The 288,358-nt window shown below is 39.8% G+C and overlaps 7 protein-coding genes across 13 annotated transcripts; 2 read left to right on the top strand and 5 right to left on the bottom strand.

Annotated features, from left to right (window-relative positions):
• Positions 1-48,207: 48,207 nt before the first annotated feature.
• On the top strand, positions 48,208-64,258 carry RAB4A (RAB4A, member RAS oncogene family). 2 transcript variants are annotated; one of them, XM_034428356.3, is made up of 8 exons: positions 48,208-48,474; positions 53,916-53,996; positions 55,455-55,569; positions 56,065-56,127; positions 58,377-58,531; positions 60,510-60,605; positions 61,635-61,791; positions 63,621-64,258. In XM_034428356.3, exons 1-7 carry the CDS (start codon positions 48,444-48,446, stop codon positions 61,748-61,750), a joined length of 657 nt encoding a protein of 218 aa, XP_034284247.1. In that variant the 5' UTR covers positions 48,208-48,443; the 3' UTR covers positions 61,751-61,791; positions 63,621-64,258. The 2 variants fall into 2 exon arrangements, with proteins under 2 accessions (XP_034284247.1, XP_034284246.1); XM_034428355.3 differs by lacking the exon at positions 48,208-48,474 and adding an exon at positions 48,716-48,823.
• Positions 64,259-70,845: 6,587 nt separating this feature from the next.
• On the bottom strand, positions 70,846-83,691 carry CCSAP (centriole, cilia and spindle associated protein). 4 transcript variants are annotated; one of them, XR_015731449.1, is made up of 4 exons: positions 82,925-83,691; positions 78,631-78,930; positions 76,684-76,873; positions 70,846-73,535 (listed from the first exon to the last, which is right to left on the bottom strand). XR_015731449.1 is itself a non-coding variant. In XM_034428359.2 (3 exons), exons 1-3 carry the CDS (start codon positions 83,292-83,294, stop codon positions 73,342-73,344), a joined length of 864 nt encoding a protein of 287 aa, XP_034284250.2. In that variant the 5' UTR covers positions 83,295-83,691; the 3' UTR covers positions 70,846-73,341. The 4 variants fall into 4 exon arrangements, 2 of the variants coding, with proteins under 2 accessions (XP_034284250.2, XP_034284251.2); XR_004593090.2 differs by having other exon boundaries at positions 78,644-78,930; XM_034428359.2 differs by lacking the exon at positions 76,684-76,873.
• Positions 83,692-99,621: 15,930 nt separating this feature from the next.
• ACTA1 (actin alpha 1, skeletal muscle) lies at positions 99,622-106,603 on the bottom strand. The gene is made up of 7 exons (XM_034428357.2): positions 106,078-106,603; positions 104,185-104,325; positions 103,267-103,591; positions 102,174-102,335; positions 101,118-101,309; positions 100,823-101,004; positions 99,622-100,080 (listed from the first exon to the last, which is right to left on the bottom strand). Exons 2-7 carry the CDS (start codon positions 104,311-104,313, stop codon positions 99,937-99,939), a joined length of 1,134 nt encoding a protein of 377 aa, XP_034284248.1. The 5' UTR covers positions 104,314-104,325; positions 106,078-106,603; the 3' UTR covers positions 99,622-99,936.
• A 6,044-nt stretch (positions 106,604-112,647) lies between these two features.
• Positions 112,648-141,996, bottom strand: NUP133 (nucleoporin 133). The gene is made up of 26 exons (XM_034428361.3): positions 141,680-141,996; positions 139,884-140,002; positions 138,166-138,269; positions 137,067-137,174; positions 135,494-135,625; positions 135,151-135,321; positions 133,928-134,083; positions 133,662-133,732; positions 132,765-132,912; positions 131,949-132,093; positions 131,355-131,512; positions 131,103-131,194; positions 128,538-128,701; positions 126,505-126,599; positions 126,198-126,422; positions 125,801-125,923; positions 125,196-125,295; positions 123,821-124,063; positions 122,098-122,231; positions 120,670-120,828; positions 118,983-119,118; positions 118,734-118,852; positions 117,164-117,244; positions 115,570-115,634; positions 113,158-113,246; positions 112,648-112,867 (listed from the first exon to the last, which is right to left on the bottom strand). Exons 1-26 carry the CDS (start codon positions 141,850-141,852, stop codon positions 112,728-112,730), a joined length of 3,450 nt encoding a protein of 1,149 aa, XP_034284252.2. The 5' UTR covers positions 141,853-141,996; the 3' UTR covers positions 112,648-112,727.
• A 5,416-nt stretch (positions 141,997-147,412) lies between these two features.
• Positions 147,413-170,690, bottom strand: ABCB10 (ATP binding cassette subfamily B member 10). Its single transcript, XM_034428362.3, has 13 exons — positions 170,013-170,690; positions 166,759-166,959; positions 165,069-165,271; positions 163,087-163,221; positions 162,280-162,426; positions 157,432-157,567; positions 156,611-156,706; positions 154,846-155,055; positions 154,231-154,310; positions 153,786-153,966; positions 152,434-152,477; positions 151,538-151,572; positions 147,413-149,968 (listed from the first exon to the last, which is right to left on the bottom strand). Exons 1-13 carry the CDS (start codon positions 170,362-170,364, stop codon positions 149,716-149,718), a joined length of 2,073 nt encoding a protein of 690 aa, XP_034284253.2. The 5' UTR covers positions 170,365-170,690; the 3' UTR covers positions 147,413-149,715.
• Positions 170,691-179,540: 8,850 nt separating this feature from the next.
• TAF5L (TATA-box binding protein associated factor 5 like) lies at positions 179,541-191,007 on the bottom strand. The gene is made up of 5 exons (XM_034428365.2): positions 190,549-191,007; positions 188,537-188,681; positions 185,786-185,890; positions 184,224-184,948; positions 179,541-181,975 (listed from the first exon to the last, which is right to left on the bottom strand). The coding sequence occupies exons 2-5, from the start codon at positions 188,676-188,678 to the stop codon at positions 181,178-181,180; spliced, it is 1,770 nt and encodes a 589-aa protein (XP_034284256.1). The 5' UTR covers positions 188,679-188,681; positions 190,549-191,007; the 3' UTR covers positions 179,541-181,177.
• On the top strand, positions 190,724-217,306 carry URB2 (URB2 ribosome biogenesis homolog). Of its 3 annotated transcripts, XM_034428364.2 has the most exons (11): positions 190,724-190,826; positions 191,320-191,444; positions 194,755-194,891; positions 195,784-195,960; positions 197,590-200,971; positions 202,495-202,655; positions 203,622-203,735; positions 206,223-206,456; positions 207,487-207,577; positions 209,452-209,591; positions 214,631-217,306. In XM_034428364.2, exons 3-11 carry the CDS (start codon positions 194,766-194,768, stop codon positions 214,826-214,828), a joined length of 4,623 nt encoding a protein of 1,540 aa, XP_034284255.2. In that variant the 5' UTR covers positions 190,724-190,826; positions 191,320-191,444; positions 194,755-194,765; the 3' UTR covers positions 214,829-217,306. The 3 variants fall into 3 exon arrangements, with proteins under 3 accessions (XP_034284255.2, XP_087739070.1, XP_034284254.2); XM_087882944.1 differs by lacking the exon at positions 190,724-190,826 and having other exon boundaries at positions 191,030-191,444; positions 195,848-195,960; XM_034428363.2 differs by lacking the exon at positions 190,724-190,826 and having other exon boundaries at positions 191,036-191,444.
• The last annotated feature ends 71,052 nt before the right edge of the window (positions 217,307-288,358 follow it).

Below are 288,358 nucleotides of genomic sequence, written 5' to 3'. Positions count from 1 at the left end.
ACAGCAAATTCAGTAGTGTTCAGCAGGTCATATATTTTTTTATCAAGAATTCCCCTTTAGCCTCTCTATGGGATTGTTCTATCCATAACATTTCCCTCCATCCTGACCTTTGGGACAGAACAAGGTTCAAAGAAATTACAGTAAAGAATCAAAAGTTAGACAGCCTGCATTAACCTCAAAGGAGTGGGATGGGAATAATCAGTGTGAGGAGTTCAGCCAGATGAGCGACAGATCTTTCCCTGACCTACAAATCTATGTGATGCTTTCAATCCCTGCTCTAACACGCTTCATCATCTGGTAGGTTTAACACTGAATCTCTGATCTGCCAGCCTGCTTATCTCTTCATCAGGTTCCTCGGCTTTCTTAAACACCCTGCACCAATTAATGGTGCTTTTCATTGTGGTTGAAAACATTACGGCCAGGAAATAAATTTTAGAAGAACCGACAAGCAAGGAAAAGTGTCTTACAGAGACAGTGGCAATTTTTATGCCAAGAGACAATGTGGCTTGTGTGATTTGGTGAAGATTTTGTGTACTGACTGGTATAAACCTGGAATAATTTAAGGATCTGATCAATAGAACCTCCAGTGTTCTGTTACTTATTACCATTTTAGGAGCAAAACGTTCCAAGATGATATCAAACACCAGCCCTCTATTCTACTACAGAAAGCATACTGATAGGACAGAAGTTGCCAACAGTGAGTCATTCATTGCTGAATCCAGATTTCACAACAACATGATTCAATGTTTGCAAGGGCCGGGTTGACGGCAAGCTGCTCTCTGTCAGCATGATGATTCTTGGAATGCATTTCATCTCTTTGGCTTTGCATCAGTGGTGGGTTTCAAACATTTTTACTACTGGTTCTGTGGGTGTGGCTTGTGGGCGTGGCTTCGTGGGCATGGCAGGGGAAGGATACTGTAAAATCTCCATTCCCTCCCCAATCCAGGGGAAGGTTACACAGGGCCTGGTGGCTCAGCAGACTAAAAGCATTGTGATTGCTGTCTGCAATTACTGTAAGTTCGAATCTTACCAGGCTCAAGGTTGACTCAGCCTTCCATCCTTTCTAAGGTAGGTAAAATGAGGACCCGGTTTGTGGGGGCAATAAGCTGACTTTGTATAAATATACAAAAGTATGAAGGCTATTGCTTAATGCATTGTAAACCGCCCTGAGTCTCCGGAGAAGGGCGGCATATAAATCAAATAATTTAAAAAATCCCCATTTCCTCCTGATCAGCTGGGACTTGGGAGGCAGAGAATAGATGGGGGCGGGGCCAGTCAGAATTTTTGCTACCGGTTCTCCGAACTACTCAAAATTTCCGCTACCGGTTCTCCATAACTGGTCAGAACCTGCTGAAGCCCACCTCTGCTTTGCATGCTATATACACCAACACTAGAGTCCCTTGGGAGTGGGGCGGCATAGAAATGCGAAAAGTAAATAAATAAATAAAATAAATAACACTACCCTACAAGTGGTTCTCCATTATCATCTTACAATACTGTCTCCTATTGGTGTAAGGTGTAAGGAATAAAGATATTGTTTGCTGCAAAGTGATTGTGTAAACTATAAGAAAGAGGAAAACTGGAAGGTTTCAAAAATCCAGCTGGAGAATTTCTCAAGTTAAATTGGATACTTCTTTATATAGATCTTCTTGATGGATCCCATCTACACTGTTCATTTTGGTTTTGTGGTTTCTCATTTTACTATTCATAAGCTGATTGAACTCATTTCCACATCTGTTTGAGATTCTTTTAACAAAAAGAAAATCATGAACAATCATACATATATACATTTATCCTAATATATATATACAATAGTATAGATATACTGTAGATGAGAAGGAGATGGAGACAGAGATGACAGGGATAGAGACAGACAGTCAGACAGACAGACAGATAGACAGACAATTTGGAAATGACTGGCTATCCTCTTAATTTCTACCAAAATGCTGAAAACCAAGCCTGAAAAGCATCAGCCTTTCCTTGTAGCAGGTTCTGTCACATTAAACATCTTAATACTGCTCTACACAAAAGGTGGGGAAAGGTCCAAAATATTGAATGGAAGATGGATAGCTATCTTATTATAAGACCTGCTAAAATAGAAAATGTTTGGGAGAAGAAGAGGAGGCATGTGGGCACACAAGAGTTCCCCCCAGGGAGAAAAGGATCCCAGAGATCCTGTCTTTCCAAGGGAGAGCCAGCTTCAACATGACTTCTCTTCTTTGCAATGGGGGTGGGTGGGGTGGGGGGAGTACAGTATGGAATAGTAGTATGTCTTCTTCTAAGACAGTATTTCTCAACCTCAACAACTCGAAGGTAGGTGGATTCTGGGAGTTGAAGTCCACCTACCTCCAAGTTGCTGAGGTTGAGAAACAGTGTTCTAAGATGTTTTTCAGCTCCACAATCTAACTTGCAGCTGGGGATTCCCCAAATGACTTCCAAACAAGTAATAACCAGGCTCAGTCATGTTCAGCTTCCAAGCCCAGAAAAGGTCAGCCAGCTAAAATATATTTTGCATTTGATTTTGCAACACTATTGGGAATATTACAAACACACATACATATTTCATAGTTATACAGTATATGTACGTAATTATATATATGTGGATGTATTTATGTGTGTGTGTGCGTATGTGTATGTGTGTGTGCGTGTGCGTGTGTATGGTTTGGGGTATGTGTGCTTGTACAATATTTAATTTAATTAATTTAATTTAATTAATTCAATTTATATGCCGCTCCTCTCCGAAGACTCAGGGCGGCTCACAATACATTTTAAAAAATCATTATAAAAAAACATTTAAAAATTAAAAAAAAATTAAAAAATTTTAAATTAAAATTACTGCTTGAAAGATAATAATATAGCTGCTATGTATAGGGAGAAATTCAACTGAACATTTTAATTTCTCCCTCCCTGAGTCTAGATTGTCATTATGAGGTATATACCAATCAATGATTTAATTAGCACTGCCACACTCTTTCATTTAAGTGTTATTATATAAATATTTGAATATTTCATCAGTTTAGTTGGGGAAAAAATTACGTAGGGCAAATCTAAAACAGTGATTTTTTTAAAAAAAAAAACAAGTCAAAAAACAAAGAGGGTGATAAAATGGCACCAATGTGGAATTTTATTAATGTATGGTCTGAGTGGTGATAAGGTCATCCTGCTGATACATTACCACATGCGTAAAACATTCCTCTCAAAAAGACAGAAGGATATTCAGATATCCAGCAGTCGACATTTGCAAGGGCGGGCTTCCGTTCTGCCACTCGCATGAGGAATTGGATTCCTGTAACGTGACAAAAGACAGAAGAAGAATCACTTGAACACAGAACCATTTGACAGTTTCATGTTCCATATCAAAGCACAAAATGTGTCCAAGTTTGAAGAAAAAAAATTCTAAACCAATTTGAACAGTGATTAAATTAGAATCCGTTTTCTTTTTAACCTTCCATGATATATACAAGAGGGTGTATTTTCTTTCCCAGAAGGAAAAAAAAATAGAGAAAGACAAAATGATACTACCTAATAAAGGTTTCAACTGTGTCTACTGCCTAGGAGCTGGAGATAATTCTAAATGCCTATTTAAAGACCAAATATGAATGATCAAGGTGTTCTTGACAGCATATGAAATAAATAAGCTGCTATTTGCAATTTTATCCTTCCGGCTAAAATGCAGTTATGGTATTATCTTTCCTACTTTGCTATACTCTGAGCGCTCTAAAAGCTGTGATTATTGGTGCATTTTGCTGTCAGATTAAGGATGGAGAAAATATGGGAAAATTAGACTATCAATGTACTAAACTCAGTTACCTCAACCAGGATGAAGAATTTAGAACACAATTCTACTTATAGTAGACATTTGCTTTTGAAATTATCAATGGAAGCATCTTGGTGCGGATAGGATTAATTTCAAAACTTTATTCCTAAATAACCTGGTTATACATCTCAGCTTTTAAATGAACTCTTGGATTTATAGGTAACAATTGCAGCCTATTCATAACAAGAAGCTTTGCTTAATTATGTAGACAAATGCCCCGGAGCAGCATTAAAACAGTCATAAAAATCTGCAAATTATATCTATATGTAGAGGTAATGGGAACCCTTTTTTTCCCCAAATAAACATTCTATTGTAAATGAATAGCAGAGTTTTTTCCTAAATAATTGACATTTAAAATGGGAGAATTGTCATAATTTGTTATCGATACAATAAAGGACACATAGTTTTGGGGGTTTTTTGCTTTGTTTTTGTTTGTCTAATCTTGAGGGTGCCGGATAAGATTTTCTTTTTTTTTTTTTTATTGAAAAGTTTTTACAAACATTTTAACCAAGTTTTGAGCCCCACCTCCCTCCCCCTTCTCCCTCTCTCCCCTCCCCCTTCTCCCCCCCCCCCCCGACTTCCCAGAGCGAAATACAGGGTATTTCATTTAGCAATCTTAATCTAACATATGCTAACTATCTATAAATTCTTTTGGAGAAGATTTTCTTGAATTCAAAATAGTCTTTCATTCAGGTAAACATGGACAAATATGCTCAAATATGTCAATGACCACTACAGGTAGTTCTGACTTACAATCACAACTGAGACCAGCATTTCTATTGCTAAGCAAGCAGTTGCGGGAAGGTCACAAATCGCAATCACATGACTCTGGGATGCTCCACCATCATAATACACGCCAGTTGCCAGGCGCCCAAATTTTGATCATGTGACTATGGGTATGTCTAGGGAGATTCTCAGCCATCCAGGTCGTGGTTGTCCCAAAGAGGCAACTGGACTTTCTGGTTTTTCTTTGAAGATGTTTTGCTTCTCATCCAAGAAGCTTCTTCAGCTCTGACTGGATGAAGGGGAGTTCTCCACCATTCCCCACCATCCAGCCAGAGCTGAAGAAAAACCAGAAAGTCCAGTTGCTTCTTGAAAAAAGCACCTTGGGGATGACTATGGGATGCTGTGATGGTTGTAAATATGAGGACCAGTCATAAGTTACTTTTTCAGTGCCCTTGTAACTTCAAACAGTTGATAAATGAATGGTTGTAAGCTAAGGACTATCTGTATATCCATTAGGAAAGTTTTTCATGTGTGGGAAGCACGTAACAGCACTTAGATAGTATGTTCTTTTGCAAACCTTTGTCCTTAATTTTCTGTCTTTCTCCAACAGTGCAAAAGAACCATGTCATGAATAACTGTTGTGCAGAAAGAAGGCACGAGCAGTTAGAAAGCTGTACAGAAGCTTTCCCTGTCTTCCAGATGTGTTGGGGTGTGTGCATCTTCAAAAAAAAATTTTTTTGCTTTGTGAAAAGCTCAAGTGTTAGAAGCAAAACCATGAAATGAATGTTATCTTCAAACACGCATGTGGATGAGTGATATGTTGCTTTCTGGACATGCTTTACAAAGTCTAAACAAACCCAGGCACCACATTGAAGCAAATTTCTTATCAATCTGCAGAGATTAAATTACAATTTCCAGAATTCCCAGCAAGGATGGCTGCAAATTCTGGAAGTTGTAGTCCAAACACTAGAAAGAGTGCAGAGAAGAGCAACACCTGAAAAAATAAAACTGACTTGTGCAACTTTCAGCAGTTGCATATTTGGAATACTGCATCCAGTTTTGGTCACCACAATATAAAAAAGATGTTGAGATTCCGGAAAGAGTGCAGAGAAGAGCAACAAAGATGACTAGGGGCTTGGAGCCTAAAACATCTGAAGAACGGTTGGAGGAATTGGATATGTCTAGTCCAGTGAAAAGAGGGACTAGGGGTGACATTTATTTTATTTTATTTTTATTTTTATTTTTATTTGATTTATATGCCGCCCTTCTCCGGAGACTCAGGGCAGCTTACAATGCGTTAAGCAATAGCCTTCATACTTTTGTATATTTATACAAAGTCAGCTTATTGCCCCCACAATCTGGGTCCTCATTTCACCTACCTTTGAAAAGATGGAAGGCTGAGTCAACCTTGAGCCTGGTGAGAATTGAACTCGCAGTAATTGCAGGCAGCTGGATGTTAAATGCTGCCTTAGAAGGCATTAACCTCCTACGCCACTCAGGCTCCTCAGACATGATAGCAGTGAGGGGCTACCCCAAAGAAGAAAGGGTTCAACCTATTTTCCAAAACACCAGAAGACAAGACACAAAACAATGGATGTAAACTAAACAAAGAGAGAAGCAACTAAAACTAAGGAGAAATTTCCTGACAGTTAGAATTATTAATGAGTGAAACAACTTGCTTTCAAAGATTGTGGATGCTCCATCACTGCAAGCTTTTAAGAAGAGACTGAACAGCCATTTGTCTAAAAGGATATAGGACAATGATGGCTAACCTTTTTGCTGTCGCATGCCAAAAGCGGGGGGAGCACAGGGGGGTCGTGCGCATGCGTGCCCACACCCCGCATTCCCCGTCTTTTGGCACACAATGGCAAAAAGGTTACCGGTGGGCCTGGTAGGCCCTTTTTTTTTGCCCTCCCCAGGCTCCAGAGGCTTTCTTGGAGCCTGGGGAGGGTGAAAACAGCCTCCCTTACCCCCCTGGAGGCCTTCCGGAGGCCAGAAATAGCTTGTTTCCTGACTTCCAGGGGGCCCGGAAAGCCCAAAATTCAACTGGCCAGCATGTGCATACGCCCTGGAGCTGAGCTAGGGCAACACTTGCGTGCCCACAGATATGACTCCAAGTGCCACCTGTGGCACACGTGCCATAGGTTCGCCATCATGGGTATAGGATCTCCTGCTCAAGCAGGGGGTTGAACTAGAAGACCTTCAAGGTCCCTTGCGACTCTGTTATTCTATGTTCCTCTATGTTCCTCTATCACAGTGGTGGCAAACCTTTTACTCACCGAGTGCTGAACAGGTACACGCTTTGCACACACGCGTGCTATCCATGCTAACATGTGGCTCCCCCAATGTGCTGCACATGCAACTGCACCATCTGCGCATGCACACGGCTTTCACACAGCTCCCCTGTGCGCTGTGCGTGCAATTGCATCATCTGTGCATGTGTGCAGGTTTTGCGCGGCTCTCCCATACGCTGTGCGCATAATCTCACCATCTGCGCATGAACATGGTTTTCACATACGTAATGCATGCGCATGAACGCTGTCTACACATGCACGTGCTGCATGCAAGTACTTTTGCGCACATGCGCAAGTGCACATGCATGCACAGGAGAGCCCCGAAGACCAGCTTGGTTCCCTGAATTGCACACATGCGCACCGGAGGCCCGAACACCAGCTGGGCCACACGCACATGTGCAGCTGCAGGTGAGTTGGGCGACAGCTTGCGTGCCCAGAAAGATGGCTCTGCGTACCACCTTGGGCTCGTGTGCCACAGGTTCGCCATCACGGCTCTATCATGATTGATTGTCTGGTTTGCAAAATGTATAGATATTTTTGGTACAGGAGAAAATTGTTCTACAGTAACCACTTTTTACATTTTAGTGGGTAATTCCCAACTGTTTTGTTTCTAGCCTCAAGTTAGAAAACATTACCGTTATAATAATACATTTTTAATTATGTGATTTCCCTTCCTCCCCGCAGTTGTTCTTTCTTTCTTTATCTGCTTTTAATGTTCTTTTTCTTTCCTTTGTTTTACAAAGGTCATCAATCCAGTACCTTATGAAAGAGAAGCTATATGCATGTTCACAAAACATGCAATTAGTTTGTTAAATGCCAAAATTTCTTTATGGGAAATGCGAAGGGTAGGACTACCTCTTCCGCCTATTAACAACTCTTCATTTCTTCTTCTCCTTTTAAAGCAGAACTGGAGGCTATCATTTTGATCCTGCCTGTTAGCAAAGGCATTTGTTATCACCTGTCTCAAATAATTGCATGTTTTAAATGGGTTTCTACCATAAATTACAAACCACGCAGATTCGCCTGGATGGAGAACACATTGTACTGCACACCCCCTGTTCTACACAACATATGAACTGCAAGGCAAAGTCTGTTTCCATTAACACTTAGCCCTTGAGATTATTGGGCCATCTATGGCCATTAAGGACCTGGTTTGCAGGACCTGGAATGTCCTTTGACCACAAGTAACAACAATTGGTTGCATTTAAATTTTGGTGATCTTGAACTGAATAAACATTATTGCCTTTTTTTTTTTTTTTACTACAAATTGGTTGCATGGTTTCTCACCATTATGAGACAGGAAGCACACAAAAAATGTAGCATAAGCCACAAAGTAGGCTACCCATTTTTTTTAAAGGTGGAGGAAATCTATATATATCCCTAGTACCACCCATTATGCTATTTCTTTTCAGGGTAAGTGTCGCTGTGCAGAATGCAAAAAAAAGGAGTAAGAAACAGAACAGAGAAAAAATTAGAAGTCTTAGGCAGGAAAAAGAACAGAAATTAGAACTCAATCTGGTTTACGGCATTCGTAAGACATTTCTATTTCTGCAAACAGTTTTTGCATCCACCACTTCCAAATACCTCTTCATAGTGCAGATTGCCATTTGCTTTTTTTTTTTTTTTTTTTTTGGTTCTCCTGTTTAGGTTCTCCTTAAACTCCATCAACCACAACTTTCACTGCCTTCCTTTCCTCTCAATCCATACCCTTCTTTCTATGTTTGTTTTGTGATTTGATTCACTTTCTGACTGTCTATAAATTCAAACATGCATGCTTCTTCTGTATGTAGTCACCCACTTTTGTACTAAATTAAATTTCATTGGTCATTTTTACCCCATCTTTTCTTGTTATGTTACACACATTTTGCAAATAATTATTTCCCTGCCGTCCACTGTCTTCCATGTTTTTATAACATTCCTTCCCTATAACAAAGGAGACAGAAGGATGTTCTTATATACATCCATTTAGCTTCTTGAAACAGATATGTATTTCTAGCCACAAATCATATACTACCTACAATCTTTTCACCAGCATCTGAATATCTGAGAATCTTTTTCATCCATTTTCATCATTCTAACAAAATATGCTAATTCATCTCCTTGCTGTAATTTATACATAACTTCCCTTGTATACACAGTTGCCTTAGTCTTTAATACAGTAATTTTCAGATCCATGCATTACATAATCTATCTAACATCCATCCAATAATTTGAATTCTAAAAGAACATTGTGGTATAATCTACCTACAAAAGTACATGTACATTTGGGTCTCTAATCAACACATCTCCAACAACACTACAAGGATTTACATAGCATATCATGAACTGCAAACTGAAGTCTTTTCCCATTAACATTTAAATTAGTAGGTGAGTACCGTACTTGAAGACACATAACTGCCTTTCTAGCCCTTATATCCATAAATACAAAGAGTGCACTGGAGTTGGGTAGCTGACACATTTAAATAAATACATAAACAATAAATGTAAATTTAAAAAATTAGTTAAACAATGAAGGGGACATTGTGTATCTCTTCTTTCCTGTTAATGTTGAATCATTCAAATGAGGATGAGATGAGATTGTATGCTTACAGAGAAAAAGACAAAAATAATGCAGTCAAAGTATGGAATGTATCACTTATATTTTGCACACATGTACAAAAAAGACGAAGCTTATGATACTGCAACACTCCTTTATCGTTTTAATGAAAGTAGCAACATAAGGATAGGAAGGTATCGAGATATATATTGAATGGTACTACTTTAACTAGACTTACCTGTTTTATTTTCCTTATCTCTTGGCTATAATTTCCTTGACTTCCTAGTTCTCAGGCCTCTTCTGCACACTGCAGAGTGTTCCTCCATTTAACTAGACGTACCTGTTTTATTTTCCTTTCCTTCATTTGCAAATTAACAATAAATGGGGTGGGTGTGGAATGTCTCAGTTCTGTTAGCAATAATTCCAGCTTTGAGCTCTGAACTTGGATTGTTCTTGCCAGGCCATAGAGCATACAGATTGTTTTGGGAACCAGGGTTGACCTTCAGAAAAACAACAACAACAGAAGGAAGCTAAATTCAGTTGAGGATCTCCTGTCACATTAAAATTCCAAAGGCCCACAGTGAGGATGCCTCCTCTCCTACATTTTTCAGTGCTGAACAGCTGTTTATTTCATCACGTATCCTATACCACTCTAGAGAAACAGATACTGATGAGTTTTCCCTGTGCTCTGGCTAGAAAAATAGCTGGTTACAATGGTCAATTCCTTTATCTGAAAACCCACACAAATGAATTCACAAAAGAAGTGTAGGTGGATTTCTTTAAAAGGTGTCTGGTATTAGGATTCATTATTAGGTGATATAGGTAGTCCTCAATTTACGACCACAATTGAGCTCAAAATTCCTGTTGCTAAATGAGACACTTGTTAAGTGAGTTTTGCACGATTTTATGACCTTTCTTGCCATAGTTGTTAAGTGATTCGATGAAGTTGTTATGTTAGTAACCTGTGAATCTGGTTCCCCGTTGACTTTGCTTGTCAGAAGTTTACACAAAGTGATCATATGACCCCACAACACTACAACTGTCATAAATATGAGTCAGTTGCCAAATGTCTGGATTTTGATCACGTGACTATGGGGATGCTGCGACAGTCGTAAGTGTGAAAAATGATCATAAGTCACTTTTTTCGGTTCTGTTATAATTTCGAATGGTCATTAAGCAAACTGTTGTAAGTCAAGGACTACCTGTATTCTGAATGCAAACAGTAAACATACACCCATACTGTAGTCTAAATTTGCACACAAAGACTGTGACCAAAAATACTTCTCTCTCTTTTCTTTCAGCGATGACAAGACAAGATTTTGTTTGAAAAGACCAATCCCACTCCCCAACCTAACACACAAAACCAATTTACATTTTTTGCACAATTAAGAGAGTCTCTGCAGACGTCACTGCAAATGTGGTTTATTTATTCAGGATTACTTTGATCTTCTGATTATTTTAAGTCTCACTGTGATACAGAAAAATAAATTGTATAATATAATAAATCCAACACTGTAGTTTTAATCAATAGTTTCCATGAAAATCCTGTCATCACTTCATGATTCCAGAAGCTATTATAGCCCCTCAGTGACAATAATTAGGAATTTACACTGACATTTCTATTTGTTTATTCAATTTTTTTTTAAACTCACAGATTTGTCTGTTTGATAAATGTGACCATTGAGGCAAAATATCACATTAGATATAATGTGGCTGTTAATATAATTAACTAATTCTCATTCTGCCTTTGCACTTTCTGTTTAATATTCTGTAAAAACTAGGAAATCAACCAAGACATTAGATACAATATTATACTACCACACTAAAATAAACTACCTTTAAGCAAAATAAAGGGAAACAAGCCAGATAGATAAATGTTTCAGTCAGCTAGTCTAAGCCAAGAAGTTTCCTGGACCTTAAGGAATATTCCCTAGATATTTCCAGCAAAATAATATATTTTTCTCTCGGCATTATTAAGATAAAATAGCATTCAAGAGCAAAATAACATATTATAGTATTATGTTAAAACAAGCTTATTGCTTTTACATGTAGTGGGTGGGGAGAAGAAATAAGTCCCTCCCCCTCACAGGAATACCCCATTTTGATTGACAAGGAAGATTTTAAATTTAGGGCTAGGATAACTCTATATCAAAAAGGGGATGTTTAACTAAGCAGCAACCATGTAAGGTTAGCCCGGCTTCTCCCTTTTGCCATTTTATTCTTGGAATTGTATAATATGGTCTAGCCAATTAGCAACTACTCTAATATAATGTGTAAATTGTATAAGCACTCTGCATATTACAGATCATTAGTGTGGTTGCTGCTGCTAAAAGGAGTTGGGTGAAATCAATTTAGCAAGAAAGTGGTGGTTAGCCATTTTATTCTTACACACATGGATTTTTTTTTTTTGTCCCAGCAATTCATCATCTAGCCCAGGAAGTGAAATTCTTGCATGCTTCTTCTGGAATCACCTTAAGGTAAAGGTAAAGGTAAAGGTAAAGGTTCCCCTTGCACATATGTGCTAGTCGTTCCCGACTCTAGGGGCCGGTGCTCATCTCCGTTTCAAAGCCAAAGAGCCAGCGCTGTCCAAAGACATCTCCATGGTCATGTGGCCAGCATGACTAAACCCCAAAGGAACACGGAATGCTGTTACCTTCCCGCCAAAGGTGGTCCCTATTTTTCTACTTGCATTTTTCACGTGCTTTCGAACTGTTAGGTTGGCAGAAGCTGGGACAACTAACGGGAGCTCACCCTGTCACGCGGCACTAGGGATTCAACCGCCTTACTTTTCTACATTCTGTCACCTTCCTATTCAAAGCCTTAGCATGAGACAGAAGACCGTCAAAGAAAAGAGAGACATGTCTGTCTTCCTCCTTCCTTTTAATTTTCTCATTCTCCGAGTCCCTGTTAGCTAACCTGCTCTGAAAAACACTAAAGTTGTTTTTTACTATGTAAGCAGGACATTCGGAGGGGGGGGGCAAGGGTGGGTGTTAAATAATCCAGAAACCACAATATTCTCTCTCTAATCTGTAATCTGTATACAATGGAAGAAGCTCCCTCTCTCTCATATAACCCATAGAATGAAAGGACTTGCATAACACTTAATATTATTCCGTCATTATAAACCAGCCATTTCTACCCAAAAACCTTCCAGTCCGTATCAATTTAGATCAAATAGCAGAATGTTTGTGTCCTCCCATTCCCTGAGGCAGTGATGGGATTCAAATAATTTAACAACCAGTTCTCTGCCTTAATGATTTCTTCTAACAACCAGTTCACCAAACTGCTCAGAAAGTTAACAACTGGTTCTCCCAAAGTGGTGTGAACTGGCTGAATCCCACCACTGCCCTGAGGCCTTGGTCACCTGCTGTTGTCGAGTCCCAGGTGGGTCCCATTTGAGAGAGCTGCAAGAAACTTGCACGTGTTTATTCTAAACTGTGTTACTTAAACGAAGTTTACGATGCAACCCTCATTTTCTGGGTTGACATAAAGCAACATCTACAAACCCTGGGTTCCATTTCCAAAGCTTAGTAACACACTGAACCCCAGTGAAATAAATCAGACTATAGCTAAGCAAGAGAAGTGAAGTAAACCCAACCTGAATTTATGGGGATGGATTAGGATAGCTATAAATTGAATACTGCATTGTAATGTGAGGATGCTCATCAGAAAAGAAAAACAATTTTTAAAGGGTGAACTTTTTCTGTTTCGCCTTTGTTGTGCTGGTGTGAACTCTGTTATTTGTTCTGAATCTGCAGTGTGTGTGTGTGTAGCTTCAGTCTGACCTTTTAGAATTATTTGGTGTAAACTGAACAGTGGGAACGTTAAGGCTTCAGGAAATACCATGCTGGGATGTCAGACCTCTCAGATTCCAATCAGCCTCCCACCTAGGAGAAAGTCCTAAGGCAAAAGACCACTCCTAATTATAACAACAGATCTGAAGTCCTTCCCAATCACATCAATTCTCTTACAAAGAGGAAAACTCACTGGACCAGATTACCCAATCTCACACTTCCGTATAATATTACCTCTCTGAATGCCTCATTTCATATTATGTCAAAGTAAGGTTAAGATTAAACATCTGGTTCTTTTTTAAAAAATTAAAAATTGACAAGAGTTATCTCATAGGTCCTCATTTAACTTTCACTTCAGATCACATCCAAATGTTTTTTTGGGGGGGGTTGGGGGGGAGCAGTTGTGCTGTGTGACTGATTGTAAAACTGAATAGATCTATAATTTATTCAAAATGATCATTGTTAGCCTGCTGCTTAAAAATAAGCAAAGCCTCCTGTTGCATCTTTAAGAATTTGTGGCTGTAGATTACGTAGGCAAATCCACTTCATGAAAAGTTTGATGCCAATAAGGAAAATAAATAAAGCTATGTGGTATAAAAATTTTGTGGAGAAAAATATGTATATATCTTTCACTCCAACTTCAGACAAGAAACAGGAGATATTGTTGTTCACTTTTAGAAGTAGAAATGTTAAATAATTGCTGATGAAATCTAATAAAACAATAACTTTTCAGAGTGAGCAACGGTATTCATATTTAAATGAGATGTATATATGAATATGCTTGGATTGCTGCTTGCCTGGCTTCTTACATATTTTTTTTTAATTGCTCAAAGTATTTTAATTTTTTAATCTTAGGGGATTTGAGATCTGCAAATATAGAACTCAAAAGCTACTCAACATTATTGCATGGAGGATCAGGACACTTTCATAAATAAAAGATTTGATGCAACAACAGCATTACAATTCACAATTATATTGGCATCAAAAGAAAAAGTTAAATCTGATAGTAGTAAAGATACGGTCTAATGGTCTAGAAAGGAGCGTTTGAGAGAAATGAAACGATCTGAAACATTTTGCTATTCCTTGTTTAGTCCTGCAGGAAAAATGTGTTTCTTTTGTTTGAAGGCTCTTTAGACTGATTAATGATACAAAACCATCAGAAGGAAGAATAGGTTCTTTAAAGATGCCCATCAACAACAAGAAAACAAGTCAGCAATCTAAGCTCACACACTGGACATCTTCATGCAAATTTTTCTACTCTGGTGAAACAGGGAGAGTTTCAAAACCTGTTACTACCGGTTCAGTCATGGGGTGCGACGCTTCTGCACATGTGCAGAGCCTCCCGCCGCTACCGGTTCGCCCGATCCAGCGTGAACCGGTAGCAACCCACCACTGTGGTGAAAACTATTATATTGTATTTAAATTATACTTCTCATCTCTCAGTGTGTCTCCAATCATATATATATTTACATATGTAAAAATGTCCTCATTCTTAGTGGCACGTTTACTATGTGTTGATGATACAAAAACAGCCTGTTTCCTGCTTTGTCCTACATGAACAAGAACTTACTTGAACGTTGGGGTCAGAGTTCAATTCAGAAAGGAAGCTGAGCATAACAGTGATTTTTTCAAACTTACTAGTGAAAACTTCATTAGGAATCCTTTAAAAAATAGTTTTCCGTTCATCAAACTATTAGCTACAAAAGTTCCTGAAGGTGATGCAAAAATGAATAGGTCAACTGCTCTGACCTGTGACATGTAACAGCTCAGACAAGATAAATATACATCCCTCTTTATGGCACTCCATCTTTTGGACCTAGCTAGCAAAGGAAGAACCTTAGTGTTGACATATCTGAATGTCTTTACAAATCTTGATGACAGGGCCTAGTTCTTCATTCATCTGTATGGTGCTCAGAGTTAAATTGCAGAACATCTCATTGTTCTCCTGCAAAAATTATATACAGATGAGGAAGCCACAGTATGGACAGAGCCTGTATGGTTACTATATCTGGACTGTAAACTTCAGGGAAACTTTAATTACGGAAAACTTCTTGCTCTCATCTAACCACTATCCAGATTTTGCAACCCAGATAGGGTAATCCAGAAATTACTGTTTTCTGTGTCCAGGAATCTAGTGTTGGAAGAAATGTCGATCTGGGTTCAGTTCCAAGTGGGGAGAAAGACACTGGAAACATGGTAGTTGTTTGGAAAAATGGTTTAATGGTGGACAGGACCACATGGTTTGAGGTCCTGGGCAAAATGAGCACATGGGAGAGGGAGGGAGGGAGGGAGGGAAAGAGAGGGGGGGAGAGGAGATATTTATACCCTCTCTTGGGCCCCGCCTTGGAGCTTCCTGTTCCTATGTAAGAAATGTATTATGATAGGTTGTCAGACTCTCATGGGGCCTTGCAGGGGTAACTTTGTAGGTTGTCTTGAGTCCCAGGCTTGGTTGAATCTTGCTGAGTGATGCAATCTCCCCAGGTGCCATGTGGTGAGTTCTGTTGCTAGATGGGTAGAGGGCTAATCCTATCATGTCCTAAAGCCATGTCTTAATCCCATCACCCTGGAGCTGAAGGAGGGGACAGGGAGCTGCAGGAGCTGCTTCGTCTTTAAAACATGTTTCTCCTTTTCTCATCCAGGGAAATATAATATTCTGCCTTTTTAACATTTCCTAAAATATTTCATTCTTCTAGGAGAGGGGTGGGTGCTAACTTTCTACACTAGAATGCCTTCAGTTTGATTTGATTTAGAATTAATCAGACCTGAAAGTAAATTTGCTATACATTATTCATTTAGTGCAATTTTCTCTGCCCTGCTTTCTCCTTTCAATATGTGATAAAAAAGAAAACACTTATGAGCAGGGCTGCCTACCAGTCCAGCATCTCTAAATGCATATAGATTATCCTGATTGACTTTAAAAAGGACCACAAATCATGTTTGTTATTCTTGCACAAAAACATCTAGGAAGGGTTTCCGAAACAAATACCCTCCAAATGTATCATCTCATCACATTTAGATAGTGTGACATTTGTGAATAATAAAAGTTATAGTCCAGCAGCAAATGGGCAATTGCTGGACAGAAGGATTTGCCTAAGTTTAGATATATTTCTTACCTATCAGTACAAGCTAACTTCTAGCTTGCTCATCAATTCTCATTTTTTATTTATTTCTGTTGGCTGACCATGGGCCATCTTCCCTCCCCAAAATGAGTCAATGTTACCTAAAATCATACAGCAGGAGGTAAGATTATGAAACTTCCAACCCAACCTGTGGGTGTCTTTTGATTAAGAAGCTTGATTTCAAGCTCATGGACTGTGTAAGCCAAGTATGACTTAGAAAAATGCTTTTTCTGGACACTTTTCCCGTTTCATTTAACAGAAGATGTATATGTTTGATTTGAAAGACGATATAATTACATTGTTCCTGAACTTGCAGGAAAAACACATTCTGGTACAAAGGAGGTTATGGTGTATTTTAATATCTTATAGTTGGGATCAAAGATCTGGTGCCCACCTACTACTTGTCCCAACAGTCTGCAATCACTATCTCAGTTGTTTTTATTGTTTTTTTCGGTTCTTAGAATCAATATCGGAAACAGCTATATAATTATTTACTTACTTTTGTCACCTTATTTTGTATTTATATTTGTTTTAATTGGTTCTTGTACATGGATATGCTTTCTGATTGCTAGTTTTATTGCATGCCACCCAGAATATGTAAGATAGGCAGCCATTTAAATTTGATAATAAATAAAACAAATAAATACATGACATGCTTTTGACTTTTTACCAGAAAGCTACTTAAAATGATGAATACTTAAAAAAAAAAACCAGCCAGCATCTAAAATAGTAAAGTCATAGAATGAAATTGAATTAACCACTAATTGCCTTGAGGTTTTTTATAAAGATTTTTACGCATTTTCTAAATGCCGAGAGTGCTAAATGCAACTCCCAAAGAAAAGCACTATCGAACATGGGAGCATGCCACATAGACGAGCACTTGACAATGGGGGCATCATCCAAATGGTTTCCCTTTCATATTCTATTAGCCAAAATTTATAATGTGAGAGGCATCCTCAGTTAATCTGGCCCTAAGATTTTTAGGGGTTTAAAGGTAAATAACATTACAGGTAAGGTAAAGGTAAAGGTTATTTGCTGGTTATCACCTTTAAAGCGCTCCATGGCTTAGGACCTGGGTACCTACGAGACCGTCTTTTGCCACCAATAGCCTCCCACCGACCAGTTCGTTCTCACAGGGAGGGACTACTCAGGGTACCGTCAGTCAAATTATGTCGACTGGCGACTCCCAGGGGGAGGGCCTTCTCTGTGAGGGCTCCAACCCTTTGGAATGAACTGCCCCCGGAGATACGGAATATCCCTGATCTCTGTGCTTTCCGCTGTGCCCTCAAGACCCTGATGTTCCAACAGGCGGGGCTAAACATACAAACATGTGAATGATTTTTTAAATGTTATCTAATTCTGGGTTTTATTTAATTGACCAAACTAAGTAATAATTTTAATTAGCAATTTTATGATGTTTGTGTGTCTATATTTTTCTTGACTGTACACCACCTGGAGTCCTACGGGAGAAAGGCGGTATAGAAATATAATAAATAAATAAATAAATAAAGGTTCCCCTCGCACATATGTGCTAGTCGTTTCCAACTCTAGGGGGCAGTGCTCATCTCTGTTTCAAAGCTGAAGAGCCACCGCTGTCCGAAGACGTCTCCGTGGTCATGTGGCCGGCATGACTAAATGCCAGAGGCACACAGAATGCTGTTACCTTCCCACCAAAGGCGGTCCCTATTTTTCTACTTGCATTTTTTATGTGCTTTCAAACTGCTAGGTTGACAGAAGCTGGGAGAAGTAATGGGAGCTCACCCTGTTACACTGCACTAGGGATTTGAACCGCTGAACTGCTGACCTTTCAATCGACAAGCTCAGCATCTTAGCCACTGAGCCACTGCGTCCCTGTTTAATTTAGACCCTGCTTAATTTGAGAAGTTTAATGACTGCCCTGTTAAAAGGCTGTTTGAACTTAGAGTGGTCTTGAAACTTAACTTTATGACTGGTCCTCACACTTACAACCAGTGCAATGTCCCTATAGTCACATGATTGAGATTTGGGCCCTTAGGTGTTATGATCGTCACAGCAACCCGTGGTTCCATGATCACCATTTGCAGACTTCACTGCCAGCTTCCAACAAGTAGAGTCAATGGAGAAGCCGGCAATAAAACCAGAAATCATTGTCTTGCTTAATGATCATGTATGACTCACTTAATGACCATGCAGAAATGGGGTCATACGTCCATCACAATCTTCACTTAATCTCATCGCACTCATGTCAGAAGCACTGAGGAACCTCTGGGCTGAAAGAACCGGATTAGCCAATTACATTACCATTGTCCAGGGGACACCCACTTGGGGACTCCTTTCACATCCCTGGCAGAAGCTGGAGTGAAGGATGAGAGCCCCATGGAAGCTTCACTTAATGACAGCAGGCAGGGATTTTAGCAAGAGGTTCTCTGCCCAGTTGCTGGGTGGCGTGGCCATGGTGGGCAGGACCTAGTCGGCCTCCTGCACTACGGTGGGGGGGAGGGCATTTTTGCCCTCCCCGGCATCCGGAGGCTTTCCTCAAGCCTCCAGGAGGGTGAGAACAGCCTCCCCAGGCTCCAGAGGCCCGTTTCCGGCTTTCCCACACTTCTGGTAGGCCCATTTTTCACCATCCCCGAGCCTCCATGCGCACCCTGTACTTACCTGCATCCAAAACAGGCCACGTGGGGACTCCTGGGAGGGGTGGGGTGGGGTGGGTGGGGCCAGCCAGGAGTGGGATTTGGGGGTTCTCCGAACTGCACAGAATCTTAGCTAGAGGTTCTCCCGAACCCCTGTGAACCCCCAGCAGCCCACCCCTGACAGCAAGTGATTTGTTTAATAACTGTGGTGGAAATGAGATAAGTCTGCCACAGTCACATGATGTCTCACTTAAGAATCTCATTGCTTAGCAACAGTGTTACAGCTTCCAACTATGATCATTAAGCAAGGACTAATGTCATTAAGCAAGGTACGTCTAATAGTACCTAGTGTAGAATTGGTAACTAATAAATGTGTTGATCAATGATCTTTGTATTTGCATTAGCCACATTGTGTTCTAAAAGTTTTCAAAGAGTGCCCTACATAAAATATATTACAATGGCCAAGGCAGGGAGCAACCAGTTGAACTGAACTGGCTCAAAAAAGAGTCACAGCTGGCACACTAGTTGTAATTGTACAAATATGACCCTTGCCACAGCTGCCACTTGCATACAATGACAGCTGAGGTTCAGCGAACATATTCAGATCACGTATCAGATCTTTCAGGGGAAGTGCAGTTCTGCCCCAAACAAGTTACATCATAATCCCCAGATCTGTTTAGGCCATTGAGTCCAATGCTCAGCATACTCCTGCAATCTAAATCAAAGTATACCTTCCAAATAACTGTCCAGGATCTGCTTGAATTCACCCAGAAAAAGAAGCTTTCCACATCTTTAAAGCTTTCTTTTGGTTTTGTGTTGCAAGCATCAGTGAGCCTGAATGTTAATGAGTCCTTCCCTGAAAGATACTGACAAAAGTATACAGGAGTTTTGTCAATAATATGGCAAAATAGACTTGTAATCCCCAGATCACTATCATCTTTGTAGGTCATCTTTGGTTTGCCACATCATCACAACACACAAAACAACTAAAACCTTCCAAGACATCTTAAGTAAATCAATAGACTCAGTCATCCAAGAAGAAGAACAGGAATCATGTACAACATACAGAGTAAGGACTATAAGAGCCACTATGTAGGATAGACAGGCAGAAGATTAGCAGACTGTATCTATGAACACAAACTAGCAGTCATAAGACATGAAAAGTCCTTAATCTCATAACACATGGACAGAGTTAACCATAGTTTCAACTGAGAAACTGTGAATATCTTAGACCAAGCCAAATCCAAAAATGCTAGGCAATTCCTGGAAGCTTGGCATTCAGACAAATCAGCCATCAATCAACACATAGAGATGCTATAAACCAGGAGTCCCCAACCAAGCATTGAGCCCTTCGGAACCGTACTGCAGAAGTGGTTTGAGAGTACGCACAGGCATCCCCCCATTGTGCGAGCAGCAGGCAAACCTGGGCATGCATGCTCCATTTGGACCTGTGCAAAACCACACGTTTGCCCACTACTTGCATGGAACCACCCCTCTCCCAAGCTGGAAAAGTTGCTCTAACCACATTTACACACCATTCAAAAGTGACACTAAAAAAAACTAAGAATGAAATAAAAAGACGAGAACACATCCTCTCCAGCAGCCTCTACCCAGATAAGCAGGGATTAACACCAGAAAAACAATCAAGCAGAAAGCAATACTCTTAACCATGAAACTACCAAAGAGAAAGCCACACACCCCCCACCAACACTTGCAAGGTAAGCTACAGTATACAAACAGGGAGCAAACCCTACAGTTCAATTGCACTGATTTTACCTAGTCAGGTAATGAAACATCTACAAGCAAACATTCAACTTCAGAGAGAATCAAGGACTCCACAATTCAACCCTGAGCTACATATACTGTATTCTCTTCTATTAGAAATATATTTAATCTCTTACAAGAAGGATTAAAGGCTTTCCAAAATGCCTCCATTCATGTCATGTACAAAATCAGTCATGGTAAACAAAGACTGCAATTTAATCGAGAAGTAAACTTGGGAAAGCAGAGTTCTCAGAAAATTACAAATGGTTTTCCAAGAAAACATTCTATTTCAGGACTGAGGGAGAAAAAAATCACCACAGGTAATTAAGGGATTAAAATGTACAAAATGTTTTAAATTCCACCAGGACAGATTTTAAATAGGAAAACCAATAGGTAAAATATAAAACCTCTTGCCATTTTTAGCATCAAACAAATTACTGGCAATATTAGGCAGAATAAATGAAAGGTAGTTGAAAACACGAGACTATCTGTAGATTTATGACTTACATAATAGTCTCTTGTTTTTATTAATTGGTTGATTTCCTTAATTGTTTCAATTTGGAAAGATCAGTTGACTCTGCTATATCATTACAAAAACTGCTACTTGTCTAATTCACACAGGTGAATTTTTCATGTTCCTTCTTTGCTAGTCTTTCATATAAATTGGGCTTCGATCTTTGAAATTTGCAACTGGTAGAAAAATACTCTGCTGGCTCCAGTAGGCTTTATTCCTCACCAAATAAATACATCGAGCAAATCCATGTGAAATTGGTGTGATTAATGCCTGAATGGCATGCATAAAGCTTCTGGATGGATAGTGATTAGTCTTTTCCAACAAAATCAATAGATTTTGTGATACCATAAAGGCTAATACATTTATTATCACACAGTCATAAATCACATGATTTGACTGTGGAGTTAGCTCACTACCCAGGATGACAATGCAGTTCTTCAATCTGAAGGCAATAAAGTACTTTGGAACATGTATGCTGATTGACAATCTGCATCAAATGCATGTTCCTCCATGATTGCATCAGAGATGCCAAGCAATCCCAGAAACATACACTTTTGTAGGGGGGAAAAACCCCACTGAATTGCAGACAGTGTTGTGGTCATATCCACATACACTTTCCCTTCTAATCCAAAGCACTGCATAGCCCTATTACTCCAGAAGACCATCTCAGCTGATTAATTTTAATTTGCACAAGGGCATCCAGCACATTTCAGTTACTGGCAAGGGCTCCTAAAAAGAAAAAAAAAAACCCAAATGCCAGCCTAGGAGGTTTGAAACACTCCGAGTGAAATATTATCAGTTCTAGGAGCCAGCTGCCTCTTTTCACCACCAATCCCATCTGTCCAAGCGGCATCATGAATCCCAACTGAGCATCCAAGTCCCGCCTATAAAATAAGATCAGATGTTTTGCCCCACGTCTTTCGGTGAGCATTCTAATAGATGCTGGCATTGTTTACCCATGCAGACATCATATAATTGGAAGAGAGCAAAATATCACTCCAGAATGATACTAAATAGGGACGGGCAGATCAGCAAAAATCTGGTCTGTTTTATTCCATATTGGAAAGGCACCTTTCCAGCCTATAGCGGTTTTAAAATTATTTCTGTTTTAAATAAGATCCTTTAAAAGCCCACGTACTATACGTAGTCCCTAATAAAATTGAGCTTTATAAAAAGAAAAAGAGAAGCACTGAATAAGCAACGTAAGTGTGGGAGAAGCCAGATAAATAGGGAGGCATCTGATGGAAGGAAAAAAAAAAAAAGAGCAGAGGATTTTTCTTCATATCTAAATTAAAAAGAGTTTCTGAAACAGCAGAAATTGATACCAATATAAAATTGGCTGACCTGTCTGGGGATTTCGGGGATTTCTATCTGCCATATATACAATGCCAGCAAACGATGCTTCTTTATTTACAATGCATAGGGCAAGCAAAGACCTGTTCAATGAAAATCTGACTATCGATTGACAGTGGGATTTCTTTTAGACATTGGTTTAGCACTGTTTTAGAAGAGAAATAAACTCCTGCTCAAAAGGAAACAAATGCAGGTTTAGTGCTATTTCAGAAAAGCTCTAAGCCCGCGTTCAGACTGACAAGTGTAGGGCAAGTTTCTCCATAGAGCCATAGAGCCACAGAGACCAGCTCTCTTCTGCTTCACCATGTTAGTCAGCTGCTATTCAAGTCTCCGGCAGTTCAGAGTACAGATTGGGACAAGGGGAGAATCCAGTAAGAAAGAATCATAATCTTCTACTGCCCAGAGCAGAAAAACTTTGGAAGATGGTACCCAAGGACTGGAAAGCTGGGATATGCTCATACCAACCTAAAGTGGCAAATGGATGCCAAGCTCATTGCACATCGTGTTAAGCTATAATATATTTTGTATGTTTTTGATTTAGCGTGATGTAAACTCATTCCAAGAAAAAAGATAGCTTACAAGTGGCAACAAATGGATTTGCACATCACATAAACCCAAAACCCTAACCAATCCACCACATTTTGATTTCCAGTTATACCGTTTCCCCCAAAATAAGACATCCCCTGATAATAAGCCCAATCGGGCTTTTGAGCGCATGGCAATAAGGCCAAGCGCTTATTTCAGGGTTCAAAAAAATATAAGACAGGGTCTTATTTTCAGGGAAACACAGTATGTGAACCAGGCCTCTTGAAGCCCAGAGATGTGTTAGCTCTTAGCCTTACCTCACTTGCACTACTCACAGCACAAAGATGTTCCATCATTCTTTGCACTGTGTCCATGACACTACTTTCATCTCATCCCCGCCTGTGAAGCCATCTTAACTATTTCAGTATTACGGTAGTATTTACTCCCTTATTCCAACCCATCCAAAGATGGCTTCAAGGTGTGAAAAACGATTGCTGGAGAATGTCCCTCCTCTGTGTGTGTGTGTTTTTAAAACATATTCAAATAGCTGGTGGCAATTAATTTCTTTAATGTAAATATAGAAATATCCAATCTTCTTCCTGGATTTGCTGTCACAAAACCCACTCTACAATATTACTAAAATTCATAGATAACACAATGGTCAGCAGCCATAAATTGAGCTGATTATGTAGGTCTGATATGGGAGTCCAGATGGAATGTTTTTATGTGCCTGCTGTACCAGTCCAGTTTAGCGAATACCGGCAAATCTTAGGGACACTGTTCTTAATCTCCTTTATTTATATTATACTGAAGTCAAATGGCAGCATGTGTATTATAGGCGAGCAGTAGATGGATATGGAAGGGTTCCTCAGTAAAGAACCTGATTTGTCTGCAGAAGATCTTAGTTTTAGTTTTCCTTTCCTTTAGAAAAACAGAAACCTGATGATTGGGGAATGATGTTGTCATGAATAAATGCCTTGCCTCTGATCCAGATCCAGAAGCAGGGGGGCTGGGCAAGCCAACCCCCAAGGTCCACCCTAACCCAATGACCCCTCCTTACCTTAGCCACGCCCCAGGGGTACTTAAGGGTCGGCCATGCGGTCCTGCCTCAGTTCCAGACTTGTACCTGTAACGATAAGATGCTTAATTAATAAACAATACTTGATACACCAAGAATTTGTCTATGGAGTTATTGGGCACGATCCTCGAACATATCTAACAAAATGGTAGCAGAGGATGGTTGGATAGCCCAATCCTGATACTCCACGACATGCAAGGGACCACAACAGACAGGGTGAATACCAGAGCATTCACCAAGAAGATGGCAGGACGATCTGCCCAACCCGAAACCACGCAAGGAGAGGCACCCGAGACGAGCGGCCTACTCCACCACCCATCCACCCCGGCCAGGAGCAACGAGGAGTGGACGAAACACGAAACCTCAAAGGAAGAGATGCACGACCTAAAAGGAAAACTCCTCGAACTGATAGATTCGTCGCAAAGCAACAGCGGCCTCATCGCGGAACTCCGAAGCCTGATCAAAGACTCCGAAGCAGCGAGTGAGGAAGATGAAGACGAATCCGACTACAGCGAAGGAGACCCGGTAAGGGAAGATTTCCCCCACCAAAAACTTACCGCAAAGGCCGAAGGAGACTTCGCGCCCTTTTCACGGCGGCCATCTTGGGAGACGGCGTCATCAAAGATGGCCGACCATCCACCAATAGACTCCCAGGATTTAAATCCTATGGCGGGAATCGGGGCCTACTCAAAAACTACCGACCAAAAATACTACAAAAAACACAAAGGCCCAAAAACAAAACCTACAAGCTCGCCAACCGAGCCCGAAGTCAACAAGGCCATCGAACTAATCGCCGCGGCCCTAGGGGACAAGGTAAAAATACCGGCCGTACATCCCGGCGCCAGGCCGAAAAATAAAAGGGACCCCAACGCGACGAGGGCCGGCACCGGCACCCACCCTGGGAAGGATGCCACCATCGCGTGGACCCAGGACCACCCAGAGCCCCTAAGAGGTCCACCCACTAAAGCCGGAAGCCAAGGGCGATGGGACTACTCACCAGACCGACGACCGGGACCAGACCCGTGGATCGCGAGGCCATCCGCAGGCAGAGGACGTCCATCGGCGGGCAGGGGGATCGGCCCGGCACCCGCAGGCGACATCCGCGCGAGACCGGGCCAACCGGGACCATTCGCGGCCCCAACGGGACTCCCAACGTCCACCGGCGATCCTCACCGCTTTCCGAGGCTCCAGGCGACGATCCGCGACGATCCCGAGCAGGCAAGGCCAACTGGAGAGGAGCTGAAGGCCCATCCGGAAGATTGGGGCCTTCATCCGGGAGCAGCATGGATGAGCTCCTCACTCCACGACGACTGGGGAGAAATGAACCTCACGCATGCGCAGCACGCCCCTGTAAGAAAAACGGAACAGGACATAGAGCTACACCGACGCAGACACGTAGATACAAGTCAGTTCAGACTTGCCACAGTCGTTCCTCTGCCATATTGCGAGTATCCTTATGTGAGGAACCATGGACAGCGACATAATGTGAGTAATTTAACTTACAATTCAGGGACTTTACCCAGTGATTTTCCAAAACTGAGGCTAGATGGGGAGAATTTCCTGGACTGGAATCAGCAGCTCCAGGGCACCCTGCTTAAGGAAGACCTGCTATCCATGGTTACAGACCCCCCAGAAAAACCCTGGACTTTTGAATTGGATTGCATCCATCACAAAGCTTACTGTATTGTCATTGCCAGCATTACCCCCAGCATTTACCCCAGTATTGGCCACCACCTGACTGCATTAGAGATAATACAGAGAATGCACAAACTGTTTTACTGCCAAAGCGTTGCCAGCACCACCAGGCTGTCTAGGGAGTTTTATGCCACTAAACTCAAGGCAGGGACACCCATGAGCGAGCATTTACTATCACTAAATAATACTAGGGCCCAGCTGACACAAAGGGGGGAGGTCATAAGCGAGAGGACCATGATAAGTATCATAGTAAATTCCCTAGATCCCAGTTGGGACACCTTTGTTACACAGATAGACAATCTAGGGACAGGGAGGCTCTCACTTGAATTACTAACAAGTAAACTAATATCAGAGGATAGCATTAGAAGGGAACGCTCCCTAAGCCGCAGGGAGCAAAGACCCAGCAGAAAGATTGAGCCACAGAGCAGGAGCCAGAGCAACACAGAGTGCTATATATGTGGGTCAAGAAACCATTACAAGAGGGACTGCCCTAAAAATACAGGGGACAGGATACATAGGAGAGATAGACCAGAACAAAGGACAAGACACACTAGCGGACGCTCGCCAGAGGTCAGGCACAGGCGTAGGGATTCACCTAGCCCTAGAGACAGGAGAGACCACAGGGACAGTTCCAGGGAGAGCCACACTGGATCACTGTACGGCATAGGGGATCAAACACAACACGTAGGCCAAGACAGGGAGGAAGGCACATGGCTGCTGGACTCAGGAGCCACAAACCACACCACACATGATCGCAACCTACTAACCTCTTTCACAGGAGAAAGTTTTGTAGTGAAAGTGGCTAACCAAAATAACGTACAAGTAACAGGCAAAGGTAATGCATACGTACCAGGAATAGGTATGGTACGGGGAGTACTCCTAGTACCAAATATACCATATAATATCCTTGCCACCCTAAAACTAAGCAAGGATAACAATGTCGAGGTGACTTTCAAAGAAGGAAAGGCACAGGTGACCAGAGGGGGTAAAGGGATAGGGAAAGTAGTAGTCAGTGGGGAACTACCATTCTTCCACCCAACCAAGAGCACACAGCCAGAAGTGAACAACCACCGAGGGGTTAACTCCAATAACACAGGCAACGCAAGCAAGGAGGTAGAGGGGGTTGAGCACACACACACCACCGATGAGCCCAATGAACAGGGGACACCCAGGAAGGAGAAACCAATGATAGGGAAACCAATGCATGACAACTGTGCCCACCTATTACACAGGAAACTAGGACACATTAGTTTCCCCGTAGTACAGAAAATGTTGGAATGCTCTGAAGGTGTAAAAATAAAGGATTGTGAGAACTATCTCGAGTGTTCTATTTGTAAGGGCTCCAAATTAAAAACCAAACCAAGGCCCAAGAAGTCAGTACGCACAACTAATTCGGTTTTCCAACTTGTACATATGGATCTAGTGGGGCCACTAAGGCCTTCCATTAAGTACAGGAAGAGGTACTTCCTGACCATAGTGGATGACCTCAGCCGCTATGGCTTCGTGTACACCCTAAAACACAAAAATGAAGTTTTTCAAAAATTTAAGGAATTCTATGCGAGGGTGGAGACACAACACAACACCAAAATCAGGCAAATAATGACAGACCGGGGGTCTGAATTCTTATCAAGCGACTTCTCGCGATGGTTAAAAGCACGCGGGATGGTCCACTACACGACTTCTCCTTTTTCCGCTTTTCAAAATGGCGTGGCGGAACGAAAAAACGGAACGCTACAGACCATGATGAGGTGCGCACTAGACGATGCCGGCCTAGGGCAGCATTTCTGGTCCGAAGCACTCATTTATTCGAATTATACTCTAAATAGACTGTGGTCCAGCGTACTAAATAAAACCCCATATGAATTAATGTACCAAAGGAAACCACAAGTGTCACACTTACACATATTCGGGGTCACTGCAGATGTGCACATACCCAAGCAACTCAGGCGTAAGGGGGACAGGGTATCCAGGAGGTTGAGGTTCATGGGCTATGAACCGGGAACAAAAGGATACAGGTTCATAGACAACAGCAACAATTTCGTGATATCACGAACAGCTGTTTTTCACGAAAACGCTAACTGGTCCAAAATACACCTCAACGAGGTGTCCCTTAACAAGGACGGACCAGGGGATGATCAAAAGGAAATGAAACACCAAGCAGAGAGGGACACTGAACACAGAAAGAACAAACCCAGAGGACAGGAAATACCAGTGAAGGGATGGAAGGAAAGCCACCCGCTCATTAAAGTAGACGCACTCACCGAGAGGGAAGCTAGGTACATGCATGACACAGAGACACCTCCTGACCGACCAGTCAGGACAAACAGGGGCAAAAGGCCAGAAAGGTTAGGGGACTACATATTATCCCTACACAATAACCAACTAACCCCCAACACATATGAGGACGTACTGGGGTTACCAAATGAGGAGAGAGAGAAATGGGAGCAAGCCATGGAAAGGGAAATGGACAGCTTGAGGGAACTAAATGTATACACTCCCTCTAAAGTTCCAACAGGAAAGACAACCATAGGCACTAGGTGGGTCTATAAGATTAAGACTCTAGAGGGAAACAAAGTGCTCTACAAAGCAAGGTTGGTGGCCCAGGGATTCGCCCAGAAATACCCTGATGACTACACGGAAACGTACTCCCCCACAGTCAGGGCTGAGAGCGTGAAATGTGCACTGGTGGTCGCATCACTGCTGGGGCTGGAGGTGCACCAATTCGACGTGCAAACCGCTTACCTACACGCTGAGCTCGACAAAGAGATATACGTGAGAGCGCCACCCAGCCAAAGCACCAAAAAGGGGGAAACCTGGATTTTAAACCGGAGCTTGTATGGACTCAAACAGTTGGTATGAGTGCCTATCCAAGACATTGAAATCCATGGGGTTCTCAGCCACCTCAGCCACCTCAGCCGACAACTGCTTCTTCACCAAGAAGTCAGGCAACTCCCCCGAGTATGTTTTGATATACGTAGACGATATATTGTATATCGGTGATCAAGCCAGCAAATGCAATAACTTCGCCAATGAGCTGGGGAAACATTTTACACTAAAAATATTGGGCAAGGTAGACAAATACCTGGGGGTACAGATCACGAAAACCGACAAGGGTTTTCAGCTGTCACAGAAGGATAAAATTTTAGAACTAATACACAAATGCAGCATGACAAACGCCAAGGGGTGTGAAACGCCAATGCAGCCAGACTTCTTGAAGGACATGTATAATGAGGCTGAAGCGTTCAAGGACAACACTTTATATAGATCCACCATAGGCTCCCTACTGTACATTGCAAACTGGACCAGGCCAGACATCGCATTGCCAGTCAATTTGCTGTCAAGACACGTGGGTAAGCCCACCGTGTACCACTGGGAGGCCATCAAAAGGGTATTAAGGTATTTAAAGCAAACTTCCGAGGCCTGCCTGTCATTAGAACCCAAGAACACCAAAGCACCCACACTCACGTGCTATGCTGACGCTGACTGGGCTGGAGACGTGAAGTGCAGGAAAAGCACTTCGGGTTACATATTTTTCCTAAACAACAGCCCAGTTCACTGGTACACAGGCAAGCAAGACTTGGTAGCCACATCCACCACGGAGGCTGAATATATCTGCTTGTCTAAAGCCGCCAACAACCTGGTCTGGTTTGATGACCTGCTCGCTGACATATGGGCCGAGCCAAGCTACCCCATCATCATGCACGAGGACAATAAAGCCGCCATGGAAATATCTAAGGCTGAAGCAGTGGGTCAAAGGTCGAGGCATATCGACATAAAGTACAAGCATGTCAGGCAGTTCGTGAATATAGGTTTTGTGGAGGTCATACATTGTGACACGGAAGAACAAACAGCAGACATCCTAACAAAGCCGTTACAAAATAAACAGCACACATATCTCACATCCAAATTAGGAGTCCTCTTGAAAAAAACAACTCAAGTACATAACATAGAAAAATATCTCGGCCAGGCATTTAGAGGGGGTTTTGTCATGAATAAATGCCTTGCCTCTGATCCAGATCCAGAAGCAGGGGGGCTGGGCAAGCCAACCCCCAAGGTCCACCCTAACCCAATGACCCCTCCTTACCTTAGCCACGCCCCAGGGGTACTTAAGGGTCGGCCATGCGGTCCTGCCTCAGTTCCAGACTTGTACCTGTAACGATAAGATGCTTAATTAATAAACAATACTTGATACACCAAGAATTTGTCTATGGAGTTATTGGGCACGATCCTCGAACATATCTAACAGATGTTGCTTGCCTGAAACCCTGCAGAGCAACGAGCAACAAAGTGGGTTGGTATGAGGTAGCTTCTTATATGAATAAACTAATTTCCCTTAAACAGGAAAATCTATAGACTCTTAAAAATCTGTGAAGTTCGTTCTCCCCCCCCCCCCGCCCCCGCTCCCTCTCTTTAGAATACAGTTCAAACCTGAAGAACAATATCTGTGTGGTCACTGTTTTCATTTAACATTCAGTGATTTCCCCTCCTGGTTTCCTCCCTTCCTCAACCCCCTCTCTCCCCCACACACAGCCTTGTGTGATGAAGTCATCGCAAACCAGAGCTTCCCACTGCCTGATACCGGCTAAAACAGGATGATGTATCAGAGAACAGTCCTATTGAAAAAGAAACATCTACATGCAGCAAATGTGGATAAAAAGTGCAAGCTGGCCGCAGATAGATTATAACACCACCATTCCATTCTATTAAAATTAATTATATACGTTTCGCTTGAATTTGGGTTATTCTTGTTGTTGTTTGAGCCCAAGAAGGAAAATATTATGCAGCTGTTGCTTATAACTATGCTGAACAATAGCAGGGTATTAAGCCAGTGGTGGGATTTAGCCGGTCTTGTCCAGTTCGGGAGAACAGGTAGCAGCGACTGCGGGAGGCCTCGCTCATCCGCCTGGATGTAATACCGTCCTATTTAGCCATGTTTTGGAGGCTGTGCGCATACACGGAAGGTGCACAAGCGAGCAAAGAGCATGCACGGAAGGTCAAGAATGCATGGAAGGTGGCACATGCAAGCGAAGCGAGCACTTGCATGCTCACATTTGCGAACTGTAGGGAAGATAAGTGAATCCCACCTCTGTAATAAGCTTAGCACCCATTCCCAGCACTAACCTTGTCCTACTTCCCAACTCCTGAGACTTTGCCCTCCACTCCAAAGTGAAGGCACTATGGCACTTTGCCAACCTATCCCACTCCCCTACCGGCCACCCTCATTGCTTTCTGGGTGCTGCAGAAGTGACATTAGTCACATTTCCATCTAGTGGCTGGTTGGTTGGTTCGCTGTTTAAGAAATTTTCTTTTCCCTCATCAGGAAAAATAATTACATGATGAGACAATAACAAGGAAGGGATCAGGTCAGGGGTAAAATCCAGCAGGTTCTGACAGATTCTGGAGAACCGGTAGTGGAAAATTTGAGCAGTTTGGAGAACCGGAAGCAGAAATTTTGACTAGTTCAGAGAACTGGCAAATACCAACTCTGGCTGGCCCCAGAGTGGGGTGGGAATGGAGATTTTGCAATATCCTTCCCCTGAAGTGGGGAGGGAATGGGGATTTTGCAGTATCCTTCCCCTGGAGTGGGGTGGGAAAGGGGATTTTTGCAGTATCCTTCCCCTGCCACGCCCACCAAGCCACACCACATTCACCAAGCCACGCCCACAGAACCAGTAGTAAAAAAAATTGGATTTCACCACTGGATCAGGTTAGCTACCACATCTAGTGCCCTCACAAGCTGGATGGAGAACAGGGTTGCTCAGGGACTTAAAAATGAGAACATTCAAAAAGAGGGGCATAGTGGCCCAAAAAAGGCTCCTGTGGGTTTGGATGGCAAAGCCCCATATGGAAAGAGTTTTTGTTAAATTCAGGCTTAAATTTTGGAAAGCTGAACCTGAAGTTCCATTTCGTCTGGGAGAAACTTCTATGGATACTTCCAGGTTCTAAGATAGCAAGTAGAGGAACAACATTTGATGTGGATAGTACTAGAACTAGTTTCAAGTAGTGGTTAGAGCAGGGGTCCCCAAACTTGGCAAGTTTGAAGACTTCTGGGTTAGAGCATCAAGCAAAAAAAAAAAAAAAAATCAGGGAGCACAAAACCAGTTTGTGATTTTGACCTTGATCTTGAGTCAGTCACTCTCTCAGCTCTAAGGAAGAAGGAACTCATAAACCACTTTCAAAATATGCTACCAAGAAAAATGCAGGGAGCAGACACCAGGAGTCAAAACTATTTGAAAGCCATCTTTTTTAGAGGATTTTGTTCCAAATTCATCACTCACTTTCCAAGAAACCTCATTCCCTCACTCTCCATGGGCAGTAAGATCATTATCTGCAGTTAGAATAATATTTTTGAAAATATGCAGAGATGTCACATCATTAAGACAAAAATAAACAGCAGAAATTACCTTAAAAACACATTTTAAAAAACACATTTCCCACAAATCAAGAAAAAAATCTAATCCCAGCAAAGTTCATATCAGAAAACAGACAAAACTTTGCCAGATATCTTAAATTACTTTTTAAACCATTTTTTAAAATCTTATCCTTCCTTTGCAAAACAATCCAGAGCCACACCCCAATTTATCTTTCATTTCAAGTTTCAGATCAATCCATAAAATGTAGTAATCCATTCAGCCTACTCCCATTTTTGTTCTTATGGAATGTAATTCATCTATCTTATCTTTAACACATGCAGGAAGGTAATTCACTATTTATTACATTTATATTCCATCTTTCTTTTAAGGCAGTCAAGGGGGAAGGAAAGGATGAGGTTTTTTACATGTAATCATATCCAGTTAGATTTTGCCACTTAGTGGCAAGATAGAGAACTCCCTTCCTCCTTTCTCTATATATGCCCATCTTTATATTTGTACAATTATTTTACAGCTTGGGGAAAAACTTAGCACATCCGTACACACACACACACACACACACACACACACACACACCCCACATGGGTATGTATGAGGAGGAGAAAAAGAAAAATAGTAATGTAACAGATACATTTTTACAAAGCGAAACTTGCTGGGTTCTTATAACATTAAAATCATAATCATGTTGGCATACAATTGAGACTGGATTCATAGAGATCACTAACCTAAAGCCAAACAAACCGCATTAAGGTTAAGTGCAATGTATGCATCAGTGCATGTCATATGTTAAATATACATAGCTCTACTGTTTGGCTTTCAGTGCAAGAAATAGAAAAAGCAAGTTCTTTCCTCAAATCCATGGAAATATTTCCATCAAGAGCATAATGCAGTGTGGGCTGCTACCGATTCGCCCCAGATTGGGCGAACCGGTAGCGGAGGTGGGAGGCTCCGCCTACCCACCCAGACGTCTCTGCGCATGCACAAAAGCATCACGTGTGCCCACGCGCGAATCGGTAGCGAACAAAATTGAAACCCACTATTGGCATAATGGTTTACGTCATTAAAACAGGATGATGTTAATCAAACACATGGTATTTGATTGGAAAACATTTGAAATTTTGGAGAACAGAAATCATGTAAGTTTCAACTACAGAAAAAAGTTATCCTGGAAGCAAACTACTGAGTAATGTGAGGATATATACTGTATGCAATTGTCAAGAGCCTTGGGATTTGAGAGTAAATACTCAGTCCCCAAAATAACAAGCTAAATCTTTTTTTATTCTCTTAAAACTGTTTTCATACCTTCTATTGAGTGTTGAGTCCCCATCCCTTCTTTCTTGTTACCATTTAATTAATTCTTTATCCTCCTCTTACCAGAATAAACCAGCTTAGTTTAGATGCTAGGCTAGGAATGCAGAAACCTGGGTTCTAGTCCTGCCTTAAGCCCAGAAATCATTCAGTGGCCCTAGGCCACTGGCTAGTCACTCTCTCAGCTGTAGAAGAAGGCAACAGCAAACCACTTCCCAAGAAAGCTGTATGTACTTGTCTAGGTAGTTACAAGTTATCGTCTTGAAGAGAAAAAACAAAGTTTGCTTGAATTTCCATCTGTGCTAAGGCACACCAAATGAAACTCACACAGCAACTGTCTTCCCTTAAACCAGCAGAAAGCTGGAATGATAGACATTCTTGGATGAGTTAATATTTTAACTAACTTGATTATAGGTAGTCTTCATTTAGCAACAATTGGGTCTGGTTACTCAGTCATTAAATGAAGTGTCACTAAGTGAAACAGCAAATGTATTTACAATCTTACTTCAGCCTTCCTTTACTTTACAGATCTGCAAAGGTCGTAAATGCAAGGATTGGTTATAAAATTACTTTTTCATCATTGTCATAACTGTGAATGATCACTAAATGAGACAGTCACTAAATAAGGACTATCTGTATTTAAATACAGGACCTCTTGATTTATCTACTGAGATTTTGATTGGCAGTTTTAAGAAAACATAGAGGAAAACATCAAAAGCTGCCTAATATCATTAAAGGATGTTGACATTTTCTATGGCTTTCATGGAGCATCATCTCATTATTTTGGTGTAATATTTATATGAGGATATTTTATATCACATTTTAAAACTTATTTTAAAACAATCAGAATATTATTTCTTGAACCAAACACAATTTGTAGAAATAGCAATACCTCTGGAAATTGAGCTTATACCTGTTCAACATTCTCAAAACTCTCTGATTACATCAGCATACAACTACCATAAAATAAGCATATAAATAACTTTTAATTGGGTAGTTACATGCAAAGATTCAGAGCGTTCATTTATGGTTAGGTTTTGAGCAAAGATTTAAACTGAAAGCCATATGTTCCCTTCAATGATACAGCACCCAAAGCTGTACACATGGTTTCTGAAGAACTCTAGGGATCTTGATAAATGACTACCCCAGAGTTATTAAATGATGAAAAGCATTGTCTGACATTACCTTGGAATTGTTACTATCTTGAGATTGCCATCCTAAATCAGTCTGCTCAAACTTCCTATTCTACTTTCAAATCAAGAGGCACATTTACCCTCTGAATATAAATCATGTCTATTTTCATGATTTCTCAAACAGGAGCTGGTTCATCATCCTGGCCTGTTCTGTTTTTGTTTGTTCTTTGAAATAATTCATTTGTGCTCCTTTTCCTTCCATCCTGACCATTATTTCAAAGCTTTGCCACAAATCAATCCACCTTGTTCGTTATGTTCCTCCTTGAACACTTGAACATGGTCTTCATACTGAACCACACTGTAATTAAAGTCTACATCCATGCTCATCCCAAATGTTTGTCTGAGGGTTGATCCACATCAGAGGTGGGTTTCAGCAGGTTCTGACCAGTTCTGGAGAACCGGTAGTGGAAATTTTGAGTAGTTCGGAGAACCGGTAGTAAAAATTCTGACTGGTCCCGCCCCCATCTATTCTCTGCCTCCCAAGTGTCAGCTGATCGGGAGGAAATGGGGATTTTGCAGTATCCTTTCCCCGGAGTGAGGTGGGAATGGAGATTTTACAGTACCCTTCCCCTGCCACCAAGCCATGCCACGCCCACCAAGCCACACCCACAGAACCGGTAGTAAAAATTTTTAAAACCCACCACTGATCCAGATGACCAGTTTGGTTCCACATAGGTATGGCCCTCTGACCATTTCTCAAAGGTAGGAATGCACATCTTTCTCTTGGACCTCAGCTCATTGGGAAGGCAACCCACTTTTTCTGATAAGAGTAGTGTTCTGACTTGAGGTAGCACAAGCTACACAGTTGGGGTTACCTGCTCCTTTTCATTTTGTTATGCCCAAACATCACCATTCTGTTTGATGATGGAATTCCCCCACTGCAGGAATGCCATCTTCTCAATGGTCATTGCCCTTCTAACCCTTCTGCACACATTTTTCCTCTTTTTTTTTTACAAATTCACCCAATGAATGCTAAAAAAATTTAAAAAAAAAACAATTTCACTGAGGAAACAATAGCATGGTGGGCCTGTACTTTGTGTTTAATTTTTATTGTTGTTGTTCTTCACCCAGGTTAAAGGGACTAGTGTTCTGTCATTTTTCTTTTAATCTGTAACAGAAAAATAATTAAAACTGTGATGTCTTTGCCTCCTCTTCCTTCTTTTTCTTCTCCTCCACCTTCATCTTCTCCTTCTCCTCCTATCCAGAGGTGGGTTTCAGCAGGTTTTGACCAGTTCTGGTGAACCGGTAGCGGAAATTTTAAGTAGTTCAGAGAACCGGGAGTAAAAATTCTGACTGGCCCCGCCCCCATCTATTCTCTGCCTCCTAAATCCCAGCTGATTGGGAGGAAATGGGGATTTTGCAGTAACCTTCCCCTGGAGTGGGGTGGGAATGGAGATTTTACAGTAGCCTTTCCCTGCCATGCCCACCAAGCCACGCTCACCAAGCCATGCCACACCCACCAAGCCACGCCCACAGAACCGATAGTAAAAAAATTTGAAACCCACCACTGCTCCTATCCCTTCCCCTCTCCATCTCCCCCCTCCTCCTTCTCCCCCCAAAAAATCAGGGGAATCCATTAATCAGGGGCCACAAATTCTCTTGAGCACAACATCAGGCCACTATGACCAAAGCAGAAGAAAGCTAAACTAGCCAAGCTATTTCTTAAACTCTTCATTTCCAACCAAGTTATTCACTGAACTCCAGCAGTTTAAGGCTGCTGTGCAGAAAATCTAAAGACCTATGCGATTTCTAATTTTTTTCCTCCAAACATCTTTAACATTGCTCTAAATATCATTCTGTAACTGCTTCTTCCTGTCTCTCTGTGATACTGCGGATAGCTAAAATTTGGTACTATATAGAGAGCTTTAAATATATGATTTATTAATGTACGATTATTATGACTAATTGGCAATGCTCATTTCCTTCTTAGAGGCCAGAAAGTACCACTGGATATATATGGATCCTTTCCATCTCCCCTTGGGTATTAAATTTGCCTAAACTTTTCCATTACTAATCTTTAAAAAAAATGGAAGCACTTAATGATTTCAACAAGCCCTATTTCTTCCAATGTCCTAGCTTTTAGTCTGGCAGTTCCAGTGATTAGTTCCTATGGGTATTACTTGGCATGAATTTTCAAGTAGAATCAGGAAGACCATTGAAAGTAATCCTACGAATACACACTCCGTTATTAATCCCTTTGGATCAATGTCACTTATTGCTTTGTATGTGTATATCGTTTTCATCCTAAATAGCTATCTGCTGACAACCAGTTCTTTCCAGACCATTTTTGTTTTTAAATATATATCATCATAAGAAACGCACATTAAAAATGCATGCTTTCTAGGCTCCATTAAGTCCAGAATATGCTACACTACAACATACTACTAAAATATTTACCCCGGTTTAAATAAGTCTTACTCTTAAGAAGCATGCTTAGATTAGGGGGCTGACTAAAATGCAAATGGCGGATAATAACCCACAGTTAAGCTTAGCCAATTAGCTACCAGAGATCATATAAAAACATTACACTGTATCAGGGGTGGGTTCTAAAATTTTTTACTCCCGGTTCTGTGGGTGTGGCTTATTTTGTGGGCATGGCTTGATGGTCATGTGACAATTCTTTAGGATTTAGCAGAGGTACTGATCTACCAGGCTTTTAACTGCTTGCAGAGCTGTACTGGCCTACTCATTTGTTTTTGGAGGCGCCGGTCTACCCATTTGTTTTTGGAGGCCCAGGTCTACTCATTCGTTTTTGGAGGCCCCGGTCTACTCATTTGTTTTTGGAGGCACTGGTCTACTCATTCGTTTTAGAAGGCACTGGTCTATCACCACACTGCCTTTTAACACTGATCAACTGTAGGGCGGCCCTTTGAAGCCCCGCGGCAAGAGTTTAAACAGTTTTTTTTTCTTCTAGCCGATCAGCTGGGACTCGGGAGGCAACAATAGATTGGGGGTGGGGGCAAATAAAAAGTAAGAATAATGGGGGGTGGGAGGGCCCAGCTCCCGAACAAAGAGAACCAGTTCGGTGACATCATATCGTCACCGCTACCGGCTCGGCCGAATAGGGCCGAACCGGGAGGAACCCACCACTCCACTGTATACAGCGATAGCAATAGCACTTAAGACTTATATAATGCCCTGTAGTACTTTACCTTGCAAGATGGAAGGCTGAGTCAACTTCGAGTCCCATCGGGATCAAACTCCCCACTGTGGGCAGAGTTAGTCTGTAATACTGCATTCTAACTACTGCAGCACCCCAGCTCCTCAACTATACTACCCAACTTTGGGGGGATGAGGGATTTGTGCTAAACTTCAGCTGAGACTCCTTTATACATTTTTCAACCTTCTGTTTCCAACTCACTCAGCTTCACTGGAGGGAGGGAAAAGTAGCTGTGTTATAAGAGGATCTTGGAGTTGAACCTTTGCCATAGATGCCTCATTTCTTTCTAATGTGATTTCTATTCAGGGATTTATCTCATATTGCTTTTTGAAATGTTCCTAAAGCTGCATTTTTAACAGAGCTGGTGAAAAACAAAGATGATTAGGGGACTGGAGGCTAAAACATATGAAGAACGGTTGCAGGAACTGGGTAAGTCTAGTTTAATGAAAAGGACTATGGGAGACATGATAGCAGTGTTCCAATATCTCAGGGGCTACAATAAAGAAAAGAGAGTCAAGCTATTCTCCAAAACACCTGAGGGCAGGACAAGAAGCCATGGGTGGAAACTAATCAAAGAGAGAAGCAATTTAGAACTAAGGAGAAATTTCCTGACAGTTAGAATAATTAATCAGTGGAACAACTTGCCTCCAGAAGTTGTGAATGCTCCAACACTGGAAGTTTTTAAGAAGAGATTGGATAATCATTTGTCTGGAGTGGTGTAGGGTTTCCTGCCTAAGCAGGGGGTTGGACTAGAAGACCTCCAAGGTCCCTTCCAACTCTGCCATTCTATTCTATTCTAAAACAGGTCATTCCCCTGCCTACTACTACAAAGGAAAGAAAAGTGTCTCTTTGTGTCACTGAACTTCCTTTGGTTGTCTACTTGTGCCTGGATATTGTATGTAGTTGGAGTTTTGTGATATCTTAGAATAATATCTTGTATTGTTCATATTATATGGTTAATTCATTAGTAAACCACTGACTATTGATAAGTGTAAAATATAAGGTAGATTTTTCCCCCTTTTTCCCCTTAGTGTGTATTTTGTTTATTCTTCTATTTTTTTCCTTTTTCTTTAAGATTAATGGTTGATTTCTTAATTATGTATGTATAAACTAAACACACCCACACACATACATAGAGAGCAGGTGCATCGGACATCCACTCTCATAAATTCCCTGGGTATCTATATTAGGAGGCTTTTCCTATACAATTGGAAGCTTGCAAAAGAAATACTCAGATCATGTTTGCTTGATTATAAAAGCACTCAATTACTTAAGCTGTTCAAATACATTTGAACATACATTTGTTGCATTCTCTTTTTCAGATACTGGATGCCCACATTACAATTATTTTCCCAAAAAAAGAGCCTAAATGCATTATATAAAATACTGAAAGTGGGGGGGGGAAAAGAGTTGCACATAAGCTGTTTGGCAGTAATAACAGTTATTCAGCCTTAGACTGAGCTATTAATTTTTGTTGTCTTGTTTTGTTTTGCATCAAAGACACATACTGTCTTTAAACAACTTCAATTTTCTAAAACCACATTTGCATATCTAATAATAAAGTCTTTTTGCAGATTGATTCATATCAAAACAAGACTTTCAACTGTATGCACATTTGTCCATATACACACACACAAACACACACAAAGGAAGAGACAAATGAAAACCAGACAAGCCGTATTTTTTATTGGGCCAATGAGCACAACAATGAAAGACAGTATCTCTATCTGTATTTCAGCAACCTCAGAAAATCTATGAATGGAGATTTACAAAGTGGTAGTCTTCCTTTAACTGGGACTCTTGGCAACCATTTATCACAGGACTGATCATGGAAACATCACCCCAGCTGTCCATTGTCATGTTCCCCCCACCTCCTGCATGCAAAAGCCATGTGTCCCTTGTTCTAGATTCAATTCTTAAAGCTGAGATGTGCAAGCATAAACCCCAGAGGTACATTCAAAATTGCATTTGACATCTCAAGAGGGACAACAATTATGAAACAGACTGTGAAGATCAAATACTGCAGGCCACTTTGCTCCTAAAATTCTACAAGCCATCTGGTATGGGCACTGCATATCAAAACATACTCAATTTGCAATTCTACACAGTCTATTTCACCAAAACAGATGCATAATCACAAACGTAAGAGTAATGGCACGACTGCACCATTTGGGGGGGAGGGGGGGAGTGCCATTTCCAAAAGAAAAAACATTGACACTGTTATGCCCAGGGGGAAGGGTGACCACGCCTGACCTGGATGTTGTTCTTAAAACATTAATTTCATTTGGTTCTCGTTCCCAGAAGTAATCAGCTAATATCTTTCTCTAGCTTATTCATTACTGCAAAGACTTGTTTTATCATCACCAAGTTCCTTCATTATCCATATTTCTTTGTTCTCTCACTGCTACGCTAGTCAGGATGCATGTAAAAGGTAGGAATTTAAAAAGTACTTACAAATTATTTTTAGTTTTATAATAACTCCTCTTCAACAAATTAATTAAGAATCATATTTAAAATAATTGCTTATCAAAACTTCAGAAAAACACCTTGTGGATTTATTGAAGGAGATATGTGATAACAACAATTTAAAAAATAAAAATAAATATTACTTTATATACTTTCATATAAGCTCATCTGCGAATAAGTTGACCTTTGAACTTTTAATCAAACTATTATGAAAAATCAGAGATGAAGCAGCTTCTTGGATGAGAAGTGAAACGTCTTCAAAGAAAAACCAGAAAGTCCAGTTGCCTCTTGAAAAAGCACCTTTGGGACAACCATGACCTGGATGACTGAGAATCTCCATAGATATCATGAAAAATGTGCCATCCATAGATAAGACAACCTGCATTTTTCTTGGTATTTCGGTTAAAAATTTATGAGACTGTTTATCTGCAGATGGCTTTATACAAAAAATAGAGATGCTTTTTAAAAATATTACCATATATATTCATGTATAAGCCCATCTGCAGATAAGCCAAACCTGATTTTTGGGGTGCATTTTTGTCAATTAAAATTCTCAGTTTATCTTATATAGATAGCAGGAGTGTCAAACTCAAGGCCAGGAGGCTGGATCCGGCCCATGGGGTGTTTAGATCTGGCCCACGGGGCTGCCCTGGAAACAGTGAAGGACCAGCCCACGGTGCCTCTGCCACTGAAAACGGAGCTCAGGAGGGCAACGGGCAGCCCTTTCTGAGCTCTGTTTTCACTGGCAGAGGGTTGCAGGAAGCGGTTGCAGACAAAAATGGAGCTTGGGAGTCCGTTTTCACTGGCAGAGTGCTCGGGCCACCACAGGCGCCCCTGACACGAGTGATGCCGAGCTGGCCACACCTACCCTGGCCACCCCCACCTGGGTTCCCTGAGGTCAAACACAACCCTGATGCGGCCTTCAATGAAATTGAGTTTGACACCCCTGGTATAGCAATAACCAATGTTCTCTATACCGACCTATACTTTCCCATCCCTGCTCCAAAACATATCAGGGAGAGCAACTGGTGGCCATTTTTCTGGTTAGGAATAGGAATGAAAATAGAATTCACCAGTTGAATCCACCAGTTGCTTGAATTGTTTAGCCAACAAAGCACCACTCACTGACTCTATTGGTGAGACAAAACAAGGAACAGCAGTAATGGCAGCATAACTTATTCCGGCAGAGTTTCCTGCTACTCTACAATCTGAAGGAAAGGATTTTAGTGCAGCCACCTGTCAGTGACCTACATCTATTTGCTGCATAATGGGTGGGGAAAGAAACTCAGAAAGAAACCACCCTAACTTCTCTGGCTATAAAAGAGATAGTGGGAAATCACTGTCAGACCTGGAAGATTGGATATCAGCCTTTCCAAGTAGACTGGACAGGAAACACAAATCAGATGAGCTAATTCTACCTTATTGTAAAGCTACATTAACAGAATATTTTAATAAAATGGTATTGACTTAAATGCAATATGAATCTATTGGGAGCTGCATCCAGCTCACCAGAAATAATTTCATCATTTGTGCCATAAGTTGTATCACTGCCTCTCCCAGAAAGTCACTCCCTGTCATTGCCAGTTTGGACAGGTTTTATAATCAAACCACTTTTAACGTTCATTTATTGCCCTCACTGTCCTCTCTTTGTTCTATAGGGTAGATAATGATCCGGTCATTCATTCATTCATTCATTCATTCATTCATACTTTATGTTTAGAATATGTTATCAGTGCTCAGCTATCAAACACACTCCTTAATGTAAATAAACCATTAAGATAGAATTTGGCTCAAACTGAGGAAGATATATACATACAAAATGTATGAGGAAAAGAAAATAGATCATCCACCAGAGCATCCCCAAAGCCGAGACCTTCTCCTTCCTTCCCATAAAACAAAGCAGTGTTTGATGTTTACAAAACTGATAATAGCCTGAAGTCTGTCAAGGTTGAAATTTAGCCAACAACTTGCACTCTGTTTCCCTAGCCTGGATAAACAAGTTGATGTCAGTGTAAAGGTCAGTAGAATGTTTTATCTAAATCTACAAAAGAGTCTTGGGACACCTTAAAGACTAACACATTTATTACAGCAGAAGTTTGGATGGACTACAGTCCACTTCATTTGATGCATGGAGTGTTATCTTGGAACAGGCATGTTACTATATACAACCATGATTGCTTGGAAAGGGAGGAAAATGGAAAATAGCAAAGGTAAAGGTCAGGAAAAATATGACCGTACCTTTTACATTTCATTTTCATCTGGCTTCCTCTTTTACTATTTTCCTTTCCTTTTCTCCCACATACCTTCCAACCATGGCACTTTTCCTTCTATTATTCCCTTACAATTTCCAAGGTCTCTACAAAACCACATTATCCAACAATGCAGACATTACTTAATAAAAGCCATACCTACAGCATTAGGGTTAGTGATGGATTCTCTCTACAAGAATTTGGGTTGCCTCTGAAGGATTGTCCAGTCTATATTTAGTTTAGATAAAGAATCATCCATAGGGAGAAGGACGTTTTAAACATGCACCTCAGTAATTAAGATTTGAAAAACAGATTTATTTATTTATTTATTTGATGAATGTCTGGCAACAGACTGATGAGTAGGCACATCAATTACCTGATCACAATCTCTTGCTAGTTATAGAAAAATATTTTTTTTCTTTCTACTAAGGTATTACAGTATTATTATTTATCACCTCATTTCTATTCAAATTTCATATAAATCTGTTTCCATTTAGCCTTTTTTTTTCTCCTTGGCATTCATTTATTCTTCTTTGGTCATATAAAAGTGGCTATTCCAATCCCTGCTATGTACACTAGAGCTATGTAGTTCTAGTTGCACAAACCCTTTCCTTATGAATGCGGGGAAATAGGCTGAGGCAAACTATATAGAAAATAGCCACATCCTGTCAAAGTGTCATATCATATATCTTTTAGGTCTACAAGCAGAACAGCTTACCGATTGATAATTTCCATAATATAACAGATTTCTTGTGTATGTTCCTCTTCTCAAATCTAGAAGCTAGATTTTTCTTTGAAATTTATTTGGAAGCAGTCTTTGTATTACGGTAGGGATTTTTCACGAATCCTCCTTCTCACCCTCTATCTCAGATTAAGGTGAAGAAGCACAGGTATAGAATAGGTGGTACCTGGATCAACAGTAGCAATTATGAGAGGGATTAAGTCTCCTAGTGGACCACCACTTAAACATGAGTCAGCAGTGTGCTGCAGCTGTTAAAAAAGCCAATGCTGTCCTAAGTAAGCTACATCAACAGAGGAATAGCATTAAGATCATGAGAAGTGCTAATACTGCTTTATACTGCCCTAGCAAGGCCACACTCAGAATACTGTGTCCAATTCTGATCACTGTGATACAAATAAGATGCTGAGACCCTAGAAAGAGTGCAGAGAAGAACAAGAAGGATGATAAAGGGTCTGCAGAATAAATCATAAGAGGAACAGTTAAGGGAACTAGGGATGTCTAGCCTAACAAACAGAAGAATTAGGGGTGACATGATAGCTATCTTCCAGCACTTAAGGGACTTCCAGGGGCGGCGGGGGGGAGGTCCCTTCCAGCCTTAAAGGCATCTGTAGCAGTGGTGGCTTGCTCCCGGTTCGGTCCAGTTCTATAGAACCGGTAGTAAAACCGGCAGTCCGCCCACCTGCCACGATGTCATCGTGGGTGATTGGCACATGCGCAGAAGCTTCCGCGCATGTGCATCCATGCTCCTGTTGTGAACCGGTAGTAAAGGTAAGTAGAACCCACTCCTGATCTGTAGTCAATCTCCTCCTATCTTTTCCCTTCAAAAAATTTAGCATCTCTTTCATTCAAGAAGCGCTATCAGAATGGTATATACAATCCATCTGAGAATAGAGAGATACAGATGTTATACAGTATATTCACATAAAGACTTCCACTCTTTATTTTCACACAATGTGAAATTTATTTCCTATCTGTTTTCGGTTACAGTAACCACCAGGACACACTACCAGTTTATTTACAACCTTCATTTACTTTTCTTTACCCTGATACCTATACAAATTTCATTTGAGCAATTTTCAGGAGAAGCCCTATGGCGCCACCTGCAGGATAGTTCAAAATAGGGTTCTGTAAAGTACAGGCTTTTTCTTGAGAAATATTCTCCTACTAAGAAAAGGTATAAAACATGGGATGTGTTAGAAATATGGAATCAAATGTAATTACACAATGTCTGATACCATTATAACTCCAGATTGATATTCTGAGTTGCAAGCAGATTTTGAGGGGGATTAAATGTTGAAGATCTTTCAAACTATATTTTTCCTTCTAAAATAATATACAATCCCATTACATATTGGCCAGTCACTAGCAACAAAATTACTAAATGAATTCTCATTATATGAGTACCCATTCTTAATATATATTTCTTTCATACTTAGTGAAATAATTTGAAATATTTTTTTAAAAGTTCCCATAACTTAAAATTAAAATTGTTTTCATCTTATGGTAAAAATGTAACCAAACAATACAATATTGGACAATCTTTTGAACTTGGTGAAAAAATTAGCCTTTAGGACTATCTTTTTTTGGGCAGGGACATTTTTTAATTTTTGAAATCATATAAGCAGACTCACAGCATTACTGCTTGAGACTTGCCTGTTTACAATACGGCTATCATCAGCCTGGTGAGCAGGTCAGTTACAAAACAACAGACTAAACTTCAGGCTCAATAGAGAAATCCAATAGAATTCTAGAAGATGCCAATAGAGCCATCACAATAATTTCTACTACCATGATAACTCAAACCAATAAACTGATATATGCTACAGCTTTTGTAATCAAATGCAGTGTACAGGTAATCTTTGATTTATGACCACAATTGAGCCCAAAATTTCCATTGTTAAGCAAAACGGTTGTTAAGTTTTGCCCTAATTTATAACCTTTCTTGCCACAGTTGTTAAGTGAAACACTGCAGTTGTTAAGTTAGGAACACAGTTGCTAAGTGAATTGGCCTTCCTCATTGGCTTTGTCAAAAGGTTGGAAAAGGTGATCACATGACCCCAGGATCTTGCAAGCGTCATAAATACATTCCAGTTGCCAAGTGTCCAAATTTTGATCATGTGACCATGGGAATGCTGCAACAGTCATAAATGTAAAAAGTCATCAGTCACTTTTTTCAGTGCCATTGTAACTTCAAACGATCATTAAACAAATGGTTGTAAGTAGAACATTACCTGTGTACCAAGGTGATGCACTGTCCCCTTTGCATAGACCCCCTCAGCCAGATACTCAGAAGAACTGGATAAGGATACAAGTTCAAGAGTGGAACTACCACCAGCCACCTCCTATACATGGATTACATCAACTTGAACACAAAATGTGAACAAGATATCGATTTGCTGATCCACTCAACACAATCCCACAGTCATGGTGTCATTTGGACTAGAGAGGTGTGGCCGGATCGTAGTCAAGAATGGGAAAGTAGTTAAGACTGATGGGATGGAACTACCAACATAGAAGACATACAGACCAGTTACAAGTTCCTTGGTATCCCATAGTTACATGGGAACCATGATAAGGAGGCAATGAAGACAGCAACATCCAATTACCACCAAAGAACAAGATCCATGCCATCAATGCAGGAGTGAAATCCAGCAGGTTCTAACAGGTTCTGAAGAACCGGTAGCGGAAATTTTGAGTAGTTCGGAGAACCGGCAAATACCACCTCTAGCCCCGCAGTGGGGTGGGAATGGAGATTTTGCAATATCCTTCCCCCAGGAGTGGGGAGGGAATGGGGATTTTGCAGTATCCTTCCCCTGGAGTGGGATGGGAATGGAGATTTTGCAATATCCTTCCCCTGCCACACCCACCAAGCCATGCCCACAGAACCGGTAGGGAAAAAATTTGGATTTCACCCCTGCATCAATGTTTATGCCTGCCACTCCTCAGATACCCTGCCTGTGTAGTGAGCTGGCCAAAGAAGGACATGGAAGCTTCCATCTCAAGTCTAACACCCTGACACTGTACACCAGCTGGAAACTGGGCAGTCAGGGTTTGGTAAGTGTCAAAGCCACTGTCATGGATGAAACCCAGAGCATACAGGAGCCCTCGCTGTATTGTGACACTATTGTTAAAAAGTAGAATTAAAACAGCACTTAATATAATTCTCCATCCTACAGGGAAGTATGTCCCATATAGTACAGGTAATCCTTGATTTACAACAATTCGCTTAGTGACCGTTCAAAGTTACAACAGTACTGAAAAAAGTGACTTATGACCATTTTTCACACTTATGACCGTTGCAGCATCCCCATGGTCATGTGATTTACATTCAGATGCTTGACAACTGACTCACATTTACGACAGTTGCAGTGTTCTGGGGTCATGTGATCTCCTTTTGCGACCTTCTGAAAAGCAATGAAACCAGATTAACTTAAAAACCACATTACTAATTTAAGAACTGCAGTGATTCACCTAACAAATGTAGTGAGAAGAGTCATAAAATGGGGCAAAACTCACTTAACGAATTTCTCACTTAGCAGCATAAATTGTGGTGATACATTGAGGACTACCTACCTATATATTTGTCCCTACAAAAAATGTGCCTGTCAGATTACATGGACAGAAAAAAAAAGTCCACAAGTAAAACACCCCAGAGTGTGTTTTTCAATCTTGGCAATGCTGGAGAATTGAGGGAGCTGAAAACCACACATCTTAACATTGCCAAGGTTGAAAAACACTGTTCTAGCAGAAGAATAGGAATAGGAATAGGAATAGGAATAGGAATAGGAATAGGAATAGGAATAGGAATAGAATAGAATAGAATAGAATAGAATAGAATAGAATAGAATAGAATAGAATAGAATAGAATAGAATAGAATAGAATTCTTTATTGGCCGAGTGTGATTGGACACAAGGAATTTGTCTTTGGTGCATATCAGAGGTGGGTTTCAGTAGGTTCTGACCAGTTCTGGAGAACCGGTAGTGGAAATTTTGAGTAGTTCGGAGAACCAGTAGTAAAAATTCTGACTCGCCCTGCCCCCACCTATTCTCTGCCTCCCAAGTCCCAGCTGATCAGGAGGAAATGGGGATTTTGCAGTAACCTTCCCCTGGATTGGGGAGGGAATGGTGATTTTACAGTATCCTTCCCCTGCCACGCCCACCATGCCACGTCCACAGAACGGGTAGTAAAAAATTTTGAAACCCAACACTGGTGCATATGCTCTCAGTGTACATAAAGAAAAAATAAAATATATTCATCAAGAATCATAAGATACAACACTTAGTGATAGTCGGAGGATACTAATAAGCAATCAAATCATGCTAGGAAACAATATTTGTTTATTTTATTTATTTTATTAAAATTTATATGCCGCCCTTCTCCCGAAGGACTCGGGGCGGCTCACAAATATAAAATGACAATAAAAACAATATCACTAAATAGCATTAAAAGTCCAATTTAAAATCCCACAGTTAACTAAAAAACCCAACCAGATCAGGTGATTTGAGTAAAAAGCCAGTATAAAACAATATAAATTGTAAAGATACAAACAACATGGTTATAGCCATAAGTGGGAAGAGATGGTAGGAAGGAAGCCTATCTACGAATTCCTGCTTTTCCAAAGACAAGCTGAGCAAGCCCCTTTTACCCTTTCCCCTCCAACTCCATTCCGCCCCACCCTCCACCCCGAAGCAGCAGCCGACACACGCCCGTCCCAATCCCAGCAAAGATGCTCGCGTCAATCCTCCTGGACCGAACCGCTCCTCCCTTCCACCAGGGGCGCTCTCCGATGCCAAAGACGCCGTGCACGTGCGCTTTGTTTTGGTGACCGCAAGAGACAGAGAGAGGAGGGGGAGGGAAGAGAGAGAGCCGTTCGTGGGGCAGCGCGCCTGCGCATACCGGCAGGCCGCGCCCCGAAGGGCGGAGCGAAAAGGGGAGGAGCTACGTGCGCAGGCGTAGAGAGCACATTTCCGTGCGGGAGTTGGAAGTCCTTGCCCCCCCGTCTTCTCTGCAGGGTGCCTAATTAGAGGGGTGGTGGGGGGAAGGGCCAGAGGTGGAGCCTCGGGTCGGGACCTGACTGAGACGCGGGCGGCCTCTGTTTCCCGGGTGGCGTCGGCGGCGCTCCCAAAATGTCGCAGACGGCCATGTCCGAGACCTACGGTAGGTAGCCCGGGGTTGAGCAGGGAGGGAGGGAAGGAGAAGGGTCCGCGGAGGGTCTGCTTTCTTTGCTACCGAGAGAGCTACGGGAAGAAAGCAGGTTCAGAAAAAAACGGGTCGCCAAGCACTACGTCCAGCGGAAGAACCTTTCCATTGGCTTGCCGGGGATGGGCTTTGCGTAATAAAGCCGCCCTTCTGTTTTCATTTAACGAGCGTAAAGGTGCTTCTCCCCCCCCCCCGCGCGATAGGATCGCTCCTGGAGACATGAAAGCCTCGCGCATCTCTTCCCGGGTTTCTCCCCTTTGGAGCAGGAAGGGGAAGAGTCGCAGCCCTTCGCTAGTAAGCAAGCAAGGTAGAGAGGGGCGCTGGGGGAGACCTTGACAGCTTACCTGAAGCTGGGTTATTTTTTTACAAATATCAGGTGGTCCTTGACTTACGACCACAATTTAGCCCAGCATTTCTGTGCTTAAGTGAGTTGTGCCCCCATTTTACCACCTTTCTTGCCACAGTGGTTAAGCGAATCGTTGCAGATGTTCAGTTAGTAACAGGGTTGTTAAGGGAATCTAGCTTTCCTCATTGATTTTGCTTGTCAAAAGGTTGCAAAAGCTGACATAAGTATGAACTAGTTTGCCGAGCGTCTGAATTTTGAACACATGATCACGGGGATGCTACAAAGGTCGTAAGTGTGAAAAATGGTTATAAGTCACATTTTCAGTGCTGTTGTAACTTTGAACGGTCACTAAATGAAGTGTTGTAAGTTGAAGACTACCTGTAGTCAAAACTCTTGATTCCTTACATTTTGATCTTTCTGATTTATCACCCTTCTGTCTCCATAGTAGGTTAGTTGCTTTCAACCTTTTCTAATAACTCATGATCCACTTTCCACCAAGCATGCATTTAGAAATGAAGCTTACCCATTGTGGTGGTGTTCCGGTAGCAACCTATCTTGGGTTACAGAAAGACTGTAACCCAATAGTATTTCTCACCCAGTAATTAAGATTGCTGTTATCATACTTTAAATTGCCACACTGTTAGGTAGTGGTTTGGGCTTTGCAAAAAATAAGGTTGTGAAATATATTTTGTATTTCTGGATGAAGTAGAAGTTTCCAGCTAATGTAACTTAGACTTCCTTCTGCATATGGCTCCTTAAAAATGCTTAATCCTGTGTGTACAGTAACTGTAGCAATGTAGTAAGCTCTGTATTTGTAAAGGAATTTAGTGCTGACCTTGTGGACGATAAGAAAAAGCTATTAAGGGGGGAAAGGAAGGAGGCTTATTAAAGGCTGGCCATTAATGCAGCTTGAAGGAGAAATCACACAGTTCTGAGGTAGAGGGAGGCCTGAATAAGAGATTTAAAATAGTTCAGTATAAAATGGGTCACAACAAAATTGGGCAGACTTTCAATGTATTGTTATGCTGTTTTACCACAATAAAGAGCATTCCTTGAAGCCCTCACATACTTATTTGTTGACTCAAAGAACTGCCTCAAAAACTTTTACTCAGTGTCAGTGTATCTATTCAAGGAAGCCAAATTACCCCAGCACATAACTTTTCTTAGCAAAGTATTGGTTTACAATTGTTTTGTGTTGAGTGATAAGATACAGATCTGACCATTATGTTAACTCGAATTGTTACATACTGTATTTGTAAGGGAGTAATTTCTATACCTCATACAAATGGAAAAATGGTTAAATAATGACAATAGGTTTTGAATGCAAGTGTATGTGGTGTTCTTACAGCATAACAAGCTCAAAATGAAAGAATACTATGTATAATGCAGAGAATAAGAAAACAAGAATAGGAATTGAATACTACTGAACTTTATCAGGATACAAAAGCCTAACTGTGTGCATAAAATAAATGCCATGTGTTTCAAGTTTACTTCATTCACTTTCCTGAACAAAGCAGTACTGTAGTTTCATTGCAAAGTGCCAGATATTGCCATAACTTAATCCTCTTGGCAGTTAAAAGTAAATTGCTGGATGTGTATTTAGAAAAAAAAGTTTACTACATCTTTTTCTATATCAGAATTCTTGATTATTATTTGTTCTGCTTATAAATAGATGGGCTTCTGGGAATTAGTATCTTATTTTAGAGGCATAACCTCTTTGTTTTCACATCAATGTGCATAATCCATGATCTTAAAATATGCATTGAAATTCTAGAGGATTGCATACTGAGTTGGAATCCATTGGAGATGTTTGTAGATTTTATTAGATCTGGAAGAACAAAACTAGTGTCGCCTAAGCAAACTTCAGTTCAAGCAGTCTGGTTTTTACCACTTTTTTCCTATATTTCCATATTTAAATCTAATTTGAAAATCTAGTATCCCATACTCAAATCTAGTTTCAGATTGTGTTTTAAGGTTATGTGGGGTGTGGGGGTGGGGCAAAAAATGGAAGAAGATATTCTCTTAGTAAAAGGAGTTAATTCATTTTGGAAAAGGAACTTTGAACAGTAACAAAACAAAACACAACCGATAACCATGGAGCAAATGGCCATCAAACAATGATTCTATACAAAGCTAGCAGAAGTTTCTGTTCCATGGTTTTAAGTTTTATTATTGTACCTACAAATATTCTAGAAATGGCATACTGCATACTGTTTTGTTTCACTTCTGTCCCTTCCCATCTGATTTCTTTCATAAGGTTGCAATCCTGGTGTTTATATATACTTTTAGGTGAAATATATTTATAATTATAAAAGAATAAAACCATAAAAATTCTAAGTTTAAGAAAACTGACAATATATCAAATAATACATTCATGAAATATGGTATAAAATTATATTTTTGCTCGCTGATTTATGATATGTGAATTTATGTATGTATGATTGCCACAAAGAAGGAAGGGTCAACCTATTCTCCAAATCACCTGAAGACTGGACAAGAAGCAGTGGATGGAAACTAATCAGGGAGAGATCCAACCTAGAACTAAGGAGAAATTTCCTGATAGTGAGAACAATAAACCAGCGGAACAGCTTGCCTCCAGAAGTTGTGGGTGCTCCAACACTGGAGGTTTTTAAGAAGAGATTAGAAAACCATTTGTCTGAAATGGTCTAAGGTTTCCTGCCTAAGCAGGGGGTTGGACTAGAAAACCTCCAAGGTGCTTTCCAACTCTGTTCTTCTGAATAATTCAAAAATAGTTTTAAATTTTAAATTATTTAGGGGAATTTAACTTTAACATTAGAGAGCTATATGTTTAATAGTTCTTTTTCAATATTCCAAATTTTATCATTCCAAATATTATGTAAAAGTTTGATGGCTATATTTTACAGACTTCATGTTTCTAAAATATATTTATCATGAACATTTGAGCTCTTGGGAAATGAAAATACACTCAGCATACAAAATCCTTGTTGGGGATTTTTTGTCCCAAGTTAACAATGTCTTGAAACTCAAAGCGAAAAGGGGAAAAAGAGAATAAGCTTTGTAATAAATGCCTTTTAGAGCTTTCTTCCCCATCTGGTTGAACCATTTAAACAGCTGAGGCAATAAGTTCTGTGAATTGCTTTCTTTGTCAAGAAACCTTACCTATTTTGAAAGAGAATTAGTGAATCCAGTAATTTGGGGAAAATAGTGTTTGGTCATGTAGGCCAAATGACATGCAAGAAAGGCTTCTGGCAAGAGTGGCAACAAATAAGACAGAAAGAACACCACATTCCTTTGCCTGGTGTGTAGTGGTTCCATGGCAGTGAACCCAGGAAGGATAATAAATTGTGGTGCCAATGTAATTAACTCTCTGCGTGTTTTTAAGATAACCAGCTAAAGTCATAAAAAGAATACAAGATAAAGCACAGGCTTCAAAATTTAAGGCTATGATTTTACCTATATTAATTTGCCTTTGAAAAAAAAGTTCGATGCAATCTTTCAGGTTGACTGCATCACTGAGTGAAGCTAAAATGAAGGATTAAAAAAAAACAATGCACAGATGCATTCCACATTAAATAGTCCTATAATAATTCATTTAAAATGTTTATACGTTCTGAAGGACATTTCTTTTAGGAAATGCATTTAATGCTGCCAATTCCAATTAAAAATAATGATTTCCTTTATATTTTTTTGAGCAAAGTTTGTCAGAGAATTTTTCAAGCAGGTCAAGTGATCAAATCTAACTAAATCAATTTTCTAATAAAAGATTATCTGACCACTTCCATTGGTGAGCATTAACTTTCATTAAAAGCAGGAAAACATTAGTTTTGTGTTTCATAACTTTATTCCTTCCATTAAATATATATGTGTGTGTGTTGTATACCCTAAACTTGGTTTGAATTTGATTGGTTATTACTATCATGTTAAAACCCTGCCTCTGAAATTTTGAAACTCTCCCATTCCTGCCAAAAATGGAAGAACATTCCTGTTCGATGACAAACTTCCAGTACCTTGCAGCTAGGTAATAGGTATTTGTGAGATTCTTGTACGGGCTAAATGCCAGTGATCTAAAATAGATATCTTAAAATGATCTAAATATTTGTTAGGTTGAGGCAGATAAGAATTATCCAGATTTCCAGAGGGAAATAGCATCATTCAATTGCCTGCTTTCATTCTGGCTTCCAGACTTCTTTCATTCCCAGTGTTGAGTTAATTATATCTGTTTCTAACAAAATTGGATAAAATTTTGATACTGTTCCTTTGCATGAAATAGTTGATAATTTTTGTAAAAATTAGATAGTGAGCAGTTAACAATTTCCAGGCCCTTCTTAATTCATAAAAATGAATTTGCTTGAGAGCAGAATAACTATGGCAAATCTTTATTTTTTTAAAAAAGCTCTCATTCTGTATAAACCAAAAATGTAATAAATACATGCAATGAATGAAAAACAACTTTCCCCATCTTTATACCAATTCATGTGAACCAATGACATGAATTGGTATAAAGTTTCAGCCATTTTAATAGAGGAAGTTCACTGTAGACAAGATTGTTATCTAAATAAGGCAACAACTAGTTTTCTCATTAAGTTAATATATTAGTGCTTTAAAATGAGAAATAGTGAAGTACTTTATAATCAAGATGTGAGGAGGTATTAAAACAGCTGTACCTCCATTAATTTTTGTGCAAATATAAATTTATATTTGTATTTTACACCAAGTTTTTGATTAATTATATGCCATCAACTGTCAGTGACTAGGTAAATTTTGTTCATGAAGATCTTTTCTTAACCTGGTCCTTAGGTCTTTCAACAATCCATTCAACATCTCTGTAACTGAGTCCATCCACTTTGCTGCTGGTTGTCCTCTTGTTAAAATATGTGCTTGAGTGGTGTGATATCTATTGAGTATAACGATTGATTATTTCTGTTACAATGTCTTTGTGAATGAGCTACTGAATTACAGCTCAACAGTTTTTCTATTCAGTATTCTTGTGATATGCTTTTAAGACAAAAGAAAACAACAGTTACAGTATGGCTCTATATTTAAATACACTAATATGTAATCTTGTTTACAGATTTCCTGTTTAAGTTTTTGGTCATTGGAAATGCTGGAACTGGCAAATCCTGTTTGCTTCATCAGTTTATTGAGAAGAAATGTAAGTAAAATTGTATTTTTTTGCAGCCAAATCCTATCCACTTTGGAATTTGTGGGCGGTAGCATTTTATTAATCCTCATCATGGTGATATTTCTTAAAAGTATTACTAATGAAGTATGCCAGAAATCTATAAACATGGTTGTAGAAGGGTATGATTTATTCCAATTAGTTTCCATTTGACTATGTGAGATCATCCAGAACTGATCTCCTGTCTTCATTATGAGAGCAGGAGATATACTTTACAAGTCAAAACATAATCTATGGATGTATATCCAAAGGAATGTAGGCTAATGCACACATTTCATTTGTATATCATTGTGACTTGAGTGAAAGCATGATAGAAGTGGTTTTAAGTATAGGTTGATTATATTCAGAAACTTTAAAAACATCTTAAGGCAGGGAAAAAAAATCAAATATTGAAATCCTTACCATCCAAGATGAGGCATGGCATGTAGTGGGGGATTTTAGTTGCTCCAGTATTCGTTGGGAGAGAAACCCTGCCAAGAATGCCCTGCCTTGTCTGGCTAACAACTTTCTCCTTCAAGAGGTAGAAGGACATTAGTTTTGTGCCCCAAGAGTTTCAAGCCCCAAGAGTGTCGGCAATTTTTGACTTGGTGCTAAATAACAGGAAGTCGTAGGCAAGGAAAAGCAAGTGGCAGGAACATTTGAAAAAGATAGTTGTGTTTTGTTGGAGTTTGTGTGATAAGAGAAACTAAAACAGTATGTAATGATCATGACTTGGACTTGAAGAAAGCTAGTAGTTCAGGCAGAGAGAGGGATCAACTACTAGTCTGGACCTTTATGGCTAATGGCAAACTTGAATTTCGGCTCTATAACACATCAGCTTATTTCTGTGTTCAAAACTTGTTCATCTAAATAAATTTTAAGAATTCACCATGATAAAAAAGATTATAAATAGTAGAAATAACTGTTAGCAAATGTGATAGCTCAATACACTCAATACTCTCAATACACTTGTTTCTTGTAATAAAAACATTTTTCATTTACTAGCCCAAAGTTAAAAACACTGTTCTGTTATGGTTTATTGCTCAGATTTATACTCTGTCCAGAATGCTTATAAATGTAATGTCTTAGTATTCATGTTTTCTTCTGATTTTTAGCTTTTAATATACTGGCAAAAGAAAGATGTTCTGTTTTTTACAAATTCGTAATGGCTTCTGGTTTAAGTTTAATTCCGTTTCCAAGCATCTAATTACTATATGAATCAACAAATTATGATAGTGACTTTATTAGCATTCCAACCTTTATGTAATATATTTTATATTCTGATACAATTAATTTCCATTTGTATAGGGTTTTTTCAATTTTCCATTTATTTCTTTTTCCTGGCTTCAAAAGTTCCATAATGTTTGCATCCGTACACTGACAAAACCTGTTATGACCCTTGCCTTTTTAACCGGAGTTGAGTACTAATTAAGTTTTTTTTTTCTGTTATAGTCAAAGATGACTCAAATCACACTATAGGAGTGGAGTTTGGTTCAAAGATAATAAATGTTGGAGGCAAATATGTAAAACTGCAGATATGGGATACAGCTGGACAAGAACGGTTCAGGTATAATTTCCTGTTAAATAAGGAAAAGCAATTCCAAGGTATAGGTGTTTTCAGTATTTCTGTTAAAGTGAACGCTACTTTCTTCTTGTAACTTTATAACATTTTTATAGCCAACCAGATAGAACAGTAATGAGAATAGGCTTTATGTCACCTCAGTGTGGCTGAATAACACTAGAAGATGCTATAACTAGTAAATGAAGTTCATAATGCATTTGCTATTATCTGAGAAATTCTGACCCAGTCCGGCTAAAAGGAAACACATCTGGGAAGTTAATAATGCTCTCATTAGCCAGAATTCGATATAAGACAGATGTCTATATAAGTGTTTTAAATAAATACATAAATTTAAATGGTGGAGTACTTCAATATCTAACTCTAGTTTTGTCTTGCAAGTACAAACCTAAACAAGCACTGTAGTTTATACTTACAATTTTAGCATTGCACAGAACTCAAATTTCTGTCCTTTTAAATACTGTGGGGTTTTTTTCTTCACAGATCAGTAACACGAAGCTATTACAGAGGTGCTGCAGGTGCCTTACTTGTTTATGACATCACCAGGTAAAAGCCAAATACTAGAGAAATCTTTTTATTTTTTTTATTTTTATTTTTATTTTATTTTAAATTTATATACCGCCCTTCTCCCTGAGGACTCAGGGCGGTGTACAGCCAGAATTAAAAAACATGAAATACAAATATTAAAAACAATTAAAATATATATAAATTTGGCCCAAAATTAAAAATACAAACCAATTAAAACATTTAAAATTTCTTCTTAAACCAGCCCGGCTTGCTGAAAAAAGTGGGTTTTAAGGGCACGGCGGAAGGCGCTAAGGTCTTGGATTCTCCTTATCTCTGGGGGCAACTGATTCCAGAGGGTAGGTGCCCCCACAGAGAAGGCCCTCCCCCTGGGGGTCACCAGCCTGCATTGATTGGCTGATGGCACCCTGAGGAGGCCCTCTCTGTGGGAGCGCACGGGACAATGGGAGGTCGTTGGTAGCAGCAGGCGGTCTCGAAGATAGCTAGGCCCGATGCCATGGAGCACTTTAAAGGTGATAACCAGCACCTTGAAGCGCACCCGGAAGACCACTGGGAGCCAGTGCAGCTCGCGCAGGAGTGGTGTTACATGGGAGCGCCATGCTGCTCCCATCACTACCCGCGCTGCTGCATTCTGGACCAGTTGGAGCCTCCGGGTGCTCTTCAAGGGGAGCCCCATGTAGAGAGCGTTGCAGTAGTCAAGGCGAGAGGTGACGAGGGCATGAGTGACTGTGCACAGGGAATCGCGATCAAGAAAGGGCCGCAACTGGCGAATCAGGCGAACCTGACAAAAGGTCCCCCTGGTTACAGCTGTCAGATGTTCCTCCAAGGACAGCTGCCTATCCAGGAGGACTCCCAGATTGCGAGCCCTCTCTGTGGGGGCCAAAGACTCGCCCCCAATAGTCAGTGATGGAGTCAACTGACTATATCGGGATGCTGGGAGCCACAGCCACTCAGTCTTGGAAGGGTTGAGCTTGAGCCTGTTCCTCCCCATCCAGATCCGCACAGCCTCCAGGCACTGGGACATCACTTCAAGGGCATCATTGGGGTGGCCTGGGGTGGAGATGTACAGCTGGGTGTCATCAGCGTACTGGTGGTATCTCACCCCAAAGCCACGGATGATCTCGCCCAGCGGCTTTACTGCGGCACTCCACAGATAAGCGGCCTCGAGGTCGACCTCTGCCCCCCTGCCAACACAAACTGCGACCGGTTGGAGAGAAAGGAGGAGAACCACCGCAACACGGTGCCTCCCACCCCCAACTCTTCTGTTTTTCCTTCTGTTCAATCATTTCTGATTCTCAGAGACTACCTGGACAAGTCCCTGCAGAGGTTTTTTTTTCCCTGCAAGGTTTTTCAGAAGTGGTTTGCCGTTGTCTCCTTCCTAAGGCTAAAAGTGACTGGCCCAGGTCACCCCGTTTCTTCATACCCACGGTGGAACTAGAATTCACAGTTCCTCAGTTTCTAGCCCTGATGCCTTAACCATTACACCAAACTGTTTCCAGAGAAATCTTAGGCACAGTTAAAATCTGGGTAATCCTTTCATATTCTCCAGGGAATATGGAATTTTCTTACAGTTAATATGTATTCTGCACATAAGCTGAACTATCTAGGGAGAAGATGCTGCCTCTATACTTCCTCTCTAGTTAGTTTTTACAAACTTCTATAAGTGACTTCACTCAAATCTGCTCCCTGCCCCAATGCTTTTAACAATTAGTGATACAGGTGGTCCTGGTCTATAATAAGGAAGTCTATTTAAAACCTCCTATGTATGTATATTGTTTAAAACCTCCTATGTATGTAACTGCATACATGGATCTATTTGGACAGTTTAGTCAAATAGATAAAATTTCTATGGATTATGTTTTATTTGTTTCTGAGAACTTTATTTGATGTGACGACTCATCAGAAATTTCCTCAGCTCTTTGATCCTAGTTTTACTCTCAGGATGTTGGCTTTCTCCTGGGAACTGAATAAAATAGCAAATATACAATCTGGAGTCATAGCTGAAAGCATTGGATCAACATTCAGTTACTTACTTTCTGATCTAGCTCTTCTGGCTATCTTGCTGTTGTCATAGTTTCAGTTCCCGTAGTGCATTAAACCAGATCTCAATATAAGAATGAATATTTTTGTGACACTGCAGTCATAACTGGAAATACTTTTCAGGTATCTTATTGTACAATAGCTTCTTTGCAGACAAGTACAGCAAAATATTTCTATGGGTGGTTGTGGATTGTAAATATGAATACAAAATATTTTATTCTTTGATTTAGTCGAGAAACCTACAATGCACTTACCAACTGGCTGACAGATGCAAGGATGTTAGCAAGTCAGAATATTGTAATAATATTATGTGGGAACAAAAAGGATCTTGATGGAGACAGGGAAGTCACTTTCCTAGAAGCATCCAGATTTGCTCAGGAAAATGGTAAGTAGTTTTCTTGATGTCTTATGGTTTCCTGATAAAGGGCTGTAGTGAAAATTCACACACACACACACACACAACAAATGTTCAGAGTGAAATGGAGGTTTCACTTCTGAAACCTTCGCTTATAAAAAAGAAATTTTATAAGTCTTTATTGTTTCCTTTTTCCACACATTGCTTGTTTTTAAGTACTGTTTTCCAGTCTGTTTGAGTGTGTCTTTTGTGTTTAAAACAACACAGCCATTCTGAGTGATCATATAGAATTATGTGAATATGTGTAATGTACTTATGTGAATAGTTAAATTTGATTACATTATGACATTGTAAGATTAGTCAGTTTTGTCCTATTGTTGGACTCCCTTAATGATCAAAGTCAGGGAGGAGAGGGTAAAAGAAAGATCTTAATGAACATCCCTGGATTTTGCCTGCATATACTAGTAATATCCTGGTTATATTATATGCTAGTTAACCTATAATTGGACTCTTGATTCAAGGCTACAGCTGAAAACATTCAGGATTAAGAATAGGAAATTAAATCTAGCTAGCAGCAGGGTTCTGCAGAGAGAACCACACTACTTGAGAACATTTGTATTCGTTGTACTGTTGCTCCCAACTCTTCACATTGGAAATTTGTTCCTGCTGTGCTCTAGCTGGTGTTTAACAAATTGACTAGTCATGTCTTCCCAGGTAGAGGAAAGAGCCATATTAAGTCAATGCTGCCTTTGAAAGAGCTTTAGCTATGTGTAATTTCTTCTCAGTGAGGAAGAAGGAAGCAGAGCATAGCATAATCTGACAATTTTCATAACAATATTAATTTTAGTATAATTAGTCCCCATCTTGCAACCATAATTGAGCCTGGAACTATGGTTATAAAGCATTGCAGTCATTAAGTTAGTTATCACATGATGGTACTCAATCTTCTGACCTTTTTTGTGGTGGTCATTAAGCAAGCACAGCGGTCATTTAGCAAATACATATTGTCCAATGAACATTGTTTGCCAGAAATCAGAAATAATGCAAGAACCAGCAAAAAAGTTAAAAACATATGCTCATGACCATGGAACGCTATAAATGGCTATAAAGATGAGCTGTTTGCCAAGTGCCCAACATGTAATCATGTGACTGTGTGGTGGTACAGCCAGCAGAACTTTAAAATCAGGTCGTAAGTACCTTTTGGTGGGTCCACCTGGTTGTTAAACTAGGATTACTGGTATTCATTCATTCATTCCCTCCCTCTCTCCCTCCCTCCCTCCCTCCCTCCCTCCCTCCCTCCCTCTTCTCTCTATAAGTCAATTTGTATGTAGCACAAAGTCATGTCACATGAGATGAGTAGCCATATATAGCAAAGCAGAGCTGCATTTTAATGTTCTCCAAATAGAATGCAAACAAATGCAGCTATTGGCAATGCTGTTATATTTTCTCTGGGGAAAACATTGTGCTTGCAAGCAGTCCGTACTGAGTATATGTAAACATGGTTGTCTGTCCTCTGGCTTGTGTACTGTCTTCCCCATTTTGGTAGACAGTATTGTTTCACTTGAAGGCATTTCATGCAGTTTAGAATATTGGAATTTATAGCACATGTGAGTCTTGCTGGAAGCGATAAAGAGACAATTTTGTCTGGCAGCAGAGCTTTACAGAGAGGTTTTTGCTCAAGGTCTAGCAACTAGATTTTCCCTAGCTGTGTTCTAGAATCTTCTTAGTTTGAAAGATGGGAGATACTTTGTTGGTTAGAATTTTCTCCTAAATGTTTTCTCCCACATAGGCTGCAGTATTGGATGCTCAGTGGGGTTTACTAATACTGTAGATATAGACAGAATTGACTTAGGAATGTACAATAAGAGGAATTGATAAAAACTGGTCAGGGAAACCATCTATGGGAAGAATATGATGACATATGTAAATATATTGCATTTAAAGCTGAAAGACCATTATTGGGTCGTTTTGAACACTGACCAAACACATTTCATTTTTACTGTTACAGAGCTGATGTTTTTGGAGACAAGTGCATTGACAGGGGAGAATGTTGAAGAAGCCTTTGTACAATGTGCAAGAAAGATACTTAATAAGATTGAGTCAGGTAATCATAATCCAAGTTTCAGTTATTAAAATATTTTTACCTAGGATTAAATGTCATTTCTGAAATGCTAAAGTACTCTTGGATTAAATGTATTTTTCCTTTGTTGTAAAATTCTACTTGATAATAAACCGTGTCTTGTCAAAGAAGTTAAAGAAGATAAGTTTATCCAGCTAATGCCTAAATGGTCAGATTTAATGCTTTCTGTCCAAGCCATGTTTATTTTCCAGTACAGAAAGTATGGTATATTTTTATTTATTTATTACTCAGCTTTATTATTTTTATAAATAACTCAAGACAACAAACATATTCAACACACCTCCCTTTTCCTATTTTCTCCACAACAACAAACCTGTGGGATGGGTTAGGCTGAGAGAGCGCGTGACTAGCCCAAAGTCACCCAGCTGCCTTTCACGGCTTAAGGCGGACTTGAACTCGCAGTCTCTTGCTTAAACTTCTAGACCAAACTGGTTTTCCTTATAGATAGATTCATTATGTAATCTTGTATAAAAAGAATTCATCATAAGAAAGAAAAATCCTTTAGTCAGGATAAATCTATTTTTTTATATATTGCTGGAAGTTTTTCTATGTTATATCTGAAAACATTTAAAACAAGTATTTCTGAACTCAAACTATTGCATAAAACATTAAGATCTGGTGCTAAGGCAAACAATATCAGATTGTGATCTCCAGCTTTCATTATCATGTGCTATCTCTCTTGATATATCTCTGAACTAAGAGGAAGGAAATTGCTTTTACATTGCGAGACAGATCAGGCCAGTGAATATTATTAAACAGCAGTTAACGAGAAAAAAAAATCCCAATCTCACTAACATAAACTATAATTCTAGAGAAAAATGTATATGTTTTTGTTTTTAAAGTACAGGGTTTGTGTGTCAATGCTATGGACATTCTCAATCCTCAAGTGTGATGGATATCTTCTTATAATTTAAATTACATTCACGATGTTTTTTAATCTTGTGTGTGCAGTTTATGACCATATAAAAAAGAAATTGTGTTTTGTTTTATCAGGTGAACTGGATCCTGAAAGGATGGGCTCAGGAATTCAATATGGAGATGCTGCTTTGAGACAGCTAAGATCCCCACGGAGAGCACAGGCTCAGAGTGTTCAAGAATGCGGCTGTTAAAAGCAAGCAACAAAGAAACTTCTTGTTTTATGAAACATAAGGTGTGTATTACCAAGTTAGTATCATCTTTGCTTCAGTTTAGTACAATAAAAATAGTTTTTCCAAGGTTTTTAGTATAGATAGCAAGCATTCACGTACATTTGCTTGCAATGCAGAAATCAATTTCAGTGCCCTCTTACTGTTTCAGCTAAAACTGGTTCATACATTCTTCGAAAAATTTTAGGAAGCACCATTCTTTCTGACAGTTTTGTAGTTGATACTTCATTGGCACTTTCATATTTCTCTCTATAATTAATTAAAAACAGAAAAATCATCCTTAGCTAAAAAAGAGTTGAGATTGACATAAATTTGAGATTGTCACCTTTTCTCTATCCTACTATCTTCCTGAAATCTATTTTAATGGATTGGATATTAAGTGAAGAAATAATAACCAAAATCATTCAGTGGAATTTATTCATTGTCTTTTGATTTTTTTTCTTTATTGATTAATGAGCTACACACAGCTTATATAGCTCCAAATATATATATTTTTTTCAGTAATGCTAAAGGGTTATCACCTTAATCTAAAATGTGCTGTTCTTGAAATAATGTTTATTCCTAAAATGTTTACATAACCACTTACAGTGATTTTAGGTACACTTACACATAATGTATGCATGCACATATAAACCCTTGACAGTGACTCACATGGAGAATGGCATGCTGTCAAAACATAGCACATAGCACCACCCCCATTTTTTTTCTAATTTTAACGATAAATCTTTAAAATGTTCTCTTTTTGCAACAATAAGACAGCATCACACTTCTCAATATATTTTCAGTTGATGGAAGGGTGGGATAAGGACAGGCAAGGCTCAAATTTTTTCAGGGTTTAAGGTATAAATATTTGGTTTTATGACTTCCACAGAGCCATGGTGGCACAGTGGTTAGAGTGCAGTACTGCAGACTACTTCTGCTGACTGCCGGCTGCCTGCAATTTGGCAGTTCAAATCTCACCAGGCTCAAGGTTGACTCAGACTTCCATCCTTCTGAGGTCGGTAAAATGAGGACCCAGATTGTTGGGGGCAATAGGCTGACTCTGCAAACTGTTTAGAGAAAACTGCAAAGCACTGTGAAGTGGTATATAAGTCTAAGTGCTATTGCTATTCCTTCTAGCCTCCCCCCTCCCCAGCTGACCTTCATTATCTTAACTGGCCTCCCCTCTGCTGGGCTCATCATCACAGCCATGCAAAGGGAAGATCTGCAGCTCAGAGGCTTTTTGCACCTTTGTGAATCTTCTCCCCTCAGCCAGCAGCCACCCCCCAGTCCCACTGCACCTTGCCAGCCACCCACACCCAGCAGCAACTACTTATCTAACTGCCAGCCTGCTTGCAAGGTGCCTGGGATTTGCATCTTCCTGTTAGCTTCCCCACTGATTGGTTGTCAGAAGCTGGCCGGAAGTAGTGACCTGACCAGCAATCTTCCCTTAACAATGGCAATGGGGACAGTAAGGATTGACATCATAAAGCAATGTGATCATGTGACATTCAGCTTTACAATAATATTGCTTAGCAGTGGAAATTCTGGTCCCAATTTCACTGTTAACCAAGGTTTCTGTACTTGGATTTGTCCATGTAGTTACCAAGAGTCCAAGGCAAAAAAGAAAAGGACACCCTAAAATGCAATTTACTGCTTAATTTTACTAGTTTAATCTATAGAAACTTTGCACATTGCAAAAATATGAATTGGCGAATCGCATGAGGCTTAAATGCATACATTAAGATACCGGTATCTTAACCTTGATTGCACCTTCTAGTTTCCCTCCCCCCCTTTTTTTAAAAGTATATCTAAATTTAAATCTGTTAACACTGAAATGCTATTTATTTTTCAGCTCTCCTTTCAAGTAATTCACGGAAAAACTGCCATTGCTGCAAGAACATGCATTTTTAGAACTCCTTTTTGATTCAACAAAACGCAACATATGGCATTTTTTTAAAAAAAAACTACAGTGGAATGGCAGAGCAACACCACACAAAAAAAGAACATTTGGTAATACAGTGGACAATATTGAGACATAAAATACCTGTACGTAAATATTTTCTGTTACATATTTGTGTTTCTTATTGTTACTTAAAAACACTGGTGTATCCACATGTATATACGACATTGTCATTAAATTTCCAAAGCATGATATATTGACATGATATTGCACTAACACTGTTTTTTTTTATTAACTAAAATTTTAATTCTGGTAGGCATTATCATGTTTCAGGGTTACTTTTGTTTTTGTTTTTTTTACAAAGGCTTTTATTTATGAGTTGACATTGAAAGCTACTGGCATTGACTGCCGGTGTTTTATTTGCCACTTTCTATAGGGGCTTACATAAACTATTTTTTGAAAACTGTTAGGTCATATGTTTACTAATCTGCATACTGAAAATATTTTTTTTTTACTGTTCTTGTTTCTTGAAATGCTTAAATGTATTCCAGTTTGTCAAATGTAAGCTATAAATACATTGTGAACTCAAAGCTTGCTGTTGTCTGAACTTGACCGGGGAATTATTATTATTATTATTATTTTTGCATTTTAGACTGCGACTAAGAATTGTAGTTTCAGATAAAAAGATAATGCCTACTTCTTTTTCCCCTCCAGAGAAGTGTTTGAAGTTGTTGGTCACCATTATCTGATTTTTTTAAAAAAAATATTAAAATAATTTCTACATATAAACTTGTTCAGATTATACTCAGTTAAAATAATTTTAACGAAAAGTAGGATAGTTCCATCTGAAAGAGAATTGCTTTAATTCCTATTCCTCTTACAAACTGTAAATTTGTGGAAGCTTACTCTAGAAATGCAACTGGCTTAGACAAAGTTATACATTTCTATTGTAAACCTGCACAAAGCTCCATCTTCTGATAAAAATCTTTCTGTGCCACTGAGAGAAAACCATTTTGCTTTCATAGTAGACAAATGGACATCACTTGGGAATATGAAATCGTGACTTTGCTAAAGAGACTGTAAAAATGGCCTCTTTGAATAGTCCTAGTACATTTGAAGAGCACCATTTCTGGGTTTGGAAACTGAGGCAGCAAATGAGAATTCTGGGTAATTGAAAGTTTTTATATGGACGAGCAAGGAAAAAAAATCTATTGCTTCCAAATCCATTTAAAAAGCAGCTTTTCAACTGCCTCATACCTGAGAGAACGTAAATGTTAGTATTAATTTCAATTAAAAATCTTACTGCCTTGGAGTCAAAATAGATGGATCCACATGAACATTCTTTGTATATTTGAAGTGCAGCCACAGTGAGGTTCCTGTGAGTTCACAGTGAGCCAGAAATTAGGACTAAAGTTAATATTAAAAACTTTACTAATCATTACTGTTATTGTTACAAAACAGTACCGGAAAATTAAACTGAGTACCAAAAAACAAAAGGGATATTTAGACAGCTTTTGCCTGGTACCTAAAGTAAAATAAAGATAGCATCAAAATGAAGATAGCATAAATTCATCATTGTCAGGAATGAGTTCTATCATTCATATGAATAGATTACCCAGCATAGATTACCCAGTGGTAAAGAAATATCTACCTGTCCACCAAATTTATAATCCCTTTATGGTAAAACATGGGTCATGCTTTTTTGAATTGGACATCTGGGTGAAATTGGTTTTGGTCTTTCTTTGTGGTTCATGGTGAATTGATTATACGGGTTATACAAGCTAGTATTAAGAATATAAAATGCTTTGAGATAAATGGGAATCTTCACTTGTAGTGATTTGTTTTTCAAAAAGCTAAAGTCAAAAAGAATAAAGTGTCCTGATGTTGGCAAATAAATCACATCGCAAGAATATGTTGCTCTAGAACAAAACAAAATGGTACTTAACAATTGAAAGAGAAATGAAAACAAAATTTACTAGCATGAGTATCTGTATTGATGTGTATTGAGTTTATAGCATGAGTATAAATAGCATGGATATTTTGAATGGCTTTCAAGAAACACTTTTGCCTCTTGTTGTGGATTTGCTAATGCTAATGCTTCTAAGGTGAAAGAAAAAGAATCCAAAGAAGCTTGGAGATACTTTCCACTTAAGTGCATCTCCTTGGATCCATCTATTATGTATCATTGGCAGTCCTTTCTCCACCCCCACCCCTTTAGAACTACTGTAAAGTAACCTTGCGTTTTAAATTTCAGGGAAGAGCAATGCCAGGTCTTGGCCATTCTGAAGCTTTTATTAGTCTTCCTACACATTGCTGTTAACAATTTTCCCTCTGAACTTTCATGTACAGTAATACTTACTTTAAAACATTATGTGGAATAAGTACTACAATAAATGTTTTATTTTGGTCTTAACGCTGGGTAGCCTAGGAAATGAAGAGTAGGGGAAGATAGTGGCAAAAGGACAGAAAAGCATTGAGAGTTTCTACCGTTGCTATGCAGAAGTGAATGTCTTTCCTATTGCTAGCGGTGTTTGCGATGGAGACTACAGCATCACAGTTTGTGGTTATATGTAGGTATACTGTGGGAGGGGTTCCCTTTTTTTTCTCCCCTCCCCTCACCCACTTGTGAATACAACAGGAGTCATAATGAGTTGCTCTTCTTCTTTTTCCCCTCAATTAATTTAATAAACCGCATTTCACAAATTCTAACTTTGCTTGCTTAGAACTTCTGTTCCTTTAGAGCTAAAGTTAGCTTGGTACCATTAGCTAGATACTGTAGCTGCAGTTCTTAAAGCATTGTTTCTTTTAAAATTGATATTCTACAGACCTGCTTATATCAAAATCAGCTGTGCATGTGTAAGTTAGTCTAAATGCAGAATTGAAAGGAAGCTCTAGGGCAAGATCAGATACAATCTATTCTTTTTCACACCCACAAATTCTCCCTAAATCTTTCTCATTTCTGTTTTCTTATAAGTAGAATTTTTAGAGAAAAATACTAGCTGGATAAGTATTAAAATTCCCAGGCACTGGCTTTCCATTGCATACGTTTTTCTTTCTTCCTTTACAGTAAAGTTTAGTTAAAACATTTATATAGCTACCCATCTTGAACCAAAGAGGACAACTCCCATACCCAAAATAAAACTACAATCTACAATAAAATGTTAACAGCTAAACTTCGTCATGCAGCCCACAACAAATTCATCCCAACAATCTTAACCTATCCCAGTGCTCTTAAGTGCTCTTAAGTGCTTTTTGGAAGGTTAAAAGGGGGGAAGGGTATTCCGTTGAACAGGAGCTGATATGAAAAAGGTGCACTTCCTAGAGCAGGGGTCCCCAAACCTGGCAGCTTTAAGACTTGTGGACTTCAACTCCCAGAATTCTTCAGCCAGCTATGCTGGCTGGAGAATTCTGGGAGTTAAAGTCCACAAGTCTTAAAGCTGCCAAGTTTGAAGACCTCTGTCCTAGAGCCTATGGCAATATTTAAAGGAAGGGACCAGAAGCATGCCTAGCTCTCTGATCTAGTAGGACAGGCAGGTATCCTTAGGGAGAGTGGTCCTGGAAATAGCCATAGTGTCCTGCCTTATAGGGCGTTAAAGGGAATAATCAGCACCTTGAATTGCACCCAGAAGGAAACTGAGCGACAGCCAGGAAAACAAGCCATTGAAAATCCTGTGATTTTCTTGTAATAGGAAATTCGCCACTCTAGACTTTTAAAAAGGCAATTGAATTCAACACTAACTTTCTCAGATAGGTAGTCCTTGACTTACCACTGTTTGTTCAGCAGTCATCCAAAATTACAATAGCACTAAATGAAGAGAATTATGACCTGTACTCAAAATTTCAGCCACTGCAGCACCTTTATGGTCACTGAACAAAATTTGGGCGCTTGGCAATCTGTCCACCCTTACGATTGATCACAGGGACACTGCAACAGCCCCATACCACCCTTGGGTCTTACCCCTATCACTTTTCACTTCACTTATCTTTTCTGAAGATGGTCTTTAGGAAGGAGAATGGCCAAGCCACTGCATAACCTTCCTATGTAGAGGCCATGAGGTGCCATCCTGGAAGCTAGGGGCATTCAGGTCCCAGAACTGTGGCCTCTTCCAAATGACACCAGCTTCTGGAACAGGAATATTGCAAGTTTTTAATACAAGGATGCTGAATTGCTTGCTACCTCTGTTAGCTTAGTTCTGGAAATAACACTAGGAGTTTCAGCACCCATATTTGTGCTCAAGGCAGAATATTATTGGCATTTGTGTCTAAAAAAAAGCACATTTTATAGTATACATAAAATTGCATGGTTTCTAAATTATGAAAATTTTTAATTTTACAAAAATGTTACTCATCGAAATTCCAAAATTTGTTTATATCTGTTAAATGCAGGATTCTTTGGGGGGAAGAATATGGTTGAATAATTATAATTTCTAGCTAATCAGACGTTTCACACAAATTATTTTTATCCAAATCAGTAACATCTCCCTTGTGCGACATACGCTTTCACTTCCTATAATTTTACACTCAATTCAATTTTTCTACATTTAATTCCTGTGAAAAGAGTACTTTCTCAATACGTAAGGCTTTACTCTATTTATTGAAAACCCTGTGCTGCAAATGCAGATTTTGATAACTTAAGTCCAAGAGCTTTGGCAACCTGACAGCTATGAAGATAAGTGTAATATTGTACACAATGTCAGTGTGTGTCATTTGCTATAAATACAGGCAGTCTTCAACTTACAACTTACATTTATTTAATGACCATTTAAAGTTTATTTAATGGCCATTTAAAGTTTATTTAATGGCCATTTAAAGTTTATTTAATGGCCATTTAAAGTTTATTTAATGACCATTTAAAGTTACAACAGCACTGAAAAAAGTGACTTACAACCAATCCTCACATTTATAATTGTTGCAGCGTCCCACAGTCACATAATCAAAATTCAGGCATTGGCAACCAACATGGATTTACTATGATTGTAAATGGGAACCATATGATCACCATTTATTACTTTCCCAGACAGTGTCTGCAAACAAAGTTAATGGGGGAGGCCAGATTTCCTTAACAATTGCATCATTCACTTAACAATAGTGATTCAGTTAACGGCCATATCAAAAAAAGATAGTAAAATTCTGCAGAACTCACTTAACAACTGCTTTGCTTGTCAAAGGAAATTATGGTTGTAAGTTGAGGACTACCTGTAGATAGATCTATTTTACCAAAGGTTTGTCCTTACTAATGTAATTTCTATATTAATTTCAGGTTTCCTTTTGGTAATTCAGAATCCAATCTTAAAGAGTTTTTGTTTTCTTGGTAGAGTCACATCATTTCCCTTGGGCAATGCAAGAAAAAAAAGTAGTCTTTGGCACCATAGCATGTTCCTGAAAACTAAATAGGCATTTTTGTTTAAAAACTTTCATATGACTCATTGTATGACTTGTGGTTGGTCAACCCTACCACGAATATCAGGTGAATTGATGAATAAATAGAGCTTTAAAGGACTTTTTTCTGTCATTTAAGAAGAGAAACAATGCTAAATGAAAAATAGTACATTCCTAATTTATTTTAGAAGTCAAAAAAGATAAGATGAGAAGAAGGTGGTACAAATATTGAGTTCTAACCAATATCATTTTCTCTTGGCAATTTTATTGGCAATCTTGATAAACTGTGTATATTAAGCATACACTTTCTGAATATTAGATAACTATTGAACTCAGCATATAGTGAAAACTAATTCAATGGACTTTGCATGCAATGGACCTCATTTCCTTGGCAATTTGTATAATCATGTCTTCATGAAAATGATGCAATATTCATCATTTGCATGTTATGCAATGTGCATCATTTGCAAGTTATGCAAATGATGTCATTTGCATTATGACAATTGATGCAAAATAACAAATACTGCATTGATATACTTTGTAGAACAAGCTAACTCACTTGCTAACAGCTTGAATCATGCATGCAGCCTATTGTCATTTGGATGTGGATCATTGTTCCTAGTCTGGAAATAAACATGGAACCATTTGATGAAGGTTTATCTGGTCTATTTTACCTCTTAATAGTAGAATAACTTTTCTAATTAAAGTGAGATGAGCCTGCTACTTAAAGGAGAAGTGGATGAAGAAAGAGAGATGTCTAATCTAAAATTTTTGAAGCCTTGCACCTTTTTTCCTCAAATATAGTCAGATAGTTGACTTATATATAATTTAAATACAGCCGTGTGATTTGTTTGAATTTTTCAAGTCATTTTTATTCACATGTTCAAAATCATGGTGAGTACAGTTACATTTAAAGACCACAAAACTATGAGAAAAACATACCATTTCGAAACATTCTAAGTCACGTATTGCTCCAAGCTTAATTTTTTCAGGCTTTAAAGTGATTTCAGTGCTCCCAATAATTGAGAATATATATACCTCTGATTTCTAACCTTCCTACTCCATTCTTTTTAGATTGCACATAGAAACAGTGACTGTCAAATTTATGGCTTTCAGCCAAATGCCTTCCCCTTGATCAACATCTCTTAGGGCTCAGTAATCTGCCCCAGCTGCAAACTGTAGTTTGACTTTGAGTTATGCTTCATGAAGGACTATGCTGTTATCCTGGTCCAGTTAACCCTAAGTCATAAACTGATACAGCCCCGTATAAGATTCCTCCCAATGTTGATGTTACATGGAAAGGAGTATTGTCAGTACAATGTACGCTCTACTCCCAGGAGCCAATACATACAACGTTTTATCTCTGGCACAGTTATTCTCAATGCACTTAAGAGAAAAAAAACCGTACAGCTCATTTTTAACGCCATTCTGGAATAAACAAAAGATTTTATAGATGTCTATATTTCACATTAAATGCATTTACTGTTTAAGATTAGTGATTTCCAACTGAAGCAGGCACCACAGCTAGAGCTGGGGGAGAGTGCACCTAGCAAGGATTTTTGTAGCAATTTTGAGGAGAATGGCTGTATTTCAAGCAGCAGGGATATACATCCTGTTATTTTTTCTGCTAGTATTAAGGTTGGCACAAGAGGAAACTTCTCGACACTTAAAATCTACCTAATTTACTACTGTATTTTAACCAACACTAATGTTAATGTTCTAGTCTATATGTTCATATTTATATATTATGGCTTACCAGAGCATAAGTAGCAAATATAAAAGATTTCACATGAGAAGCTTGAGGGGGAAAAGCAACTTTAATTTATTAAAGACATTCACTCGTTACTATGGTGAAGAGAGAGAAAAAAAAAGAAGCATTCATTAGTGGTCATTTGCTCCAGTTAGGAAGACTTCATTCTTCAAAAGTGAGTAAGAAATGCATTAAATAAAAGAATAATTGTTCAACTGAGATATGGGAAAATATTTAAACACAAGTACATACAAAGGCAAATATCCACAGTGCACATTATCTCAAAAGTACACATCTGTTGGAATAGTTGATATATACATTAAAGTGCCATTTGCAAGTTCATGCATTTGTCAATCAAAAGCTGCACAGACCCACTGTTTGGAAGAACTACAACTGCATAAATCAGCATTTAGATAAAGAGAGTTACACACTTTATTTTATAACCGTGTTCCCATACTAAAGCTTATTAAACAAAAAAAAAAATCTAATCAGCAGATTGAAACAGTGTTCAGCTGGGCGCTTGATGTTCTATTTCTCCAGATATTTTTTACCTTCTGTTCCAACTTCTCTCCTCACTAATCAGCAGTGCATAGTTATAGTACATGTTCTATTCTCAAAAAGCTGGTGTTGAAGATGCCCTTTGGGGCATGGGTTTTGTGGTACTGTTCCAAGCCCTAGGATTTTCTAGTCTCTCTCTGATGCATGAGTGGTAGATGTTTTATAATGAAGCCACATAATGTTCAAATTCATTAATTTGATAAACTGAAGGAATACTATAAAGATTGAGGAAACAAATTACCATTCCAAAAAAAAGTTCAATTACATCTACCTATAGATGGAAATAAAGCCACTATATGCAACCATAGAAGAGGTAAAATGACATTTGTAGTATAATGGTTGAAATGTTGGATGGAAAGCAGTTTCAATTTCCGCAACACTGGAAGCTCACTAGATTACTTTGGACCTGTTTTGTGGCGGGGGAGTCTCAGCCCCTCACCCATAGGGTAATTTGCAGAGGGGGGAAAGGGAATAGAAAATCAATGCAATGAATCCAGGCTTTTTATTGGCTCCTGGAAAAAGGACAGGATCTAAATATAATGAATATATCCTATTCTTCAGAACGAACAGTTTGTTCTGAGCAAAAATGAGTTGAAAAATGAGTTTTACTGTTGGTGATTAATGACAGGTTTTACAAAGATCTGCACTTGCGGTATCTTTAAAGCCAATTTTTTTTTCAAGATTTGAAGAAACAGTTACTGAGACTGAAAAATCTTTTATTTCAAAGTTAAAAATCACAGGTAGTTAATGTTGCACTTTCATGATTGCCAATGGCTTCTTCCTCTATAGAAAATCACTTTAAAAAACCCAGAAATGTGTGATACATTGGAGTACAGCAAAATTTGCAATGCCACCTGAGTTTTGACATAGAATATAACCCAGCTTGATTAAGCAGGCAAATGAAACAAATTCAGAGTTTTAATGTTATAAAAATCACTGTGCATAAGCCTTATCTAACAAAACTGTTCACTGAATGTATTTTAAGTTCGCTCAAAATGAAGCATTTTACTACAAAAAAAGTTTAAAACCATTTACTTTCTACGAACTACTCATTAGCCCATCATAGTTAACGATTGTCTTTATCTGTCATTTGGTACAATGGATTCATGATAGCAAATGTTCCAAACCACAGTCACAGGATATTACTAATCTACTGCACCAAAATATCCAATTTTGTATGGTCACAACATCTACAGCAGGAATGTGAAACCTCAAAAGTCACTATACATTTATGAAAAGGAGATTTTTCTTGTTCTAAAAACACTCTTAACATTTTCAAGTCTTTTACAGATACCTATGCAAAAACTCATGTCTTTTAGTCCACATTGTGATTTCATTAAGCTGGGTAAGCGAAAACCTCGTTTTGGCTGTTCCAGCGAGGAAACAATGGATTGTCTCTAAGGAATCCAACTGTCACCTTCGACAAAACATTCTTTTTCACCTGCTAATTTATAAAGTGTGCAGTCCTTTTATAAATTATTGCCAATCAGCTCATATCATAATTTAATGAGACCTTCATTTGTCCAGAACGAATCTTTACAAATCCGTTGCTGTCACATTTTCATGATTAGTTTTACAATAAATTGCACTGAAAGTTGGATGCTTTCAATGTAACTCTAGTGCAACCACTTTTCTATTGGCACAAGATTGGTATAATTCAGTAACTATAGAGAAAAAAGCCGTTTCAAGAAAATATTGACTTGCTTTATTTAAAAATGTATTACTCAATTTTAGTTTTTTCAGCCGACGGTCAATTCTTGACATTTTCCTTAATAAATAAATAAATAAATCTAGTAAGGGACCTATATTCTTAAATATAGTTCTCATCAGTATGGATCTTCTACTGCTGCAAAGGTTAAGTAGTTAAAATATAAATAAATGTAACAAACTGCTGGAAAAACCCGTTGATAAAAAATGGAAAACCCTTGCATAATAGTCTGGAGTTTTCTACTGGTGTCCTGGTTGTTTTCAAAGCACTCTGAATTTTTAAAAAATTAGAAGTCCAATCACCGAGCTCGTGCTGAGTAACACCTCATGTATTCTGTCATCCATGGATTGTCTGGACCTGAAGGCTTGGTTCTCCATGTTCTTTCTACTTCTGCTGTGTGTATCCGTCTTTGTGGTAGCTTCCTTTTTTCCACTTGTCTTCTGTTCTTTGCTCTTAATGCAGATTCGTGTATCTGCAGAGACAGTTTAAAAATGGGGAAGGGAGGGTTGTAGAAAATACAGCTTTGAAATCACTTGATGAAAGTCACGCCCAAACAGTCTTCTAAATACTAATTTGGAATTTTGATATATTTGTGCTTTTCAAACTTGGCAAGTTTAAGATGTGTGGAGTTCAGCTCCCGGAATTCCCCAGCCAGCAATTTCACACATCTTAAAGTTGCCAAGTTTGAAAAATACTGCATTATATAGATTCCTTTTATGAATATTTCAGTAAGAGGTGGCTTATTAAATTCAACTGTTAAATCCTATTTCATAATATTTGCACAAAATATGCAAAGTAGTATCCCTATTCTGCTTTTCGCAACCAATAGATATTCTATGCTAGGATTTCTGTTAATATTTACTGGTACTGCCTAATTGCTTTATTTTTTTATTTATTTTAAACATTTATATAGCCATTTATCTTTCAACCAACTCTGGACAGTTCCCTGTCAAAATAATATGCAATATCATTAAGACCTATCAGCATCATAACTAATAATTTTAGCTACATTATGAGAGGAGCTAAACAGAAAAATAAAAGAACTGTTTATTCCAGAAGTCCAGAAATCATAGCTATAAACATGCTGAATAGATATGTTCCTAAGATAAAGATAAAATTAAAAACTACAGTATTAATAGGTGAACTGTGCCTATAAAGTAGCATTGGACACACAGATATCTGGATAAAAGCGCACAAAATTTATGGTTTAATTTGATATAGAATACATATAATATTATGAAATCAGTGCAATACCATTAAAAAAATACTATGTGCTAGGATACTTGTTTTGGTGCCCTTGCCTTAACAGAGATTAATTTTCACTGGAAACAAAAATAACTCGAGGAAAGACTGGCTTCTGTCTTAATCCAAACATTGCCTTCCTTAATAAAAAAAAAAGCAATTAGCACCTTGCACTTGCTGAACAATTCAGCTGTATTATCCATTTTCCTTAAGAAAAACAATGTTGCTTTCACTTAAAAATTTTTTTTTAAAAAAAAAAAAATCTTCTAGGAAGAGATGGATGCAGTTTAAAGTGCAATATTTTTGCTGCTGAACCCAGTATTATCTATTTCTATTTTTAAAAATCTGCAGAAAATAATGCTATATCCCAAAGTACTCAAAAACTTCATCTCATTACTTTGTACATGTTCCAACTACTCTTTTCATACACTAGATTCTACTTGTATTATGTATTACACAGTAAATTATACTAGTTAGTCCCAAAGGTGTTTTTTTCAAAAGGCAACTGGTCTGTCCGATTGCCTTTTGAAAAAGAACCTTTGGGACAACTATGACCTGGATGACTGAGAATCTCCATAAACATACACTAGTTAGTACCTGCAGTGCAGATCCAAAACGCAGGGAAAAAGGAGAAAGAGAACCACAACTCAAAAAATTAAAAATAAAATAAAATTTAAAAAAATCTAAATAAAATCCAGGGAAATATTACTATGGCTCAACTCACAGCTCAGGAGCTGAAGGAATTGCCACCATGAGCTAGGCTGAGTTGAAAAAAACTGAAGAGACATCACCAGGGAGGCGGATCTTCAGAAGTTTTCAACTCAGGACATAGAGCTAGAGCATAGAATATCCCAGCCTGGCACCTCCCATTTCTACACTATGGAGAACAATACTTTTATATGGCCAAAACTGGTTCCTAAATTCCCAATCTTATCTAAAACTAGTAACAAATTTGCTGGATTCCCTTTGATCAATATGAAGTGACTTTTCACTAGTGTGGATTTCAGTCATCTGCTGATAAATCAAACCAAGAGTTGCAACAGAAAGCCTATGTAACAGGCCTGTTAAAACTGGCGGCCTTCAGGCCTGGATGCATCACACTCACGACACACCCATCCTGATTCCATAAAGGCAAAAAACGTCATGATATGTCAAGTGACATGATCGAATTTGACACCCGTGATATATAAGATATCAGCTAGGTATTAAAAAAATGGTAGGGGGGGGGGCAGTGATTAATTGGGATCTATGTTCACAAATTGTCTCTACATTTTAATCCTTAAAGTTGCAGAACTCTATAGGAGAACAGTTTGCTTCTGAGTCCACCCTGAAGTTCAGATATTATTATTTGGGTGCTTGGCTTTCCCAGATTAGGAATTGAGGAAGGGGCTTTCCTACCTTGCATTCAAGTTACAACTCCTTGATAGACTATTTCCATAGTATAGTATTTACTTTTATTTATGATTGGCCCCGGGACCAAAAACATATACGATTCTTGTTTACTAGCTTTTCAAATAGGTATAAACATATGGCATGGGCACTTTATGAAACATTACTCAAATAAGATCCACTGATATTTTAAGGGTGTGCAAAAGATCTTAGTTATGGATAGCTCTGCTTTTATTCAGGCAGTAAGATGTTTTAGTGAATATGCATGCTTGGATAATCATATTTTAGCTTAATAAGTCAAAATATGAATTTCTTCATCCATATATCTGCTTCTTGGTCTAGGCCAACTACAATCAAGAAGCTCTTCTGTTAACAACATGTATTGCCCCATTGTTTTCCAAATTAGAAAGCTGTGGTTAATAGCTAAATAACAAAACAATATAATCAACTCACTTCAATTTCATTTTATATTCCTTCTTGTTTCCAAGCTATTAAGTTTTCTAATTTGGATGAACATAAAAAATATTGTTATTAGAAGATGTCCTAGCGGGCAGGCTAACTCATAGGAAAGGAAGAACAGAGACAACAAGCTGCTGTAATTCATTACAGAACCTATGAAGCTGAAATATGGTTGGCTGTTTTGTACAAATACCTTCTTTTCTGTTCATAAATACTGTATGAATGTACTCCTCTGCCACACAGTCTCTCACATCTTCACAGCAAAAATGCATATCTTTTGATCAGGCCTTACTATAGGTACCACTAATTTTACTTGAGTAGAAATTGCCATTATATCACATGGAGTTTTGGAAATAGGTTCAAGTTCATTTATACTTAATCTTTACTTAACATGCTGTTATTAATTTTAGTTGATTAAGCTAGCATACATACGAGGTTTAATCGCTATATAGTTTGTGTTAGGTTTTTTTTTCTTTCTTTTCTTCACAATGCTCTCAGAAGTACAGTAACATTATTTTGCAAGAACTTACAGCTTCTCAATGGCACTCAAGTTCCTATCAAGGTGGCGTCATCAGCACTTCAATGCTTTGTGCCATTCCTAAACTTGCGCTCATCCTGTCTCATCCTCATCCTGACTGCTGTTTTTTACATATATCTTATGCTGATTTTGATAGGGGCTAAGTCATAATTCTAGCATCGAGAGTTCCTTCCACAGCAGCACTGAAATGGCAGCCAAGAAAACAAAACAAAAACTTTTCATTAAACCAGAATCAACAAGAAACAAGGATTTAGCGTCCCATTTTGTACCACAGTGTTATGATTAACCCAGACATGTTAACATAACAGCCCAAGGAAACAATCAGTTATGTCTTCAGAGTGTCTCCTTTGGGGCAAGACAATGCCTCCCGTATCAAGCACATTAACAGGCTTCCAGATACTGCTTGCAGGCTTCCCATGGGAACTGGCTTGCCACTGGGGGAACAGGAATTAGATAGGTTTGGATATGATCCAGCAAGGCTATTATTTCCAAACTATCCTGGGGAGAAGCTCTTTTTAAAAGGAATCATAATTTAAAAATAAATACAGATTTAGAGAACGAAAACCATTTGGCTCCCAAAAAGTTGGAGTCCATCAAATCATCCTCTTTAAAAATATATCCTACCCCTTTGAAGGGAAAGCAAGTTTGGCACAGGAAATTCTTGCCCCATAACCAAGGCAATAGTTTTTCAGTCCCCTATACCCAATTTACTACATTGCTATGGGCCATGGAAACAAGGATCTTAATTTCAAGTTGTAGACATTTCAAAAATGGCAGCAATCTTAAACAACAACAAAAATGCAGGCAATCTGATGTTAAAAGAACTTCCAGGTCCCTTTTCCGAGATTGGATATTGCAAGCAAACAGGATGCAAAGCCTGCTGGTGGTGGAAAGGAGGTGATCCATTTATTCCCAAAAGCAAAGAGGTTTGCTCCTGTGGGCAGCTACAGAGAAAATGGGATATAGTGGGGACTGGTCTTTGGTGTGACTTTGGGGGGGGGGACGATGGTGTGTGCATGTGCTGGTTCTAATCAAAAGGTCAATTTTATTTGTCTTTTCTGGTGTCTTGGTTTGCTTTTGTTGTGTAGATGGTGTCTGGGCAGCCTGGTTTAAAGGTGTGGGGAAGTATGACTGAACAGGTTTTTTGTCTGATCAATTACTCTTGTCCAGGTACTTGATTTTGGTGTTTGGTTTTGCTATTCTCAGTTGATAAACTTAGCAGAGGTGCCATTTAGCAATCTACTGTTAACAAGGTATTTCACATAATTTCTGGTCTCAGTGGATCATGGATTTGGGTTAATGGTTAAGGGATAGCTGAGACAGTGAGAGAAATAAAGTTAATTTGGAATAAAGTATTTCCTATGATTATTAATTTTATAATAATAGGATTATTAATCCCTTGATAATTAAAATAAAATTCTTTTCACACTGGAATAATGGGCCAGCAAAAAGCTAACATGGGCATTGTTACTCTAGACAAGTGCAAAGGCAGCAAACAAGTAAGTGAATCTAGGTCAAAAGGACAGGCAAAACCACATCCAAAGATTTTTCCATCTCCTGGTGTGAGTGGCTTTGGATACAGGTGGACCTGCTCTTATAAATCAGGGGTACAAAGTAGCTTCAGACACAGGAACCTCAATATGAGAGGAACAATCCAAAACATAGATCCACATGTCCTAGATATCCTATCCAATAAGTAACACAATAAAAAAAAGTTTTATTTAAAAAAAGTTTACATCTGACTGTGTTCAGCATCCCATGGCACAAAGGCAGGGAAGCAGCAAAATGCTAGTTCATCTTGGACGGCAAATACCCTGCCTAACACAGGGCTAGCATAAAGCCAAATATTTAGACCAGTGTTTTTCAAACTTGGCACCTTTAATATGGGTGGCCTTCAATTCCCAGAATTCCCCAGCCAGTATCTTCCTAAAACACATACTTCTTTCGCTTACTTCATTTACTGAGGCAGATGCCCGGACGTTGTGTGTCTTCTGACTGCCTGTGTCAGTCTGCTTTTCACCCCAACCATACAAAGCAAATGGGTGCTTTATTCCCAATGTTGTTTCTGTCCTTTGTGGGTTTTTTGCTCCTTTTCTGTCACTTTGCCTGCCGGAGGCACTCTTCTGACTCAAAGGCTGCTTTTGCGGACAACTTGAGCTGTCGATTCCTTTCCCTGCAGTTTTCCTTTCATCTTTCTTGACAATAGCCTTCCCTCCCGATTGTTCTTGAACGTCAACCTCTGGGAAGAAAATGACAAGTGAACGTTGTTTTAGCCTGCCCAAAGTGCACACAATGAATGAATCCCGTCTACTTTTGCAGCCCGACTCTTTTGATTGATTTGGAATTGAAGGAAGCAGTTCCCTCTTTATAGCCATTGCAGACTTAGAATGCAAGGTGGCCCTTTTTAACTCTCTTTTATGCCACATTTGCACCTTAGGAGAAATAGCTGTTTGCATCCTATTCGTTCATTTAATTTCCCTTTCCCAAGGAGACAATAGCAATAGCACTTAGACTTGTATACCTCTTCACAGTGCTTTACAGCCCTCTTGAAGTGGTTTACAACGTCAACATATTGCCCCCAACAATCTGGCTCCTCATTTTAACAACCTTGGAAGGAACGAAGGCTGAGTCAACCTTGAGCCTGGTAAGATTCGAACTGCCAAATTGCAGGCAGCCGGCAATCAGCAGTACTGCATTCTCACCACTGTGTCACCGTGGCTCTCAATCACTTGGTCATCCCTCCCATTTTCTTTAATTCCCAACAATCCTGTGAGATAGGTTAGTCTGAGAAATATTATTGTCCCAAACCTCATAGTCGAATGGAGAAGTGAACCAGAGTTAGATCCGATTCTAAACCAAACAGTAAAGCTGTAGCAGCAAAGGAAGGACATCCAGAAATGGTCATACAATATTCCAGTACTTTTCCCCAAGCAGGCAGCAGATCAGGAGGGACCACAGATTGTGCTGTGTGAGAAAAAAAAGTGTCTCTTCCATCTCTGCCATTTGGGGCTCTTACAATTGCCAGAAAAATCTGCAAATCCTGCTTATTTTTGGCTGGCATCTAAAAGCTTATGCAACTTTTAAAATGCATGCTACCATGGCAATGACTTACATAAGCAGCAAGCTGTGTTTCAGTTCGAAAATCACCAATCTTATCTGAGAATCTACTGCACTTGTTGAGTATATGTTGTATAAATGTGATTCTTATTATTGAAAGCCTATGGGGAAGGCTACACTTCAGTCATATAATTGGGAGTAACAGAAGGTTACTTAAACAACAGTTTTAACATTAGAAAAATAATAATGGCCATGGTATCAGTCTGACATCAGCAAGATGACTAAGGATCATCTAAGCCAGTATCATATAATATCATCCTTAAACAATTAGCAACACTATATTGAAAATTTGCCCAGTGATCATTCTGCCTACTATCATTTATAATCATATATGCCATTATCAATTGTACATGTGTCTTCCATTTGTTCTATTTTGCAGTTTCTATGGAAAGAGAACCATATTTCATAATATTAGCATTTCAGAGCCTGTTTGTAAAATCGGTTTCTATCTGCCAGCAAAGTAAGTGCTAGTCTCGACAATGTATTTCACAGATGGACTGAAGCTAAACTTTGAGTGGACCTATAGCAATAGCAGTTAGACTTAGACAATTAGACAATTATACCACTTCATAGTGCTTTACAGCCTCCCCTAAGCGTTTTACAGAGTCAGGATATTTCCCCCAACAATCTAGGTCCTCATTTTACCGACCTCAGAAGAATGGAAGTCTAAGTAAACCTTCAGCCAGTGACATCTAACTGCTGGCAGTCAGTAGAATTGGCCTGCAGTACTGCAGTCTAACCACTGAGCCACCACAACTCTTACAGCTAATATAATTCCAAGTGAGCCACAAAATATACTGAGAGTCATCAAGGGGGTGGGATTTCTGTTAATAAGGCCAATCAAAGACGTGTTTGAGACCATGGTGAACAATATTTTGGCAGCCGAACAGCACATTGAATTATTTTAGGGGCATGCATGAGACAACATTGGGATTTCTTAGGGTTTTCTCCTCTAGGTTTTGAGAGATTTTAAGCAGACTAAAGGGCTACACTTAAGATGTTTCCCAAATTGTGGGAAATTGTGCTGTCAATTTTGCAAAGCATGGAAATGGTTTCAGAGACCATGAATTCCCTAGTCAAAGGTAGGCTGTCAGAGTCTGGCTTTGTCAGGAGCCTATGAGGTAAACTGATAAATACTTGGCTCTTCTGCTAACTTCTTTGATGTTGTTTATCCCTCTATATGAAGGATAGTCATTTGACTGAGTTTCAAAATAGGATACTTATTTTATTACTATTATCTATTTATTCTTTTCATGATACTATGAGGCTGGCTTTGAAGAGTTTCAAATAGCTGTTAGATGTTCTGATGAAACATGATAGATTGAAATATATTTCAAATTAATTGCAGGTGATTGTTTATGAAATATGTGATTTCACATTATGATGTTTAATTCTAACTATGAGTGCACTGATTGCATTTGTTGTAAGCTGCCCTGAGAAGATTCTGTGCTGATGGCATTGTCAAACATATGAAATAAATGCGAGTTCCATCTTCTTTTAAGATTGATAAATTCTGGAGACTGGAAGTCAACCAAACTAAGAGTTAGGCACAAGTAAGCCTATTGATTTTAGCACAAATTGCTTTCAAAACCTGATCCGCGCCCAGCTTGGATTCAGAGCAGTCAATCTGTTGGGTTAGTTATGGTTAGTTTGTGGCTTAGAGAAAGCAACGGGCTTACCTTTTATTTACCTTTAAAGGAAGCTTGTTTTACCACTCAAATTTGACAGTGTTTAATCTACAAAGCACAGACCAGTTATGCTGAAGAAAGATCTTTAAAGTTCAGGAACATGCTGAAATACATAGCAACAAATACAAGGCCAGAACTGTTTACCCACATATTCTCCTTCCACAGAGAGGGGAAGGGGCAGAGAGAGAGAGAGAAAGAAATGGATCCTAATTAGGGTTGAAGCTCAAACAAAAAAATTAAAGGATGAGGGAAGGAAATCAAAGTTTAGCAGTTCATCCCTGGGTGATTAGATCTCTAAACCAGCCAGCTGCCACCTTGCAATAAGGTCACCCAAACCATATGGATTAAAAAAAGCTTTCCCACACAACCTCGCAGGCCAGAGCAGCCTCCTTCCCACCAGTCGGGTTCCTGCAGGTGGGGTGTGGAAGCAACGTCCTGCGGGAAAAAAAAAGGCGGGTCCGCCTTCGCCCCGTTCCCTGCCAGATGGCTTCTCTCATTATAGGAGAACTCGGCCATAATCCGCGCTCAGCGGCAAGAGACAGACGTCAAAAGAAAGCCGGAAAGGCCGCTGGGTCCTTATGCCTACCGGTTCCCTACCAACAGCCCTGCACGAAAGAGCGTAAAGCGAATCGCACCCCTCGCAATTCGGCCGATTAAAAACTCGGCTCCCGCTTCAGAAACGGAGGTCCAGCTCTTCTGCCCGAAGGGAAGCCCCTGAAAGCGAGTCTTGGGGCCAACTGGCTTCCCAGCGGCCCCCATTCACAGGCAAACCGACCGCCCGACAGCCTGTCTTCCCGAAGCAAAAAAAGCGGCCTAGAGATCCGCTCAAGGTCATTGCAGAGCCTTGGGGAGCGCTCTCTCAACCCCGCTCATCCTCACCCGAGGGAGCAGAGCTGCTCTGGTACCCGGCACACGAGCGGCTCTCGGGGACGAGGGGTAGCGGCGATGGATGGAGTATTCTCCAGGGGCGCAGGAGGTTGCATCAGGGGCTGCAAAAAAAAATAATAATAATAAAAAATCCGGACAAATTGCGTCCGGAAAGGAAAAGTCGGGGTTGTTTTTTATCTCTTTGCCTGCCTATACTGTACATAGAGTACTGCCCTTGTTTTTTAAATCGGTTCGAGCCTCGCCTGTCAGCAGCTCGATTCCACCTGCCCTCGGATCCACCGCTTTGGTTGCCTTAAGGCAAATGCAGGGTCCCTCGAGGGACCCGGGTCGATTCTGCTGTGGATCGCGGCTTTTGTTGTTGTTTTTTGCTTCTCTTAATAACTGAAGGCCTAGCAGAGAGAGAGCCCTGAGCTGCGGAACCCAAAGCTCAACCCCACCGCCTCGACTGTATTAACGCCACTGAGTCACTCCCAACAGACTGTTTACCGGCATCCCACCACCCCGGCCCATCCTTCAATCCCCTGGCATTGGAGCACATACCGGGTCCGCCGGAAGGCTTTGCCAACTCCGGACTGGAAGTCACATCCTCTCCGGGCGCGCTGATCCTATCGAGATCCAGATCGCCGCCGGGGACTTCGATTTCCCCTGCAGGATGCGCCGCTTCTTCTTCTGCCTGCCGGACAACTGGAGGGCTGGAAGTGCCCTGGGACGATGGGGAGCTGCCGCTGCTTCCGTTCAGGCTGCTGTCCTGCTCCCAATCGTCCCAAAACCAAGGCCGATGCGCCTGTTCTAAGAGGCGTCGACTCAGGCGGTAGCGCAGTAACTCCTGGTAGCAGGGACCGCACGCCTCCCATTTCGGCTCTTTAAAGCACTTCATGTACTCGCTTTTCACGCACCGCGACGGCACCATCGCGAATCGCCTTTCGATCCAAGCTGCTCCGCGGGATCTCTCCCTCCGATCGGGGAATTGATCACCGCCCCAAAGAAAAAACAACAACAACACCCCACAAAAAAAAAAAAAAAAAACACTCCTATTTCATGCTCTTCACCCCACCCTCCCGCTGGAACGTTTAAACACAAACAGCAACGTTCTGTATCCGCCTCCGCTCCCTTTAGCCAATCGACGTACGAGTTGGAGGTTCTGTGCCTACGTCACAAAGCAGGCTTTTAAGCTCTTCGAAAACATCAAAGGCGGTAACACGCTGCTTCTTGGCAGTTTAATGGAGTGGGGTGATGGGGAAGAGGCGGTCTAAATAAATAAAGAGGAAGGTAGCAACAGCAGTTCTCTTCGATTTCGTTCCGGAAACGGAACTTACTCTCTTCGTAATCCCCAGATCTGAACCACTTACCAGTGCAGCTGCTACTATAAAAAGTGTCTCTGGTATCTATCGCACGTGATCCAGGCCATCATGCAGTTTAGTTGTTAGGGCCATTTACGCACTACGTAGTGGCTTAAAGCATCACCGTCGTCGTGTTAGCTCCAAAATGTTGTCGTTGTACGTGGGTTGTCTAAGGTATATGATTGCATCCAAGCGTTATAACAGGTTGGTGCTTAATTCTGATGTTTTTATCTGGGATGCTAATACATCTCCCTTTTCTTCTCTAGTATTCCTCCCTCCCCCCCCCGCCCCGCGCTCACTGTAAACAGGCACCTACTGAGCACAACCACAAATCTGGGTGCCACAACAAGTCATGGCAGAGGTGCAGTTTATCTGGGCACCATTTCACCTTTGCACCAGGTTAGCTTTGTACAAATATATACTGCTCAAAAAAATAAAGGGAACACAAGTAGAAGACATCCGAGATCTGAATGAATGAAATAACCTTATTAAATACTTTGTTCTTTACATACAGTAGTTTATACGCTGCTCAAACAACTAAAGGGAACACAAAACTACTGTATGTAACAAATAAAGTATTTAATAAGGCTATTTCATTCATTCAGATCTCGGATGTCTTCTGCTTATGTTCCCTTTAATTTTTTGAGCAGTGTATTTTCTACTCAACGTGTACCCTGAAAGTCATCACCGTTCTTTTGAATGATGCCTCTTCGTTGTTTTGTGAGGCTGGGGATGTCAAGATATTTTACATTAGCCCAGAAAATGAACAAGCATCTGGAAAGGCTTTTGATACTAGCAAAGCATTTTTAGAGAGTTGGAAATTCAAAAGCTTTCCCATTTCTTACAGAAGGAAGTGGGCATCAGGAGCTGGGAGAAGTGACATCCTTTAATCCCGAATGAAAATCCTTCATCAGTCCTTGCTGAAAAAGGAGGGCTCAACCCCCAAAAAACTTTGCTGGAAAGACTTGCTTCATAAAATAGCAATTATCCAATCTTGGATAATCCTGAGAAAGTTAAGCAATAAGATCCCTGCTTGGTACTTTGCACTAGACTAGGCTAAAGTCAGAAAATCTCCTGGAGGTGAGGAACAACAAATCATTTCCAAAATGCTTCTGAGGAAATTGCAAAACTGCAGTCATCAGGCATCCTACTGAAAGCACGCCTCGGTTTTTTTTAAGAGTAAGCTGGCAGCTTTTGCTTTGCAGTAGGAGCACAAAAAAACTGCCTCAGTGACCGTACATTTGAGATACCTCCAAACCAGGCATTTAGGATATATGTGTCATGTCTTCTTAATTTATTCATGCAATGCTATGTTTTCTTTGTCATCTTATTTCCTATGGATCTTCTTTCTTTTCTGAGAATGCTAGGTAGACATTCCAACTGAGTTCAGCTAGAAAAGTATAACTCAAAACTGCCACTATTATGTTCTCATTGATGAGCATGACTGGGTACTCAATCCAATGAGTATTGAATTTATACTTGGCTTTGGTGTCTTCAAGAATGAGACACAATTAAACATAAGGGGGGGGGAATCACATTTTAGCATGACATCATGGAGTCAGCGTGACATCATGAGCACTGATACCTTCTCTCTGAAGTGGTATCTATTATCTGCTTGCATTTGTATGCTTTCGAGCTGCTAGTTTGGCAGTTTGGGACAAGGATGGGAGCCCACCCTGTCATGTAGAGCTCCGGTCTTGAACCTGGGCTGCCAGAATAAGCCCAGTATCTTAACCGCTGAGCCACCACATCTCCCTCTAATTTTTGCAAGCCCTATATCAGGGGTGTCAAACTCGCAGCCCACGGCCGAATGCATCAAGCGCTGGCCATGCCCATGCCCAGTTTAGCAAAGGGGGGGGGAGTTGTGATATGTCACGTGACAACGTCATAATGACATTTGACACCCCTGCCCTATATCAAATGAAATGCAATTAAATGTGTTCAGGCATCACAAAATAACATAAATTTAACTTGCTGGGTTGTATCTAAATGGTGTGCCCAAAGTCTCTCCTTGGGCAGTGTTTCTCAACATCAATAACTTTAAGGTGTATGGACTTAAACGTGTAATATGAAATTTAGATTATTTGTAAAACTCTGTGCATAAAGCAGCAGAATTGTGCAATTCCAGACTGATCCCTAAGCTTTTGAAATCTACATTGAATCAGGTGGTCAAGATTGTGTATAGGCCAAGATCATTCCTAAATTTGCCCACTGGAGGTCCTCTTGAGACTTCAGTTTTAATTTTCTTCCCCAAAGGATCTTTGCCTTAAAAACTAAGTAATGCTTACTCAATGACAGTCATCAGCATATGCAAAACATGCAGTGACATATATTGATCTTTTCCTCTACTGGGTTTATAAAATACCTCACTTAGAACAAATCAACTGTTCTTTGTTTATTTATTATAAAGCTTTAAGACAATTTGGATGCTTTGGCCTGGTAAATAATAGCAATAGTGTTTATTTCTGTTGTTACTTTTAAGATTTTCTAATCACTTTATGTGAATTATTATATTCATGTAGTAGAACTCAGCTCTCAGAGAATTTTCTGTTTGAGGATGGGCAGCTTGTCTCTCTGTAATGATCAAGATTACTAAATCTGGGCTGCAAAGATCCAGGTGACCAATAGATGGCAGAAAAGAGATATAGAAATTCTGACTATTTTGCAGTCACACAATTGTTATCTGATGATGCTTCATCTCTCAGAAATATCTTACGGCACCAATATTGACCTATTTATTTGTTAGATTAGTAGCCATATTTAGTGATTTGGATGCCGCAATATCTTTCTTGCCTTCGCTTGTATCATAGTAATAACCTATGGAAATACTGCAACTTCAGTTACCTCCAAGCTGTCAAAAGGACTAAAAAGATTTTTATGAAAAAAGAAAAAATGTACTTGATAATTATAGGGAAGATTTAAGTATGTTTAACACAACATATATTTTACAAAACCCAAACAGCTTAAGAAATCCGGCAGATGTTTGACTATTTTATCCTATATATCGAGACCAACATCTGTCTTTTTAAACTCAGTAAAACATACTCAGATAGACAGATAGATAGAATCTGCATAGAATTTCACTTTTTCATTTCTATTTCATTTATGCTTAATTTTATGGACGTCCAATTAAACTCATCTGAAAAGATATGCATTACATTGGACAGTTAATAATCTGCAATAGTTTCATTAATTTCACAAATTAAGGCAAATAGTTGATAGATTTTCCTTGGATTCACACATTTCCTGACCATGTGCAATCATAGCCACATGCTACCTTTGGTCATGCTAGGGGGAGATTTTAGCTGATAGTTTCAGAAGGTATACGGTTGGGAAAACCTATCCTAAATAAATGCCTGGAAAATTACAGTGCAAACCACTGTTGTAAACCAAGTACAAAAAGGGGAAAGTAAGGGAATCATAAGAGCACCAAGAAAGAAAAGTTTCTTTCCACTCCTAATTATGATAGCCAGTGAGGCAGTATAAAAGCCAAACTTAACATCTCTTAAAACAAAATCACATGGTAAGAAAAAAGCATGGAGATCATTTTTCTCCAAGTCATAAATTTCTAGGAAGGCTTAGTGTCACCATGGAAAGATTATATCTTTGTGCCCATGATAATTTACTGTTGTGATCCAGTTGCAATGCAGTGTGATAAAGAGATGACAACAACTGGACACTGTGTACACTAGTGAGGGAGGGGGAGTACAAAATTCAGTGTCAATGCAGTTTCGCAATCTGTAGGTTAGCTCTATGTCAACATCGAAAAGGAATTAGTGCATGGCCTAAAATAAGAAGGGCTGCTGAACAGCTATCTTGACGTAAGTTCAAGTGAGAGTAAGCTATAAGATATGAAAGTGCTCAGGTTCCACTAAGATCAGGGTGATTTGTGAGTCTTCAATAGTCTCCAGACTATATCCAATATTTTACGGCATTCGAAAAAGTAGATAAAACATCATGACGACTTGTGAGCCGTTAGCTAGCTAGATGCTGACAGTAGCATTTTTTTTTCAGACCTGATGTGAAAGAGTCGTAATAAGGATCTCCTGTGAATATCTGGAGTGGGAAGAATAATAAAGAGCAGGTCTAGGATCCCTAGCTTCTCACCATGGATTTCTAGTCCTAATATTTACAAAAAGTGGGTTTGATCAGATTAGGTCATGTTTGCAAATAAAACCTACTATACGTAAAACAGTAGATCAGGGGTGTCAAACTCAAGGCCTGCAGGCTGGATCCAGCCCACGGGGTGCTTAGATCTGGCCCGTGGGGCTGCTCTGGAAACAGTGAACGACCGGCTCGCAGTGCTTCTGCCAGTGAAAACGGAGCCTCCCAAGCTCCGTTTTCACTGGCAGAGGGCTGCAGGAGGCTGTTGCAGCCGAAAACAGAGCCCGGGAGGGTGTCGCATGCCCCTCCTGAGTTCCTTTTTTGCTGGCAGAGTACTAGTAAAACAAACTACTAGCAAAAGTAGCATTTGATCACACGAGTGACATTGAACTGGCCATGCCCCCCCCACCCGAGCCATGCCACGCTCCCCCCCAGGTCAAACTCAACCCTGATGTAGCACTCAATGAAATCGACACTCCTGCAGCAGATAGGAAGATATCTTCTAGAGTTCTACATCAACACCCAATTTGCTTCCAATCACATGCAAATGAATGCATTTTCCCAGTGAAGAAATCTCACATGAATCCTAAGGGTATGTGTAAAGTTTCTGTAAAGTAGGAGCTTGGTGATGATAAGGCGTTCTAATTGTCATTGGGAAAATAATACAGAGAGATCGGTAAAATCCTTTCTACTTTGGTTTCATGATTATAATTGAAGATGCTCCCAACATTTACTATCACTTCAGAAAAAACTACATTTTTAAAATTAAGATAACCTTTATTGTCATTGTCCTGTGTACACAGTGGCACACATTAAAATGAAATTTCGATGCACTGCTCTCGAATGAAGGAATGCCACTAATCAGAGAACGTCCTTCTTTGTAATGCTACATTTTTCCCTGAGACAGTTAGAAATAGTACAGGTAGTCCTTGACTTACAACAGTTCGTTTAGTGACTGTTTGAAGTTACAATATCGCTGAAAAAAGTGACATGACCATTTTTCACACTTGACCATTGCAGCATCCCCATGGTCACGTGATTTACATTCAGAGGCTTGACAATTGATTCACATTTATGACGGCTGCAGTGTCCTGGAGTCATGTGATCACCTTTTTCAACCTTCTGACAAAGTCAGTGGGGAAACCAAATTCACTTAACAACCATTTTACTAATCTGACAACTGCAATGATTCACTTAACAAATGTGGCAAGAAAAGTATAACAAATTTCTCACCTAGCAACGTAAGTGAATGGTGGCGCAGTGGTTGGAGTGCAGTATTGCAGGCTAATTCTGCTGATTGCCGGCTGCCAGCGGTTTGGCAGTTGGATTCTGACCAGCTCAAAGTTGACTCAGCCTTCCATCCTCCCAAGCTTGGTAAAATGAGAAGCCAGATTGTTTGGAGCAATATGCTGACTCTGTAAACTGCTTAGAGAGGGTTGAAAAAGTATTACGAAGTGGTATATAAGTGCTATTGCTATAAATACCAGTAAATTTTGGGGTCCATTGTGATTGTAAGTTGAGGATTACCTGCATGATGTGGTCATGAATTCCCAGATTTTTATGCCTCCTCAATCAAAGCTGCAGATTTTTGTAGCCTTATATCTCTTGGCATAGCTGTGTAGAGACAAGTGTGAGAAGACCATGTGTACAAAGCAGCAGTAATGATTCCATCATGTTCAACTTCAAAAGTGTTTGTTTCAGTCTCCATGTGGTGCAATTTATATCACCCAGCACTGTTTCTAATTCTGTCACTGGAGAAGCATCTGCTCTTTTCCTAGAGTGGAGTGCCAATACTCCATTTTAACTCCAGCTCGCCACCTTTTCCCTGTTTCAGCAGCATGATTGTGCAATTAGATAAGTAGGTAAAACATTTTGCCTAAGATGGAGATGTACTGATGGGGGAATCACCTTTTCTATAAAGACCTAGGAATGAAGCAACTAAGATTTGGCAGTCCTCCACTTTCATTCCCAAATGCTGACCTTGGAGTTTCTACCGAAAGGCTGGAAAGATAATTCTAAAATAAGCCCTGCCAATGAAAAGATTAGGAAAAATAATTTGCACAAAGACATTTTCTAGGAAACAACCTAGGACTAAGGACTAGGACTTCCTAATAATGAGAACAATTAACTAGTGGAATGTCTTACTTTCAGAAGTTGTGGGTGCTCCATCACTGGAGGCTTTTAAAAAGAGATTGGACAGCCCACCTGTCCAGAATGGTACAGCGACTCCTGCTTGTGCAGGGGGTTGGACTAGAAGACCTCCAAGGTCCCTTTCAGCTTGGTTATTTTGTTAATCATCACTTTAGTTCAGAGCCATCCCTAGAGAAGCTTTGGCAGATCTATATGAGCCAATCGTTCCCATGGGGTGGGAGCCCGCAGGCAGTGGTGAAATCTAAAATTTGTAACTACTGGATCTGTGGGTGTGGCTTGGTGGGGGTGGGGGTAATGTGACTGGGTGGGCATGGCCAATTTTTTTTTCCTTTTAAAACCATTTTTTCTACAATCTCTTCGGCGAAGAGCTTGTAAAAAAATGCTTTCAAAAGGCTCTGACGATCCCAGCTGAGTTGCCTGATCAGCAGAGGCTTTTTTTCTTTTAAAAGCCTCTGCCGATCAGGCAACTCAGCTGGGATCGTCAGAGGCATTTAAAAGAAAAAAAGCCTCTGCTGATAAGGCAACTCAGCTGGGATCATCAGCTGACGATCCCTTTGACGATCCCAGCTGAGCCGCACAATCATCAGAGGCGTTTTTTTTTTACTTTTAAAAGCGTTTTTTCACCCGAAGAGGTTGGGCGCAGGGATGAAAATCTCAATCCAGCTGTCCCGTATACTGAGCAAATGGCTCCTTTATTGAATCATCCTCCGGTAGTTTTAAAAATGTTATGTTTGGCAAATGAAAGAATGCTACCTATATTCTTCAACACATAGAAAAAGTGTTGGTGTCTGATACAACCCACAATCCGTCACCCAGGTGTAAAACTGAGTCTATGCTTCAGATTCGTTTGATGTAACTGAGAACATCATTTGGCACACTGTTGGCAGACAGAAATGGGCCATTAGCTAATCTAAGCCTAGCGAATTCTAAGAACAGCTACTTGTCAATACACACCCCTGCTTTCTCGTTAGTCCTGTTGAAGGCCATGAAATACTGGGCTGCAAAATTATGTTCAAACTCTTGAGCTCCCCTCTTGTTCTGCCCCAGCTATGGACCCCAAAGAATACAGCACACACAAAGTTTGTACAAAACTTAATTTACTAAAATAACTCAGTCTTTATCAAAACAACGGCTGTTAATAAACTTTCTTAACAGCCTACAAGAAACCAAAGATAAAGTAATCACAATCTTATTAAAGTTGGCAGAAAGCCCAGAAGCAATTTTGCAGAGAATCCAGACGCGAAGTAGAGTGAACTAAAGTTGTTCCCTACAAATTCCTTCAGTCGGCGTTCCTCCTTAAATAGGCTAAGGGAGTGGCTAATTAGCCCCAAGCCTTACTCTTGAGGAGACCTCCTCCTGAAGAGTCACTCCTGCCTTTTGGCCGCTCTGCACACCGGTGCATCAAGAAGAGGCTCCTCCTCTTCATCCCCTTCACTTGAAGGAGCTTCTGGAGGTTCTGAAGGCCCTGGCTGAATCCCTGCCTCTGGCACCACATCTTCTCCAGCCTCCTCATTGTCTGACTCGAGTGCCAGCTGCACAGGCTGCTGGCGCAACACCACACCAGCCTCCTCGCTGTCAGAGTCAGTTACAATCTGCACAGGCCACTGATGGGCCACAACACCTCTATTCTTCTATCTAATGTGTGAACAAACTGAATGATACTGTTTTACACTTTATTTTCAGTTTGTTGTCCATAATAATTGCTGATAGAAGAGAAGGAAAAATGATCAGTTCCTAGATTATAAAAAAAAAATGAAAGCAAGGTAAGACACTAGATAACTACAGGTAGTCCTCAACTTACAACAGTGCATTTAGTGATTGTTCGAAGTTACAACGGCACTGAAAAAAATGACTTATGATGATTTTTCACACTTATGACCGTTGCATCATCCCCATCAAAATTCAGATGCTTGGCAACTGGTTCATATTTATGACCGTCACAGTGTCCTGGAGCCATGTGATCAGTTTTTGAGACCTGACAAGCAAAGCCAATGAGGAAGCCAGATTCTATATAAGAAGTATAAGAAATCAAATACTTCAAGGTGTTGGTGACCACCTTTAAAGCGCTCCATGGCTTAGGGCCGGGGTACTTACGAGACCGCCTTCTGCCACCAATAGCCTCCCACCGGCCAGTACGCTCGCACAGAGTGGGCCTCCTCAGGGTGCCGTCCGCCAGACAATGTCGGCTGGCGACCCCCAGGGGGAGAGCCTTCTCTGTGGCGGCGCCCACCCTCTGGAACAACCTCCCCCCAGAGATACGTACAATAACAGACCTCCAGATTTTTCGTCGGGCCCTGAAAACCTATTTATTTCAACTAGCTGGGCTGGTTTGAGTTAAATTTTAAATTGATTTTAAATTGGGTTGTTTTAATTTACGGCCAAAATATTTAATTATTTTAAACTGTTTTTAAATTTTGTATGTTCTGTTTCTTACTTTGGCTGTTCACCGCCCTGAGTCCTATTTGGAGAAGGGCAGTATAGAAATGGAAACAAATAAATAAATAAATAAATAAATATTTCAGAGACACTTTGGTTTTTCCAAAGTAAATTAGAAGTTGTTTCTGAATGCTATTAGTTTTGGAGTGTATTCTAAACGGTATCAGGTGCTCTGTTCATAATCTCTTCTGTCATGGAGAGAGGCATTAAATAATAATACTTAAAAATGTGTGTCTGCATATGGAAATTAGCATATGCAGCACTGCATGTGTCCTCTATTCTCTTGCTGATGATATATTTGTATGTTTCTTAGTTGCTACTCTATTAGGCTAGCAAGTAGTCAAATTCCTTGAAATCATGATTGTCCAGACTGAATCTTGATTGTCCAGATGAAATCTTGCATTAGCCAAACAAAGGAAAGACAGTGATTTCTACTAATTTAAAGGGAGGACATCGGAGATCACTTAAAGAGAAAGTTTGCAGTTGGTTAACCAACTTTACAGTTATCCTCTTGCAAATGTATTTTGCACTTGAGCATTTTCCCCGTTTGTTTTGCTTCAGAACTGGACCCAAGAACACAACTTGGAAATGCCATCTGCAGGTGAGAATGGAGGGTGCAAAATGGGGTATCTCTCTCTCAAAATCAGACTCTCTTTAAGAGGCTGATTCTTCCCTACAATTCCTTCCCAGAACTCTGCATTGTAATCCTAACTTGTTTTACCTGGGTGTTATCTTGATAGGATTTAATTTTTAGACCTTATATTGTTTTATTTTAAAACATAAAATAAGTGTTACCTGGTTGAACTTCATATAAGAAATACCCATTACTTTCATTTATTAAATGTCATAGTCCAAAACCAAATGGATAAAAATGACTTTCTCTTCCAGGTACTTAGCAAATTGTCACAGTAGCTACCTGTGGGGTCTATCTGTGATTCTTTTGGAGTTACAGCCTCTTCTTCAGCATCCCCTGAGGATATATTTATCTGATACATTTTTCAGATTTATATTGTGCCTTTTTCTCCAAGGCAGCATATGCTGTAGAGCCTGAAGCAAAATCTCTCCTTTTTATCGCCTCCCTCTCTCAGCCTTGTAAAAGCTATGACGAACCTGCTCTCCTGTGTTCATTCTTGGTTTGTGATTAATACAGGTTATGTAACAGCATTTCTAGCCAAAATTGGAGCTTGCCAGTTTGTTGCCCTAATTTCTATGGCTCCTGTTCAGTAGTCCCGACCTTTTCTTAGGAGTAATATTATGGCTTTCTTGGTGATGTTCCAGGATAAATTGTCACTATTTTGGAATTGTTCCATTCCATATGCCATATGATGCTATAATCACCACAGAACATAATCCTTGCTGCTCTTTCATCCTACAGCCTTTAGCAAATGTACTAAATACAATATGAGCAAACATTTAAGGTAACATAACACAACACAACACATAACAGTAACACAATGCAGTTTTTAAGTACAGCAGCAAACATTCTGTACAAAAAGCAAGTCCTCCTTTCATTTGTTTATGTCAGCTCCTAGAAAGATGCATGGATTATCTGTATATAGCAATAGGACTCTGTGTTTCTGATGAAGTTTTTTTCCTGCCTTTGGTGGACATCTGCTTTGATAGATACTCTGGAAATATCCAAGGTGCACATTTCATTTGCATTCTGTGATAACATTCAGATTAATGAAGAAAATCTACACCTAGCTCCAAAGAGAGAAGAAAAGCGTACAAATACAAGTATCCCCTGACCCAGGTGTGGGTTCTACTTACCTTTACTACCGGTTCACAACGGGGCCGCACTTCACTTGCGCACACGCGCACTCTTCTGCACATGCGCAGAAGCATTTTGATGATGTTGGGGTTGGTGGGCGGAGCCTCCTGCCGGTTTTACTACCAGTTCTATAGAACCGGAGCGAACCGGGGACAACCCACCACTGCCCTGACCCCATTTTTGCTTGGTTAATTCTTACCATGTCTAAATCATAATAATAGTCACATACGGATTTTTCTTCTCCGCTGCGCTGCGAACCGGTAGTAAAGGTAAGTAGAACCCACTCCTGAGTAGAACTGTATAAAAAATATAACCTTGTGGTAACCCAGCATAAACTGCCACAGTGCTTGAGAAAGATATATGACAGAGAACTGCTAATAATCCTCAAATGTCCATGTGTGTGTTTTTGGATATTCGGAAGCCTGAAAACCCCCCAGATGTTTGAGATCATGATGATAGTTTAGCAGACTCCCTGGGAGCAATTTTTTGCACATTTATAATCTTGTATAAATTCTCCCATCTCCCATTACAGAGAATCAGCACCAAGTTCAAAAGCTTTGAGCCTCTGTATCCAGTAAATCCCCTTTATCCATGGTAATATTTTGGCACATCCTTTAATTTTAAGTTAAGACTCTTGTGTTTCCATGGGAATATTTCTCTAATCTGTAGGCTGAGAGTGGGTGCCGATTTGATTTCAAATGCATTTATGTGTTGATTAACTTGAGTCTCCCACCTCAGATATTATAGGCAGTTAATTTACTAAGCCTGCTTAGAGTGTTTGGATGGCACTCAGGATTTTCTGACTGCACTGTATATACTCTGCTGCATAAACTGTGAGCTTCTTATGAAGGTGAAATGGCAACAGACTTCAGAATAACTTCCCTCAGTAATTACAGGTAGTCCTTTACTTACGACTAAATTTGAGCTCAAAACTTCTCTTGCTAAGTGAGAAATTTGTTAAATGAGTTTTGCTCCATTTTACGACAAGTGAATCACTGCACTTGTTAAATTGGTAACACGGTCGTTAAGCGAATCTGGCTTCCCCTTTGACTTCGGCTGTCAGAAAGTCACAAAAGGGGATCGCGTGACCCCGGGACGTTGCAGCCGTCATAAATATGCATCTGAATTTTGATCACCTAACCATGGGGAGGCTGTAATGGTCGTAATGGTTGAAAACTGTCCTATTTCACTTTCCTCAGTGATGTGGTAACTTCGAACGGTCAGTGAACGAACTGTTGTAAGTCGAGGACTACCTGTACTTCAAAAGAAATGGTAAATTAAATTATTTTCAAGAATCCGGTGCTAAGAATGAGCTAAGAAAGTGTGGTTCGGTGTCTAGTTATATGCAGGACCTTATTCTCCTATTATAGTTTGCCTGACCGGTTCAATCTATCCATGCGAAATGGCTAGTGGTACTCCACTTTAGGGAGGTGAAGGTAGAGGTGGTATTCAGCAAGTTCTGACCAGTTCTGGAGAACTGGTAGCGGAAATTTTGAGTAGTTCAGAGTACCGGCAAATATCACCTCTGACTGGCCCCGCCCCCATCTATTCTCTGCCTCCCGAGTCCCAGCTGATCGGGAGGAAATGGGGATTTTGCAGTAACTTTCCCCAGGAGTGGGGAGGGAATGAAGATTTTACAGTATCCTTGCCCTGGAGTGGAGTGGGAATGGAGATTTTACAGTATCCTTCCCCTGCCACGCCCACCAAGCCACGCCCACAGAACCGGTAGTAAAAAAATTTGAATCCCACCACTGGGTGAAGGTTGTTGAGGCTCAGTGGGGCCACTTATCAGTGGCTGTGATGGTGCTTTACAGTAGTTTTCCAGTAGCCATCTAACTGACCCCCATAGTAATTTCCTTTTGGAAGTTCCCAGAATTGCCAAGCAGTTTGGAATTGATTCCATCTTGATTTAGTTATAATTTGGCTTTCTTAAATAAATTTTATTCTAACTTTTCATTTGTATGTGGACCTTTTATTTCTGTGCCTTTCTTATATATAGTTTTGTGATATTGTTAACTCTCTTAGGGATTTGATGCGTACGAATATACAGGTAGCCATCAACTTACAATCATTCGTTTAGTGACTGTTCGAAGTTACAGCAGCACTGAAAAAACCAACATGACCACTCCTCACACTTACGACCATCGCAGCACCCTCATGTTCATGTGATCAAAAATTCAGGCACTTGATAACCATTAAAAGTATTTAAAATGGTTGCAACATCCCGGAGTCATGTGATTGCCGTTGCAACGTTCCCAGTTGCTTTCTGACAAGCAAAGTCAATGGGAGAAGCCAGATTTGTTTAATCATCATATGCTTCACAGAGATTGGCTTGACAACTGTAGCAAGAAAGTTCATAAAATCAGGCATGACTTAACAACCACCTTGCTTAGCAACAGAAATTCTGGTCCAAGTTGTGGCCATAAGTCAAGGCCTATCTCTAGATAATACCTTGTTAAATAATGCTTTTCACTTCCAACACATGGAATAGTTATGGAGTGAACCAGGTGCAGTGGGTAGCAGCAGGGTTTTAAAAATAGATAAGCTGGGCTTGCAGATCATGAACTGTGACTCACAAGGAAAGATGCCAAGGGATATTCAACTGTTCTACAACTAGAGTTCTTGTCACACTTTTTAAAGACAAAATTATGGTATCCAGCAATTTAAATAAAGAAGTTGCAATCCAGATACCAAGTGGCAATCCAGATACCAAGGGAACAAGGAACTAAGTCAAGGTACAGAAGGACATTTGTATCAGAGATGGATTTCAGCAGGTTCTGACCAGTTCTGGAGAACCGGCAGCAGAAATTTTGAGTAGTTTATTTATTTATTTATTGGTTCGATTTATATGCCACCCTTCTCCGGAGACTCAGGGCGTCTTACAATGTGTTAAGCAATAGCCTTCATACTTTTGTATATACCTGCTTAGTAGGGCTTTCGGCCTCCCCTAAGCGGTGTTCTTTTTTATACAAAGTCAGCTTATTGCCCCCACAATCCGGGTCCTCCGGGTAGTTCGGAGAATTGCTTGTAAAAATTCTGACTGGCCCCACCCCCATCTATTCTCTGCTTCCCAAGTCCCAACTGATCGGGAGGAAATGGAGATTTTGCAGTAACCTCCCCATGGATTGGGAAGGGAATGGAGATTTTACAGTATCCTTCCCGTGGAGTGGGGTGGGAATGGAGATTTTACAATATCCTTCCCCTGCCACGCCCTCCAAGCCACACCCACCAAGCCACGTCCACAGAACCGGTAGTAAAAAAATTTGAAACCCACCACTGATTTGTATGGCCGCCCATCTCAACATCCTGCCTTTGTGTGGCTAACAGCAGCTAAAAACCTTAACATCAAAACAAAGCCGCAATACCAATAGAAGAGTTTATATGTAGCCCAGGAGTGAACTGTCTTGGTGCTCTCTGAGCTTGCTTGTTTGCTCGCAGACATTTCATTGCCCAGCTAGGTAACATCTTCACTCCTAGAAGGGAGTGGAGTTTGCTCTCTGTTTATATACAGTAGCTTGCCCTGCCAGTTCTGAGGGGGAAAAAATCAGAAATGTAGCTCATATTTTCTCTTCCACAAAAGGCAGATAGATAGGTAGATGGATGCTGAAAGCTTTGTGACACATTAGTCTTTACTTGTGCAGAAATCATTCTCAAGCTTTCTTTGCTCGAAGCCACACTGTGTACAAAAACATTGCAATAGAAAAAACAACCACCTGAAACAACCGTTAAGTATCCCAGAAATCTGTTCCATCCTTTGGTTGATCTTTATGTTCCTGAATGAATTAAGACCATTACATGAGGCAGATTAAAATTAAAACCTGTCATTTCACTCTATGTGAGAATGAACAAAAGTTACCACTGGCTGGAAGAATCTCCTGCATAAACCCTTTTTGTGTTGTCCCTGAGTATTTCTTGCACAAGTGCCAGTAAATGCAACTTATTTCCACGCCTTTGCAATCGGTGGGGCTTACTGGAGGAGCCTCAGCTGAATTAGCTTATAGCTAACATGGCAGCTTTAACTGCCTCCCCTATTGCTGAAAAGCAGGTCACAGACACCAAGTGTTTCCAAAGTATCACATTTCCCACTGGACATCTGTTGTGTGCAGCATTTGCAGGATGGGTTTGATTCATTATTATACATCGTGACCTGGGCTTGTTTGAATGAATGTGTTGGCACAGGCTCTTTGCACCTGTTGTCTCTCTCATGTTGACCCATCGTGGCTATGCAAGGAATAGTCTTGTTTGTCCTGGAAGGAAAATGAATATGCAGACTCAACCAGCCTTGCTTTCAAAGGAGAGAGAAATGAGGGGATGTGTTCTGAGGATGGAAATGGTTGTGGGAGAGGGGATGGGGGGAAAAGGTTGACTAAGGGGTTAGTATTCATTGCCAAAAAAGCATATTGGAGATGAAGACTTCATAGGTTGTAAGAAAGTCAAAAAGCAATTTCTCTTTCGTGCAGGGTTGGTACAGTAATACTTTGGGTGAGAGGGTCTGACATATGAATTTGGCATATGTAAAGCCAAATGACCTTCAGTTCCTAGCCACTGGATGGACTATAGTAATTTGAAGAAGCTGATGCAATTCCTTCAGTGGGAAAAGCTAAAAAGAAAAGTGAAAGACGGCAACAGCTGATAGCTGAGAGTCTCTCTTTGCAGCACAAGGCTGGCACTAATCTGCATTGACCTCTGTGGTATTTTAGATCCTTGGCTCAGCTAAGGTTGACAGCCAGTAATTGAAGAAGAGGCTGGAGCTGAGTGGCAGAACACATGTTTTTGAGCTGTAATTGTGCTGGTTAAGCACTAGCTAAAGGCTCTTGCGTAGCAGGGTTCGGACAGACCTTGGGCTCAGCCCCGGCACAACTCTGGACAATTGGCAGAGTCAGGAGAAGGGGGATATTGAACTGAATCCAAACCCTCCTGAGAATAGCATTATCAAGGAAATTTCAATGGTAAGGAAAATTCTGGGTCACTTGAGAATGTTTGTTTGTTTGTTTGGATTTGTATACCGCCCTTCTCCCGAATGTCTATATTATGCATGTTTGGTGATGATAAGTGCAAGCGTTTTATAAAATCATGATTGCAGCCACCCAAATCTTCTTGACATTTGTCTCGAGAAAATCCTCAGGAGTGTGAAATCTGAACTGGAATGCCTGCTCTGTTATGAACTCACTTGGTGACCCGGGACAAATAACTTCACCATCTTCCCCATCTGTCATAGGAATGATAAATGCATGTTAACTTAGCCCTGTTCCATTGTATTTATGGAAATGTGTGTACACTGAGGATTACCATCAAAGCCTATAGATGGTGTGCCACTGCTATGCACTGCCACCCCTTTTACTCCCTAACCCTTTCACGTGTAGTGATCTAACTTGAGCAGGGAAATATTACAACCCAAAACATTCCGGAGTAATAAATCACACCAAAGCCAGCTGTGTTGGGGCATGACAGAATGACTGATGATTTAATGCTTCTTGAAATTTTTTTGTTTTGGTTTGGTTTCCTTCCGCAGGGCATTGTTTTGAGAAATAACAAAATGAGGTAAAATAAGTTAATTTTATGTACACTTTACAAACACTCAGTATCACATGGCGTCTGCAGCAACCGTCACATAGACATTGGTATAAAATTGAACCTTAATGTGGCTTGGGCAGGTGTTCAACAGCCTGCGCTTCACAATGTCGTCATCCTGAGAGTAGTTACCAAGTAGTAATAATAATAATAATAAGTGATCTTTTCTGTAAACATGTTTAGAAGCATTTACGGTGGACAATGGATGGGCCGGCTTCATCGTATTCCTGTTTTGTGATCCACATCTGTTGGAAGGTGGACAGGGAAGCCAAGATGGACCCTCCGATCCAGACAGAGTACTTACGCTCTGGGGGGGCAATGATCTGAAAGAGGCAAATGGAAAGATTTAGCCAATGTGGGAAAAGCAACAACAAAGCAAGAGATGCTTAATTAACAAGAGCAGAACCTCACAAGGAGGATTTCAAATAGACAATGGAACAGCATTATGTCCCATCACCAAGATACTGATTTAAGTGCAAAGCAATCTAAGCTTGGATTTAAAACTATTAATGCAATCCTTTAAAAAAAAAAAAAACACTACACAACTCCACAGCTTTCTGCATCTCGTATCTTAAATTCCTATCAAGTATTGTCCCTCTGTATCATGAATTTCTGCCAATTATTGTAAATTGTGTTAATTTTTTTTTTCAAACAGAAATAGATGAAAAGCAAGCTAAGGCGTTCAGCAAAACGTGTAGGTGACTTCATCAACTACAGGGATCAGTTACCTAATCTGTCTGAATCCTGGAAGATTTCAGATAGTGACAGAAGGGAAATGTAAGGCTACAATCCAGAAATACTCATTCAAAAGAAATTTCACTGAAAACAGTGATGTGGAACATAGCCAAAGCTAATTCAGATCCAAACTCATTGATAATAATTCTGCATGATTAGCCCCATTAGTAATACTCTGGGCTGATTCCAGATTTATCTCATGTTCCAGAGTGGACTCATTGTAATAGGTGGAATAAAAATGACTATGTGTTATAATTCAGGGTGCTGTTTATGGTCTTATCATCTGCCATATTCCATTGCATAGTTGTAAGTTGTGTAATTAAAGCCCACCTTGATCTTCATTGTGCTGGGAGCCAGAGCAGTGATTTCCTTCTGCATACGGTCAGCAATACCGGGGTACATGGTGGTGCCACCAGACATGACATTGTTGGCATACAGGTCCTTCCTGATGTCAATATCACATTTCATGATGCTGTTGTAGGTTGTCTCATGAATACCAGCGGATTCCATACCTGGTGGCATCGACAAAATAAAGGAATGAGAAGAGGAATATAGCAATTCCAAGCATACAAACTTTCCGTAGGTAAAGGATCACAAGATGGGAAATGCTAAGTAGGAAACCTACCAATGAAGGAAGGCTGGAAAAGGGTCTCTGGGCAACGGAAACGTTCATTGCCGATGGTGATGACCTGCCCATCAGGCAATTCATAGCTCTTCTCCAGAGAGGAAGAAGAGGCAGCTGTTGCCATCTCGTTCTCGAAGTCCAGAGCCACGTAGCACAGCTTTTCCTTGATGTCACGGACAATCTCACGTTCAGCTGTGGGGAGAGAAGAATTTAGCCATTAGCCAAAGAAAAAAGTCCTCCCGGAATGAAAGAAAGGGGTAGGAGGGTGAGGGGACAGACGAGCATAGTAAAGAGGAAAGAATGCAGGCAGCTGGTGCATAACCCTGAAACTCAATTTTAAAAAGCACACACACATCTGGCTGTAGCAACAAAGCAACACTCACACGCTATTTTATGGTTGTGATGGAAGAGTATGAAACTCACAACCATCTGGGTCTGATGAACGTTGCAGTGTAGAAGAGCTTGGAAGCATCACCCACATTCTTCTGCATTTCTGTCCACGTCATACTCACTCTATTGTTTTAGTGAGTGCCACCCTATGCCCATGGAACCTTTCCCCACTCCCACTTAAATTAACTAAGGCAAAAATGTGCCCTGATCACTTTTTTTCTCCTGCCTTGAACATATTAATCTCATTCCCATGAGGGAGACAGGCCGAAGTGTCATCCACCTTATCAATATTACGTTTTTAAAATTTATTTCTAACCTGCTTCCACCCTGAAGCTTGGAGTATCATATGTTGCATTCTTTCCTCCGATTTTTCCCTCCCATAGCAACTATCTTGTAATACCCCCATGGACGGAAAAAAGAAACTAACTGGTCCAAAGTTATCCAGAGAGCTTCCATTGTTAGGGATGGTTTAGAAGCCTAGGTGGTATTTTCCTTTGTCCTGACAAAAAAAAAATGTTCTCCAAGGTGGTGTCCCAAAGAACTAAGGGGCAATTAGAGGGCAGAGCTGCTGGTGAGAAGGTCTTTCCAATTCTAAATATGGACAAGCTATTCAGGATTAGCCAAGAACTAGAGCAACAGAAGAGGGTTGGGAGGTTCCATCATTACCAGTGGTGACAAAAGAGTAGCCTCTCTCAGTCAGGATCTTCATCAGGTAGTCAGTGAGATCCCGACCAGCCAAGTCCAAACGCATGATGGCATGGGGCAGGGCATAACCCTCATAGATGGGCACATTGTGGGTGACACCATCGCCAGAGTCCAGCACAATACCTGCAGAAAAAAGGAAGAGACACAATTTTTAACGATGGAGGCTACATGTTTCACCAACTTGCAGATCTAGGTTGATATGGGACACATAGCAATAGGGAAGAAAGAAGAGACAACACAACTACAGGAGTCATGAGGGATTCCCAATACTCCCACAGTCAATGTTAGCCAGTTAAGAATTCCCTTTTATTAAGCAGTAGGCTAAACATGGAGGCAATGTACATTTTTATGGGAAAACTTTAGTCATGCCCATAGTTGAACTTTTCATTCTTTTAATGAACCGGGACCCGGATTGTGGGGGCAATAAGCTGACTTTGTAGAAACACCGCTTATGGGGGGGCCAAAAGCCCTAATAAGCAGGTATATACAAAAGAATGAAGGCTATTGCTATAAGTGCATTGTAAGCTGTCCTGAGTCTTCGGAGGAGGGCAGCATATAAATTGAACTAATAAATAAATAAATAAATAAATAAATAAATAAATAATGGGCTGACAAAGTCTTACTGCCTAGAACGGACCAGGAATATAAACAGCCATTGAAGGCATGAAGGGAACATACTGTGCAAGAGTTAAAATAGTCCATTCTACAAAGAAAAAAAGATGATCAAAAAAATTGTATCTGAAAAAGCCGTTGCCAGTAAACATAAATTGGCCTTTTCCAACCAGGGTCTTTTCAGAACTACTGGAATTCAGTAGTCTAGTCAGACAATATAATCCAAAGTATCAGGAGTAGATGAGGCTGAGAAACATTATTTAACTAGATGGATTTAATATAAGACAATTCAGTTTGTCTATGTTCCTAAACCCATGTCAGTCACAGGGTATCTCCTAGACTAGTTGGATTATGACTAGCTTGTTCTTAGAAAGAAAGAAGTTGGTGGAGTTCCCTTGGAACTCGGCCTTTTGCTTCTCTATTTCCAGCAACCAGCACTCACCAGTAGTACGGCCAGAGGCATAGAGGGACAGCACAGCCTGGATGGCCACATACATGGCAGGGACGTTGAAGGTCTCAAACATGATCTGGGTCATCTTTTCACGATTGGCCTTGGGGTTAAGAGGGGCTTCAGTGAGCAGGGTGGGGTGCTCCTCAGGGGCAACACGGAGCTCATTGTAGAAAGTATGATGCCAGATCTTCTCCATGTCATCCCAGTTGGTGATGATGCCATGTTCAATGGGGTACTTCAGGGTCAGGATACCTCTTTTGCTCTGGGCTTCATCCCCTACGTAGGAGTCTTTTTGACCCATACCCACCATGACACCCTAGGAAGAAAGAGGAAAAAATACTTAGCAATTTCTAATGTCTATTTTCTATCCTACATATTGCAAATTAATCTAAGGAGTATCAGGCTCTTCTTATTAAGTTCTTCACAAAACAGACAATAAATTGTAGGACAAGTAAAGGAAGCAGTTAACTCAGAGATCATTTAGACAATGTTACAATGATCTCTACAGAGCGCCAATTTATTATCTTGTATTCTTTATCTGAAACAGTGTAGACTCTTTGGGCTATGATGGACATTCACTTTTTCAAAATAATAATAGCACAGGGAGTTCCAGTTCAGGGACCTGACAACTGTCTCAAAATGTAACTCACTTCTGTGCATGATCCCCAAATAGCAGACCTTATGAAGTTAAGGTGACTTATATTGTCATGGTAATTTTAGTGGCTTCAGATGGAGCCACCTGAGTTGGGAAAGGAAGGAAATACAATGGGTCATCTGACCTACTAATTCCTCACCCTTAGTCACAATCCAGACCTTCCCAGCAAAGTAAAATTTAAAACAATATATGCTGTATCTTTCAGTCTGCCTATTGTTGAAGAGAAGCACAGCTGGTGAAAAGGGAAAACATACCTGATGACGTGGGCGGCCAACAATGGAGGGAAAGACAGCCCTAGGGGCGTCATCCCCGGCAAAGCCAGCCTTTACCAAGCCGGAGCCGTTGTCGCACACAAGTGCGGTGGTCTCATCCTCATCACACATGGTGTTGGCTTTCTAAGAATGGAAGAAAAAACAATAAAAGTCACAGGAGGCACCAGGAAGCTATGCAAGCTCAGAACACAAAGACTACCTCAACCTCAATAAATTCCGTAGATTTCCCTCACTGAGGGAAAGGACAGGGTGAAATAGTTCACCCTTACAGCTGTTCTCACTAATAAGTGAGAAAACTGGGGGGGGGGAAATCCATATTAAAAACACATAAAGCTCCTTCTCTGTTCATCTGCTGGTTCCATTGATCATTAAAAGCTGCAATATCAAGTAACAATCATATTAAAAGTCCTAGATTATTGGTGGAGCTTAACCAAATTTATTTAGAATTAGGACCTGTTTGTTTGAATAAGATTTACTTCTGCAGTTTTATAGTGGGATCAAGGGGAAGTCTATTTAAAATAATCAATATATGTTCAGGGTTGTAATTTTAGCCTCTCTATAAAAACAATATAAATCTAAAGTAAGTTGTCTCCTAAAGAATTTACACATTGACCAATAACAACTAGATTACCTTATTACATTGTTCATGTGTAAATATTACACACGTACACTGCAATGAAACCTCTTCACTTCAGTGGTGCTATTGTCAAATATGTTTATTTGAGAAGAATACTGAATTTTGATGCACAACTGAAGTGGCCAGGATGTCAGAGGATGGCAAAAGAGGACTGAAGTTGGTCCTTTTTGTTTTTCAAATATTAATTCACTAGGGATGATTTTCTTCTTTTAATCCTCCAAGTGTGCTGGACTAGAACTTTCATAACACCAAACAAATTGTTGGTTGAGGAATATACACAACACATCCAAGGGCACCAAATTTGAGCAAGAGGCAAAATGTGGGCTATTTCTCCAGGCAAAATATACGATTAAAAAAATAATAATAAGGACTTGATTTCTTAAAACGCATGAGAAAGGCCAGTTTTGAAGGATTGTCTGTGAATTTTGAAAATAATTAAATAGGAATATGAAGCCAGATTTCCCAGCATACTAGACACATTGATTTACAGAAGTGCAACAGCTTGTACTGAGGATACCCTTTTCTTTCTTCAAACTGTCAGGTACCCAATCCAACTCTGAATGACAACATCTGACAGCTAGTTAGACTGTTCTTTAACATTTGGAACTAAAGAGATATGAGCCACGAATAAACCCAGTCAGGTCTCATCTGACAGATATATTTAATAAAATGTAGATGTTTCCTGCAACAAACTGATTGTTCTGGCACTTACACTTTTCCAGTAATTAGTTTTAGCCCATCCAGTTGCTGTCCATTTCCAACTCCTTCTAAGCTGCTTAATAATGACGATTTGGATAAAACTACCTTGTTTCCACCACTGATCTGCGCCTACATTTCTTGGACCATCGTTTTGGGTCTCCAGTGACTTCAGCTTTTGATTCAGAGTCACCCACTATTACTTGCTTGGCTTTGAAAGCTTGCCCCTGGTTGTTCCAGCAAAAGGCAAGGTCTTTCTTTCCTTTTGCCATATAAAACGGTAGTAAAATCAGGAGAGGCATCTGTTTCCACCCATCCAGGAAAAGCAGCAAAGCTGCTTCAGGATTTGGTCATTTGTTGAGTTTAAAGCTGAAGAGGTTGAGCTTCTTCCCCACCGGCCACCCCACCCCACCACTCTCCAAGTCTCCTCCTCCAGTCCCAAGAGCTGCCGCGCTGAGAAGCCGGTCCTCCTTCTCCGGGTCCTGCCTGTCTGAGCAGCCAACCGGCCAGGCACCCACCCTCCGGCTGCCGGCCTCACTCACCTTGGGGGTTGGTTCCTGGCTCTCAGCTCCGGTTGCCGCTTCTTCCCAGCTCTGCTGGTCGGTGGGCTTGCAAAAGTCCGGCGGGTTTTATATAGGCCCTTGCTGGCTTCTCCCCTCCCCTGTCGCCGACCCACAGGAATGTCTCCATATTTGGGTGCTGGGCATCGAGACTGGCCAGGCGGCCGGACCGGAGCCCCCCAGGCCCCTTGCTCGGCCGCGGGGCTGCCCAAAGAAGGAGCGCCTGGCCCAGACCCAGGTAGCACGGGCCGGGCCGTATAAGGACTGTCTGCCGGCGACCCCCGCCCGGCCACCAAAGCTCCCTTCCCAAATAATCTTCCGAGCCATCATGCCCGGAAAGGAGACAGAAGCCCCAGGAACGAGTTGGGGGGGTGGGCGGGGGTGGGCATCCCTGTCCGACCGCGGAAGGATGGAAGGAAGGAAGGAAGGAAGGAGGAAGCTGCGGGGCAGAAGGCGGGCAGAAGGGCCGCAGCGGAGCTGGCAAGGCCGAGGCCCGCCCTCCCAATCTGCTCCTCCTCGCCTCCGGCCCTGCGGGGTGGAAGAGGCACAAGCGGGTAGCCGCGGCTGGTCGACCCCTTGAGGGGCTTTCAGCGGACTTAGCCTGGGTTTGCAAAGCGAGCGCGGCTCGATTGAACCCGCCATCCTTTGAGCATCTGTTTAGGAGGGTTGGGACATGGCTATTTTTTTTTTCCATCGAATAAATCAATTTATTTAAAAGAATATGTTACAATTAGTTGTACTAATTGATTCTTACCAAACAATTTTTTTTTTAGACTAGTTAGCTCTAAAGATGAAGAATGCCCCACGCTTCGCCCGTCCCACCTCCCAAATTTCTCCCAGCCCTTTCTTCCATCTTCGCCAGGATATTCCTTCTTCACACCCCAAAATCGCAAACAAACAAAATAATAACGAAGAATATGCAGTGAAAAATTACAATTAGAAGTCTGTCAAATAAATTAAAACAGTGAGAGAGATGGGACATGGCTATTACATCGCCTCAAGTGAGGACAAAAGCACCCTTTCTTAAAGCCCCCCCCTCCCAAAAAAAGTCTGGGCTCTTGAATTGGATCTTGCCCGTGATCTAAGAACCCAGTTTTCCGGATCTTTGGCAAGGACTGTTGACCAAAAAGTCTCTTTTGAGAAGTTCTTCGGAAATTTTAAATGGTCCACTTAGTGCCTTAGACAAATGCAGAATTTACACCGTTTTTCCACCTTGAAAAACCACACCAAGTGGTAAAAATCCCCTAAAACACTATATATTCTTTTAAAGCTACTGTGATGATCCCAAAGGTTTGCTTTTACATCTCTGCTCTGAGTTCGACCCTGGATTCTCATCTTCTCTTGCCTTAATTTACGGGGAAACCATACACATTTTTTTTTTTAGGATGCAACCCAAAGTGACAATGTGTTGGTTGGATTTCAGTAGATAACATGTACTCTTTTTTTTTTATCTCCTCAAGCAACCTCAAAGTAATTGTGATGCTTATAAAAACATTTTCAGAAAATTATTCTTGTAAAGCAAAGCTATTTGCTGTTGGATTGCATTATTGCATTAAGGATCAGGTTGACAACACAGGTCAACATTTTCAAGACACATAAACCCAGGTGATTCAAACGGGCCAAAACCGGATTAAGCATGTTACAGTTAGATTACTTTCACAGTTCTGAACATTCTATTCTATCCTATTTGCAAAGTGTTTTTTTTAATGTTACTTTTAGTATATTGCGCAATATTTTTATATCATGAACATGCTTGCCCTGGACAATCATGGCTGAAGAGGAATATTCATCGAGGTCTGTGGCTTCTGGCCAAAAACACCAGTTCTCAGAACAGTTGTCTGTTAAAGGAGCGGTCAAGATCAGAGTACATGGAGCAGCATTTCTGAAGTATTTGTATGTGAAGAAGAGCAGGATTTTGGCTGGACTGCCAACCACTATAAAGGAACATGTTAAATGTTCTTTAAAATGCTGTGCAAAATCAGTTTTATATATAGAGGATGATAAATACCGAAGGCTCTGGCTGGCTGCCAACCACATTGAAGAGTTACCATACACCATGAGTTCGCTGTACTTCATGCTATTTATACCACATGGGTAAGATGACTTTAAAAGAAAAAAAAAATCTAAAGCAATTCACATCTAGTTATGGTCATGGAGGAGGTTAATGGCAGTTTTGGGATTGGAGGAAGGGTGAAAGTAAAAATCCCCTTTTGGATGGGCAATGACAACAGCCAATTATGGAGAAGATGAGATGAAAATGAAACCCTTGGAGAGCCTTCTCCACCTTGGTACTTGTCAGATATATTAGGACTGCAATTCCCAGGATTCCCAATCACGCTGATGGAATTCTGGGAGCTGTAGTCTTGGCATTCTCGAAAACATGTACTATCTGTGTACTGGACAAGAGATTGGACTAGATGATCTCTCAGAGAGACCTAAGAGAGCTAATTTGGTGTAGTGGTTAAGGCACCAAGCTAGAAAGCAAACATAAACACAAGTCCTGTCTTACCATGGAAGCCAGCTGGATGACTTTGAGTCAGTTATTCTGTCTCAGCCCCAAATCACTTCACAGGTTTGTTGTAGGGAAAATAGGAGGAAAGTATGTTGGATATGTTCATCACCTTGAGTTATTTATAAAAATAATAAAGGCAGGATAATAAATAAATATTCCTTCTATTCCTTTATTCTATGACTAGTTGAAAAAAAGACAATAGATGCATTTCTAAAAGAAAGTTAACGTATTTGCAGCAAATGTAACCAACATTTTCAGCAATCCTACAGGCAGGTCTAAGCAAAAGAGTGTATTAATTATGCAGGCACATATGCATATCCAGCAATATCCCCCCACCCCCCCAAAATGAACAAGCCCTAATTTAATACTTCGCTCTTACTGAACATTTCTGCTTTGAGGTTTCCTGAACTGCTGTCCAAGCATGTTCGTGCTACTTTCAAAAACATATGGAATCTAGGTAGTTCTTGACTAACAACAGTTCAGTGTGCTGCAGCTGCCAAACAGTGTGCTGCAGCTGTCAAAAAAGCCAACACAGTTCTAGGCTGCATAAACAGAGGGATAGAATCAAGATCACGTGAAGTGTTAATGCCACTTTATAATAACTTGGTAAGGCCACACTTGGAATACTGCATTCAGTTTTGGTCGCCATGATGTAAAAAAGACGTTGACTCTAGAAAGAGTGCAGAGAAGAGCAACAAAAATGATTAGGGGACTGGAGGCTAAAATATAAAGAATGCTTGCTGGAATTGGGTATGTCTAGTTTGGTGAAAAGAAGGACTAGGGTGACATGATAGCAGTGTTCCAATATCTCAGGGGCTGCCACAAAGAAGAGGGAGTCAAGCTATTCTCCAAAGCACCTGAGGGTAGGACAAGAAGCAATGGGTGGAAACTAGTCAAGGAGAGAAACAACCTAGAACTAAGGAGAAATACCCCGACAGTGAGAACAATAAACCAGTGGAACAACTTGCCTCCAGAAATTGTAAATGCTCCAACACTGGAAGTTTTTAAGAAGAGATTGGATAACCATTTGTCTGAAATGGTCTAAGGTTTCCTGCTAAGCAGGGGGTTGCACTAGAAAGCCTCCAAGATCCCTTCCAACTCTGTTATTCTATTCTGTTCTGTTCTATTTTTTTAGTGACTGTTTGAAATTAAAACAGCTGCATACAATCCCAGGAAATTGCCCAAAGACATTGTAGACAGTCCTGTGTTTTTGTGTTCCTGTGTTCTGGAGCAACTTTAGGAGAGCAAAAGCCCTTTTAGATTTAATGGATTAATTCTTACTGTTGATAAAATTCCTTTATACAGGACTTTGAAGAAACCGAAACTAAAATGTATTTAAAAGACTAATGATCTAACGGATGATTAAATGCATATTATCTATTTAATTGCTCTAAGATCAGCAAACCAAAGGATCTCAATTCAACATTTTTAAAATGGGTACGTGCATCCAAAGATGAATGCTAAAGTGAAAGGAAAGCTGATTCTCAATAATAAATTATCACATTCATATTAAAATAAGTTTAATGAATGAAAAACCAAATTTTGAATTCCTAATGTCATATTCTTGAAAGGCATCCTGTGAAACCTAGCATTTTAAGTATATCAAATTATTACTACTGCAAAACTGAAAAGTAAATGTATATCAAATTAATCTGTAAAATTAAATTTATCACCGATGGACAATTTACACCTTATAATTTACATTTTTATTAAAGACTATGTGGACAGTAAATTGTATAAAATAAACTAATAACTAACGTAAGTGTAACTTGACACCTTTATAATTTCCTGAAGTTAAGCAGACGTTAGTATCATGCTTATTACAGATTATTTTATAAACCCCCATGTCATTTGTATAAACTTTTACAGTAACCTTTTCCTGATTACTGTAAGCAAGTTATTTGCTCTATAAACATAGTTGGGAATTATGGCTGAAGGATTTATGACTGCATAAAAGTTTTAGCCAGTATTAATAGAGACAAATCCAATCAGGTTCAAGCAATTAGAGAAGGGTAAGTGGAAAGCTCATCCCAGTAGGAGAAATTACTGTAGTTTCTCAAGTTTCTGCCAACAGAAGTAACAACTTTACACCTTTCTCTATTCAAAACCATACTATGGTTTTATAAGTGTCACTTAGATACTGAAACACTCTCTCTTAAATTAATGGATGTGCTTACTAAATTAGTAGTGAAACTAGTCTTGCCACCCAGAGTTTTCATTAATTGGAATGTATAGTAGAAATTCTCTTTCCTATTGCATGACATTGAATAGTGACAGAAGTATTAATAACACACTGTGATTTGTTACAAATGCTGCCTTTTTTGTAAGTTTAAATAACTGTTGAGGAATTAATATGCATATATTTTATTTATTTATACACCACCTTTCATTTAGGAACTTAATGTGATGCTTATGGTGCTGACTCCTGTTTTTCCTAATGATCATGTGAGGTAACAACTTTCCAGTGAATTCATAGCAATTATTGCAAGATATTCCATGAGTGCATTCAATTGAGCCATTGTTTTTCATTAAATCAATCCAGTGGTTCCAACAAAACAAATACACCTACTGAAACCAAAATGTATTTGTATTTTTTTAAATATAAGACCATCTGATTCAGATGATTTTCAGCCATTTTTCAGGAAGAAAAAAAATAGCACTATTTTGGAATGAAATTGCCAGCTGTTGATATCTATACCTATATGTGTATCTATATCATTCCAGTGGCTGCTCATTAAGTGAAATAATTTTCCACAGTTCAGATTTTGCATTAATACCACTACATGCTTCCATGAGAATACATTCTGTTGAACTCACCGAGATAAGCTTCTTAGTAAACTGCCAAAACCCGGGCTATGTCTTTTCATAAAAAACTCATAACAAATACTCGGATAACACATTTTCATGTACTCAGAGCCTGTTGTTTATTCTGAATAATTAAGAGAAAAGCTGTTTTAGCTTTTGGGGAAATGTTAACGTCAAGAGAGAATTTCTAGAAAATTCAGATTATGTAGCACTTTATATATCAAAAGCAAATGATAGTTTGGATTGAAATGAAAAGCTCTAGGAAGACTTTAATCAGACCAGTGCATTTTTCACTGCTTTTTAATTGAGAAAGCAGAATAAAAATGTGATCTTTTGTCAGCTTTATTTCATTACTATGTTTCAATTTTTTAACTTTAATAACTTGAGGTTGCCTGTTCCTTTTGCAATCACATATTCTGAAGATCCCAACATACTTCAGATATTCTGTTCAATCTTCCAGTAGGGATAATGCATTGTTCATTATCTACATTGGTTTGAACATTTCGAGATAAGTATATTCTTCCATATGTATTCAGCTCTTCCATTCTTAGAGCTCTATTAGCACAGCAAGAAAGGAAGCCATGGAATGGTAGCTGTACTTTTAAAACTGGACATAGGATGCTCTTCAACTGATTTAACTTATGACCTTCTCAGCTGTTGGATCAAATTCTAGAGGCATTTAGCCAAGACATAAAAAAGTAAGACGATGCAAATTGGTTTTGCAATTATTCTGTACATGTTGAGCAGGCTGCAGGGACAATTCCGTGATCTTTGTCAGATTAAAGAACTAAGTTGATTTACTTTAGTCCATCTGTTCTTTATGCATTAGCATGGCAAAGTGTTGTGGATTGTAAACTACCAAAACCAAGCTAACATCAAGTAGAGAAGAGACATTTCCAGGAGAAGCACTTGCAGAACTACTTTCTAGCCTTCGTGTCATTACTTAGATTGTAATAGAACTTCATTACATGGTGAGCACTTGAATTTAGTCATTTATATATTTAAGAATATAAGTGTATATTATAAGAGGAAAAATCAACATTTCTCACATTGCATGAACAATTGTATTCACTACAAAACAGCAGCACAAGTAAGAAGCTGGATTACTGTTTAGAAATATATTGTTTATAGAACTTTTTATAAACAGACTGTTTATAGAATGTTTAATGTTTTGTTCAACTTTCTTTCATAACCTTGATTTGGCTTCAGTTTTTAATAATTATGAATCAGCCATGTTATTGTTCAGAATTGAAACTTTATTGCAAAAACAATACACAATATAAAAAAAGCTCACTTAACTAAAATTTAAATTTTCTCATGCCTGATCTCTAAAAACATGCAATTCATAATTTGCTTTCAGAACAAACTCAAAGTAAGGATTGTACTTTAAATGTCCAAGTTCATCTGACTGCATCAAATCTTTCACATCAGGCAGATATTCGCTAAGTTGAACTCCTACAATAGAAATAGTTGTTAAATATTATAGATGTTTGGGCAATATGGAACTTTATACTTAATTTCAGCATAACATAATTAAACAGGAATGATTTTTCCCTCTAACATTATAGTTACTCTGCATGTTAAAGTATATTGCATTTCTTCTGCCTTTAATTTGGCCAGCATACTGTACTAAATTCATGGCTGTAATATTATATTATATATCTTTGATGTATAACTAATATTTCCATGACAATGTTTAAGCAGGAGATTCAAATTATTTCTGAATATATTTCAATAAAATATACCTTCTTTTATCAGCTTTTGTAGTATTTTCACAAATATACTGTCTTTAGATGCTTCAATTGGATCATCTTTGCCTTCTGAATTGGACCAGCTATAATGTCAAAATGTAAAAGAACCAAAACAAATATATTGTAAAAATGAATAACATGCAATGTGTTAATCTGAATTTCACTGACTTTTTCCTACGTTTATATTTCAAATTTTAATTTGCATCCTTTATTATTTTCTTCTGATTTCAGCAAGTATTTCTGTTTTTCAATGTAGTATTAAAATATAAAATGATTAAGTTTCATAATTAAAGGAAAAAAGTTACAGATAGATTTTAAAAAAGATTCAGAACTATGCAACTAGATTCTTCTACCAGAGGAAAAGTATTAATCAGGAAACAGAGTTTTCTTAGCCTTAGTGTAGCCTCCCCCAATTTGTACAGAATGCTGGAGCAAAGTAGAGGGAAAGGCAAGGTGAAAATTTACTTAGGCAATATAAAATCATATCCATATATTTCATTAGAATTAAAGCATACATGACTTGGTGAAACATATGGATGGAAGAGTTAGAACAGGGGTGGCCTCTCTAATATAGAATTGGCATGAAAAAAAGCAGTACACTTTTCTTCATCATCATTGTCAGTGATCTACAATTGAAATAGTCAGCTTTTTAATGCTAAATTATTTAATATGTCTGTGTTGCTGCATTATACTATTGTGACTAGGAAGTTTAGTCCATGTCCCAAGTGTACATTCTGTCATTGACAGTTTAACTGGTCCTATTGCCTAGACTTCCCCTGAGAAGGTAGCTTTGCTGGATGCTAAAGGAAGAGAATGCTGAAATTTGAATTCAGAATCAATTAAAGTCCTTAGCAAGAAAGAGGCCTCTATTTCAGTAATATATTTTTAATGCATTTTTTAAAAAGTTTTTTCTTGTTAATCCATTTATTATAATGTTTAATGTGGCTGACTTTAATCTGCATTAAACCAGGGCAAAGGGAAACACATTCTTCCATAATACTCTCCTTCCTAGCTATTTACTTATCTTGAAAGTGAAATAGTGAACAGAATGAATGAGGAACAAAAAAACCACTACCTTGTTAGGAAGTCACTGTGTGTTTCCCACAAGCCTCAGGTACTGCCCAACAATTCTATTGCCATATATAGTTATAGAGTAGAGTAGCATTAAAAAAATTATGCACATCCCTATAGGGCAGGTAGTTTGAGGTATCTGATTCAGAAATGCCTTGATAATGAGGAGGACATCTGAATAAGGATAATTTTGTATAGTTATTTATACGAACTGATCAACAACTGGACAAACAGAAATGGTGGCATCCAATTGAGGATCAATACCTAACTCATTTTGAGATTAAGACTGGACATAATTATGAATTTATTCAAAATAAATTCTACTTTAAACAACTTCCCCAAATTGTTCCTGAACCACATCCAATTGAACTATGTCAATATATTTGTTTGGAATAGGTATTTTACACAATCCCAAGAGATTCTGAGGGGAGTCACTGTTATTGTTTTTTATCCAGTCAAAAGCACAGTGCTGAGTCTTTTCATCATCTGTTCATCTACTCCTTCAAAACTTGGAAACTAAACATGAGTAGTTCAGAAAAGTGAGTAGCCTTTCAAAAGAGGATGGAAGCAGATTCTCTTATCTGGAATGATAGACCTTCAAACAGAAAGGCAATTTCTATTTTTTAAGCAAACATTTAGCTGAATGGAATGTACAAAGATTGTTTAAAAGGAATACAATGGTATAATGGTTAAAAGCTAACAGTTGAGAAGCTAGATGTATCTTCACTGAAACTGGTACACTTTTAGTGAATCCCCAGTTTATAATGAGATAATTCCAGCCTTTCCAATAGTTTAATTAAGGATTATCAAACATATATCCTTGCATAGCCTTTCACTTGCTCAAGGAACATCTACTATTCTATCAACTTGCTGTTTCCATAAAGGAAATCTCTTCTTGACAGTGGTGCCCTGATTTTGGAATGTTCTACCTAAGTATTCAGTTTGATATTAGAAATTGGAAGATATTGGAAGGCTACTCCAAAAATATATTAATTGACATCAAAGATGCCCTCAAAAGTGGAAGGAGAGATGGAAAGCAGAGCCAATCCATGAATTCTTCTGGAAGACTTAGCCTAATTTCTCTCTACCTGTTCAGAAACTGCTTGCATTCAACCTTTTGTATTATACTTTTAAGAACTGGTATCCAAATCTATCTGTTTTTCCATTGCCCCCATCCCTTGTTAAATCTTTTGAAAATAAAGACCAAAAAATAGAGATTATGGTATTTCATTTTCTATTGATTTCGTGGAAGCTGCTCTAGGAACTGTTTTGCCTAAGTATGGATACAAATGTTGTAAATAAATACATTAAACAAATTAAACTGCTTTTACCTACCCATCTCTCAGGAGAGCTTTACAAAGTATTTTAAGTTTAAGATAATTTATGTCCACTTGCTCGGCCTTCATAAAAAAAAAAGAAATAATGTTAAATTGCATTTGAAATTTCAGGAAATAAATTATACATTATAATCATATTTGGTTGAATACTTATTCTAGCAAACAACGTAACAAATAATGATGTGTTTTAAAGAATATATTTCAGAAAATTGTAGGCTTAAGAAATTATGAAGCAATGTGAGAAAACAAAGGGATAAGCTACACAATAGCATTATGAGTGTTATCAAAGTAGGGGCAATGCTATTTTATCCATCTGAATAATTTGGCAAGTAGACAATAAAACGACAGGTTAGCCAGAGACTGGGAGCACAGAAACTTGTGCAACGTGTAACTACTCTCTGTGTTCTACAGGAACCAGAATGGTAAAAAACAGTTGGATTTTAAGAAAAGACTTTTTTTCTCAGAGATGAACATACTTGATTAAATTCTTGGCTTTAGCTTGTGGGTGAAATGCAATACTATCCGAATGTTCCCTTGCCATGCTTCAGACAGTTAATTCAGCAACAGCCATTTACAATGTATCCTTTCACATACAAACAGGATAGGGCATCCCAGCTTTCCATATGGCTCTACAGAACTTGTTTGTACAGTGCAATCTTTGATTACTTGAGCAGTGTGTATGTATGTGTTTATCATGTGAGATTAAGCCTCTTTTTTTGTACATCAGTGAGAGAGCATGATGTGCTGGTTAAGTGTTAGATCAGGACACAATACACCCAGATTCTAGTCTACCCTTAGCTCCAAAAGCTCAATTGGTGATTTGATTTGGTCACTCTTGGGTCAATTTGATCTATCTCAAAGGAAGTTGTTGTAAAGAAAAATTGTAGGAGGACTAACCTGAATATGTGAAGAAAATGTGGAATATAAGTAACACATGAAAAAATAATGTCATCTTCCTGAGTTGGGCAGTGAAAAAGGGTTCCTTTTACATTATGCAGAGGAAAGACTGCACTCTATTTTTTTTCCTTCATGGACAAAGCTCTACCTTTTTACCAGCTTTTGTGGATGAAATATGCATATGTACTGAGGCAAATAGACACAATATGTTTAGAGCCAGTATAGTCATCAATATACCTTTACTGAGATGGCAATAATCCTGTGAAATAATCTACCCTCTGGAATAAGCCATATCCTAAACTGGTGTGTTCAGTATTTTTTATGTTAACCTTTCTTAAACTTTTATTATCATTATTTTACAAAAGTTTATTTTGCATTTTTAAAAATAACTTGGTAAATCGTTTTGGAAATTTTGCAAAGAGGAACTGTCACAAATACTTTAAATAAATAAATAAATGGCTGGAACAAAAATTCATAAAATTGTGGATAATACTAATACTACTAATAACAATACTTTCCCAAGCTGGGTCCTCCATTATTAAAAATGGATCTAACAATGATTATCTGCATTAAGTGGTACTTAGAAGAACTCTTAGAGGTATTCTATCAACTGTCGTAAAGAATTTGTATAATCATGTATACCCATTCTCTGAAAATCAGTAACATACAACTGAAACTCCAATTAAATTTCATACCTGATCAATATATTCCAGTAGATCCAGTGCCTTCTTGAAGTCATACTCATTAGCTTTCCGGTTCTCATCACATATGTATAGCTATTGTATAAAATAATGAACACAAAAATTAGAACGTGCTGTGGGATGGAGGGGTGCGGGTGGAGGGGAATCACCCTGTATTTTAACTATTTTTCACAGAAATATGCTTCAATTTCATTGAGAATAAGGGAGCGGCATAAACTTTTAGATATACTTTCCATGTTATAGCCATTGTGTGTAAGATTGATAAATGATAACTTATTCAATTCATGTGGATGCCTATTTCACCATGGTAAATCTGGCCATCTGGTTATGAGTCTTATAGCATATTAACATGACTCTAAGGGTCAATTAAATCATTAATTTTTGCATGTAAGTGAATGAAACAAGCACAGAAAAGCACAACTATCTATCTCAGGAACATTGCCAGTACAGGTAGTCTTCAACTTATAACAGTTTATTTACTGACCACTTGAAGTTACAACAACACTGAAAAAGTGATTTATGACTGTTTTCTTTCACATTTCCAACAGTTGCAGCAACCCTATGGTCACATGATCAAAATTCAGACACTTTGCTACTGACTCATATTTATGACGGTTGCAGTGTCCTGGGGTCATGTGATCAACTTTGGTGACCGCCTGACAAGCAAAGTCAATGGGGAAGTCAGATTCACTTAACAATTCTGTTATTACCTTAACAACTGCAATGATTCACTTAACAACTGTGGCAAGAAAGGTCGTAAAATGGGGTACAGTTCACTTAAGAAATGTCTCACTTGGCAATAAAAATTTTGGGCTCAATTGTGGCTGTAAATCGAGGACTACCTGTACTTGAATCCTCAAATCATTATTTAAAGATACTGATACGTTTTCTTTTGTAGTAACTTGCAATTATAAAATTACTTTCAATTTTGGATAACTTGAAGATTATATATAATACTGTGGAGGTAATAGCGATACAGAATTATTTGTGATAAACCTGGAGAGTACTAAATTAAGATTTATCCACCCACAAGTGGTTTTATATTTTGAAACACGATGTAGACAGCACCAAGTTTTTGTGTGCAAGTACATGTGATGGGGAAAGAAACATTCAAATGTTCATACACTCTTGGGCTATTACTCTACATACATTGATGGCTTTATGAACATTTTGTTAAAAAGTATCCCCAGCCACACAACTTATGGGTCATTCTGACTAATGAAAATTTGAGGTTTTCATATTTGAGAGATAGCTGAACCATACTAAGCTGAATTGCTTTGATACAAGGCAAGCGGGTACAACTGCAGGAAAGTAAGTAACAACCTGGGATGGCTAATTTCCAAACAAGTGCACAATATTCAAGTCAATGATACTGTTCATCATACACTGTACGTAAGACACTGACACATTACTGTTCGGGCTTTGAAGTCAGAATTTCAGAGCAAGTTTCATACTAGCTTCAACACAAAACTCTTTTTCAATGGATAATGTTGCTTTCTTTCTAAAAATGGAATTTCCTTTGGATAGATGCAAAAATCCCATTCATTAAAAATATGGTAAATACCTCAATGAGCTGTGGGGCACTTAAAACCGGCATTTCGTTGAGAGTCATCTTTTTCTCTGCCAACAACTGTTCAGGAAGGGTTTCTTGATGCAGTAAAAAACATTCTTGTTCAATGATTTCTTGCATATATGGAAGAAAAAAGAATCATTACCGATGATAGTGGCAATAGAACCATTTCAATGAGGACCAGAAATAGAGGGATTCTGTGTATAAGCATGGCATAGTTTTAAAGTTTAGTTTAAAAAGTACCTTCAATTTTCTCATTAAGCATCACATCTGATATACTGGAAGCTAGCACAGATAGTTTACTTAATCCAAGAAGAGTTTTCTTCTTCGCAAAGTATCTTGTTTCGGTATTTGCTAAATTGTGGAGTGTTCTGTAAGCCTAAGAGTGAACAACATAGTTCTGATTAGATAAAGTTATGAAAGAGTAAAGTTATAGAAGAAGAAAAAGGTAAAGATAAAGGTTTCTCCTGTCCAGTTGGGTCTGATTCTAGAGACCATTGCTCATCTCCATTTCAAGAATATTTATAGATACAGAGACCTAAATCACAAAGTTACTTAAAAATATCCCAAAAAAAATTGATACAGATTTCCCAAACCAGTTGTACTTGAAATTATTAGTTCATAACTACATATTCAAATTCTGAGATGATAAGGAAAATCCTCTTTTCTGCTGAGCTGTGTTCTACAATTATTGGGAACAACATAAAAAGTTAAGGTAAGAGGATAAGGATTTTAAAGATTAAAATAGTCATTGAAAATGGAAAACCATCAAGACAAGAACTACTACAAAATATATTACTGACATGCATCATTATTTAAATTTTAACTGAGCTTCTGCACAAATGAGAAGAGACATCATAATATTTAAAATACCAGTTTCATAATAAGGATAAAGAACACACTAAAAAAAGAGCTGGTTTGATCCAGTTGTTAAGGCACCAGGCGAGAAGGCAAGTCACTGTGAGTTCTAGTCCCACCTTAGCCACTGAAGCCAACTGGGGCCAGTCACTCTCTCTCAGCCCAATTCTCCTCACAGGGCTGTTGTTGTGGAGAAAATAGGAGGAGGAAGGTGTGTTTGATATATTCACACTCTCAGTTATTTGTAAAAACAATAAAAGGCAGTAAAATAAATAACGACGGCTTCTGTATTTTGGAAGGAAATACCGTATTTTTTGGACTATAAGATGCTTCTGACTATAAGACACTCATTAGCTTTAGAGGAGGAAAACAAGAAAAAAAAATCTGCCTCTGCCTCCCAGCATCCATCCAGTATTCATCTAGCTAGCGTCCTTGCAGCAAACAGCAAACAGCCTGGTCAGCTTCAGCACGTTATCGCAGCCCCAGCACGTGGCTTGTCAGGGCTCTGCTCCATTGTGCCCATCACTGGTCAACTGAGCTGAGCTGCTGCCGCCACTGGGAAACACTGGAGCCTTTGCTGCCAAGCAGCTGATTAGTGATTGGATTTGCCTCCCAGAATACCACCGATCTAGGCGGCGGGGATCACCACAGCTCATTTGCCCCAGTGGCAGCCCATTCGTCATGGCCCATTCACCACCGATTGCCGGCGAACAGGTGGGAGCGGTGGAGATCCCCACTGCCTAGAACAGCTGATTGGCGCTGCACCAACCCCCCTCCCCTCGCCGCAATATTCACACTATCCTCATGAAAGAAACTTGCTCCTCTTAAATGCCACCTCCCTCCCCCATCCCAATTTACATTATTTTTTAAAAAATGAAACATTATTTTTTTAAAAATGAAAATAACCAACCAAAAAGTTTGCATGATTGCACAAAGGTTACTACTTGTTCCTTATATTACCAGTTTCTATATGTTTCCCAAGTGGACCAAGAAAGAGGGAAGAAGGATGTACATTGTATGCATTTCCTTGACTAAGGGAAAGGTAAGAAGTTTGTATTATTTTAAAGCATACTTTATCCATGTCATTACTATTGATGTCATGTAGCCAACTGAGATGTTCATGAGCTTGTAAGAAGCTAGCCAGCTGGCCATGCTGAGCGATTGGCTGCGATAACAGTTTTCCTCTTTTTCCTTTTTCCAAATACCAACGAAACAGAAAATCTGAAAAATTCTAAAAAATAAAATTATACGGTATATGCATAAGGATCTGCTTTGCCAAGTATGGTTTTCTTATGAAACAGAAGTATAGATCTTTAAAAGTGTAAAACGCTTATTTCTTTTTTTACAGCTTGGCTCCCAACAAGCATCTATTACTATGGTTTAATCTGAAAAAAATGAATTTTTTATTCCCTTATGTCAATGCTCAATATATCTTCAAACATGCAAAAGGGCAAGCTGTTGTCCTGGTTTAACATTATTTTCTAGCTTGCCCTGTCAATTGCTCCTCTGCTAGTTATCAAGTGATTATTTCCAAAGCAGGAATAAATCAGAACCCTGAAGCAGCTAAATACCTGTTGATCCTTTGCCTTATGTTATATTAAACGTTCCCATGAGACTTGATTTGCTTAATTGGCATATCTGCAGAATGCACATCTGTACCCTGGCTTATAATGCATATTTCTCCAGTTCAAGTACTGGAACAAATAGCGTTTTTGAATAAAGATAAAATTGACAATTCTCTCTATAATGCTCTACAACTTGAAAGAATATAGGACATTTTAGACAGATAATCCTCTAGATCAGTAGTCCCCAACCCTCAGCCATGGCCCACTCCTGGGCACAGCCTGTTCGGAACCAGGCGGCGCAGCAGTGGGCCAGTGCCTGCGTGTGAAGCTCCCCTTGCACAAGCGGAGGCTGCTTGCCCTCACACACAAAATTCCCCTCGCATGAGCGGTGGCCGTCTTGTGCTCACACATGAAACTTCCTTTGTGTGAGCAATGGTCATCTTGCGCTGGTGTGTGAACCTTCCTTTGTGCGAGTGGTGAGCACATGCACCCATTGCTCACACAAATGGAGCTCCTCTCCCCCCCCACTCCCCCCCCCGGCCAGGTTACCAAGCCAGAAAGGCTGAGGACCGCTGCTCTAGAGAAACTATGTGGAAAAAAGTATCATTTGAAATTAAAATGATATAAGTATTGAACTTAAATCAGGGGTCCTCAACCCACAGGCTGCGGCCCACTATCAGGCCGTGGCCTGTTTGGAAACAGGCTGTGCGATCGGCTGACTGGTGCACATGCGGGTGTGTGTAGTTTGACTTGGCTCGCTCAAATGGTGGCCATCTTGTGCTTACGTGTGAATCTTCCTTTGCACAAGTGACGAATGCGTGGACCCACTGCTCACACAAATGGAGTTCTTCTCCCCCCAGGCCACCAAACTGTAAAGGTTTGGCACCGCTGACTTAAATGACAAAACTTCACTATGTAAAAATTTTAATACTCACCTGATCAGCAAACTGGGTCATGTAGCGTTGTAATCTGCTTTGGTTATCAGTCTGTTCACATAGTTGTACCAAAATATCAAAGTCACAATATTTTTCTGCAAGAGCAGCAACTTGCTGATATTGTTTGAGAACAACTGTGCAAAAATCAACAAAAACAGAAAACACAACAGATCATACATGTTTACCCTGTAATCACTAGTAGATAAGATAGTATTGTCAAATTAAAAAAACATTTTCTTCACAATACAGTTTATGCACAAAGCATCTATCAGATATTTGGACATTATACTCCCTCAAAGTAGACAGATAGTATCTTTTCTTTCTATAGCAAATTCTGGCTTTTATCTCTCTTTACTTATTTAAGAAGTTTATACGGTCAATCTTTTAACATAATATGATTCTGGGAGGTGTATAAGCACAACAACAATTAATACATTGTAACCAGTCTCAAAATACTGAATCTGAATCAAAATAAAACAAAATAAAACCGAGATTGCTATCATTATAATATTATATCCATATACAACAAATTGAGAGTAAGCAAAGTGGGTAATTAATAACTATCCAACAATTATTAGAAATAGAGTCCATGAGATGATACAGAAACAAGCACTATCATGCCATTTTATTTTTTATATAAAGCAGAAATGCAATTTAAAGAAATAATTCAATTCACTTTTTCTTATATTCCATGAACTTCATGGTGTATTCCCTTGTTCAAAGGAAGCTTTATTACAAGCAAGGGTACTGTAAAAACACAAACTGCAAAACTGGAATTTGGCAAAGTAACAAGTAACCAAAGTGAATTAAGAACTGTTCTTAACTCTTGTCTATCCATTTGTGAAGCTATAACCCAAGTCCTGAGAGCTGCATATACTTTCCAAAAAATCTTGGTGGTATTCACAAAGTCATTCCAAAGTTGACTACGAAATTGTTACTTTTAATATGAGAGAAAGGGGCAATTATTAAATATGCAGAGAATAATCCCATTAAGTAAAAACTTCCCCAAGTGAAGTCTGACTGCTGCTAAGAACATATCCATGTCCATCTAGGCTCCTGGCAACAGTATCTAAGTGGTTTGCATTAATCATTCTCCAGAAGAGTTCTTCAACTTGCCAGCCCACCCTTGAACTGAGGGATTTCCCTGTGATCTCCCATTTAAATAATAAGCAGATCTTAAAGGGCTGTATAGGTTTTTGAGATAGGTCAAAGTCAAATACATGCTGCCATCTGCTGGGCTTCATAAAGTTACATCTAATTAAATTTAAATCAAATCAAATTAAGTTTTTGCCTATTTTGCCTAAAACAGTTCCTGATATATTACTGTAAGTGACTATCTATCTGAAAAAAGTTATGCTCCTGTCTTAACTAAAAAATTAGTATCTGATAATTCTGACTGAATGCAAAATTACATTAGATAGTAATTCTTATGAATACTTTCCCCCACAATCTCTCTCTCTCTCTCTCTCTCTCTCTATTTTTTAAAAAAGAAAAAGCAACTTCAACTTTAGAATAAAAATATAACTGAAAAGAGAGTAACACCTTGGGAAAATTTGCTTTTGTTTCATATGCCAGATTTTATATGGTACAAACCTAAATATATTCTGCTCTTCTTATCCCTCTGGCTTTTATGCTGTAACCATTTTTTATTTCATACTGCATAAATCGGCAAACTATTATTAGGAATTTAAACATCAGCTTGTACAAAAACAGCAGCACTTACGTAATGGTAGCAATAATTCCGTTCTTTTCTGTTCGTATTCTACCAGCAGACTGTTATAACGTTCCTGATGTTCAGGCCGGTCCACAGATTTAAGCTGAGAAACATAGCCATCCAGAAAGCAATCCAGCAGTGCCACCAGCTGTTCTGTCACGGTGCTACGAAGCTTACTATTAGCTTGTGGATAAACCTTCTTCAGAATGATTTCATGTTGCTGCACTATTGTTGTTCGTACGCCAACAGATGCTTGAGAAGACCATAAAAACATTTTGATGACATTTATGCAGCTTGAAACTTTACCACTACTATAGTACACATATAAGTTACAAGTAAAAATGAAAATGCATATGTGAATACATTAATTGTTTGTAAAGTAAAGCAGCATTTTTCAGTAGAACAACAGACAGACTTTCCAGCAAGAAGAATGGGCATAAAACAACCAGAAAAAACTGTATTCATAAAAGAAAAAATGATAGAGCTCAAAAGTATCAACTTATGTTCCCATACTCATTCAAACATGGTTTTTTAGATTTTTATCCCACCTTTATTACTTTATAAGTAATGCAAGGAGTAAACCGGGGTGAAATTCAAAATTTTTCCCTACCGGTTCTGTGGGTGTGGCTTGGTGAGCATGGCAGGGGAAGGATATTTCAAAATCTCCATTCCCAACCCACTCCGGGAGAAGGATACTGCAAAATCCACATTCCTACACCACTCTGGGGCCAGCCAGAGGTGGTATTTGCCGGTTCTCCAAACTATACAAAATTTCTGCTACTGGTTCCCCAGAACCTGTCAGAACCTGCTGGATTTCACCCCTGGAGTAAACATAATACTTCTTATTTTTCCCATAACAACTATCCTGTTAGCTGGGTTGGGCTGAGCGAGTGAGTGACTGGCTTAAGGTCACTCAACTGGCTCTCATGCCTAAGGAAGGACTAGAATTCACAATCTTCTGGTTTCTATTGTGACCATTAGCTTCTTCTAGGTTTCTTCCCTTAGGTTTCTTGCAGAAATAACTGAATTTGCTATCAGCATCATAGTATACTTTTGCCCCGTCAAATAAGTGTTAAGGTTAGGGTGTGTGAATAACTGCATTATTCCCAAATCATGAATCAGAATGCTGCTAAGTAAATTAATACGTCAACTTTAAACTTCAGGAGGTGGAATTAAGAAATGAAAACAATTCACATTTTTTACAAACTCTTAGTTTTAGCCACAGGCATCAGAAACACAGCACCTTCTAACAGATTAAGTACAGAAAATGGAGGGAATCGTTTAAAGTTTAATATAATACCAGGTATGTGAAAGACTGGTATAACTAAGACCATATTATAAATTAACAGAAAAACATCACAAATGTCATTTTAATTTTTCTCACCTGTCCAAGGTACATACTCAGGTTCAACTTTAGTGGGATCTCTTGTTTTATATAAAGGAATTTTAGATTGGCGATCTTGGATAGCAGCTTTTAGCATATCCTTCACAAAAAAAAAAACCCAAAAATAAATCTTGTTAAAATCAATTTTATGGAATATGCTAGGTTTTTAATATAAATATGATTCTTATTATGAACTCACATAGTCAGATAAAACGGAAGTATGTATATGCAAAAATGAATGCCTCTAGACAAAAGCCAAATAATTTTTAATATCATAATAGTGTCAGAATTTTAAAAAAATGAGAAAGAAAAGTGCCTTATGGTTTCATATACTGCTTTCATTTTCAGCAACAGTGCATTTCTGGGTAAAATAAACAAGCGGACACCAGGATGCTACTGGTAGAGTTCCCCAACTTTACTCCATTCCACTATCCTGCACACTCCATAAATGTGCTCCAAAGGAGTATGGAGTTCTTTAGAACTGATGTACAGAAATACAGAGATAGGGGAAAAAAGTGTTAAGTCGCACTGATGGATAGAAATCTGTTTACGTAACATTAATCAACTTTGCAGGTTTCTGTCATGATTAACACAGAATATCATACCTTTATAATATTGTTTACATCAACAACTGTTTCACCCCATTCTTCAGACTGAACCGATGTATCCTTCAAGACTTGTTTTTCCTTTTCCAGTAAGCATTCAAAAATAGTATCTACTTGAGAAACCTGAAAAACAAAAGAATGTCACACTGGTATTCCATTTATTGAAGACATTGGGTTTGTATTTTAAAAAAAAAATCACATTAGGGGTAGGCAGTCTTGCAGATACAGCTTACTTTAACCCTCCATTTAATGTTCATTATCAAGGCATGATGCCTTCTATTCACTTTTTGTCTTTGTTCCAAGCCATTTGGGATTATATCTAGGATGCTTTTAGGTTCCTCATATATTTGAAGTTTATTCATGCATAATGTGTTTCTAGATAGCAAATAATTCTTACCTCTCTGAAGAAAACATCAGCAGGTGTTAGACCTGAAGGAATGTCATCTTCTCTTTTGTTCAAAGCAATCTGTATTGCACAAGTCACGAGATCTGGCAATCTGTAATGATAGTTCTTGAGAGCAATAGCTGCTGCTAATTTTTCTGCATGTTCACAAAGTAGTAATCGAGCTGCCATCGGCATGCCTCTTACTTGAACACAATCCAGTCGTCCAAAGAGATCAACCTTAGATAGAGATAATTGTAAATAAAAATAATGTATGCCACACTGTTATCCATATTTTTATCCGATAGCATTAGGAACTTACTTGGTGAAGAAAATCAATGTACATAGAATGTGCTTGTGACTTATTATCCAGCTGGTGAAGAATAATGATGGATGAGTTGGTAAAATTTGCTGCATCTGGATAAAAACACAATCAAGAGCATTTAGATTTTTACTTGTTTCAAATAAACTTTGAAAATGTAATTTTACTTTTCAAAAATTTTCATTTCATTTTTTCCCAAAAATCCTCTTGGATTTTTGCATATTTTTGCCAATATTATATAAAAGGAATCTAACAACAACATATTTTTTCCCTTTGGATCAGGTTCAGTTGCAATTTCATATCAAGATCAATAAAGATGTCTACTTCATGAGGGCAAAAAAATTCTGTCATCTTGAATATACTGTATACATGTTCAAACTATATTGGATGATATAACAATTTTCTTAAATAGAGGAATTCATAGCATGGAGGTTTTCTGAGGTTAGCTCTAATTTAGATGTCCTATTTCTATTTTCCTATTTCTTTCCTATTTCTTCCCATCATCTATTATTTCTGAAAAATGCATGTTTGGTCAGGATGTATATGCAACTGAACAAGTACAGTTTTGAACCTAGAACAAACCATCAGGTTTCAGAAATTTCATTAGACTCATTGGATCAGTCAATGCTTGGCAGAAAATAAACTAAGTACATTAGGGTGGTTTAGAAGATACAAAACTATGGACAGGGTGAGTAAGCAACCCATATATGTGCCATCATCTTCTTTCATCACTAGCTCTCAAGCATGGCATGTATATAGGCCTGCCTGCTCCCAATTTTCCCAACACCTTCCTTACTTCCCTAGCCACCAGCATTCTCCCATAACATATCCTGCCAGCAATCTTCTCAATGCTTTCCCTCTCTTTCCCTTCGATGGCTTCCCAATGCCCTTCCCTTCATCCCTCCCTCTTGGACAGGTACAAGAGAATTTGGTCATGTTTCAGAATGCACTCTACATTCATTTCAGCCCCCCCCCCCCCAAAAAAATGACCAGGATTGGCTATACCTTTGGATTTGTATTTAAATACACCAAGACGATACCAGTGGAAGAACAATGTTGTAGAAGAATTCCTTGGAATATTCTGCAGTGCATAGGAATTCCAAAGGCAAAAATAAAAGAGGCTACCTAAAATTCTAGTACTCAGTATTCTCTGCTACAGATTCAAAAAGGAGAAAAGAAATACAAAACCTTCCACATGCTGTAACTGTATGTACATAATTGACATACAAGGAAAAAATTTCTTTTTCTTCCCATTACTCTTGTTTTTTGAACATGAAGTTTCCACTCTGGTCCCCAACATAAACGAAAACTTCAAAATCCTCTGATGCATATAGACAATACTAGGCTATGGATAAGCTGCTCAGGGATATACTGCTTAGTTTAAGTGGGATGCAGAGTAAGTCTGTTGAATTTTTCCTGTTGCCTGAAGTGAATTCCAGAATGTGGTCAACACTCTCCAGCACTAATCCCAAAGGGAGGAGAAAGAAGGGACAGGAAAGACATGAGATGGGAGAAATAAAGACTAGCCAGTGGAATATGCCAAGGTGGGATATCAATAGTGGCAGCTGAAGAAAGGGGAGGAGGGAAGAAAGGAAAAATGCAAGGAAGGATCAGAAAGTGGGCAGGCTGGTGAGGTATCCTGCAATGGAACATTGGACTAGCTGAAGAATTAAAGAAGCTGGGGAAATTGGGGATAGCTGGGCTGCCATCGTAGGACATACTGCATGGAGAAGGGAATTGCTAGTTGTGCGCTCCATCCCTCCCCTGTATTAATTTCCATAGCTGCTCCAGTCTCCTTTTCACCCTAAACCACTCCTGCCTGCAACATCCCTATGAGACCAAAATATTTAGCATATGTGCTTTCATTCAGTCACAGACTATCAGCAAGCAGCTGTTCCATGCATATCCACAATAACATTGCAATGCACCCTCTGAAGGGCTACCCTTGAAGTATACTTATAATCCAGTATACTTTATATACAATATAAACAAACACATGTATTGCTCCGCTTTTTATATGGAGGAATCCATACCTTCAGGTACAGATTCAGCCCACCGTGGATCAGATGTAGGATAATCATCTATTAATTCTTCACTGACTTGTGTTACAGTTCTATCAAGATCAGCATCAGGACCGAAATCTGCTTGCTGGGGGAAAAGGTCAGCAATTGTGGCATTTGCCCCCTTCACATCCTTCCTGCAATTAACAAAAAGGCACTTTTTGTAAGCCGATCATTATAATGAGATATTAACGAGGGTAACTTAATCGTGATAGTACTCTTTTCTAGTTGAGCTTCCCATTTTATATAATGCATTAATAAACAGTCATGGAATATTTTGAAGCCCTCAATTGATATTGTTGGTAATGTCACCTAAAGGACTACTGTATTTCCTGCACAAGAAAATTCTATATCCCAAATGACATATTATTATCAAACCACAAGGAACTGTTACGCAAACCACACTTGTTGTTTATGAATTTTTTCACATGTAGAACACTTGTGTTTATAAAGATCACATTCAGAATGTAATTCAAAATGACAAACACAGGAAACATTTTTGCATGAATGGAAAAATTCCAGGTGATGTGATTTTCCTTATTTTATTCATCAAGTTCAGAATGGGTGCCCATTCCTATTAGAATATGTTTTTGTTTAGTTTGAGATGGGTAGAAGGCAGAAAGTGAAAATTGATGACTAAGCCAAAAATAAGTCAAAATGAATAGCAATAGTTTAGAAATAAACTTCTAAAATCTACACAAAGGAAAAATTTATGGCAACATAAAGGGCTGCTACAAAAATGATGATAATAATAATAATAATAATAATAATAATAATAATAATAATAATAATAATAATAATAATAATAATAATAATATTTCTATACCGCCCCTCTCCCAAAGGACTCGGGGCGGTGTACAGCCTATTAAAACAAAAAATATACAAATATCAAAATTTAAAATTATTTAAAATATTACACAATTTCGGCCCGGATTAAAACCCCCAATTTAAAACTCCCAATTTAAAATAATTACATAGTTAGCCCTGCCTGACGAAACAGTAGGGTCTTAAGGGCACAGCGAAACACACGGAATGTCAAAATAGGGGCATTTCTTTTCTCTACTCTGCAAGTGAGAGCCCCTGGCAGGGCTGGATTTTCCTATAGGCTAACTAGGCTTCAGCCTAGGGCCTCAAGATCAAGAGGGGCCTACATTCAAATTGTTAGCAAAATTAAAATTACACTTTCACTATAGGTGAAAGGGCCTCATAAGTGGAATAGCCTAGGGCCTCTTTTCATCTAAATCCGGCCCTGGCCCCTGGGAATTGGAATAGCTATAAACCTCTCAGCAGTTTAACCCGATGGAAATATATGGAATAACGTTAAATTATTCTGTAAAATAAAGCTCTAAAATGTCATCTTCAATGCTCAGAAATATCTTGTTCATATGAGGCTAAGCTTGGGCTAGGAGGGAATACTGTGATAATTGACTCATGGAGCTGCCAATAAAAGCCTAGCAATGCAGAATACCTCCCAGAATATTCAAGAGAGAAAAGAAATTGAAGATAGAATTTGGATGGTGTGGGTAGGAGGAGGAATCTGAAGGATGCTCAGGGTCCTATCTAAGGAAAATCTACCTATGAAGAAGACAGATTAAGAATATAGCTAGTGGCAGAAAAGGCAAATATTGACAGATTACAAATATGTTATAATGTTAAGTGAACCTAGTTACCATCCATTTTAAGTTATTCAATAAAAGTTCATTAATTTCTTTGAATGTTAGGAAAGTGATTGTGTAATCCTATTCTGTTCTTTCCCCACTTAGTCATGTTAATTCAAAGACATGAAGAAAAGGGTTTGTTGATGGCAGCAAGATTAAGAAATCCTATACAATATAGGCTATCTCCCCAAAATGGGATTTCGCTTTTATTACTTTATATGCAATACATTAAGGTTTTGAGAATGCAACCAATCTATGTACCACTAAAATTATTGTGTCTGTAACCTTTGTGTAACATTTGTGAAACAATGTATCACAGAGCAACAATTTTTCAATAAAGGTACTTCAGATGAGCTAATTTACAGAATGCATCCAAAATCCAGGAGTTGTGGTCCCATGGGATTGAAATTTGACAGATTTGTAGTCATTTTAGTGCTACCATCCAGAGGTTCAGTAAACCAGCCCCTAGCCCTCTAGAGATTGGGTAAACTGGCCCCTCCTTCGGGATGGAGATCAGGTAGACCGGTCCTATCCTAGCCCTCCAGAAGCTGGGTAGACAGATCCTACTATGGGCTAGTGGAGACTGGTTAGCTGTGATCAAGCTGGAAGTCAGAAGTTGCTCCTGCTCCCACTGATCTTTGGCCTTGGTCATTTTGTTTCTCTATTTAGGTAAGGAAATATTTTTGAAACGATGACCGAATGGGTCACAGGTTTTCTAGTTAGAACATAAATCTTGGATTTTGAATTCACCACTCATAAACAATAAATTTCCTGATTTAACTTTTTAAGTGTACAGAAAACTCAATAAAAGGCACTATTAAAATTCTCCTGATACCACTGATGATTTAATTAATATAGTATTTGTTTATTTGTTTAGTACCTGCAAAACTGCAAAAAAGAAGATTTTAGAATTTTAGTTTTATCTTCTTGAGCTACAATATCCATTCTAGAAGAGCCATCAAAACCAATGCTCTAGAAGAGAAAAGGAGGAAAAAAATGGAAGTTGAAGCATTATTCAACTACAACAAAAACCCCAATTAAAAATAATTATGTCTGGCAAAAGATTCTAAAGGAATTAAATGCCAGGCAATACTTTCCCCTCTTCTCTTTCAAGGTTCCAATTGGTTATTACCTCATCATTGGGCTCAGCTACAGAAGAGGCTAAAGAATCCTCAATGTCTTCAGGAAGTAAAGAATTGGTTTCCTTGGAACATATAGTTACAAGTCCGCTTCTCTGAACAAAAAAAATGGGAAGTTGAGCAGAACAACCTGCTCCTAAAATTTTATCACCTAAAATACAAAAAAAAAGAGAGAGAAGGACAGACATCATCGACATCATTTTAACCAAGGTTCAATATGTTTTGGATGGCAATTCATTCTACTTGAATTAAAGTAGAAAGTAGTACTTGAAAGAGCAGGGACTCCCCGTTGGAGTATTCCTTGATTTTCAACTGTCACTGGATTTTCAAGTAATGATTATGACAAGGAACAAGTCTCCAGAATTATGGTTAATGTGTGAGCTTCAACCTTTGATAAACTAGTCAAGGGAAAATCTACATCCATAGGAATCAATCAGTAATGCAACAAGTTTTATTTTTAAATTTCATAATTACCCCAAAACTTAATCACTAGTAAAGGGAACAAGAATCTTTGCTGCAGGTCTGGAGAAAGACTGAACAGTTTCATTAGTTTGTGTTAAAAAGTTTACGTTTGTTAAGATTCTCACCCTGGGCACTGAAAATAATCTTCTCCTGTGGCAAAGAGGTTCTTCCTGTTCCGGTTGAACAAGCAAATACCTCATTTTCAGTATAAAGACAGGCAAAATGGCTGGAAAAATCTGGGACTATTAAATGACACATTGGTTCTTCAAGCTGAAAAATACGGCATTAAATATTACAAGAAATAATTATATTTAGAAATGAAGCATTATTAAGATCAGCAATACTATCTTCTAGGTAGGCCTGGCATACATACAAAATTATAACAATATTAATACAGTTGATGCCTTGAATCAATTATAAATTATATTTCTATAGTTATTCATAATGATACACCATTGTTATATTTTTTACAGTTGTACAATCTTATTGATACACACATATTTTTGCTAATGTGTATAGAATACGGACTAATGATAAATCCTTTTTTAGATCACATGTAATCCAATCTGATACATGAATTATTTTATAGTATATACCAGTACATATATAACCAGGATTCTCAATTTCCAAAATTGAACGATCCAGAGCTCAATTTCCAAAGACTTGTAGCATCAGTTTCTCTTTCTAGAGTAAATTAAAGTATTTACTGGTTCTATTTTTCTTTAATCTTTAGTTATGCTAATTTTAAAAATTCAGGTATTACTGAAGTAACATTACGAGACAAAAGGCAACTGGACGGGAAGTACAATAGCATGTTTCTATGGATATAGTTCAAGCAAACAGTTTTTTTAATCCTCACAATCAATCACTTGAAATGATATTCTATAAGCATGTTTAAAATCAGAAGCATCCAAAAAGCATTTAAACATAATGCCAATTACCTGAAAAGGTGGGTTATATTGAGTGACCTCTACAATCATGTTATCAGATGTGGGATAACCATTATCTTCTACAGTTATCAAAGTATAGTAAACAAGGCAGGGAGTGTCACCAAGATGCCAGGCTGCAGCCAAAATAACTAGTCCATCACTACTCATTGGAAAACACAATTATCATAATTACAAATAGTTGTTCAGAAATATCAGATAATGAAACAGTAATTTTTCAAATATATATTAAGCTTTTCATTTGACTTAAAAAAAAATTATCTAAAGATTTTTACATGGTGTATAAGCCCTACTTACTGTATTTAAGCTTGTATTTTATCTATTTACATGTAATAGAATCTGTTTCTCGGCTTTGCTGATAGTTATTTTATGAAGCTCAGATACTATATTTTTAATTTTATTTTATGTTATGTATTTTGTTTTTTTTAAATTCTATTTCATTGTAAGCCTCTAGAATCATATATGAGATGGGTGCCTATATAAATAAAATATTTATTTTATTTAGATTTTTCTTTTATCCTGATTTTATTACTTTATAAGTAACTCAAGGCAGTGAGCATACATAATATTTCTTTCTCCTCCTATTTTCTTCATAACAACCCTGTGAGGTGTATGAGCTGAAAAAGAATGACTGGTCCAAAATTCCCCAGCAGCTTATATAAATTTAAATAAATAAATATCACATGAACACTGAAGGATTTTTTTCATTCTTGCTTAACCAATTAAATAGTCTTTATTCCTGTGTGTTTTAATTATTTTTTTTTGGTTAAATTATATTTTCCTGATTGTGTGGATAAGGAAATAATATTTTGATTAGAACAGTGTCTGAATTAGTAATACTACTAGAAATATGAATCTGTAACACAGCTCACTTTCTAAATAAGAACTTACCAATTTTGCTGCAAATCCAAATATTGCACATTAATATCTTCTTTAATGTCCCCATAATTGCTTTCTGATCCCTGTAAAAATGATAGATTGTTAAAAATGTTTGTGTGTCTATATTTTTCTTGACTGTACACCGCCTTGAGTCCTACGGGAGAAAGGCGGTATAAAAATATAATAAATAAATAAATAAATAAATAAATAAATAAATAAATAAATATGCCAGAAATAAAAAAACTATATATTATTATGTTACACATATTGCTTCTTACCCATATTGATTCCATGATATTTTCTTTAAGTACTCTGTTTATATCCCAGCTGAGAACTTGACGTTCTGCATTGTCTTCTATTTCCCATTTATAAAGATTTGAGTTGGTCATGGCATAAAATCTTGAGTCATCTTCATCCCAAAGAACACTAGAAAGCTGAGTTAGATATAAATTAGGGATAAAATATCTGTCTTTAATATATTGCAGTTCTCTGTTGGAAGTTCAAGTTAAGAAAACAGAAAAGCTTAACCCACCCACCCACAAAAAAGACAAATATAGCACAGAAACAAGGATAAAATTCAAAAACAGCACAAATATGAGAGTACTGCAAAGTTATTCTGTCAATCTTGCAATATATTCTAGACACCAATCAAAATTACATTAAAATACAATGCAAATACTGGGAAAATATGGTATCAAAAATCAGAAATACTCTCTGTAGAAGAAATCTGCAAGTATATGTGATTCTATTAGATTAAAAAGAGCTCACTTCTAGAAAATCTAAAGTTTTAATTCATGACTCTCATATACATTAATATCATCAGCATATTGATGGATGCTTTTAAAGCTATTTAAATTATAATTTAAATATAACTGGTACTATAAAACCACTGAACTTATAGACTGATTTCAGAAACACCAGCAAATGATCAGTTTAGATCCTGACAGCTGTCCACCTCCCAATAACTCATAGAAGAGGGAAGAACAGGCAGTTGAAGATAGAGGTGGTCTGCTACCAGTAGTCCTTGACTTACAACCAAAATTGAACCTGGAATTTTGGTAAGTCATTGCACTCATTAAGAAAGGTGCTCAAGTGACCGCATTGCTAATGACTGTAATCTGAATATTAATCAAAATACTACCCTGTTTCCCCCAAAATAAGACATCCCTGATAATAAGTGCAATCGGGCTTTTGAACGCATGGCAATAAGGCCAAGCGCTTATTTCAGGTTTCAAAAAAATATAAGACAGAGTCTTATTTTCGGGGAAACACTGTAGCATTAGGCCATTTTGTTGCTGAATTTCAGTTGGGGATCTTGAGATTTTAAGGAACTAAATACAAATTTAGTTGGGGAGCCAAAAGCTGCCTGTAGTTGTCTACCAACTGTTCTAGGGAATCTGTCTGCACTGAGTCCTGTTGTAAAGCATTCCTTTTGTGTGAGAGAAATAGGAAAATAAAAAATCAGCATTAAAATTAAAATACCTTTATTTTAAAGACTTACTTCTTCATCGTTACTAGGTGACAGAATCCCAAGCAGTGAAGAAACTTTTCTACCTATTCCAGAAAACATGCCTTGTCCTTGAGCTAAGCCATGTTGGTAAATCTTGCCATTGCTATCAGGTGTAAGTCGGATAAACTGACTCCTTGCCGAGGATAAAATAAAGCTTCCGCCCTAAAAGAAAGTTCAGTTCAGCTTTTTGGAAAACCTGTATTGATATTTTGTTTTTAAAAACAGACTAGCTAACCAACTTCAAAATTATAACTCTATTTCATTTTATATATAAATAGTGAAAAAATAGATTTCAGAGCTTTTACTAAGCTGTCACAAAGCATCTTTAATGTACCTTTACAGCTGTAAGAAAATTATAAAGAGCACCGCCAAAATCCATATTCGTCTCAGTATAGGAACTTTCGTGGACAAGGCTGGGCCAGTAACGTATTGTTCCTTCACGAGTGGCCGCCATTACCACAAGGGACTTGCAAATATAAAAAAATATATATATACATGTTAATTCTAGTAATTATTTAGTGTTCACATCAGTCTAGAGCCTCAAGGTCTAAGTTTGTTGTATAATGTAAGAAAATATGAATTTCTGGTCTGCTGAGAATTATAAACTTGTCAGAGATAAATTTATATCTGTGTTGCAGTGTTTCATAACAGATATTTTACAATATATTATCCTCCATTGAGTCTAAATAGTTTTTTAAATGTAGAAATACAGATTTTAGGTGCATTACAAAGTACAACAACTTTACAGAGATAATAAACCAAAGAAGTTTTCCTCTATGAAAAAAGTCAATGAAAATGAGTAAAACTAAGTGATTTGAGTGCCCCCTGCCTTCCTAGGAGAGAAGATACAAAAACAGATTTTTTAATTTAGTGATTTAAGCAGCCAAAATAGAATATTTTTAAAGTTTTTATTAAATATTATTATAGAATAAAAAGACAAATTTAAATAAAAAAGGAAAATGGAATGATTATTAAAGCAGAGGATTAGTATGAATTGAAGTCTTTCCTAATTTAATCCTAATATCTCATTTGCATCTCAGAGTAAGAATGTTTTAATACTCACCCTAGGACATAGTTTTAGAGCACCAGAAATAACATAACAGAATGACTATTTTAATTCTCTAAAATAGTGCTCTGAATCACTCTGACATTGTTTATTTATATATAGTAAGATAGGCAGCATATAAGATATAGTTAAATAAATAAATTTAATTGATTTCTATAGCTGGATAGTGAATACTTCTAAAGCAATTAAAAGTACACCCAAGTGATTTCAGCACTTATAACTAGCAGATTGCTTTAATTCAATGTACATATATTAGACAAACATTCCTACCCTGCAAACAATTGCCTCAGATTTCAGTAAATATGTACTGATACAATTATCTGTTTTCAACTACCCTGTTTTCCCGAAAATAAGACATCCCCTGATAATAAGCCCAATCAGGCTTTTGAGCGCAAAAGCTAAAATAAGCCCTACCCCCAAAAATAAGCCCTCCCCAAAAATATTTAAACGCAGAGCTGGAAATCAGGTAAGACGGTAAGAGGAGCCCCATCTTGCTCCACGTGCCCCAAAATAAAAAGACCTCCCCAAAAATAAGGCGAAGCGCTTATTTTGGGGTTCAAAAAAATATAAGACAGGGTCTTATTTTTGGGGAAACACGGTATAACATTACCATGAGGAAGAATTTTGAATGCAATAAATCAAGTTATTAAAGCTTATTTTTTAGATTTGTGTTGTTATATTAAACACAGAAATTCCCCAGCCTTTTATTTAAAATCATATTTAAAGATGTGTAGGTTACTGACTGCACGGTAAGTACCGGTATAATTTCCAAATGGAGCATGACAATGGCATAAATTGAATGTATAATAATGTCTTCAAAAGATATTTAAATATTCCTAACCTGTAAAGAAGATGCTTCACCAGGAACATTAAGACAGCATACTGCTACCAGATGTGCAGTCCAAATATAATCACTTGGTGGCAACTGAAGTTCTTTGCATATAGAACACTATAACACAAAAAGTATACATATATACTCTTTAATTTAGTATTCTGCGTTTATATTAGTCAGCTGTAATGTTTCTTGCTTTGAATAAAAGAAAAGTTTGGTCAACTCTCAGTTATTTTTTCCCTAAAAAGCTGACAAATATATTTTAAAAAAGATATTGTATTCTAAATTGAGCTCAGTGTTTAACAAAGATGTATTAAGTGTCAAAGAACTGCAGCATTAAAACTTAATATTTTAAAGTAATGTGAACCATGTGCAAAACCCCCCAACAATAATGGATAGAGAATAATTTGAAATATTATCTGCCTAGCACTACAAATAAATCTATATATATCTATAAATGGTATATGAGAAGTTTCTTGGATGAAAGTCTATTATTACAAAATAATTCTCACTAGATTCTAACAAATAAATATGGATCTTGCTTCACTTTTAAAGGCTTAAAAAAAACATTTCAATTAAAAAAAATATTACAAGTAGATGCTGATTGCACTTATTTGGAAGCCTACTACCGGTAGAATCACAAATACTTTTTTCAACCAAGAATAGTTAAACTTATATAATTACTTCTCTTTTAAAATGCACAAATTAATAAAAATTTACTGAGACTATATCAAATAGCAATTTATAAGAAAAGTTATTCACTTTTATGATCAGATATCCAATATAAAATTATTATTTGCAGAATGATGTGGTTTGTTTCCATTCAATTTCATCCCCAAATATGATACACCCTTAAAGTTTTCAGATTGTCTCATTCTTGGAGGGAACAACAGAACATCGAGGAACAAAGTGAGCCACTTTCCTCATTAATATAAAGTCTAAATGTTACAGAACGTGTGCAATATAGATGTATTCCAACTTCACATAAACAAGAATCCAGAAAATGCTGCTGATTTGAGGCACTTCATTTGCCTACGTTTTTATTTTGAACATATGCATCATTATAATTAAGCCTGTTTCAATACATTTCAATTTGCTATTACTTTACCTTAGCAATTGATGATTGACCAATCTTCCAAATAATTAGTCTATCTTTATGGACTAGCCAAGCCCATCCACTTTCATCTAGCAGCATACTCAAATCGTCCTCAGCTATAATAAATAATAGATTCCAAAATAAATTATAAGTATAAATTAAATAAAATCCAGGCTTGCTTTCTTCTCTGAGGATGGCCCAAATCCGTAAGTAGTTTATAGGGAAAAAAGAATTTCATTAGACACCCAAGGCATGTAAGTTTTTAACAATCAGTAATGTTAAGAGCAGGGAAAAATTGACAAAAAGTAACAATCTCATAAAACTGATATGATTATGTGGTCAACTTCAGAAAATAATTTGATTATATTTTATACAGGTAGTCCTCTGGTTATGCATGCGGGTCTGGATGGGGAGGAACAGGCTCCGACTCAACCCCTCCAAGACCGAGTGGCTGTGGTTGCCGGCGTCCCAATATAGCCAGCTGGTGACATTGCTGGCTATTGGGGGCGAGTCATTGGCCTCCACGGAGAGGGCTCGTAACTTGGGCGTCGTCCTGGATGCACAGTTGTCTTTAGAAGAGCATATGAAGGCCGTGGCCAGGGGTGCTTTTTATCAGGTTCGCCTGATACGCCAGTTGCTCCCCTTTCTGGATCCGGACTCCTTATGCACGGTCATTCACACCCTTGTTACTTCCCGCCTGGACTACTGTAATGCTCTCTACATGGGGCTCCCCTTGAGGAGCACCCGGAGGCTCCAACTGGTCCAGAATGCAGCCGCACGGGTGATTATGGGGGTGACATGGCACTCCCGTGTAACACCTCTCCTGCGCGAGCTGCACTGGCTTCCGGTGGTCTTCCGGGTGCACCCACCCTCTGGAACGAGCTAACACCAGGGATACAATTGAACCCGGACCTCTGTACTTTCCGCCGGGCTCTGAAGACCTTCTTTCAGCAAGCCGGGCTGGCTTAAAATTTTTAAATTGTTTTATGGGTAAGGGGTTTTAAATTGGGGAAGCCAAATGGATTTAATTATGTTTTAAATTATTTTAATTTTCATATTGTATGTATTTTAATCCTGGCTGTTCACCGCCCTGAGTCCCTCTGGGAGAAGGGCGGTATAAAAATTTAATAAATTGAATTGAATTGAATTGAATTCAATGACCACTTATTCAGTGACCATTCAAAATTACAATGGCAGTGAATGAGGGAGATTTACAACCAGTCCACAAAGTTGCAGCTATTGGTTACAGGGTCACGGTTGGTTGCTTGGATGCCAGGCTCATGATTACAACACTGGGACTACCAGAATGGCCATCGCTATGTGATTGAGTCCCAATTGCTGTTGTAAACAATTCCAATTACATCACTTAGCGATGGAAATTTCAATTGCTGTTATAACCTGAGGACTATCTGTAACTGCTGACACTTCTCAGTTGCTAGACATAATTAAGCACAGCTGATAGAAGATACTTTCAAGTACATAATTATTTGAGCGTCAGATAGAAATAATAAGTTATGGCTTCCAAACCAAGTATTTTTGCTTCGAGAAGAAATGCAAACCACTCAGGACAGTTTGAATCATTTTGATTTTATAAGTTCTTAAACAGCCACACTGCTGTCTTGCTAATTTACAGATACTAGCAAAAATAATGCTATTTAATATTCTAAATTCTATTTTTTCCATTACATAATTATCATTTATTTATATGATCAAATTAAAAAAAAACTTACCATCAGCCATTCTCAAAGCCTCTACAACTTTTACTGGCAAAGGTGAACCAAACTTTTTTACATCATAATTGATAGTTTCACTTCCCGTTGGATGATGTACAACCTTTGTAGGTGTACACCTAAGCAGAAAAAAAAAGATTTAATAATGAAATTAATGAAATTGATTTAATTTTTATTACTTTATTTTTATTACTTGCAGTCATCACTGCATGAATTCTTGCAGTCATCACGGCATGAATTCTTTAGCTATCCAACAGTTAAAGTAGACTTTGTTTTTCCTTGTTTTTCTTCTTAGAAACTGAGTATTGCACTTGTCTATTCCCTTTCCCAAACTGTTGATATTTGGTAAACATTGAAATATTTATAATGAAGCTGAGAAGAAAGATCAGGCAAGCTTAAAGTCAGGGAGTGTTGTTAATCACAGATAAAGCAAGAGTCATATCTACTTGAAAATGTAACTAGCTTGATCACTGCCAAAATATATTTCTCCATTGTTGAAAAAACAGCATGATTAATAATCAAGGTTAATATGAGTTCAATATTGGAAAATTTGCAAGTGATTATGTAGGAAGAAAGGAAGTTAAGTCAGAAAACATCATAATTTTTATGTTCTTATTACTTCCATGTACTGTTTTTCACTATAGAATTTTCTATTTATAGTCTATTAAATAAAATATCCTAAATGCAAAATTAAGCATAATCATTCAACACTAACAAATACAAATACTACTATTTACTTCTGAATCCTTTTCAATGTCATTGACACTAAGCAGAACAGAAATTCAAATTAAACAATTTTAAAATTGTTTTACGTTGAGTCAAACCATGGTCTTATCTAGTCCTGATCTAACTGGGAATGCTAGTTCCAGGCCTTAAATGTTTTTCACCACTGCAGTAGAACAGGAAATGGGACACACAAACACACAATACCCATTAGCTTTTCAACACATTTATTGCATTCAGAAGCTGACATAACAATACAATAAAAATAAAAATAAATAAAATCATAGCTATACTCAATATAGAAAAAATCTGAAAGAAGGGTCAGCCAGACCAAAAGTATTCTGGAATAAAAGTATTTTAGTTTTAGCACATAAAAATAGTGGTCTTTACACTGAATGTTATATTTAATGGCATTAAATAATGGGTTAATCTATCATTGTGTAAGCCTGGAAATCAGAACTTGAGAGTTATGTTTCACTATGCACTAGAAATACAAATACGAGAATTGTTCATATGATGAAAACTGATCAGTAGAATTATCTTTAACTCTTATCCCCCCTTTCTTGGATACTTAAGATTTCTTAGGGGTGCTTTTTAAATACAAGAAATAAAAGGTACATTTGTATTAACCCTTTGAAAAGGCGTATCCAACACTGGAGAAATAAAAAAAAAATGCGACTATTTTTGTTTGTTTGTTATATAAGTGGCAGCTTAAAAGAGCCCCATCCAATTCGTGAATGACAGATTTGCAGCCTACAAGAGAAAATCTTAAATCCTTCCTTTTTCCTCTGAAAACAGCACCGCATTTGAAGGGACCACACATAATTTCCAAGGGAGTGAGCTTCCTTCAAAAACGCCTTCGTGTTCCTGCCTCAATTGGGGCGACCCCAGGATTTGTGACGTCCCCCCCCCCAAACTGCAACACTTATTTGCTCTTTTGCTATTAAAATGGCACCTGTCCCCTGAAAACAAGCCCCCCCTTTTTTTTCTTCTCCAGACGCCCCTTGCACCAATCGCGTGGAAGGAGGGCCCGGTTAGGCTCCACCCACCGATGGGCGGGGCAGAGTACTCACCGCGCAGAGAAGGAACCGAGGTGTCTCCTCGTAGCCGGCGAGAAGAAGGCTGGGGAAGAGACTGACGGGGTCACCAGCATTTGGCTCTTCTTACCTCCGGGACGGAGGCCTCTTCGGCCCGAGCCACCGCCGCCGCCTGGAGTGTGAGGCGAGGTGGGAGTGGAAAGAAACATTGCCGCCTCGGTGCGAAAAACCGAGGAGCCGTTATAAAAAAAAATAAAATATCCCAAGCTTCTCAAGTCCCGTTGCTGTCTCTTTTTCTCGTAAAGCAAAACCGGCGCATCTAAATGACGTCGTGTTTCCTCCGAGCACGGGATTGGATGGAGATTTCCCCGCCCCCTTGGCTTGGTCCAATTAACTCAGAAAAGCGGGAAGTTCTTTGTGTGTGTGTGTGTGTGTGTGTTTGTGTTTGTGTTTGTGTTTGTGTTGTGGGCAGGACAGCAGGGTAATGAATAGGAAAAGTAGCGGGAGGTTAGGAGAGGCGGTATTGGATGGTGCAGCATTTTAAAGCATATTTCAAACTGGGGACTCTGGCAGCAGCTTTCCAGGCGCCGCGCTCTCCTTCGCCATGTACATGTTTTATTTTTATTTATTTTATTTATTTATTTTCGTCAAGCATCTATTAGATAGCAGATATAAGTATAAACATGATTATGAATACATGAAATGGATACGAATAAAAGGGAACATTAGGACAGGGAAGGTGGGCACGCTGGTGCGTTTATGCACACCCCTTAGAGACCTCTTAGGAATGGGGTGAGGTCGACAGTAGACAGTCTAAGGTTATAATGGTATAATAATTATGCTTTATTAATTTAATTATGCTTTTATTTAATTAATTTAATTTAATTAATTCAATTTACATGCTGCCCCTCTCTGAAGACTCAGGGCGGCTCACAATACATTTTAAAAAATCATTATTAAAAAACATTTTAAAATTAAAAACATTAAAAACTCATGCACACCATTCATGGCCGGATCTCACCAGATCACAAGAGCGAGATCAATGGCCCAGGCCTGCCGGAAAAGCCAGGTCTTCACCGCTTTTCGGAAGGCCAATAGGGTGGGGATGGTCGGGACCTCAGGACGTAACTGGTTCCAGAGAGCTGGGGCAGCCACAGAGAAGGCCCTCCCCCGCGGGCCCGCCAGCCGGCATTGTTTAGCTGATGGGACCCGGAGAAGACCAACTCTGTGGGATCTTACCGGTCGCTGGGAGCTATGTGGCAAAAGGCGGTCTCGAAGATAACTTGGCCCTGAGCCATGTAGGGCTTTAAAGGTAATAACCAACACCTTGAATTGTGATCGGAGACCAATAGGGAGCCAGTGCAGCTCGCAGAGAATTGGTGTAATGTGGGTGTATCTAGGTGCACCCATGACAGCTCGCGCGGCTGCATTCTGGACCAACTGTAGTCTTCGAACACTTTTCAAGGGTAGGTCCATGTAAAGCGCATTGCAATAATCTAACCGTGAGGTGACAAGGGCATGAGTGACTGTGAGGAGAGCCTCCCGATCCAAGTAGGGTCGCAATTGGTGCACCAGGTGAACCTGTGCAAAGGTCCCCCTAGCCACAGCTGTCAGATGTTGCTCTAATCTTAGCTGTGAGTCTAGGAGGACACCAAATTGCGAGCCCGTTCTGAGGGTGACAATTTCTCCCCCCCCCCCCCAGAACCAAGGATGGACAATCGACATAGTCTTTAGGAGGCAATATCCACAGCCACTCGGTCTTGTCTGGGTTAATTATGCTTTTTTTTATTTTATTTTATGATGTTATGCATCCAAACTACTGTTGTTTCCCTGTGTCATATAATATGAGGGTATATGCATAATTCTGTATTTTGTCATGTTTATGTAGTGTATATTGGAGGTGGTGACCCTTTGAGAGCTGTATGCAACGAAATTTCATTTTAATGTATGCATTAAATGTATGATTAGTGTACATTCAAAGTGACAATAAAGTTATTCTAAGTCTAAGTAAGTCCCTGACGTTATGATAATGTATCTATGGGTGTTTCGTCACCTCTCGATTGGACCCATGGACGACTCTGAGAAGCCGAACATGAACTTCCCAATATGTATTCTTTTATTTGATCCATTTCTACAGTCAGGCAGACAGTTGTCTGGGAAAGCCAGACAATTGATGCTGAGGATTATGGCATAAAGTCTTCTGTCCCGGTTGGATCCTTATTGCTTCATTTCCCAGCCACTTCCAGTTTTCTGACTGCCAGCTAAGGCAAAAGTTCAAAGAGACATTGGATATTTTAGCAACAGTCTGCAGGATCTTATGTCAAAATGATGAAAGGTATCATGATATTCCTGATGTAAATGCCACCCCTTAAGTATCTGCATGCAAGCATCACAACATAAGTTTGAAAAGAGGTGAAAGAGCCTGGATAGCTCTGCAGACTAAGCACTGTAATTTAACACCAGCTATCTGCAATTAAAGTAAGTTCGAATCTTGCCAGGTTCAAGGTTGACTCAGCCTTCTATCCTTTCTAAGGTAAGTAAATTGAGGACCCAGTTTGTGGGGGCAATAAGCTGACTCTGTATAAAATATACAAAAGTATGAAGGCTATTGCTTAACGCACTGTAAGCCGTCCTGAGTCTCCGGAGAAGGGCGGCATATAAATCAAATTAAAAAAAAAAGTTTGTGTCATGAATATTTTGTCATTTGCCCTTCAGGTGCCCAAGAGTTCGATTTCTGCTTTTAACTAAATAGCAATAGCACATAGACTTACATACCACAGTGCTCTCTAAGTGATTTAGAGTTAGTATATTGCCCCCAAGAATCTGGGTCCTCATTTAACCAACCACAGATGGATGGAAGGCTGAGTCAACCTTGATCCAGTGAGACTTGAACTGCCAAATTGTTGGCAGCCAGCAGTCAGCAGAAGTAGCCTTCAGTACTGCATTCTAACCACTGCACTATCATGGCTCTATATGCTGGAATAAGTCAGCTACTTTAGTACAGGGAGTCCTTGGTTAACAATAGTAAAAGTGACCAGAATTTTTGCTGTTAAGCAATGAGGTTGTAAAGCATGATGTCATGTGAACAATGGCAATTCCAGCAATCCCTGGTTAATAGACTTTGCATAATTGCAACTTCTAATTTCCTGACAGCTTTCCCCATGGACTCTGCTTGTGGGAAATTGGCAAGGAAGGTTGCAAATAACAATTGTGTGCTTGTAGGATGCTGCTACAGTTAGAAATTTAGGCTGGTTGCCAAGCACCTGGATCACATTCACATGACTCTGGGAATGTTATGCTGGTGAGAAGGACAACCAGTTGTAACTACTACTTATTCAATGCTGTCACAAGTTCAACAAGTTCAACCAAGAGCCTTGGTAGTACAGTGGTCTAAAGCACCCTGTTATTAAGACCAACTGCCTGCAATTACTGCAGGTTCGAATCTCGCCAGGATCAAGGTTGACTCAGCCTTCCATCCTTTCTAAGGTAGGTAAATTGAGGACCCAGTTGTGGGGGCAATAAGCTGACTTTGTATAAATATACAAAAGGATGAAGGCTATTGCTTAGCACATTGTAAGCCGCCCTAAGTCTCCGGAGAAGGGTGGCATATAAATCAAATTAAAAAAAAAAGTGAACAAATGGTAGTTAACAGAACATCTGAAATCTTGCCCATGACCTGGGAACAAGATGAAGGCAGTTATTGGTTTGACTTGTGATTGACTGTGATTGACTCTTGGCAGCTAACAAAGAATACTAGAATGAGAGTCAAACCATTCACATAAAACAACTACATAAATGACAACAAAATTAAAAGAAAATTGTAATAACTTAAAATGTGCAATATATAAAATTAAGGAAACGTCATCTGGAATAGTTCACTTTTTAGTCCTAAAGGACTATGAGGAGGGGTGAGTCTGAGCTCCAAAAAAGGATATTCCAGAATAAAGTTATGGGAATATGATAGGAAAGGATGTTTCCACAATATAAGAGGTGTCTGTGGAGATAAATGGCAAGAACTGCATCATGCTGCAAGCTCTTACCTCTTCAATGTGTTGTGTGTCCACATATAAAGAGGGTAGAGCTTGTGGTTTGATGCTTCCGATTCTGCAGATACCATGTTTGCGCTATGTGTAGATGCACAAACTGATTTGTTAAACCAAAAATTATAGTTTTAAGATGTGTGGGTTGAGATTATGAGTCAAACATTTTAAAAAAAATTCTGGATATCTCTTTTCAACATTTCCAAAATTGTTATAGCCTACAATGGGGGTTTTCATCCATGACACAAATTCCTAATTGTTTAATCATTAAACAATGTAACGTTTAGTTGAAGAGTGCTCTGAAACCTATTGACTGCCTTATTAATTTGGCTAGAAGATAACTGCTCTGTAAATTATTATTTTTTTAATAGACCAAATAACCTCACTACATCAGAAACGAGCACTGTAATGCACACACAGGTTTTTTTGGCTATGTCCACATGCTCCACAGAATTGGGAAATGATAAACAATAACACATTATAACCAAGTGTGTTGTACAAATCCAGCTGGTATGGCTAGTTTGGCTCAGGGTGGAATGTGAGTCTAATAAACTGGGTGAATATTTAATTAACAGTTGGAATGTTTTGTGTATGTATCCTAAAACCTCAATTTTCTTGACCATCATTCAACAGTCTTTGGATGCAAAGGGCAAAAACTGAACTTTGGATTTCATTCCCAAACATTGGACAACCCCCATCATTTCTGAAACACTATAATTCATATATATAATTCATATCTCAATTTATGACGTTTGTATAATAATTTGATATAACTTGATGCGTAGCATGATAAAATGTCAATTACATCATTGGAAAATTTGTTTTTAACAGACATCCTTTTATTCCAAATAATCTATTAAATCCAATTTTATAATGTAGAATTTGAATGACATGAAAAGAACACAGATAAACTCTGGTCAGGCCAATTCCAAAAAATTCTGTATCAAGTTTGATGACAATTTTCTTTTTAAACTTCAGAAATTCTTCTTTAAATTTGTGATAAATATGGGTGATTTCACAATGATTTTCTTATTTTTGCAAAATTTTCATAAACCTCTGGTTGGGCTCTACTCCAATAGAAAGGCAGGTTATTGGAAAATTTGAGGGGCAAAATTGATATTCCCAGGAAAATTGAAAGATAGACCAGAGAATAGCTGCCAAGGGAACACTTTCTTAATGCTAAGCCTACAAATGCCACAGCATGCATACATAATTGTGTTTACATGATGATATTGCATGTACTGCACTTTTCATAACAGAGTTTGATATTGTTACCACTGTATACTACCTCTCATTTTAATAACAGAATACTTTCTAAAGTAGTATCAATTTAAGTCAGATAATTTATTGGGAATAAATAATCTCTTACTCATCATATTGTAGACCCACCCAAATTACTTCATTTTTGCACCTCTTTATAGAGAACTAGCTCAGAACTCTTGCAGGCCATAAAGTTAGACAACAAAAGCAAATCTCAATGCAAAATTATTTCCTATCTCACCAAATTTATTATTATTGATCCAATTAGGAAATGTTGCCATCATCATTCTGTTCATATAGCTTTGCTTTAGCATATTATGTGTAAGAGAATAACTGACGTCCTTGGGAATTACTTTTACTTTTTAACAAAGACCATGGAAAAATATTGTACTTTCATCATTTACATTAGCAACTTTGCCACAACTGCCTACAATGAGGCAAATGGGATTAAATGAAAGATAGCATGTTATGCAAGAATGATGCTTTATTTATTTTTCGTTTAAAAAGGAAAAAGTATGCCTGATTATAGTTGAAAAAGTATAAAGAATATCTGAAATTGAGAAAACTTAAGGACAAAAAGGATAAGAATGGAAAAATGTCATACATACCAGTAGTTTCTTAATGCATTTTATTGTTATACAAAATATTACTCACAAGAACTATGGAACAAAGAGTAGAAAAAAATGTTCTTTATATCAAAATTAGATAACCTTGCTTTAGACTGCATTACTAAATACTTCATTATCACACTGTGCATCCCCCAGGAACCAGGAATTAACAATGGTAAAGAATTGGTTCTTTGCAGGACTAAAAAAACTTTTGGTTCTGGCCAGCTGCAAAATACCCTCTATATTAAATGACATTAAGACAATGAGATTTTTTTTAAAAAAAACTACAGAGCAGTAAGCATGTTGCCAATTATAGTCTTCATGGCCACTCGAATGAAACATAAATCATCAGTGCAAATTTTATGTGTCACTAAACTGGAAGGACCAATGATAATGAAGTCTGTTAGTGAAGAAAAAAATCCAGGTGTTTTTCTACAGTATTTGAAGTTAATGTGAAAATAACTGTGAATTTCTTCAAAATAATTGGTTGTTCTGATCAGCACCATAATTTGTGAAAAATGTGAAAAGTTTCATTTATATACCAACATTCCAACATTTTGTTCTAATCAATAGTTTTATATTTATGGGGTCCTCAGTGCTGTCTGAGCTTGGTTGTTGGGGATACCTTTTCGGCATCCAGTAGACATGGGCGTTCTAATTTCTAATCTAATATGAATTCATCCCATGGCGTTATGTGCGTTTAGAGCTTTGTCATTTTCCCCTTCTTTCAGTATGATCCATGACTTTAATTTATTTAGAAAATGTAACTATGACATTTTGTCATCAACCCTTGATTAATCAATTTAGAGACAAGTCATAAGACAGTTATATAGAAGTACTGTATAACACCATATGAACCAAATGTAAAGTAGAAGTATGGGAATACATTCCTTGCAGTTAATATTCTTTGAATACTTATCAAGAATCTTATCGTATCTTCCATTTTATACATTTATCAGTTCATTCTAAGTTCAACTCATTGGGTGTTAACTGGAGGTACTTTAAGTAAAACTACGGTGTCACATTGTGGCTTAAACACATGCCACTTCCCATTTTTTTTACTCATGGTTAGCTGAATACTGTAACTGTTTGAAAGTATAATATTGATGATCCTTTCCCTTCATCTGTGCATACAATGGGAAGCAGTATGGGTTTCTGTATGGGTAAATTAATGTAACACTGATTTTTAGAATTCCACTTCTATATTGCAGAGTTATAGTCAAAATAGCACTATTTATATATCAGTAGACTGGCTAAATACCAACAGACTGACCAGGTTTGTCAGTAATTAAAATTATTTTTTGTTGTTTACCCTTAAAGGGGAGAGTCTTCAAAGAAAACAGGTCTGATAAGTTTTCTGTGCTACAAAATACTGATCATTTAAAAGAAACAATAGATAAAAGGAAAATGGAATAGAGTGGTTTGAAAGACAAAAGGCAAGACATATATCAAGATACTGTCAGCAAAACGTAATTTTCTGGATAAGTTATTTTATACCCAATTGGAACATAAAGAAATCAAATATTTTAACAGCAGGGATGTGATAGAATTTGCTTTGACTAATATTCTTTGCATTAATGTTGACCAAATCATGACGGTTTTTGTATTTGTGAATCTAGTTTGTCTTCATAATAATGATAAAATTATTAAAATCATGATGATTTAAAAGGAAGACAAAGTATTAAAAGACATTTGGCATGAAAATAAACTAGCTGATAATTCAAAGTAGGCTGCCAAATCATAAAATTAAATTCTGCAAGCACTTGTGATATATCCATTAATCTAGGGATCAGCATGTTGTACTTACTGTACTCCCACTAGATCCTTTACAAAAACTTCGCAAACTTCTTAAGTTTCTTTGTTTTGGGAAGGAGGTAACCAAGTTATACAACGGCACCTGGGTCTAGAAAATATATCTATCCCTGCATTAATCACATAGCAACTGTAGAATCTTAAAAACAATTCACTCTTGGATTGCACCACTATATAATTACTTAAATGCTTTGAATAAAAAGCTCAAGATAATAAATTTCTGCAAATATCTGAAGTACACTTAAAAATATATACAACACATTTATTGAAACATAATTTAAATTCTTGGAAATAGTAGTACTCTTCCCTATTTAGACCTTTTCATTCTTTTTTTTTAAAAAAAGGTTATTTTTCAATTAGATGCAAAATGTTCAATATTTTGGATGAAAGACTGTTTTTTCATTAATTTGCTGAAAAGTCCATTTGGGTTTGCAAGCAGTGTTTCATGCTTTCCACACTCAACTATTCTGCCTTGGTCCAGAACTGCAACAGAATTAGCATTCTGAATGGTGGAGAGTCGATGAGCAATAATAAGAACAGTTCTGCCTTCCATCAGCCGGTCTAAAGCTTCTTGGACAAGATATTCATTTTCAGCATCCAAAGCACTAATTAATGAATAGAATGAAAAAGGAGGTTATTCTCCACATTACTAATTTTAGTGCAGAGACTTCACTAGACCATAATTGTCTGTACAACTTTTTGCATTTCATTTAAAATTTAAAATTGTTTTTTAAAAAAATATTTAATGGTGTCAGGATTTTTAAACAAAAGCAATTATTTACAATTTTGAGAGATTTGCTTTCAACAAAGAGAGCCCAATATTTCACAGATGTCCCCAAAACTGAGTTAAGACATCCTCATTTTTAATCTGCAATTTAAATACCTCATTATAGTGTAAAGAAATATTATAGAACCATGAAATAGGAACGACTTAGGGAAGCTTGACAGTGTTAGCATACTGTGTTGTACAGGCACTCCTCGTTTTACAACCATTTATTTAGTGACTATTCAAAGTTACAGCAGCACTGAGAAAAATGACTTATGACCATTTTTCACTATTAGAGTATCCCAATGGTCAAAATCTGGATCCTTGCCTTGTATTAATGACAGCTGCAGTGCGAGCAATCAACCAATGGAACAGCTTGCCTTCAGAAGTTGTGGGAGCTTCATCACTGGAAGCTTTCAAGAAGAGAATGGACTGCTATCTGTCAGAAATGGTGTAGGGTCTCTTGCTTGGGTGGGAGGTTGGACTAGATGACCTACAAGGACCCTTCCAACTCTGTTAATCTGTTAAATATGTTCTAGGATAATGTGTTTACGTTTTGTGACTTCTGACAAAGTCAATTGGGAAGCTAGATTCACTTAACAACTATGTTACTAATTTAATAACTGCAGTGAATCACTTAACAGAGGTAGCAAGAAAGGTCATAAAATGGGGCAAAATGTACAACTGTCTTGCTTAGCAACGGAAATTTTGGGCTTAATTGTGGTTGTAAGTCAAGGACTACCTGTAGTACATATGCAGTCTTCCAGAAAGCAGGGAAGTTTGCATACTTGTACAAATCCAGCCATAAAGTCTGTTTAATTTACATCTATCCTGAGAATTGTATCTTTTGGGTTGGATCAGATGAAGTAGTTCACCAGCCTGGCCTGCATGTATCCAAATATATTAGAGCACACTCTTACAAACCCTTCTATTGAATTGGCTAGAAGCATTATATGTATGCACAACTTCAAATTCATAAAAGACATCTGAAACAGTGTGTTATGTGTCCTTGCCTGAGCACATATGGAATTCTGGCAGGATGTTCTGACATGGAAGAAAATAGCTGCTCTGGGACAGATTCTGATCAATAAAGTATTTGCCCCAGAAGACCTGGCTAGTCACAAAACACCATTTATTGCACAACAAACTTATGAAGTTGTTCACATTTCCTCTGGTATCTAGGATGCTACCCCTCCTGTTTAAAAGAAGAGCAGTATCTGAACAATGGGAGAAAAAAATGGAAGCTACAAAAGAACATTCCACACTGAGGAAACATATGTGCAATGTTTTGTCATGAAATCAATAGTAAAAATACCAGAAAGTCTCATGGGATTGAATATTAATTTAGTAAGAAACAATTTCAATATTGTCCAAGCTACCCATAATTTTCCTAATTTTTATTATTTACCTTGTTGCTTCGTCAAGGAGAAGAATTTTGGGATTCTAAAAATAGAACAAGTACAAAAATGTTGAGATTAGAAGTTTTTGCAAAAAAAAAAAAAATAATTAAAGGGACGCCAGTTTTATTAGAGATTTTAATAGTCATCAAGAGATGTTTTATCTAAAGCAATACTAATAAATTACTGAAATATTTTATTACAAAATACAAGAGGGAGAGGGAGGAAGAAAGAGAAAGAAAGAAAGAAAATTAAGCTAGAAAAGACATGTCTTTTCAAAGCCTTTTTCTTTCATGTAAAAACTTGGTTAAACTTTAGTAACTATAAGACACTGAAAAGACTGCATTTTAAAAATAACCTGCAAACTCTACTACTATTATATAGCCAACCACTTTAAAATCCTTTAAAATCCTGATCAAAATTATTGTTTTCTTAGGGTTAATGAGTGATGGTTTTCATACCTGGCTGTTTTAGGGAAAAAAAATAGAATAAGGTTCAATAATTACAAGATGTTTTACTACTGTTCAGAAAAGGCACGTAACAGCAGACTATTAAAATACACCGGTGCAAAATAAACAGTATATTGAAAGAATTATTTATTTATTTATTTAATTATATTTCTATACCGCCCTTCTCCTGCGGGACTCAGGGCGGTGCACAGCCGAGATAAAACATAACATATAAAATTTAAAAAACAGTTTAAAAACAATTAAATAATTTCGGCCCAGTAATTAAAATAGAATAATGTATAATGTATAATGTATAATGTAATGAATAATGTATGAGAACTACCTAGAAATGCAATGAAAGCATGAGAGTCCCTATTTCTCTTAATTCAAATCATCTTTGTCACATATTTTCCTTGCTCCTTTTCTCTCTTTAAAGGCACAGAAGAAAAAAGGCTTACCTTCAGAAGAGCTCGAGCAATTGCAATTCGCTGCTTCTGCCCACCTTTGCATAAAAAACATAACATAAATATTCCATGCATTTTATGTACTTTTTTTTAAAGAACTCTGGCAATCAAAACAAATGACATGTACCAGTACATGAGTTTTTTTTATTTTCTGTGGAAAATCTGACTTAAATGGAGAAAATGATTACGGCACTGCAGTTTGACAACAAGATTATTTTAAGCATTTTAATAAAGTTCAAGAGTGAAATCAGTACAATCAAGCCTGTGCAGTTCTAAGAAAAGGTGTCTAGACCAGTGTTTCTCAACCTCAGCAGCTTTAAGATGTGTAGACTCCCAGAATGCTGGCTAGGGGATTTTGGGGAGCTGAAGTCCACACACTGTAAAGTTGCTGAGTTTGAGAAACACTGCTCTAGATGCTGACAGAATAGTATTTGTCAGTAGAATAGAATTCTTCCTTTCTTCTTCGCCATCTCCCATAACTACACTGACCACATTTTCTTGGGGAAAAAAAGTAAAACAAACCTGAAATAGGGGCATATCTGAAAAAGGTTGATAAGGATATTTTTTTTTATGTTTATGACAAAGGGAAACTTTGCCAGAATGCCTATTGTAATAAAAATATCTAAAATCAAACAGTATCTTATTTTAAAAAGACAATTCAATTTCTACATTTTTCAACTAACTGTGAAAAACTGCAATTTGCACAGTAAAAATTAAATGAGCAAAATAAAGGACAATGTTTTTGAAAAATAAATAAATCTAAAGGACAATTTTCTGAAATGCAGATAATCCTCAACTTCTGACACAAGTGAGCCCAAACTTTCTGTTGCTGAGTTTTGCCCCAGTTTAGGACCTTTCTTGCAACAGTTGTTAAGTGAATCACTGCAGTTGTTAAGTTAGTAATACAGTTGTTTAGTGAATCTGTCTTCCCTATTGACTTTGCTTGTCAGAAGGTCCCGGTGACTCTGGGACACTTTAACCGTCATAAATATAAGTCAGTTGTCAAGTGTCTGAATTTTGATCATATGACCATGGAGATGCTGCAATGGTCATAAGTGTGAAAAACAGTCATAAGTCACTTTTTTCCATGCCATTGTAACTTTGTACAGTCACTAAATGAACTGTTTTAAGTCGAGGACTACCTGTAAAGAACTGTCCTTTATAATAAAGGACGTATGGTCTCTGCACCCCTATCCCTGGAATCTCTTGGGAAGGTCAGAAGGTGTTTTAGAACAGATTTGTCTTATAGCAAAATGAAATGCACAGCAGAATGAGACAGGGAAAGATAATTCCTTTTATAACAGCTGTAAATTACAAAAATTGATTTTTAAATGACATAGTCTTACCAGAGAGAAGAACACCTTTTTCCCCAACTAAAGTGTGGAATCCTTTTGGAAAATTTTGGATAAAATTAGAAGCGTTTGCAATTTTGGCAACTCTCTCGATTTCTGCAGGAGTTACTGTGGATGGATCCTCTGCGCCGTAGGCTATGTTTTCAGCAATAGAGCATGAGAACAGAGTGGGTTCCTAGTGTATGAAAAAGCATAAGGAATATGGCAACACAGGTACACAAATGCCCAGATGAGATCATAAATGAAATAAGTAACACGTGACCATAGAGATTAAAGGGAATACTTTTTTCCCCTCATAAGCAGTGATGAGTACAAGTACGATTGCTTTAAAGGGGCATGAGGCAAACTGAAAAGCTGGAGGGGCAAAAAAACGTTCTCTGACATTTTAAAAGAAATTAGGATCAGCAAATACTATAAGAAAACTTTGCTCCTTTTTTACCTGATTTACTGTTCCGATATTAGTCCTGAACCATAGTGGGTTTAGCTGACGGATGTCAACCCCATCAACAGTAATATTTCCTTCAATAAATTAAGAGTATGTTGTTAGATAATACGTTAGACAACAATGAGGGTAAAGAGATTAAAAGTATACAGAAGTTCATAATGACACCCTATCAAATTAGAAATATTTTTTTAGAAAAATACTCTCGGCATGAACTGATTTCACCTTGTATAAAATAAGTGATTTCTAGAGATATCTCTCTTTCTAAGAAATTATGATTCCAGGACATTCATGTCAAATCCTATCAAGAAAAGCATAGGGACAGGCAGTTTATATATACATTGCCCGAAATATTGCCTTAACTGTAAAAAAAATACAAGTTGAGTGAAACATGAATATGAATTTGTTGTATATATTGCTCCTATTTCAGTAACGGAAAGGCTCAAGTTATAAAATGGCAATGATGCATTTTATCTCAACTTCCTTGTAAATAGTCTTCCAACTGATTCTATAAAGGTCATACTTCTCCATGAGCAAATTGTGTTTTGATCTCTAATCAGAAGTATACCCAGTAACAGATGTTCAAACATATTCACACAAACACGTAACTACCTGAGAGTGGATCATAAAGCCTCAGGAGAAGAGATACAACCGTCGATTTGCCAGATCCACTTGGGCCTACTAGGGCCATGACAGAACCTGCAGGCATGCTGAGAGAAAAGTCTTCAAAAATCAATGTTTCTGGACGTGTTGGATATGCAAACTTGACACTTTTGAACTCAAGAGCACCTCTGAAAGCATCCTGGCTTAATACTGTTCCCTCTAAATAGACATGAAAATCCAAAAATGAAAGTAACATCAATAATATATCATTTTAGTAAAGACAAATCCAATTATTTGCAATGAAAAATTACTAAAAGAAAACAAATATGGTTAATAGGATACTTTACTAAGATTCTGTAAACTAGAGTCACTTGAATCTGGGCATTCTGAAAGATGAGTCATCAAATAATTTGGACTTGTCTGCTTACAGAACAAGGTCTGCTGTTGGTACATTCAGGAAATGAAACAACTCCTCCTCTAGTGCCTCATAGCCTAACGTTTCTAAGACCTGCTGGTTATGGTTGAGTTGGGCCCAAAGGTACTTACTTACTTACTTCACTTCAAAGGTTCTTACTTCACCCCAGAATTGATAATATACAGGTAGTCCTTGATTCACAACCACAGTTTGAGCCCAAAATTTCTGTTGCTAAACGAGACAGTTAAGTGAGGGGCTTTTTATCCTCACTTACCATCTTTCTTGCCACAGTTTGTTGAGTGAATCGCTGCTGTTGTTAAGTTAGTAGCACCACTGTTAAGTGAATTTGACTTCCCCATTGACTTTGCTTGTCAGATGATCACAAAATGTGATCACATGACCCTGGGACACTGCAACCGTCATAAATATGACTCGGTTGCCAAGCGTCTGAATTTCGATTTTGTGACGATGGAGATGCTACAACAGTGTTAAGTGTGAAAAACAGTCATAAATCACTTCAGTGATTTCGAACGGTCACTAAATAAACTGTTGAAAGTTGAGGACTAACTGTAATTAGGTCACGTTTCCAGTAACAGCAACAAAGAACAGAGAATACGAAATGAATGAATTATGATTTTATGAAAGAAGGTAGAATGTCACAGTGTATATGTCACAGGTAGAACACAAATCACTCATATTCCTGGCAAGGGATTATCAAGTCTTAAATCATTTGTTTATGTATGTATGATGTTACTGATCAGAGTGCTAACTCCACTTCAATTTCATTTCAAACTGTCATAGGTGTGGTACCTTTATAGTGTTTTACTGCATTCTATAAGGCACAGGCAGATAAGTTATTGGAGGGTGGAGTGGGAATACACAGACACACACACTGTATGTATAGGTATATATGTATGTGTACACATTATATATATATTCCCACCCCACTGTCCAATAACTATAGTAATATAAGCCATAGAGAGGCTGCAGTCCATAGCCAGTAACATAATGACATTGTTGTTATTTTCATTTTGTCAGCAGGATTTTCAAGGGGAGAAATGCACTAACCATAAGGCATCCATTTTGAACACCATGAGATGTGAAAAGTAGTTTAGGGAAGTTTCAAAATTTTAACTGTTTAAAAGGATGCACACAAAACCTGCACCATAACCAATTTATGCATTGTATTTTGTGGCATCAAATGAATAAATCTATTCTTTGGGATCATTTATGACATTAAATGTGTAATTAGCTTACATTCTCTACTAGAATAATTTCTAATTTATGAAAATGTGTGATATTGCATGATGTATGGATATTTTACCATCTTAAACAACTGCAAAATATTAAGAACATTACCATTAAAAGGAAGTTGTGGCTTTCGATCAATAAGTTCCCACAGGCGCCCTCCTGCACCCAAACCTTTCATTAAATCAGTATAAAAAGCGCTTAATCCTAGGAAAGAAAGAAAAAATACCCCTATTGTTATACATGTTCAAAAACAGGTATTGCATGTTTGTTAAACAAGTTCTGCCAATCAGTGTACAAACAGCTAGAATGAAATAGCCAGCTAGTACAGCTAAATAAAGCATAGCCTAAGATTAGGTTGTTTAAGGCAGGAATAGAAATTGGACAGGGGCTTTACCTTTCTTCCTTCATTTTTACCCCTAGCAGCAGAGAAAATAAGCATATAGCCTAGAATTATTTATTTGCTTCCCTTCCCTTTCTTTTTAGTAAAGAATATCCATAAAATGGCTGGCAGAACTTCTCTGAGTAGGTTATCTCTCACATTCATCAGAGTTGGAATTTGTTAATTATTCAAAAGGTTAGGTCAGTGTTTCTCAATTGTGGCAACTTTAAGATTCCCCAGCATCTAGCTGGGGAATTCTGGGAGCTGAAGTCCACACATCTTAAAGTTGCCAAGGGTGAGAAGCACTGGGCTGGATGAATGCTCTTGCTGACCCCTGACCCCTCTAGCACCTGAAGGATTGTTTAGTCAGTTTGGTGCAACAAGAGCTGTTCTGTAAGGAGAGGTTAACACTGGTCAGACCAGCTAGCAATTTTGGGAAATGCACTCCATACATCTGCAGAAAGGCAAAATGGAGATGGCTGATCTTTTGCCTTCTGATCTGATATTTTGTCTATTTGTTTTAAAATTTTACTTTTTAAGAATATATTACCTCTAATGCTTATGCCAACCCAGAAAGCGTACATTAAGAAAGAAGACAGTTCACCAACAGTCAAATGGGCACCACCCATCAGTAATCCTCCTTTGTAGAGAACAAAAAGCACAATCAAATTGCCTGATAACCCCGTCTGTAAAGAAAGGAAAGGGAAAAGTACTGATTGCAGGATTTTAATGTAATTCTTTAGATTGATGGATGAATATGACAAGAGAGGGAAGAACAGGCACCCTTCACCCACTTTGGCCTAAAATAAAATCAAGATTTCTATCATAATAGTAGTCTTAGTATTTAGAATTCCATAATTAAAAATGCCAATCCTTTAATACAGATTATTTTAGAGATTTTTGGGCATTTTTATATGACTACCCTGTTTTCCCCCAAAATAAGACATCCCCTGATAATAAGCCCAATCGGGCTTTTGAGCACATGGCAATAAGGCCAAGTGCAGGGGTGAAATGCTCCCGGTTCGGACCGGATCGCCCGATCCAGTAGCGATGGAGGTGGGTGTTTCGGAGAACCGGTAGCAAAAATCCCTACCTCCCCCCCTCAATATGCCCAGCTGAGCAGCACAATCATCAGAGGCTTTTTTTTTAACTTTTAAAAGCATTTTTTCTACAACTTCTTCGGCCGAAAAAATGCTTTTAAAAGTAAAAAAAAAAGCCTCTGATGATCGCGCGGCTCAGCTGGGATCATCAAAGGCTTTTAAAAGAAAAAAACCCTTTTTTTCTTTTAAATGCCTCTGACGATCCAAGCTGAGCTGCCTGATGGTCAGAGGCATTTAAAAGAAAAAAAGTCTCTGCTGATCAGGCAACTCAACTGGGATCGTCAGAGCCTTTTGAAAGCATTTTTTTACAACCTCTTCACCAAAGAAGGTTGTAGAAAAAATGTAAAAGTAAAAAAAAATAATGGCCACGCCCACCGTCACATTAACTCCCCCACCAAGCCACGCCCACAGAACCGGTAGTAACAAATTTTAGATTTCACCACTGGCCAAGTGCTTATTTCAGGGTTCAAAAAAAAAATATAAGACAGGGTCTTATTTTCGGAGAAACACGGTTGCATTTTCAATATCTGATCCAGAATCCAGTTCCAAATGTACCTGGGAATGCTTTGTCTATTTTTAATTCTACTCGGATTTTGAAGTTTACCATCACAGGTCTATTTACATAGTAGTAAGCTTACAGAACTCTAAAGCATCAGGCAATCAGTGTTTTTAACTTTCTGGCCAATTGTTGATCCCAGAGAATATCAGCCAATTAATGATCACTTGCTGGCTAATACTGTAATGCAGTGCTTCATCCCACACCCCTCAGATTCATAACTAAACAAATGCAGTATCTCATTTGTCTTTTCAAAGTAAAACAGGACGAACTACTTGTGTGTGCCCGTGCTTCTGTGCTCACTTGGGTGGTAAATTTCATTGCCTTTCAAACTTAATGAAGTGTTCAAAGGCAATAAGAACACTGAATGTGAGGAAATACCATTTCTTAGTAATCCTAGAAATAGGTCTTGGGGAAAAAGGAACAAAGTAGAAAAAAACAGTGCTGTAGTTCAAGTAGAATGACTGCAGGAAGGACAAGCACAAATGAAAACGCTATGTGAAAAAGAATCTGAATATAACTTAGTCCCCCAGTAGAACAAATGGAATGTGCATATAAGGAGGATTGTAGAAGTTGTTTAGAACAATGTGAAAATAATTTTAAAATACAATAAAAATATGTGGAGTTATATTCATGTGGCATATGAAAAAGGAGGCTTATCACAATGATAAGGGAAAGAAACTGGATGAGAGAGAAAAATTCAAATAAAAGAATTCCTGCAAAAATTGATGAAACACATTGTGTAATGTATATATAGAGAAAAAAAGATAGTTGCAAAGAGAGCAAGGAATAACATTAAATAAGGCAAAGAAAATGTGGAGCAATTTTAATGGAAATAGAACTTTGTTTCAGAAGTGGATGAAGAAAGCTAAACAAAAAATCTCTACCAGAGTGAATGGTAGATAAAATGATCTAGGACCTTACTGAAATGAGGAAATGCTGGAATGAACCAGCATTTGAGAGATCTCTTATGAGAATGACAATGGTATAATGAGTGGAACTGAAACTTCCAGTATTTTAAGTATTATTATCCAAGAAAAAAATGATGAAAAAATGCAACAAGAAAGTTGAAAAATGATAAAATTGCAGAAGTATACAGTCTAATGGAAGAAATGTTAAAATATATGGTTTGCTCATAGAATGGCTGTGCAACATTTTAATTTGTCTGTGAAGATTACAGCAGTACCCTATGTTTTGAAAAATGTTCCTTTATACAAAGGGAAAAATCCACAAGGGCATTAGTTTGGTGGGAAAGTGGCAGTTTTCTGACTCAAACATGTTAACAGATGACAATGACAATTTGGGGAAGTACAGTGAGGCTTTATGCAAGGCAAGGGGTATACAGATGAGAGACTTTTTTCTGCTTTCCAGGCCACATAAAAAATAATATTTATTTTGAAGGCAACATATGCAAGGCCGAGCTGAGGACTTTGTGCAGTATCTGTATGACAAAATCGCTCAGATTCGGGAAGGGCTGGCCTCTGACTGGGTATGTCCGGACGGGATGACTGAGGCAGGTCTTGAGAGTGTTATCTGGGGGGAGTTCGATCCTGTGGCTCCCGAGGACATGGACAGGGTCCTGGGACGGCTGAACGCGACCACATGTTTATTGGACCCGTGTCCCTCCTGGTTGGTACTGGCTTCCCGGGAGGTGACACGAGGCTGGCTCCAGAAGATTGTTAACGCTTCTTTGAGTGAGGGGGTCCTGCCGGCCGCTCTGAAAGAAGCGGTTGTGAGGCCCCTCCTCAAGAAGCCCTCTCTGGATCCGGCTGTTTTGGCTAACTATCGTCCAGTCTCCAACCTTCGCTTCGTTGCGAAGGTTGTTGAGAGTGTGGTAGCGCAACAGCTTCCCCGGTACCTGGATGAAACTGTCTATCTAGACCCGCTCCAGTCCGGCTTCCGGCCTGGGCACAGCACGGAAACGGCATTGGTCACGTTGGTGGATGATCTCTGGAGGGCTCGGGATAGGGGTTGCTCCTCTATCCTGGTCCTGTTAGACCTCTCAGCGGCTTTTGATACCATCGACCATAGTATCATGTTGCACCGGTTGGCGGGGTTGGGGGTGGGGGGCACTGTTCTGCGGTGGTTCTCCTCCTACCTCTCTGACCGGTCGCAATCTGTGTTGACGGGGGGGCAGCGGTCGACCCCGAGGCACCTTGCTTGTGGGGTGCCACAAGGGTCGGTCCTCTCGCCCCTTCTGTTCAACATTTATGTAAAGCCGCTGGGTGAGATCATCCGTGGCTTCGGGGTGGAGTTCCATCAGTACGCTGATGACACCCAGCTGTACATCTCCACCCCAGGCCACCCCAACGATGCCCTTGAAGTGATGTCCCAGTGCCTGGAGGCCGTGCGAGCCTGGATGGGGAGAAACAGGCTCCGACTCAACCCCTCCAAGACCGAGTGGCTGTGGCTTCCAGCGTCCCGATATAGCCAGCTGACGCCATCGCTGGCTATTGGGGGCGAATCACTCGCCCCCACGGAGAGGGCTCGCAACTTGGGCGTCCTCCTGGACGCACGGCTGTCTCTAGAAGACCATTTGACGGCCGTGGCCAGGGGGGCTTTTTATCAGGTTCGCCTGATACGCCAGTTGCGCCCCTTTCTAGATCGGGACTCTCTACGCACAGTCACTCAGGCACTAGTCACTTCCCGCCTGGACTACTGCAACGCTCTCTACATGGGGCTCCCCCTGGGGTGCACCCGGAGGCTCCAGCTGGTCGAGAACGCGGCCGCGCGGGGGATTATGGGGGCGACGAGGCGCTCCCATGTGATACCTCTCCTGCGCGAGCTGCACTGGCTCCCGGTGGTCTTCCGGGTGCGCTTCAAGGTGTTGGTGACCACCTTTAAAGCGCTCCATGGCTTAGGGCCGGGGTACTTACGAGACCGCCTACTGCCACCAATAGCCTCCCACCGGCCAGTACGCTCGCACAGAGTGGGCCTCCTCAGGGTGCCGTCCGCCAGACAATGTCGGCGGGCGACCCCCAGGGGGAGAGCCTTCTCTGTGACGGCGCCCACCCTCTGGAATAACCTTCCCCCAGAGTTACGTATAATAACAGACCTCCGGATTTTTCGTCGGGCCCTGAAAACCTATTTATTTCAACTAGCTGGGCTGGCTTGAGCTAAATTTTAAATTGATTTTAAATTGGGTTGTTTTAATTTACGGCCAGAATATTTAATTATTTTAATACTGTTTTTTAAATTTTGTATGCTTTGTTTTTACTTAGGCTGTGCACCGCCCTGAGTCCTATTTGGAGAAGGGCGGTATAGAAATTTAAACAAATAAATAAATAAATAAATAAGTGGTATACAGATGTGGTAGAAGGTAGAAGATGTTTTGCAAAAGTAGAAAGTTATGGACAGGTACAGTGAAAAATTTTGATATAAATTAATTTCAGTTCCATTTACTTTTCTGCTTAATTTTTTTCTTAACATTTGGTTTTTTTTTGGCCTTAGCATTTCTTGCTTTTTTCCTGTTCTCTGCATAACTCTATGAGGGAGATGGGCAGTTCAAAAATGTGATATATAAAACAATAAAATAAATAACGTTATCTAAAAATAGAGTGAAAATATATTTATAAACCATGATTTATAAATAATTTCTGTAAACCTATTTAGTACATTAGTTTATTGATGGTCATGATAAAAGAATATGCAACTACATCTATATCAAAATAATAATTTAATTGTTCAAGGAAACATTTATCAGAAATACACAGATGATTCCTCACCTTCTTCATATACTTACTGCTCCAAAGAATCCTGCTCGAGCTATTGCTTCCTTTTTGGCCAATTGTAGCACATACTGAATCTTGTTGTCATATTTTTCCATTTCAGTTAACTCATGTCCAAAAGCTCGAACTGTTCTTAAATTTCCAATCCTTTCTTCTGCTAACTGTAGTAAACAAAATGTAAGAATTAACACATTTCCCATAAGCCTACCTAGATTGTTCTCACTATATGTTGCTATTAAACTAACAGTGGGTCTTTTCCACTATACTATTTACATAGCCTAGATGCATTTATCACCCTGTAATACAACATATAAGGCCAGGGAAGAATGAATTACCCTATATCAAGGCTGTCAATTTTTTTATGTCCATTCACAAACCTATATTAAAACTACTTCCATAATGAGCTATTTCTTTTTAATCAGCCAAAATTAAAAGATACTTTTAAATTATTTTATCTAAGAGTATACATTTCTAAATACATTTGGCAGCATATTATAAGAAAGAGAAAGGCAAAATCCTTCTAAAAGGATAGCCTAATTTGAATTATTGTGTAATTAGAACAGATCAATTCACACTGAACTTCCCAAAGAACAATCCCCAAAGAACAAATCCTTCAAGCATCTTGAGCTATATAAGAGTTTTGAGATGTGATTGTACGAAAAAGAATACTTCAAATTGGGGAATTACAAGGATGGCTATGTGGAAATGACTTCAATCAGATTCCTAGTGGGAACTTGTGGGGGATGTGAATGAAAAGAGAAAAGACCAGAGCAGTTCAGCACTATTTTTCAACATTCTCATTTGAACAACTGAGAAACTACCTGTGTAGCTTCTGCAAGGGAATCCTGTGTCATTCTAGCCAGTTTTCGTAAATATGTTCCATAAAGCACACCTATGACAGCCAGGGATGGTACGACAGTCAGGACGAATGTAGCAAGTTTGGGAGACACAAAAAACTAGAAGCAAAAAAGCAGTGATTAATTTTTAAACAGTTTACAGAGGCTTTGCTAGATCGATAAATCAAATGTTTCAACTAGTCCTCTGTTAACAATGGCAATTGGACCAGGATTTTGGTTGCTTCTGAATGCTGTCGGTAAGCAAACCTGCATCATTGTTAAGTGAGGATGTCACATGGTCACCTTTTGTGACCTCCTGCCAGCTTCCCCATGGACTTTACCTATAGGAAGCTGGCAAAGAAGGTTGCAAATGGTGACCCTATGACAATGAAATGCTGTAATTGTGGTCCCGGGACCAAATGCCCAGATTGTGATCACATGACTAAGGGGGTGCTGCAATGACTGAGGATCAGTTTTAAATATCACTCATTTAGCATTGTCACAACCGTATAGTTCACTTACTGACCACATGATTTGCTTAACGACCACAATGAATTGCTTTACAACTGTCATAAAAAATGGTTGTAAAATCAAATCAGGTGACCTGCTTAATAACCACAATTTACAAATTCCATCCTCAGTTGTGATTATTGAGTAAATTATTATCTGTATGTAAAACTGTCTGTTTCCTTTCAATTTTTTTTGCATTTAAAAAAAAATTCTCATGTACTAGTTACTGAATTCAATACTGTAGTTGTGCTCAATAATTGCTGAATTATTTATTTGATGTTCTGCCATAACCATTATGAGCAATAAAAACTATTACATAGGACACAGCTATCAACGTTCCAGTCACTTTTATAATACAATCTTATCCATGCTACAGGATCCAACTGCATTATGACTCAAAGTAGAAGGAAGAGAGACTAACATGATACAATGATTAGAGTTTTTTTAGCTTTTCTGTTTTATATCTTGCGACCTGTCCACCATTGTTCATATAAAGCAGAGCACTTGGGAGTCTTTTTACTGCTAAATATAAAAAGCACATTTAGAGAGCGCAGGTTTAGTCTAGTAGTTAAGGTACTAGGCTAGAAACTGTGAATTCTAGTCCTGCCTTAAGCATGAAAGCCAGCTGGCTTTGGGTCAGTCACTCTATCTCTCTCAGCAAACAACATCAAACCTGGACAACGAGCTAATCAATCAATTCCTGTTGCAACTAATGGAGCAACACTTGGTTGATCTGAAAAATCAGGATATTGACTTCAAGGATACTTGGAGTCAAAAGACTCTAGATATTCATATGTAATGTAACATTTTTGTCTATTACAGAGCTATTGATGGAAGGCTGCAATTGTATGATTTTTTTTTATTATGGAAACTATTAATCTGTGGTATAAATTGAATGCTGTAACTTCTGTCCATTGAGTTACCTTTTCTTTCCTAACATATAATTAAATATAGTAGTATTATTTGCACTACATAACAACCTAGTGCATACCTAGTTCAAGGTATGCACTTAAACCACATTGTCTTTGGTTGAGCAATGTCATTGTAGCTGGTAAATCATGATTAATGGCAAAGTGATATTTAGTTATGGTATTTATGTCTTTTTTTCTGTGGATTATAGTATGAATAAGACATGCATTCCCTAATTCCCTAGCAATATCACTGCAAGGTAAGATGCGACTGAAAAAAGAAAGACTGATTTATAGTCATCCAGTGAGTTCGAACCAGGGTCTTCCCTAGTCCAACTCCAACTTTTTAATCACCACACTAGTTGATTAGATATTTTTCACAAAGCTTTGCTAAAATAGCTCCTCAATGTAATGTGCAAACCTAGTTATTTAATTTCTCATCTATTTTAATACAGTAAATCTATGAAGATGGATGGTGGGAGTGGGGAAACAGTGTTATACCAAAGGATCTGCAAAAATGGAAGGAGAACAATGCAAACACATTCATACCATCATCCCAATAGCAGCTGAAGCCTGTCCTGCAGCTCTTAACCCATCCGAAAGGTTTTCAGTGACTGAACGGCCCAAGAGAGCTGTGTCTGAAGACAAGCGATTAATCAGCTCCCCAGTGCTGGTTTTGTCAAAAAAAGCTACTTCTTGCTTCAAGAGAGAAGAAAATATTGTTGCTCTTAAACGGTTCACAATTCTTTGCCCTAAAACAGTCAAGAGGTATGGCAATTTATAGACAGGATTTTAATAGTTAAAAAAAACTTAGCATTATGAGCATTCACCAAAGTTATTTGTGATAATCCAAGCTCTCTACCATTTACATTCTGATGTCCTTCACCTGTCTCATCTATATTTACCTGTCCCAATTGTGGGTGATACTACGTGAGCATCTTTTACCAACCGCCTAAGCAGGATTTCACAGTGGATGTGCTCCAACTGTTTGAAACCAAATATAGATACGATTATTGCATTCTACCTTGATCATCTTATCACTTCCCTTCCTATTGCTTACTTTGAATTTCAAGACTACTTGTTGCAGATCTCTCCAGCCGCGAGGAACCTAGGAATCACAATTTAATGAACTTTCATATGGGCAGAGCTGATTATTTCAAAGATCTGCTGATGGATCACATCCATTTGTGTTTGACCAATTCTTCAGCTAGGGCCATTTGACTCTACTATTACTAGAATAGCCATATCATGGTGAAGATATTTTCTTCATCAGTTCCAGTTCTGTAGAATAGCCTCTCACCAGGCTTATGTTTGGAATCATATCACTCACAATTTAAAAAGCAACAAAAATGCTTCTTTTTCATGGCCCCCTATGAAACAGATTTAAAATAAATGAATTCTTACCTATTAACTGTATTGAGATGGTTATTATATGCTATGTACTTTTAGTATAAAAGCTTCTTATTTTACATTATGATATGTTTAAGTGTAATATATTATGTTCCAACTGTAATTTTATTCTATGTCCATACTATGGTCACTTATAATCTCATAATCAATAAAACAATAGTTACTATTATACTGTAACTAGATCCTATTTATCAGCACTGAGAAAGAAATGTATTGTTGGGTCCTTGGTGCTATCTGAGCTTGGTAGTTTTTTTGCAGACATTTCATTACCAAACTAGGTAACATCATCAGTGCTAGATGCTACCTAGTTTGGTAATGAAATGTCTGCAAGAAAACAACCAAGCTCAGAAAGCACCAAGGATTCCTCAGTTCAATCCCGAGCTACAACTATTCTATTGATAAAAAATGTGTTGAACAGAAAGGCAGAAAGGGAGAGAGGTATATGCATATATGAAATACTGGATCAAAAAGAAATATTGGTTACAAACACAAAAGAAATAAGATGTTTTGTGCATCTTGGTAGTTAATTTATAGGACATGATTTTGTGGCAGAAAAGGGCATTTCAGCCCAATTTGTTCATTTTTTTTGCTTGTTTCATCGAAATTATGCGGTAATTTTTTTGTTTGTTTGTTTCAATGGCACAATTTCTATAATTGGAAAAAAATTCTAGGTCACATGTGGATTGCAGGTTACAAATGGCTCACCCTTGATCTGATAAAGGAGCAGCCTCACCATCCACTGGCAAGAAGCTCTTGCTATATCTTGCTGTATCTTATTTACCAATGGCTTATATAGCTGACAAAATGATATAATTTTACACGCAATTACCTGAAATCTGCATGAGGTAGACACGTATTCCATTGGCAGCGGCACCAAGTATAAATATTCCAGTTAATAAGGCACAGAGCGTGGATAGATTCTCTGCAAGTTCACCAGCTTGATTTGTGTAAACAACATCAATAACTTTCCCCAAGAAAAAGGGGGCAGACATAGTGATGACACTGGAAATAGCCAAAAATCCAACAGCAGCTGGATAGGAGGGAGGGGAACAAACATATTATCTTTTTAGTAATTATTCCAAGTTTTACATTAAAATTTCATAAAATCCTTAAGCTCTTTATAGAAACAATTCAAAGAAATATTTTGAATGTTTACATTATTCTAGTGTATTAACCTGAAAACTGTGAATGTAAGCTTTATTAGCTTTTTGAATTAAACACAAGGTATTTTACAATCTCCTGCTTGTCAATTTAGCATAATCGCAGGTGTGGCTGTGTGAAGGACTGCATCTTAAAAATTAATAAATATGGCATAATATTACCAAAATCCAATGCATCAGATACATAGAACAAACTCCACTTTAGTGATCTAATTCACATAAACCTAGTTTACACAATAATTCACAATGGCTGGCTTTATATTGATGAAAGTCATAAACTACAATTTACAAAGCTTAATGACTCAGCTGACACTATGGTAAGTAAAAATCAAACAAGCCACACTATACCTTACCATTATTTGTACCCTAGGTCACTATTTTAAGGAACCTGGCGTAACAACTTGAAAGAACATTAAACTAAACCCACTTTTGTAAAACCTCCAGTATCACCTGTAAATTATATAAGGGATCATTTTACAATCCCATATATGTAAACTACATTATTATTGCTACTTACATTCTATTTAAATTTATTTAAATTTATTTATATTTAAATAAATTTAAATTGTTCACATTAAACTTTGATTATGTTCAATTTACCTTGCTGCAGTACTATTGCGAAAATGAAACACTCCATGAGCTAAATCCCTATTCATTCTTTTTTATGCAAGATCTTAACTCTTGAACTAAATATGGATTCAAGTTTCATTGCATTCTTAATGCAGCAATTGACTTGAACAGTTTCATCACAAGCTCAAATGAAAAACTGTTTTACAGTGGGTGCAGCTGTGGGTATTATGTAATTTGATTTTGCAATATGGCATAGTATCAAGCAGTATCTTTAGTAATACACCTAAGAAAACTAAACATAATTATTGCAATGACTGATGTACAGGCATTATATCAAATCAGCAGGAGATTTAGACGAAAGTCCCCCAAAATACAAGGCAAGACTGGCAATTTGGACAACCAATAGCTTGTGATAATGGCACTGATTTGTGCCAACATAGGGTACAAGTTAACAGTGGGGAAATGGTTTGAGCTTTAGTTTACTTCAAAACTCCAATTCTGGATTTGCAAAAATGGGAATAAAAATCTAGCCAGCCCCATTTTTTCTGGTGCACCATGTGAATTACCCAGAGTGAGGTGGAGAAGTAGCAATTCATATGGATATCACTTATTGTTATTACTTTAGGATTTATTAAATTATTTATTGTAGTATTGTATTTATTAAATTATTTTCATATAAATATTTGGGGGTCAATGTACAATCTGAAGCTTCACGTGCTGATAAGTGGAAGAGTTTGGGGATCCCTAGTTTAGACCCCTCACATCTGGGATTGCCAAGAGTTAGCAGCCAACAAAGTTTCCTTTATTTACAGCAATTGCTGTCATCTAGAGGCTGTCCAGATTTTTGCAGCCTATATTCGACTCTCCTCGTAACCCTGAAATGCCCCCCCAAAGTATTACTACTATTCAAAGACATAGAAGAAAAATAAGAAGCAGCTGCCCAACAGTATATCAGAGTTAACCCTCTAAAAAGCAAACTATGCTGAGAAGTCTGGATGAAAGGCTTATCCATGCTGGTGAGAAATGATAACGGATGCAACTCAAGACTTCCAGAAGATAGTATAGGGCCTATACTATACTATAGGCAGTCCTAGAGTCACGACCACAATTGAGCCCAAAACTTCTGTTGCTAAGCAAGACAGTTGTTAAGTCAATTTTGCCGCAGTTGTTAAGTGAATCTGGCTTCCCCACTGAAGGTCAGAAGGTCGTAAAAGGTGATCACATGACTCTGGGACACTAACTGCCATAATTACATGCTAGGTGACAAGTATTTGAATTCTGATCACATGACCATGGGGATGCTACAATGGTCGTAAATCTGAAAAATGGTCAGAAGCCTCTTTTTTTGGTGCCGTTGTAACTTCAAACAGTCAATAAATGAATGTTTGTAAGTCGAGGACTACCGGTAAATTGGAATACTGAATACTATATATATACACACAGTATTGTAGTGTGCAAATGAAAGGAAATTGCAAATCTGATCCAGATATGGTGGGGGCATGAATAAAAGAGAGTTGGAAAGGACTTTGGAGGTCTTCTAATCCAATATGCAGGGATTTTGTGAGAAAGTCACAGACATGGGCTCTACATCCATGTAGATGTTAAATTGAATAGAACCCCTTTAGGATCAAAGAACTTGGGAGCTGAGATCAACCACCACTCTCAAAGCTGAGCAAAGGAGTCTATGGAGATTGTCAGTCATCCAAGGTCATGGTTGTCCCAAAGCAGTGGTGAAATCCAAATTTTTGTACTACGGGTTCTGTGGGCGTGGCTTGGTGGGCGTGGCAGGGGAAGAATACTGCAAAATCTCTATTCCCACCCCACTCCAGGGGAAAAATACTGCAAAATCTCCATTCCCACCCTACTCCAGGGGAAAAATACTGCAAAATCTCCATTCCAACCCCACTCTGGGGCCAGACAGAGGTGATAATTTTCGGTTCTCCGAACTACTCAAAATTTCCGCTACCGGTTCTCCAGAACCTGCTGGATTTCACCCCTGTCCCAAAGGTGGTTTTTCAATAGGCATCCTCTTGAAAAAGCACCTTCGGGACGAGCAAAGGAGTCAAGAGCAGTGCGGGGGCATCTCCACCAGTGACCATTGGTCTGAGCCCACGTTGGAGCGTGCGAAGGACAGGGAGACGGCTGGAAGGGAACAAGGAAACAGCAGCCAGCAGCGGCAACCTTTCCCTTACTACCTGCGGCAACCGGTTACGAGTTCCCGGGGAGAGGAGAGGTACACTGCAGGAGTAAAATCAACCCCACACCCCACCGGCCCGCGCCAAAGGGCAGCGCGCTTTGCAACCCGGGAGCTGCAGCCGAGGAGGCGGCGAGACCCGGCCGGAGAGGAGATTACCTGACAGTTTCCAGCGCTCCGGATAAGCCAGCGCCAAAAGCCTCTTAGCGTCCGAGACGGCGCGCTCGTTGGGCCCTGCCGCTGGGGGCTGCTCGGTTTCCTGAGGGTCGCCCGGCTTCTTCCCCGCAGATTCGGCGGCCGCGGTTGCCCAGGAGGAGGCGGCGCGGGAAAAGAGCGGCACGCGGCGAAGAGTGCCCGGGGCCAAAGCGGCGACCCTGTACCTCTCCGCGGTCCATGCCGCGCTCCCGGGAGCCGCCGGGTGGAAGAGAAGCCGAGGCCAGGAGGAGCTCCGCAGGCTCTGCCGCCGCCACAGCCGCACCACCAAGGGAAGGCGGAGAGCCAAGCCCGCCATTGAGCCCGCGGCGATTCCCTTCTCTCTGGCCGAGCGGTCAGAGGGCGGCCCCTCTCACGGGCTGGGTCGGCGCGGCCCCATGAAGCGCGGCCCAGCCCTCACTGCTGCCCGCAGATAAGGCTCCCGGCCGAGGCTTCCTCCTCCCTTTGCAACCGGCCGCCAGCGACCCTGGGCCGGGGCTCGGAAGCCGGCGGCGCCCTCTGCTGTTCCGAGCGTTCAGCCAAGAGCAGCAAGCCGTAAACCGCGGTTTGTGCACCGCAGTGCCCGAGTTGGTGCGGCCTGCTGAGTGCAAGCCGGCCGATCTTATTTAACCGGTTTTATTACGTAGTAAGAATCGAAGCCGGCTTGGATTCTTCAGGCTTTTTATAGCTGTCCGCTCAATTGGCTTAGCATCTGCATAAAACTGGGGTTCGCTTGCCTTCTTTTAGTGATGTTTGATTTCACGGGCTATCCCGTGTCATGATCCTGTCCCTCCAAGATCCTGCTTAGCTTTTGGCCTCAAACCTCTTAAAATAAGAATAAAATGAAATATCGCTTTCGTGTTTGAAACTCTTGTTAAAAGAGCACTCTTGTTCAAAGTGCTAAATTGAATTGTATAGCGCCATCTTCCAACTAGAAAAAAGAGTAGCAGTCCATTTTCCGGCCGTTCTATTGACTCTTCCCCAAAACTGTTCCTATAATAGTGTCACCCACACAAGGGGGACCACGACGTCCAAATGAAGCAGGTTTTTTTAAACTTGTGAATGAAATAGAAATCAGCAACGGCAAGGCTTTCAATCGGATTGAATTGGGTCACTTACAGCCCATGATGTCAGGCTCTGGCGGTCAATTCCTGTCGCAACCAATGGATCAACACTCGGTTGATGGGGGGGTGGGGTGGGGTGGACGGACAGGTTTGTATGCAAAACTTTTAAAGGAAGTTTGTAGAACAAATTTTGCATCTCAAAAACCACATCCCCTCACATACTGTAGTAATTGCATTATTAATATTTGCCTTAGACTTTTTAAAATGTGCTCAAATATTTACAGACTCTTCAGTTCTGAGTACTCAAAGCCACCAACTGAAGAATTAGCTGGTACAAACCAATATAAAGAATTCCAACTATCTCAACAACCTTTGAAGTAATGTAATTAATAGTTTTACAATTCAGATATACCAGGCTTACAAGTATCCATAATTGAGCTGGGTTTTTTGGGGGATGGTCCTGCAAAATGTAGCAAGTACTCCAAAGAACATTTCTGAAGTAAAGCTTATAATGACATTAAGATAGAGGATTTCCAAGTTATTGTATAAATGTAAAAAAAATGTAAATGTTAGGATATGAAATGTATTGTATCTTTAATTTACAAAGATAATGGGGGAGACTCATTATTGGAGGCTGAATATCCTTCTCAGTGAGAAATGCTGGACACAGTACTGGGAAACTCTTACTGTCTCAGTATCCTTATATGTATATTTTACCTATTAAACTTTAAAATGTATGTTGTATTTTAACTGGCTTCTTGTAGCTCTTCCTTATATTCTATCTAAATGCATGTTTATATTTATACAGAATATAAACAAGTGATTTTCTTTCTACTTTATAAAAAATATTTATATTGTTATGTTAAGGAGATATAAGCTATTTGGGAAGGGAAATTTCTTGCCTTGTCTTTAAAGTTGGCAATTGAAAAAACACTGGCGCTGCCTTTGTTGTAGTGAGAAATTCCAGGACCCAGAATTATTTGTGAGCAGATAATAAATGCCCTTATGAATAATACAAATCTTTATTTCTGTTTAATGGCATTTTAAGCATAATTTTAAGCATAGTTTAGAGTTTAAGCATAGTTAAGTTTTTAAGGATAGTTGTTTAGAGTTTAAAAAATAAGTTCATACGTAAACAGGATCAGTCTGAATAGACACTCCAGCACAGGGATGTCAAGCTCAAGGCCTGGGGGTGCTTAGATCTGGCCTGCAGGGCTGCCCTGGAAACAGTGAAGGACCGGCCCTGGGTGCCTCTGCCAGCAAAAATGGAGCTCATGAGGGCTGCATGTGGCCCTCATGAGCTCCATTTTCGCTTGCAGAGTTTTGCAGGAGGCTGTCACAGCTGAAAACTCTGCTTGTGAGGGCCGCAGGCGGCATCCCGAGCTCCATTTTCACTGGCAGAGGCTTGTGAGGGCCACAGGCGGCATCCCGAGTTCCATTTTCACTGGCAGAGGGTTGCAGGAGGCCGTCGCAGCTGAAAACTGAGGTTGCGAGGGCCACAGTTTTATGTTCCATTTTATGACCTTGCCATACTTGTTTAGTGAATCACTGCAGTTATTAAATTAGTAACACGATTTTTAAGTAGAGCCTGTAGTACAGTGGACTAAAGCACTGTTATTAACATCTGCTGCTTGCAATTACTGCAAGTTCAAATCTCACCAGGCTCAAGGTTGACTCAGCCTTCCATTCTTTCAAAGGTAGGTGAAATGAGAACCCAGATTGTGGGGGCAATAAGCTTTGTATAAATATACAAAAGTATGAAGGCTATTGCTTAACGCATTGTAAGCCGCCCTGAGTCTCTGGAGAAGCAGAGATTAAAGCAAAAAAAAAAAAAAGTAAATCTGGCTTTCCCATTGACTTTGCTTGTCAGGTTACAAAAGATGACCCCATGACCCTAGGACATTGCAACCATATAAATATGAGTCAGTTATCAAGCATCTAAATTTTGATCATGATGTGTTGCAACAGTCATGTCACTTTTTTCAGTGCCATTGTAACTTTGAATGCTCATTTTTATTACATGTTATATGGTTGCATAGAATAATAATACAGAACTGGAAGAGTTCATGTAAGCCACTCAGTCCAATGCCTTGTTTAGGACATATATCCAAAGAATGCATCCACAAAGATGGCTTTATACTACTTGAACACATCCAACAAAAGGGAGTTCTCCACTTATCCTGGTAATTAGCTTTACTGTCAAATTGCTCTTATTAGTTCTATTATTTTAAATAACATTCAATCTGAATCTATCTTCATGTAAGTTAAATCCATTAATTAATGTCAACTGTGGCAGAATTATAGTTAACATTCTTGACTTTGCACTTCAACATGCTATCATGTCCCCTCTCAGTCACCTTTTTTTCATGGCTGAACATACTTACCTCACTCATTTTTTAAAAATTTTTTTAATTAGGAACATCTTCCTTGATTGTCTTTGAACTCATTCTATTTTTTTTAAAAAATTCAGAGCTGAAGAAGCTTCTTGGATGAGAAGTGAAACGTCATCAAAGAAAAATAAGAAAGCCCAGTTGCCTCTTGAAAAAGATCTTTGGGCCAACTCAAAGTACAAAAAGCCCTCCTGGCCATGCTCCTCAAGGATTTCCAAATTGCAAACCAGTCTCGGGCAATCCAGTACCAATGATGGTAAAGTTTCAGATCTAGAAGACCCTAAAACTCAAAGCACCTTTGGGGTAACTATGATCTGGGTGACTGAGACTCTCCATAGATATAAAAATGCATATCTTTTCCTCGGCTTTTAACTGTTAATTACTTTCAATATAAGTTTAAACTTCTCACATTTTTTGTCAAGTCTTGAATACCTGCCTGGATAATAAACAAATAGACTGAAATATAAAGTATATGAGGGATGCACTAAGACACTGAGCTTGTCAATCGAAAGGTCGGCAGTTCAGCAGTTCGAAGCCCTGCTACGCACACATATGTATGTGTGTGTGTGTGTGTGTGTGTATGTATATACATACACACACACATACACACACATATACATATACATATATACCAGAGGTGGGTTTCAGCAGGTTCTGACCAGTTCTGGAGAACCAGTAGCAGAAATTTTGAGTAGTTCCGAGAATCGGTAGTAAAAATTCTACTGCCCGCCCCATCTATTCTCTGCCTCCCAAATCCCAGCTGATCGGGAGGAAATGGGGATTTTGCAGTATCCTTCCCCTGCCATGCCCACCAAGCCACGCCCACCAAGCCATGCCACACCCACCAAGCCACACTCACAGAATTGGTAGTAAAAAATTTTGAAACCCACCATTGATATATACATATACATATATATATACATATATATATATAATATATATATATATATATATATATACACACACACACACATATATACACATATACATATACACATACATATATATATATATACACACACACACAGATATGTGCATGACTAGCATTGTAAGAGGGAGATGGTATTCCGATGTTCTATTATATTAGCTTCCTTGTACAATTATCTACTTTACCCTTTTTGTCTTAACCATCTGTTTTAAACCATCTTTAACACCTTAAGAAGAAAATGGCCTTTCATTGCCTCCAATTCTATCTCACCTCCGATGTATTCAATAACAGAACTCCTAGCACTGCGAGATTCCCCCCTCTCGCAAGTTTGGCCCTCCCAGTTATCTAGGGCCACCCTCAAGGACGGGTTTTGGAACCCCGAGAGGTGGTATGCTAAGAACCGGAAGCTTTGGGGTTTTTTAGATAGTTTTTCAAATTCTATTTTAAGGGGATCTGGGAGGAGGGTGGTTTTCAATGTAAATAATGAGGCTGGGGAGCCTCCCGGGAGGGGGGTGGGTTGTATGGGTTCAGGGATTAACCCGCGAGGGACGGGGTCTAGTCCATCTGAAGAGCACGGCGGAGGAGATGCAGAATCTGGGGCCAAGGAGAGGGTTAGAACTTGTGCTGTTGATAGACATTACATCAGTACTGTAGGTGGGAGAGGCAGATATGGCGGGAGTAGGGGGCCACATCAAGTTGCGGGAGTGCGCGCTCGCTGTCTTCAAGCGGTGGCACGCTCCGGCCCCCAATGCTCTTCTCGTTCCCCAGGTGGCACAGACCCTCAGGCCCTGGGCCTTCGGCTGATGCTATGCAATGCCAGGTCCGTGGTAAATAAAGCCCCCCTCATTTGTGATCTTGTTCAGGAGGGGGGAGCGGACCTGGTGGGTATTACGGAGACCTGGTTGGGCCAGGAGGGTGGAGTCCCTCTCATAGAGATGTGCCCACCTGGTTTCCGGGCATTTCATCAGCCAAGGTCACAGGGAAGGGGCGGGGGGGTGGCAGTTATCATTAAAGAGGGTCTTAGTCCGAGGGAGGCCACTGTTCCTCAGACGGCCGGATGTGAGTCCCTCCTTGTGAAGTGGGGTCATGGGGTGCAGATGGGCCTGCTGGTTACGTACCTGGCTCCCTGCCACGTGGCAGCGGCCTTGCCTGAACTACTCAACGTTATAGCCGCGGTGGCGATTGATACCCCTAGACTTATGGTCATGGGGGACTTCAACCTGCCATCCGTCGGTGAGGCGTCTGAGGTGGCTCAGGAGTTCATGGCTTCCATGACGGCCATGGACCTGACCCAGTTAGTTCATGGCCCTACTCACACGGGGGGAAACACACTGGACCTGGTTTTTGTCTCTGGTCAGTGGCTGAGTGGTCTCGAGATAGGGGATATAGCGATCGAGCCCTTGTCATGGTCAGATCACTCCCTCCTTCGCTTTGACCTTCGAACCGCCACACCCCGCCGCAGGGAGGCGGAACCAATGAGGTGGTTCCGCCCCAGGCGCCTGATGGACCCGGATAGGTTCCAGACGGAGCTTGGGCCATTTCCTGAGGCTCTGGCACACGGCTCGACTGAAGACCTAGTGGCTGTCTGGGATAGGGCGGCCGCTGGAGCTTTGGACCGGGTCGTGCCTTTGCGGCCTCTGACCCGGCGTCGATCTCACCTGGCTCCCTGGTTCACCGAGGAGCTGAGGGAGATGAAACGCCGGAAAAGACGCCTGGAGAGCAGTTGGAGGGCCAGCCGTTCTGAATCTGACCGAACACTGGTAAGGTCTCATATTAAGACCTACCTGGTGGCAATAAAAGCGGCAAAGTGTAACTATTTTTCCGCTCTTATTGCGTCATCAGATAATCGCCCGGCCGCCCTGTTTAGGGTGACCCGCTCCCTGCTCCACCAGGAAGCGTGGAAGGACCCCTTGGAGGGTAGAGCCGAGGACTTTGTACAATATTTGTATGACAAAATCGCTCAGATTCGGGAAAATTTGGACTCTGACTGGGTAGATTCGGGAGGGAGGATGAAGGCAAGTCTTGAGAATATTATCTGGGAAGAGTTTGATTCTGTGACTCTGGAAAACGTGGACAAGATACTGGGCAGACTAAGCGCGGCCACATGTTTATTGGACCCGTGTCCCTCCTGGCTGGTGCTGGCCTCTCGGGAGGTTACACGAGGCTGGCTCCAGGGGATTATAAATGCTTCCTTGAGAGAGGGTGTCTTCCCTGCTGCCTTGAAGGAGGCGGTGGTGAGGCCTCTCCTCAAGAAGCCTTCTCTGGACCCAGCAGTGTTGGCTAATTACCGTCCAGTCTCCAACCTTCGCTTCATTGCGAAGGTTGTTGAGAGTGTGGTAGCGCGACAGCTTCCTCAGTACTTGGATGAATCGGCTTATCTAGATCCGTTCCAGTCGGGCTTCAGGCCTGGATACAGCACGGAAACGGCATTGGTCGCATTGGTAGATGATCTCTGGAGGGCCCGGGACAGGGGTTGCTCCTCTATCCTGGTCCTATTAGACCTCTCAGCAGCTTTTGATACCATCGACCATGGTATCATGCTGCACCGGTTGGAAGAGTTAGGGGTGGGAGGCACCGTGTTGCGGTGGTTCTCCTCCTTTCTATCTGATCGGTCGCAGTCTGTGTTGACAGGGGGGCAGAGGTCAACCCCGAGGCCCCTTGTATGTGGGGTGCCACAGGGGTCGGTTCTCTCACCCCTTCTGTTCAACATTTATGTGAAGCCGCTGGGTGAGATCATCCGTGGTTTTGGGGTGAAGTATCATCAGTATGCTGATGATACTCAGCTATACATCTCCACCCCGGACCACCCCAATGATGCCCTTAAAGTGATGTCCCAGTGCCTGGAGGCTGTACGGATCTGGATGGGGAGGAACAGACTCAGGCTCAACCCATCCAAGACCGAGTGGCTGTGGTTTCCGACGTCCCGATATAGTCAATTGGTGCCATCACTGACTATTGGGGATGAGTCATTGCCCCCCACGGAGAGGGTTCGCAACTTAGGCGTCCTCTTGGACTCACGGCTGTCTTTAGAAGAACACTTGACAGCTGTGGCCGGGAGGTCTTTTTATCAGGTTCGCCTGATTCGCCAGTTGCGTCCCTTTTTGGATCGGGACTCGTTAAAAACGGTCACTCATGCCCTCGTCACTTCACGCCTGGACTACTGTAATGCTCTCTACATGGGGCTCCCCTTGAAGAGCACCCGGAGGCTCCAGCTGGTCCAGAATGCGGCCGCGCGGGTAGTTATGGGAGCAGCATGGCGCTCCCATGTGGCTCCCCTCCTGCACGAGCTGCACTGGCTCCCTGTGGTCTTCCGGGTGCGCTTCAAGGTCTTAGTTACCACCTTTAGAGCACTCCATGGCTTAGGACCGGGGTACTTACGAGACCGCCTTCTGCCACCAATAGCCTCTCACCGCCCAGTACGCTCCCATAGAGAGGGGCTTCTCAGGGTGCCGTCAGCCAAACAATGTCGACTGGTGGCCCCCAGGGGGAGAGCCTTTTCTGTGGGGGCACCCACCATCTGGAACGAGCTCCCCCCAGAGATACAGAAGATTCCGGATCTGCGCACTTTCCGCCGTGCCCTCAAAACATTCCTGTTTCAGCAGGCCGGCCTGGCCTAACTTTCCCTTTATATTGCTTTTTGATTTTATTTTAAACTGGGATGTCTTGAATTATCTAGGACCAGAATGTTTAGTATATTTTAATTGGTTTTTTATTATTAACGTTTGTATTACATGTATTTTTATCGTTCGCTGTTCACCGCCCTGAGTCCCTTAGGAATAGGGCGGTATATAAATTTAATAAATAAAAAATAAATAAAATAAATACGTGCGAGGGGAACCTTTACCTTTTTTATAAGGTATATGATCTATATAGCATCTGACAACAATTTGATTTTAGTGCTCAGTTTATTGTATAAGACTATCTGTATTAGCCAGCTCCAAAACACAAAATGTACAAGGCTTTCTGTTCATGAAGTATTTATTACGATTCAACTCAGCTCTTTAACAATATAAGCCTGTGCATTTAAACAATTGTGCTATTTTAGATCAATGCAGCTTAATTCTTGCTGTCTGTGGCATACATTTACTGTTTGTGGATGTCTGTGGGTTTTTGTTGTTTTTTGGAATCATAGCCTAATCTCAATAATCCAAGATCTGTAAAAGAATTTTGCTGCCATTCTGATTTGGAAATTCTTGGTTTTTTGTGTGTGCCCATCCTGTATGGACAGCTAGAATCAACTAGTCTCATCCTTGCAAGAGGTAAGAGGGGCATGAATCAGAATGGAGGCTCCCATACTCTGGAATATACTTCCCCAAGAAAAGTCCTGGCACCACCATACACTATCTGCCATTTTAGAAGACATTTTTTCAACAGGCTTTGGCACCTAACACCTATCTTTTTCTTTTGGTCCGTATTTGTTTAATGTTGAGTTAATTTACTGTGCATGTTTTGGTGACTATTTTTAGATGTGTAATTCATGCTCCTTCAAAAATTGCTACTGAACTGAATTTTAAAGTGATGGAAGTAGAAAATAATCAAATGCATGAGTACTTGAATTGTGTGATTTAAATGTAATGAAGTTTAGTGTCCTTTGTCACAGCTCCTTTTCTCTTTCAAACTACAGTCTCTATTATAACACTTTTCTCCTCAAAAGTTGAGCATTCCATCTTAAAGAAACATAAAAACAACATCCAACATTGTGCAAATGTACTTTCACTTGGGTAACAGAATTCCTCTACTTTTCTCTGCAATTCTGTGAGCCCTCCAAAATCTGCCCTGGAATATCTCAATTGTACAACATTGAGTGGGTTTTGAGGACTGCAGAGGGAATAAACTTTCATATATTACGGAAAGAAACCCTGAATTAGCTTTGCTTCCTGGCTATAGCTATTTATATTGCATTGGTTTTTTTAAGCATCAGAAACTTTTGTATACTTTTATTAAAGTTGATAAGAAATGGTTGCTCATTTTGTTGCATTTTAAAATAGCAATCAGAAATTTAAAACATGTTGTATGTTAGCTTTGTTTAAAATCTGCTTTCTTCAGCCTCCACTTCTTTGCAAAATTTATAAATTAAGTGCATAAAACATGAATAGCGCTTGTAACATATATCTGGGTAAGAAACCTGTCATGGATTTTATTTCAAGCAAAATTATGCGATCCATCAACATAGAGTCCACAATGTGAACAGACATAAAATTCAGAGCCTGCAAACATCTGGCTTAAAGTATTTTTGGCTGAAAAAGACGTATACAAAAATCAATATATTTGGGGAAATGATGCATACAAGATGTGTAAAAAGTTATGTTAGGGAAAGTTGTATACAAAAATGTTTTCAGTTTTAAAAAAACAATTTGCAAAATGGTACAGAACTCTGAAGAGATGATTTTTGTATATTTGTTAGACTGACATGGACAAGATACAAAAAGATTCTTACCCATGTGACAAAGTTAGATTTATCTACTTCATAAAATCTGAATTCCATACAGAGATGCCAAACTTTTCTCTTTAAACTAAACATTTTAATTAAAAAAAATACAAAATCTTTTTTTCGAAAGCAGAAATATTTGATCTTCTCTTAGAATGAAGAAATTAAAAGTTGCTGTTCCCATCTCCCGCTCCATTTTGCATGCTGACACTTGTATATGAAAACTTACAGAAATGTTTATTTCAGTGAAAAACATCAGATATTGACAAAGCTTCTATTAATTAATGATGTAATGATACTAGCTTCCATTCCCTGGAGATCTTTGTTCATATGGTCTGCAGATAATGTTTCTGAGGAGGGGAATTGTCTTTCTACATGGAGTTGAAATGTGCTACAACAAATTCAGCTATGTTTTGCTGGTTCCTTCCAGAGCTAATTATTATTTCATCGATTAATCTAGTATTTTTATGTCATCATCACAGTGCAAACAGATCCAGGAAAACCCCAAATTTCTGATCTAGGAATAGCTGCAAATGTTATGGTCCGTATAAAGAATTAAAACCACTTTATATATTTAGAAGTGACAACAACTGCCACATATATATATTTTAAAAAAATACAATGGCAACACTCTTTCTCCTTTAATCCCCTTCTGCTTTCTTGAAAATCAACTGTAGAAAGTTGGGAAATCGTAGAGATTGCAGTGGGAAATAGTCTTTCCTTCTTCTTCGCTCACCCGGTTCTCTTTCTTGGATCAAAGAGATCTCGTGGAAGGGAAGATTTTCTTTATTATTATTTGGATCTAATCTCATATCTTTTATGCTAATGAGTTGGGAAACTGCCCTTTGGTGTTACTTTAAACATTATTGAAATGTTATATATTTGGGAACATCCTCAGAACAGAATATATTTTTCTACCCAAGGTGATGTTAGCTGTACTACATAATTGCTATTTGGACAAGTCAGTAGTAGAAATAGGTAGGATGTTCCCATCAATGCAGGATATTTAAGTGCAAATGCTCCAGTGATGATTTTACTTGTTTGGACCAGGTTTTGGACTACCCCTATATCAAAATATTCTGGGCTGTTCACTTTATTACATTGCTTCCTAACTTTGCACTAATGTAGAACTAGGGTGAAATTCTTCTATTGCTCTCCCTTCCTATCATTTTTGCAAAAATAAAAGATACTTTCAAATACAGTACTTCCATCATTCTGGATGTCTAACAAAGGGAGAGGGAAAAATTCACAGTCAATTATATATAATCTTAGTTTATAATAGATTCTAATTTTCAATAACATCTGTCCCATTTTCAAAAAGGCTAATGTTCCTGATTCTCTTGTGCAATTCCAGTCACTAAAAGAAGGTTACAGGCCATAAACTGTACACTCAGTACATTACTGATCTGTCCAGTATATACTCCAACTAGCTCACTGGAAGAGCCATCTACAGGAGCATTGCAGTAAGTGTTTCGAATATCCCAAACGCGAACAGAGTTGTCCATTGATGCAGAAGCAATCAAACTACTATCCGGACTAAAAGTAAGGCTGGTGATATTATCTGTATGCCCCCGTAGTTCTTTGTAAAGTGTTCCAGATGCCAAGTCCCACAATTTTAAGCGCTGGTCTTCACCTGCTGAGGCCAAGTACTTACCATTGGGAGAAAAGGCAAGGGACAGGACAGGACCTCGGTGACCTGTAAACAGACGTACTGTGTTTCCTTGCTGGGTGCTCCAGAGCCGCACTGTTTTGTCTGTAGATCCTGTTGCCAAGTAGTTAGAATTTGGATGAAACTTGATGCAGTCGACATCTGCTAAATGGCCCGCGTATATCCGTAGGGGATACGTCCGATCAAATGACCAGAGTCTTGCTGTACGGTCATGAGAAGCACTAGCAAAGTACAAGCTGCAAGGGCTGATGTCCAGGTCCCACACTGGATAAGCATGTCCTTGGTACAAGACAGTGTTTGTAAAACATCCAAGATCCCAGTATCTGATGGTTGTATCTTCAGAGCATGACAGCAATCCTGAACTGTCTGACAAAAAACTTGTGCTATACACTGGTCCAGAGTGCCCTCTTAATAACTTCATTTCAGTTCCTATATCATCATCATCTTCAGCCTGTAAAAAGAATAAAGAAGTTTCTTCAGACAAACTTTCTCTAAGCTTTGTTTTCTCAATGTTCTTATCAAAGCAATAATAGCATTTTTACCAATTACAACTAACAGAAATAAATAGGCTGTCAGTGAAACCCTCCCAAGTGCTGGTAAAAAATGGTCTTCTTGAGAGTCCTTTTCAAAGACCAACTTGGCTGCCAAATCCTATACTAACTAAAGTTTGTGGATCATATATAAAAGCAGCCATGTGAAGAGAAATCAAGCTTGGATATTTTCAGCTTGTATACCAATATCCAATATTTTCAGCTTGTATACCAATTTTAATCTAAGAAAGAGCATAGAGAATGCATCTGTTTCTACTGAATCTCTTTCTGGGAGAATATAGGCCCATCAAATTTTAGTTTTAAATGGAAGCTATAAAACTATAGTTTTAAATGGAAGCTTTATGGTTTTATAAAACTATAGCTTCCATGGAATTAATACCTCATTCAGAGACTAATCAATCCAGTATCATTGCCTTCAACTACCACTAATAGCAAGCAGGCATTTACATGAATCATTTCATTACCCAATGTTTTTATAGAGAAGTAGATCTGGGTGTCAACAATATACTGATTAAACCCAGCTTCAAATCCTTGATGGCCTCTCTACCAGTTTCATGCAGATGTTGAGAAGCACTGAAAATGATATGGAGTCCCAAGGGACCCCATATAGTAGCTGTCATTTCAAAGAGCAACTGTCTCTTAAGAAGTACGATCTGAAATGTACCTGAGGGATGGAAACAGGCACTGCTATTTCTATTATATTCTATATTTCTATATCTGATCCATGGCTGGAATATTAAAACTGCTGTCAGGTCAAAAAGAATTCTGTACATATCTTACTAAACCATAACAACTTGTTGTGCAGATATACACCAACAGCCAGAGGAACTAAGATGCTTTGCATCTTCTGCAAATATATTATTTGGATTATGTTAACATCTGGATGTATAATAACATGTAACTGGGTCTTGCTTGCATTATTTCTTTTTACAGACAGAAAACTCTATGGTGCAAAATTCTGTACCATTGTATGGTGGTACAACTGTATGGTGTATGTTGCAAAATTCTGTACCATTGTTTTTAAGGAAAAAATAATAAAATATACAAATCTTGTGCTATAATCAGAAGACTGAGAGACCCTTCCTTACTTTTGCCATCACCCTCAATTCTATTAAAAATTGATAAAATTATATATAGCATATTTATACTGTAAATCAGGGGTCCCCAACCTGTGTGCCATGGCCCACTTGTGGGCCAAGAGATTTACAACCAGGCCATGGAAATGGGCAGCGAGCACATGCATGCACATCTCACTTGCAGGAGCAGCGAGCGTTCCACTTAAGCAAGCAGCAGGCTTGTGTGCACACTGCTCACACAAATGGAACTGCACACATGCGCGTTTGCCAGCCACTCACACAGAACCATCCCCTCTTCCCCCGCCGGTCCAGAAAGCCAGAAATGTTGGGAGAACTCTGCTGTAACTGAAATAATTTATTTGATCATTGACCAATCTGCTCTAGGCATTAGTTGCACAAGACTACTTTATGAGTTATTTTAGGCAATTGCAACACTGCTGCGTTTAGGCAGTTATGCCACATACAGTAGAGGTAGAAATAATAGCTAGATTAATCATGCATCTTATTGAATTCTGTCTCAAAATCGCCCTGAACATACAGTTCATGAGTTCTTACAGGGGTACATGCGACCTATAAGTAACTTTCCTTCTAATGAGCAAATCTAGAGATTATAACTGAAAGCACTTTCTGAGTCTCCCTTTCTGACTCAAATATTATAACTCATCTCGATTTGTGCCTTTGAAAAGTTGAGGTGTATTACCATAAATGCAAATGAAGAATGAAATTGCCACCATAAGGAGTCATAATTGGCTAATGAAGTGTGCAATTTAATAAGGACAAGTATTTGATCAGTTCTACTATTATCAGAGGTGGGAAAATGGGCAGTTTTAACTTAAATCTTTTCCCAGGCAAACTATTGTTGGCTCCCTATCATTTCTCACTGTCCAGCCTACCCATGTGACTAATAGGTAGAAGGAAAGCATCAGTGCGAGGCAGATTTTGCTTTTGGTTTGGTTTGTGAGAACGTGACAATTTTGAAAATCTTTCACATAAAGCATTTCAACATAAGCGTAATACATTCTACCCATGATTCAATAAAAAAAACAAAACAGGATAACAAGATGCTCTGGACCTCTTCATCCAAGATATCACACGCCAAGTGGATTCGGGAAACATCTACTGAGTGAGGCTCAGATTTCAGCTTCTTGGGCCGTAAGCTCCACAGCTTTACACAGGAATTGTCAAAACCAGCAGCCAGCAGCTTGCTATTTGGCGAGATCGCTGCTGTATTCAGCAACTGCTCAGTATTATAGAATGCATAGAAACATATGGTAGTAAGGGATGGTGGCCCATCTTTGACTCTTTTAATGCTATCTTGCAGGAGGTCCAAGGCTGCTTCATTCTGCAGGATGGAAGCAGGCATATCAGTAGGTTCCAGGCCATTGCTCTCACTACGTGACGAGCCACCACTAGCATAGAGCTGGTAGTCCACTCTCTTGGTGGGTTGCACATCTAGATGAATATGCAAGGATAGGACTTTGCAGAGAGCACTGTTATTATCACTCTGGAGGTAGCGGAGGAGGAAGTTGTAGCTCTCTTCCTGAAGGCGGATCACGTATTTATTGTCCAGAAATGCCCGGAGCTTGAAATTGGACAGGATGTCTTGAATTGTTAATGTAGTTTGTAACTGTTCAATGATGTCTTTCTGGCTGGCATTCTGTAAAAACATCCCATGGAAGCGACTGTAGAAACTGTCCACTGTGCTCTTTAGGCCATTTTGGACCATGTTGAGATGGAGGTAGACAAAGAGAGGGTACAGGAGAGGCATCACTTCCTGGCTATGCTGGGAATCTGAATCTAAACATCGAAGAGAAAGAAATGTCATTTTTCCTCACTGCTCACTGAGCAGATATTAAGAGTGAAAATTAAGCAAGCCATCTCCCACCCTATTTACAGATAGCCTTTTGATTACATTTGTTAAAAACAAATCAGGGAATACTCAACATTACTTTTTGTTCATTAAGAAATACAGGTTAATTCTAAAACTTACATAGGAACATTATTTGTGGCAGAATTAGGGCTGGGCAGACAAGTAGCCATTTACACTCTGGCCCTTTAAAATAATTGCTCTGGTAACAAAATGCCATTCTGTCTATGGAACTCCAATCAGACAAGGTACTCAGCTTCTTTACTTTATTCTGGCATCTTTGATAGAGAATAACATGCCATCAGAGCAGAGATAAGAGTTAGAAATGGAAATTGCAGGGACTAACATTCCAATGGCTTTTGAGAAATCACAGTCTTGCCCTAATGACTAAAGGTTGGTTTAGAGTTGCCTGCAACTGCCTGTAGCCATTACCACATATCTAGATAGCAAAGGGGTTGATGGGTAAGTGTAGGTTGCAAATGGCTGCAGACGGGCCCAACACAAACACCTCCCCATTCAAGCAGAGATGTGTGTCCTGCATGCTGATTGGTTGATCTGACTTGTTCTGTGCCATTGTTGTTTTGATTATTCCCTACCCAGAATGTTAACATTTGCAAATGCATGAATACAACAGCTATGCAACTGTCTACAAAGGACGAAAGCATGCATGCAGTGCTGGAGAAATCTGCTTGACCCTTAAATCTGGCATACAACATCAGGAACCTTTCACTTAACAAATCTATGGCTCCAATCTGGATTTTACCCACCTGTCAGAAAGTTGCGCAACTTCCCAAACTGTACTTCATATTGTTGGGGCTCTGCTAAGCAGGGTGCAGCAGAAATCACATTTGTACAACCCGATTCAGATTGTACTAAAAAAAATAAACAAAAATGAAGACAATTGGCTTTCGAAGGCATTGAATGCTGCAATGTAACTTTCTGCTTTTTTATATTGAAACACGTAACTTCTGCATTATTAAAACAATCTAGTAAACATCAGTTTCCATTATTTTTAGAGGACAAATGGAAAGGGTACCAATCAGGCTGAAAATAATCCACAATGCTTGGTATACTACTTGTCTCTATATAAAGTTTACAAATAAGTTAAGATTGTTAAGATAATGGCCTATATTTCTATTTATCCAGTTTAGTTTTTTTCATGATAAAGAATGAATTTACATGTAACTAAACTAAACATGCCACAAAAACATATAAAAAAAAACTTCAGTATTTAGCATAGCTTGTTATCAGGGATTACTATCACAGAAAATTGATGACACATGATATCTCAGAATCCATTATTTCTTTCAGCTAGGTCCATTCCTAAATTAAGTGGAGATTATTCAATAATCAAATAATCCACTATCATTTTTAGATGTCCATCTAAATGTCCACCATAAATCCGAAGAACTGCACTTGTATAATTTTACCTTGAGGGTATAACTATCTATACAATCTAGAATCCTAACTAAGCTTGGGAATCACTAACTGTGTGAATTTATCTTTCACAATTTTAAAAAGAACATGGGTGAAAGGAATGAAGGAAGGAGACCTTCCCCATCCTCTGAAAGTCCACTGAGGCATTTCTATACGATGTACTGTAGCATGAGAATAGATGCAAAAATGAGGGATTTCAGGCAATGACAGAGACTCTGGTATCAGAGCTCCTGCTTTCAAAATATATCTTTGATTTTTAGGAAGCCTATCTCCTTCAGCGAATCCTCTACACCTTCGGGACAAGCAAAGAACTGAGGGGGTCAGATGGCCATAAAATAATTTTTCCTTCCTAAGCATTGGTTTGGATTCGCCTCATTGAGATTATTACTCCACCAACATAATTTTCTAGATTACCGGTATGTCTACAAATAACCCCTCAGGATGGCTAGATGTGTGACTCAGCATCATTACAGATTCTGCTTATAGTGGAACCTCTACAATTAATTTCCTGTCAAGCTGGAAACCTAAATTTCACTGTTAGCATCCCATAAAAATCCCATCAGAAGAAATATAGAAGCAACTTTTGCAGTTAAGTTGGCTAATAGTTCTCAAAAATGGGAAAAAGACACTTTAGGAATATATTTTAATCAGCTTGTGCTATGCAAATCCTACATCATTTAAATTCTATTAATTTAATTCGGGTCTTGCATTCATTTTCTGTGGATTCATACAAGTTATACAAAAATAATGACCTCTGAATATATGGCTAAGGTTATTTAACATGTATTCCAGCATTACTGCAAACAAGAATGATCAGTGTATACACCTGTTTTCCTGTGAAGCTGCTTTTACTGTTTTTTATACACACGCATTTATATACACTAATAATGCCTCCAACATATACATGGAAAAAAACACATAAAATGTTTGCATACATATGCTCTCCTCTAATGTAACCTGAAAAGGTAGATCAACATAGATTTCAAGGAAAAGGCTAATTCATGCTTATATAAGTATGGTCCCTGGTATTCCCCCAATCATAACTTCAAGTTGCACACTTTATTACTATTTGTTTTAAAATGCAGTTATTTCATATAGAACTGTCCAAAAATGACATAACATCCTTAAATTATTTAGATTAATTTAACATATCCATAGAACCCGTAATTACCACACCAAGATTTTAAGTATGCTATGAACTCATAAGTTTAGAACATATTAACCACTTCTAAACCACACAACCTCCCATAATTTTATTTCACTTATGAAATAAATGTTCCAATTCAGTGATTAATTCAACTAATTAACTAAATCAATAAAAGCGCAGTTTATCTCAATATATCAAGATATACAATAATTTAAAGATGCAGTTCCCAAATGAATCACTTTCAAACATTCAGCAATAGCAGTTATTAACTAGATGTTTCATTATATTTTCTTATTTCAAAATCTCTAGTAAGTTTTCTTTGCAAATATTAACTGATTAATTAAAGAACCAGTTTAGTCTAGTGGTTAAGGCTGGAAAGCAGAATACCGTGAGTACTAGTCCCACCTTTTAGCCATAAAAAAGGTTTAGCAGGTTTGGGTTAGTTATTCTCTCTTAGGTCTGACTCAACCAACCTCATAGGATTGTTGTTGAAAGGAAAAATAAGAGGAATATATTCACCACCTTGAGTTATTTGTAAAAATAATTAAGATGGAATACAACAAATAAAAATAATTGTTACAATTAATTATGAATTTTTAATTATTATATTTATAATCAGTTATGAAAATATGTATAAATAAATAATTTCAACTACATACTTTCTTACACGGACATTTGCAGAGAATATCAAATAAGTCAAGAGTGCAGTTGTGACCATGCAATAAAAATCCCACTCCTTAAGTGCACTGCTTATGCAATGCATGTAAAAAAGAATGGGATTTTGATCATGCATTCACAGCTACCATTTTGACTTTTCTGAGTCCCCCTCCACTTAAATGCTGCTGACTTGGATTCATTATGTTCAGTCTCATAGTAAATGCCTAGACATTCTGTAGTACTATAAAAATAAGTTCACTGTTTCTTTCTTGCCTACCTGTTAGATTAGCTGCCATTTCTTCAGCCGTGTGACATAAGCGCAGCCCTTGTTTCAAGGGACCTTCTGAGTCTACATACTGCCTGCGCTTGACATAGCAGGAAACAGCCATCTGAATCTGTTCGGTGCGTACACGTTTCATGACCTTCAAGGAAAGAGACGCAGAATTCTAATTCCAAGGAAACAGTATAACCACAAATTTTATGTAGCATTTTCCTAAGACATAAATTATTATAAACTGCAAGCCACTGCAATGTTTCAATCCGAGAGAACTCATACAATATTGGAAGGTAGTGTTTAGATTTCAGCATTTTGAGATGGACAATGACAATGAAATACTTTTATGATTATTTAAAATAAAACCTTAACAAAATGTTGAGCAAGGATTTTGTCAATGAAAACTTCATATTGTCACTGGCCTAATTTACACATCACATAAAACAGTGCTTTAAACCAGTCTATTGATCAAATAAACCCATAATTGCTGTGTTCACCAGCTATCTAACTTTTTAGATTTCATGGCACCCATCAAATATTAAATTGCTTGGAAATCTTTATTTGCAAATTATTTTTCAACACTATACAAGCTGGAAGTGACTATATTTACTTCCCATTGAGTCTTATTAGTGTCAAAATGGATTAAATAAGTTGTGAGTTATTAAATCAAAATACTTTTCCCACTTACCAGGAATGGATAATGCAGCCAGAATAATCCACATCATCACTGATTAATTTACATAAACGAGAGTGGTGGATTAGTTTCTTAGTTTCACTGTATTTTAGCGGGCCTTTTCAGACTGCCTTCTCCTATCGACAGCCTCCCACCGGCCAAGAGGGGCTCCTCAGGGTGCCGTCGGCCAAACAATGTCGACTGGCGTCACCCAGGGGGAGAGCCTTCTTTGTGGGGGCACCAGCCCTCTGGAATGAGCTGCCCCTAGATGTGCATATGATCTCCGATTTGCACACTTTTCGCTACGCTCTGAAGACCCTCTTGTTTCAAGAAGCCGGGCTGGCCTAACATGAATATGAATTTTAATGGGTGTATGTTAGTTTTTTAATTTGTGGGCCAAATTTTTGTATATTTGATTTTAATGGTTTTTAAATTTTGTAAATTTTATGTGTTTTAATATGGCTGTACACTGCCCTGAGTCTTTCGGGAGAAGGGCGGTATAGAAATCTAATAAAAGTAAAAGTAAAAGTAAAGTAAAGTATTATTGATGTTGAATATTCCAGGTGATATCACAAGTGGGGGAATGTGTAGCTTTTCATAACTTACCATGCAGGCTGAATTGTTGCCTCCCTTCCTAATGGTTCAGTTTGGAAATGGTATTTTTCCTCTCCATCAATCAGAGACATGTCTCCCTAAATACTACTCCTGACAGGACCAACACTTTTGGGTTGTCAAGTGTCTCTGTACAATAAGCAACAATATTTTGCACCATAGGATAGAATTAAATTTACTGCTAATCTCTACTGTGGCTATTTTGTCTAAGGTCCATGCCGGCTTCTATTTGCTTATCTCCACCGATAACTCAGCATCAAAGAAAGCAAAAGATGGAGCAGAACTCAATACCCGGCGGCCAAATATAAAGTCCACTTATTCAAAAGTTTCAGGAACTGTGGCTTCATGCTCCCAACGTAACAAGGCAAGATGCACAGACCATCCTCCCGTTTCTATGCCTTTTCCGCCACATCCGTCCCCGGGGAAAGCACTTGCAAAAAAAAGGAACCCCAAACAAACACGGGGGAGAGGAAGACAAGAAAAGGGGGATAAAAAAAGATGATCGGGGGTCCATGCACGATCGGGAGGACCACCCCCACTCTCCAGTTCTTCCTGCCGCTCAGGCAGCTGCACCGGCGGGAAGAAGGGAAAACCGAAGACAGACAGAGCCCGATTTTACCCAGGGAGGGCCCGAGAGCGCTTCCGCGCGCCACGCGCAGCTCGCCTTGCCTCGACTCTCTTCCACCCGCCCGAGCAAAGGAGCAGCTCCGCGGGGAAGAAATATACTCACTGGAGCATTGCAGGCATGGAAGTCCGGGGAGAGAGAGAGAGAGAGAGGCGCGCGATCGGCGGCGAACGTGGGTGATTCCTAATGCAGGCACGCGACAAGAATTCCCGGGTTCGCGCCGTCAGTCACTGCGCCCAGCCGCGCGAGACGACTCCGCCGCGGTTGCTGCTGGCGTTGCGGAGATCGCGGACTCCGGCGGCGGCGCGAGCAGTTTTTCCACCCGGGGGAACCTTCTGCAAACTAAACTGGCTCGGACGTCCCGCGTTGCAAGCCCCGGCGGCGTTAGTAGCTTCGATGACTGTCGCGGCTGAAAACCGCCGCTCCATGACTGACGGAACTGACTCGGAGAAACCAGAGGGGGGAGGGGGAAGGGAGGGGGGGGGGAAAGAAGGAGAAGAGGGAGGAGGAGGAGGAGGGGGGAGGTGGGCCGAGAGAAAGGCGATTGCGCAGGCGCGGCCTTCTAACCAATGGGAAGGCGCTCCTTCTTTTCGACGCTCAGCTAGGAAGGCCTGCCCGGTTCCTTTCATCCGGATAATTAGGTGACAGAGGAGGACACGAGGAGGTTCCGGAAGGAGGAGCACGTGCGGGGAGCATCTGGGAAGCTCGTGGGAAGAGGAGGCGCCCAGGGGAAACGGTGCAAAAAAAAAATGTCACTAGAGTAGCCTTGTAGCCTCTGTTGCATTACGGTCCTCCGCAGTTCTCGCTAACGCGACTTGTGCCTAAGCCATAGGTGAAATTCTGGAAGTGAAGCCCAGTTAATTCTCTTTATTTCAGTCCTCAACCCAGCAAGGGACTCTTGGAAGCTGCTGTTATTCGGCAGGGCGGCGAGTTTCGGAAGGCAGCTAGAAACCGATCTCGTGTGTGTGCGAGGCTTGATTTGTAAGCGGCTCTCCTTGGATGTGAGTTTGCAAAACTTCGTAACCACGGGAAAGCACTCTTTTTTTCTTGTGTTAGGAGGCGAGCTTTCCTGGAAGTTTATATAGATTGCTCCAGTGGTGAAATCCAAATTCTTTTACTACCGGTTCTGTGGGCGTGGCTTGGTGGGCGTGGCAGGGGAAGGATACTGCAAAATTCCCATTCCCTCCCCACTCCAGGGGAAGGGTACTGCAAAATCTCCATTCCCACCCCATCCAGGGGAAGGATCCTGCAAAATCCCCATCCCACTCCAGTGGAAGGATCCTGCAAAATCTCCATTCCCACTCCACTCCAGGGGAAGGATACTGCAAAATCCCCACCCCACTCCAGGGGAAGGATACTGCAAAATCCCCATCCCCACCCCAGTCTGGGACCAGCCAGAGGTGATATTTGCTGGTTTTCCGAACTACTCAACATTTCTGCTACCGGTTCTTTGAACTGCTCAAAATTTCCACTACCAGTTCTCCAGAACCTGTCAGAACCTGCTGGATTTCACCCCAGACTGATCTGAATTTACTGCTTCTTAATTTGTTTGGGGTCACATGATGGCAAGGCATGGGTCCTTAGCAAGGGGCAGATGCTAGATATAACAGAGTGACAGAATTGGAAGCCTTGGAGGTCTTCTAGTCCAACCCCCTGCTCAAGCCGGAAACCCTATTACGGTTTCAGACAAATGGTTGTCCAATCTTTTCTTTAAAACCTCCAGTGTTGGAACACCCACAACTTCTGGAGGCAGGTCGTTCCACTGATTAATATATATTTTAATGATATATTTTGTAATATATGTAATATATTATAGATATTTTGAACTGCAGCTTTCTGTGCTGCCAGAGGGAATTCTGACAAATGTAGCCAAATGTTGCTGCAAATCATGCAAAGTTAGGTTGGATAAAAATTATAGTTTAAAACATAGAGGGCACAAGTATGCCTGCTGATTGTATATTCTCATGGGGCCATGATGGCGAACGTATGGCACATGTGCCCAAAGTGGCATGCGGAGTCATGTCACCTGGCACGCGCGGCATCACCCGTTCCTCTTCCTGGTTTTTGGTGTGCATGTGTGTGTGATGAACAGTTGGCCTTTGTGCGTGTGGCAGTGCCGGAAACTGGAACAGCTGGTCTTCTGTTTTCCTGTGTGATCATACGCACCGGTCAGCTGATTGTCGCACGCACATGTGCACCAGAAACCAGGAAGACTAGCTGGCCGGTGCGGATGATTACACAGTATAACGGAAGATCAGCTCTTCCAGTTTCCGGCACTGCCGCACGCCGGAAACTAGAAGTTCATTTTTGGGCACGCACATGCACCCTGGGCAGCTCCTCTTCCAGATTGCGACCCAGACAAGTGTGCGCATGAGCACAAAGCGCACGAGTGCACTCCCTTTTCAGCACTCGGTGCCGAAAAGGTTCGCCATCACTGTCATGGTGCATTGTGGCATTTGAAAACCTGATGTTAGCATTGGAATTGAATGATACTGGGGTGGGATTGTGGTTGCTGTATGGGAACTACTGGCAGAGTGCTTCCTATATGTGTTTCCTATGTTAATTTGGAAATGAGAGGCCATTTTGGTAGACCCATAATAAGTTCTTTCTATGTCTGGGGGGAAGACAGGATAGTAAATCTATAATAAAGTCTATAATAAGTAAGCAGTCAGCAAATCGGTAGTAAGAATCTGATTAGTTAATGTGCATATACAAACTTTAATAGTAAACAGAGGTTTGGCAATGAGAGAGATGAGACACTTTATTGATTTGAACAGTTTTTATTGAAACAGTCATATCCCCATACTTGCATGGTCTGTCCAGGAAAATGAATATAGCATTTATCTTTACTTTAAAGAATTAGTACCTTTTCCTGGGTGCTACAAACCCTTTGCGGACAGTGCATTTGAAGTGCTACATATGTGTCTAATCTCTATGCACAGTGTCCTTGAGGACCTTGCTGCTATAAGGATAGGAAAAGATAGGAGAAGGCTGTCATAGAATGAAGTTATAATCTTAACATGGCTTACTATGCTTAGGTGCACTTGGTTAGCTAGTTCATTTTCTAAACAATGCCAGTGTGTCCTTTTCGCTCTCTGATATTCTCTGAACCTATTTTCCAATGTACCAGAAGGCCAGATAAGAAATAAAAGATGGAAACTAATCAAAGAGAGAAGCAACCTAAAACTAAGGAGAAATTTCCCAACACGACAATTAAGCAGTGGAACAGCTTGTCTTCAGAAGATGTGGGTGCTTCATCACTGGATGCTTTTAAGAGACAGGACATCTACTTATCTGAAATGGTATAGGGAGTAATGGTGAACCTTTTCGGCACCGAGTGCTCAAACCAGAACATGCGTGCATTTATGCATGCTGGAGCACCGGAAATCCGAATACCAGCTGGCCAGTGCGCATGCATGCGCCGGAAACCAGAAAAGCAGCTGGCGACGGTGTGCGTGCCCACAGAGAGGGCCTGCCATAGGTTTGCCATCATGGGTATAGGGTCTGCTGCTTGAACAGGAGGTTGGACTAGAAGACCTTCAAGGCCCTTTCCAATTCTATTATTCTGTTTCTGTATCGGATGTCTGTTGGCATCTTAACAACAGGGGTGGGCAACTATGGTGCCTTTACGATCTGTGAACTTTAGCTCCCAGAATGGCTGCCTCAGGATTTCTGGGAATTGAAGTCCAGATGTAAAGGGGCCATAGTGGCCCAACCTTGGTGTACAGCTTGATTCTAATCAGGAAAGAACAGATCCTTCAAAACATTGTTTATTCTGCTAAAATGTTTATGAAAGGAAATCTAGGCATCTCTTATTATGAGATTATATTTTCTTTCAGCGGATGCTCTCTTTTTATTTCCCAAGTACCCAAAAAAGGAATTGAAAGTCCCCCAGTGGTGTTAGAATAACCCTTCAAAGTTGATTAGTATTTGCAACCAGCAAGGGTCACATGATCACCATTTGCAACTTCCCAGCTGGCTTCTGACGTAAAGTCAATGGGGAAGCCTTGCCTAATGACCGCATGATTCACTTAACCACTGTGGCAAAAAGATTGTAAAATTGGGCATGACTCACTTAACAACCACCGTGCTTAGGAATGAAAATTCTGTTCACAATTGTGGTTATAAGTTGAGGATTACCTGTACCATCAAGGAATTCTTAGCAGGAATGAGAACTGAATGATAGAACTCCCCTTTTTCAACCTGGATCAACTGTATTGCAGACTGGAACATATATGTAGCAGTTTGAAGGAGCTGTCATGAGAATTTGGTTAGAAACATAATTAATATTCAGCTTTAAATAATTTTCAGGTGCTCCTTCCATGGCTGCAATTTACTCTGGTATTCATCTGAAGCTGAAAAGCTCAAAGACATCTTGGGAGGACAAACTCAAGTTGGCTCGGTTTGCATGGATTTCTCATCAGTGCTTTCTTCCAAACAAAGAACAAGTAATGTATTTCATTAGATCTTTTCCCTTAAATGCTGTTTTTATGTTAGGAAGTCTTGAACCTTCTCGGCACTCTTTCTTCAACCAAAAGTGAACTTAGTTATTCAAAACTTCTTATCACTTATTTTTTCCAAGTTTAAATGAAAATGGCTGAGAATAATTCATTATTTTCCAGGTTGGTTGTTAATCTAGAAAAATCTAAGAAATGTCCCAACCAACTATCACAGAGAGTAATTGATCGGCAGGCAGACTACTTATAAAATCTACTCTTTTGCAAAATGGTTTAGAATGTAAGTGTGGATGTCACTTACACAGTTATATGCTAGTAGGTCTTATTTATGTTTCTCTTTGTCATGTAAAATTAAATGTATTCTGCCATCCCACTGAAGTTCCTAATCTTTCCATCCCTATGAAAATGTAGCCTTAGTATATTTTTGGAAGGGACACATCATCCATCCCTGGACATTCAATACACATAGAATCCAAATTTTATGTTTAAATAATATTTTATGGGAGTTTTGGAAATTGGGAGATGTCTCTTTGAATGTGAGGAAAAGAAAAGAAAAAGTGTTTCCAGATATAGTCCTACAGGTAAAGGCAGCTTTAGTTGCAAGCTGTATAACAGATATGCAAGTTGGTGAGGGGGTTATTAATAAGGAAGTAGAATGAATCTCTATATTTTGATATTGTCACCTTTTTAATCACAATACTGGAAGCCTGCCTCTTATACACAAGTATTGAGTTGCCCTTCCATGTCCCCCATTAGTGAAACAGATCTGCTTATTTTTAGGAATCACATTATTTGCGTCAAACTGCTTTGTGTTGCAACTGTCCCTATCCTATCTAAAATAATCATTGTTAATACGTGTGCATGGGTATTTTGGGGGACACAGGTCTTACTTGACTGGGTAAGTCATAGCTTGATTTCCTGCTACAATAAGAAACTTGAATTGCCAGATGAGATAATTGAGAAGCTTTGGATTTACCTGGACAGCATCATTCACAGCAAAAAGCTGCAGAATCTCTTCAAGGATGGAAAAACAGTAACCCTGCGCTATACAATTGCACAGGTATGTTTATAAATAAACAAACTTTTACATAGATCCATCTTCCTCTGGAAATAGTGCCTGGATTGCTTTGAGATCTTGCTGACTATCTGCTGAACCTTTTCTCTTTACATCACAACACCTGCTGCAAATTTTTCTGCAACTCTCCCATAATAATCTGATACCCCCTCAAAGTTGTATTTCTTTATGAACAGCTTTTCCTAGTTTAGCTGTCTCCAATTGTGTTTTGGTTGCAACTCAAAGAATTCAAGCAAGGGAATTCTTTGTTTGCTCTTACAACACATCTGGAAGATGCCAGCTTGGCCAATAATAATATGATCCAGCAGTCATTTATAAACATTTATAAGCGGGTATGTATGTTTAGCACATAGAAACATATTGGTATTGGCAGGAATATTGTTTGATACCAGTATGTTCATAGAGAAGTGCAGATTGGCAAACTAGCCAATAGCTGGACATTTTAACTTAGTATCACTATTGTACATTGTAGATATAGATAGGGTGGGTTTTTTAAAAAAAAATACATATCTTCATGAGATAGAATTGTGAATGAGAATTTAGAACAATACATTATGCTTTAAAATGTTCATACTAAATGCCATGTCTTCCCAGTCAAAGAATATTGATTGTTACACTTGATCATCTTACATGTTATTCAAGAACAAAATCCCATTGATAGTTGTGAAGTTTTAACAGAGCAAAACGTTTTTGTCTTCCAAGGATAGATGTTTTTGTTTTTTGGTGAGAAAATATGAGAGACGAAGAGAAGCAGATAGAGGATTCAGTTGGTGTGAAATCAGGAAGTACAACCTCAGTATGGGGTGGGGGGTAAAGAAAGGAAATGCTCCAAAGACTGCCTAGGAACTTTTAAGATTTCAAGATTATATTTTTACCTGAATGTCTATGGAGATTCTCAGTCATTACAGGTCACGGTTTTCCCGAAGATGGTTTTTCAAAAGGCAACTGGACTTTCTTAGTTTTTGCTTGAAGACATTTTGCTTCTCATTCAAGAAGCATCTTCAATTCTGAATGAATGGTGGAGAATGGAAGGATTTATATTCCTTGCAGTCATGTGGTCATTAGCACTCTTTCTAAGAGTCGTTGAGGCCACTTGGAGGTTTATTTGTGCCCTCAGGGTCACCTATATTTTTTACTTCTGAGTTGTATTAAATATGCTTCTCTGAATTCTGGTGTAGTTCTTTCTTCTTAGGTGCCACTGCCAACTATGTGGGGCTTTACAATAAGAAATGCTTCTTTGGAGTGAAAATCCACTAAGACACACATTGCTTTAAAATCAGATTGTGCTAGTATAATATTTTTTTTTTTACTAAGTCATTGCCTGATTTGATTTGCACCTTTATAGAACCTTCATTATCTATAATCCATTTGTAAAGGATGTTTTGTCTGTCTGCTTTTGGATCCTCAGTATGAGGCTGAATTTCCATAATTACTGTCATTATAAAGAGCCAGAACAGATCGTTTAGATAGTGCAATAAAATGTAAAAGGAGGGAAAGAAAATTGTTTATATCACGTGATTTAACAGGTAATATAAATATACAAGAAGACACTGAGTTTAATTTTGATACAATTCTTGAACATAACTTCTGTTTTGTCCCTTGTCTCGTCTTTAGGTTATAAATGAAAATCTTTCTCTAGCTTACAATCAAAAAACACTGAAGAATGTCAAGGCAGTGCTAAGCTGTTGTAGCGGCATCCTTTCCAAACCTCCTCTTTCAATAGTTTATACTGCAAAATTTGAACTGCTGGTAGATCTTCTGAGTAAGTTGTGCTGGCTAACCTGTTGGCAGTTATCATTGGAAGATGCTGTGTCCCTCCAGTTGTTTGAAGTCCTTCAACTGAGCCTCAAGCAGTACCTTCTAATTCAGCGGCAGCAAAGCAATGTAAATCGTGTATTTGGTCAAGTGACCCAAAAATTGTTGCAGCCATGCTTATTGCTTAGATACTTGCTCACAATGAAAGTATGGACTGATGCAGATGACGATCGGATTCATCCACATCTCAGCAAGGAAGTCCGAAATCATGTAGAGAGTTTGCTCAAGGCTGGCATTTTCCAACAGGAGCTTTTGTCATCCTACAGAGAAGAGCTGTTACCAGAGAAGGAATCTGTTGGCACAAAGAAACTAGGCTTGAAAAATCTGCTTCTCCCAGCCAATACAATCCAGGCTTCTTTAAGAGAAGCCACCTTATGCGAACAAGCTATTCATGGAAAAGTGGTAGCTCATTCAGTGCCTTTGCTCTTCAAGCTTTTTTTAGAGACTTACAATAAGCCCGAAGACCATTTGGTCTGCTTTCACATGCTTAGCAAACTTTACGATTGCTTACGGATTTCTTGCCTGCGAGGGAATCTTTGGGACAACCAGCTTCCAGCATCAGAGTGGAGCTCGGAGCTGCTTGCGGTGGAGCAGCTTCTCAATTTGGTGCTGAGCAATAATATTTATAACGTGGCTGCTGATCGGATTCGGCACAAGGCAGTCCAGTTTAATTTTTACCGTCAGTTAGCCCAGTTGCTGATGAATCATTCGCAGGCCACCATACCTGCCTGGTTTAGATGTCTCAAGGCCTTGATTTCCTTAAATCATTTGATTGTGGATCCCGATTTGGATGACTTAGTGGCCTTGGCTTGGATTGATGCGGAGGTCTCTGAGCCACGAACAAAGAAGGCTCAGACAACCCTTGTTAGCACCGTCTTCTCTACTTACGCCAAATTGCGCCAGTTCCCAAATCTCTTCCAAGAAGTTTTATCAGTCATTTTACGCCCTGCTGCAGAGGAATCAAGACTGCCATTGTTGCCAGCCAGTATCAGGGCCAAGCTATGTGAGTGTCTTTTGGATCTGCCGTCCAATCAGGTGCTGGATATCATAGCTCTCACGGTGGAGAAATGTCAGACTTTCGTCATTCCTCATGTCAAGGGGGATGCCGATGTGGCCTCAAAGCTTCTGTCCATAAGCACATTGCTGTATTCGGTTCTCTTCCACATGAAGAGTTTAGATGATTCCACTCCATTGTCTGTTGTGCATCGCACTCAAAACCTGCTGGAGACAGTGCAGAAGAGTGTCATCCAAGTTCTGTTTGACCTGCTGAAAAGTTCTGAGGCAGAAGAAACAGAACTTGAACTTTGGACAGAGAAGGTCAGTAACTCAGCTCTTCTTCTGGCTTGTGTGTGCGTAGAAAGTGATACTCTTTTTGCCTTAAATTGCAAGCAGTATAGCTCTCCCTTAGCCCCGTTGCTTGATGATTCTTCTGAAGAAAACTGGGACTTCTCAACCATATTTCCTGGCTTAGATGCAGAATGTTGGGAGAAGATAAATAAGCTGGTAAAATGTTCCTCCCCAGTGAGCAGCTACTGTACCGAATGGCTGGTGCTTCAAAAAATGAAGAAGATGCTAATGCACACCACCTGTTGGACAGAGGCATTGCATCAGGCTTTGCAAAGTGCTGGAGCTTTCATTCTTCAGTCTGGAAGAGCTTCCACGAACGAAGAAGAATCGGAACCCTGGGATGGCAGTGCAAGTAGTATAACCACTCTTACTTATCCAGTGGCACATTGGCACCTGGTACTCTCAAATCTCCCTGTCCTGTTTCCTTATCTTTCTGAGAATGATACAGAGTATATTGCAGAGGTGCTGCTGAGAACACTATTGGTTAAGCAAACCCAGTCAACTTTTGCTGATGAGGACGATTTTTTATTCACCATGGAGAAGCTGTCTAAGGATTTATTGCACAGTTCCCTTCTCCCAGAACTGCAGATGCTGCACTGTTTTTTCCTGAGCCAAATAATTCAGCACTGTGCTAGTGTTCTCTCATCTACATTTCCAAATATTGCCAATCAGCCTCTTCAGTTGCTGTGTGCAGGAGATACTCCGTGGTGTGAAGCTATGCCTTCAGGTCACGCGGCCAGCGTAAGGTCCAGCAATGACTTTTCAATTTCCTGGGCAATTACGGAGAAAGTTGCTCTTAATATACTGCAATTCGTGAAAGAGAGATCTTACGTTACCTTGGAGGAAGAACATATCAAAGAGCTCTTGAATATACTAGAGGTCATTTCAGCTTTGAATGTAGACAGCTTCTTTCCTTTGGATTTTGCACGATGCTTTCTTCTGTTGATTTCTTTGACTGTTAATACCAGAGCAAGCATTTCTTGCAACAAAGCCTTGTCTTTCAAGTTTTTGGCAACCTGCTGCCATCTTCTAGCATGCTTGCAGGCTGGAAGACATGCAAACTCATCCTTCAAGGTTTTGTATGCTAGTGATGTTCTCGAAGCTCTCCTCAACTCTATGTTTGCAGTCTGTAAGACCTTTGGCAGTGTCTTGAATATTGATGCTCGGGATGAATTTCTTCATGAGCTCCAACTCTTTTTGGAACATTATCTTCAGGTAATGCTAGAAAGGAGGCAGAGTGTGAAAGTGAACCTGGAAAAGTTCCTGTCTTTTATAACAAGTTGCCAGCCACGCGATACAAGTTCTGGACAGCCTGAGCATTGGAGCCCTGCAGTTGACCAGGTTCTTCTAGTGGCATTAATTTCATTGTGTCATGTTCTGGCTACGTACCTGCAACAATACCCCAATGGAAAACTACAGATTTCAGGAATGCTACCTGTTTTTCTTAAACAGGCCATGTTGCAAACAGGAGCGACTATCAAGTTCTGCCTTCGAAACAAGACAGAAAGCCAGCCATTACCTTTGGCTTTTATACCGCATATTACTACTCTTCTAAAAGCAGATTCATTTTGTTTTCAATCTATGCTTCCTGTAGCTGGTGAGAATGAACTACAAGATCCAATGAAACCCAGCAAAAAGAGCCAGCTTTTTCACAGGGAATTATATCAAAGCTTTTGTGTTCAAATATTGAGAGAACTTGAGTTGGCAGATGGTAACCTCCAGTTCCTTCACTCTGCTTTGCAGTTTTTGACTGCTTTCTGTTCCATGCCAGAACTGTATCCCCCACATGTAACTTCTATTGCCGTATTTAATTCGGTCAGAAAATTACTTGCAGGTAAGGAAGTGCAATTCTTATTTCCTCACTTCACTCCTAAATATTGGAAGGAGAAGGTAGATTAGAAACAGTTCCAGGTAGTCAGTGTTGAGCAAGGATAAAAAAAAACAGCATATAGGAATAATAGAGATCATGAAAGAGGTGACAGGTCAGAATTATTACTGGATGGCCACCAATGGCAGATTAATGGCCTCTCTAAAAATGCTTTTTCTATCATGGCTGTGATATGACTCTGAAAGTCCAATAGATGGTTAGTGAAGAAGGGAAACAAATGACTCTTAACAAAGCTCTAGAGCTCAGAATCTTGATGATATCCTTTTTACCTTTATGTACTTCTTGGCCTGCCGGAAACACATTCGGTGATATGAATTTAACTGCACTGAAGGTTTGGGGTTTTTTTGTTTTTGTTTTTGTTTTTGTTTTTTTGTATTTTTGATGAGCTTGAGACAATTTGCCTAGTTTTCTTGTGGTTCCTAGAATTTTTAGGGGATATTGTTTGGTGCCTTAAAGGCATCCTAATCCCCTCTCTTTAGTGTGTGTGTGTGGGGGGAATGGTTCCAAAATGTTGGTCTCCACCTGTTTTGGGGTGGACTCTAGGAGCCATAAGTGAGGTGCTAGGGATTTCAATCTTATTTTGAAACAAGAACTGAAGCCACCAAAAAGAATTGCCTACTTAAAATCATATATTTTAGATTTTAATTTCTTTGAAAATATAGTTGATCGCTGCCAGTTGGATGTCTGCAGTAGGATTTCATTGGCTCCTCCACTGCTGCCTGATAGCTAACTGGGTTGGAGATGTTATTTAGTTAGATCTCTTTGCTGGGCATGAAAATATTGCTTCTTGTTTCCCCCCTCTACTCTCCTGTCTCCCAAAACAGGTCATACTGGCTGGGATAGAAGCAGAGAGTTGTGTGGAATACAGTAGTTGCCTGATAATGGTAGCAGCCTGCCTGATTTAGAAGCTGGAGGGAACCAAAAGCTATCTAAATGAACTGCAGCTTTTGGCAACTCTACCATCACGGCCTATGATAAAGAATATTTAGCATGTATCTTTAGCATATTTAGAATATTTAGCAACAGTATCTGCAGAATTACCCTTTTCTTTTATTAATCTTCTTGGAAAGGGAGTTTTAGTGGCGTTGTGATGTCTCCTGCTTGGTTGACTATTCTGCTGGGCGAAATTCTGCTAATATATTTTATAATTTACAGAAATTTCTATTGATAGAAATAATTTGAGTTTTGGGCAAGACATTCACATGACAGGAGAAGCTAGATTTTCCATCCTGCCTTCTAGATGCAGAAAAAGGAGATGTTGTTGGTGTGAGAGAAATGCTGTTAAGTCTGTTGCACTATAAAGAAAAAAGAATGGGTTGGTTTGTCATTTCAGTAAATGACAAATGGGGAAGTAAAGGAAGGTAAAGGATAAAAAGTAAGGACAAGTTTTGTGCTATAATGGTTTGGCATCTTTCAGCAGTTTGTGGACCTTAAGAGTTTGGATGATGGTTTCTCTTGAACTATTGCAGCTCCTGAAGTCAAAGGCCAGTTGATTCAAGATCTAGATGTTCCCTTGACTGAATTGATTGCCCAGCTGGTGGAGAATGGTACCATTGATGACTTTTCTACCATGTTGAGGCTGCTGATTGAGGGACTGAACGTTTGCAATCTTTGGAAACAAAATCCTGAAGTAGGAACAATGTTAATTTTTTTTTAAAAAAAAAAACCTGAATCAACGATGCTTAGTATTTGCCTTCATCTAGTTCCATGCTTTTGAATTACTTTGTTGCTGAACAGGTTTTCTGTTTTGTATTTTTTACATGGAGTATTTTTCTACCTGAAGAAGATAAAAGTTAAAGGTTTCCCTGTCTAGTCATGTCTGACTCTAGGATGTGGTGCTGATCTCTGTTTCTTGGCTGAGGGAGCCAACATTGTCTGAAGACAATTTCTGTGCTCATGTGGCCAGCATGGCTATATGCCAAAGGTGCATGGAACGCTGTTACCTTCCCACTGAAGTGGTACCTATTTATCTACTCGCATTTGCGTGCTTTCAAACTGCTAAGCAGGCAGCAGCTGGTTCAGGAATGGGAGCTCAACCTGTTGTTACGTACTCGGATCTTGAACCCAGGCTGTCAGCTCCAGCTGACAAGCTCAGCATCAAACCCCTAATCCATTGTGCCCCCTACCTGAAGGAGTTGGGATTAAACCCAGAAACTTTCTGAGTACAAAATGTACTCTGCCCCTAAATACCGTATTATATTATAGGTAGCTCTTGAGTTACATGAGGGTTATTTTTTAAGAAATTTTTGTGTAAGCTAACTATCATGCATGAGCAAAAATAAATTGCACCATTCAGAAAAAAACGTATTTTTAATGCTGCAGTCTTAATCTGTTGATCTAATGCTTAAGTAATGTGCTTACATATCCAATTGTCTGTGCATTGGTAAGCTTCAGAAAAATTCTTTAAAAAATATAATCAGTATACAGACATGTTAAAGGACTCACTTCTACCTGTATTTTGTATACTTAAATTTCATTTACTTTTATAAAAAATTGGTTAACCTAATATTTTCTACATTGCATTTTGCTTGTATCTTTTATCTTTTTTGATGTGACCATGCTTATTACTCTTATTTTCTTGGTATGTTTTGTACAGATAGTATTATCAGCTGTTACCTTACTGAAAGTGCTACTCAACTGTCCTCCTCTAAGTGGAGAGAAAGAGAAAGTTTTCTGGTTTTCTACTCCCCAGATAATGACTGCTTTAGCTGTAAGTACCTCTGCTGCTGGATTACGTATATGCTTCTGAATTTAGGTCACTGTTTATGTTTATGCTATTGACCCCCACTCACCTAAGAAGGCACAGACATAAAAATAAGCATAGATTTTTCATATTGTAGTCTCAAGTCTGAGGATCAAAAACTACATAGCTCATATCAACTCCTATCTCAGTGTTCTATGCTCTAGTTCAGGGGTGTCAAACTCAAGGCCCGGGGCTGGATATGGCCCGCAGGATGCTTAGATCTGGCCCGCGGTGCCGCCCTGGAAACAGCAAAGGAGTGGCCTGTGGTGCCTCTGCCAGCGAAAACAGAGCTTGGGAGGGCCGCACATGGGCTTCCTGAGCTCTATTTTCACTGGCAGAGGGTTGCAGGAGGTTGTCACAGCCGAAAACGGAGCTCAGGAACCCATTTTCGCTGGCAGAGCGCTCAGGCCACCACAGGCGCCCCCGACACGGGTGACGTTGAGCTGGCCACGCCCACTCTGGCCACTCACACCCCGCCCCCTGAGGTCAAACAGAACCCTGATGCGGCCCTCAATGAAATCGAGTTTGACAACCCTGCTCTAATTGCTCCAAAACACATAATTATTCCTACTCTTTGCAGCTTTCTGTATGGCCAGACTTCCTGGCTTCCTTAGCAGTGGAATGATACCCTGTGCTTCATTACATGTTCTAGACCTCTGACAGTTTTGAACCTTTGGTTCAAAATATACAGGTTAATGGCAAGCGACACTTTGTGATATTTATTTATTTATTTATTTCTATACACAGACATACAGAGAGACATAGACATAGACAAACACCCCACCACCACCCTTCCAGAACATTCCAGTTCACTCTGAGGTCAGAAGTTTCAATACTGTACAGTATTTTCAAAACAACTTTAAGCTATGTGGACTAGGGAAACGCTGGCTGGGAAATTCTGGGAGATGAAATACATACATCTTAAAGTTGCTAAGTTTGAAAAACACTGACCTAATGCACAGAAGATGGAAGATGGAAAACTATACCAGAGCTTCTAGCTTATATCTCCTTTTCTTTTTGTGTGTGTTTATGTTATAGTTATATTGCTAGAAGAGATAGCATTTAATATCCAAGAAACTGAAAATAATAAGATAATGTGCATGGAATGTAGGCACATTATGGATGAAACTACTTTCCTACTTTGCAATTCCAATTTGTCCTTTTAAAGTCATCCCCATAGTAGGGTTAGTTAAAAGAAAAGGACATTATGAAATAAAACTACTAATGAAAAAATAAAAGCTTTGTTTCTTATCTTAACATTTTATTTTTAAAGTGAGATTATCTTATTTGGGTTGTATAGGATTACACTATATGTCTATAATTATATTTATTTACTTGTTTTTTTGCAAAATAACACACAAAGGAGAATTAAATTACGTAATTACATGGCATCATTAAATGATATCATACCACTCGGGTCGCTTCATCTGAAGCCCATTCAGTCAGTCAACCCGAAAGCAACTTTTTGGGGAAACATGACGCTTGTCCAGGTTAAAAACAAAACAAACCCTCATCCAGTAACCCTAAACTCAAATGTGCAGTCTTCAAACAGCTGAACTGTACTAAAGAATACATTGTATGTGGCTAAAAACTGATTTGGTTGAAGGCAAAAGGAGAAGGGGACAGCAGAGAATGAAATGGCTAGATGGTATCGATGCAATGAACATGAATTTGGGCAAACTCCAGGAGACAGTGGTCGACAGGGGAACCTGACATGCCACGGTCCATGAGGTCGTGAAGAGCCAGATATGAGTTAGTGAATGAACAAATAACAACAAAAAACCCAGATTGTATAGTAGAGTTCTAAATTTCATTCCAATACATAGTCTTAAGTCCTTGGCATAGGCCAGAGCCATCAAAAATACAACTCTCAACTTAAAACAATTCATTTAGTGACCATTGGAAGGTACAATGGCACTGAAAAATGTGACTTATGACCATTTTTCACAGTAACGACCTTTGCAGCATCCCCCATGATCGTCTGATCAAAATTCAGATGCTCGGCAACTGGTTCATATTTATGACCGTTGCTGTGTCTCAAGGTCATGTGGATCCCCTTTTGCAACCTTCTCACAAGCAAAGTCAATGGGGAAGCCAGATTCACTTAACAACCGGGTTACTTAACTTATTAACTGCAGTGATTCACTGAACAACTGTGGCAAGAATGGTCGTAAAATGGGGCAAAACTCACTTAACAAATGTTTCACTTAATAATATAAATTTTGGGCTCAATTGCAGTCATAAGTTGAGGACTACCTGTATAGTAAATTTCCAATGGCAAGGAAAGATTGTGGATATTCATGGATTTATTGGCATTACTGCCTTTGCGGAAAACCATCGTGGAAATAACTTAGCAGTCGTGTGATTTGAAGCGGGAGTTGTGAGGCTGGAGAAGCACACCTCCACACATACAGTGTGTGTCCTACTGTTTGTGTTTCCTTCCTCCTAATGTAGATGCAAATCAAAGAGGCTTCTCAAGATCCAGTCCTGCTCCCTCTTCTTGCTGTGCCTATCCTGGAAGCAGCAGCTCTTCTTCTTAGACGTGGAGAAGGGATTCTCTCCAACCCACATCATGTCGCTCTTGTTTTTAATATTCTTTTGACTGTCCCTCTTGACCAGAGGGTGTATAACAGCGTCTTTCTGGGAATCCATGAAGTGCTCTTTTCCATATTGCAGTGTCATCCTAAGGTAAGGAGCAAGCTTGAAAAACATGAAAGTAAACCTAATGTCTGAGGGATAAAACTATATACCTCCCCATTAGGCTTTTTCTGCTATTGTTCATCTTCTGCAAAGGTGACCTCAAGTTTAGAAAAATAAATGAAAATGAAAGTTGGTGGCTTTTAGGATGGATAAAGTTGGGGCTGGTGGGGCAGAGGGGACTGCTGGGGGTTCGCAGGGGTTTGGGAGAACCTCTAGCTAAGATTCTGTGCAGTTTGGAGAACCCCCAAATCCCTGGCTGGACCCGCCCACCCGACCCCATCCCTCCTAGGAATCCCCACTCGGCCTGTTTTGAATGCAGGTAAGTGCAGGGCACGTACGGAGGCTCGGGGAGGTCGAAAAACGGGCCTACCGGAAGTTCGAGAAGTTTCCAGCCTCCAGAGGGCCTCCGGAACCTGGGGAGGCCATTTTTGCGAATTTTCCTGCCTGTCAACCATTCCTCAAGCTCAGCACAGACTGAGGAAGGATGGTACGCAGGAAAATCCCCCCCCCCAATTTTCCTCCCGTTCACCAGAAAGCCTCCTGCGAGCCTCCCAAAAAGAGGGAAAAAGCAAAGCAGCTAGCTACGAAACTACCGGCTTTGGGGAAGCGGCCCAACAAGCAGAAGCACTGTGCCCAGAAAGAGAAGGGCAAAAGCGGTATTTGCATTGCCCCAAGGAGCCAGTGGGCTGTAGTTGAAGTCGGACAGTTGCCCCCCCCCCCGGCCACTCATGCTGACCCCCCCCGGGCTTATTTTCAGGGTAGGGGTAATATTAGACCCACCTCCAAAAAAGTAGGGTTGGGCTTACTATTGGGGTGGGTTGTGTTTGAGGTGGAGGGAGCACGGTAGATGATTATGGATTATTGTTACATAAATAAAAGACCATTCCATCTGAATTCTCAAAAGCCAGACTTCAAAAGCCAGACATAGCTTTGAACCCTGCCTTCAATCTCTCTTATTTACTCTTGAGTATGGATTTTTGAATCGCTGCATTTTAACATCAATGTACTTATTATGCAGGTGATGCTGAAAGCAGCTCCGTCTTTTCTGAACAGTTTTCATCGATTGGTTATTTCTGTGATGCATGAAGGGAGACAAAAAGGAGACAAAGGTTTGACATCTATTGTCTTATATTCCATTTTCATCTTGTTCTGCACTCATGTCCTTTCCTGACTGTAAAATGATTTTGCATGTCTGGAAGACTCTATCTAGCTGAATTTGAGTTGGTTTATGCGTAGGTCTTATTGGGTTTGAATTGAAATCATTAGTTATTAAGCATGTATATGACTCGAACCTAAAGCTGTGATCTTAATACCCACCATTAGAAATAAAGCCCATCCAATATATTGAATGAATATCCATAGAATTGGGTTAACACTTATCTAGACAATGCAGTGCTTTCATGCAGTGCTTTCCTTCAGTGGTACACATTAGGGAAAGGTGAAAGATGTAGACACTATTTGGATGCCAATTATTGCATCACACAAGTCCATTTGCCATGAACAGAATAAGAACAGATAGAATAGAATAGAATTCTTTATTGGCCAAGTGTGATTGGACACACAGGGAATTGGTCTTCGGTGTATATTCTCTCAGTGTACATAAGGAGAATAAAATGCATTCATGGAGAATAAAAAGATACAACGCTTAGTGATAGTGAAGGTTACTAATAAGCTATCAAATTGTACTAGGAAACAAATAAAAACAATATAAATTGAAAGATACAAGCAACATGGTTATAGTAATAAGTGGGAAGAGGTAGATACTAGTAAGGAAGAGAAAAATAATAGTAGTAGAGTCTTAGTAAATTATATATTATTTATATAAAATAAATATATAAAATAAATAAGCATATACATAACAGTAAAAGTGATTAATTTTTTTCTAAATATTTCCTATGAGTACTTGCGTTTTAATTCTCGCTGTGTAAGGCTTATAGAAGTCTAGGTGCAATTAAAATATTTCCATATTGAACCACTACATGTTATTACATCCTCTGAGTTTCAGAGTTGAGTCTTACTAGTATCATTTCAGGAGACACGAATGTAAGAGGATAAATTCAGCAACAAGAAAAAAATACATTACAGTGGAACTAATTATATACATATGCCACCCTAAAAAGTATACAGTCTTCCTTCTCATATTAGCATGCCTGGGAAATTATTAACTGTTACTGCAGCCTATAACTGACTCATAACTAAGAAGAACTGCTTACAGAAAGCTTTCATATGATCATCAGTATACAGGTAGTCCTCAACTTATGACCACATTGGGGCCCAAAATTTGTGTTACTAACTGAGATGGTAAGTGAATTTTGCTCAAGTGGTGAAATCCAAATTTTTTTATTACCAGATCTGTGGGCGTAGCTTGGTGGGTGTGGTATGGCTTGGTGGGTGTGGTTTGGTGGGTGTGGCAGGAGAAGGATACTGCAAAATCTCCATTCTCACCCCATTCCAGGGGAAGGATACTGCAAAATCTCCATTCCAACCCCACTCTGGGGCCAGCCAGAGGTGGTATTTGCTAGTTCTCTGAACTACTCAAAATTTCTGCTACCGGTTCTCCGAACTGCTCAAAATTTCCGCTGCCGGTTCTCCAGAAACTGTCAGAACCTGCTGGATTTCACCCCTGATTTTGCTCCATTTTATGACTTTTCTTGTCACAGTTGTTAAGTGAATCACTGCAGTTAAGTTAGTCACATGAACCTGGGACACTGCTACCATCATTAATACGAATCAGTTGCCAAGCAGCTACATTTTGATCACATGATCATGGGGTTGCTGCAGTGGTCATAAGTTTGAAAAATGCCCATAAGTGACTTTTTTCAGTGCCATAACTTTGAACAGTCACTAAAATGAACTGTTGTAAGTAGAGGACTACCTGTATTTGCTCCTATGATTTGCTGAGGGATGGGTGAAACCAAACTACCTCTCATCCCCTTCCCCCATGTAATGCAATATTAAATCTCAATTCATTTGGTTTTCCAAGGGTCTGTGGATGAACTTGAAGCTATATTGAAATGTGCTCAGTTGGTGGAGCGGATGTATAGTTATATTGCTGCAAAAACAGAAGACTTCACTGTGATGTCAGCCTTCATTGTGGCCCAATATGTGATAGAATTGCAAAAGGTAATGACCCACTTATTCAGTCAAAAGACAAAGAGTTCTTAGTTATGAGGAATGAGTAATACCTTCAAAGTGATGTACAGGAAAAATTTAGTGACATGTTTCTTTATTGAGTCTCATGTCATAAGACAGCTTGTCCAAATCCAGGCTTTCTAGCAGTGTTGGGCTATAGCTCCCATCATCCTCAACTGGTAAGTCTTTTGGGAGCCATGATACTGGCTTGTTATATTGGTGACTGTAATCCAATGTATCTGAAGTGTATTAGATTTAGAGAAGTTGTATTTTAGAATATTGAAAGACACTTTTGAATCAGTTTTAAAACTGATTAGGATACCGGAGTCTATGGTGCTTCCAAGATACTTAGACTAGAGGAGAGAAGCTTAAATAGACTCATCCCCACTGCTTGGACATCAGGTTTATTAAAATCAGTAGGATTTGTTTTTCATAAAGTGCACCTAGAGTCAGAATGCAGATATTTATGCAATATTTAATTAAGCGATAGATATTTATCCCAGACACCTTTTTAATTCTAAAATCTGCATTATTTTGAGAGGGGAATTTTGTTTTTGCAAAACTTCTGATTGCTCCATCCTACTTATTTTTCTGTTAAGCAATAATCTCCTTATCCTTCTCACCTGGTAGGAAACAAAATATCTTTCATTTGCTCACTGGGTTCCTCTTGATTGGCCCTGTGTCCTATTATGGTAATTGAAATTCTCAGTCATCCTTTTTAATGAGTAGCAAACGCTTCTTTCAATGAGATATTAATCACTGCAAGTGACTCTGGTTTTTAACATACTTCGTACTGTATTGTTCAGGCTTTTTTCTTTAGCTGACATTTCAGAAAATGACTCAGTTGTTCTAACCTAGGCCAAGCATTAGTTTGGTCTGTGGGAATGTGCTTCAGATCATCATGTTTCCTTTCGTCATGCACTCTGATTCATTCCCATATTTTCTCACTTTGCAGTTGCCCAGTGTTTCATGATGTCTTTATTGGAAAACCACGTTGGAGAAGGGGATTCAGTATAATGTCACAATTGACCAAGGGCAAACATCTAACACTCATGCCCTGAGGCAAATTATTTACTTGTTCCTTGAATTTATTTGCCTAGATGGCTTACGACAAAATTAAATTTTTCTCAAAATTAAATTGTCCTCACATTGTTGTATAGTGCAGCATGATAGAACTATATGAGAATAAAAGATGGTGGGTGGGGAAGCGGGGGGTAGGTGGTGTTTACTAATAATCTCGTAACTAGCTCCAGTGTTGGTACTCCCCCATTGGGTCCCCAGGCCAACAACCAGCAGAGCCAGATGTCAACTTGTGAAGCTTCCTGACTTGCTCCTGAGTTGCCATAGACAGGGGGGGATGGGAAATTGCCCCTCGCAGCTGCACCAAGGAATTCACATCTCAGTCAAAACAAAATACATCCTAGCCGGCTAAAGTCAAGGCCATCTCCACAGAGACCTGCAATGGCTGGAGGGAGTGACTTGTCCGACCCACGAAATTGCTGCGTTGGGGAATGTGACTGGTGACACACCTTGAGGGGAGAGGGAAACAGGGTCAGAGGCAAGACCCAAACTGGGTGAAGTCAGAGCTGGCGTCACTTGGTTCGTGCCGACATGGTGCTCCTAATAAACAACTGGATTTTTCTTGCTAAATGGCTTGAGGCTCCTGATTTTATTAGGACATTGGTCGGAACCCTGACATCAGATCTTCAGGCTTGGAGGATAGGAGGGTGGAGGCAGATCTCATGTTGGAAGATAGGTTGTTCCAAAGTGCGGATGCTATGGTAGAGAAGATTCTTCTGGATCCCGCTAGTGAAGATCTTTGACCAATGGGATCTGCAGTAGGTCCTCTCTGCTGGCATGAGTGGAGTGGGCTTGTCCTAGAACAGGGTTGTCAAATTTTGATTTCACTGAGGACTGGATCATGATTGTGGTTGTCCTCCAGGGGGGAGGGGTGTAGCCCGGGGTGGTTGCAACCAATTGGGTGTGGCCTGGGGCGTGACCATCTTGACAGTTGTGTAGGTGATGCCTGTGGGGGCCAGGCAGGGTTGGAGAGGGAATCTAGAGGTCTCCTGTGGGTGGGACAGGGGGCAGAAGGTTCATCCCATGGGATGAGATGAGGTGAGGCAGGGGTTGGGGCAGCTACAGCTGGTGTGCCTTCAGCTGCTTTTGGTACCGCTCAGTTTCCCACCCCAGGCTGGTCTGGTCTGGTGAGGGGGATTGCCTTCTACCTTCAAGTTTGATTCTCAGGGTTGTCTTTAGCTTTGGTGATGTTACCGTTAGAAATTTTTGGACTGCGTGAGAAAATTTTGGATTACAAAGAAATACATAATGAATTTCTCAGTTGAGCAGATAAAGACAAAAGGGGGTGAGCAATACTAGTACTGATTGAATTTTGTAGACTTGGATAAGTACTTAGTAGGATTCTTTCCCAGATAATTGCTAACTATGAGTGCAACTGTAGTTTTGGGAATATTTTTTTCAAATCCAAAATGAATTTTAAAAAAATGTAATGAACCCAATATAACTATCTAGAACAGGGGTTAGCAACCTGCGGCTCTGGAGCCGCCTGTGGCTCTTTCATCCCTCTGCTGCAGCTCCCTGTCGCTGGTTGGCTCCACAATTGATAGGGCTTTCGGTTAGGGCAGGTAGAGGAAAAAGGACGTTGTGCTAGGAGGAGACTCTGTGGTGGGGGAACTGGACTTCCGGTTGGCAGAGGAAAAAGGGCGCCACACTAAGAGGAGTCTCTATGGTGGGGGAACTGGACTTCCGGTCGGCTCCAGAATTGAATGAGGGGCTTCTGGTCAGGATCTTCGTAGTCTTTTGAATGTTGAATGAATGATCTAGAAGGAGTCCTTCAGTAGACAAATGAGGACCCAGCTGAATAGCTTGATTTCAAGCTAGACATCTGGGAATAGATTTTGTTCATAAATGACACATTGCAGATTCCTCCTCTTCTTCCTCCCTAAACATTCAGGAATCCCCTAACTCTAGAGAGGAGAATTAGGAGCCGAGGGGGTAGAGGGGGAATTAAAGAAGAACAACTAGCAGGCACATTTTCTATCTTGATGAAGACCTAACTAGTTGATTATATCACAAACTGCTGGATGCCGGCAGTTCGATTCTCACTGGCTCAAGGTTGACTCAGCCTTCAATCCTTCTGTGGTGGGTTAAATGAGGACCCAGATTGTTGGGGGACAATATGCTGATTCTGTAAACAGGTTAGAGAGGGCTGTAAAGCACTGTGGAGCAGTATATAAGTCTAAATGCTATTGCTATTGTTACATATTTTCTAGATCTTAAAGAGTGACAATGAAATTTATTGAAAATTTTCTTTTCAAGATGTATCATTTCAGTCATTTCTGAATGACTGGTTTATTTGGTGGTTTATTTGGAAGGGAATTGTTGAGTGTGTGTGTGTATGTAGGTATGTATGTATATATTTAAAAATAAGTTTTAATATTGAAAGATTGCTTGGTAAATCCTTGATGAATTAAGTAGGCTGACTAGGGTTTTTGGCTTTCCTGGGTGAGAAAGAGCAGTTAATGGTTGCTTTCAAAGTTACATTTATTTATTTATTTATTTAAAAAAGCCAAGAGGGATAGAAAAGGCCAGGTATGATTTTTATGCATGAAAAAAAAAATTAGGTTGGTTCTGGAAGTTCCTGGACTGAGTGTATACTTGGATGTGTCATTGCTGCAAATCTTTATAAAGCAATCTTGAATGCTGCAAAACTATGCCTTTGGAAGGCCATAGCAGCGTTATTATTTATTGCACGCTATTAAGTGTTTCATCCAATAATACATTTAACATTAAACCATGCCTGCATAGGAAAAAAACGAACATTGGTCAAGTCGGTTTTAGTATCCTGGTTAATGTTGTCTTTTGTAGTAAAAATTGTGCTTAATTTAAAGCTTGTTTAGGTGTGATTTGAATGTAGTATTGTAATTGACTCAATACGAACTTACTTGTTCATAAGAACCCCTGGTTCTGAACAGTAAGAATGGGTCTACTTCTGCCAAAATTTCTCAGTTGTGGGATCACCCAGGGGTCTACTACTAGATCCTGATCTACTTCCTGTCTATTTGTAATATATCTAGGGTAGACTTTATCCTCAATCACTGAGCCATTTGATTATTGTGCAGGTAGTCCTCTAATTACGACCACAATTGAGCCCAAAGTTTCTTTTGCTAAGCGAGACATTTCTTAAGTGAATTTTGCCCCATTTTATGACCTTTCTTGCCACAGTTGTTAAGTGAAGCACTGCAGTTCTTAAGTTACTAACACGGTTGTTAAACGAATTCGGCTTCCCCATTGACTTTGCTTGTCCGAAGGTCGCAAATGACCTCGGCGCACTGAAACTGTCATAAATATGGGTCAGTTGCCAAGTGTCTGAATTTCAATCATGAGGCCATGAGCATGCTGCAATGATCGTAAGTGTGAAAAAAAGGTCATAAGTCACTTTTTTCAGTACCATTGCGACTTCGAGTGGTCACTAAATTAACCGTTGTAAGAACAGTTACCACTACTTGTATATGCTTGTAGATGTTTTACTGTTGCTTTATCTCTTCTATTATATTTTTTTTACTGTTTGTACTTTTGATGTGGACATTTCTGTCATTCTCTCTTGGAATGGAAGAATGGAAAATTGGAAGAAAAGGGGCTTTTATATCTGAATATGGTAATCTTCTCAAAAGGGAAGGCATCTATGCATTCCTATTGCAATATTTATTTTTGTTCTGTATTTTTGGCTTTTAAATAATGAAGTTGTTCATTATACCCACAGAGGAGTAAAAATACATTAAAAAGAAACTGACAATAAAAATAGGCTACAGTTTGGTAAAGACGCCACAGATCTTTCCTTCTGTTTTAATTATGTTAAGGTTGGAGTCTTTATATCTCCACAATCTTTGTCTTAATGCAAGTGGGATAATGAATGAATGCTTCTCTTCAGTGCCTTCCCTAATGAGAGTGTATGTGTGTCATTAATCACTGGTAACAAGCTTTAATAAACTCATTTATATTCCCTCTAGGTGACTTTGCATCCAGCTGTAAAGAAACATCTAACAGAAGGGATCTATCATATCATAGATCTCTGCAAGGAACGGGACATCAAATTCTTAAATGTCTCTCTACCAGCAGGTGTGAGAGAAGTTTTCAAGGAACTCTATCGCGATTATGCTCATTATCACAAAGCTTTAAAGCAAGGGGATGAAAAGTACAAAGCATGAACTAATTACTCTGTTGAGATCTGGGTGAAGAGTCTCCATCTGGATGGGATGAAACCTACTTTTCTTCCATATTTAGTCACTTGATTTGGAATGAGAAAACCAGGTGCAAGGATGTACGGCACATATCCTCTGTGCTGGTGATTTGAGTAAACTTCTGTTTTTCCAGGCTTTACAAGCAGACATTTCTGAAAGAAATTGTATTAAAAATGTACATTGCAAGGAGAAATTCTGTAAAGGGAAAAAAAATAAATGTATTAATGGGCCAGAATTTTGAGCTATGAACGAACACCATTTTCCCCCTTTTTGAAGTAAGGTATAATGGGTTCCAAACTACTCTCTTGTTGGGATAGTGTTATTTTTATATTTAGACTGAACGAATTTTGTATTATACCTGTAAAATATTGATAACTATTAAATCTAAATAGCCTTTTCTTTTTTTTAAAAAAAAGATGGAGTTGTTTCTCTTCTACTGCCTATCCTTAAACCAGATTTTTCCTAACCTGATCCTTCCAGATGCATTAGGCTATAAATCTCACCATCTCTTACTTGCACATCACAGCAAAGAGCTAGCTGGAAATGTGGAGGCTTTTGAAGGAAATATTTGGAGGGTGTATTACCCTCCAAATATTTTACAAGACAGACAACATTTTTTAAAATTTCTACAAAATGTGTGTTCTCTTATTGGCTTGTCAAATTGTCATATTGTCAGAGTCCCACTGAGACAGGGATAAACCCCACTAGAAACTGTATTTTTTTGTAGTCTAGGAAAAAAGCCATGTAAGATAATTGACAGTTTCTGAGAAAGCAAAGGTAGTAATGCAAAATTTATGAGTCTTCAAACTTTTCTGCTGTCAGCCCTATCAGTAAACCAAACAAAGAAAGGGACACTAGATAGGTAGTCTTTGGCTTACAACCATTCATTTAGTGACCATTCAAGATTACGAAGGAACTGAAAAAAAAGTGACTTACGACTTTTTTTTCATACAATTGTTGCTGCAGCCCTATGGTCATGTGATCAAAACTTTGACGCTTAGCAACTGGCCTGTATTTATGACGGTTGCAGTGTCCCAAGGTCATGTGATCATTTTTGGCGACTTTCTGACAAGCAAAGTCAATAGGGAAGCCAGATTCGCTTAACAACCGTGTTACTAACTTAACAACTACAGTGATTAATAAATTTGGCAAGAAAGGTTGTAAAATGGGGCAAAACCTACTTAACAACCATCTCATTTAGCAACATAATTTTTTGGCTCAATTGTAGTTGTAAGTTAAGGACTGGCTGTACAGAGCAAAAGGTACTTTTATTGAAACTATAGTAGTAACTATACTATTACTATAACATTACTAGTATTACTATAGTAATACTAACTATTACTAGCTATAGTAATAGAACTTATAAATCGGAATGTGCTATATACCTTTCTTCCCTCATTATAGGTAGTCCTCAGTTTATGACCATAACTGGGACCTGAATCTCAGTCATTTAGTGAAATGGTTGTTAAGTGAGATACCACATGGTTGCTTCATTCAGTGACCGCAGTCCTGGCACTCCTAGTTGTGGTTGCTAAGCAGTCTTATGGGGTCCTCAGGAGTGGGGGGGGGGCAACCCTGAGAGGCCCAGCGCAGGCCACGTGCAATTCTCCTCCACTTGGTCTGAAAATCCTCCCTGCCAAAATCCAAGCAGGATTTTAAGGTAGTAAGCAGTAAGGTTAGGAATGCGGTGTGTCTGTTTGTTGAAGGGGGGGGGGGCTAGGGAGAAGCCCAGCAGAAGCTGCAAGCAAATGTCTCTGCCCAGGGCTGCAAATCCACCCTGTCAAAATCCAAGCATTGACTATCTGGTGAAGCCGACAGGGAAGATTGCAAATGGTGATCATAAGTTTGCTACATGCTTGGCAACCGGTTGGGAGTGGTGAATCATCAAGTGCCCAGATCAAAATCCCTTGACCATAAGGGGAATGTGTGTGACATTTTAATGATGGAATGTGTTTTATAAGTTGTAAAGCATCCTTTCCAAGGCCACTGTTAATTCAAACTCGTTAATTCAAACTCTCACTAGATGAACAGTCATAAATCTAAGGGAGGTTTGTCTGAACGGTTTTCACAAATTACTTTCTTGATCTGGATTGAAGTTTTATCTGTTGCCTTGGTTGGTAGTGGATCTTCCTTGTCCTTCAAGACTATTGTCTTTCTTCAGTATGTTTGCTGCATCATTCTTTTAGGGCAGGAAATGATTTCCTCATTTCTAATCTTTATATTGTTTATCGAGGAATGCTTGTTTATATTCTCTACATTACTGGTCTTCCGATCAAGAGAGTCCACTATGCCATCCTGGAATTTTCCAGTTGCTAACTTGGCCTGACATTTCTAGTTAAGTCTCCCTCCTCTAAAAAGTTTACATGAGTAAAAGGGAAAAAGTGAGAATATTATAAAAATGAACACAAATGATGAAATAGATGTAATTACTAAATCAATAAGAAATTGAAATGAAAATAGATATAAATAGAAAATCGGTGCTGCTTGAATACCATTCTAGATTGAATTGAAAAGGGAAACAACAAGAGAGGGAAAGGAGTAGAGAGAGGAAGGAAGAGGAGAGAAAAGGAGAGGTAGAGTTAGAAGAAAGGGAAAAGGAGAGGAAGAAAAGGGAGGGGAAAGAGGAGTAGGAGAGAGAGTCAGAAAGGGGTGAAGAAGAGAGGAGTGGGGGAAGGGAAGAGGAAGTAGGAAAGAGAAGGAGAGGAAGAACGAAGAAAGTAGGAAGAGATAGAGGAAGGAAGAGAAGGGGAGAAGTAGAAAAGGTGGCAAAATAAAGGGTAAATGGTAAAACAGCAGCCCCGAACAACTAAAAATGAAAGTTAAAAGATAAGATGAATGTAAAATGATGGATAAAAGATTGTACATTTAAATATGTTTATGAGAAATAAAAATAAAAACTTTTTTGGAAAAAATAAAAAGTTTACATGGGTATCTCAACTTGAAACTATATTTTATGATGATAAAGTTCAGAAAAACCCTTCCTTCCTTCCTTCCTTCCTTCCTTCCTTCCTTCCTCCCTCCCTCCCTCCCTCCCTCCCTCCCTCCCTCCCTCCCTGTTTTTGGACAATTCAAGATTAACTTCTCCTATCTAACCATTGAAAAAACATGAGAATGAGGTCATAAGATACCCAGCATGCTCTCACTTGAGGTGCATTAAATCAGCAAATTTGTGTTGAGCTTTCAGTAGAATTAATAACTAGCTTTAGAAAGAACTTCAGACATAAATAAACCCTAATTCAGCACAACATTTGCTTTTTTGCATTGAAAAGCCTAGCACAAGTTGGTTCCTTTCACATAATGTGTGAATGCACAGATGGAAAGTCTGACTTTTGAACAGATCAGTGGAATATGGAGCTTGACTCAAAAAAAAAAAAAATCAAATCCTTTTTTACACTATGTACTGTATGTATCTATATGCAATGCATGTATGCTATAAGGTAGCTAGATTCAATTGATGGGTAGCCCTTTGGATGATGCAAAGGTTGAAGACAAATCATTATGGAGGATGCTTAGCTGTGTGATCACCATGAATCAACACCACTACGATGGCACATAATCAATGCATGATAAATTTCGTTTTTATTATAATCGATGAGAAGAGCCACATCATAGCAGAATAGCATAGGCAGAATGTCCATCTTTAATTCTCCTCCATTTTCATTTATGCCTTGGAGAAACTCTTGAAGAGTGTCTGCAAATAAAGCTGAAACCTGGACAGGTAACTTGGTGCCTTCTGCAATTTTAAATGGTGATTCATATTAGCACCAACCGGCGTGACAATGCGACTTACAAGCAGTATTGGATTTTCTAGGATTAAGTACCCAAACCTTTGTCAGTTTCATCCTGAAGGACAAAAATGCTAATTTTAAATTTGCCTTTGGATGAGTAACTCAAAAATAGGCAGCAGGAAGGCAAGCACATAAGCCATTTTTCTCCCTTTGTAGAACAGACATACATATTTATTATCCCCTGAAGCCCATTGCAGTGCACCCTTTTTGTCACAAGAGGGAGATGTTGTCAAAAAGCCAACTTCTAGCCATAAAACTCAATTTCATTAGAAGCAGAAATGCAGCAAAAAAAAAAATGGATATGCTCAGGGCAGGATCAGACTCTGCTTCTATTGGCATTTTAGCTACTGGTGAATGGCAGCAGGGAAGTTATTCCCCTCACAAAAGGGCCCCGGTGGAATACCCAAAGAAAGTAGGATGTAAAATAGTCCACCCTACCTTTCAAATGTCAAACGCTTTGATTAACTGCTGCCTTGTGTAGAGATGTAAAACTCCCACAGTTATTAAAAAACAGAGAAATATTGAAGGAAGAGGACATAAATAATATCATTTTAAAGCACTTTTCAGGTGACAGAGTAGGCTAACTGTCTTGCCTTGGAAAATAAGCAGTTTTCTGCCTGGTTAACACTTGGATGGGAGACTACTAAGGAATACCAGGGCTCACATTCAACTGGCAAGTTGCCGTTTTGCACACCACACACTGAACCACAAATTAGCCACATTAGTATTTTAAACTAGGGAGCTGTGTGAGTTTGCCCACTGGCCTCCCAAAAGGTGCTTTTTCAAGAGGCAACAGGACTTTCTGTTTTTTTCTTTGAAATTTGCAAGCCACCCAGGACATGCAATTTCCTGCCGGCTCCCACATTGACTTTGCTTGTTGTAGTAACAGTAACAGAGTTGGAGGGGACCTTGGAGGTCATCTAGTCCAACCCCCTGCTCACGTACTAGGGATTCAAACTGCTGGACTGCCAACCTTTCTGATCGACAAGCGCAGCATCTTAGCCACTGGGCCACCTAGTCAGGTATTTCCAGATTGCTGCCTTTTTCAACCTTCATTGATTCCAGCAGCCTTTTTTTTTTTTATAGAAAACAACTGGAGATGGGGAAACGGAGAGAAAGGTCCATGAAAAGGAGAACTCCTATGTTATTAAAAGGCTTTCAGGCAGGGGTAATAGGCACCTTGAACAGCCAATCCTGGAGCATGAAAGGAGTTTTGAGAAAGCAAACATGTCAACTGCTCTTCTATTTGGGAAACCAGAAAGACTTGTACTTTGATTTATTGCAGATGTTCTATAGAATAGAATAGAATAGAATAGAATAGAATAGAATAGAATAGAATAGAATAGTTGGAAGGGACCTTGGAGGTCTTCTAGTCCAACCCCCTGCATAGGCAGGAAACTTTACACCACTTCAGACAAAGGGTTATCCAATCTCTTCTTAAAAACTTCCAGTGTTGGAGCATTCACAACTTCTGGAGGCAAGCTGTTCCACTGGGTTATTGTTCTAACTGTCAGGACATTTATTCTTAGCTCTAGGTTGCTTCTCTCCTTGATTAGTTTCCTTCCATTGAAGAAAATGGCTGTTGAACTGGAAAAGATATAAAAGCTGGGGGAAAAAAACCCCCAACATGACATAAGTAAAAGATCAGGTGACATAGACTGATTGAAACAATCTATGTCATGATTTTATAAAAAATGCCACTTGCAGATGCTTAGTGTTATGTAGGATCAAATATGCTATTCAATAGCAATCTATAAAATCATATTCATTAAAACAAACCTGTTGGTTTGTGTAGTATATGTTTCAAGTAGATGGATTCAGTTAGAAAGTGGGAGAAAAGTGGTAAGATTTGGAACAATGTTTTCCCCAAAAATACAGTGGTAACTAACCAACACGACCAATAATAAAGCTTCTGTTGGGCAGAGTAAAGAAGCTGCTTCAAATGTTAGGTCAAACAGTGTAGATCACACAGCTTGACTTGTGCTTGCTGAGCTTCCCATAAATTGCGATTGAATTTTACAACAGCCCATCTCTCTTAAATTCTTATGAGTCTACTTTGCTGGAAAGTAATCACAATCTCTTTTGGGATCTGCTTAGCTTGGATTCACTCAAAGACCTTTCTCCTTGCTCAACTACATGGGGATTATCACAAGACACGCCAAGGACTCCGGCCGATAAACAGACACACTATCATTCTAGTCCTATTGTACGTGGTTTTGGTGGCTTTTCATTCAATGTCATTAGAATGTGGAATGGGTGCCAGTTGGTCACCTCATCCCTTCCATGGCAGACTGCTAAAAGTTTGTTAAAGCAACCCTTGTCTGGGGGGATCTGAACTTCAGTGAAATGTCATTTTTTGTTTTTGTTTTCTTTTTTTTGGTTTTGCTGTTGTGGTTCCTCAGATCCTTAGTTCTCATCTTTATATTTGTATCGTGGGCATTTTAACCTTACTGTTATGGCTTATTCTATTGCTAAAGAGACTTTTAGAACTTATGGTGGTATACCACCTTATTTATTATACCACTTTACTAAGTAAATAAATACATTTGAAACCAATAATTGACTTTGGTTTCAAATTCTGTCTAGAACTGCTCCATGTTAACTTAAACTGTGATAAAAGAGAACCATGGGACAAGAGTAAATGCTGCTGAACACGCTGACATTAGCTATTTTAAGTGGAAGCCTGTCAGTAATGTATAAGTCTGGGATAAAAAGGTGATTCGCACACGATGCAAATCCAATCTAATCCTCTACTCATGGAAATCCACAAAGAGGTTGTCATAATCTGCAAGCTAGCAAGCACGACACTGTGATCAAGTCTCTGTCCATTTTGTAAATACGTGTGTGAAGTTGCCATGTGTACCAAAGAGGTGGGGCTTCATTTACAATTTCATGCCCACCGTCTTGCAAATTTTTATTTGATATTGCTGGTTATAATCACTAGTAGAAGTATAAAGACTAAGGAAACCTTCTCTTCTGATGCATAATGAAATGTTGTAATTCCATTTCCTATATCTAACCCCACCTCTGTTTTCTATGCTCCAAGACATTGCCAATAACCTAGTGTTCTCCCAAGACAATGGGTATGTAACAGTGCTGTTACATACCCGTTCGGGCAAACTGGTAGTAGTGGCGGTGGGAGGCTCCGCCCACCCGCCCGGACATCATCAAATATACTCTGCGCATGCGCGAGTGAACCAGTAGCAAAGGTAAGTGAAACCCATCACTGGTATGTAAGCCTACCAGATTTTACAAATCCCTAAGGGGGAACACACCCTTCTTTAACATCAATACAGCTAAGAATAATTTGAGCCTGCCTCATTCATGGGAAGGGGACAAGTGAAAGAAAATGTGGTGGAGCAAGGCAGCGATTCTGCTGCTATAGCATGTTTGTGCTGAGGCTAGGACAAGTTGGACATGGCCATTATGAAATATGGGTAGATAGTCATGACAGCACCCTTGTTCAGCTTTATCTGGAAAGCTGTTAGATCTCTTCTGCTTGCACTTCTCTGCAAGATTTTACTGAGCTGGAGGTCTAATACTGCCATTGGGCAATTTTTTCCTTCCATTCAGTTGTGCCGAATTCTTAGCCACTGCCTGGAAAAGTCCCTGCAGTTTGCTTGGCAAGGTTTTTCAGAAGTGGTTTGCCCCCCCCCCACCCCTTTTTTTTCTTTTTTTAATTTGATTTATATGCCGCCCTTCTCCGGAGACTCAGGGTGGCTTACAGTGCGTTAAGCAATATAGCCTTCATACTTTTGTATATTTATACAAAGTCAGCTTATTGCCCCCACAAACTGGGTCCTCATTTAACCTACCTTAGAAAGGATGAAAGACTGAGTCAACCTTGAGCCTGGTAAGATTCGAACCTGCAGTAATTGCAGGCAGCTGTGTTAATAACAGGGTGCTTTAAACCACTGTACTACCAAGGCTCTTGCCTTCCTCCTAGGAGCTGAGAGAGAGAAAGACTGACTCAAGGTCACCCAACTGGCTTTGTGCTGGAGGTGGGACTAGAACTCACTCGTTTCTAGCCTGATGCCTTCACCATTCCACCAAACTCCACTCATATTGGGCAAAAGCAGCTGATTTGAATGATGGGCACAACCCAGTTTTAATCTGGGTTTGTAATTCCTCTGGGAGGTCTTTTCTGCCTTAGTTACCAAAAATGTTTGATCAGGATGAAATAAGAGAAATCTTCGATTTCTGTGTATGCTGGGGTGGCACCTCACTAGAGAGAGTATCTCAGGGAGCCTTGCTGAGCTCCCCCACAAAAGCTTTGAAGTGGCCCCACTTCCATTCTGTGTTTTTTCTTCTTAAAATGCAGTCAGAAACTGCATCCTTTTCCTTGCATGCACATTAATCTTCCCGTTTATTATTTCAGCTGCCTAAGCCTTCTCTGAGGTCTTTCAAGGATGTGTAAGTATTTTCCAAAGAGGAGATGTATGCAGATGAGAACAGCCATTTGCTCATTTCCATAGTCTGACATTCTCCGCTTTGATAATTTGTTATTTAATAGCCTAACACAAGGATGAGAAGACTTCATATGTATCCCATGGGAACACACCCAAGAAAAGAAACATATGCAAACAAAAAGAATCCACCATCTTATTATTGGCTAATTGTATTCTGGTAAGCAGTGCAATAATGTAATATTTTGTGATCTGGTAAAACTAGGAGCTTTTTAAGTCTGAAAAGGAGACAAAAATACTATAAAGAAACAATTGAGAAGACAGAAGATAGAAACTTGAAGATATTCATCAAACAAAAACCAGATTGATTGAATAACACAGTAAGTAGTAAAATAGTCATCAACAGAAAGAAATTCATATTTCTATATTATGGTATATTTATCTCCAAGCCAGTTGATTTGAAAACTGATTGTAATTGCATAGCAATCAGCAGGAATGTTATTGAAAGCAAGCTGGAGAGAAGTTACAGAAATTTGCTGGTGTCTTGATCAGCTGACTGCATATCTGTAATATTCTGAATTGGAGACAAATTATTTGGAGATCACACTCCATACCCATTAATATACCCATTTACCAAAACAATAATAGGGAATTCAGAAACTTAGCTGCATTATTGACTACCCTAAACACTAAAAATCGAATAGCATTCTTGACTTACTTCTTGGACACATGGGCATCGGCAATCGAGACAAAGAAAGTAATTTCATTCCTATTCATATTATGTATCTTGCAGCATACATTTGTGTGTATCATGAATGGAAATGTGCAAAAGATGGAGCCATTCAAAACAGGCTATAGAAATGGAAAGGCTTTTTTTCTGGAAAATAATCAGCTTATGCATCTTATAGAAAAATTTCAATTTGGAGGGTTGCTAAGGAAAATAAAGGATGATTCTCAAAAACTAAGTCTCAGAAGAACATGAATTAGATGAAAGACGAGCATCAGGGTTGAAAAAGAGCAGGAGATGAGAGAAAAGTTCCTAGCTGTGACTAGCCAGACTTTGTAGGAGATGATGCAAGTAGATGGGAGTTGTAGCATTTCAGAGGCTACAGAGACGGTTTCATGCAGGTGTGAAATCCAGCAGGTTCTGACAGGTTCTGGAGAACCGGTAGCAGAAATTTTGAGTAGTTCGGAGAACTGGCAAATGCCATCTCTGGCTGGCCCCAGGGTGGGGTGGTAATGGAGATTTTGCAATATCTTTCCCCAGGAGTGGGGAGGTAATGGGGATTTTGCAGTATCCTTCCCATTGAGTGGGGTGGGAATGGAGATTTTATTTATTTATTATTATTTATTTATTAGTTAGATTTATATGCCGCCCTTCTCCGGAGACTCAGGAGGGCTTACAATGCATTAAGCAATAGCCTTCATACTTTTGTATATACCTGCTTAGTAGGGCTTTCAGCCCCCCCAAGCGGTGTTCTTTTTTATACAAAGTCAGCTTATTGCCCCCACAATCCGGGTCCTCATTTTACCTACCTCAAAAGGATGGAAGGCTGAGTCAACCTTGAGCCTGGTGAGATTTGAACTTGCAATAATTGCAGGCAGCTGGTAACTTAAGTGCTACTTTAACAGCACTTAGTCCACTGCGCCACTCAGTGATTTTGCAGTATCCTTCCCCTGCCACGCCCACCAAGCCACATCACGCCCACCAAGCCACCCCCACAGAACTGGTAGTAAAAAAAATTGGATTTCACCATTGGTTTCATGCCTCATTTTATTGTAGAACTGGCATTAAGCTTGGCGTACTAGACCTTGAGTAGGATAGATATGGATGGGGTACATATTTAAAAGACTGAAGCTTTTTGTACAGAAAGTAAAAGATAAAAGCTGTAAACCTTCATTATTTCTAGATATTCTAAGCTTCTCGACAGAAAAACAAATAACGCTAGGATAAGATCTTGTGACACAGATGTATATGCTTGCTTAGCTTTTAGGATGAAAAAAATTTGTTGCCCAAACGATTCATCCTTTTTATTGCTGGTTTCTCTCCATGTCTAAGGCCAGGTTTTCATTCTTGACTCTTGTGGCTTGTTTAATTCTCAGAATGCCCATTTAAAATTCTCTCCCTCCTTCCTGATAAAATGTTTTAATAGGCTAAACACAGGGGCCTCTATGAATAGCAATCAAGTCGCTATATTTCTTGCAACAGTTCATAGGTGAGATAGCTGAGATGCGAACAGAATCAGAATCTGACAGCTCTTAATGGAAGACAAACAGTCTTCAGGAGCTGACAGAGAGGTGATTGGTGATCTTTATTCTCCAATTCCACTGTAAAATGCTTGCAATCCAATCCAATAGAGGTGCTGGACTTTACACATACAGTGAAGGGATCTATGTACATTTTCACATACACAGAGACCCAGATGCTTCCCCCACTTCCCTCTACTCAAAATGGGGGAGAAATGGTTCCTGAAAAGAACAAACATCCATGAAATATACCACAGACAAGCACTTGGCACAGCAGCTGTGAAGATCTTAGACATATTTAAATGTCATGATGTGTCTATACCCACAAAGATCAGAATCGTGCAAGCTGTGCTATTCTCTATGGAAGTGAAAATCGGACTTTAAAGAAGCAGAATAGGGAGAGTATTGATGCCTTTGAACTTTGGAGAAAGAAGTTCCCTGAAGATGGGCTCCAGCATGAGTCCAAAAGCTTGGAAGACTAAACCTCTGGTCCTGGTGACTGACCCAGTTTGAATCAGTATATGTGGTATCGTGCTCAATAGTAGTGACTGTGAGAGGGATCTTGGAGTCCTAGTGGACAACCATTTAAATATGAGCCAGCCGTGTGCAGCAGCTGCCAAAAAAGCCAACACAGTCCTAGGCTGCATAAACAAACGGATAGAATCAAGATCATGTGAAGTGTTAATACCAATTTATAATCACTTGGTAAGGCCACACTTGGAATACTGCATTCAGTTTTGGTCACCAGGATGTAAAAAAGATATTAAGACTCTAGAAAGAGTGCAGAGAAGAGCAACAAAGATGATTAGGTGACTGGAGGCTAAAACATACGAAGAACAGTTGCAGGAACTGGGTATGTCTAGTTTAATGAAAAAAAGGACTAGGGGAGACATGATAGCAGTGTTCCAATATTTTAGGGGCCGCCACAAAGAAGAGGGAGTCAAGCTATTCTCCAAAGCACCTGAGGGTAGAACAAGAAGCAATGGGTGGAAACTAATCAAAGAGAGAAACAATTTAGAACTAAGGAGAAATTTCCTGACAGTTAGAACAATTAATCAGTGGAACAACTTGCCTCCAGAAGTTGTGAATGCTCCAACACTGGAAGTTCTTAAGAAGACATTGGATAACCATTTGTCTGAAGTGGTGCAGGGTTTCCAGCCTAAGCAGGGGTTGGACTAGAAGACCTCCAAGGTCCCTTCCAACTCTCTTATTCTGTTCTATTCTAATCCTGCAACATTATCCTGGGACATGTATATTCACCTTTATTTGTGACATGTGCAGAAGGCACAGCTCGCACTGTAACACTGCAATGCTGTTTTCATCATTTTAATGAAAGCCTGAGGTCCCACAATCACCTCTAGCATTGGTGATTTGCATACAGACTTCTGCCCTTGTTGTTCATCTTCCTGGCATACCCACAAACTCTGTAATCGTAACTGATTTGTCTCAAAGATTAATATATTAATACATTAAGGCATAATACATTAATATATGATACGGATACCTTCCAGAGAGCCAAACCATATGGGAAGATGTCTTGCGGGAAGAAGTCTTGCACCTATCCAGACTGATACACAAACAAGGTAACTCTACAAGAGAAAGGTACATCTGTGCAAATAACTGAAACTGTTTTCAGAGTAATCTCTTGTAAACAGCAATAAGTCACCGGTTTAAAACTATGCCCTGCTTCACTTTGCCCAACAGACAACTCTTACGTTTGTGTCTCTTGACAGGGCTATTCATTTGGGAGTTATGCAGGCGAAGTCACATTTGCTTCAGTTTTGCATTTCAATCTAAGGCAGCATTTTTTTTCAAACTTGGCAACTTGAAGAAGTTCTGGACTTCAGCTCCCAGAATTCCCCAATGAATAAACATCTCTTTTTTCCATCTTGCCCTTTTCATCATGACTAAATCTTATCAGCTTTTTCTGTTGGCTTTTTTCCCTCTTCTCTACATCGCTAATTTACATACTTTAACTTTCTGCCCAGATTATTCACACTGGATATCAAAGCAGACGGCGGGGTACACTTGATACATTTGCCATGCTTGCAAATTTCTGATTTTGTTGGTGCTAAATGAATGGAAGAGGCCCTGTAGTAGGATCTCTTCCTCGCTTTGAGCATTGTTGTTTGGCACATGCCTTGTCATCAGACAAAAGCGAAGGCAGTTGTTTATTTAATGGTGGATGAAGTGATTGCTGTTTATACAGTATAATTTCAGGCACTTCTGGGGTGGAAGATGCAAGGTTTTATTATCCAGGTTCTTAATTACAAGCCAAATCTGAAAAATAAATGTTTACTGTCTAGTTTTCCACTCTGTAATGACCTGGTGGTGGAATGTAATTCTTGTTCATGAGTTGGCAAAACTGTTTAGGGTTAGCATGATAACCGTGGAGATCAGGCAAAGATTTCTCAATCACTGGGCCAGGAACTGCAGGGGGAAACCACAGAGAGTTCTAGCAAGAAGATTGATGCTATAATCAGGGATTTCTCTAGTCTGGAAACTGAAAGAGCCAATCCTAAACTATTGCCTTCTACAAAACAGTCATTTACCATCTGCAAGACATCCAGCTGAAAGGAACCCGCCAGTCACACATTGTGTTTGCCAGACATCAACACACATATACACATGGCTGTTTTTGGCAATCTTCAGAGAGACAGCATGAGACGGATCAAAACTAGCAAGGGGTACTGCCATACTGTGTAGTGTACTGTATGTACTGAGTACTGTGTGTACTGTACCATAATATAAAGTGGGGAAAAAGGCACTGGAAGGGTATTTTATTTTTATTGCACCTGCTAAAGGTAAAGGTAAATACTTTTTGTCATTCTTTACATGTAAATCTGTGCAATCACATTAATGCGGCAAGATTTTTACTCATACACAAAGGACAAAAATTAACCTTTATTTTTATACTCAATTCTCCCTAGCTTAACAACTTAGTGTTGGTTTTGGATATTTTTTTTTTGTATGGACTTTTCTCTAACATTCTCTAGAATATATGTGTGTCTCTGGGTCTCTGTGCGCACATATAGTGAAATAGATATAGATTGAAGCAGTGGTGAAATCTGAACCGGTTTACTACCGGTTTGCTGGCTGCGCATGTGCAGTGCGCACCATGCACCAAATGCGAGGTGTGCGCATGCAGTGGATGCCAGCGAGGGGGGTGATCAGCTGTGGCACACAATCTTTTTTTTTTTACTTTTAAAACCACTGCTTTTAAAAGTAAGAAAAAAGCCTCTAACGATCACGCTGCTCAGCTGGGATCGTCAGAGCTTTTTAAAAGCATTTTTTTTACAACATCTTTGGCCGAAGAGGTTGTAGAAAAAAATGCTTTTAAAAGTTTTTTTAAAAAAAGCCTCTGATGATCACGTGGCTCAGCTGGGCATGGGCAGAGGGTGAGGGGCAGGGATTTTTGCTACTGGTTCTCCGAACCACCCGCTGCCATCACTACCGGATCGGGCGATCCGGTCTGAACCGGGAGCATTTCACCCCTGTATTGAAGGCAGGCTATGCAAAGCATTTGAAAGAGGCCCAAGCCAAGCAGTGCTCCTCAAAGCATTGAAGCAGATATGTCCAGGTATGTGCAAGCAGAGCCATTTTGCTTTGCCAGGAAAGCCAGTGGAAGTGCTGTCTCTCTTCCTCAGACTGCTATCTTTTTGCCTCTCTTTCTCTTTTCTTTCCAAAAGCAGGTAAGATGCCTTGTGCTCATTTCTTGAGAACTAACATGGTACCAGGGGTGAAATGCTCCCAGTTCGGACTGGTTTGCCCAAACCGGTAGTGATGGTGGCCAGTGGTTCGGAGAACCGGTAGCGACGGCAGCACGAGGCTCCGCCCGCCCACCCGGTCGTCGTTACTTCCTGGTTTTAACCAGGAAGTAACCTGTTTTTTACCCTCTGTGCATGTGCAGATGGGTTTGCGCACGAGCAGAGGGTTTGCATGTGCATGTTGTCATCACTCCAAACTACATTCGTTCCAGTGCTGACATAAGGAGGAGAAGAGGGGGCAGCTGGCAAGAGGACGCTTGACTTTTCACCTACTTATTTTCCCCGAAGATAATATTCCCTAGGAGATGAGATGGGAGGGGGGACATTCCTGGGAGCTGAAGTAGTAGATATGGGGAGAGTGATTTGGAAGATGGCCAATGAGACGCAGAGAATTGGGGAACGGAAAGGGAAGGTTTATGGTCAGGAAGTCAGTGTTGGCTATGACATAATCGGGGACAGATTGTCGTGCTTAATAAATGAAAGATTTCATCAAAGACTATTTGTTTGGAAATGAAATTTATTTGAGGACGACACCGAAACACACGTGACGTGCGCACATGCACAAGCAAAGTGACTGCGCGTGCAAGGCGCATGCACTTCCAAACCGGTTGGGAAGATAAGTAGATTTCACCCCTGTGTGGTACCCTAGAATAAGAGTGATACCCGGTTTGTTTTCTACTAGAATACTAAACTCTATCAATCATAGAGCAGCTATTAAACTCTAAGCTATTAAGATTGTTGGACAAGCAGCCACAAAAATAGCCAGGGATGTGATTGAAGCCTGGGAAACAGGCCCATCATAATTGGCATTTACCCCTAGCTTATCAAATACTTAGGAGGGGGGTGCGCAGCACAAGGAAACAACAGCCAACGACTTAATAGTCAGCCATCAACACCCTAATCTACATCTAAAAGGCTACACATAACCACCCACTATATAAATACAACACCAAGAACAGCCCAGAGCATACAGAGAAATTCCCCGAGTAAGGATGGGCTCCAACATGAGTCTGAAAGCCTGGAAAACAAAACCTCTGGCCCCAGTGACTGACCCATATTGGATCCTGCAGCACTATCCTGGAACACATACTGGTATATTTGCCTTCATTTGTCTATCAATCATTGTCAGGTGATCAGAGTAAATTAAAGAGCACAGGCAGAACCATATGATTGCATAGAAATGGGTATATACCTTACGGCAATCAGAGTGGGTGGGTGGGGGTTGGGGAAACCTAGTCTAACCTGGTCAACAAAGCAAAGCAAAAACCCAATCAAAAGCAATCAATTGGCATAGGTCTGTTGGAAGAAATATCCTTCTGGGTTCAATTCCAAGTGGGGAAAAAGACACTGGATTCATGGAAGTTGCTTGGAAAGAAGGTTTATTGATGAACAGGATCACATGCTTTGGAGATCTTGGGCAAAAAAAAAGGGAAGAGATGCTGAGAGTCCCTGGGTTTTATACCCTCTCTGGCTTTGAACTTCCTGGGACACAGGAAGAGTATCCTGATTGATTGCTGTCAGAGGTCATAGCTAGCTTTTTATGTTGTCTCTGTGTTAATTTTGGTTGAATCTTGCTGGGTGATGCAATGAAAGGCAATTAAATGGCTCTGCCTGAAGGAGGTAGATCTTTGTTATGTAGAATAGACTGGCCCAGGCCTTAATGACCCATTAACAAAGGTGGAGGGGCTGAGTTTCTGCCTTCCTTTTAGGGGAAATATTCTGCCCTTTTAATATTTCCTAAAATATTTCATTTTCTAGGAGAGGAGTGGATTTTAACTTCCTATAGGTCTTCTTCCTTTTGAGGAGGGAAACTGAGGCTGAGAGATGAACAAATAATTCCAAGTCATCCTTGTATTTTATTAGCTCTTGTGAAAACATTGCAAGTTAGAAACCCTTGGAGACAACAGCTGGATTCACTCAAAACCATATGTCTCTCTATCTCTCTATCTTTCTGTCTCTCTCTAGTTTATTGTGCATGATTTTATGCTGCTTCAGTTTACCTGACTAAGCAGCTTCCAAGCAACAGCAAATATATAACAATACACTATATCCACTAATGATTAAAATCTATCTCTTTGTCTATCTGTTTGTCTACAGTCAATAATAATGATAATATTGAGACAGCTGACACTTGTCATGATTAAGGCACCAGGCTAGAAACTGTGAGACCATGAATTCTAGCTGCACCTTAAGCCCAAAGCCAGCTAGGTGCCTTTGGGCCATCTCTGTCAGCTCTTGAAAGGAGGCAAAGGGAAGCCGCTTTCAAAATCTTGCAGTTGCCTGGAGTCAACACTGATTTTAAGGAACAAATAATACTAATAACAGTCCTCTGGAAGGATTCAATAAAAATGCCAAATCCAGTCTGAACGTCTGGCTGATTGTGCAACAACCAAAATAACACTAATAGTTCTTGAAACAGCTTACATCCTGCAACAGTACTTTAACACCATCAAGCAACATCTGACTATCTCAGGTCCTTGAGAAGGGCTCAGTAGGTAGATTAAAAATGATAAATCCAGTTTAAACATCTGGCCGACTAACCATGATAATAGTAACAATAACAACAACAATAATAATAGAACAATGATAATTGCCAAATTACAAACATCGTCCTATACTCAGGTGTCTCTCAGTCCCCAAGTGCATGGTTTTTAAAAGCTTCTTGAATGTTGAAAAGGAGGGTGCAGTTCTTAGATCTGGTGGGAGAAGTTCCACAGGAGGAGAGTTCTTGCTGAGAATGCTCACCTCCAACTCCGCTCTTGCTGCACTTCAGCAAGATTGGAATTCTCAAAAGGTCCCCCTACAGACCCACCTTGGATGGGCAGCTTCTATTTGGAGCAAGCAGTCTTGGAAATAGCCAGGTTTCAAGCTAGACAGCCAATCATCTATGGAGATTCTCAATCATCCAAGGTCATGGTTGTCCCAATAGGACTTCCTTTGTTTTTCCTTGAAGATGTTTTGCTTCTCATTCAAGAAGCTTCTTTAGTTCTTCAGATCGGTAGCATCACAGCATCTTAAACTTAAAACAAATCAGAAGCCAATACAGTCCTCAAAGTTAATTTTACATGACAAGACCAAGCTGTCCCATTTAGTATGCAGGCCACTACAACTTCCTCTAGTTGTAGTTTTAGGGTTGCTATTAAAGACAGTCCCATGTAGAGCACATTACAGCAGTAACCAGAGGTGGTTTGTGCGAACCGTTGGCGGAAATTTGGCCACAGTCGCTGAACAGGTAGAGATGGCCACCTGGCCATGCCCCCGAACTGGTCCCCCAGTTGCTGCTCATTTGCCCCACTCACCATGTTCATCACCGCCATGTTCTTCGCGCGCACACATCCCATTGCCTTGCAAGTCTAATGGGATGCGCATGCACGAAGAACATGGCGGTGACGGCAGCAGCTTTTTCCATGACCTCCGGTACTTTTCAGTGGCTCTCAAAGAGGCAGCGGCTGGGGGGTTTCTTTGCCAGCTACTTTCCAGCAGCGGTGGCTGGGTGGAGGCCACTGAAAACTCCAGTAAGCTTGCCTTCTGGACTCTGGACCAGCCACTGCAGAAGGTAAGCAGCCCGAACAAAGAGGTGGTGGGGGGGGGAAGAAATGGGGCTAGGACTGGGGCCACTAAAGGAGGGGAAACGGGGGCAACTGGTGAAGGGAGGGCGGGGGTAGATAGGTGGAAATTCCAAAAATTTTCCTACCTTTTCCTGTGGGGGTGGCTAGGTGGAGGGGTGTCATGTGACTGAGTGGGTGTGGGCATGAGTGACATCAAGTTGGCCATGCCCACTCAGTTACATGCCCCCCCACCTAGCCACGCCCATTGAATTGGTAGCAAAAAATTTTGAAACCTACCACTGGCAGTAACCACTGTGTGAACTGTCTTGCCACTGAAGATTGCCTTCTTAAATTCATCCCCTCATCCCCCCAAATAATTATATAAAATAATGTTTTGAGTTTGTGATATTGAATTCTGAAGTTGCAGATTGCTAAGAAATTGTCCTTGGGAAAAACCTACCCAAGTCATAAAAGTGTAGTAAAATCCACATAGCATAACTAACAACATATTTATAGATGTTGAAATACATGCCAATATATTTTAATTCTCTTCCTTGAGATTCATATCTTTTTATGTTACATATAATCAGTAAGAGTTTAGCATTAAGCATTCTCCTTCCTTCCATTTTTTTTATCTAGAGAAGAAAAACAATGCAGCACTGAAATATTGAAATATTTTGCCTCTGAATATAAATCCTCCACATAATAAAATAGATACATGCAGTTAAAAATAAAAAATTTCCATAAGGCATCATTCTTTCCATGTTCAATTTTCTTTAATTTTGGGTTATTTAGGCAGTTTTGGGGATGCTAACATCCTTGTGTTGGACTGTGCTAACTAGAGATTATGGGGGTTGTAGTCCAACCAATTCAGAGGGCATCAGATAGATAAGAGCCGCAGAGGTACAGTGGTTAGAGTGCAATATTACAGTGTACTTCTGCTGATCACCGGCTGCCAGCAGTTTGGCAGATTGAATCTCACCAGGCTCAAGGTTGACTCATCCTTCCATTCTTCCAAGGTCAGTAAAATGAGGACCCAGATTTTTGGGGGAACTATGCCGACTCTCTAAACCACTTAGAGAGGGCTTAAAGTACTGTGAACTGTTATATAAGTCTAACTGCTATTGCTATCAGTTTGGAGAAAACCAACATTGGCATTCCAAAGCTCAATTCAGGCATATGATAAAACTACTTATTCAGTGCTAAAAAAAGCAAGATATTTAGATGCACACTCCCCCCCCCAATTTTACATTTGCATTATTTTTGGAAGATCAGTAATACCTTCCAAAAGATAGCAGACAGCCCAAATTAAAAACTTGTCTGTTAAAAGGTATTCTACAGGCAGAGGCTGAAGCATAGTTCTTAAGTGGTTGGGGAGGAGCCAAGATCCCGAGAAGCCTAGCAGAAATATAATTTGCAATAAAAACTAGCCATATTTTCAATCAGTAATTTATTAAGTTTTTTTTTTTCAGATTGACAATAATAAAACATACCAAATGAAAAAGCATTAAAATGAGAGCAAAAACTTGGAACAAATTATTTGGGGTGGGGGGCTTGGGTAAGGTTATCTGGGCTGCGAATGCATCTGGGCATTTGCATATCTGGGTTGCAAATCATGAATATTAACTAGATGGCAGCACAATGAAACAGAAAGCTCTACTTCTTTCTGATGGCCACCTGGAAGACTTCAGGGTCGGTATGGCAACTTCAGCTTTCATGGAAAGAAAAGTTTTCAATAGTGATTTATTTATTCCTGATTTAGTCTTAGGCAGAGGTGATATTCATCAGGTTCTGACCAGTTCTGGAAAACTGGTAGCAGAAATTTTGAGTAATTTGGAGAACTGGTAGTAAAAATTCTGACTGGCCCCGCCCCCATCTATTCTCTGCCTCCTGAGTCTCAGCTGATCGGGAGGAAATGGGGATTTTGCAGTAACCTTCCCTTGGAGTGGGGTGGGAATGGAGATTTTAGACTGTCCTTCCCCTGCCACGCCCACCAAGCCATGCCATGCCACGCCCACCAAGCCACGTCCACAGAACTGGTAGTAAACATTTTTGAATCCCACCACTGGGATTCCCATCCCAAACACCACTAAGAGTCTTAGGTAAACATATTGTCTAGTATTAAAGAAACCTCAATGAAGTTTGGGCAATTTTCAGTTCCTCAGTCTTGCCCAAACTTCATTGAGGTTTCTTTAATACTAGCGGTAGGAATAAACACTGAATCTTGAAAACTATAAGATGAATGTCAATTTCTGTGATGATTCCCCTCTGGACGCTTCCCCATACCTCTCCAGATGTCAGCTTGGAAGAGGGTGAACCAGTCCTGGGCACTTCTGGAGGGGAGTTGGTCAATGGCTCCAAGCAGCCATCTGAGAGGAATTTGGTTGAAGCACGGCTACAACAGGACTGCCCTGAGGTTTCAGGTGGGAAAAGCATGCAGCTACAGCCAGTCAGTGAAGAGGAAGAGGAACTGCCTTCTGTACCTGATCCAAGAAGAGAGGGCAGAGAAAAGCCAGGAGCTGCAAAGATCAGACTGATTACTCATGAGAAAGCCCCTCTCCCTTCTTGATGGGCTATAGCAGAAGCTGGCACAGAAAACAGATGCTGGAAACAACATCTCCATTTCCTAGCTGTGTTTTTCCTGGTTATTGTGGTTATTGTGATCCCTGCCTTGCTTTGGATTGACACTGTGCCTTGACTTGGATCATGCCTTGCGAACTCTGGACTTTTCATGCTTCATGAATCCTTTTGTACTGTGGATTTAATTTTGCCTGGTGGATTTGTCTCGTTTGGGAAACTTTCAAGTGCCTTGTAGACTCATTGGCCATTGCTCTGTGGACTAGTCCAGTTTTTGGCTGGACCTAATTGGAACAGTTCTGGGGTTTTGGTAAAGAGAATTGCTGGGAAATATTAATAAACCTACTAAATCACCATTACATGTGCATGCGAGTGAGTGGGACAGCACAATTTCCCAGATTGTGGAGATTCCCAGAAAATTGTGCCTTCCAGAATTTCTTACATGGACTGAATGAATATGTCTGAAACTGATTGATTCATAAATACTTTACTTATGAAATAAAGGAAGTGCTTTCTGTTTCTGTTTAATTAAAGTTGAATCCAATAAACTTAATCCAATTCAGGAATTCCCTTGCTTTCTTAGAAATCATTCAGGAAAGCAGCACATGTGGCTTTGATATACACATAGTGCATTAAAATATTTCATAATTTTGTGCTGAAATGTGTCTGAATTCCATTATTGTGACAAAGGGGAAAGAAATATGGGAGAATCTTTGTTAGTCAGTACCATATTCATTTCTGGAATTCAGAAGTCGCCTTTCACTTCTATATTTAATAAGAGATTGGTACTGGATAAACTAGTTGACGGTATCTCTTCCAGAGATCATTTCATTGGAAGGCTAACCACAACCTAGATAAAAAGATTAGTGATTAATTAAATGGAAAGTCTGGATTTTGCCTTGCAAACTGGAAATGTCAACAGGGCTGCTAGATATTGGTCATAGGCAACATTTGACACAATTGTGCCTATTTGAATTCAAAATTGTCCCCAAACTGAAATATTTTTTTTTAATTTCTTGTTATCTCTTGGCAGCAAATGAAAAGTACTGAATGCAAATCTTATGCTAACAGAACTTGAGGTCCACCACTTTAGTGAAAGAAGGACGAGAGTCTCAAGTGATCTTCACAATAGTAAACCAATGGTTCAGAAACCCTCCAAGCAGAGATGGTATTCAGCTGGTGCAGACTGGTTCGCCCGAACCGGTAGCAGAAATCGTGGGTGGACCCACCCACCCGCACTGGCTCTATACCATCCTATTTAGGCATGTTTTTGAGGCTGGGCGCATGTGCAGAAGGCGCGCACGCCAGCATAGCACATGCACAGAAGGCTGGGCACATGTGTGGACATGCAGGCTCACATCTGCGAACTGGTAGCGAAAGTAAGTGAATGCCACCCCTGCCTCCAAGGCAAGAACCCAGTTACATAAAGAAGCATGCCTTGCACAGGTTGTCATGATAAATCAAAGAGAAACCTAGTTTATTGACTTAGCTCCCCATAATTTTAATGGCATGAGAAATGATTTAATACCATCTATCTAAAACATTATTATTTAGCGCAATCAGGCTATAGAATTGATTGGCACCTTGGATAGATATATACTAGTACTCATTTCCCATCTCTTCTTTCCCTGTTATCTTCTATTTTATTCTTCATCTTTTTCTTTCTCTCGCCAAGAACAAGAGTTAAGAAATTCATGAATGGTCCAGAACAGTATCTAAGCTTGGTGCCTTCCTTCTTTCTATGGTGCTTTTCTGCTAAAGCTTCTATGGGGATATCTTGCCTGGCTGCAAACCTCCAGATGACCCTAGAGTTGAAAATAACATTTGCTCTTTGCTATCAACTAGTAATCATTCAGATTTTTGCAGTTCAGATCTGGTAGTCCTATCCCACAGTCAGGTGGATGGAAGGCATGTGGCAAGAACTGCAAGAGATAATCCAACAAGATCCTCTGCGCTTGTAGGCCCCAAAAGGGTTGCCAATGCCTTCTTTGACTTCTCTATATTTATGCCATTTCCAGTGAGATTAGAGGGATTGACAGAGGTAATTGGTTTGTCACCACCCAGTTAGTTTCCATGGCTGATATTGAGTTTGAACGTAAGACTCTGTGGTCCAAATCCAACCTTATAGCATGTTGGCATCTATCCCTATGCATCACTTGAGAGTTCTCAGGGAGATATAAAAAAGATGTTGAGACTCTGGAAAGAGTGCAGAGAAAAGCAACAAAGATGATTAGGGGACTGGAGGCTAAAACATATGAAGAATGGTTGTAGGAATTGGGTATGTCTAGTTTAATGAAAAAAAGGGATGACATGATAGCAGTGTACCAATATCTAAGGGGCTGCCACAAACAAGAGGAGGGGTCAACCTATTCTCTAAAGCACTTGAAGGCAGGACAAGAAGCAATGGATGGAAACTAATCAAGGAGAGAAACAACCTAAAGCTAAGGAGAAATTTCCTGATAGTTAGAACAATTGATCAGTGGAAAGACTTGCATCCTGAAGTTATGGGTGTTCTAACACAAGAGGTTTTTAAGAAGAGATTGGCAACCATTTATCTGAAATGTTATATGAAATGCCTGAGCAGGGGGTTAGACTAGAAGACTTCCAAGATCCCTTCCAACTCTGTTCTTCTGTTATATTTCTCCCTGGGTGGCAAATAAAGTTGCCATGGGCGAATAGGTGGCAATATAAATCCAATAAATAAATATTTTTTTTTTTAAAAAAGATGGCTCTTAACTGTTTGTAATCTTGGCATATATTCCATCAGGCACAATGCAGCCACTGAGCAGGTGAGTGCCCAAGCCCCACATAGGGAGCACAATCAAGGAAGCAAGAGTTACACCAATTTCTATAGGATATTTTGAATACTAGTACTAGACAAATAAAAAATATTGTGAAAGGAATTCTCCATTCTGATTTATAGTACACTTTTGAATGAATTGAAATGCTTCTTCCCAGGTTTCTGGTCACCTAGGTTAATTTGTTATTTATGAGATATTTTGTCAACCAACTTGTCCTCTGTGGTTAGATTGTTTATGTCTGTTCTCCCTTCCATTCTTTTTCCAGACTCCCACAACCTTTCACAGAGGGAAAGAAAAGCAGTAACATTTGAGGTGAAATTCAACTCTCATTAAGCAATATACACAGGAATACAATAATGCAACACAATGCAACACAATGCAACACAATGCAATGCAACACAACTCAATGCAACGCAATGCAACACAATGCAATGCAATGCAACACAACTCAATGCAACGCAATGCAACACAACACAATGCAACGCAACGCAATGCAATACAATACAATACAGAAATGTTTAAGTTATCACGGGACATTTTCTTATTATAATCTCCCACAGAAACATTATGGAGGGAACTAGTATGATATCATTTTAAATCCTGTTTGTATAAACAACCTCTGCAGATATTTCTAGATTACTAATGCTATGATTCTTAATCATTGATCGTGTTGTCTGGGGCTGATGATAATTGAAGTCCAAACCTCCTGGACACTTCTGATAAGATTTTAAGATACAGTATGAAAGCCTTCATAAAACAATTGAGATGGAAACCTTGCCATCTGTGCAAATATCTGTTATAAATCTAATCAATGTGCATAATTCAAAAAAAGAAAAGGTCAGTTGTACATTGGCAGCAATTCAAGGCCATCAAAAAGTTAGAGCATGCAGTATACAAAAGATGTTGCTTTGTAGCATCCAACAAGAAAAAAAAAGATAATATTTTGGGGATATATTTCATCTTTTATTAGAGAACCCTGGAAACTCCCAAAGAAAAAATAAATCTTGGTAAAGCAAGTTTTGCTAGTCAGAATTGGCTTCTACATAATGCCTAGACATATTTGTCATTCGGAGACATTACCAAACCCCATAATTCTTCTTTCACTATGCCTCGGGAGTGGTTATGCGAAAATCACTGATAGCACATGCAGAAAGAAGCCATCACATTTCTTTATCACATTTTGTTGTAATATTCATTAAGCACAAGCCTAGTGGGCATGAATGTTGTATCAGTGCAGGAAACAATTCCTTGGACCCAGGGTTTCTAAAAATATTTAATGCAGTTGTTATAATGAGGAAGTTTCTCCCCCCCAAACATGCAAGTACAGACATCATAATCTAATCCCAAACAAATGTTTATTCAGGCACTTGCATAAATGTAATCCTGCAAAATCCTTGTCAATCTCACTCCAACCTCAACACATCTCTGCAAGTATGGTATTGTCGCTGCTGTGTAAGGACAGTCGTGATGTGACATGAGGCATAAAGCACCGGCAACATTGCTTCATCTGGAGGCCCGGCTTATTTTTTATTCTTATGCTGTTTATTCAAAAATACCAAGCTATGGCCAGGCATCCTGTAGCTACAGATGCTACAAATATCAAGGGAAGAGGGGGGAAAAATTCAGAGTTCAGGGAGAACATAGATTGTCCACACAAAATATTTTTTTACTACCGGTTCTGTGGGTGTGGCTTGGTGGTGTGGCAGGGGATGGATACCGCAAAATCTCCATTCCCACCCCACTCTGGGACCAGCCAGAGGTGGTATTTGCCAGTTCTCTGAACTGCTCAAAATTTCCGCTACCGGTTCTACAGAACCTATCAGAACCTGCTGGATTTCACCCCTGCAAAGGACCCACATGCAATTTGTTTGCTCAGAAATTGCATGAACAGTTTCCACTAGACCAACTATCTTTTTACTAATGAAAGGTGCTTCCTTTTAACGTCTTCCCATGAGGTTTAATTTATGTGTGAAGAACCCTGGAGGAGGCAGATCACAGGAGAGATTTCTATACAGCATGAGATATTCACAAACACCTAGGACAGGGGTGGGTTCTAAATTTTTTTACTACCAGTTCTATGGGCGTGGCTTATTTTGTGGGTGTGGCTTGGAGGTCATGTGACTAGGTGGGCGTGGCTAGCTGGTCAGTCATTTCTGGAAGGTCCTCGCATTTATGACCAGTCCTCACCCTTACGACCAGTCCTCGCACTTACGACCCAACTCATTTGTTTGCTTTTAACACTGATCAGCTGTAGGACGGCCCTTTGAAGTCCCGCGGCAAGAGTTTAAACAGTTTTTTCCCTCTAGTCATCAGCTGGGACTCAGGAGGCAGCAATAGATCGGGGGTGGGACCAAATAAAGGTAAGAATAACGTGGGTGGGTGGCGAGGGAGGGCGGGGGGGGGAGAACCGGTTTGGTGATGTCATATCGTCACTGCTACCGGCTTGGCCGAACCGGACCGAACCGGGAGGAACCCACCACTGACCTAGGAGCAACCTTGTAAGTAAATAAGTGCAAGGGTAGCTGCACTTCATCCATCTGAATTTCTCTTTCTTCATTCTCATAGTGATGTGCTTTAAACCAGGATACCACAAGGATTGTCTGGCTGCCACTGTGGAAGAATTAACTGACTAACAGACCTACCGCAGCTAGGTCCCTAGGAAAGAAAGACCATCGACTCCATTTGATTGAAGTGATAGGTTGTTTCACTAAGGATCAGTGGTTGCAACAAAAGCAAGGCTAGAACCCATACAAAAGTTACATGTTTTCTTCTTCTGTGGCCCTCCCCCCTTGAGCAGATTGTCAGTGCCCCATAGCATCCCGGTACAGTGTTTCTGGAACTGCTTTGACATCAGGCGAGTCTTCAAATGGCTTTGCATTCTTTCCCAGGCCAGGCCTCCTTGGATCAATCCAGTTTAACATGTCTGGTTAAGTGCCATTCCCTTCACCCATACATCTTCCTTCTTCCCTCCTGCACAACTTCCCCAAATTGCTTCCGCTCCATTTATGTCAGCAAGGAAAGCGAAGCATAGGGAAGATGACAGAACTGACACCAACTCTGTGTCATTGCCCAGGGGCCACAGTGCAACATATTGTGGAGCAGTGGTGGGTTGCTACCGGTTTACCCCGGTCGGGCAAACTGGTAGCGTCGGCAGCAGGAGGCTCCGCCCATCCGCCCAGACCCTTCTGTGCATGCGCGCACAAGCGAACCGGTAGCAAACTAAATTGAAACCTACTATTGCCTCAGAGTCCATATCAGGGAAACCCCAGAGACTGCGACTCCATCATATATTGACTTTATAAATAGTCTACCTTTGAAGTTGTAAATAGTGTAAATCATTTCATATTTGCTAATTGTATTTTGTATTAAATGTTAAAAAGCATATTACAATGTAATTGTGATGTGCTTTTTAACATTTGTGCCATATGTTAAATAAATAATAAATCTCTTTCTTCAAATTGAATGCAAACTTGTAGGAAAAAGGCAGGCAAAATTCTCTAGCCAGCACTTCTCTAAACCGTCATCAGGTTTGTAGCTATGCTTAACATTAAACCTCCACGCAGAGCTATGAAATGTTGCAGATCAGTAGCTGTGCTTCTCCAGTTTACCTGTCATGGGCCATCCTCGGGGTGGGGGGTGGGGAAATCCCTTTGCAAACAACGCTTGCTTCTGTTTGCTCTGTACTTTTCTGTTTTTATGACTCTTTTAGCACAAATGGGGTTGTTGGAAGATGGTGGCATCAGTCACTGAATCTGACATGGCTCCTTCATACAGGTAGAAAGTGGCTGAAGAGAAGATAAAACTGTCAGGTGGTATTAGTGTTTCAGTTCATCTTAATAGCTAGATACTCAGAAGAGATTACAGTGCTTGCCTGTAGCTCTGAGGGGGGTGGGAAAGGCACCAAAAGGGACACAATGAAAGAAATCAGAAGGGCTTCCAATCATATTTCCAATTATGAACACATTTTTAAACATAGAAGAAGCCAAGCCAAGCCAAGCCTATTGCTATGCTTATCAAGATCAATGACGCAGGAAAGGGAATGGATTTTTCCTTTCGATTGTTTCTTTGTAGGATGACAGAATGGTCCATTGGGATCTTGTCTGCTAGTTGGTTCATCTATTTGGTTCTTCTCACTAGAAATTAAGAAATGAATCTTTTCCCTGTTTTTAAGATGCTTATGGCATCTTGTATGCTATTCCACCTCCATCTGGGGTGCTGCCTTGCATTTAATGAATTAAATATACTATCTCTCTTTCATTTTTAAACACACACTAAAAGATGTGGGGAATCAAGACTTGGTTATACAGAATCATAAAGAATCTACAAAGATTATGGAAGGGATCTAAAACATCGTATATTTTAGCACTGATGCAAGAAAACTACTTCTATGGTTCCCCTAACAGTAATCTAACTGCAATTGCACAGCTGTGAAGTAGAAATGTGTTGATGCAAAGGACCTCTGCTGTATTTGGAAAGTTGTTCTTGAAAATAAAATACAGTAAGTCCTTACTTACTGATTGCCTTGTTTAGTGACTATTCAAAATTACAACAGTGTAAAAAAAAAAAAGCTTTGTGACCAATCCTCACATTTATGACAACCACAGTGTCCCGCATTCACTGTTTGCATGCTTTCCAACCAGTTTGCAACCAACACAGTTAATGGAGAACACAGAAGTAAAACCGTAAGTTGCAATCACATATTTTGTTTAATGACCACAGAGACTTCCTTAATGACTGAATGGAAAATGATGTTGTAAGTCTGATATGCTCACACGATTTCCAATTCGGTGTTTGCAGTGCTTAAGCAACAGCGTTACTCGTTCCCACTGTGGTTGCTAAATGAGGACTACCTGTAGAAAAATGCATTGGCCCACCAAAAGGTGAATAGCCACTACAGTACATAATAACAACAAAAGTCCACTTTGCGATTATCTAATGGATGCCTGAACTTATCTCCTCTCTAGGTGTGTTGAACTGTATCTCTGATCATTCTCAAACAACACTACTTCCATATTAGCTGAGAATGGTAGGAATTCATGACCAATGCATTCGGAGAGCGCCAGGTTAACAAAGAGTAAAATGTAGGGGAAAGGAAAGGCCATATAATGTGCCGCTTGAGTGTGTTTTGTTTATAAAAGGGCAATTTGTTTCAATGTAGCATTCTATATGAGTTTTTCTTTCGTTCTATTGTTCTTACCGAAGAAAGCAATAACCTGCCAGTTTTTATTAACTTCAATCCTGCTCTTATTATTTTTATATAAGGTGGCGAATATACCTATAATACTCCTTCCTCCTCCTGTTTTTCCCACAACAACAACCCTGTGAAGTAGGTCAAGCTAAGAGAGAGTGTCTGTGGAGATTCTCAGTCATCCAGGTCATGATTGTCCCAAAGGTGCTTTTTCAAGAGTTAACTGGACTTTCTGGTTTTTCTTTGAAGACGTTTCACTTCTCATCCAAGAAACTTCTTCAGAGCATCAAGAAAGCTTCTTGGATGAGAAGCAAAACCTCTTCAAAGAAAAACCAGGAAGTCCAGTTGCCTCTTGAAAAAGCACCTTTGGGACTAAGAAAGAGTGACTGGCCCAACGTCACCCAATTGGCTTTCATGCCTATTATTATATTATTATTATATCTATTATACTAGAATTTAGAATAGAATAGAGCTGGAAGGGACCTTGGAGGTCTTCTAGTCCAGCCCCCTGCTCAAGCAGGAGATCCTATACCATTTCAGACAAGTAGCTGTCCAGTCTCTTCTTAAAAGCCTCCAGTGATGAAGCACCAACAATTTCTTTTTTTGTTTTGTTTTGTTTATTAGACTAGAACTCATAGACTCCTGATTTTGGCCTTGGACACGTTTTTGGCCTTCTACATTTTTGAATTTCTCTCTATATATCTCTATATCTAGACATATGTACTATTTGTTGGCAGTGGCTGTTGACCAAATGTGCTACTCTTTCAGCTCCTTTTGTATTACTTTAGAAGTTTTCTCATTGAGAGATCCCAGTCTGTCAGGAATCGCATCACAAATATGATTATATCATTCACTCTCTAACATTGCCAATGCATCGCTGAGGGCAAATGAAGCTGTCTGATTACCAGACCTGGAAGGGAGAGTAGAGGAAAATAAAACTCTGGTGCCCAGTCAGCATGCCAGTTTTAGATTTGCCAAGCTACACTTTCATCTTTGCTCCCTGCCAGCCATAATATTGAACAAGTTGTTCAACTTCCCTGGTTTTTATCATGGATAATTGTATGTTAGTTATGAGCAGACTGAGCATTTAAATAACATTGAAGTAAAATTAATGCAATGGAGACATATCATACAGTTGGTCCTCGTTTAATGACCACTCATTCAGCAACTGTTCAAATTTAATCAAGGAGAGAAGCAACCTGGAATTAAGGAAAAACTTCCTAACAGTGAGAACAATTAACCAATGGAACAACTTGCCTCCAGAAGTTGTAAATGCTCCAACACTGGAAGATTTTAAAAAGAGATTGGATGAAGAGATTTGTCTGAAATAGTATAAGTTTTCCTGCCTAAGCAGGGGGTTGGATTAGCACAGAGATGGCTAACCTTTTGGTCATCACGTGCCGAAAGCACATGTGCGTGTGACAGCGTGCACGTGCTGAGACCAATTATGCAATGTGCATGCCCCCCACGCACAACCCCTGCCCCCCATGCATGTGCACGCGAGCCCCCGCACCCCGTTTTGGGTCTAGCAGGCCTCCCTGCAGCCTCCTGGGACCAAAAATGGGCCATGGGGGGTGCACTGTACATCTCCTGTGTCCCCGCCCCCATGCATGTGCGCACGACACTCCCCGCCCATGCGCACCTGTCTCCCACATGCGCCCCACGCATGCGCGGCAGAGACGTGAAAATCAGCTGGTCGGCAGGAGGCATGTGTGCATGCGTGGTGGAGCTGAGCTGGGGTGACAGCTCGCATGCCCACAGAGAGGGCTCTGCATGCCACCTGTGGCACATGTGCCATAGGTTCGCCATCACGGGACTAGAAGAATTCCAAGGTCTCTTCCAACTCTGTTATTCTATTCTAACCAGTAGAACCACTTACCTTCAGAAGTTGTGGGCGCTTCATCACTGGAGGTTTTTAAGAAGAGACTGGGCAGCCACTTGTCTCAAATTGTATAGGGTCTCCTGCTTGAACAGGGGGTTGGACTAGAAGACCTCCAAGGCCCCTTTCAGCTCTGCTGTGATTGATTGACTGATTTCCAATGGCACTGAATGGTATTACGACTGGTCCTCCTATTTATAAATATTGTAGTGCCTCAGAGTCATGCAATTGGTGTTTGCAACCTTCACTGCTGCCTTCCAACAAGCAGAGTCAATGGAGAAGCCAGCAGAAGTCTGCAAATGGCAACCTTGTGAACATTTGTGTGTAATGACAGTGTGGGATTTGTTTAACCATGGCAATGGGAATGTCAGAACTGCCATCACTAAGCGGCGTGGTCACATGATTTTTTAATTTACGACCATGACGCTTAGGGACCAAAATTCCAGTCCTAATTACCATTGTTAAATCAGGAATACTTGCATTAAATTGCATATTTTTATTCTAGCCAATCGGTCCACTGTTCAACTGGAGTGTTCCTTCTTAGTCCTGAAACCAATTTCCTTTTGCAAAGGTGCACAAAGAGAAACATCTCCGGATTTCCCCCCCCCATTCCTTCCCTTTTGTCTTTCCCCCCAAAGCTAGAAGAAAATTTGCCAAGGGATGTTGACAGTTACCAAGATAAAGGCACTCAATGGGAGAGGATTATGGAAGAAACATTTTTGCAGCTATTGTGGTGTTAAAAAAAAAAAGCTGGGGAATTGGAACCGCATAATGAGGCACAAGGTAGGTTGTAAACGAACTGACTAAGAGCATCAGCTAGGCAGAAGGGCTTGCTGAACAGAAGAGCAGATAATGGTTTCTATGGCAATACAAAACTGAGGTTAAGATATTTTTTTTTTAATCAGCTGCAAGCAAATGTATTTCAAATGGTTAATGGGGTAAAAGAGAGGAGAAGATGGTGCCAATTGTTGGAAGACATGACGCAAGACACCCGCATCCAATCAGATGCCCTACAGTTGATGTGCTGGACTGCAACTACTGCCTATATTTCTAGCCAGCCCTCTGGATATAGCAGCTGGAGGGCACACCAGTTTGGAGAAAAATGATGCAGTTTTGATCCCTTTGGCACAGATCCATACATCACCAGTTACATTAATTAAGCATGGCGCTGCAATGGGGCTTAACTTGCAGTTTTGAAAACAAGAGCCAAGGATATTTACAGCTGAGATCCCTACTCCCTATCAGGATTTCGAAAAGTAACTGTCAGCTTTTGTTTCCCTTTCAAAGAATGGCAGCATTCATAACCTTGCCGAGTTATCAAGACAAGACGTAGGGTAATAATTACAGTAAGCATTCTTGGCTGGCAAAGAAGAGGCAAACAGATACCCTCCAGATGTTTAGGATTACAATTTCCATCATCCTGTATTATTGGAGGAGATTGCTGCAGAGATTCGTAAGCAATTGGCATGATTCTAGCTCTTCTTTGAAGTAGAAGCTGGGGAGATGGTGGATCATAAGTGGCAAATGCTTTCCTACTGTGCCATGTGGAAGACAATCCTCATAAATGAAGACAAGGTTGAACAATGCCTTTCCTCTAAAACTCACCGAGAGCCAGTCCCAGAATTTGAAAAGGAAATACTTATTGTGAAGGAGACACATAAACTCCAAAAAGAAAATGTACTATATACCTCCAACCTTGGCAACTTTAAGCCTGGTGGACTTCAACTTTGCTGGCTGGAGAATTCTGGGAGTTGAAGTCCACCAGGCTTAAAGTTGCTAAGATTGAAGACACCTGCTATATATTATGGGGAGAGGGGAGGGTAACCTCCTATAATCTCATGATTTTCTGCCTTATATCAGACAAAGGATTGTCTATGAGGGTCTATATAGGGCCTGGTGACTCAGCAGACTAAAAGCATTGTGATTAACACCAGCTGTCTGCAATTACTGTAAGTTCAAATTTCACCAGGCTCAAGGTTGACTCAGCCTTCCATCCTTTCAAAGGTAGGTGAAATGAGGACCCAGATTGTGGGGGCAATAAGCTGACTTTGTATAAATATACAAAAGTATGAAGGCTATTGCTTAACATATTGTAAACCGCCCTGAGTCTCCGGAGAAGGGCGGCATATAAATCAAATTAAAATATATACATATATCAGTGGAGTTAGTTGCTTTTTATATGGTGATGCATACTGAATTACCTGTTTAGTCTTTGGGCTCAACAGCAGGTTTACAATTGTGCTCTATTCTATTCTCCCTCTTTTCTTCCTGTTTCTTTCCTCTCTACCAACAATTGGCCAGCATGTTGGGTCTTTGGGCCTCAGTAGGCTTTGGATGGGTCTCAAGGTGTTTTTCCTAGCAACTTAAAAACTTTGTAAACAGTAGGGCTTTCCAAAGTGTGCTAATACCATCTTTTTACTGTACAGATAGTTTAACTTCGGCAATCAAGTAACAGAATTGTCTTGAGCAATACTTTCAAACTATTGATCCTCATTTTCAGAGAGAATGCATTCTGCTCCCAAGTTGTTAAATAGCAAATTCAAGAGGCCTTATCTAAATTTAATTTCAATTTTAGAACTCCTGTGCAAGAACATTGCTGCTTCCGAATATCAGTTCAGAACATCCACATCCACAGACACTGGAATTGGAGGAAATTATATAATAATATTGGAGCACAGAGCAGGGGCCCAGGACAAACTAAAACAGTGGTTTGTAATCTTAAGAGACAATTCTTGGTGTAGAGATCCCCAATGATCATGTCCATTTTGCAATGTTTCCTGGGATGCAATCTTCAGGACTGTATGTTCTTGTTCTGACCCAGCCTTAGCAGAAGCAAGAAACAGACTCCTTGTCACCTCTTTATTTACCTCTTGTGAATTAATTGCATTCACCCACCGAAAAGTCCAGGCAACAGTCCTTCAAGTAGTTAACTGCAGTAACAGACCTTATCAGTTCCTTGCAATAATTGCAAGGCTGTGAGCTCCCAGGCGAAAGGCTGCAAATTAAGTTCTATTTATTCCCCAGCCAGGGAGCAGCCATTCAGTGTCCAGGTATACTTTGCTTCCCAAGTCGACTCCTTGTCCTCTGTTGCTCATCTTTCCTAACTGTTCTGCACATACGTGCATCTGGAACAGGCCCCAGCTGTTCTTCCTCATCACCCATATCAGCCTCCCAAGGCAGCTGCCTCTCTGGTGGCTGGGAAATGTTGGACGGCACTGGTTCTATTTCTGCGTCCGACAGAGAGCATCCATCAGAGCTTTCCCCAGACTTCAGAACTGGCCCAAGTTCCTCCCCAACCTCCTCATTGTCAGAGTCTACCACCAGCTCTACTGGCAGCTGCCGGGCGACAATAGTTCTACACACTGATTCGAGTATTGCAGTGTGCTATAGATTTATTTATTTATTTATTTTATTTTATTCGGCTTATATGCCGCCCTATCTCACAATGGACTCAGGGTGGCTCACAACAATAAAACACAAGCCACAATAAAAATAAAGACTAAAATCTAAAAAATTTAAAATTAACCCATTAAAACCCTTAAAACCCCATCATCAGACCAGGTCAAGGGATTTGAAAAGCCAGGTTTTTAATTCCCGGCGGAAGGTGCGAAGGTCGGGCGCTAGTCAGAGCTCCAAGGGGAGTTGATTCCAGAGGGTGGGCGCCCCAACTGAGAAGGCTCTACTCCTGGGGGCCGCCAGCCGCCACTGTCTAGCCGACGGCACCCTGAGTAAGCCCTCTCTATGGGCGCAAACCGGGCGATGGGATGTTGTTGCTGGCTGTAGGTGGTCCGCCAAATATCCTGGTCCTAAGCCATGTAGGGCTTTATAGGTCAACACCAGCACCTTGAATCTCACCCGGAGGGCAACCGGGTATCGGGATTCTCCCATCACAACCCACGCGGCTGCATTTTGCACCAGCTGAAGCCTCTGAGTGGTCCTCAAGGGCAGCCCGATGTAGAGAGCGTTGCAGTAGTCAATCCGTGAGGTGACCAGCGCATGAGTAACTGTGCGTAGGGCATCTCGGTCCAAGTAGGGATGCAACTGGCGCACCAGACGTATCTGGGCGAATGCCCCCCTGGTCACGGTCATTAATGTTAATGTTGCAATATTTTCAGGATCAGACTCAATAAAGATAATAGAAGTTAAAGCTTTAAATATATTTCTTTTTAATTATGATAGGCATTCTATATTCACTGAATATTCGAGGTAGAAGCAACGAGAATGGTGAGGGTGGCTCCTTATATATACAAGGGGTGGAGCTAGGAATGGGAGTGGTAAGTTATGAATACATTAAAGTCCAAAGAATAAGGTAACCTCTGATGTTCCATATATACATTATTTACACATTGGAGAATAAGGCATTTACATCTGACAAATCCCCCTCTAAATGCCGGTTCGTTACACAACACCAATTACATTCTGATTCAGGACAATATAATACATATAATTTAGAAGTTAAATATTTGTGTTGTTTAGAAGGTAAGGGTTTTGTTAATATGTCAGCTAATTGTTCAGAAGTATCGCAATGTATTGCTTTAATGAATCCGTCTTGAGACAGTTGTCTCACATGCTTAAACTTTATATCAATATGCCTGGACCTTTGTCCAATTGCATCGGATCTGGATATTTCAATGGCCGCTTTATTGTCTTCATGCATAATAAATGGTAAGGTGGGTTTCTTCCAAACATCAGTGATCAGATCATTGAACCATACAAGGTTATTTGCAGCTTTGGACAAACAAACATATTCCGCTTCTGTAGTAGAAGTGGCTACTAGTTCTTGTTTACCAGTATACCAGTAAACTGGACAATCATTCAATAGAAAAACATAACCAGAAGTACTCTTTCTGCATGTTGTATCACCAGCCCAATCTGCATCAGCATAACAAGTAATTTTTGGTTCTCTGTCATTATTGGGTTCCAACATTAAACAAAAATCTAATGTACCCTTCAGATATCTTAGAATTCTTTTGACAGCTTCCCAATGATACAAGGTTGGTTTACTAACATATCTTGACAATAGATTGAGAGGTAATGCAATATCTGGCCTAGTCCAATTAGATATATAAAGGAGTGAACCTATAACTGATCTGTAAAATGTGTTGTCTTTAAACTCAGGGGAAGATTCATCAGTGTTTCTAAGAAAATCAGTTTGCATAGGGGTGTCACAGGTTTTAGCATTATTTAAGTTACATTTGTTTAGGAGTTCGATGATTTTATCTTTCTGTGTAAGTTTGAATCCCCTTTTAGTTTTGTTAATTTGCACACCAAGGTATTTATTCACTTTACCCAGAGATTTCAGTGAGAAGTGTTCATTTAACTTATTTACAAAGATTTCCCTGCTCTCTTTATGCTTTCCAATGTATAAAATATCGTCCACGTAAATTAATACAAATTCAATATGATCATTACTCTTTTTTACAAAGAAACAGTTATCAGCAGTGGTGGCGTTGAAATCCATGGTCTTAAGTACTTTTACCAAGCAATCGTACCATCTTTTGCCGGATTGCTTTAATCCGTACAGACTCTTATTTAATAACCAAATTTCGTTCTTATTAGTGTATTGACTGTGTGGTGCTCTTACATATATTTCCTTATCTAATTTTGCATGTAAGTATGCGGTCTGTATGTCATATTGGAATACGTCCAGATTGAGTGCAGATGCTACTACAAGGGCTGTTTTGACACTCTCTGTTCTCACTGTGGGTGAATATGTATCAGTATAGTCTTCTGGATATTTTTGTGCATAGCCTTGTGCAACTAGTCTAGCCTTGTATAAGGTATTGCCTCCTTCTAAGTTCTTAATTTTATAAATCCACCTGGTACCTATAATTGTTTTATCCTTAGGTGCGATCGCAGGTGTGAATACATTTAATCCTTGTAAACTTTCCATCTCTTTTTCCATAGCTAGTTCCCATTTTTCTCTTTCTTCATGTGGAAGTTTCAATACTTCTTCATATGTATTAGGTGTTATTTGTTCTCCATTCATATGCATTATGTAATCTTTGTATTTATTTGGTATTTGGTTTCTATTGTTTCTAATAGTTCTTTCAGGCTTGCTATGGTTATCATGCAAATATCTAGCTTCCTTTTTTGTTAATGTGTCTGTCTTTATTTTATGCTGACTATTAGTCCAAGTTTTGGTTTTGTTCTTACTTTTGTTAATATTTTGATTTTCTGTTGTTCCTTCCTCACAAGATATCGTATCTTTACATTTATTAGGAAATATTTCATTAAGGTGCAATTTTGACCAATTGGCCTGTTCATGGAACACAGCTGTTCTGGATACTATAAATTTGTTATTACTATCAATAAATCTGTACCCTTTGGTTCCAGTTTCGTATCCCATGAATCTTAATCTCCTGGATACGTTTTCTCCCTTTCTCCTCAATTGTTTAGGTATGTGTACGTCTGCAGTGACTCCAAATATGTGCATGTGTGATAATTTGGGTTTTCTATTGTACATCACCTCATATGGTGTCTTATTCACAATACTGGACCAGGTTCTATTTTGAGTGTAATTCGAATAATGTAATGCCTCTGACCAAAATTGTTTGCCTAAACCAGCATCCTCTAATGTGCACCTAATCATGGTTTGTAGTGTGGAATTTTTCCTCTCTACAACTCCATTTTGAAATGCAGAAAAAGGATTGGACGTGAAATGTAACATTCCTCTATCCTTTAACCATTGGGAGAATTCTTTAGACATGAACTCACATCCCCTATCTGTCATAATTTGCTTTATTCTGATATTATGTTGTGTTTCTATACGTTTGTAGAATTCCTTAAATTTCTGAAATGTTTCATCCTTGTGCTTTAATGTGTAAACAAAACCATATCGGCTGTAGTCATCCACTATTGTTAGGAAGTAACGTTTTCTATAGGTAATTGAGGGACTTAATGGACCAACTAAGTCCATATGTACCAAATCAAAAATATTGTTAGTTGATCTGTTAGATTTTTTTGGTCTGGGACTGGTTTTTAGTTTGGTGGACTTACATACTGAGCATTCCAAATAATTTTCACAATTTTTTATTTTGACACCTTCTGCGTGTTCAGTCATTTTTTGTACTACAGGAAAGCTTGCATGTCCTAACTTCCTGTGTAAGATGTGAGCACACTCATCATGAATTGGTTTACCTATTTTTGGTTTCTTTTCCTTGTATGTGTTTTTGTGATCATGAGTTATTCTACACTCATCATTGTCACTGTTACTGACATTTTCATCATCTGCTTCAATACAATCTTCCATATTTGAATCAATGTTATGTAAACATCTTTCTTTAGTTATCAGATAGGGTAGACCTCCTTTTATCATTACAGTACCTACATTTGTTTTGTTCTTTTCTATAGTTGCTTTCCCCTTTGAGAAAACTATATTGATATCAGATTCTCTGCTTAATTTTATGGCACTTAGTATGTTGTGAGGTATTTCTGGGATTAATAATACCCCCTCTATTTTCCCTAGACCAGGCAAGGTCACATTTCCTTTGCCTAGTACTTGAACCTTTTCTTGATTAGCTACCTTTATCACAAACTTATCTTCTATAAATGAAGATAATATACTTTTGTTGTTGGTGGTGTGATTTGTTGCACCAGAGTCAATAAGCCAATTGTTATTCTCATCCTGCTGTATTCTGGTGCTGTCTTGTTTATTTAGCCCATTCAGTGACCCAGATTTCCTCTCTTTTGAATTTTCTCTACCCCCTCTACCTTCTTTGTAATTTGGTGGGCTTCTATATTTGTGTCTATCTGTGGAAGATTGTCTGTAATTATATTTGTTCCTATATTCTGGTCTATGTCTCTCTCTTGAGACTTTGGGGCAGTCTCTTCTACTATGTTCCCTGGATCCACAATTGTAGCATCTAAAGGCCTCATTATGTTTATCTTGAAAGACTACTTTCCTAAAAGGTTTGTGGTCTGTTTGGTTACTGGATCGATTTTTTCTTGAATTGTCTTCTGCTATCAATTTGTTAGATAGACTTTCTATGGATAAATATCCCAAATTAATGGTATCTAAGTGTGACATAAAGCTATCCCATGATGGATCAAGTGAATTGATAATAACACTTTTCATTGTTTGATCTGAAATCACTTCCCCCCTCAATTGTAGCTCAGCTCTTATTTTGTTTAGATTTATCAAATGCTCACTTATAGAAACCCCTGGTTTTACTCTAGAGGAAAAGAAATCCTTAGACATTCTTGTGGTTGTAGCTACGCTATCGCTGTGAAATAGATTAAACATGCATTGAATTATTTCTGATACAGTTAGGTTTGGTTTGATGCTATGATACATTGCAGGAGACACGCTAGATATTATTATGAAAAATGCTCTATGATGTAAACAATCTATTTTTAAAGTCCAAGGTCTTCTTGGAGGGCTAGTTATAAAGAATAGTAAATTTTCTTTCATGAAAATAACCTGAAGCTGTTGATACCACTCTTGTAAATTAATGCCATCAATTCTAAGTTTTGGGAAGTCACTGGGTAAGTTACCTACATTATTCTGTCCATTACTTACAACCTGGGGCAGTCCGTGATCTCTCAAGTGCAGGAAATTACAGAACGGCATTGGGATGCTTGCAATGAGTCTGCGCGGTTCTCTGGCCAGTTCAAGTCCTTCTGGGTCGTCTACGTAGTTTCGCACATGCGCGTTGTTCATTTCTTCTTTGGTGGCGTCGTGGAAGGTTCTCTCCCTTTCAGCTCTCTCGATCCGCTCCTCCTCAGATGAGTCGGTCTCTGGCTCGGTTTTTGGGGTTCTGGTGGTGGTGACGGTTCTTTTCTTCTTTTTGTGTGCGTTGGTATTCGATTTTGTCTGTGGTGTAGGGCGAAATCGGCATGGCTCTCTGGGCTCGGGCGTCGTCGCTTTCGAAGTCAGGATGGGAGCGTGCAGGTCTTGAGTCGCCGGTTTGATTTCTTGCTTCTTCGTAGATGTCTTGGTAATTTTCAGTCTTGGCCCAAAAGCAGTAAAAAGCGTTTTCATTGCTGATTTTACTTGAGATTTTGTTAAATCGTCTTCACTTTCTGATTTTGGATCATCTGAAGAGTTTGAGACTTCTTTCTCACTTTCTTCGTCTGATAGTGTTTTTCGCGCCAGAAATTTTGAACTGAGCGTTTTGATTGGCTCTGCTCCATTCTCTTTTGAAGTTCGTTGAAACCAAGATGGCTGCCATTCAAAATTTCGCGCGGGATCACATCTTTTCTTTTTAACAACTATTTTCTCAGTAGTCATCTCACTTACGATTTTTTGATCTTTGGGTTTTTCTTTAATGACGTTTTTCTCTCTCGCTGCTCCGCTGTTCTTCAGCATCTCCTGGAGGTCCGCGATGAGACTTTCATCATTCTTTTGGCTTTTTAGTATCTTTAATATCTCTGACCTGAGTTCGTTATTTTCTATTTCGATTTCTTTCTGGTCATTATTTTCACTCATTAGTTCTTCTTCTTCAGTGGTGTATTCTTCGGATTCTCTCGAAATCGCATTGGTGGATTCGTTGATCATCTCTTGATCAGTTTCTATTTCTTTGCTGTAGGCCCTGGTGTTGGGCCTATCTTTCTTGGACATTTTTAATTACTTATTGAGTCAATTAACCATCCTCTGCTACCAGCTTGTTGCAATATTTTCAGGATCAGACTCAATAAAGATAATAGAAGTTAAAGCTTTAAATATATTTCTTTTTAATTATGATAGGCATTCTATATTCACTGAATATTCGAGGTAGAAGCAACGAGAATGGTGAGGGTGGCTCCTTATATATACAAGGGGTGGAGCTAGGAATGGGAGTGGTAAGTTATGAATACATTAAAGTCCAAAGAATAAGGTAACCTCTGATGTTCCATATATACATTATTTACACATTGGAGAATAAGGCATTTACATCTGACAGTTAATGTTAATGCAAAGCTCCCATAATGGTTTTAATCAACCAACTTCATCATTGTAATATATTGGTGATAAACTCAGATAAGAGAAGAAGATCCTTCCACTTTGAGATTTGGATATGAGTTAATTTTTCAGAGCCTATTGGAAAGACACAGAAAGAATAATGTTCAGTGGTGAAATGTAAAATTTATTACTACCGGTTCTTTGGGCATGGCTTGGTGCGGGGTAATGTGACTGGGTGGGCGTGGCCAACTTTTTTTTCCCTTTACTTTTAAAAGCATTTTTTCTACAATCTCTTCGGCAGAAGAGTTTGCAGAAAAAATGCTTTTAAAAGGCTCTGACGATCCCAGATGAGCTGCGTGATCATCAGAGGCTTTTTTTTTTTTACTTTTAAAAGCATTTGTAGAAAAATGCTTTTAAAAGTTTTTTTAAAAAAGCCTCTGATGATCGTGCGGTTCAGCTGGGCATGGGGGGGCGGTGTAGGGATTTCTGCTACCAGTTCTCCAAACCACCCACCACCATCGCTATTGGATCGGGCGATCCGGTCTGAACCGGGAGCATTTCACCCCTGATAATATTCAATAATAATTTCCAGAGAAGAAGCCATCCTAGTGTTTGGCAACAAAGCCACTGAAGAATCTTGCAGCTCATTAAAGACTTTTAGGCCACACAATGGATCATGAAGTATTATTCGGAAATTGGGCTATGTACCTATTGTTAGAAGAAAGGTTTGGAATAAATAGATTCAAAGAGAAACACAAATTAAAGAGCAGAAGGCAGAAACACACAGCTGACCTTGTCAGGGATAAGAAGCTTAAGTAAGGTTGGGCCTGATTAATACCTTTTATTTAGGAAGAGCAAGTTTGTAGATTAGACAGGAGAGATTAAAAAAAAAAGAGCAAGGAGAAATCATTTCCTTAGAACTGCAAAGAACATAGCTGCATCCCTCATGTCCTTTTTAGTCAAATATCAGCAAAGGAATAGTGACAGTGACCTTCTTGACTATGACATGTGAATAGGATAACAACTTGGTTAACTTGTGAAATGATTAAATAGCGAACTGCAACAAGAACCTTTTGTCTTTCTTTAATCCACAGGAGATAATGGGATGTTCTTAAAGAATGCCAGCTAGTAAGATTTTGTAAATCTCTTGCTCAAGGATGCAATTGAAGGACTATCCTGGGAAGCTGAAATTTTCTCCTTTCTGTCTCTGATATCAGATTTGTAACAGATTATTAGTTTCAAAAGTGGGGAAAGGGAATGTGGCGTCATAGAAATGTTCTGTGTTTCAGCTTCTATTTGCTTGAGATCACTTGGGTATGTATGGCTAAGAACAATGGAAGTTGTAGTCCACATCTCCTATTCAGTAGTGGGTTGCAAATCCTGTCGCTACCGTTTTTTTTTTTAATTTGATTTATATGCCGCCCTTCTCCGGAGACTCAGGGCGGCTTACAATGCGTTAAGCAATAGCCTTCATCCTTTTTGTATATTTATACAAAGTCAGCTTATTGCCCCCACAAACTGGATCCTTAATTTACCTACCTTAGAAAGGATGGAAGGCTGAGTCAACCTTGAGCCTGGTAAGATTCGAACCTGCAGTAATTGCAGACAGCTGGTGTTAATAACAGGGTGCATTAAACCACTGTACTACCAAGGTTCCTAGGTTTGCTTGTGGGCACTTGCATGCTTGTGCGTGCAATGCTTCTGGCAATGCGCAGAAGCATCCGGATGGGTGGGCGGAGCCTCCCACTCAATCCGGGGCAAACTGGTAACAACCCACCACTGCTCCTATTCCTGGAATAAAAATTACATGTCCTTTACAGAGTGTAGTCACTATTCTGAAATCCAGGCATCTAATTTTACTATAAAGTGAAGATGTAGGTGATTTCTGAGTATCTAATCTTGGTTGAAGTTATAGCTTGCAACATCACACATTAGCACACATTCTAGTTATGCATTGTGGCTCATGTATTGCGCTAAATCATATGTACAGTTCAGCGGTGGGTTGCCCCCGGTTCGGACTGGTTTGCAAGAACCAGTAGTAAAACCGGTGGGAGGCTCCCCACTGCCCCGGATGTCATCATAGGCGATCTGCGCATGCGCAGAAGCTTGGCGCGTGCGCGAACAAAGCAAGCACGCACGTGTGATCTCATTGCGAACCAGTAGTAAAGGTAAGTAGAACCCACCCCTGGTACAGTTAGAAGGCTTTAATGCTTGAAGGCCAGCTGGAAGACTTTTAAACATTCTCAAAACAGAGCCACCGTCTTCTGTAATGAAAGGTAAAAAGTGTGTTTTGGGGAAAAGGAAATGAAAAATGTCTTTGTTCTTTGAGTCTTGGCTGAAGCTCTCCACAGGAAGCACATTCTTGGGGGGGGGGGGGAAATAGATTTTGTACAACTGAGCTGGAGAATTTAGGCCCAAAGCTTGAAAAAAATTACTGGGAAAAGTTGAATCAGTAAGGTAGAGTTGGCAAGGAACCCTTATTTAGCTGTGTGAGAAATTCTTTATTCCTTTTAAGTGATACTTTCTCAGTTTGGAGTAGTTTATATTTGATTTCATTCTTTGTGTCTCAATTGTTTTACTCAAGGCTTAGAGTTACCAGACATCTGGCAAAAAGAAGATATGTACTCCTTTTTATTCCCAAATCCTACATCCACCAGGCATACAATTAAAATCAAAGATTGTCTAGCTTTTTGAGTGCCTTGCTGATTTTTTTTCTCTTAGTAGTCATTGAAACGTTTGTATATTGTGAACTTCTAAATTGCCTGCTTCTCTCTTTTCCTCGTCTGTTGGCAGACACAACAGCCTAGTTTTACATGATTTATTTCCTGAGTCAAGCAATAGGCTTCAATCCACCACTTCAAATCTATAATCACACTACTCTGTGGATCATATGAACATCATTATGTTTCCCCTGATGAGAAACGCATCAGTTTTGTACTGTTGCTAGCATATGTTCTTGAAAACAAATGGTTCTTTTTTAAAAAAATTGCAATGGAAAAAAAATCTTTCTGAAATTGGAAAGGTAATTTCACATACAAATATAGCCTAAGTATATTTTTCCAGTTTTTCACTGTAATTTTTGTCATGGATGCTAAGAAGGTTAAACAATTGTAGGGAGTCCTCAACTTACAACCACAATCGAGCCCAAAATTTGTTAAGTGAGAAGTGTGTTGAGTTTTTGCCCCAATTTATGACCTTTCTTGCCACAGTTGTTAAATGAACTCCTGCGGTTGTTAAGTTAATAACATGGTTGTTAAGTGAATCTGTCTTCCCCGTTGACTTTGCTTGTCAGAAGGTTGCAAAAGATGGTGACGTGACCCCCGGACACTGCAACCGTCATAAATATGAGTCAGTTGCCAAGCATCTGAATTTTGATCACTTGATCATGGGGATGCTGCAACGGTCATAAGTGTGAAAATCGGTGATAAGACACTTTTTTCAGTGTCATTGTAACTTTGAATGGTCACTAAATGAACTGTTGTAAGTCGAGGACTACCTGTAGCGTGTCCTCCTTCCTCCTCCCCCTTTGTTCTCCTTTTCAATAGTCTGTGTCCTCCTTTGACTCTTCTGATTTCTCATAACTCAGACTACTAATAGCTCATTTTGGTTTGCCAATCCCAGCCTTATGTGACTTGAAGCAATGGACGTTCCTCCCATCAAAGGATCTGATTGTTCCTTGGAACACTTTTGCGCTGGTTTTGTTCTCAGATTGCAAAAGATGGGATCTTGTGTTGCATCAGTATGAAGCTGCTTTCATAATTTACTTTGTATTAAATTAATTAAAGCAATTTAACAAAAACAATTAAAATAAACCCAAATAGATACAAATCCATAACTGGAAAAATATTACAAGCAACAGCCGAGGGGGCACAGTGGTTAAAATGCAGGACTTCTGCTGACTGCCGGCTGCCTGCAATTTGGCAGTTCAAATCTCACCAGGCTCAAGGTTGACTCAGCCTTCCATCCTTCCGAGATCGGTAAAATGTGGACCCAGATTATTGGGGGCAATAGGCTGACTCTGTAAACCACTTAGAGAGGGCTTAAAGTACTGTGAAGCGGTACATAAATCTAAATGCTAATGCTGTTGCTATTACACATAATACAGCCATTGCAAGAGCTTCCTATCATCAGGGAATCTTGAGGCTTGCGGGCTCAAGAGAGTTTTAAGGGCTTTCCAGAAATTAGTGAGTGATGGACTTAACTCTATCATGAGAGGGACCCCGACTGGACCCAGGACCTGATGAGCTGAGTAGATGTAATTGGGAAGTGGCGGTTCCTCAGGTATCTTGGCTGCATGCCATATAGGATTAAACATCCAAACAACATCTTGAATTGAGCTCATAAGCAAACTGCTAACCAATGCAGCTTATGGAGCAGAGATGTAACATGTGCCCTTTTAGGGGCACACAGTACTGGCATTGCTGCTTCATTTTCCATAGCTGAACTGATACTCTTCAAAGACAGCCCCATCAGAGCACATTACAATAGTTCATGTAGGAAGTGACCAGAGCATGAATAACTATGAGCAGAGCCTCACAATCCAGGAATGGGTGCAACTGCACAACACAAAGTGCACAAAAGCCCTCCTGGCCATGACTGCCACCTGTTCCTCAAGAAAGACTTCTAGATTGCGAACCAGGTCTGTTTGAGGCAAAGCCCTCCATCCAGTATCAAAGATGGTAAAGTTTCAGTTCTAGAAGACCCTAAAACCCAAAGCCACTCAGTCTTGCCAGGGTTCAGTTGAAGCCTGCTTAACCCATTCAGACCCCTACAGCTTCCATGGACTGGGAAGTGACACATTAAATTGCTTAATTTTTAAGGGCGGAAAGATATAATTGAGTATACCAAGAGCCTTGGTAGTACAGAGGTTTAAGGCACCCTGTTATTAAGCTGGTTATTAAGACCAGCTGCCTGCAATTACTGCAGGGTTTGAATCTCGCCAAGGCTCAAGATTGACTCAGCCTTCCATCCTTTCTAAGATAGGTAAATTGAGGACCCAGTTGTGGGGGCAATAAGCTGACTTTGTATAAAATATACAAAAGGATGAAGGCTATTGCTTAACGCATTGTAAGCTGCCCTGAGTCTCCGGAGAAGGGCGGCATATAAATCAAATTTTTTTTAAAAAAGTATCATCAGCATACTGAAGATACCTCTCAACCTACGTTGATGGATAGTTTCCCCTAGTAATTTCATGTAGATGTTAAATAAAAGTGGGGAGAGCACAGAACCCTGCAGCCAAGGGTGAGATCTCTCATTGCCAATCACCACTGATTGCTGAGAAAGGAGGGAATCAGTAAAACACTGTGCCACACACTCCCCGTCCCTGGAGCCAATCCAGAAAGATCTCTGGGTTCCTCTTGCCCAAAAGGGCTTAGGTTATGCAAAACAAGTTCACCGCAATCTGCAGAAGCAATAAGGGCAGAGAAGTATTGCTACCTTTATCATCCATACTGCCACAAAGCAGACCTTACCCATGTTTGGGTGAGTTCATCTTTTGTTGACCTCCAGAAGCACTCTAGATATTGGACAGCCATTAGTCTGAAATTGTATAGGATCTCCTGTTTGAGCAGGGGGTTGGACAAGAAGACCTCCAAGGTCCCTTCCAACTCTATTATTCTGATATTCTTCCATTTCATTTCCCTTAACTCTTCCCTAAACCACGGAGATCAGCAGGATCTATCAAAAGTTAAAGATTGCACAGGCACAATCTGATCCAAGGCCCCATCTGCCATCTCCTGATTTTTTTTTAATCTTGCCTTTTTATATATAATTCAAAGTGAACATATCTAATACCTTTGCCTGCTATTTTTCCCACAACCACCACCCTGTGAGGTGCATTGGGCTAAGAGAAAGTATTTCAGAGGTGGGTTTCAGCAGGTTCTGACCAGTTCTGGAGAATTGGTAGCAGAAATTTTGAGTAGTTCAGAGAACTGGTAAATACCACCTCTGACTGGCCCCACCCCCATCTATTCTCTGCCTCTCAAGTCCCAGCTGATCAGGAGGAAATGGGGATTTTGCAGTATCCTTCCCCTGCCACGCCAACCAAGCCATGCCACGCCCACCAAGCCCCATCCACAGAACCGGTAGTAAAAAAAATTGAAACCTACCACTGAAGTGTTTGTCCCAAAATAACCCAGATGGGGTTTCATGCTTGAGGGAGAACTAGAACTTGCAGATCTCCTGGTTTCTAAGCTCGTGCCTTACCCTTCCGTGCCAAAATAAAAGACTTTAATTCTCAGGGATACGGACCTCTGTCAAACATAGCAGCAGGACGAGGTGAAACATTACTACCCATAGGATAGTCATAGATACATTATCTGGAGGGCAGGGCTGAGGATTTCGGACCTGTATGACAAAATCGCTCAGATCCGGGGGGATTTTGACTCTGACTGGGTAGATTCAGGCAGGGTGACGAGGAACAGTCCTGAGAACATTATCTGGGAAGAGTTTGACTCTGTGACTCCTGATGACATGGACAGGTTTCTGGGGAGACTTAGTGCGGCCACATGTTTACTGCACCCGTGTCCCTCCTGGTTAGTACTGGCTTCCCAGGAGGTTACACGAGGCTGGCTCCAGGGAATTATCAACGCTTTGTTGAGTGAGGGTTACTTCCCCATTGCCTTGAAAGAGACAGTGGTGAGGCCTCTCCTCAAGAAGCCTTCCATGGACCCGGTAGTATTAGCCAACTACCGTCCTGTCTCCAACCTTCGCTTTGTGGCGAAGGTTGTTGAGAGTGTGGTCACGCAACATTTTCCACAATTCCTGGAGGAAACATCTTATCTAGATCCATTCCAGTTGGGTTTCAGGCCTGGGCACAGCACGGAAACGGCATTGGTCGCGTTGGTAGATGATCTCTGGAGGGCGCGGGACAAGGGTTGCTCCTCTGTCCTAGCCCTGTTAGATCTCTCAGCGGCTTTTAATACCATCGACCATGGTATAATGCTGCACCGGTTGGAGGAGTTGGGGATGGGGGGCACCGTATTACGGTGGTTCTCCTCCTTTCTCTCAGACTGATCGCAGTTCGTGTTGGCAGGGGGGCAGAGGTCGACCTCGAGGCCTCTCATTTGTGGAGTGCCTCAGGGATCGGTCCTCTCGCCCCTTCTGTTCAACATTTATGTGAAGCCATTGGGTGAGATCATCCGTGGCTTTGGGGTGAAGTACCATCAGTACGCTGATGTACATCTGTACATCTCCACCCCAGGCCACCCCAATGATGCCCTTGAAGTGATGTCCCAGTGCCTGGAGGCTGTGCGGATCTGGATGGGGAGGAACAGGCTCAAGCTCAACTCTTCCAAGACTGAGTGGCTGTGGTTCCCGGCATCCTGATATAGTCAGTTGACTCCATCACTAACTATCGGGCGTTAGTCTTTGGCCCCCGCAGAGAGGGCGCGCAATCTGGGAGCCCTCCTGGATATGCAGCTGTCCTTGGAGGAACATCTGACGGCTGTAGCCATGGGGACCTTCTATCAGGTTCGCCTGATCCGCCAGTTGCAGCCCTTTCTTGATCGGGATTCCCTGTGCACAGTCACCCACGCCCTTGTCACCTTGCGCCTGGACTACTGCAACGCTCTCTACATGGGGCTCCCCTTGAGGAGCAGCCGGAGGCTCCAACTGGTCCAGAATGTGGCTGCGCGGGTAATCACGGGAGCCGCCTGGCGCTCCCACATAACACCGCTCCTGCATGAGCTGCACTGGCTCCCAGTGGTCTTCCGGGTGCACTTCAAGGTGTTGGTTACCACCTTTAAAGCGCTCCATGGCATAGGACCTAGTTATCTTTGAGACCGCTTGCTGCTACTGATGACCTCCCACCGACCTGTGCGCTCCCACAGAGAGGGCCTCCTCAGGGTGCCATCAGCCAAACAATGTAGGCTGGTGACCCCCAGGGGGAGGGCCTTCTCTGTGGGGGCACCTACCCTATGGAATCAGCTGCCCCCAGAGATAAGGAGAATCCAAGACCTCGGTGCCTTCCGCCGTGCCCTTAAAACTTTCTTTTTTCAGCAAGCCGGGCTGGCTTAACATATTTTTTAACATATTTTTTAAATATTTTAATTGGTTTGTTATTTTAAATTGGGGCCAAATTAATATATATCCTTTTAATTGTTTTTAATGTTTGTATTGTATGTTTTTATCTGGCTATACACCGGCCTGAGTCCCTCGGGAGAAGGTGCGATATATAAATTCAAAATAAAATAAAAATAAAAATAAATCTGTAACCAAGGATTTTATTCTGGTTTCTACACTTCAGGAAAGCCTTGAGCCTTGCCAGAATTTTCTTTGATCCATCACTCATTTGTATTCCTTCTGAGATGTAGCGCCTTTGATAAATCACCTATGATCCCAAAGCTAGGCTGTGCATTTCACAAGCTTTGAGCCACTCAATTTTTATTTTATTTTTTTACAGAGGAAGGATCTGAGAAAAAAGAATCATGCATATGACAGTTCTTGAAAAGATTTTTTTGTAATCAGCTGCTCCCCCAGGATACTGCTATGATTCAGATGACCCCTCCCCCCCAAACTCCTGGAGACAATAGATACAGGATTTGAGGATTTTCTGTCATTGATCAGCTTCACTGCCTCTGCTGTATACATTAGTAATTGCATAAATGAGCTAAAAGAAAGCATTTGAGAAACATTGCCAGATCCTTAAGCTGCCTCATCTTTGATCAGTGATATTTGTCTGGCATTGAATACTGAGAGATGGTGATGAATGGAATATATTATGTCTTCATGTTGGTTGGAAAATGACACAAGGAGAATGTTGATCAACAAAAAAACCCATAGAAAATATTTAACCTCATGATTATGTAGCGTAGGGCATGGGGAAACAAACCAAGATGAGGGCTACAAGCACACCCCAAATCTCCTTATTGTGACTCCACTCTAGGCTACAATTACCAAGTATCAGTGGCCAGTCCTTCCCTCCTCCCAATCTGTGTTCAGAAATACAGCTTCAGCAGTGTAAGCTCTAAAAGAGTTTTGACAAGGTTAAAAAGAAATAAAGAAAATCCAAAATGCATCTCCCTGAAGCTGATCCCTGGAGCGCTTTTTAAGGAGAAAAAGTAATTAGGTAGGATAAAAGATTTTAAAATAAATCCAAGCAAAGCAGCTACCCAGGACAGATTTTGCTCAGAATTTAATAACAGTTAATTCTTCCCAAACATATCACCTTTGGGGATAAAGCGTTTCCTTATTCATTGTATACCGGGCAACTCTAATTTTAGCACGTCACCCTGATGTTAGTCTTTTTTTGGTCCCCAGTCCAGGATTTAGGCATAGGTGGGTGTCACATAATGTAACAACCAGTTCGCCCAGAACCAAAAATGTGAGCACACGCGGCATCAAACGCATGGTGATTTTATAGGACAGGATAGCACTGGGGCAGGTGGGCGGGCCCAGCCTCTGGTGGGAACTACCGGTTCGCCCGAATTGGTCTGAACCGGCAGCAGCCCACCTCTGGGTTTAGGTAACCTTATCCTGCTTTTCCTTGCAAAACATAGAGGAAAGGGAGAAGAAAGTTAGGGTAATGCAACATTTTGCTGGCAGTTCTTTCTCTTGACAGATCCTTCTCTTGAGGTAGCAAAAGCTGGATTCCACTAAGGGTCACAGTTGTGGAAAGGCTGGCTTCACCTAAGGACATTCAAACAACCTCTTTGTGGACCCTAGAAATGAAGATAAACCATTCTGAATTTAACAAATCATTGCTTGATCGTCTACTATGCCCCTGGGAAGCCTGTTACGAGAGCTGATTCTTAGACTGATAAGAAATCAATTTTCAACCCAACCAAGAGGCACAGTTTGCCCTTCTTTTACCAAACAGACAATCCTCTCTGTTACATAGAGAGTGAATGAGAATGAAATAGAATTGTCCTGTGCTTATTTGCCTATTTATGTATTTCTCATTCAAAGCCAGAATATTGGTCAGAAGTCTTGTGTTACATCTGAACGTCCTTCAGAATAAATCTCAATAATTGGAAAAAGAAACTAGTTTTTGGGATCAACCAGTTCCACTCTATTTTTTTTAAAAAAAATTGATTTATATGCCACCCTTCTCCGGAAACTCAGGGTGGCTTACAATGCGTTAAGCAATAGCCTTCATACTTTTGTATATTTATACAAAGTCAGTTTATTGCCCCCATAATCTGGGTCCTCATTTTACCTACCTTAGAAAGGATGGAAGGCTGAGTCAACCTTGAGCCTGGTGAGCTTTGAACTTGCAGTAATTGCAGGCAGCAGATGTAAGTTGTTGTTGTTGTTTTTTGCTTTAATTTATATGCCGCCCTTCTCCGGAGACTCAGGGCGGCTTACAATGCGTTAAGCAATAGCCTTCATACTTTTGTATGAATTTTACATACATATTACTTTTATATGTAAGTGGATGTTAATTAGTCTGCTGAACCACCAGAGCTCTTGGTGTTACCAGAAACAAGACATCTCTAAGCATAGCCTTTTCTTTCTGCTGAATTTCAATGATTATCTGTGATCCTGTGTCTGTGAAGCTTTAATTCAGAGATTTGACTGAAAACAATTCAGTCAAATCTCTGAATCAAATCAACTTTCCAAGCTGAAAGGTGACTTCTAACTTATTTTGACCATATACTGTACATGACTTTTTTTCCCAAACTGAATCAACTGTCTTAGAACTGTCTAATTGGATCAATTGTCTAATTGGATCAATTGATCCAATTCAACTGTATGATTGAAAGCAATGGATTGATTCAGTTTTCCAAACTGAATTGATAATTTAAGATCAAATCCATTTTGCATATCCCTAAAACCCATTCAAAGTTTAGCGCTCATGAATTTCTTTAATCCCTTTTAAAATGCCTTCTGATCTGATGGTAGGACTTACAGGACTTACCAAAAGCAAATTTTATATGCTAATTATGTACTCTGTGGAGAAATACCCTTTTAAAGGTGTTAAAGTATTAAATGACAAAATAGGAAGAAACCGCAGGAGAAATAACACAGATTTATCTTTCTAATTTGAGATTCAGGTTGTTGCTTGATATGTGGAGGCAACATTAGCCTATTCTACTCTCTCCTTTGAAATCTCACTTGTGCCTGAGACCAGTGTAACAGATAACTGAAAGTTAAAATTTTAATGCCAAGGACCCTAACTTCTTACCATTCAAACAAATTGAATTTTTAATGTCAACTGGTTTTCCTCCAGAGCACCCTTTCTCTTTACTTCTGGCAAGTCATCGTTCTTTTTCCAGCATTGGCCATATACTTTAATCCTGCCTCGAAATACTTGCTTTTCTAAAGAAAGGTAACATGTAGTCCATTTTTCATATTAAATGATTAAAGGCTTCGTTGCTCCCATTAATATTCTCTATCCAATTATATCATGCGTAACTGAAGATATAAACCATATGGAGGAGGAGGAAGAGAAGGAGGAAAAAATAGCAACAGCTGCTCCTCTAGCTCTTTCCAAACCTATGAGATCATTATGGCTCCTATATGAATACATACTTTTATAACTTTTGGACTGAGTCATAGAAATTGACCTTGTGGATATATCTGGTGAAACACTTGTCTTTAATCTAAGTAAGTGTTGGTGTACTACATTTGGGAAAATCTGTTATCTTTATGACGGGGTTAGTGTTGACATTCTGGGTGAACTCCCGTTATCCCTGGCAAGTGTTAGTTTTAAAAGGGTTGATAGGGAACAACTGCTGTGGAATGAAGATTTAGTATTTTTCAAATAGTTCAGGATAGCCTTAGTTTTATGAGGAATGTTAATGGCACAGTTTCAGACTTGAAAAGAAAGGTTATGGCCTGCCTTAAATTAAACACATGTAAGTGCCATGATGTTCAGTAAGATTATATAGCTAATCTACTTCTTACAGACATTTAACCACTAGACTTAAATATAAATATCTTGAATGTGTCCAAGGATGAAGTACAAGGCCATTTTGGGCACAAAATAATCCCCCTAGATTCCATCTTCAGCATTTTCTTCACCCTGGCCGCCCCGATTGGGGTAATGAAGGAAAAAGAGAAAAGGAATTTTCCAGAAGCTAAACAGTTGGACTCTGCCTCATGTCTTTTGTCCATAAGGTGTTTTTCTGAAAGGTAACTGGACTTTCTTGGTAAGAAAGTTGCCTTTTGGAAAAGCGCCTTTGGGACAACCATGACCTGGATGGTTGAGAATCTCCATGGATACTTATGTCTTTTGTAGTGAAATGTAGGATGAAAGGGTCATTTAGGATTTAGGATTTATTAGATTTCTATACCGCCCTTCTCCCGAAGGATTCAGGGCGGCGTACAGCCATATTAAAACACATATAAATATACAAAATTTAAAACAATTTAAAATTGAATATATAAAAATTTGGCCCATAGATTAAACACACATACACCCATTCTAAAATTCATATTAGGCAGGGCCGGCTTGTTGGAACAAGAGGGTCTTCAAGGCGCGGCGAAAAGTACGCAGGTCGGGGATGAGACGAATCTCAAGGGGCAGCTCATTCCAGAGGGCTGCTGCCCCCACAGAGAAGGCTCTCCCCCTGGGTGTCGCCAGTCGGCATTGTCTGGCCGACGGCATCCTGAGGAGCCCCTCTCTGTGGGAGCGTATTGGCCGGTGGGAGGCTGTTGCTGGCAGCAGGCGGTCTCGTATATACCCTGGTCCTAAGCCATGGAGCGCTTTAAAGGTGATGGCCAACACCTTGAATCACACTTGGAAGACCACCGGGAGCCAGTGCAGCTAGCGCAGGAGGGGTGTTACGTGGGTGCACCGAGTCGCCCCCATAACCACCAGCGCAGCTGGATTCTGGACCAGTTGGAGCCTCCGAGCGCTCTTCAAGGGGAGCCCCATGTAGAGAGCGTTACAGTAGTCCAGATGGGATGTGACAAGGGCATGAGTGACCATGAGCAGGGCATCCTGGTCCAGAAAGGGACGCAACTGGTGTATCAGGCGAACCTGATAAAAAGCTCCCCTGGCCACGGCCGTCATATGATCTTCCAAGGACAGCCGTGCATCCAGGAGAACACCCAAGTTGCGAACCCTCTCTGAGGGGGACAAGATCTCACCCCCAATAGTCAGCGATGGAGCCAGCTGACTATATCAGGACACCGGAAACCACAGCCACTCGGTCTTGGAAGGGTTGAGTCTGAGCTTTTCCTCCCCATCCAGATCCGCACGGCCTCCAGGCACTGGGACATCACATCAAGGGCATCATTGGGGTGGTCCGGGGTGGAGATGTACAGCTGAGTATCATCAGCGTACTGATGGTACTTCACCCCGAAACCACGGATGATCTCACCCAGTGGCTTCACATAAATGTTGAACAGAAGGGGCGAGAGGACCAACCCTTGTGGCACCCCACATATAAGGCGCCTCGGGGTCGACCTCTGCCCCCCTGCCAACACAGACTGCGACCTGCTGCGCTGATTACTCAACACAGAAGCTAGAGAATAATATTCTCCAAGGTGGGATATTCTTCAGGCCTACAGGCAGGGGTGGTATTCACTTACCTTCGCTACCGGTTCACAAATATGAGTGCAGAGCATCAAAACAGGATGTGATGACATCTGGTTGGGTGGGTGGAGCCTCCCACAGCCGCTGCTACTGGTTTGCCCGAACTGGATAGAACCGGTTGAATACCACCACTGCCTACGGGTTACAAGTTAAATATTAAAGCTTGATTTAGCTTGTGCACAGAGTTGGGCAGTGTATAGCTCTGGGTAATAAATCTCTTGTTGTGGCCCTCAATGTTCCCTTTTGCTTTATTGATTAAAAATTGATAGTGTGCAGTTTTTTCTAAATTTGTGATGGGAAACATGAAAGTTCTAAGCTCTAGAGTAAACATATCAGTGCTGGGTTTCAAAAGTTTTTACTACCTGTTCTGTGGATGTGGCTTGGTGGGCGTGGCTTGGTGAGCATGGCAGGGGAAGGATACTGTAAAATCTCCATTCCCACCCCACTTCAGGGGAAGGATATTGTAAAATCTCCATTCCCTCCTCAATCCAGGGGAAGGTTACTGCAAAATCCCCATTTCCTCCCAATCAGCTGGGACTTGGAGGCAGAGAATAGATGGGGGTGGGGCCAGTCAGAATTTTTACTACCGGTTCTCTGAACTACTCAAAATTTCCGCTACCGGTTCTCCAGAACTGGTCAGAACTTGCTGAAACCCACCTCTGAAACATATGTTGGAAGAAATATCCATCTGGGTTCAATTCCAAGTGGGAAAGAAGACACTGGAAGGATGGAGACTGCTTGGAAAGATGGTTTAATGGTGGACAGGAGCACATGATTTGAGGTCCTGGGCAAAAAGAGCACATGGGTGTGAGAGGGAGAGAGATTTATACCCTCTGTTGGGCTTTGAACTTACTTCCTGTTCCTGTGGCAAGAAATGTATCCTGATTGGTTGTCAGATTCCCACGCTTGATTGAATCTTGCTGGGTGACGTAATCTTCCCAGATGCCATGTGGTGAAATAGGTAGAGGCTAATCCTATTATGACCTGAGGGTGAAGGTCTTTTGTGTTGTAGATAAGCTGTCCCATCCTTTTGTCTTGTAAATAACCAAAATATCTGCTGGGGGCAGGGAGCTGGGGCTGAGTTTCTGTTTTAAAGATTTCTATTTCTCTTTTAGGGGAAATATTCTGCCTTTTTAATATTTCCTAGAATATTTCATTTTTGTAGGAGTGGGGTCGGTGCTAACTTCCTACACATATTAATTAAAATAAAACACACAAAGAAAATTTCCAAATTCTTCCTCATCCCCAAACTAGTCCTTCCATATGGAATATGAGCCTACCTACTTTATTCTCCCAATGTTAAATGGCACCATTGGCTACCAAAACCTTCTCTCACCTGACACAAAATATATGATGCTGGACAAAACCAGCCCCCTTGCTTTCTCCCCATTTATTGGAGCCATTACTAGTAGATGCTCTATGGATAGGATGTTTTTGTTTTTTAAAATATTATTTACTGTTTGTTTACTTATGTTATGCTCTATGTAAGCTGTTTGAGTAAATTATATTCTGAGATCTTCTTCTTCTTCTTCTTCTTCTTCTTCTTCTTCTTCTTCTTCTTCTTCTTCTTCTTCTTCTTCCTCCTCCTCCTCCTCCTCCTCCCCCTCCTCCTCCCCCCTCCTCCTCCTCTTCCTCCTCCTCCTCCCCTCCTCCTCCTCCTCCTCCTCCTCCTCCTCCTCCTCCTCCTCCTCCTCCTCCTCCTCCTCCTCCTCCTCCTCTTCTTCTTCTTCTTCTTCTTCTTCTTCTTCTTCTTCTTCTTCTTCTTCTTCTTCTTCTTCTTCTTCTTCTTCTTCTTCTTCTTCTTCTCCTTCCCTTTCCTTTTCCTTTTCCTTTTCCCTTTCTCTTTTCCATTCTCCTCTTTTACTGCTTTGGGCATCAGGGAAGATATAAAGTTTTGGCTCTTCCTCTTCTGGTGAACTCAACCATTGTTAGTTTATGTTGTTGTAGTGTGTCTTTGATGTCGTCTCTCCATCTTCTTCTGGGTCTGCCTCATGTTCTTTGACCTTCTCCTCTTTTTGTATATGCCCTGTATGGTATGGTATGGAATCCCATGAAATGAATTCTGAGGTGTAATTGTAAAAATAAACAAATACATCATTGTCAAGTTGCCCTTAAGCACTTCTTTCAAAGTTGGGTGCAAAGGGATTTAAATGTCCTGTCTTCACAAGGCTACTTCTGTATCTTAGCCAGCTTTGCCAGCTCTTAATTCTTCTCATGATCCTTTCCTGCTTTTCTTTTTAAATGTCTGATTTTCAGATTCTTTATGTTAAAAAGTTTTTTATTTTAAAAACATTAAAAACAAAACAGACATACAACATTTATAGAAAAATAAAAAAGAAAATATCATTTTTCTTTTCAGCTAAGTGCAGTGATCCATTCTTTCTATATATATATCAATATTTACAGATATTTTAGTATTAACTTATTTAACATTCATTTTCTACTTTCTATCATTCCTTCTATCTTATCAGTTGATCGAACACATTTTCCCCCTCCTTTCTTCATTCATTTATCTTATTGCATATACTGACTGCGGCACGTATTGTATATGTGCAATATTGGAAGAAAGAAAACTCACCATCCGAAGAGGATTTAACTAAGAAAATTCTAGAATGCGCAGAATTAGATGAACTAACTAAAGAAATTAAGGGAAAAGAAGAATCAAAATACTATAAGGTATGGAGTAGATGGTATGAATGGTTGAAAAATAAGGAAATAAGATAAATGACTGATTTTCAGATTCTTTAAAGAACTATTAAATAAGGTGATGTTTCAGAAAGTACATTGGTTATTCAAGAAGACGCCTGTCCAAAGAAGGTGTCGTCTTTCCTTCTGAATGGCAAAGGAACTTGTTCTGTGCAGAATGAGAAAGTCACATTGACGTCATTTCTGTGAGACGGTGTCTTAGGGATTGAAAGATCCTTGGGCTGGCATCATCTTGACTGTCTTAATTTCCTAGCATAGACACTGACTGCTCTGTCTGTGGGACAGACCAGGGCCTGCCTGCCAGATCAATTCCATGATGTGCCATTCACTCTTCCAAAAGACTGTCTTTCCTTGGGTCCCCTGGTGTGCTTTGCATTCTAAGGATGGCTGGCTCTCCATTGGCATGCTTTGCTGGCTGCTGAGCTGAGCAGAGTGGAGCAAAGCAAAGCGAAACAGCTGGCATTGGTTGCTCTCACTGCAGTGGTGTGATTGTGGGGGACCACCTTCTCTTTCAAACCCCCCAAATATATTTTGTTCACGTCTCAAGAAGAGAGACCAGATTGCTCTGAATAATGACTAAATTCCACGTGAAGTTAAGCAGGCTTAAATTCACTGATTTCAATTAGCATAAACACTATGTGCAATTTTGGACTGCATCATGTTCTTCGGGAAAGCCTTCCTGATTAAACCAGCAGCTTTAGCATAAAAGGAAGTCAAATACATAATGGATGTGTGTGAGATGGAGAGTTTCACAGCAAGGTTTAAAGATGAAGTCTCAGATGCAGTGAAGATGACATTTCATTATTTATTAGGCTGAAATATTTGCATTATACACTCCGTCCCGCAGATTCCAGATTGGTAAAAAGGAGAACATTTTATCCTAAAAGCTAAAGTGATGACATCATAAATCTGTACTATTAACAAAAAATCACGGTGAGGACTATAAACTTAAAAAGTTGGGGCAAACAGAAGCATTTTAATCTAATGCTGAAATAACTCTTTTCCAGATGTGCTTTTTAAAACAGAAGAGTTTGTAGCTGCTCTTAGAACAAAATTGACAGAAAAGTAGGGCATTTGGCTATGTTCAATTTGCATGCCTCTTCATAACTATAACTATATCTGTTTAGAACTGTGAGATCTCTTTGTATATGTGACTGCCCTCTCAAAGAGGTGTCCCTGAGCAAGTCCATTTACATTCCAACCTCGTACTTCTCATTTCCAATTCCTCCTCAGCTATAGACCTAGAGTGTTGCCTTGGGCGGTCATTCTCTTGTTCTTTTCCCTCACTAAAACACAAAGGAAAACATTTCAATTTAAAAGTTTGCTTTAGGAGGAGAGGAGATGCAACTTGTAAGATGTTTTACACCTTTCAAGATTCTGGGCTTTTGTTCCCACTTTTGAGCGATAGATGACTGGATAGGGAATCAAAGTTTATTTTTATATAGTCAAAGACCAGAGACCAGAATAAATAAAAACACTCAAGGCATATCCAGTTAAAAATTCTATAATAAAATAATAAATAGCAGATAAAATCTACATTAAAATCACCATTTGACATCCAATCTGTCAGTTACACATGGCCTGACTATATTGTAATATCAATCATTAAACTGTGATTTGATTTGAAGTCTAAATCTTCCAGATCTGCACTGCAGAACTCTGGCCTGCATTAGAGACTTCTGACAACTAGTGACTGTCCTGATATTTGCACTCCAAATCTGGTAGCCTTAAGGAAAGTGTCTCCAAAGACTCAATTAATCTAGGAACAAGTCTACTGAGAACAATAAAACTTCATCCCTAGGGCTCCAGTCCTACTGTTGGCTGAACAGACTCTATTATTATTATTATTATTATTATTATTATTATTATTATTATTATTATTATTATTATTAACTTTATTCATTAAACATGAAACTCAGTCAACTGAACATTCAAGAATGCATCACAAATACCATTGACTAGTGCTAATGATGATACAGGTTGTTGCCAGCATCCTAGGTATCAAGCAAATACCTTCTTAAGATCTACAATGTTCCAAGTAGCACAGTTTTTTGCAGTTCCGCTGGTGTTATTGCAGGAAGCTGCAATTTCTTGATGTTTTTTATAAAATTCTTGGACATGGTTTCAAGTGCCCCAATGACAATGGGTATCACTCAGTGGTGAAATGTAAAATTTGTTACTACCGGTTCTGTGGGCATGGCTTGGTGGAGGGGGTAATGTGACTGGGTGGGCGTGGCCAACTTTTTTTTTTTTTTTTTACTTTTAAAAGCATTTTTTCTAAAACCTCTTTGGCCGAAGAGGTTGTTAAAAAATGCTTCTAAAAGCCTCTGATGATCAGGCAACTCAGCTGGGATCGTCAAAGACTTTTAAAAGCATTTTTGTTCCTACAATCTCCTCGGTAGAAGAGGTTGCAGAAAAAAATGCTTTTAAAAGCCTCTGACGATCCCAGCTGAGCTGCAGGATCATCAGAGGCTTTTTTTTTTTACTTTTAAAAGCATTTTTTCGGCCAAAGAGGTTGTAGAAAAAATGCTTTTAAAAGTAAAAAAAACAGCCTCTGATGATCACACGGCTCAGCTGGGCATTGTGTGGGGGGGTGTTCTTTAATAGTTGGTGGCCTGCTAAAATATCCTTTTCGTCACAGCTGTGAAGCACTACAATCTTTTGTATTTGGCCTCTCAGTTTAGCCTGATTAAATGATTATCCTGTCCCAGTTGTTAATTTGAAGGATGCACAAATACTCCATCACTGTAGTCTAACTTCTTGTGTGGTATTAATAGGTAAAATATGCATTGAATCTCAACTAATCGCATAATGTCCTCTGTGTTCAAGAAGCTGCTTTCTCTGACCTATTTTTCTTTTCCTGGAGATGATAGAAAGGGAGTTGCAAAGTACTGAGTGGTTTTATAAATTGTCAGTCCCGTCTCTAAAAAAAAAAATGTTATTATCTGGGTAACACATAGCTGCTGTCTAGTTTTTGCAAATCTGTATTTTAGGTAGACCTCTTCAGCTGAGGCCTTCTTGCTATTGCATAAAATAGCAATAAAAGCATTTTTTCCATCACACATTAATTTTTTGCAGGATAACTCCCTGTTGTTCTTCTCACTCAATGTACTATAAATTAGCTGGTTTCAAGCTGTCATCATCTTCCAAGTTAAGAAGGGGACAACATAATATAATATCTTCTCTCTACTATTAGACCTTAATAGAAGGCAGATTGTATATATGCCAATCTGATTTGGAGTCATAAGGACATGCATGCCATTGGTTTACTTATTTATAGTTGAAAGAAAGATTTACTTTAGATTAAAAAAAAACACCTGTGTTTTTGAGCTATCAAAAATGAACTTGAAACAGTATGGTGTGCTAAAGTTGAACATCTTATAGCTAAGGTTTACAAAATGCTACTGAAGCTGAATTTGGAAAGTGAATATGTTAAACATTGTAGGCAAGACTTTTGGTGATAACATAATCTGGAGTAGTGGGAAAATATGTGGACTAAAGATCTGAAATTTAAACTGAACAAAAGAGAACTTTTCAAAATGATATACCGTTGATATTTAATGCCTGATAAATTGTCAAAGATGTAACAATTTCACACTTCTTGCACTAGGGAAGTATCCTCTTATAGTTGTAAATCTATTTTACTTAAGCCACCCAGTGATCTCAGTTTTCTAAGCAGTGTAGAGCTCTGTTCAAAATATAAAATACAAAATAAAATAATGATAAGCATCTCATTAAAGTTTGGATAAAAGAATACTTAATGACAACAGTAATACAATAAAACATAACATGAAAACCCCCCACAGATGTGTAGCTGTGGACTCAATTATACTAGCAGCTAGGGGTGTCTTTGTTGGCTCCTTTGAGAAGAACCAACCAACTTCCAGTATTGTTTGTTGGGAGAAGGATTCTGCAAGAAATCCACAAGTCCACATGTCTTCTGAATGATTTAGTTGTTGACGAAATCATTATCCCTATGGCTTGGTAAGAGTTGTTAAAGGTCTTATGTGACTCAATGTGATAATGTTTGCTCTTGCCTTGATGGCATTTTCTTCCCCCTCTTCTTCTTCTTCTTTTTTTTTTTGGAGCCTTTGAAAGTTCACACTGCTGTTAGAGCTACATCTTGTTCCAACTTTAATTGCATTTGGATAGCTATCATCAAACAAACCAGGAGTTGAACTTAAGAGTTCCAACTCAATGCCCTACCTGTGATTCCAGAGGACTCTTTGCCTCTCATAAAGCTCATGGCTCATATGTAGGAAATTCCTGCTACCTACTTGTGCTGTATTATGAAGGCCACTTTTTCCATTTTTGTTGTTGTGGTTGTGAAGTCGTGTCTGACCCATTGCGACCCCATGGACAACATTCCTCCAGGCCTTCCTGTCCTCTACCATCCTCTGGAGTCCATTTAAGCTCACACCTACTGCTTCAGTGACTCCATCCAGCCACCTCATTCTCTATCGTCCCCTTCTTCTTTTGCCCTCAATTTTTCCCAGCATTAGTTTCTTCTCCAGTGAGTCCTTCCTTCTCATTAGGTAGCCAAAGTATTTGAGTTTCATCTTCAGGCTCTGGTCTTCTAAAGAGCAGTCAGGGTTGATCTCCTCTAGTAGAGTAGAGTAGAGTAGAGTAGAGTAGAGTAGAGTAGAGTAGAGTAGAGTAGAGTAGAATAGAATAGAATAGAATAGAATAGAATAGAATAGAATAGAATAGAACAGAACAGAACAGAACAGAACAGAATAGAATTTTATTGGCCAAGTGTGATTGGACACACAAGGAATTTGTCTTGGTGCATATGCTCTCAGTACTGACCAGTTTGATCACCTTGCAGTCCATGGGACTCGCAGGAGTCTTCTTTTTCCATAGGGTGGGACAACTAGAAAGCAATTAATAGTATTCAGTGTGAACATTTTAATCTCTTCTTTATTCAATTCCACAATGGCAATCCTCTGGTCTATTCTATAGAAACATTCATTCCAGCACTGACAAGACACGTTCAGTCTCCATCTCACATGGGGATCAGAAAAGCTTTTGCTTTGAAGAAAACCGCATAGCGAGAAACCACCATGGTTTCTCCTTAAAGCCTTCTTCTTTAAGGCTGATACTTTTTTCTTCTTCTGGATGACATGTACTCTGAGAGTAGGAGTTAATTTTCTAGTTGCAAGTGTGCAATGGGAAGTTAATTATAAAGCCAGGATACACATAGGTTAAGGTGTAATTAGACTATAAGGCAGCCAGGACTAAAAGCATAAAGAAGAGAGAAACCTCAAAATAGAAGTGAGGTTAATGAATCAGCTGAATTGAATACTTAAAAGTAAATGCTTGCAGGCTGTTTGTACAAAGACGGGCCATAAAAGTAGCAAAGATCTAAAAATGTGAGTAAGATAAAGGCTGGAGAGTATGAAAGGACATTCCTGCATAGAAGCAATGACTTCCCTGCCCTGATATTATAATTATTTTCTCAGAATGACATAGTTGTGGCCGTACTGTAATGCTCCTGGCTCAAGGCAAAGCTAACAGGTCTGAATTGTGGGCGGTTTGAGTAGAATTGGTCCATGTAAACCAAGACTTAGTAGAAGGAAGCAAAGGCATGGGGAAACTGCATTCAAGTTGGAAGTACCATATTTTTCGGAGTATAAGACGCACCTTAGTTTTTGGGGAGGAAAATAAGAAAAAAGCTGATAGGCAGGTGGATCGGCCTCCCAGTATACTCCCAGGGGTGAATTTTAGCAACAGGTTCCTTGGTTGTGAGCTTTGTGCCTTGCTCTTTTTTGCCTTTTTTTTCTGCCTCTGAAACTTCTGAAGCTGTTTCAGAAAAAACTTTTTTTCCTGCCTTTGAAAGCCTCCAAAACAGAGCTTCAGAAAAAAAGCCTCTAAAGCAGTGGTTCTCAACCTGTGGGTCGGGACCCCTTTGGGGGTCGAACGACCCTTTCACAGGGGTCACCTAAGACCATCGGAAAACACATATTTTCAATGGTTTTAGGAATAATTTTATGGTTGGTGGTCACCACAACATGAGGAACTGTATTAAAGGGTCGCGGCATTAGGAAGGTTGAGAACCACTGCTCTAAAGCTCTGTTTCTGAGGCTTTTTTTCTGAAGCTCTGTTTGGAAGCTTTTTTTCTGAAGCTTTGTTTCTGGTGCTTTTTTCAGCCTCTGAAACTTCTGAAACTGTTTCAGAAAAAACTTTTTTTTTCTGCCTTTGAAAGCCTCCAAAACAGAGCTTCAGAAAAAAAGCCTCTAAAGCTCTGTTTCTGAGGCTTTTTTTCTGAAGCTCTGTTTGGAGGCTTTTTTTCTGAAGCTTCGTTTCTGAGGATTTTTTCAGCCTCTGAAACCTCCGTTTGAGAAGCTGGGCAGGGCTACATTCGGAGTATAAGACGCACCCAGATTTTGACCCTCTTTTTTTGGGGAAAAAGGTGAGTCTTATGCTCCGAAAAATATGGTAGCTTTGGTCATTAAAAAAAGCCAGCTAGATTAGATTCAGGGCATAAATAAAGCAAAATTCAGATATTATGAAGAAGAGATACAGAAAAGCTTTCCGTTAGCCTTTAATTTACACAATTTCATGTACTCCTTGAAAAATCAATTCTGTTAATCCCTGGTTCTTTCATTCCTTGGATTTCCTTCACTGTCACCTTAATGGCGTACAGGTAGTTCTTGCTTAGCAACCTTTTCTTCAGCAACTGTTCAAAGTCACGATGGCACTGAACCAGTGGTGGGTTTCAAATTTTTTTACTACCGGTTCTGTGGGTGTGGTTTGGCGGGCATGGCATGGCATGGCTTGGTGGGCGTGACTTGGTGGGTGTGGCAGGGGAAGGTTACTGCAAAATCCCCATTTCCTCCCAATCAGCTGGGACTCAGGAGGCAGAGAATAGATGGGGCGGGGCCAGTCAGAATTTTTACTACCGGTTCTGCGAACTACTCAAAATTTCCGCTACCGGTTCTCCAGAACTGGTCAGAACCTGCTGAAACCCACCTCTGCACTGAACAAATGGGATTCTTACTCAGTCCTTGACGTCATGGTTATGGTGTTTGCAGCAAACCTGTAGTCACATGATCAAAATTTGAAGCACCTTCTCAAAGTTGTCCATGGCCCTCCTGAGTTTCTACAACTTCCCACCCCTAGCCGAAGTCACCCCCCCTCAACCCTGGTTGCACTTGTGTTGGGCTAGGTGTCAGCAACCTGCGGCTCCAGAGCCGCATGCAGCTCTTTGGGCCCTCTGTGGTGGCTTCCAGTTGGCTGGGTCCACCCCTCACCCTCCCCTCCCATCACTCCTTGCCTGGCCTGAAAAGGTAAGGGCGACAGTGGGTGATGAAGAAGCAGCTGAGGCAGAGACAGAGAGATACAGAGAGAGGGGAAGAGAGAGAGAGAGACATAGAGAGATACAGAGAGGGAGTCATGTGACCGGTGGAAGTGAGTGATGTCGAGTTGGCCATACCCACCCAGGTTTTGTGGCTCCCGGTGTTTTCTTTTCTATGGGAAACGGGTCCAAATGACTCTTTGAGTGTTTAAGGTTGCAGACCTCTGTGTTAGGCCACAGTAGCTGCTTACCTGCCCGCTAGCTTTCTTGTGAGCCATGCAGAACTTACTTTTTGCCAATTTGCTTGTTGGAAGTCAGTGGAAAACTGCAAGGAGATACATGGTTAATGACTGCAATTTTAACTTAACGATGGCAATGGGGACTGCCAGAATTGCCATCACTAAGTGATGCATCATGCTTTACAACCAAATTGCTTAGTGATGGAAATTCCGGTTCCAATTACTGTTGTTAATTGAGCCCTGCTAGTAATTCCAGTTGAAGGTTCTTGGGATAGATTAATTATTAGTCTCCAAAAGAAAGCTCTCTAGATGTTTACAACTACCCTCTAATATGTCCTGATCAGCAAGTAATAATGGAATTCATAGTCTAAAACATCTGGAGATGCTCCCGGCTGTGATTGGAAGCCATCTCTTTTTATTAATAACTTCTTGCTATCCTCTGTCAAGGTAGGGCTTGGTCAAAGTTCAAATTCTGCTTCATACACATGCCATTCACACAACCATCCTTGCATCCATTTACTCAATAGGGGTCAATCTATTCTCCAAAGAACCTGAGGGCAGGACAAGAAGTAATGGATGGAAACTAATCAAGGAGAGAAGCAACCTAGAACAAAGGAGAAATTTCCTGACAGTTAGAACAATTAATCAGTGGAACAACTTGCCTCCAGAAGTTGTGAATGCTCCAACACTGGAAGTTTTTAAGAAGAGATTGGACAACCATTAGTCTGAAATGGTATATAGGGTTTCCTGCCTAAGCAGGGGGGTGGACTGGAAGACCTCTAAGATCCCTTCCAACTCTGTTATTCTGTTTGTGATTTGTGATACCCTCTATATATTCATGTTATGTTTTCATTTTAGACACCCCTTGGTTTCTCTTATAAACATCAGAACAGTAACATGGAAAAACCCTAAATCCTCAGTCAGATTGCTAATTGTGAATTATGGGACTTGTGATCCAACTCAAGTTGGATGACATCACTTGGGAAAAGCTGCTGTGCAAACTCCTGCATTGTGATGGTAATCCAGATTTTCCCAGCAGTAAATGCAATTGAGTTCAGTGGAATTTACTGATCAGCAGGAATTAAGATTATAACCTGCCCAGCTAGAAAAACTGACAGACGGCAAAGAAAGCAGAAATAAAATGCAGCAGGACCAGTTGATGACCTCATATATCTTAAAACAGCCAGCAATAATGTGGTATTACTACTGTAATGCTCTCTACATGGGGCTCCCCTTGAGGAGCACCCAGAGGCTCCAACTTGTGCAGAGTGCAGCCGCACGGGTGGTTATGGGAGAGACGTGGCGCTCCCATGTAACACCTCTCCTGCGCAAGCTGCACTGGCTCCTGCTGGTCTTCCGGGTACACTTCAAGGTTTTGGTTACCACCTTTAGAGCGCTCCATGGCTTAGGGCCTGGTTATTTACGGGACCGCCTGCTGCCGCAAACGGCCTCCCACCGGCTGGTACGCTCTCACAGAGAGGGACTCCTCCGGGTGCCATCGGCCAAACAATGTCGGCTGGCGGCCCCCAGGGGGAGAGCCTTCTCTGTGGGGGCACCTACTATCTGGAACGAGCTCCCCCCGAAGATACGGAGGATCCCGGATCTACGCACCTTCCGCCGTGCTCTTAAGACCTTTTTATTTCACCAGGCTGGTCTGGCCTAACCTTTCCCATTCTTTTTTTAATGTAAATTTTAATGTAAATTTTAATTTGTTCTTAACCTGGGGTTTTAAATTTGTCTTGGGCTAAATTGATTTAATTCGATTTTACTTCTGCTCTTAGTTTTTGTATTCTATGTGTTTTATTCTGTGCCTGTTCACCGCCCTGAGTCCTTCGGGAGTAGGGCGGTATACAAATTAAATAAAATGAAAATGAAAAGGTATATGAGTGTGTATTTGTTTGTTTGCTATTTGATGTCCCTTGGCCATGCTGGCTTAAAGCTCAGGTTTGATGGGCAACAGGTCAGGGAGTGAAAATTTCTCCAAGTAGCTCCATGCCAAACAGGATTTGGATGTCAAATTTACTTTACTTCTGAAACTGCTACAACCTAGCAGCTAACAAAAAGGGGTGTTACTTTGCCATTCAAAGTCTGGCAGTCTGTTTGTCTTCCTAATGTGGTACATCAGTCTAATCAAAGAAGGAACAAGCTATTCCTTCCCTGTAAGCAAATAGGTGTCTGGGTGGGATTAAGAACCAGCCTTCCCACTCTTTCATTCACTTGGACTCTGTTTTAGGCATCTTTTCTGTGATGCCTAAAATTGGTGATTTCATCAACAGCACAGTGCTCAAAATGGTATGCTCCTCCTTCTGCTCCCATTATCTATGATATTTTTCTAAGGGTACTATTAGACAATGCTTCACTTCAGTGTGAGAAGCACACTTGAGCCTCCCAACAAGGAACTGATGGCATTATGGGACAGTTTTTCCATCACATCAGGCCAAGCTTCCTCTTGTAGCAGCTGGTAGTCCTTAATCAGCAACTCTCTCTCTCCCACATTTCTTCATCAAACAGCTACTAAAAGTAGACTCTGTCCTTCCTACACTAATCAGTTTGCCCGCCTTCTCTCTTTTGCCCTACCTTGTCTGATGAAGAGTTTTGGAGAACTAAACAATTTGTACCATATTATGGATGCTGAGTGGGCCTAATGAATATTCTTTTTTATTCCGGTTATCGCTTATTCACTTTCCATTTGAATTATTCCCACAGCAGGACACCACACAAATATATTATGCAAACCAATATTTTGTAGTTCAGGGCAGTGGAAGAACTTGGGAAATAAGATTAGACCCGTAAACCATGGTTTAATTATGGACAAAGGGGTTCAGCAAACATGCCCATTAAAAATGATGATCTGCAGCTGCCAGTTTTAGAGGGAGCACAGAAAAAGGGTGGAGATTTTGACACATTTCCCATCCTATAATTCATCTGCTTATAATCATCTTGACTAAGTGCCAAGGGACATAAGACAGTGGTGGGTTCCTCACGGTTCGGTCTGGTTCGGCCGAGCCGGTAGCGGTGATGATATGACATCACCAAACCGGTTCTCCCCCCGCCCTCCCACCCACCCCCACGTTATTCTTACCTTTTATTTGGTCCCACCCCCAATCTATTGCTGCCTCCTGAGTCCCAGCTGATGACTAGAGGGAAAAAAACTGTTTAAACTCTTGCCGTGGGGCTCCAAAGGGCCGTCCTACAGCTGATCAGTGTTAAAAGCAAACAAATGAATCGGGTCGTAAGTGCGAGGACCTTCCAGAAATGACTCTGACCAGCTAGCTACGCCCACCTAGTCAGATGACCTCCAAGCCACACCCACAAAATAAGCCATGCCCATAGAACCGGTAGTAAAAAAAATTAGAACCCACCCCTGACATAAGAGATTAGGAGTGGGAAAAGAAGGGTCCCTCCTTTCTATTAACTCCCCAGATTTCTTTTTGGTGAATAAAACTAAAGTAGTTTTAGTTTTAAACAAAAAGGTCATTTAGTTAAAAAGAAAAGTTCATTAATTATGGTAGGATAGTTTCTTCTCCTCTTATCGTATAGTTTGGCACCTAATCTGTTGAGATAGCCTTGAATTGTGTGCAGTGGGTTCCCTGAAAAGCCAACTGGGATAAATTTCATTTCATAAAGGCAGATGCTGTTTCTCTCTTATTAAGTTAAATCGCTATTGGCCCCTTCTTGTGTTGGCACAAAACAATACCACCATAACATTGGCTGTCTGCATTGCCAATCGCTGTCCTGCATCTGTTGCTATTCCTTGCCAAAACACATTGTCCAGATATACAAGTCTATCAGTGATTCTAAACTGATTCCACACTGATCTGTTACTTCTTTAGCTTCGCTGCCTCCCGCTCTGGTGCATCACCAGCCTGCACTAAACATCCATGACTTAAAACATGGCAGCGTAATGAAGTAGGCCTTGATGTCATTGTGTAATTCTGCAGTTTCAGGTTTTGCCTTGGCTTCTTCCTTGGGCTGGTTTGTCTACCTTCCTCCTCATACCTATTTGTAAGTTGAAAATCCTGTGTTATGGAAAAACTGATGGCTTTGACTCATAACCATATTTCAACAAAAAATGTATAAATTAATGCAGCAGTCCCCGGCCTTTTGGGCATGGAGAGAGGTTCCATGGAGAGAGGTTCCATGGAGAGAGGTTCCATGGAGAGAGGTTCTTCTCTGACTGGAGGGGGTGTGGTTTCATGTGCTGCCTGCATTCTGCAAGTGTGTGGACAGGGCTTCGTTTCTATGCACAGCAGTGATGGGTTGCCCCCGGTTCAGACCGGTTCTATAGAACCGGTAATAAAATCGGTGGGAGGCTCCGCCCACTGACCCTGACATCATTAGAACCGATCTGCACATGTGCAGAAGATTCTGCGCATGCGCAGAAGCAAGGCGCGTGCATGAGCAAAGCGAGCGTGCGCGTGCAGCCCCGTTGCACATCGGTAGTAAAGGTAAGTAGAACCCAACCCTGATGCACAGGCCAGTTTTTGGTGCACTGGAGACCAGTGCCAGTACACGGCCCAGTGGTTGGGGACCCCTAAGTGAATGAAGTCAAGCAAAACATATTCTAGTTCAGATGGATATAATTAGACATGGTTTTTAGAGTAGAAAGAGTCCCAGAGAGAGAGAGGCAGATAGCAATAGCATTTAGACATATACCGCTTCACAGTGCTCTCTAAGCGGTTTAGAACATCAGCATATTGCCTCCAACAATCTGGGTCCTCATTTTACCCACCTCGGAAGGATGGAAGGCTGAGTCAACCTTGAGCCTGGTGAGATTTGAACTGCCAAATTGCAGGCAGCCAGCAGTCAGCAGAAGTAGCCTGCAGTACTGCATTCTAACCACAGCACCACCGTGGCTCAGATACTGCCATGCCCATGTGGCTATTAAGTCCTGGAGAGAGTTGGTTAATGCTGACTGCCAGGCTGAGGGAAAACTTGTCTCTTTCTGAATTGGAGGTAGATGCAGAGCAAACTCTGAGTGCAGAGTGTACTGAAACTGAAACAAAAAGGGAAGTTATCAACAAAAGCCCAGTTACACACTTTAGTACCAAATTGCACAAATACAGAGTTGCCCAACTGGACCTCCCCTTTCCCTAAATAAAATAACAGAGGCTCACTCCTCTCTCTTGTTGGAAGCTTGGAGAGAAGCTGGCTTCAGAAATAGCAAGTTGGGGAAGAGGTGAGAGATGAGAGAAAAAAATGTTTAAGAACACAGCAGGTGCTGGGAGGACAGATTCTGGGAAGGAAATGATGGAGGCAATGGAAATGGGCCTGTGGCCAACTGTGTCCTGTGGTCAACAGGACACTTGAACTCACCTCTCAAAATGGCAGGAGAGTATTGAATTAAGGGAAAACCCAGAATTAATTCCAATGCATATAATGAGGATATAAAGCATACTGGAGGGGGTTGGGAACAAGTTGAGGTCAGGACCAGGGAGAAGCCTTGGCATTGTTAGGGTTCCACTCTAAAGATCAGCAGGAAAAGGGCCACTTGTTGAGACATGATTCACAATGGACAACCATTTGTTCGAACAAGAGCACTTTCGGGAACATAAAACCGTTTAACAAGCTTGTTTTTTTCCTGCAATTAACCGTTCTGCTTTTCTTCTTTTTAAAAACCTGCAATTACAACTTCTTGTGATTAATTGCTATGATGAACTAATTAAGGCTACAAATTGGTGTGTGTGTGTGTGTGTGTTGCATGGAGCTCAGGAGGAATTAATTCTGAATAAGAGCCTCTCCTGGAAGCTTGCCTTAATGTTTCCGGTGGCCTTCAGAGATTGGGGTCAAAGCTATGGTGGGCTTGGGAAAGCTGCCGCTTAGATAACAGAACAGATAACTCCAGACCTTGTTCAGTAGTTCAGCACTGAGAAGCTGTTACTGCACTGATATCTTCCTGTCATTCTCATGTACAGTACATGTGTATGCTCACAAGCAACCTAAAACATTTAGTTTCTAGTTAGCTTAATGAGAATCTCCACAAATGCTATGGCACCAAACTACATATCTAGATTTTCAGCTTCCTCACACATAGACACATACCCAATATAAAGAATTGGACAGGCAGATATGTACAAGTAGTCCTCAACTTACAACAGTTCATTTAGTGACTGTTCGAAGTTACAAGGGCACTGAAAAAAGTGTCTTATGACTATTTTCACACTTATGACCGTGGCAGCATCCCCATGGTCACATGATTTACATTTGGATCAGGGGTGAAATGCTCCCAGTTCGGACCGGATCACCTGATCCTGTAGCGATGGAGGCAGGTGGTTTGGAGGACTGGTAGCAAAAATCCCTGCCCCCCCCCATTGCCCAGCTGAGCCGTGCGATCATCAGAGGCTTTTAAAAAAAATTTTAAAAGCATTTTTTCTACAACCTCTTCGGCCGAAAAAATGCTTTTAAAAGTAAAAAGAAAAAGCCTCTGATGATTGTGCGGCTCAGCTGGGATCGTCAAATGCTTTTAAAAGCCTCTGACGATCCAAGCTGAGTTGCCTGATTGGCAGAGGCTTTTAAAAGAAAAAAAGCCTCTGCCGATCAGGCAACTCAGCTGGGATCATCAGAGCCTTTTGAAAGCATTTTTTACAACCTCTTTGCCGAAGAGGTTGTAGAAAAAATGATTTTAAAAGTTTAAAAAAAAAATTGGCCACGCCCACCCAGTCACATTACACCCCCCCAAGCCACGCCCACAGAACCGGCAGTAACAAATTTTAGATTTCACCACTGATTTGGATGCTTGACAACTGGTTCATATTTATGCCGGTTGCAGTGTCCTGGGTCAATGGGGAAGCCAGATTCACTTAACAACCATGTTGCTCATTTAACAACTTCTGTGATTCACTTAACAAATGTTGTAAAATGGGGCAAAATTCACTTGACAAATTTCTCATTTAACAATATACATTTTGGGCTCCATTGTGGTCATAAATTGAGGGTTAACTGTGTATCCTTAATCCAGCCCATTTCTTTCCAGAAGACCCAGAGCTGCATCTCAAAGTTACTGTGTAGTTGGAATAAATGTACCTTAGATGCAGTTAGTACACATAGTTGCATAGCACATTAAACCTCTCCTGAGTGTTAATAAGTCTGAAAATGATGGATTATAACTTTTGACATAAATAAGTATAGACTTCTCTGTTGGCAAACAGATGGCTAGAATACTTATATCAGTTGGTAATTGAAGTGTTTGGTGCTTCTGTATTCCAGAACAGGAATCTAACCAAAACAAGGATTAATGAAGCTGTTTGTTTTTTTTTAAATCTAACAGAAAAGGGATTTATTTACAGGAAACATATTCTTGGGGTAGTCTAGCACCTAGTTAGACATGGGATCTGGATCTCTAACAATATCCAATTTTCTCTCTAAGAAAAGTTTGTGCTATAATCAGCTGAACAGCAGTAGCAACATGACCTGCCAACATCCATAAATCAGAACGTCCACACAAAGCTTATTTTGCACATAAACTCAGGAATAGAATGGGCAGGTTTCCCACCTACCCACCTCTAAGACTAATTGGCCTATTGATCTCTGTTGCTTTGCATATATAGTAGGGAGTTCTAAAATTGTTCTTCTTTCCATCAATTTGAAATGTGATCTTAGCCAAGACACTTGTTATGCCATAAATGTTTCTCTTCCCCTTTCCTCTCAGTGTTAACGGTGCTCATATGGATTCATGTAGCATTGCACAAAGGAAGCTATTCAAGCTTTGCGTCTTGAAAACATTCTTTTGGTTGCTGTGAATATTATTTCACATGCATTTCGCTTTATTGTTGTGCTGGGCATTATGTGGGGAAGACTGGATATGGAAATGAGGCACACAGGAGCAGAAAATAAATAGACATTTCAGAGAATTAACATTGTAAGTCTTTTAAAATGCCACAACACTCTTTGTTGTTAAAGAAGAATGCTAACTGAATTCAGCGAGACTGGACACAATCCAAGGCTTGAAAATACATTTTCTTTTTGTTGGATAATCTGTTGCAAGTAGGAATTTCTTCCAAGTGTTTAGGCAGGGGAGTTTTAAAAGGCATGATTCTGATATAGGATTGGTTTACACGTTACACTCATTCACACAGCATGCTGAAATAAAGCAGACAAGCCTTGTAATGGCTTATGGCCATGTATAAACCAGTCGTTTAAATTGATACTGGCTCTGGAGTCATAACGTATGGTAATTAGGGCTGCACAAAAATTTGGCTTCCAGATGTGATTCAGAATGGCACACATATATCACCTGCTAAGACACAGTACCTTAAATTAAACTAACATTTCCAAGGAACGCTTGGCAGCTGCAGAGAACAACTATTCAATTATAGGAAAGAACACAACTGCTCTAAGACAGGGGTCTCTAACCTTGGCAACTTTGAGACTTGTGGACTTCAACTCCCAGAGTTCTGAGAGTTGAAGTCCACAAGTCTTAAAGTTGCCAAGGTTGGAGACCCCTGCTCTAAGAGGTTTTGTGTTTATCCCAAATTTGGTGAAATCCAATTTTTTTTACTACCGGTTCTGTGGACATGGCTTGATGGACATGGTGTGGCTTGGTGGGCGTGGCTTGGTGGGCATGGCAGGGGAAGGATACTGCAAAATCTCCATTCCCACCCCACTCCAGGGGAAGGATACTGCAAAATCCCCATTCCCTCCCCACTCCTGGGGGAAGGATATTGCAAAATCTCCATTCCCACCCCACACTGAGGCCAGCCAGAGGTGGTATTTGCCATTTCTCCAACTACTCAAAATTTCCGCTGCTGGTTCTCCAAACTGCTCAAAATTTCTGCTACCGGTTCTCCAGAACCTGTCAGAACCTGCTGGATTTCATCCCTGGTGTATCCTTGTGCACAATCACAGCTTGTCTTTTAAATTCAGAACTCTGTGAAACCTAGTGGTATGGAATTCAGACTGAATTTCTGCATTACTGTTGTTTTGTTCTTTAAGGCAGATCATCATGTCTTCAGGGATCTGAAGTTGCAATTTCGTCTCCAGGTTCCATTTGATGTTGCAGCTGGAGAGGACTACAAATATGATAGAATGCCTCGCAGACCTTGGGAATACAGGATCATTCAGGAGGAAACAGAACTATTATAAAAAAAGACAGCTCAGCTCATCAGAGAGAGGAAGTATAAGAATGAGACTAGAAATAACTCTATCATAATTATACTGTGTACATGTTGTGCAGGCAAATTGCTTTGATAGACTTTCAACTTTCTATTACCCTTCTAGCAATAAAGATATTTTCAGAGGTCCAAATCTGGCTAAACTTAGGTTTCTATTGTGGATATATACCATACTATTAATTTTGTCATTGTTATTTTGTCATTGCACCTATTCTCTAATGTTAGTCTGCCAGTCTGATATTGTAAAAAAAAGATCTCTCTTTTTCAGTGTTGTGCTCAATTTATTTTTACGACGGTCAACATGTATCTTAATAAATTGTTAATTTTTAAGTTTTTGGGGAGAGGAATTATGCTTAATAGAAATACTGCATTTGAGATTCCAATTCAAATAGTATTTATTTTTTTAAAAAAATAAAATAAATGTATAATGCATTTATTTCCAATGGTTTTTTTTTTGAGTATTTGTGCATGAACTTGTATGGTGAAGCAGTCCTTATTTGTTATGAGATTTCAAAGATATGTTGTTATACTCAATGCTTTATCTACCTTGGTAACTGTAGATGGAATTATATTGACTG

The sequence above is a fragment of the Pantherophis guttatus genome, chromosome 1, assembly GCF_059756535.1.
Source record: "Pantherophis guttatus breed Tessera chromosome 1, ASM5975653v1, whole genome shotgun sequence".
NCBI lineage: Eukaryota > Metazoa > Chordata > Lepidosauria > Squamata > Colubridae > Pantherophis > Pantherophis guttatus.
This window is presented reverse-complemented; position numbering and strand designations above follow the sequence as displayed.

Excerpts from the sequence above, each read along its gene's own strand:
- RAB4A (XM_034428355.3), top strand. The coding sequence starts at position 48,736 with ATGAAAGCCTCGCGCATCTCTTCCCGGGTTTCTCCCCTTTGGAGCAGG. Across the intron at positions 58,532-60,509 it reads CAGATTTGCTCAGGAAAATG|AGCTGATGTTTTTGGAGACA; the intron begins GTAAGTAGTTTT and ends TTACTGTTACAG. Across the intron at positions 60,606-61,634 it reads ACTTAATAAGATTGAGTCAG|GTGAACTGGATCCTGAAAGG; the intron begins GTAATCATAATC and ends TTGTTTTATCAG.
- CCSAP (XM_034428359.2), bottom strand. The coding sequence starts at position 83,294 with ATGGTGCCGTCGCGGTGCGTGAAAAGCGAGTACATGAAGTGCTTTAAA. Across the intron at positions 78,931-82,924 it reads AAAGCCTTCCGGCGGACCCG|AGGTTGACGTTCAAGAACAA; the intron begins GTATGTGCTCCA and ends TTTTCTTCCCAG. Across the intron at positions 73,536-78,630 it reads AAATGAAGTAAGCGAAAGAA|ATACACGAATCTGCATTAAG; the intron begins GTATGTGTTTTA and ends CTGTCTCTGCAG.
- ACTA1 (XM_034428357.2), bottom strand. The coding sequence starts at position 104,313 with ATGTGTGATGAGGATGAGACCACCGCACTTGTGTGCGACAACGGCTCC. Across the intron at positions 103,592-104,184 it reads TTGGCCGCCCACGTCATCAG|GGTGTCATGGTGGGTATGGG; the intron begins GTATGTTTTCCC and ends CTTTCTTCCTAG. Across the intron at positions 100,081-100,822 it reads CCAGCACAATGAAGATCAAG|ATCATTGCCCCCCCAGAGCG; the intron begins GTGGGCTTTAAT and ends TGCCTCTTTCAG.
- NUP133 (XM_034428361.3), bottom strand. The coding sequence starts at position 141,852 with ATGTTTCTTTCCACTCCCACCTCGCCTCACACTCCAGGCGGCGGCGGT. Across the intron at positions 132,913-133,661 it reads TTGGATTTGCAGCAAAATTG|TGATGGACTAGTTATTTTGG; the intron begins GTAAGTTCTTAT and ends TCCAATGAGTAG. Across the intron at positions 126,423-126,504 it reads ACATTGATTTTCTTCACCAA|GTTGATCTCTTTGGACGACT; the intron begins GTAAGTTCCTAA and ends TCTCTATCTAAG.
- ABCB10 (XM_034428362.3), bottom strand. The coding sequence starts at position 170,364 with ATGGCGGGCTTGGCTCTCCGCCTTCCCTTGGTGGTGCGGCTGTGGCGG. Across the intron at positions 156,707-157,431 it reads GGTTGGCATAAGCATTAGAG|GATTAAGCGCTTTTTATACT; the intron begins GTAATATATTCT and ends TTTCTTTCCTAG. Across the intron at positions 149,969-151,537 it reads CTCCTTGACGAAGCAACAAG|TGCTTTGGATGCTGAAAATG; the intron begins GTAAATAATAAA and ends TTCATTAATTAG.
- TAF5L (XM_034428365.2), bottom strand. The coding sequence starts at position 188,678 with ATGAAACGTGTACGCACCGAACAGATTCAGATGGCTGTTTCCTGCTAT. Across the intron at positions 185,891-188,536 it reads AATGGCAGCTAATCTAACAG|TACAATCTGAATCGGGTTGT; the intron begins GTAGGCAAGAAA and ends TATTTTTTTTAG. Across the intron at positions 181,976-184,223 it reads GTGATATCTTGGATGAAGAG|GCTGAAGATGATGATGATAT; the intron begins GTCCAGAGCATC and ends TTCTTTTTACAG.
- URB2 (XM_034428364.2), top strand. The coding sequence starts at position 194,766 with ATGGCTGCAATTTACTCTGGTATTCATCTGAAGCTGAAAAGCTCAAAG. Across the intron at positions 203,736-206,222 it reads AGATAATGACTGCTTTAGCT|ATGCAAATCAAAGAGGCTTC; the intron begins GTAAGTACCTCT and ends CTCCTAATGTAG. Across the intron at positions 207,578-209,451 it reads GAGACAAAAAGGAGACAAAG|GGTCTGTGGATGAACTTGAA; the intron begins GTTTGACATCTA and ends TGGTTTTCCAAG.